Here is a 288358-nt window from a genome sequence, read left to right on the forward strand (position 1 = left end):
TTATTACCAAAATCATTAAACCATCATCAATTTCTTTCCAATATAGATTACTATTTGCCATAGATTTTTTATATCTAAGCTTTGTCAAATGCTTTTCCAACCTCGCATACTAGGTTCTAGGTGCTTGCTTCAAGCCATATAGTGCTTTCTTCAGTCTACATACTGCATCCTTCTCATTTGTCAAAGGAAAACCTTTAGGCTATTCAATGTATACCTCTTCTTCAAGTTCGCCATTCATAAATGTTGACTTGACATCCATTTAACATACTTTGAATTTCTTTTGCACTGCATAGGCTAAGAATAACCTTACTATTTCTATTCTAGCCACTAGAGCATAGGTCTCATCATAGTCTATTCTTTCTTGCTATGAGTAACCTTTACATACCAATCTTGCTTTATTTTTTACAACTTTTCCTTGCTCATTCATTTCATTCCTGAATACCCATTTAGCTCCTATTACATTCTTGTCTGCTAGTCTAGGGACCAATTCCCATGTCTCATTCTTTATTATCTGATCCAATTCCTCTTTCATAGCTTGTTTCCAATAATCATCTTTCCATGCTTCATCTACATTCTTAGGTTCAACTTGAGATATCAAACATAGTTTTTCATTGACTCTGCTTCTTTTCATCACACCTTTATCCTTGCTTTCGATCATCTACTTTGATGGGTGATTCTTTATCATATTCTTTCTCAAAGTAGGAGTTGCTACCTCAACTCTTAGCTCTACTAAAGGTTATGAGATGTGTTCTTGTCTTAATTGTCCTGCATTTTGCAAATCATTGTTAGTCTCAAGAAATACTTCATCATTCCTTGACTTAGTAACAACATCATCATCTGAATTGTAATCAACTATTCTTTCTTCTATCTTGAATTTCTCATAAATTCTCACATTGCACTTTCCATAATATTCTTTATTCTCAGATTATAACATCTATAAGCCTCTCTTTTCAATGAATAACCAAGAAACATACCTTCATCACTTCTAGCATCAAACTTACCAATATCATCATCTCTTTTGATATAACACTTACTACCAAAAATTTTGAAATACTTAACTGTAGGTAAGTGACCAAACCACAATTCATAAGGGGTCTTGTTTGTGTCTTTCCTAACTTGCACTCTGTTCATAGTGTAGATTGTTGTATTCATAGCTTCTCTCCAAAACATTTTAGATACATCATTCTCAGCTAACATAGCTCTTGCTACTTCTGTTACTGACCTATTCCTTCTCTCTGCAATGTCATTCTATTCAGGGGTTCTTGGAGCTGATAACTACCTTTTGATTCCATTTTCTTCACAAAACATGTTAAACTCATTTGAAGTAAATTCTCCTCCTCAATCTAATCTTAAGCATTTAATCTTCATACCAGATTCATTCTCAACTCTATTCTTGAATATCTTGAACTTATCAAATGCCTCACATTCTCTTTAAGAAATGCAACCCACATCATTCTAGAAAAGTCATTAAATAGAATCATAAAATACCTTTCACCATAATATCCTTTAGTCTTCATAGGACCGTTTAGATCTATGTGTACAATCTCCAATTTTGTTGTAGCAGTAAACTTATTGCAGGGAAAGAAGTTCTGTTATGCTTTGCGAACATAGACTCCTTGCAAATTGTGTTAGTAGGTTTAACAATCTTAGGCAAATCTCTAACTGCAAACATTCTACTAGTCTTCATAATACTATCAAAGTTTATATGACAAAATATCTTATGCCATAACCAACTGTCATCTACCTTTGCAACCAAACATGTCATTTCAGTAGGATTCAACTGAAATACATTACCTCTAGATCTGGTTCCTATTTCAATTACCTTTCCATCTTTGTCTTTGATCATGCATGTCTTATTTGTGAACTGCAACTGATAACCTTTGTCCACTAGTTGTCCAACACTCAAAAGATTGTGCTTCAAATCATCAACAAAATAAACATCCTCCGTTTTAGTTTTACTATCAAGAGTTATAGATCCAATACTTTTAACTTGGCATGCTACATTTTTTCCAACTTTGACAATGCCTCCATCCTAACTTTTGAAGTCAAAAAACTTGTTCATATCACCAGTCATATCATGTGAACAACCACTATCAATTATCCAATTAGATTTATTTTCAACTTGTGACACCAAAGCTACTTTCTCTAGAATTTCTTCTTTAATTGCCACAAATCCTATCTCATCATCACTAACACTTACTACTTGTTCATCAGAATCATTTTCTTCATTTGCATACAAATACCCTTTATCTCTTCTCGGTTTGTAATTTTCTTTATACTTCTTCTCTCTTTTAGGACACTCAGATGCATAATGACCATATTCATTACAAGTCCAACATTTAAAGATTTTATTACCATCTTTTTCTCTTCTTACTAGAAGGGCTACTCCTTCTTCAATATTTATATCCTCATCAGATCTGTTGCTACTAACAAAATCTCCTCTAGCACTTGTGCTCCTTGATAAACTAGGTCTAATGTTCAAGGCACTAAAAGTTGTTCCAATTTTTGTCAATTCTCCAGACTGCCTAAGCTCATTCTCAACTGCTTCAAATCTTCCAAGTAATGTCTCTTTTGTGAAATCTTTGGTACAAGATATTAACAACTATATCATTTGATCTGTTGACCTAAATGGTGGTGTTAAAGTCTTCAATATCTTCCATATAATCTCATCATCTTCTTTGCTTTCTCATTGAGATTTAATACCTACAATAATTTTTGATATTCTGCTTATACATGTTCTTACAAATTCATCTTCCATCATTTTAGCATCTTGAAATGAACAAATCCAACTTTGTAACCTCAACTTCTTAGAATGTGCATCACCTTGAAAACTATTTTCCAAAGCTTTCCTAATCAAATGTGAAGTAACAAGTGATGTTACCTAATTGTATTCAATTTTAGGAAGTGTAGTTAATAGTGCTTCTCTAGCTCTCATGTCATACATAAAAAGATCTCTTTCATCCTTGGTACAATTTTCCAAATCCTTTTTAGCAATGATTGTCTTCATTGATTTTGTCAAGATCCAATATCCTGGACCCATACACAACAGATGTGTCTTCATTTTTTCCTTCTAGCTCTTATAATTTATTCCATCGAACTTCGAACTATCTTTCCTAAACATGCTCACCATAGATCTCCCAAAGTTGTTGAACTTTTTCTTCAAGGACCTGATGCTCTAATACCAATTGTTAGAAACAATAGTCCACCAAGATAACTGAGAGAGGGGCAGGGGGGTGAATTATTTATCCAACAATTAAAACATATATCATCTTTACTTAAACATAACCATTCAACCAAAGTAAACAACAACCATAATAAGATGCACATAGACAATTACACTAAATATTTTAACTAGGGAAACCCTTGATCAAAGGGAAAACCCCAGTGGGAATGATGCTCACAAGATGATGCACTAATATAAATATTCCTTGGTAGAGGATGGACCCTATTAGGAGTCTATTACAATATTTAGTACAATGAGTCCCTATTAGGAGTTGTAGTATAATGCATGCAAGAAGAGCCCACTACCCAAACATGCAATTTCAACTACAAAAAGAGCTTATTGCTCAAACATACAATTTACTACTACATTCTCCTTTCCTTTGTTTTTTCAACTGAACCAATCATTGCCAGACCTTGTAGACCAGTTCATGAACCTTGGATCCAAATATCAAACCTTGGATCACTCAGCAAAACCTCGGCAATGAAGTTTCCTTCACTTTTGCACTGCTTTTCTCAACTTCGCATTCTGCTTTGCATTCGTACATCCATACATCTTCTGCACCGCTTTCACATATCATCTACATCTATATCATGATAAAGGAAAATGTCCTTCCTTTATACCGAGTCCATAAAACAATTCCCTGAGTCGGCTATTAGACCTTCTCAATTAATCATTATAGGACCACATTAAGAACACATTGCACTTAGTGATAACATTAATCCTCCATCTTGCAACTTGAATAAATTTTCGTACACACAATATCATGACAAGTGAGATTAACCACATTATTGTCAACATGTCTTCTACACATCAACCTTGATTCTCAGAATAACAATTTTTCTAAGAGATATAACAAGTTTACCAGAACAAGCCTCTGTAAATTCTATCTTAGAATAGACATCACAAAAACTTACATAACTTCTTCTAGACTTATCATTTCTTCATCCAAAAATTAGTTACATATATTAGATACTCAGGAAACTATCTCCCATAACTTCAAATAGTGTAAACACTCAACTAGTCATCTGTACCAACTTGATCTTTCCACTTTTCTTCTATCAAATACCACAAAAAAATGCTATGTTGACATCAATGACAAACACAATCATGAACGTAACATATCAGCATAATAACATCTCTACAATACTCCTCGAGAGGAATATCATCAGCATTCATGCTTGCAAAAATCTTCCAACACCATACACAAGAGCATACCTTCTATTAGAGTTTTAGACTCTACAATTTATTAGTATCTTCCTCCAATGGTAAATCCATTTTTGGTACCAACCCCCCACTCGAAGAGTGAATCACACAACATGCTCCTAAAGTACTATGGTGGCCTCTAAAGACACCATCAAAATTGAGTTTGAACCAACCCTATTTGACATACTACTACTATATATATTTGTGCTACTGCTACTAGTATTTGCCTCTTTCCCAATATAAGGAGGGATCTTTAAGCCAAACAAGTTCCTCTTGATTTTTGTTATGGTTAATCAATGTTGTATTAAGGAGAGGAGATGAAAATTCCTTATATAGATTTACAAAGATGCATGATGTTTCAAAAAGAAACAACCATGAACTAAAAACAAAAACAAAAACTACGTAGTAGACTAAAAACTAACTAAGATGGCCAGTACATAAATATTATAATATTCTAATACCCTCCCTTAATAGTTATCGTCTAACTATTATCTTTTGGTCACAAATTCTTCAAAATATTTTGCTGCTTCTAAGACCCTCTTTGTATCTGCAATATGTTAATTAACAAGAAGCAAAAAACCATCTAAAAAATAATAGAGAAAGATGCCCTATTTTTCAGAAAGCTTTGCAAAAAGAGAGAAGGGCCTCCTACTGACTTTGCTACTGAGATGAGTTTGCTACCAACCCTCCTAGAATCATCAAAACATTTGACTAGAAATCATTATAAAATAGCCAATGTAATGTTGGATAACATAGCTGCTCTTCCCTGAAGACACACAGAAACATTGAGAACAATTAACATGATTTTGAGGAAAATTTGACAAACCCTCCAAACTTTGCAGATGAGCATGATGCCCTCAAATGAACTACAAAAAAGCCACATATTTTTTAGGAGAGAAATCAGTAAAACCAGACATGATTTTTTGGGTGAAAAATTGATCAAAACTAGACAACAAAACTTGAGACATAAATCAGAGAATACAAAGCTTCATTTTTGAGGAAAAAATGATAAAACCCAACAAACAAATTCTAAGGAAAAAATTATAAACACAGTAGATAAGTTTTGAGGGGAAAATTACAAACCCACAAAGGAATCCAACTTTGTGAATTACAAAATCATATTTTTTTTGAGGGAAAAATTTATGAAAACCTATAAGAAATTTTTAAAAAGAAAAACTTAAGAAGCGAGTAGAATTTTTTAAGGGACAAAACTATGAAAACCTATCAATATTTTTTTAAGGGGAAAATTGTGAAAACCCATCAAAGAAAATTACATGTGGCAAAATATGATACTTTGCATGGTAAAATGACAAATGCAAGCAACATGCAAGCGTATGCAAGAACATGCTACTCAGATGCAACCTTTAAAAATCATATACTTTTGCCGAAAGCAAGAAACTTCACAATCAGAACCTTCAACCAAGCTTTGCTATTTTCAAAAAAAATCTTCGAAGACAAACCACAAATTTCATAAAATACCTCTAAAAAATTTTATTAAAAAAATCAAAAAATAAAGTTTTGAAAAAAATTCCAGAACAAAAGAGGCTCAAACTTTTTTTTTAAACATTTGCCAAATTTTATGAAATTTCATCGCCCCACTCTAATACCATGTTATGGTAAATTGATGTTGTTGTAGTTGTATCAAACAAAGGAGATGAAAACTCCTTATATAGATTTATAAAGACCATTTTTCTAAAAGAAATAATCAAGAACTAAAATTGAAAAGAGAAACTACTTAATAAACTAAAGACTAACTAAGATGACCATTAAAGAAATATAATAATATTATGATAATTTTATTTATCAAGACCTTCAATTCCACAATATTATAATGAACTCTATTGTTGACTATCTCCACAATTGCAACTTCAATCTTATTTATCAAGACTTTCAATTCCATTTCTTGTCTTGAAAGATCATGCAATCTATGTCCTTCTATATTTCCCGAATTGTTAAAGATGGAGATGAAATCTGAAGCACTCATACAAGATTGATTGATATAAACCAGATTGTTTATGATTGGGTACCCCACACAAGAATTCTTCCAAAATAGGCTCATTTGCCACCGGCAACATTCCATGAGATTTAATCTATGATTAAGTCTCTGCATTTAAGCATGGAGTTCCATATCCATGACTCTTTTGGGTAACTTGGGATTCTAATGCCTCTGAATGATTTGGATCATACAAATATTTGCTTTTAATGAGTCTAACCCATTTTCAAATGTGGCTCTTTGTGAAATTTCCAAAAAAGTTTCATTCCCAATGCTTTGTTTTGCCACAATTGATTTCTCAATACAACTTTACCAGTTTCTACAGGCGTATGTATCTTGTCTTTCGAAATAAGAATTGGTTTATCCTTTGTATCTGTCCCTTGCCAAAGGAATGATCTCATTTTTTTAAAATAGTAAGTCCCTACTGTTAGGGATATATGGGTGTTGCTAAAAGGGTTGCCTTAAGCATAGTGACACTAAATCCTTGTATGTTGTTAAAAAATGTTGAGATTTGTTTAGGCACATGCACATCACCCAAATTGTTGATGCAATTTCTGTGTTAATATCCTCAATCATATTGTTCTTGTGGTAATTGATTTGGTGATATCTTATGCCAAAGATTGTACAATCCTACATAATGCAATTCTATACCATCTTCGAATACTGTCTCCAATATGTGTCAATGAAGAAGAGAGGTGCTTGTGAACTAACAACATATGGGAACTTTAATTATTAATTTATTATATGTATAACTAGGTTGAGGCATCAATTTTCTATGTTCTAACATTTGCTTAGTTTCTTTTAGGAATAAAAGATCCACTAGGTTGAAGAATTTTGGTAATGTGAATGAACATTGTGTTCGGCATTCACATTGTCTTGTCATCTTTGTCAAGTACTAAAAAATGAGCTCATTGATAATACTAAATTGGAATTTCATGACTGGGTGTTTTTTTTTTCAAGTTTTCAGTTAATAATTTGTGTTTTTGTTTTCAAAATCTTCTTATACTTACTAGAGAGCTTTTGATATATTGTTGTACATTACACAAATATTATTACTCATTTCATTGACAATATTATATTGAGAAATGGTGAAAAGAAAGCTCGTTTCCCTATTTGAAAGAGGGGCTAAAATTTTCATCCAAGGGTTAGAAATCGTCGAGACAGAATGATTGCCATTAGAACAATCACAACCGTTCATTATAAATTGGCATATTCGCTTTCAATTTTTTTGCAAAAAGAGTTGTGTGCTTTTTCCTTTATGAAATTTACAAGACATACTATAAATAGTTTTGCTCCATTCATCACTTCCACCAACCGAGCATATCAAGGTAGCCATTAACAATGGGCAAAATTGGCGACAATTTCGTTCAATTTGTGATTTAATTTTTTTTTAATAATAAATTTGGTTTCATTAATTCTTTATTTACTAAATATTTTGTTGCAACTACATAAACCTCTAAAAATATTTTTCTCTCTTGTTATTATTAGTACTTGCTGATATGCTACTTCTATTGTGACATTTTTTGCATTTCATGCCTTAACTGCACAGTTAGATGCAAGTTTTTTAACTACATAATTTCTATTAAATATTTTTTGATGATTTGATTGGGTGAATCGTTTTGAGTCTTATATGCGCAAGATTAAAGTTAACTATTCTTATTTGTGAGTAAGTTAGTTTAAATGTTTATACTTTGAATATTCTATTTTTAAGAATTAATTTTTTTCATCAACTAAAATATTTTTAAAAATATTATCTATATTTATATTATATAATATTTAAAGAAACACTATTATATATTATTATTAAAATATTTTTATTTTCATATTATAATTTATTTATAATAGTATATATGATATATATGAATAGAATTTAACCATATAAGATTTGTGTTGATTAAAATATTTTATATACTATAATAAAATTATTATTTTAACATTAGATTTATAATAAAAACTATTAAAACTAAGCCAAGTACTAAGCGATTTTATGATACTTGTTTCTTTTCCATTTACATGAATTTGGGTTTGATAATAATTATAAAATTATAATTATCTATTGTGATTCCATTTGCTCTCATTCTCTTACTTGGCCAAATTAATGTTATGTGTTTAATGTCATGTCCATTTCTCACCATCAGTCTATTTGGTTGTAGGAATAAGAATATGAGAATAGGAATACGTATTCTAGAATTGTTATTCTAGAATAGAAAATAAGAACCCAAAAATTTATGATTTCTAAATTAAATAAAACTGGAATAGGAATGCATATTCCTATTCACAATTTTGATTGGTGCACCAAACAAAGGATTAATTTTTTTTAAGAATTTACATATTCCTATTCCACTCATATTCTTGCTGCTAACGATTAAGGAAGTATTTAATTTGTGAAATTGAAAATATTTAATTTCTTTATTAATTTTATTAATTAAAATTTTAAATATTAAATATTATTATAGTTTGTTATCATATTTTCAAATGCATAATACTAAATCAAACTTAAATTTACAATAAATATTATATTAGATTTACATTTAAAAAATAAAATATCATATGAAAAAACAAAGAATTTTTCGAAGATAAATATACATTTTATATAAAATAATTTAAATATGTGATAAAGGTAAATGAAATATTTTTTTATTATAATAAATAATTGATTTAATAATATTTTGATTTATTCGGATTTGAATGACATTATTTAATTAATTATAATTTTGAAAATAAATTTATTATTTTATTTTAAAATTTTAGTAGATTTATTATTTTATATACAATTAATATAAAAAATTATGATACAAATTACAATGTTATAAAAATAATATATAATTGATTTGAAAAATAGAAATAGTAAATTCAAAAATTACATATGAAAGTAAAAAATGTAATGATACAAATTAACTTTTAAAAAAAACAATAAGTCATAAAAAAATAAGTTTAAAATTTAATTGAAAACTAATTACTTATGTAATAAATAAATGTATTTAGCATATCCATTTTTATTATGATAAAAATATTTTCAAAAAAAAATTTATTATTTATATTTGAATATAATTGGCTCTCTTTAACTATATTTGTTTTTCTTTTAAAACATTATTTTTTCAAACAACTCCAATAACATATCTATATTTATTATAATAAAAGTATTTTTTTATGGAGGATTCAGACCTGCAAGGCAACCCAGCAAGGCACGAAACCTGTGAGCTACCAACCAGTGAAGGCCACCATATAGACATTTTAGGAACCCAATACAGGCCCACTCGTGCTTGAAATCTCTTTGGCTTAGAGCCAAGGACTGAGGGGCATCCAAATCATCAAAATCACCCAGGACACAATCCTGGCCTCATCCCTTATGATGTGAAGGACTCATCATGACTTGATCCTTGGTGGGCTCTTTGTGAGCCACTCAACTTCACCAGTAGACCAAGGGCCCATTGACAATAAAAGTATTTAATAAAAAATAATATAATTATTTATATTTAAATATATTGCAATCTCTTCGACTATATTTAGTTTTCCTTTTAAAACTTTATTTTTTCAAAGAGTTTCAATAGAATAATACATTGAAAATATATGAAGTTTCTAGGTCTAGTTTTTCCCAAGCTACATAATACATTGAAACTAAATTTCTAGCTTTAGAATTAGATACTTCCATTTTATTTTTAATTTCATAAATTTATTTTTACTAGCCACTTTTCATAAATAAGTTGTAAGTGCCTATTTAACAATTATATTTTGAGTGTTAATATTTTGCTTCAAAGGTAGTTATAATTTTTACAATTAAATTTATTAAAGAATCTAATTATATGGATACTTGATTTTATTATATGAATACTTGATTTTATAATACATTTAAACTTTAAAATGACAAATTTATTTTCAATTAATGTTATTGCTTACAATGTTGTGACATGTAAAGAGGAAAAAGAGAATAGAGAAAGAGAAGATAAACAATTAAGTATGAGGGTTGAGACCATGATTGTAATTAGGGTTATGGAGATAATTAATATTAGAGTTCGAATTTGTGTGTGTTTTGTATAAGGTTTGTTGGAAATCTGATTGAAAAGCTCATTGTTGAAGATCAAAGAGGGAGATTGTTGTTAAAAGAATATTTTCAATCATTGTTTTGTCATTGATGTCAAACCTACTATTTTGTAGGAATGACATTTGCTTATAAGATCCAAGTACTATCACTTAGTTGATTGATGAAGAGAATTTGATCAACAAGATGTAACAAGAGAACCTAAGGCAAAGGTTGAGTTATGATGTTGTAATGAAGTGCAAGGATCAGTTAAGACAATGGTTAAATGATGTATTGATGACATACTCAAGGATACAGAAGTTGATCGCACTTAGAAACATTGGAGGAAGAAGTTGTAACAAGGTAGAATGCAAAGCTTAAACTAAGATCATTAGTGGTTGTCGAGCAAGTTAGTTGAAGCCGGGCAAAATTCTCAGTAGAAGTCGAGTAACAAAAAATTCTAGTGTGTGCCGAGTGATCTTCAAGTGCCGAGTGAAGATTAGGTGCCAAACATTAGAGAATTTTTAGTTGGTGTTGAGTGATCTTCAAGTGCCAAGTATCAGGAAAAACACAGTTGATGCCAAGTAACACAGTATGTGTCGAGCATCAGTATTTCAATAGTGCCGAGTTGTTGCATTATTTCAAATGATGAAAATTTGCCAAATCTGAGCTGACATAGTGGTTACATTGAATTTTGTGAATGAGTTGGAAGATAAGGATGATGAGTTGGTGGCACAGAATCCTATTTAAACCATTTTTGAGCGAATTCTAAAGGATTATTCAAGAAGATTCTAGAGAAAACAAAATATGGGTTAGATGCAATGAATCCTACCTAATCCATATGAATTGAAGAATCAAGTAGGAAAAGCTACTCCAAGACTTCTATTTAAAAAGAAATAGACCAAGAAGCAAAGAGCTGTTAATACTGTTGTTGCTGAAGAGCCAAATCTGCAAAGTATTTTGAAGGGTGTTAAGGGGGAGACATCTAGGAGAAGGAAGAGCACAAAGGCTCGACTTCTACGAATGGTCATGTAGAGATGATTGCACTGGTACATTGAGCATCGAGACTCAAGGAGACTAAGCTTGAAAGGTGGACAAGATGTCAAGAGTTGCAAAGATTGAAGGCTAGGCAAGGGTATGAGCTGAGAAGTGATCTGAGATTTGCAAAATAAGTTGTATGTTGTAGTTAGATCAAGATTTTCTAATACTCTCTAGCAATTGTATTAGATACGAAAATTGTATAGACTTAGGTTGGTTTAATAGCCATTTCTAAATCTTTTAATAGGGCAGCATTCCAAGTGAATGTTCTAAAGTCCTCTAACCAGGCCCACTTCTAACAGGGTGGTTAAATCCTCTAACAAGATCACATTTAATAGTGTGTTGTAAGCCTTTAACATGGCAGGCCTTTTACAGGACATCACTTCAAAAGAGTGAGAATTGAGTAGCATGTTACTGGTGGTTTTTCTCAAATTGGGTTTCCATATAAATCACTGTGTTATGTGTTGATTTCTTATGTGTTAGACTTGCATGTTGATTTATAGTAGCTTGCTAATTATAAAAGTTAAAGCTTGGATGAATGAATGGTTGAATGGGCTTACTACACTTAGTGAAAAGTTTAAACAGGACATTTGGACCTTGAATAACTAATTCACCCTCCCCCCCTCCCCCCCTGCCCCTCTCAGTTATTCTAAAGAAATTCTAACAATTGGTATCAAAGCCATCTACTAATTTAGTTTCAAGGTACTAGAAGTAGGAAGATCAAGATGTCCAAGAGAGAAGTTCCCAAGCTCATCAAAGACAACTTTGCTGCATGGCAGAGTTTGATGAAATTGCACCTTGGATCAATAAGTGACTATGCACAAACCTCAATTGGAATAGAACATGTAAATCTAGCAGGACCTCTTACTATAGATGATTTGAACAAAAAGAAGAAGCATAATCAAACAATGTTGGAGATTGCCTTTGCACTTAACTATGCAGAATATGATGACATCAAAGACTGTGACACTGCATTCAAGATGTGGAAAACCTTATCAAAAATCTATGGAGGAGATCATAATGTCCAGAGAGCAAAGAGAGAAAGCCTAAGAGGAAAGTTTGATGACATGAAAATGGAAGAAGGTGAAAATGCTGCTCAATATGCTGCAAGAATGAAAGAAGTGCTAAGTGCAATAAGAAGTCTAGGTGGTCAATTGGAAGAAGAAACAATCATCAACAAATACTTAAGAACTCTACTCCCTATCTATGCTATTAGAGTTTCAGCCATCCAAGAGCTGAGGTGTGTACAAGGAAACACACTAACCTTTGAAGGAATAGTGGGAAGACTTACTGCATTTGAGCTATCCAATTTTGATAACTACAAACTTGAGAACCTTGAATTTGCTTTCAAGGCCAAGATGACAAAAAAAGACACTAAGGAGGACACAACAAGCAAAAAGAGAAGAAAAGAAAAATATGCATCCAGTGATAGCAGCACAAATGAGGAAGATGTGGAACAATTAGAAGCACTACTAGCTAGGAGATTCCATAAAGGCAAAGGTAAATTCAAACGTAAGCTCCCTATCATATGTTTCAATTGCAATGAAGTAGGTCATATAGCTATAAGATTTTCATAGAAGAAGAACTATAAAGAAGGAAACAAGTATAGGAACAAAAGAGAAGATGACAACAAGGATTACAAGGAGAAAGGCAAGAGATGCTACATTGTTGAAGAAGACTCTGATGAGAATGATGATGAAGTAGTCTATGTAGCTATGAAGGATGAATCAGATGAAAATGAAGCAACAACGTTGGTTACCTGTGTGAACAAAAATGACAAGTGGATCATAAATAGTGGATGCTCACATCACATGATAGGAGATAAAAGTAAGTTCATTACCTTTACTCAATATGATAAAAATAGTGTTAGATTTGGTAATGATGCTCTATGTCAAATCAAAGGAAAAGGCTCTATTAAACTCATAGAGAAAATTTTATGTGATAATGCATATTACGTTGAAGGATTGAACTACAACCTGTTGAGTGTATCACAGTTAGGCAATGTAGGTTGCAAAGTTGAATTTGGAAACAAAACTGCCAAGATCTATGACACTAATGGAAAACTGATAGGAAAAGGTGAACAAACTAGGAGTAATCTGTTTTATCTAGATATGGAAGATGCAACATGTATTGTTGTTAGATTTGATGATGTATGCTTGTGGAATAAAAGGCTGTGTCATGTTAATTTTGATAATCTGATTAGCATTAGCAAGAAAAAGAAGGTTAGAAGGTTGCCCAAGTTAAAGAAACCTGAAAATACAATGTGTAAACAATGTCAACTAGGGAAGATGACTAAGTCTAGTTTCAAAAGCAAAACATACACTTCCAAAGAGATACTAGAGTTAGTCCATACAGACTTATGTGGCCTAGTAGAAGTGCAAAGCTACCTAGGAGACAGATACATAATGCTATTTGTAGATGACTATTCTAGGATGATGACCGCTATGTTTTTAAAGCAAAATTATGATGCATTTCAAATGTTCAAGTGGTATTTGGATAGAGTTGAGAAGGAAATATGAAAGAACTTGAAATGCCTAAGGTCAGATAGAGGAGGTGAGTTCACATTAAGAGAGTTTGAAATATTCTGCAATGACAAAAGTATCAAAAGGCAAACATTAGCACCAAGAACTCCACCACAAAATGGTATTGCTAAAAGAGGGAATAGATCAATGATTGATTGTGCTAGAACCCTAATGATGGAGAAAAATGTTGCTCTAAAGTACTAGAGAGAAACCAAAAGTATTGCAGTCTATACACTGAATAGAGTTTAAGTTAAGAAAGGTACTAATGCAACACCTTTTGAATTGTGGTATGGTCACTCACCAAATGTTAAACATTTTAAAGTATTTGGTTGTAAATGCTATATTCTAAAGGATACTATAAATGGAAAGTTTGATGCTAAAAGTGATAAAGACATATTCCTTGGATACTCCACTAGAAGTAAGGCATATAAGTGTTTGAATACTAATACTAACAAGATTGTGGAGAGTGTAAATGTAAATTTTGATGAGCATGCATAAGTTTAGGTTGATAAGTCAAAGCAAATAGAGGATTATAGATCTTTTGTATACTTCTATGAAGGAATGACAGTTGAAGACAATGCTACAAATCAAGGTGGGAATCAACAACAAACTTCAATATCTGTTGAGTCTTAGCCTGTGAATGCTGAGCTAAATTCAGAAGCCAAACTGTAAAATGCAGAAAATGCACATTCTGATTTTGAAAATAGTACACATGAAAGGAATGATGAAGTGCCTGATGAAGAAGAATGAAATGACTCTGAAACTGAAGGATCAAACATGGAAAGAAGTGCTGAACCTAGATTAGCCAAGTATGCAAGAAGGCATCACCTTGTATATAAAATCATTGGTGACAAGGATGCTAGACCAATGACAAGGAATAGGCTTAGGAGTGAATCATGTCTGTTAAGCAAGGTTGAACCTAAAATAGTGAAAGATGCACTACAAAATGATGACTGGTATAAAGCCATGGAAGAAGAAATAGATCAAATTGAGAAGAACAAAATATGGTCTATAGTTCCTAGACCAGCTGATAAGAATGTGATTGGTACCAAATGGGTGTTTAGAAACAAACTTGATGAGAATGGTGAGATAACAAGAAACAAAGCCAGACTAGTTTGCAAAGGCTATGCACAAGAAGAAGGACTGGATTGTGGAGAGACATTTGCCCTTGTTGCAAGAATGGAAGGAGTAAGAACATTACTTGCATATGCTACATATAAAGGTTTCAAAGTGTACCAAATGGATGTGAAGTCTACTTTTCTGAATGGTATACTAGAAGAGGAAGTTTACATAGGACACCCAGAGGGATTTGTTAATGAGAAGAACAAGGACATGGTCTTCAAACTACACAAGGCACTTTATGGATCGAAGCAAGCACCTAGAGCATGGTATGAGAGGTTGCACAAATATCTTGTGAAGATAGAATTTGAGAGAACAGATGATAATAGTAACTTGTACATCAAAGTTGAAAAAGGTAAAGACATTTTGATATCAGAAATCTTTGTTGATGATATAATATTTGGAGGAAAAGGCGTTCTTTGCAAAGATTTTGTTGATCAAATGAAGCATGAATTTGAGATGTCAATATTTGGAGAAATCAAATTCTTTGTTAGATTACAAGTACATTAGTTGAAACATGGAATATTTGTGACCCAATCCAAATACATCAAGGATGTATTCAAAACATTTGGGTTAGAAGACTCAAAACCAGTTAACACACCAATGGTAATAGGCCATAAACTATCTAAGAATAATGAGTCTACTAAAGTAAATTAGACATTGTATAGGTCAATGATTGGAAAGCTGCAATATGTTGTACATAGTAGACCAGACATTGCATTAGCTGTTGGAATAGTAGCAAGATTTTTTGCAAATCTAAGAAAAAATCACTTAATGGTAGTAAAGAGAATATTGACATACCTGAAAGGAACTGATGACTTTGGTCTGTATTACAAAAGGAGTGAGAAGTTTGAACTGAGAGCCTACACTAATGTAGATTAGGGAGGTAACATTGATGATAGAAAAAACACCAATGGAGGAGCACTTTTCTTGTGAAAAAGGTTGATTACATGGACTAGCAAAAATTAAAGTTGTACCTCAGAGTCCACTGTTGAAGCTGAATATGTGGCAGCTGCTATAAATTGCACCAATATTATATGGATCAAACATTTGTTGTAAGGTATGAAGGAAGAAGTAACTGAGCCTGTGATACTCTATTGTGATAATACAAGTACTATCAATATATCAAAGAATCTAGTAATGCATGCTAAAACTAAGCATATTGCAATCAAGTATCACTATGTAAGAGAATTGGTGGAAGACAAACAAGTGAAGATGGAATATTTTAGCTCAAAAGAATAGATTGCCGACATTTTCACAAAAGCACTACTTAAATATGCTTTTGAGTATCTTAGAAGTAAGTTAGGGGTGATACCTCTAGCCAAGGCTACCTAAAACAAAAGCAAGAATGCCCTGCATCTAATGAGCTGAATGTAGAAGATTTTACACATTGATGTAAAGGATGTTTACTTTGGGATTCATGCCTAAAGTAGTTGATGTGTTGAAGTTCCAAATTAGTCACAAGGTGACAGAAGAAAAAATTGAATGAACCTATAAAAGCTACACTTGCATGCTAAGATGCTAATATGTCTTTGGCATTGTTGTTAAAGAGGGAGAAATAGCAGAAAATTGATCAACACCAAAAAGGATCAATAGGAGAAGTTGTGAGATATTGATCAAATGAAAATAGAGGGAGATGTTGATTAGAACATCAGAAGATGAGCAATACAGAGGGAGAAAGACAAAGAACAAAGAGGCAACATCAAAGAGGGAGAAGCAGAAATGAAGCAATCAGAATAGTAGAAGGAAATGTGAAGTTATAGTTTACTTTTTGACATTTAAATTATTGTTCTAACCTAGTAAGCTTGTGGTTGAATAGCTTAGTCTGATGGTTGATTAGTTTTGGTTTGCTATCAATGCCAAAGAGGGAGATTGTTGAAAATCTGATTGAAAAGCTCATTGTTGAAGATCAAAGAGGGAGATTGTTGCAAAAGAGGAAGATTGTTGTTAAAAGAATGTTTTCAATCATTGTTTTGTCATTGATGTCAAACCTGCTATTTGCAGGAATACATTTGCTTATAAGATCTAAGTACTATCACTTAGTTGATTGATGAAGATGATTTGATCAACAAGATGTAACAAGAGAACCTAAGGCAAAGGTTGAGTTATGATGTTGTAATGAAGTGCAAGGATTAGTTAAGACAATGGTTAAATGATGTATTGATGACACACTCAAGGATACAGAGGTTGGTCACACTTAGAAACATTGGAGGAAGAAGTTGTAACAAGGTAGAGTGCAAAGCTTAAACTAAGATCATTAGTGGGTGCCAAGCAAATTAGTTGAAGCCGAGCAAAATTCTCAGTAGAAGCCAAGTAACAGAAAATTCTAGTGTGTGCCAAGTGATCTTCAGGTGTCAAGTGAAGATCAGGTGCCAAGCATCAGAAAATTTTTAGTTGGTGCCAAGTGATCTTCAGGTACCGAGTATCAGGAAAAACACAATTGATGCTGAGTAACATAGTATGTGTCGAGCATCAGTATTTGAATAGTACCGAGTTGCTGCATTATTTCAAATGATGAAAATTCACCAAATTTGAGCCGACATATTGGTTACATTGAATTTTGTGAACAAGTTGGAAGATAAGGATGATGAGCTGGTGGCACAGAATCCTATGTAAACCATTTTTGAGCAAATTCTAAAAGATTATTCAAGAAGTTTCTAGTGGAAACAAAATATGGGTTAGATGCAATGAATCCTACCTAATCCATACGAATTGAAATTAAAGAATGGAAGAATCGAGCGAGAAAAGGTACTCCAAGACTTCTATTTAAGAAGTCATAGACCAAGAAGCAAAGAGCTGCTGATACTGTTGCTGCTGAGTAGTCAAATTTGCGAAGTAGTTTTTAGAGTGTCAAGGGGGAGACATGTGGGAGAAGAAAGAGCACAGAGGCTCTGCTTCTACAAGTGGTTATGTAGATATGATTGCACCGATACATTGAGCATGGAGACTCAAGGAGACTAAGCTTGAAAGGTGGACAAGTTGTCAAGAGTTGCAGAGATTGAAGGCCATGCAAGGGTATGAGCTAAGAAGTGATCTAAGATCTACAAAATAAGTTGTATTTTGTAGTTAGATCAAGATTTTCTAATATTCTCTAGCAATTGTATTAGATACGAAAATCCTATGGACTTAGGTTGGTTTAATAGCCATTTGTAAATCCTTTAACAGGGTGGCATTCCAAGTGAATGTTCTAAAGTCCTCTAACCAGGCCCACTTCTAATAGGGTGGTTAAATCCTCTAATAATGTCATATTTAACAATGTGTTGTAAGCCTTTAACAGGGTAGGCCTTTAACAGGGCATCACTTCAGAAGAGTGAGAATTGAGTAACATGTTACTGGTGGGTTTTTCCAAATTGGGTTTTCACGTAAATCATTGTGTTATGTGTTGATTTCTTATATGTTATGCTTGTATGTTGATTTACAGTAGCTTGCTGATTAGAAAAGTTAAAACTTAGATGAATGAATGGTTGAATGGGCTTACTACACTTAGTGAAAAGTTTGAATAAGACATTTGGACTTTGAATAACTGATTCACCCCCCCTCTCCTCTTAGTTATTCTAAAGCAATTCTAACAAAGGTTATGATTAGATTAAGGGTTACAAATGAAATTAGATATCAAAACACCCTAATCTTAATCATAAAATCAAAACCATAATCCTAAAAGAAGAACTCTATTCCTAACCCTAAATGCTAAACCATATTCCTTACACTAATCCTACATATTAACATTTAATACAAACTTATGAACCCTTAGTCCAAACTTTAAATCTTAATTCTAGTGATAAATATTAAATGCTAATTATTTGATCTTTTATATTGATGTATCTATTGCACACTAAAGTAAGATGGCTAATTTAATTAATGCCGATAGGCTTTTTACAATGACAGAATGAGATGGTGTGAACGTGTTAATGTTAACTTTTATTCTTATAGGTTAAATTTGACAACCATCTACATGTCAAAAGTTTAAATCTTATTATAAATAGAAAACACTTTTAATAAATATCACATAAAATATTTATTTAATTTATAATATTTGGAGATATAAATCATCCATTTTTAAAAAAATTAAAATTAAAAACTAAAATTAGTAAAAAAAAATCTATTGGCATTTCTTTATATAGATTTATTTAAGATATCTATACTAGTTCTTATTATTGTTTGACATGCTTATTGGGACAGAAAATTCTCAATATTTGTCATGTTTAAACATAGAACAAATTTCTTATTTTGAGTCAAACCCATTGATCAATGTTTCGTAAGTAGTGATTAAGATCTCTAGCTCTCACAGCTCCTGTCCATGTAAATGTTCATATCTAAGAACAATGGGGTTGTTTTTCTGTAAGCATTAATTGCAAAGAATAATTGTACTGTTTTCATATACAGATCCATTGCAAAGAATAATAGTGCTTTTTTCATGTAAACATCTACTGCAAAGTAGAAGAATGGCGTTCCGGGAAGCAGGTACTTCTATGCCGAGGTGGAGAATAGTTCACATTCCCGGGGAACTGCCAAATGCAGAGGAGAAGCAAGCAACAGGTGTTTATAAATTGCTTTAAAATTAAAAGAACATAAATAATAGTTTTTGAATGTTTATCCTGTATTGAGAATCAGTGTGTTTTTCAAAGATTCTGGAAACTACTCGGAAACTAAACCACGAGGAATTTCAGCTTTCGTATTAAATGGTTCATTTAAACTATCGCTTTTGAGATCAGGGCTTCAAGGCTTCACTTTATACTTAGTATTCTAATCGGGAGTTCAATTATATAACAGAGACTATAGGTTAGAATACCATGTTGTTTATTGTGTTAGAGCTTGTACAGTTTGTTCCTTAATTAGAACTTAGGATTGTGGGTCTGCAAGATCAACAAGATAGTGGAAAGATAATGCTATGCCTTTGGATTTATAAACGGCCATCGCCGAAATTGACTGGTATAGCAGTTTTCGGTTTTCTTTCTGTGTGGAAAAGGGCCTAACTTTAATGTGAAAAAAATCAAACGCAATAGATGCTACAGACTAGGTAATATTTGATGAGAGTTTTCAGCAGAGATTCTGATTGTCAGGAGGTTTGCAATCATAAGTTGTTCATGCCCTGTAGGCATGAAATTACAGGATGTGATTGATAAATCATCACATTTTTTGCAACAAATAAAACTGAAATTCATGAAATCATCATTTTTTTAATAAGTAAGAATGAAATTCATGATGATGACCTGGATGCAATCCCTGTCAAGAATGCTTCATATCCTAAATAGAAGGCAGCCACAATTATATTTGGACTGCATTGGTACAAATAAGTGGCCATTTTCAATGGGATGGATTTTTTTTCCCTTTGTTTTGCTAAAGGATGCTTGAGGCCAAAGTTTAGGCCCCGAGTCCTGGTTGAAGGAACTATCTTTACTTGAACAATTCATTGATATATCCCATTCAATATTTAGAAAGCTACCGAATTACCACACTTCCCTATTTTTTTTATCAGCATGAGAGTTACCAATTCATGACTGTCACTCATTGACAACTTTCTGAAACCGGTACTGAAAACTTCACTGTTAGCTCAAGTCCTCATTAAACACACCACTGGTTAAAACATGCTATTAGACTTTCAACCTATGTCACATCCTATCATGACAACAGGACGAGATTGTTCTAGGGATTGCACCTGCTGCCAATTGTATTTCTCTGGTCTAAAATTTCAAATTCTGGCAGGTATATGACATACTGGGGAAGCATATTGCTAATGCTTTGAGCCAGAGTAATATAAATACAATATATAGAAAACCAGGAACGCATATGAACAAATGACTTTTTCCTGTGAAAACCCTCCTATTTGAGGGGAAAATCCAGCCACACCCAAAGAAGGTTCTCTTATTGAGCTCTTAAAAAATACAATATTTTTCTCAGTTATGATTAAAACACTAACAGTCAATCATAAGTCCATCATAAAATGATCACTTCAGAATTACAATAAGTGTTTTGTCAACACTCTAATAGAGTCACATAGCACAAATATTAATCTTTTTCAGTTCAAAGAATACAAACAGAATATACCTCTGTATATATAGAGCACCCTGCTGTAGCTTAATCATGTCTTTAAGCTTCTGCTAACAAACACCATATGTCACAGTCTCATACTCAGGCAGTGCCAAATGATAACACCCAAGCAGCTCCTGATCACCCTTGATTTAATAGTATTATACCATCAGTCTCCTTCAAGAAACACGCACGGGTCTAACTCTGAGTATCAAATTGCAGACCATTGTAACTGAAGGAAACACCATGCGGTAAGCTGTAGATGACTCAATCAGAAGTGACAATACAAATTCTGTCTTTAGCCCAATGTAGCAGTAGTGATGGTCCAGTGAATAATGGTTACAAAGACGAGTCACCCAAAACCCAAACGATAAACATAAGGCACAAACATGCCACCGCATAAGGTAGACCAAGAGATATTGATGAAGCACGAAGAAGGATGGATGACAGTTACACAAAGTCGCTTCTGTTGACATTAGTGATGCAGATTGTGTTGTAGAGGTTTCATGATATAGCTTTGATGCTCAATTGATCAGTTATTGTGTTGTCATTGATGTCAATTTAAGTAATATTGATTGTATATTTACCAGGAGCATTGTTCTAGTATATGTAGACTGAATTTCAGTGTTGTGGTCGTGTTGCAACAAGAATCAGAGTGTGTGGTCAGGATGGGAGCCTCGAATATGTCTCTAGATGCAAATTTCTATGATTGCACAGGTTGGGAACATGTATAGAATGAGTTGTGATCGATTGAAGTGTGACAGGGCAATTGGGAAGAACAGTCAGTGATAGATGATGAATGACTTGATTGGTTTATCAAATCTGTTTGGTTTCAAGTGTTATGGTTCTAAATATATGATCTAGAGACAGTTGTGTGATTGGTGTTTTGATTGCACATTGTTTCGTTTACTGGAAGACATGGTTTGGATCAATTGAAGATCATTTTGTGGAAAGTTGAAAGGACATTTGGAACAATTTATGTTTGATCCTTAACCTGTGATGTTGTGGTCAACAATGGTGAATCTTTCACGATAAAAGGTGTTGTGATGATGTGGCAATGACCAGTAATGATTAATTGGTCTTGCATTGATCGTGGTGATCAAATTTATTGCTGTCATGTATGTTTGCTGGAAAAAGTGAAAAATTAGTTTTTTTCGGTCTGATCGAGATGTGCAATGGAAATTGGAAGTTGGCTAGAATTGGAAAATGATGGATTAGGGTTTGATAATATGATGTGGCTGGCTAGAGGTGAAATTCTAATGTAATGCATTTTGGTTAAGGTGGTGACTACCTTATCAAGTAGAAGTTGTATTTATATTTCAGTATGATGTATTTGTAAGTTTCTAGTTTGTGAATGTTGGTTGCAGTTGAGAAGATAGTAATCAAATAAATAATTACTAACTACATTACAATATACTCAAAAAATTTCATTGATAAATATACAAGAACATTATAATATATAATTATAACTAACCTAGATAATTGATTATCAATTCTCAAGTATAATGAAGATTTCTATTTAAACACATCAACAATACATATTCTATCTTAATATCTAAACAACAATTTACAAATAAATATTAAGTATTAATAAATTGCATATGTAAAACTACAAACAAAACTAAAAATAACTAATGATATAAGAAATAAATAATAAAATAACAATCAATTATTTTCCTAACGCTTGACCCATACCCCACATGTCATGTCCCTTGGCAAGTAGGAACATATATAACACATGGTTTGACATTAAATGGGAAGGTTGAATAAACCAAGGAGGATTTGGTAAAACAAAGAAGAAATAGGATACGAAAAGCATTCTTAAGAATGGAGGAAAATAAAGGAGATCATAAAGCAACAAATGAATAAAAATTAGAAAATGAACAAAGTAATTACTATATAATTCCATTGAAGGAGAAGTCAAAGATATTTGACAAAGTCAAAAATAATATTGAAAGCCTACGTTCATTAATAAATGGAAGTAAAAATGTTAAGTAATAAAGGCTAAGTTATAGGAAAAAAACCGATATTATAGCGGACAAGATTAGCAACATTTTGGGCTACAAAGTAATTTGCAAACGGTTTACAAATAAGAGGTATGGATCGGGATTAAGGTATGTTGCATTATTTTATATTTTTATAATAATTTCTTTTTATAGAATAAATATTATTTGTTAAGGAATTTTATAAAAGGAAATATATTTCAAAATCCACCAAATAATGATAAAAAATCTCAAATTATAGGGTTTGAATAGAGAGGTATGTGGTATTAAAATTTATATATTTTATTAATGAAGAAAATCTATTTTTCTTAGTCAAAGAACTTTATTTAACATCATGATACGATGCAAGTATAACTTGGTGGAGAGCATTCATTGTGAATGTCATGATACGATCCAACTGCACTTGGTGGAGGGCATTCTGTAGGAATGTCATAATATGATCCAAGTATTCTTGGTGGAGGGCATTTTGTGGGAATGTCATAATATGATATAAGTATTCTTGGTTGAGGGCATTCGGTAGGAATGTCACAATATGATCCAAGTATTCTTGGTGGAGGGCATTTTATATGACTGTTGTAATATGATCCGAGCCTTGCTTGGTGGAGAGCATAGATGGACTAGTGGCAGAGTACTCTCCGAGTTGCAAACACTGGCAAAGTTTTCTAGCTTGGCAAGTTTTTATGACTTTTACTGGTGCCAAAAACTTGCAGAATTTTTGGCAAGAGCTTGTTTAGTACTTGCTGAGATTTTGTTAAAAACTTTGTCATAGTTTTATAACAGTAGTTAAAGGGAAAAAAACAGCCTAAATCAATTTCACTTCTCATTTCTTCATTTGTATTTTTTTGAATGAAGAAAAGTCTTCCCAACACTTACAAAATGATTTCGATCGATTTGAAGCAGACTTGAGGCGAGTTTGAAGCACATTTGTAGCGTGTTTGGAGCAGAGTTTTTGCAGAGGATGACATCCATGATTTGAAGAGTCAGGCTATGGAGGAGGGGGTAGATTGGGTGTCACTTTGGATGACATTGAGTTGAATGAGTAGTTATTGCTAGTGCCAAGAGAAGATAGAGGTAGAGCCATATCTAGGATTGAGGACAAGCCAAACACTGAGTTAGACATACCAAGCAAGAAGACAATCATGGCCAGTGCAGACTTCTAAGGTTAGACCCTTTAGTACTACTTGTCCCTTAGTTTTTTTCAGAACCGTGAAGAGGAAGATGTAATTGGAATGATGTATGTAGTTTTAGTTTTACATAAATTATATACTATATTTCTTCCAGGCATGAATCTTCCTCAAGATAATGCAATTTTGTACCCGCTTTGTGTTTAAATATATCTAGACTAAACTTGTTTGTTTTGTGTTCTCATTTATTAACTAATTGGATGCATCTTCTCATTGAATTTACTAAAAAATACATTTCTAATTAAATTTAAACAATTTTTTAAGTTGTCGAGTTTTTGCTAAAAACTGGCCGAGTTTTCCCCCAATATATTTTCAAACCTTGGCGAGTTTTCCAACTATGGTGGAGAGCATTCATTATGAATGTTAATTATTTCAGACTCGGAAATTAGAGAAACATTTGATTAAGTCTATCATAGGCACATGTCCACATGTAATAAAGTGTAGAATGTATTATTTTTGTTACGATTCTATCTATTATTACTTGTTCCTATCTAACCCCAATAGTGGGGACACTACACCACACCTGTTTTTTTTGAAATATAGAATGCAATATTGACCAAAGTAGAATGACTACTGATTGTTAGCTTCTGATGCATGCAAATACGTAAGCTAACAAATGCAATGCTCACAATGGTAAACCATATAGAGTGGGAGCTTTGAAACCATCACTAGTTAGTCAGTACAAATCACATAATGAAGAAAGATTATTTGCTGGTAACAAATGAGGGGAGAATATGCCTTCACGGCTTTGTCAGTACAAAACATAAATTGCATCAATTGAATTAAGTGGGGTTCGACACCATTGCCACATATTCAGAAAACTATCATAAGATAAATTGAAATCCTTCAAATATAAACTGAAGTTAGAATTTCTGATTATTAAAATCAAATCATAAAGCATGCAGCAAACTCATGCTTACAAAGGGCACATGCTGTTGGATTTTTGAACCCAGAAATAAGATGAACAGCAATAAAGAAAAGAACTAAACCAGATACAAGAGATGCAAAAATTAACCTGGGAAAACCCTTCCAAAATTGAAGGGAAAAGCCTAGCTACACAACAAAATACCATTTTATTGATCATAGAATGTTCAAGTGTACAATGCATTTTGCTTGAAGCGATATAAATAACACATAATGAAACTCTTCTCATTGCAACCAAGGTCTCTTGAATTTCTTAAAATATGACTTTATATTTCCATGTGCATGCCTCAACACATGTCATAAGACACATGACTTTATATTTAATATTACCATTATTATCATAAATGTCCTTTATCAGCTGAAGGTGACCATATCGATAGTAACGTTCTGAGATAAAGATCTCTATTGCAGCTACAATCTCCAACACTCCCTCTTAGCGCAGGAGATATCTTTAACTAAACAATTGCACAAGGCTGCGACCTAAATGTCAATGATAAATTCCAATCATATAGATCCTCTAACATTCATGGAATCACTCAACAAGAAAACCTTGCAAGAAACACAACCAACTGTCATCACAGATTCTTTCAGTGTGATGTTGTCATGGAATCTCTCAACATGACACTAAGAGAACAATTTACTCATTGTTAATAATCATGGAATCACTCAACATGATAGACCTGTCACAATTACTCATAATCATGGAATCACTCAACTTGATACATGGAAATATTTATTCATAACTAATAATCATGGAATCACCCAACATGAAAAACTTGCAAAAACTACATTCAAGTTTTATCACAGACTCACTCAACGTGATATTGTCGTGGAATCTCTCAACCCAACAAATTTGCAAAAATCACAATCATTTTTCATCACAGACTCACTCAACGTGATGTTGTCATGGAATCTCTCAACAGGATAAGTTAGTAAGGATTACAACCAACATTTTTTCATGGATTATTTCAACGTCATACAATCATTGACTCTCTCTACATGGTGTTCACTATGAATCTCATAAGTGAAAGAGTTATCTGGTTGCCCTTACAACTTGTTATTAAATTCACATGAATAATAACTCATAAAACCATAGCTGAAACTCTTTTCGAACAAGAGTCTTAAAATCTACAATAGAAGGAAAACATAGCTAAAACTTGTTCCCAATAAGATTTTCACAATCTATAATACTGAACAATTAACAATATATATAAGAATGGCGGGGATTCCATAAGAACTCCCTCTTAGTCAAGAACTATTTGATTATCGCAATAAGATCATTGAAGTATACTCCCTCTGAAGCCAAACATCTCCCTCTGAATATGAAACATCAACACATGTTCACCATCTCATTATTTCCTGCAACCAAGAGAGATTATTAACTAAGTTACCAAATTCTCTCCAACAATTCTCAAATTCTGGTTCAATTCTATTCAAAGTCTGGTCCTTGTCAAATTCTCCCTAAATTCTCTTACAAAGACACAAATTTGCTGCAAGCTCTGTTAGAGGAACCTAGGCAGAACTTGGAGCAAATTTTCTGCCAAACAATCAAACCCAGGCCGAATTTGGTCTCAAAACATCTTTTAAAACTTTTTGAAGTATGTTTTTTTGGTCGAATTTGGTCAATTTGATCCTACCAACCCTAAAAGTGACCACTAAAAAGGCCAAAAAAGATGGTTTGAAGTATGTTTTTTTGGTCGAATTTGGTCAATTTGATCCTACCAACCCTAAAAGTGACCACTAAAAAGGCCAAAAAAGATGGTTTATATGTCATTATGCATTTGTGAATGAAAATGAAAACTCGCTTATAGAGGAAATCCAAATTGACAATTGGTGAAGTCCAAATTGAGGATTATTGAGGAATTTCTATAAAAAGCAATGGTATATTCTTTGCATCCAGGACTTAATATCTGAATCTCAACTTTTGATTTAGCTTGTTTTGAAATCCTCTAACAAAAAATTCATATAATTGTGCTTATCTTTCAATGATTCGTTTCATTCTCAAACTGTCCCTTGATATGGAAATATGTCCCAGGCATGTGACCGAGCAAGTGTGTAACAAATGAATTTTCTCAACAGAACTAATAACTGATTTCAAGTAGAAAAGAAATTAATTATTCAACTTACTTCCGAACATAAGATCCATTTCATGAGATATTAGCTGAAATAACGATTCACCGAAATAAGGATCTTCTAACATTCTTTGTAAGCAAGTAAGTACATTGCTACCACTTTGCTATGATGCAAGAGGAAAAACAAATTCATAGCAGGGACACAGAAAGAACATACTAAAAGTAATTGGTCAGTCTTCAACCGGTTGTGCATGCCTTGGCTTTTGGATAAGAGGAGAAGCATTGACTTAGGCTTAACCTCCGAACCGCGGACCATATTCATCCCCACACAATCTTTTGAAAAGAAAGGCCCTCCCTACCCTGGAGGTAGGCTTGGGGTACCACTAGTCCAGCCATCCAAGCAATACTGGTGTTTACAATGTCTGCACAGTTATGGACGAACATGTTTGAATAAATGGCACTACAGACATCTTGTGATCTTAAGAAGGCAAGCATGCCTTTAACGACCTTGGCCAAGGTTTTTGGATGGGTATAAATCCCTAATCACCACCGCTCCACTTGACAACAAGAAACAATATAAATGGACATGCATGAACTTTCATATGTTTCCTTTTTAAAAATTATATATATTTGTTATGTCACATTTGATTCTGCTTCATGTTATTGCAGATTTCTCTCTCACCTCTTCACCCGCTTCTTTGGCCATACAACCGGGTGAATCCCAGGTGTTAGAATAATCCAACTCTTCCTGCTGCTCCTCAGTTGGTGTAAGAATATTACATATTTCAATATGTCATATCACAGTTTCTATGACTTGAAAAATGATTTTAATGGCTTGCAAGGAAATATAATTTGATTTGGATATACTTTAGTAAAACAAAGATGGATGAACATGTCATGCACATTTGGTCTTGATTCAACATAGAGAGATTAGTCTAACCGAATATCCATCCGATTTGTAATTTAGAAGTAATGTACGAAATTTTCATGGACACATTTCTTTCTACTGTAAATTCAAAAACAGTTTAAAAACATATAGCAATCTAAAAATGGAAGGCTGACAACTTGGTCTGAAAAAGATGTGAGCCTTGGCTTGATTCTAAGTAGCTGGTTCCTTAGACGTGAGCAATCCAAATGCAAAACTTAGAGTAGATATGAATTATGACTGGTCTGAATCACTTGTAACAAAAGGGTAAAAGAAGGAAATAACGTAATAGAGCAGAGGTAAAATTGTGGGAAAAGAAAAATGTCTTTGGCCTCTCCCGACTTTCATAAATAAGGAGGCATTCAAAAATATCAAAGGCTTCTAAGAAGCTGCAACTCTTGAACGGTTAAAAGATTTGTCTTCTTGAATCACCAATATCATATGCCAAGTGTACATTTCGGCCTCTTGTAAGGAAATAAATAAATATGGAAAAGAACTTGAAGGTTATAAATCAAAAGGATAATTTCTAAGCATATTTATTTACTTGCATGTAAATATATTTTATCAAGATGACACCATATTAAATGTTTATCCAAGGTCATACCTTTTAAATATGTATATCTAAATACATGTTTCATTTGGAAGATTATTTTATCTTCTTGTACACACATTTAAATGTATATATTAAATAGATAAAATCTTGTATAAAAATCGTACTATGGTGTCACCTTTATTTTTATATCTATGTGCACGTAAATAAATATGTATTATAATGAAGTGATGGAAATGTCAACCATAATCCAATAAAGGTATGTACTTTAATTAAGTTAAGATCATTAATGTTTTTATTGTTTATCTAATAGCTCATGCGTGTCCAATGATTGTATCCTGCTATACAAGTCGCTAGGTTCTTACCAAGATAGTTAGAGGTCATACCTGTCGATCAGATAAATGAACCAAGGTATTACCCCATTCCGTAGATCCCGTTAAATAATACTTCTCCCCTTCGTTTGCTCCTACAATCACCCATGCAACAATTTTCCACAATATTTCTGAGTTCCATGATAAATCCATAATAACTTTTAACATTGATATTTAACAAGGAATCTAGTTAATAACCATAATTCCGAAATCAAGCAACTTCTAACTACTATCATCATCATATGACAAATAACAGATAATGACCATCATCATTAAAAGTTAAACAATTTTCAGGTTACAATGGTTATATTTAACTACCCTTTTCTCATGAATAAGAAAGAAAAACCCATTCAACTCAACGACTATAATAATTTAAATTAGGTCAAAATCTGGGATGTAGCAAAGTGTATCATGTTGTATGTATGGCTAAATGATACAGTTAGTATCCCATTGAAATGAAACATAGATATGGTGGTGTATTTTGCTATGTTGCTTTATTAAAAGCAGAGTAGTGTATGAACTTATTTATAGTTGCACACATACACATATTTAAAAAAAATAATATGTTTTTGTATAGACGAACCCAAAATGAATCCAAACCCAACCGAAAAAATATTAGGACGAATTTTGAACCCAAATCTCGAATCCGCATCCGTACCACAATCCGAACCAACAACTTAGATTATTAATAACTCATAAAGTTAAACACTCATCCCAAAATAAAATCAACAATTTTACTCAAAATACTTATTTGATGTAGAATAATCTCCTTAGTATGAATCAATAACCAATATTCATATACAAGAGTCTACGCAATAGAAGTAATTCATACAGCTGTAACACATAGGTTCTAGCCACATCAAGAAAGAAGTTGCACGATGTCAGGAGATAAAATGAAAACATGTTGTCAAAATATTTATTGTACCCGGTCACAAAGTTTATATGCAGCCAATAAGAAGACCAAGCAATCAAACAAACTAAAATATCAGAGCAGTAATAACAAAAAATTAGGGACAAATAAGACCAAGAAACTGCCATGAAATGAAGCTGGTGAACCTATCACTTCTCTCGTCTCCTTCCATGAACGACATGGAAGGAAACATCCAACAGTACACGACACTTCGTCCCTGTATACTTCACAAAAATGGAGAGACAGACATCTGCGCCTATATACTTTATGTGAAATTAGTTCACACTTTGCCTTTTAAATCATGCAATGCCTGCTTTGCCGGTATTCCGATCTCTCTCTCAAGAGCACACAACTGCATTAGCTCAACATTTCATTGTCGACAAAGTAGAGGAGAATAAGATAATTAGAAATCTAATGGAATGTATAGAATGAAGAATACTGTTCCAACTGATTGCAAAGATGTCCTTTTGGAATCCTATAATGCTGATGTCAAGCTAGCTTTGACACCATGTTGGATTTTCGAGCCTAGAAATAAGATGAACAACAATAAAGAAAAGAACTAAAACAAATACAAGAGACACAAAAATTACACTGGGAAAACCATTCCAAAATTGAAGAGAAAACCCCAACCACCCAAAATATATCATTTTATTGATCATAGAATGTTTAAGTGTACAATGCCTTTCGCTTGAAGCAATATAAATAACACATAAGGAGAGTCTTCGCATTACAACTGAAGGTTTCTTGAATTTCTCAAAATATGACACTTTACATTTCCACATGCATGCCTCAACGCACGTCAGAAGACACATGACTTTATATTAAATATTAGAATTATTATCATAAATATTATTTCTAGCTGAAGGTGACCATAACGACAATAACATCTAGAGATAAATATCTCTATTGCAGCTACAATCTCCAACACATGCAAGTGCCAGAACCTCAATAATCAATTTTTCAAACATAACCAGCGAAGACCTCACACAAAGTTGCCAAAATGAGCAAACTTTAGACCTCCGAAAGTCTGATTTTTAACTCATTCTGAAAGACTAGATAGGGCATGGCCTCCTTGAGAGGTGATTTGCCTTGGTAAAAATCAAATACGCCTTCAATATGAGCAAATTATGCATTCAGTCACATAGAGCCCACCCCCAGAAATCAGAAATATCAGGCCAGCAATTTGAAAACAATTAAAATGACTTCCAAAATCACGCCACATAACTGAAAACTACATTGTACACCAAATACTGGAAACTCAAATTTTAGAACGGCAAATACTTCATCACTTAATATCAAAATTGTTGTGAAAGCTTTAAAAACACTGGAAAACCTAGAACTATGAGAGTCAACCAGCTAGGGCGGGTCTTTCACAACTGAAACCAACAATTCGAATGAGTGGTATTCTCCTCTACCCAGGAAAACGTAGACTTTAGAATTACTTTGGCATCATAATGTTAGTTATCAACTTCAACATGCTAGACAAGAGTCCCAATCTCCCTTTTATAAATAATGAGAGCTATTTTACGGAAAATCGTGTTTTTCTTTTTGCCAGTTTTCCAAAAAGCAATCTTTGTGCTTTTTTTTTTGAAAATTACTTTTTTGTGTTTGGTTGCTTTTTAAAAAACAAAAAACAAAAAAAAAACTTTGCTTTTTGGAGAAACAATTTATTTTTGGCTTTTATTAAACTAGGTGCAAGAAGGGGACACCATAGTCTTCCCTCCCCAAGATTGCTTGTCCTCAAAAAATCGCAACTTTAGATGCTATAAATTTTTCTCATTCTCCAAGTAACATTCTTCAGTGGTAAGTTCTTCCACTTCACTTCTGTAAGGTACACTATTTGAAATCAATCATTGGCTTACGAATTAATATTAGCTTGGATGCCTTATCAAAAGGAGGAAATTGTGTAGGAGTTACTTTATGCGCAGATGCCATCTTAAGGCAAGATACATGCAAAACGTCATGCACCATGTTGCTCACACTCCTCAATCAGAGTTGTTCTATAGCCCCTACCCCTACCCCTAATATATAGAGGTAAAGGTCTACTCGCCAATAGTCTCTCCTACCCATCATGGCATAAAATTTTAGGGCAGCATGAGGGCCCCATGCAGCGTGGGTGGGTTCCATATTATTCTATTATTGGCTAAGTTGAACCAACAAGGCCCTATAATCACCAATAATAATAAGAGGCCTCTCTGTGCATGCACGTTGGGCCCTATTATTTATTGTTGGGTGGGAATGGTTGGAGAACCTTAGTCCCCCACTCCCCTTTGACCCCCTAGATTTCGCCTCCCTCAATTATGCATGCCCTACTATTTGCGAGTGGGTTATTCCCCAACCATTAGAATTGAAGGGGGCCCATCAACCATTCAGGATAGGGGACCGTCCCCTACTGCCATTATGGAAGTAGGGTGATAAACGCTTGTTGGTGCCATAAACCTTTAGCATAGGGTGTCAATTCGATTGTAGGGGGTGGGGGGTGAGGGGGTTGGGGTGTTGATAACTAATGCTAAGAATCAATTTTATTGTGCAATTCCTACCAAAAAAAGCTCATAAACTTCATGTCCTTCTCTTCAATAATGTTCTCAAGTGTCCCATGAAGTCCAAACACCTCTTTGAAGAACAAATCTGCCATCTAAACTGCTGTATACCCTGCTGAAATAGAAAACACATGAGAAAACTTAGTGTATCTATCCGGCACCGCAAAGATACAATCCTTCTATCCACTCCCACAAAGACACAATCCTTCCCTTCTACCATGGGAAGCATTGGATGAAGTCCATTGAAATACTTTTCCACTATTGAGTAGGAATCGATAGCAGCTACAGTAGCAAGCAGGGTGAATATGTTTATTTTTATTTTGTCAACACTGTTGGTACTCACAGACATACTTAAAGATGCCATCTTTCATACCTTTGATGAGAATCTCTGATGGATCTGCCTATGATGCTTGTAATAATTAGGATGACCAGCTATTGAATTGTCATGGAATGCTTTCTAAAATCTAATCATTAATCTTAGTTTTAGGTACTAACATAATTCTATCTGTCTAGAAAATGAGACCCTCCCTTACCTTGTACCTACTGTTATGTAATGTGCCCATCAAGAATGCTATTGGCAAGAGCATTCTTTGCATGCACAGCTTTTATTTGCATCTAATCTGCTGCTATCTCTGTAATTGAACACAAATGCCGGTCTTCTTGACAATGTATCAACCACTATGTTCCTCTTTCCTTTCACATAATCAATGTCAAAGTCACAGGTTTGATATTTGCTAACCCATTTTCACTCCCTGTCATTATGATCCTTCCAATTTAGGAAGTAGTTAAGGCTATTGCAATAAGTTTTAAGCAAGAAATCTTCCTTCAACTAAATATTGCCTGAACTTGGCCAATGCACAAGTTATGCTAACATCTCCTTGTTAGAGATTGAATAGCTCTTTTTGCCTCACCTTAATTTCCTACTTTCAAATGTAATAGGGTGCTTATTTTTCATTTGGACAACCCCAATACCTTCACTCAAAGCATCATAGTCAAGTTCAAAGGGCGTAGTAATGTCTAGAACTGCTAATACCAGTTCTTATCAATTGCTTGAAATGGTCAAAAACTTGTGGTAATTTTTTCACACCAAGCAAAGGCTCATTTTGTCAAATCTATGAGTGTGGCAGCCAACTAACAAAATCCTTTGACAAACCTCTTGTAGGAACCACATAAAAAAAAAAACCTTCCAATCGTGTAGTATTAGTGGGTGGATGCTAATCAAGAATGACTTTGATCTTCTCAGGATTGACAATAACTCCCATGGAATTGTTTATGTGTCCAAGACAACAATTTTTGTAAATGCTAAAGGATCTTTGATAGAGATGTGATTGATCTTTTACACAATTTTGTTATTTCAACTTAATTGAATAAGTTTGAATATGTTTTCAGAGTGAGTGTCGAATACAAATGACAGTATATTTTGTCTGAATATAATCTGACGATAGCAGATTTGAATAACAGTATAACACTGTTATTTTCTTTTAAGTTCAATACTGATCTGCTGATGAGAATGAGCACATTACCGTTTTTATTGATGAGCAATCTCACGGCAGAATCAGTACATATATGTGGAGAGGAGTACATGTATAAACAGCCCGAAACAGTATATGATATGCCAAACACATATAGTATAAGTATCAAGTGAGATTAGAACATTTTAATAAATATATGATTGATTTCCATAATATATAAATATTCATATATATATATATATATATATATATATATTTATTTACACACACACACACACGAAGAGAATCATATACAAAATACAGTATCAATAACACTTCTACTGAAGCTATATTTTAACAATTTTGTCATACCAAATTGCCTGAACTTAGCCAATGCACACATTATGCTAACATTTCCTTGTTATAGATTGAATAGCTCTTTTTGCGTCACCTTAACTTACTTCTTTTAAATGTAATAGGGTGTTTATTTTTCATTAGGATAGTCCCAAAACCTTCACCCGAAGCATCGTACTCATGTTCGATGGGCTTAGTAAAGTCCAGAATTGCTAATACTGGACATGTTCTCATCAATTGCTTGAAATGGTTAAAAACTAGGGTGCTTTTTTCAGACCAAGCAAATGCTCCTTTTGTCAAATCTATGAGTGGGGCAGCCAACTGAGAAAATCATGTGACAGATCTCTTGTAGAAACCACAATATAAAAAAATCTTTCAACTATGTAATATTAGTGGCTGGATGCTAATCAACAATGACTTTGATCTTCTCAGGATTGACAACAAGACATAACAATTTTGTCATACCAAATTTGTGAAGAGCACACAATTATACTGAGAGGTGGGAGGGGGTAAATCAGTATAATATTAACTTTTACAATTTTAAACTTTAATCCAAACAATTAACTTCAAATGCTGAAATGAACAATTATGCACGTGAACACAATGATACGAAGATTTTATGTGGAAACCCAATGCAGGAGAAAACCACGACAGATGATTGCTTTTATATAAACATATTCTTTTACAAAGATTTGTAGGCTCTGACCTACTAGAGGCTTCAACCCCTATGTTTACGAGCACCGTTTCACTGGAAACTCCAACTCCCACACTTCGCAGGCTTCAACCTACTGGAAGCACCATCCCGCTTCTGTCTTTATGAGCACCAACTTAATGCACAAAAACTCTTTCCACCTTGACATTGTTGCTCTACTTAGTTGATGATAGATATGTTTATTTCGGAAGTACTTTCCTCCAATCTGATATCTTTATCTGTTTTGAAACCAAATTCACATCTATAAAATATTCTCCTTTATATTCTTTTTGAGGGAGCAGCAATCTTTCCCATTTAAGTCTTTTTATTATATTAACTCAATACATATACTATATTGTTTACCAATCTTTTTTATCTACTCTGCTGACTTCCTTTCATCCTTAGTTCTGCTTCTTCACATACTTCTTATTATTTATTTAATCTCAATTACTCTTTTTCATACACCACTGCCTTCATCTCCTTCGCATGCCCTTCTTTTTAAAATAATGCACTCTTGATTTATATCTTTTTGTCTTAATTAAAAGACATGTCTCTTGAGACGTCTCATACCTTTTATTATAATTATAATTTTTAATAGCACCTTTAATATCTTTAGTTTATTGCCATTATGACTTGGTTAGTTGTAATTGACGTCATTCGTTTGTTCCTTACTAATCTCTGTTATAACACATTCTGGGCTTAATACATTTAACCTAGCTGTATTTTTTCTGCTGTAAATTTCCGCCAATATCATTTCTTGGTGTTCATCTAATAATTAATACTGCCCTCGTATCATGCTTTGCATGTCAATATTTACTTTGTTTGTATCAGGCATACTCATTCAAATGGCTGACTGGGAATTCACGATGAGTTTAAGACATGACTGTGTATGTTTCGCTGTGCCAATATTCATTTGTTGGAGACATAACACATATTGCCGCTGGACTTTAATATAACATGTATTTTAATTGTTCTGTCAAACATCCCCGCTGGATATCTTTTATCGGTCTCATTCTATAAATAAATATAATGGTAGCTGCCAATATAGAAAACTGATTCATTATAGTAACTCATGATGACTTTGGTGTTTAGACATGACGATTTTAGTGACTTACCTTGATCGTTTCTTGACTTAATCTGCAATAGTTTTTTTCAGCAAATCTGATATTTGATGCTTGCTAGTGGATGGATTTTATTCACACAATCCTCATGTAAGTTTTGATGCTAAATACATTCGAATGTATCACTTCCGTATTTTAGACTTTTGTTGCTGACCTGTGTTGTAAAGGCTTCGTGTTTTACAACAAACTGAAATAGATACCATGTATCACAGTATCGTCTCCCACAGCTATGCTCAGGCTATGTCCATCGTTACTGCTCAAGTATCACAAATTCCAACTTCATATCTTTATTGGATTTGACTCTAATGTTCAAACAATTTAAGAGGAGACCAATCATTTCTTTTATTATCGGCATCCATAGTTAAACTATCAGGCTTTAAACTCTGCATGTTGCTCTGTAGTTTATGAGGTCTGGAATGCTATTACTGAGACTTTATATCATGATTGCCAAATACATCTTCTCATTCTTGCAATATATGCTCTTCAATATATATGTTGTTTGTTAGTCTTATCATTATTGCTATCTTCCATGTAGACCACATTTCCTCAAATTCATTTTATATTTTTCTTCATTGTTCTTTCACACAATTTCCATTCCTCTTTTAAGACAACATTTTTTGAATTGTTTATATCTTTCCATCTATTTATCTTTGCTTTAATCATGGTCAACTCTTAATCAATGAAACTTGTGCCACCATTATGCTGCTCATTGTAATTCTTTCGTCGATCCAATACTTTATCGACAAATGACTCTTTTGAACATGGCTTTGGCTTTTCGTCCCTTTGACATTGATGATGATTATAGTTTTGTTCATGCTTACAAAATCCTTTGACATCAATGACAATACTTCCATCAATCTCCCTATTTGTCATTGATGGCAACATTATCTAATTTGGTTCTCCTCCTTTCTTTATCTCTTCCCTTTTGACATTGATGGCAAAGGTATATCCATCAGAACTAATTATCAAATGCCTCCCCTTTGAAAGTTCACTTGTACTCCTCATGAGAAGAATTCACCAACGATCCGACAAGTTTTTGTGTTGCCTTTAATACTTCTTCCCTTTGAAGGATCCTCATTCAAGCTTTGACATCAATGCAATCAACTTTGCATCTTCTATATATAATCTTCAAAGTATAAAGTATCTCTCTTTTCTCCAAGGTACTATCTCCCCCTGAACTCATGCTTGTGCTTCTCAAACTAGAAGATATACGAACTGCAAGTTGCACTTGCATTGGTTTCATCTTCTCCATTGGCTATCTTCTTTCTCCACAATTATCTAGTTCTCTTTTGACTATTTTGCCTCAAACTCCATAGAGATTCATTCTTCTTATTGTCTTTTCCAAGTTTCTTTCTCCTTACAAAGATAGGGCCTTTTTGTTCTTTTGTATAATTTTTCTTATATCCTTCATGTGATTTCAAGAATCCATATCCGCAGTGTGGTGTTATATGTCCATCATGATTTCTTATTCTCCATCCATGCAGGCTTTCATTTCGAGTTCTGTATTCTCTTGCTTTGTGACCAAAATAGTTGCATGAGTAACAATATCCAAAAAAGTCATGTTGAAGTTCGGATATATGCTGTTGAGGAGGAAAAGCTTTTCTAATTCTATCCTTCTCTTCTTTGGAAGTTGTGCTTTGTTTTTGTTAAACTTGATCCTTTTTTCTATCTTCATCTCTAGTAGGGTTTATCAAAACTTCAGCATATCTTTCAAGTTCTTCCACTTTATTAGATGAATCTGCAATATTATTTCCTTCTTTGATGAAGCCTTTGAATGCACAATCAAGATGCTTTGAACTTATTTCATATCCTACTCCTGTCTTGCTGGAAGATGGCCTTTAGCTGTCAATGATATTAGTTAGGATTTATGAACTCTTTCTGAACTTGAGACTGGTAGTCAACTTGGCTGTGGTTTTCTCTGAATCACATGTCAGCATGGTGACTTCTTTCTCTAATTTCGCATATCTGCTTCTTTTGCATTTAACTTCCCCATCATCTCATTCTGAACTTGTTTGACTTCTTCTAATTGTGCTTTCAAATTTTCAATTACTTTGCCTGATTTTTTTTGGGCTTAACATAACTCCTTGGATTTGTACTTTCAGTTTTGCATTCTTCTTCTTAAGCTTTCCATTTTCATTGTAAGCATAATGAAGTTCTTCCATGATATTAACATCCTCTTCCTCATTGTAGGCCTCTTCTTCATCTTCTATAGATGTAGTGGATCCTTTTATGAGTTTTCTATCATCCCAGACTTCTTTTGTATCTGATTCATTATCATTTTCATTTTCTTTAGCCATGTGTATTCCAAGTGCCATCTCATCACATATGTTAGCTTCAACATTCCCACATGTATTTGATTCTATAACATCAATACAATCATCATTGCATATATAGTTGATTTCTCTTTCAAGTATTTCAATATCAATTGATTCACCTCTAGTAGTTGGTGCATTGCTATTATTAATCTTCTTCGAATTTTCTGTTCTTTTATTTCCTTTCCTTTATCCCATTAGTGCTCACTAGATCTACCTTCATGTGGTTAGGCTTTATAGAAGAATCTGATTTTGATACCAATTGAAGAGCACACGATTATACTGAAGGGGAGGGGGGTGTGAATCAATATAATAACAATTTTTACAATTTATTACTTTAATTCAAACAGTTAACTTCAAATACTGAAATAAACAATTATGCACATGAAAACAATGACAAAAGATTTTGTGGAAACTTGATGCGGGAGAAAACCACGAAAAATAATTGCTTTGATATAAACTTATTCTTTTACAAAGATTTGTAGGCTCTGACCTACAAAGGCTTCAACCCCTATGTTTATGAGCACTGACTCACTGGAAGCTCCAACTCCCACACTTCGCAGGCTTCGACCTACCACCAACTCCCACTTCTATATTTGCAAGCACCAACCCACTGCACAAAAACTCCTTTTCCACCTTGACACTGTTGCTCTTCTCAACTGATGATGGACATGTTTATTTCAGAAATACTTTTTTCCAATCTGATATCTCTATCTGTTTTGAAACAAAACTCACATCTGTAAAATATTCTCCTTTATATTATTTTTGAGGGAGCAGCAATCTTTCCCATTTAATTCTTTTTATTATTTTAATACAATATATATATTATATTTTTCACCAATCTTTTTTCATCTACTCTGCTGACTTCCTTTCACCCTTAGTTTTGCTTCTTCAAATACAATAATTTATTTATTCTCAATTACTCTTTTTCATACACCACTGTCCTCAATCTCCTTCACTTGACCTGCTTTTAAAATAATGCATGTTGTTGGTAAAAACTATATTAGAGCCGACTGGATGAGTTAGTATCTGAAAGGTTGCGTGACGGTTGAGTCACCCCTTCGGGAAGTATACGTACATCGTTTGAATGGATTTATGGATCATTATTGTAATTGGAATTACATATCTGCTTATATGAATGAAGTATGGATTTATACCGTTTTGTCTTATTCAAAAGACACGTCTCTTGAGACGTCTCATACCTTTTGTTATAATTTTTAATAGCACCTTTATTATCTTTAGTTTATTGCCATTATGACTTGGTTAGTTGTAATCGACATCACTCCTCTGTTCCATACTAATCTATATTATAACACATTCTGGGCTTAATACATCTAATGTAACTGTATTTTTTCTGCTGTAAATTTCCATGAATATCATTTCTTGGTGCTCATTAATTAATTTAATACTGCCCTCGAATCATGCTTCGCATGTGTATATTTACTTTGTTCATATCAGGCATACTCATTTAAATGGCTGACTGGGAATCTACGATGAGTTTAAGACATGACTGTGTATGATTCACTGTGCCAATATCCGTTCATTGCAAACATAACACATATTGCTGCTGGACTTTAATATGATGTGTGTTTTAACTGTTCTGTCAAACAAACCCGCCGGATATATTTTATCGGGCTCATTCTATTAAATAATATAATTGTAGCTGCCATTATATAAAACTGATTCGTTTTAGTAACTCATGATGACTTTAGTGTTTAGACATGATGATTTTAGTGACTTATCTTGATTGTTTCTTGACTTAATCTACAATCGTTTCTTTCAGCAAATCTGATATTCGATGCTTGCTAGTGGATGAATTTTATTCACACAATCCTCATATAAGTTTTGATGCTAAATACATTCAAATGTATCATTTCCGTATTTTTGACTCTTGTTGCTGACATGTGTTGTAAAGGCTTCATGTTTGACAACAAACTGAAATAGATATCAAGTATCATGGTGTCCTCTCCCACAATTATGCTCAGGCTATGTCCATTGTGACTGCTCAAGTATCACAAATTCCAACTTCATATCTTTATTGGATTTGACTCTAATGTTCAAACTATTTAAGAGGTGACCAATCATTTATTTTATTATCGGCATCCATAGTTAAACTATCAGGCTTTAAACTCTGCATGATGCTCTGTATTTTATGAGGTCTGAAATGCTATTATTGAGACTTCAACTTTATATCATGATTGCCAAATACATCTTCTTGTTCTTGCACTGTTTGCTGCTCAATATATATGTTGTTTCTTTTTCATATTATAGATGCCTTCAAATATGTAAATTCTGGTGTACTTCAGCACTATAGAGTTAGTCTTATCATTATTGCTATCTTCCATGTAGATCACATTTCCTCAAATTCAATTTATATTTTTCTTCATTTATGGCTCCTGCGCGACTTCCTCTGTTGTGATCCTCTAGAGACGGCTTGTGTTGCAGTTTGTTTCCTGTGTGGCTTTGACTTTGCCGGTTTGCTCACGCCTTAGACGTTGCCATTGCTTCGTTGCTTGTTTTTGTTGTTGTCGTTTTTCCTTCTTGTTGCTGCTTCCTGCTTGCTTGCTTGCTTCCCGTCGCATTCGCTTGTTCATTTGCCCAGTTGTTCTTTCGTCTCTCGGGCTTTTGCTTCTGTTTTGGCTGCTCATGCATGTGTTTCCTTTTCCTTCCTTCCTTCCTTGCACGTGGGTTACTCTCCTTCCTCGTCATGAATGGTTAGCTTGTGCTTGTGGTTGTTGCTACCTTTCTTCTCTTGCCACTTCTTACTGCTCCCACGTTTCTTCTTTCTTCATCTCTCAGATTGTTCTTTGCTCTGTTGTCATTTTGTGGAGACATCCATCTGTTGTGGTACAGCGGTCTTTCATCTTCATAAGGCCTCTTCACAAGAGTCTCGTTGGTGTGCGGATACCTATGGTCATTCCACTTGCCTGTTGCTAAGAAGCAGCTGCGTGCATCACGTGAAACCTCCATCTTGCTTCCTGTTGTCTGCATTCTTTCTTTTTTCTCCCTAGTGCAGATACCGTGTGATTGGCAGTGCTCCTTGCTATGGGGACTTTCGAGCCTATTCCAGGCAGTGTCGTTGTGCTCTCGGCAGCCAATATTCCTACACCCTCAGTGATATATCAAAGACTGTGATAGGATGTTGAAGGTGGAAGCAAATAACCAAGTTTGAGGGAAACTGTTCTTGAACTCACTAATCCCATTGCGGCAATCAAATCATAGGTTGACTCCAACTCATCCACCCTCTTCTCTTTCTCTGTCACTCTCTTATGTGTAACAACTGACATCAAGAAACACTTTGATACGGTAATTGATTATTTAGGAGACCTTGACACCTTCAATAAACAACAATGTGATCTTGTGACCAAACACACTACTCTTCTATTGGAGACAGAGGAAAAGGCCAAATCTTGGGCCTATGTTTGCACTAATCCCATATCAGATCCCTTGGTGTGGAAAAGATCGTCTAGGGGTAGATTACCGAGGAATATTGGAAGCGGGCCCGAGAGCTTAACCTTAGAGTTTAGGGCCTCCCTACTATTAGTACAAATCCTATGACAACTAGACAGTCATTTCTTGTTGACCAACTCAACATCTTTGATATTTCTTTAGACAGGTGTTGGGTGGGATCGGATGGTACCCTCTTTTTGTGGTTCCTCTCACTTTCCAACAGATTATGGGTTCTTAGATCGAAGAGGAAGCTATTCCCTCTTCCTTTGAAGATCTTCTTGGATGAGACCTCACTAAAGCATAGGTTGCCAAGTTGTGGCATTTGAGGGAGTTGGTGATGGAGGCGAGACGTGCTGGTAAGTGGGCTGTGATTGGCAACTTAAGAGTTGTTATTTGTGACTTCGCTCTTATTGGTTGGGACTAGAGACCGGATCTTCTGGCCAAATGACGGTCTCACTAGCAGTCACATGGAGGAGTAACCTCTTTCGGCTCTCTACATTTTAGCTGTTGGAATGGTAATGACACTCTTTGGTCATTACTGAGCCTGTTTGTAGATGCGGTGGGTTTAGCAGATATTCTTGTTGTCACGAAGACTCGTTAGAGTCTAGTCCTCCCTCTCCCACGGTTTGATGGGTTTCAGTGGCTCTCTAATTGGAGGAAAGAGGTTCATGCATTTGGGGGTGTCTGTGGATTAGGTGTTGTAGCTTGCTTGATCAGAGATGACCTCTGCAGTGGCACTTCGGTGGTCCACTCTGACACCTCAGCTAGATTTATGTGGATCCGGATCCAGATCAACCACATTGAGCGTCTTGCCAGAGACATCTTCATTTTGGTGTGTTATTTCCCACCGGCCACCTCTCTGTATGCCATTCATAATCCTGTCAATGCAGATCCCTTCTTAGATTTACACAAGTGCATCTCGAAGCTTCCTAGCTTGGGTGACATCATCATCTTGGGAGACTTTAGTGCTCAGACCAGAGATCTTTAGACCCCTCAACATGACCCTATTTATGTTTCGATTTGTACTAGGGAGTCTGATCCAACCAATATGGGTTTCTAGCGCCACTCTTCGGACAACCTTGGGCCTCTTTCTTGTTACAGTCGTCATCTCCTCTAGTTATGTTTGTCTTCCGACTTGCTGATCCTGAAGAGATTCTCTTGCTTTCCGGGCTCAGAGTTCTTCACTTGCTGGCCTCATTGTGGTGGTGGGAGTGTGGTCCACTACATCCTTGCACCTGCTTCTATTATTCCCTCCTTTACTGGCTTTACCATCACCCACCCCCCCTTGGCCGATCACTCCATCCTTAGCCTTGTTATCTGCTTCACCCCCTCATCCCCACCCTAGTTCCACCCCCTGCCCTTATCCTCGAGGCCTCGTGCAACCTTCCGCTTCTCCGAGTGTGACGAATACCTCTTCACCCTCCACCTCAAACAACTGCTCCCCTCGACCGCTTTCGTGATTCCTCCCCAGGCCTCATCCTTATTTGATCTAGTTGTTGATGGTATCTGGGGGTCCGCCCTCTCCATCCACCACCGCACCTCTTCCCCCCTCGGCCATGCTAGTCATAAATCTTGTCCCATGAATCTTTGGTTTGATGCTGAGTGCAAGTCTTTCACCGCTCCTTGTGTGCATCCTTTGCTACCCGTTCCCCCTCAGACACTCAGTTGTGCTCCTTGTACCATTGCCTTCTTTGTCAAAAGAAGTGGTCGTTTGTGGTTTCACAGTGCAGATTACTCTGTAATACGCTCGCCTGTGACTCGAGATCCTTTTGGCGCACCTTGTTCCCCCACCATCCTCCCTTGCCTTCCACCCTTGATTGGCACTCTTTGGTTTCCCATGCCTCCACTCTCTATGATATCCTTGGCTAGCGACCCACCCATCTCACCTCCCCCACCCATTGCCATCTTTTCACTCCCTCCACAGTTTGTGAGGCCGTCAGACTCATAAGATATAGCAGAGTCGCCGACAGAGGATGGTTTTTAGGCAGAGAATTTTAAGCTTGGTATTCTGATTCTGTGCTCCTTCCTCCCGATGCTCTTTAGTAGAGTGGTGTGTACTCTTTTCCCTGCTTCTTGGTCGAGGCACGTGATTTACCCGATTCACAAGTTCAGGTTGACATCAAAGCCAGATAACTATAGGACCATCATGATCGGGCATACCTTTGCCAAGCTTTATGCCATAGTCCTAAACATCATTTTTACTAGACAACTTGATAGGAGATAATGTCGTGCTAGAGGACAGGCGGGATTCTTTGCAAATTATTAGACTATGGATCACATTTTGACCTTGCGAGCTATCATTGAGGCGGCTTGACACCATACTGTGAAAGTCTACTACTGTTTAGTAGATCTTTGCAGGGCCTTTGACTTAGTGCCTCGGGGGCTCTCTTTCAGAGACTCAGAGATATTGATACTTCAGATATTCTAGTGACATCGATTATGAGACTCTATGAGATAGTGGTTAGCAGATTTTGAACTTCGGAGGGTTTTCCAATCCGATTCAGAGCACCATCGGGGTGAAGTAGGGCTACCCATTATCCCCTACGTTATTTGGTATCTATATTCACGAGCTCAAGGCTTCCCTTCACGAAGCTTCGCTCCCCGTGGATGGTTTCTATTTGCACTAGGTTTTGATCTCCATTTTCCTGTTCGCAGATGATGTGGTCCTTTTGGCCTCATCTCAGGAGGAGCTCCAAAGGCTTATTGATGGGTTGGCTTCATTTTGTGACCAACATCAGTTGGTGGTGAACTCGAGCAAGACTCGGATCATGGTCATCAATTGTCTGAAGACTTCGCATCTTCACTTTAGCTTCCAGGGTCAGCAGATTGAGATTGTCTCCTCATACAATTATCTCGGGGTCAAGTTCTTTGGTCCCCGTTTTAGCATGAGACTGTCCCACCTTCCTAGAGTAGCCAAGGGAATGGGTTCCCTCACCCTTTTGGAGAGACAGTGCTTCCGGCACCACTTCTAGGATACTAAGTCCAATGTAGTGTCCCTATGAGATCTCATAAGATTTAGGATTCAATTCTTGAGATATTTATTTCTATGTAATGGATATTCGTATATTTATTTTCTTGAAACCGCTAAGTTTCAGTATAATTAGATATTTTTCTATAAATCCTTATTATTTTAATTATCGTACTCCATGTTCCTTCATATTTGAATACTTCCCTTACTACCCCATCACAAAATAATTCTTTTATATATATATATATATATATATATAGAGTGATCTTCATCTATTTGTAAATGAAAGAACCAATTCTAATTCAAAGGTTATCTCGAGTAGTGGTATTCATGAATACATGTTTGTTTGTCCCTAAAATGCATGACTCTTCATTCTATAGTTCTTGTGATGTCACTTTTATATAACAATTGTACATCTATGACTTAACAAGTATAACTCCATTAGAATGCTCAATGTTGATATTTTGATGACCAGTCCTGTTATCAATATTCCACATACAATATATATATATATATATATATATATATATATATAACATTATGATATCATTTCTTTTCTCAATTGGGTTAGAATGAAAATCATAATCGAAACTCAAGATCCATGTTTACTTTAAAGTTTCTAGGAAGATACTTGCATGGTAATACAAAAATTATCACGTACTCACCTGAGTTCTCTTTACCTTGTGATTTTCTTAACATCTTTTGAGTTGATTCTGTTTCATTTTCCTGTCATACTCATGCTGGCACTCACCATATCATCAGTTCAATTTCATTTTGATATCTTTATTTAAGAGAATTTTCAGAGTTCAATGACTGAAATTAGGATAAGCATTCAAAATTGAAATTCTTCAACCATTGAGTCTAGATCATAACTTGATCATAATTTAAATCACTCATACGTACCATCTGACACATGGTCCTTATTAATGGATAGATAATCCTTGCAGCTTACAGATTACCTGTAATAGGTTAATGAATCCATGTTTTTCCTTTGTAATCCTTGACCTTCAAGCCCAATATTTCATTAGAATAATCATTTCATGTTAGGATATCTCCAAAACAATATACAACAGCTCAATTAGTAAAGTCAACATCGCATGTGTATTATACATGTATAACAATGTGATCAAGGGTAAAAACATGATATACTATGCAAGATCATCAAGTCAAGATCATAAGCATCTGAAATAATTCTTAAAATTCTCATGAGTATTTTCATCATTCATCTGTAAATACTTGGAAATTCATCTATTCCATTTCTATGATTCAGGCTTCCATGCCCATTCCATCAAAAGTTTACATCTATAAAAAATCATTGATAGTTCCAACTCCTTACTGGAGCACATAATGATCTTGTCATTTAAACAACTTCAAAAAGAATCATGGTTCACAGTTTTGTTTCCATTCAGTTCAAGTTCAAATTGGTAACAATTTATTTCTTTCATTAATTTGGGTCGACAAACCCGCTTATGATGGATTTAGATAACATTTTATCAAGATTATAAACTGTGTTTGGATTGCGCAAGTCTAGGCATTGGGACCCTTTTTAAATCTTCTCATTCTCGACAAAGAATGGCCCTCCCACCAAGGATAAGGCATATATAACATTTTGGTCCTGCCATTGAGTAATCAGGTGGGTTGAAGTCCCAACAGTTATTCGACAAAATAACTGAAGCATCAGGACAATCAACAAGATCAATTGTTTTGGCAAATCTGCCTAATTCGACCCTGGCCAGGGATTTCAAAATTTGGGTCGTCAAACCCGATCTCCACCACTCAGCTTGCTAATCCTTTTTATCTTTTTAATTGTTTATACATTTGTTCGCTTTATATCATTTCAGCCTTTCTGGCTATTCTGAATGATTTTCCAATGTGTTTTTCCAGTTTTGTTTGCAATATCCGAAAATGCAAAAATAAATCTTTTTCAACATTTATGTTTTTAGTTTTCTCAAAAATAGTGTTGGACCCAAGGTTTCAGTGTTGAACCTAGCGCTTTGATACCATATGTAACAACTAGTTTTTCTGGGTCTAATTTAACATCTAACATAAGCATAGAATACAGTTTTAACTACGATTTCATAAGAAGGCAATTACATCATTCATATTCATGTGAAGAAGATTACCGTTAAAGTCAGTTAAACAAAATTTCTTAACTAGATACTTGAAATACCTTTTAATGAAATTACTTTAGAAAATTGAAATCACATACCTCAGAAAATTGAGACTGAAAATCATCTAAGTATGCTTCTACAGCCACTCGGGTTAGTCCACAAATACACTATAACAATTTCTCAAATCGACTACTATCTCAAAAATCATTTGATGATTACAACTATAATTTAAATTAGGGCATCACATATCATCTTACCAATTAGGGCATCAATTACCATCAGTTTATTTAGGGCTTCTGGTACCACTTTACCACTTGGGGCTTTCGCGACCACGAAATTCAATTAGGGCATCTGCGATGACGGATTCTATCTAGGGTTTCCGCAACGACGGACTCAATTTAGGGCTTCTGTGACCACGAATTCAACTAGGGCTTTCGATACCATAGATTTAGTTAGGGCTTCCAATACCACTGTATCAATTAAGGTTCCAACTGTCACACAATCAATTAGGGCTTCGGATTTCTTTTCCTTCGATTGCTTATCTGTGACAGTTTCTCAAGATTAGATAAATACTTATAGTCAATAGTCATTTATATGAAAGTAAAATAATGATAACAATGAAATACTTCAATTAAATCCTACCTTCTCATAAACAAAAATGATAATATTTGTTTCTGATAAACAATTGAATGCATGGCTTATCTCTCTCTGACGCATATCCGACATCTTGAGAGAGGTGAAACATTGTCAGGGGCTTAACCACCCAACCTCGGACCACAGTATATCCCCACACGATTTCTAACAAGAAAGACCCTCCCTACCCAGAATTGACAGGGAACATCATCTTACCATCCACTGGGCATCATGATATATAACATGCCATACGACTTGGCAGCAGGAGATCACCATGACAGGAATATGCATGAGCTATTAATTAATTCATATTAAACAAGAAATATTGAAATATCTTAACTGTTACTGGTTCATATGATTGACGTTCACCCATCTTTTCGACTACATAGCCAAGTGAATCCCAGTTATCCGGAATTCTCAGAGCAAATGGTTTAAACAATTATTCAAGAAGATTTCATACATCCATCATTTCACATTCTATGATAATATTCTTAAAAGATCACAAAATGTCAACATTCTTCATGCTTGAGCTAATGCATTATTTAATTGTCTTGTTATTATAACATTCTTGTTCATTGTAGATTCTCTGCACCTCTTCACCTATATTAGGTTGTCAAGCTAGTGATTCCCTGATGCTAACAAATTATATTCATTGTGATACTTCACACCTCTTCACCATACTCTGGCAATTCGCCTGGTGAATTCCTTGGTGTTCTCTTATTGAGATATTTATATATGCCGACCAGTCTATAAATGTTTAATACTGGATTGTTACTCATTTGTCTTGAATCTTTGAAGGAAATCAGAGATATTTAACTCTTTCCATATAAAGAAAACTACAGCAATCTTAAATCTGATTATGGGAAACAATTTAATATGATGGACGCGATCTATGGTTCCCGGATTCTAATACAGTTTTACATCCTCTAGATAACAAAGACATTCTCATGACTATTGGTAATATACAAGTAATATGATAACGAATTCCTGTAAGCTATGGCTAAGGATCTATATCTTATTACATTTCATCCAGAATTCTAATTCCATGACAGTATTAACTCTATTGTGGATAAATAAATAAAAATACAGAGCTCAGACCTAGTTTGACCTTCAGTATAAAAGACCAAAACAGCAAGTAATAGAAAGCATTTAATCAAGGTAAAAAGAGAGAGTTCCTATTCATATTTGAACAACAGAAAAAGCATAAGTATAAACTGGTGAAACCCAATCCAAACATCGTGAGACCAATTTGACAATGGCAAAGCCCCATTCCAAGCACTGTAAGATTTATGACTTCATTCAATCAAAGGAAACTCAAATAATGTCACAAACCACAGAGCATTTTGATCCAACTGCTAACTTAGTTTTAAACATTAATTCAATTTGTATATTAAATTTGATCATGAAAGAGAAAAGCCATCCCAGGACGAATTATTGCATATTTTGAAATATATGTAATGATACAGACTCATATTCAAATTCAATAAGGCAAACATATTGATCTTGCATGATTTAAATGTACTATGGCAGACGGTTTCCTTTATTACTTTTCTATAATATACAAGTCAGATGGAATACATAATTTCATATGCCTAGTTCTATTATGGAATCCATATGCACAGTTTAGGTTCTCATTACTAGGAATAAATTACATATGTATTTGTTGTTTCGGCTCCTACGCAGACTTAGCTTTCTTATTGGAAGAAAATAACATAATCAATCCTTATGTGACTCCTTGGGCAATGCACTCTGGAAAGCCAACACCTGAGAAAGTCCGCCTACTTGGCTCTGAGTCTTCATGCCTGAGATCTTTAATGTGTAGTTCTGGTTTTGGATTGTTCAGAGAGGAACTAATTTCTATCTTAAAAAGCTTCGGAATTCTGGAATAAGAAACCCGGCCAAAGATGTAAGGAGGTAGCCAAAGGCAGAGATGTTAAGAAAAGCCGTAGGAGAAAGAAAGGTTGCCAACAGCCAAATAAGGAAGCTAGTAAATTAAATAAGCTCGCCTCTACGTCTCCCTACAGTTACAAGATTCATTTCGAATTCCCCAAAACTCTAAATGAATTCAAAAACATAAATATTATTAAACATGCCAACAATAATCAGTTGGAAGCAAGAATAATAAAGAAGAAAATAGAATTAGAAAAATTAAAATTCGAAGATTATAATAATATAATTATTATAATCTGAACATTATTATAAAATATAACTTTTAAATTATTAAATGATAATGGTGCCAAATCATGGTTATATTTAAATGATCATTAAACAATTATTAGAAATACTACAACAAAAGATAATTTCAAAATTCTTTAAGATACGTTTTATAAATAATTTAATTATTTTAATTAAATTATTTATTAAATAACACAATAATTATAATTAAATTATTTCTTAATATAACTCATGCGATTCCACAGATGTATTCTGTTCCAAGTCTGCCTGCCCAGTGATGGTGATGCCCTGCCTAATTCTTTTCTGACAATGCTTCACTCCTTTGGCATGCTCCCTGCAAGAAATTTCTCTGTAATTAAATTATAAATTATATAATCATAAATAATCATAATAGTTAACCTTTTATCCTAATTCCATGAATTCGCAATTAACGATCAACTAACATGTCATCTGCACTTGAAATCATAATGACCAACTAACTTACCATTTCGCCAGATTATATCAAACTAAACTGCCAATTGACTTCATGTGAACCTAAACGTCTATAGTTCAAGCTAGATCAAAAATTGGGATGTAACACTTGGGGTCTTTTAAACTCAGATTCCATTGGCTTTGATGCCACATTGATCACTACCTAACTAGAGTAGAATGGGTGTGCCGCCTTTGCACCATATCTGAGACGAAGACTGAGACCCATTTTATCTTCAGGAGCCCTATCTACTATGAGATCAGGGATAGGTTCCACTGCCCATTTAGAGATTGCAGATCCCTCTCGGTCTTTTTTTAGTTACTCTAACCAGTGGTGTTTAGCTCTTTACCTTCGGGAGACCTCCCAGCTCAGAGACCACACTTTACAACTCTTGTTTCCTCAGAGCCAGACCTCAGATGAGCTCATCACTGGCTTCTTTTAACCCATGCCCACTTCCAGGGGCCTAAAACGACCACATATACCCATCTCTAGACACAACATATCGGTCAGACCTTGAGGCGGGCTCTTCAGACAACAACACCCTTTCCTTAGTACTACACAAACAGAGATGGAGCCAAGCCCTGACCCTTGCTCGTCTTGGGCCTTATCCCTCTGTGCGGGATTTCTTTGTACCGAGAAAGGATTGATTATCCTTCTCTTTCCCTCATCTTGTTGTTTCCCTTTTTCTTTCTTTCCTCTTTGGTGCTTTTTTCCCCATACGCCATTTGGTGCTCCTACTGGTTTATTCTTCTCTACACAATTGTATTTTTCAGTCCCTTAGACCCTTGTTGGTCTCTTGATGGACATTAATATCATTATCTTATCTTATCTTATCTATCTTATCATTGTTCATTCACACAATTTCCATTCCTCATAAGACAACACTTTTATAATTGTTTGTATCTTTCCGTCTATTTATCTTAATGCTTTAATCATGGTCAGCTCTTAATCAATGAAACTTGTGCCACCTTTATGCTGCTCATTGTAGTTCTTTTATTGATCCAATACTTGATTGACAAATGACTCTTCTAAACATGGCTTTGGCTTTTCGTCCCTTTGACATTGATGATGGTGTTAGTTTTTTTCATGCTTACAAAATCCTTTGACATCAATGACAATACTTCCATCAATTTGCACATGGACTCCTTGACAAACAAAGACTTGCTCTTAAGGATACCCAAAATTTTGTTCAAATTTCTCAAATACTTTTCCCAAGATCTACTAGAAATGAGAATGTCATCAAAGAAGATAAGAACCTACTTATGCAATTGCTTATTGAATATCTTATTCGTACATGATTGAAATGTAGTAAGAGCATTAGTCAAACCATAGGGTATAACAAGGAATTCAAGATGGCCAAAGTAACATTTGAAGGCAGTCTTATCTATGTCATTTGACACTCTGCAAATAGGTTTTGTTGGTTATGCTATGTACAGCTCCTACCAGAGTGGATGACCTAATAGTTTTCTGTGTGTTGGTTGTGGTAATTCTCAGATCCTTTGAGAGCTAACCTCTATATTTTTTGCCTTTTTTTGTTGATGCTTTTTATAAAGCTTTAAGGAAGTGAAGGAAAGGCCGATGATGTGTGCTAGTCCAATCCCATGGATGGTCATCATGCCATGTGAGGTGCTGGATCAAAGTCTTCCTTTGTTTTATCTTCTCCTTAATACTGAGATTTCTCTGTGTGCAAGAACGAATTTTCACTAAAAATAAGTCAGAAATTTTCAAGGCCATGGTTTACGTTGTTTATAAGCGGTTTTGTAGTTCTGTTGGAAAATATGTTATTATGAACCTTAATTAACAAAAAAACCATTAAAATTTATGCCTGCAAATATTGATTTACCCAAAATTTATGCTCTGCACAATTCACATCTATGAAATTTCTCAGAAGCTAAGCGCACACATATATTTATTTATTATTTATTGTTATTGTATTTTCCTAAGTATGTTCCTTTTATGGCAGTTGATGTTATCGCTTCAAAGTTTGAACCGAGACTTGGTAGCACACTTATCAGGTACTGAAATTTTGATATAATGTATGCTAACTTGCCAAAAATCTATTTGTATTTCCATGCTTCAACATTTGTCATTAATGGCATCAGTCAATTTTACAACTTTAAGTCAATTGTACACTTCCTCCACATTGCTGGAAAGCATGCTTCAAAAGATTATATGAGAAAGGGTTTCAACATTTATGACACACACTCATATAGACAAAAGCATGCCATAAGAGTTTTTTTTCACTCTTTTCTCTTGTTTGAAATTGGATATAAAAATTGTAGGCAGTTAAATATAATAGCACCATTGGAGAATCTTGGTCATGTGAAACGGGTTCGCAAGACTTTTGTTGAAGGTAAACTGTTTTTTCCTTCATTAAATTACCTTAATATTTGTATATTAGCTCATGAAGATCTACACTCTAAGTCATTGGGGATCTTATTTTATTATATCATTTTGTTTTTTGTTATTTTACTCTAATCCATTACATTCTCTCATGTCAAATACAAGTTTTGTATGGAGTAAGAGTACATAGATAAGTTATTGGAAAAGTTACTTCGAATTTTAACTGCAATAAGGCAGTGTAAAGTGAAAACCGTTAGACTTGAACTTAGGATCTCCCCCTTTGGAATATTTGTTCATTCCACCATTTAGCTACTTTTGGATGATTAGTTTAATTCTTCTTTGATTGTGGATTGTCTTGTAAGAGTAGACAAGCAAGTTATTTCAGAAGATATTTTAAATTTCTACTTAAATGAGGTAATATTAATTAAGTATACATTATTGAAAAGTACAAATTGGCTATAATTTGGACCTAGGACCTCCCATTGGCAATGTGGGCCACTCTATCATTGTATGTATCCAAAAATGTATGGGTCAACATTTTTTGGTGCGATGATGCATGTGTTGAAATGCCGTATGGCATCAATGCAGTTGTAAGATTTGGCTACGAAGATAGCCAACCAAGATCTGAAGGTCATATGGAAAGAACAACATACCTAGAAGATCAATTTGACAATAATAAACCACTTATCTATCAAAGAATGCAAATACAAAGTATGTACAATGTATGAGAGACCCTTTTGTTATTTAGGTAAGGCGAGACATCGGACAATAAAGGATCATGACAAGTGTCTTAATCTTATGCTACGAGATATAATATGATAAGTTTCTTATCTGTACCTTAATTATTGTTAATTAATAAGATGTGAAAGGGACCTAATAGTGGAACTTGTTAGGCAATATCCTTGTTTACACCAACCCCCAAAAGTGCAACTTAGAAAATATACAAACATGCAAAGATGAGTCATGACTACTAGGCCTGGTGAGGTACTCATGTGCAAAGAAATCTCTCACAAATGGCGGAAAGGAGAAAACCTACAGGGACTAAATTCCAACTCAGAAAGAGAAAAATAAACAAGAAAAATGCTCTCATAATTTATAAGGTAAGGGATGATCTCATATTTTCCAAAGAAAGATTGTTTCTTGTTCCTGAACCTGAGCTGAAAATGAAGGTTCTTAAAACTTTTCATGCCACTCCTATGGCTGGGCACCCTGGGATTCAGAAGACACACAAGCTGATCCATGAGAGACTCTCATGGAAGGGGTTGGAAGTTGACATTCTCAAATATGTTTGTAAGTGCCAAGTAAGCCAACAATACAAATATGAGCGCACTCACCTTGTCTATTGCATATTGTACCCATTCCCAATTAAAACTGGGAAAACATCTCCATGGATTTTATTGCAAGGCTTCCCAAGGTGCAAGAGAAATATTGTATTTATGTGGCATTTGACAATTTGATTAAATTTCCTCACTTCTATGCTATTTCAGTAGGATTTACAGCAGTGTAGGTGGCAGATTTGTTTTCAAGAGAGCTTTTTAGACTTTATGGGACAACAAAGAACATCATTAGTAACAATGGTATCAATTCTATGGGTTTGTTCTGGGTTATCTGGAACATAGTTGACTTTTAGGAGTAGCTAGCACCCTCGAACTTATGACCCTCAAACTTACGGACAAACTTAGATTGTCATCAAATGGGTGGAAGGATACCTGCGCAACCATCTATCAGGTAGCAGGAGATGTGAATTAAGTGGTATTGTCTACCATATGACTATTGGGATGTCTCCTTTCATGGCATTATATGGTTATGAACCTCCCAGCTTCATTGATTTACTTTTTGGATACTGTAGAGCATCTAGAGCCAAAGATCTGTCATAGGAGAGTCAAAATATCATGAGATATTTGAGAGTAGCATCGAACATTATCAAAATCAGAAGAGTATTGCACTGATCAACATCATATTGAGTGTGCATTTGAGGTAGGATGTAAGAACCCCTGCAGCTTATCCAATATTTTCTGTAAAATATTCAAGAAAGTCTTGGAATAATTATATCAAATAGTTGTCTTGTAAAGTCTGCTATGAATTTCTGAGATCTTTGTGATGCAAATTCAATACAAGTTACCAGTATTATGCATGGAATCTGTGGGGAACCAATAAACGAGAGGCCACCTATCCTAGACTACAGTGCTGGTTGCCAACTGTGAAGTTTCACCTTCTTCCAGAAAATTCAGGAAAAGATCAGATTGCTGCCAGCTGTGCAGTCTTATCTTGTGTAGGAAGAAAAGGATCAAAATTTGGCATTGTATCTTTTAGTAAAAACTACCGACTTCTCTAAGAAGCCCAATTTTGTCTTGTTGTGACAACTATCTCCTAGAAGGAAACTCTAGCACTGCCCACCATGTAATTTTGTCTTGTAAAAATCAGGTTTTGTTTTGTTTTATTTTGTACCGTCTTCTAGGTACAAATTGAATTGTCCAAGCAGGTACTTATAGATGACTCTTCCATGTTTTTTGATTATGCAGAATATTGGGTTTTTGCCTTTGTGCACGTTGTATCTTGGGATGAAACCCACAAGTGATCTGTTTAATCTGTAGGACTAAACTGTTTCTGTTAAAAGATTTTTGTCAGTTCTATATTTATTGATTAGTGATTTTGCAGCTGCTATATCAAACTTGGTTATTGATGCTCTAAATCTGTGTAGTATTATTAAATATCTAATGATCTAGAAGCAATTTGTTGATTCTTGCAGTGATTTTTTCTTCTCTAAATCTATATTGTACAATCAGTTTTTTGTTTTAATTTCTAGTTTATGAAAAGCAGTGTATATCATAAAGAACTTGAAGTCTTTACAGTGGTATCAGAGCCTCAAGCCTACCAACTGTGGGTTCATTTTTATGAGCGAGAGGGAGCAGCGGTACCATCAGAGAGAAAAAGAAGGGTTCCACCATGGGTGCTGGTAAAGGTCTTTAAATGTTCTGAAGCTCCACAATTTGGTTTGGCAAAGACATTGAAGGAAGTCGCCCAATTGTTGAGAAGGTTTGAGCAGAACCAAGATGGTGGAAACTCAGCCAATGGGGAGGGTGAAGGAAGTGCTGCTAATAGAGAGAATACTAATAACATTCGGGGTGAAGAATGTAGTTTTAGTTAAGCAAGATCTGTCCATGGGAGTGAGAAGATTTCAGCCAGAACGTTTAAGGCAATTTCTTTGACAAACGAAGAGGGCAGGACGGAACAATTAAACCAGATTGAGGAAATGGATCACCTCTTAACAGAAAATAATATGTTGTGTGAGGCAATTATCTCTTACCCTGAGTACTGTGGGTGAAATTAAAAGTGGACAAAGAAGGAAGGAGTATATTGAAAGAAAAGACATTCAACATTGCTTGGGCAAGCTTACTCTACATGCTTTTGATTGAACAAATAGAACCACTACAAGATCATGTTTACAGAATTTGGATACTTATTTCTCATTAAACCCAATGACAGAGGAAGAAGCCCTCAAGTTTGCTACCTTACATTTGGAAGGAGTAACTCATTAGTGGTGGCACCATGGACTTGTAACTCAAGGACATGACTCAATCTCCACCATATGTCAGAGGCTGGTTGAAAGATTCAACAAAACTGCCCCAAAGTTCATTTTCATAACTTAGCCCTATTAAAGCACGAAGGTAGAGTAGAAGATTATGTATCGGAATTTCAGAATTTTGCAGTAATGGTGCTTGATGTGCCAGAAAGGAGGCTGATAATACTCTTTGCAGAAGGATTAGCTGAGTCACTAAAAGGGCTAATAAAAGCCTCAAATCTGACAACATTTTGAGGCCATCAAAATAGCCTTCAACCTAGATGATTCAACAGTTATGCTTTCAGCAGCAAGAAAGCAGTCTCACCCATACAATTCAAGAAAACTTCTCAAAAAAATCCAATATCTCCTAGGATTTTGCTAACAAGGCCTAACCAAACAGAAATTACTAGAAATGAGCTGAGATGGAAGAAGCTATGTTTTACATGCAAAGAACCATGGCGATCAGGGCATCGATGCTTAGGTAAAGGGAAAATACATAATATTAAAGTAATCTCTAATGATAAAACAAAGTGTGAAGGGGCTGATGTCGAAGATGAAATAGACACGATTGAGGGGCTTAAAGGTGGTATGCTTGCAGCTCTTACTGGAAAACCATGTTATAATGTGTTTCGTTCAGATTAAGTCTCCTTACTACTTCCTTTTTGAAGGCTTTGAAGTAAAGGTAGCTAGTGGAACTATTCTTTCTTGTACTTAAAAGGTTCCCCAAATAGAGTTGTCTGTAGGGGATTATAAATTCAAGGGTGATTTTTTTCGTAATTGACATGGATATGGAAGTAGTTCTGGGCTGTCAATGGCTGCATACAATTGATAAATACAAGATTAGCCATCAAAAGTTGGAGATAACTTCCCCACATAATGAGAGAAAGATGGTCAAATTAGCCATCATTAGGATGGAGTGGGTGTTCCATAAGAAACAAATAGGCTGGGCAGCAGAATACCTTGTTATGAATGCAAAAGACACCAAAAAAGGAAGTGCTAACGATACACAGATTCAAATTATCTTGGATAAACATGATATAGTCTTTGTAATGTCCCAATTTTTAGTAGGTTCTTGTATTTGGTCAGGTTAGTTCACTATTGCGACCCTCGTGAGCTGACAGTAGGATTTTGAGGGTCTCACTTATGTGGTTATAGGCTTTCCAGCAGCCTATGGTGTGTTTTGGCTCCGTTTGATGTTGGTTCCGATAAGCTCAATTGAGTAAGAGGAGTTGGAGCATGCTCTCAATTTTTATTTCGGGCTTCCAATTTGGACTCCAAGAATCTTGGAGGGAGTGTCTATTTATAGTAAGTCACCCCGTCAGGTTCATTCATCGTCTTTCATCATCAAGATCACTTTGGTGTTGTCAGATTTTGATTCCGATGCTTCTTTAGTTGTTTTTGTAAGACGGGTGAATTATTATTATTATTATTTATCTAAATATGTTGAGGTTTTTATTTTTGTTGGTGTTGTTAGTTGGTCACCTCAGTATCATAGCTTGTTGGAACTGGGACAAAAAGTTTTAAATCATGGGAACAAGAAACAGTGGCCTTATGTGTTGGAATAAGTTATGGTGGAAAAGTTCATTTTCGGAGCCAAAATCAATTAATAAATTAGTTTATAATGGCATTTTATCATGTTTTAATGTTGTGTGTGGAAAGCTTCTTAAGTGAAGTTCATTTGGGAAACTTTGTGCCATTTGGAGGTTATAAATATGAGCCCATTTGATGAGTAAAGCATCTGATTGATTATTTTCTTTTGTTGCCTGCGAAGAGTTTCTGAGTCTGAAGTTTGTGCCCTTGCTGAAGTATAAGGGTTTGGGATCTAAAGCTGAAGTATTGTAGATTTAATTATGAGAATCCACAGATGAGGTATTGTGGACCTTTGAGTTTTATTATCATCTCCTCTTTCTGTATTAACTGTGGTTGAGGAGCATTTATATAATTGAATATTATATTTTCTTTGTTGCTGGACGAGGGTTTAGTTTGCAGATTGGAGTTTGGTAATTTTGGATATCCTAGTTTGTTTGATTTGCATCAGAATTAGCATGTTGGATTTACAGCTTGAATGCTAAGGGTTCATGTATTTGGTGTGATTTCTATATCAGTTTTGGGCAGCATTTGTAAGGGTACACTATGAACGCTAGATTAAAATTAGACCAGGCAGCTTTTAGTTTGAATTTGCAATTACATTCTATGGCAAAGACTAGGTTCTTAATTTTTAAAATTCAGTTTATATTACATAGTCTGGAAGTAAACAGACTGGCTTCGAATTCTAATTTATAGCAATCAGCCAACAACTAAACTCCCTTTATACTATATTGCTATATGGTTTGATGAATGAATTCAAAGGCTAGTGTGAATCATTTCAGAATTGTTTATTGGCATTTGGTATTTATTTATGCAAAACTTATAAGGCCAAAATTAAATAAATTTGTGATCAGTTTGTTGTACATCCTGATATTGGGTTTGAAGATTTAAGACATCATATATTCAGTGGTAATTGGGTTGCTTGCCAAGTGTTTGACAAAATGTCAACCATTGAAATGTGAAAGAAATTGATGCTTGATTTAGCTATAACTAGATAGGGTTATTACAGTCTTCAGAGGCATACCCCCTAGATTGTCACTTGGTAGTGGTTTCTAGTAAATCATTTGTAAATATCCCCTTCTAATGATACAATCTTATAGCTAATAATTGAATTAATACTATATATTTAAATACTAAATATTATACATTAGATTAAAGACATTGAATTAATACTATGTCAACCGTACGGTGGTATGGGCTGTGGAAGCCGTATGGTATAACTAGTACACACCAATAGCAAGCCGTACGGTGAGGATTGAGTGCCTACGGTGATTCTAGTTGCCGTACGGTGGTCACTTTAGCTGCTGTACAGGAGTCCAAATAAGTCATACGGTTAAGTGGGATGGCTGTACGGAATGCAATAGGATGATGGCCATACGGAATCATCCACACTATTCAGAGAGATGCAATGAAGCCATACGGTTTGTGTAAAGTGTTGAATATTGAACAACAATGCTTAGAAAATGTAGAGAAGAACATACAAAATCTTCAGATTCTCCAACCGGAACAATTATGCAATTAAGTCCTCCAGTTGCCAGATACAGATTAAGAACATGATCAGAATAGGGTGAGGGTTTAATCCCACCGAAACCGAGCAAGCCAAATAGGGAAGGTCTTCCACTTCCGAAATGGCGATCAATTGTTGAACTCTAACAGGAATCCACAGTACAGAGATATAATCCAAAAAGCATACCTATTGACTACTACGAGCCGTGCTTAAATACCCATCGGGAAAAACTTTTCGAGGGTGTACAGAGTTAGCCGACGGCGACACAAACTACTAAGACAAACAATAAATTTGGGTCCGAGTTAAATTAAACAATCGGCCCGTTACACAAAAATAATTAAATACATTTATTTCTGTTCGGGAACATTACAATAAACCACGTTTTCTGCTCTTTTTGCAGGCAACTAGTGATACTTCAGTGAGTCGATAAAGGAATATGTACTTAGATCTTATTCAACAAACGAAGAACTTGCAACTTGTGGGAAATAAAAAAATGCTAAATAAAATAAAGAATGTTAAGTACTAAATTCTACAATACAAACTGTAAAAAAAAAGAAGCAAAAAAGCTTGCTCGCGGTGGAATCTTGATTGTAAGAGCTTGGATGAACATAAAACCTTGACCATGGAGATACCACCATGTATGAGCATCCATTTTGTATTGGTCATTAAAAGCATAAGGAGCGTGGTTTCTTCTTGACATAAGATAAGATGAGATAAATTTATTAATGTCTAACAAGAGACCACAAAAGGGTCAAAGGGACTAAAAGCATACAACCAAGGATATTCTTCTTGAGAGGAATAAGCCAAAATTATCCCCCAACATTTTTCTCCACTTCCGGATTTGGGAAGAGTCTAGCAAATACATGCTTGTACCCATTAGCAATTTTAAAATCTATATATGGTGATGTTATCCTTAGCAATGAAAGCACTAAGGGGCTATAATACTTGGGAGATAGTGCATATGCAAGGAGGTGTAATTGTGTGGTCATGTTGTGCCAATAAAGAATGATTGATTCCACTCTTTTGAAAAAGGTTTCTTCTGGTTTAGTCTCTCATTCTTTGTTATTGTGACTTTTATTTTCTTTATCAACGTGTTGATGCCATCATACACTTTGTTGTCCTGCATTTTCTCACCACAAAATGTAGGTAACAGTACGAAACTTTTTCAAATTAGTTTCGCATTTCTCTGAGTTTATTTCATTATTTAATTGGTTAGTATTGATCAACCAATCGGTACCAATTGATACAATGAATCTTTTTATTGAAGGCTTTCGTCAAGTCTTTTTTGTTTTGCTTTTTGTCGAGCCTTTGCTTGATTTTTGAAGCCTTCACAGTCCGTTCTTTGCTTTTGAGTTTGTGTTTTCTTTGTTTTTGGTCTTTTGAATTTGCTCATGTCATGCCTTTCGTTTTTCCCTTCGATTCGGTCTAACCTAGAGGTCAATCGGAGTTGTCAGTCAAGAGATATGGTCATTTTAGTGCCTCAAAAGTGGACATTTTAGGTGCAACAGCACGAATTAAAAAAACGATGTTATATTTTCATTTTGACATTCACTTTTTCAAAAATATAACATTTTACTCACTTTTTGTTATGTTTTTAAGTTACTTTATCTTTTAATTATTAACTTAAAGTGACTATAGTTCACTTTATGTTATAATTTTAAGTTGAGTTATTTTTTAATTTTTCACTTAAAGTGACTATAGAACTATATAATTACTTTTTAAATTTTTGATTTTTAAATCAAATATTTATATAAATGTCACTTTAATATAATGTTTATGTATTATATTGATTAATATGATGCATAAATGTTATTTTTGATCCATATTGATGACATTTTTATAAAATAAGTGAAATGCATAACTTAAAAGCTTAAAAGTGGACATTTTATGTGCATATGCGTGTAAAAAACTATGAAAAGTGGAAACTTTTCATGCTAATGCATATAAAAACTCATTTTGAAGACTTTTTTCATGCCATTATATCAAATGCTTGTAAAAGTGGACCTTTTTGATGCAATGACATGAAAAGTTAAGTTTTTATGCTTGTGCGTAAAAAAGGTGAGATATGTTTATAAAATATGTAAGTGACTCCAAAAAGTGAGATTTTGGAGACTTGCACATTTTAAAATATGTAATGGGCTTCAAAAAGTGAGATTATGATCAAAGACATTTTTTAAAACATGCATTGGACTCAAAAAGGTCCGATTTTGTCTTATTGCATGTTTTGAAATATGTAATGAACATAAAAATGTCTTATTATGTGAAGAAAACATGTTCTTGCTCCAAAAACCTCCTATTTTGATCATAACTTTTAATTTTCTCCATGGATTTGGATGAAATCAGTTGCATTCAAAACGTTTTGGAGAGGTGATCATTTTGCCCCCTCATCAAAAATCAGTTTATTGCACCCAAAAATGTGTTCAAAACTGCCAAGTTAGGGCACAATTTTGCAAAAAACTCCATAAATCTTCAAATTTGGAACATGTTTTTGTTTGGAATCAAATCATTTTAACCTTATTTGCTGATTCCATTACATTGTGATCATTATTTTGGTGTTAAAACACCAAATCGTTTTTGCTTGGAGAAACACGTTTTTGCTTAGAATGCCGAGAAAATTGGGGTTTTAATCCACTTTTATGTGTTTTAAAGCAACTTTTTTGCATTTGGATCCATTTATATCCATTTGGGGAAGTCGTTTTTGCATTCACAAGTCAAAAATGACACAAAAACATGCAGTTTTTGGCCACGTTTTTGCAAAAACGGCCCAGATTTTTGAATAAAAAAGTCATGTTTTTGTTTAAAAAACTCAAAAAATTGCATTTTCAACCCATACATTTGATCAAAAGGGATTGTTTTTGAGTTTTAAATGCATGATATTGTTTTTGGAGACCATTTATTTGGCACTTTCATGTCAAATCTGACCATTGAATGTCTATTACATACAAGTGCGGAAAAAGTCAAAAGGTTGTTTGAAAATTCGGATTTAAGGGAGAATTGGTCTTAAGACTATAAAATTTGCTATTTTAGCTCTTTCTCCTTCATTTTTGGCACTTAATCTTCATGTAAGTGGACCTCTTCTTTCATGCATTTTAATTCATGCTTACCTTTGCTGATTTTATGCATGAAATCATTGAATGGATGCCATTTGTAAGAATCTTTGCCTTAGAATGTGCATTTTTCCTTTAAATATGAATTTCTCCTTCATTTTGATGTTTTTGGTTCTTCGCCAAGTTCCAAATTCGAATTTCATCTTTGGAGTGCATTGCATCTTGGCATGTTTTGAGTTGTTTTCAAAGGTATATTGTTTTTCTTTTGTTTTCAATGGTATGTTTTTTTTCCCAAAAACTTGTTTTTTCTTCATTACATGCGAAAGCGTTTTTTTCACATTCCATTTCCATGTCATTACATCTCACATCTCATCCGACAAATGTGATTACATGTTTTTCACTTCATTCGCCATTCACAAATGCATGTAATCCCATTTTCTACTTCCATTTTCATCCATCTCATTTTTCGCTTTCATTCGAACGACACAATTACACGAAATGTCTTACGTGTAATTGCATCTAAAAAGTCCAATTTTGACTAAAAATAACTTTTTGAAAAGTCAAAAAGATGTCATTTTCTCCCCTCCATATGCATTCACACCTCCATGAGCAAATACATGTTTCCGTATCTTTCCATGCTTTTCATCTTAGCTTTCATCCTCATATGCATGTAAAGCGTATCTTTCACTCACACTTGCATCTCATTTCACCCTCCACCTTCTGTTACATGTTGCATTTACATGTAATCCATTTTCCGTGCAGTGACATCTTGAAAGCCCAAGTCACTTTTTGAAAATTGACAATCTCCATTTACACGCATTCCCATGCGCCAAGCACTTTACTTTTAAAAAAGAAAGAAAGGGAGTTAAAGGTGCTGATGGAAAGTTGTTTCGAGTGTACATCTGAACATTGTAAAGAAGGTTTTCAAAGTGTCAAAGACTCCAGTTTGTGCTGATCTACAAAGGAGAATTCACGACAACTTGAGTGAGAAAAGATGAATCACATCAAGTTTCCACATGATAATGGACAATTCATCAAAGAAAGCTAGAGGTTATCAAAAGACGCAACACTATATTTATCAACGTGAATGCAGCAGTACAAGGTACAGGAACTCCCAATCCTGTTATCATCTGAGATTGCATCGTCAAGTACAAGGCCTTTCAGAATTGTTCTTTTCTCTTCCGTCTTCTTTCTTCTTCTTTCATGTTTGTAGTTGGAGAAGATGCATTACATGAAAAAGTGTAATTACATGTAATCCGAGTTACATGTGTATGTAAAAGATGTAATGCGAGTTGCATGTGCAGTTGCATGTAACCCTTTAGTTTCTGTAGTTAGACTTGGTCAAAGTTGGTTGAGTTGCTCCCACTTTTTCCTCCCCCTTTTTCTCAACTTCTTTGCCTATATAAAGGAGTGCCTCCCTCATTGTATCATCATCATTATCTTTATGCAAGAGAGCTCTGGAGAAATTGTGCCAATATAACTTTGTTTGTGTAGCACTATTTTGAGAGAAAGTGAATATAAAGGAGCATTTGAGACTTAACTTTGATCAAGTGAGATTGTTATTTGTGTGAATTATAAGCTTTGTCTATAATTCATTCAAGTTACTTTGATTTGTACTAACTTTTGTCATTGATATTGTATCTTGTGATTGATAGAAAAGAGTTAAGAAACAATTGAATCCCGAGCTTTGAGCAGGAACAATTGTGAAAATCCATAGCTAGAAGCTTTGTCTGTGGCTTGTATTTTCATCTTAATTCGCAAAATAGTTAGATTGTTCTTACTTTTAGGAGTCTTTGTGCCCTAATTGTAAAACTTTTACCACATAGAAGTACAACAGGACTTAGAGCCAAACTAGTACGTTTTGGCTAGCCTTTGAGTTAGTTAAAATTTATCGGTATCACTGTTTCTAACGTGTGATAGAAGTGTAATTAGAGATTCACCTTGCCCATTATTCGCCTTATGAATAAGTGGATCCTTTCTTGAAAGTTAAGAAGAAAGGATAATAGTAACACCCTCTTTATAAATCTCTCAATTTCTTGCTTACCTTGAGTTGATCCAAGGAACAGTGAGAAGGGGGAGCCTTCCCTTTAAGGTAGGAGAGACTCTATCTCACATGCTGTGGCTGGTCATCCTATTTTGTGATTGAATTTTTACCCAAAACTGTCGGTTGCAAAATATCCACCCAACACACTTTCCCCCAAACATGGTGCATTTGTATTAACATGCCTGAGTATACTCATCATAGGATCAGTGAAATTCAATACATATTCCACATAACCCCACCAATTGTCATCCAAGATCAATGACTTGATCTTCTGGGCCCCTTTGAATTTGATTGCTTTCAAACAACCCATTGGTTTTTGATATCGATTGCACCGAATGCTTCTTGCACCTTCAAAAGTTGGTCTAATCAGATCTCAACAACCTAGGATCATGCAAATAACACATTAAAAATATGTAAATAACACAACAAAAAATACTACATACATATTGAAGATGGCATGAATAAAATTAGAAAATAAAGTTTATCTTCAATAATTCTAACCTTGAGAAAAAGCTGAAAACGGCTTGTGAGATATGGTGGTTTGTCACAAACATCTGGATCTCTTCACTCTCTTAGTATATATCTTTCATCCACTCTATTCGAGTGCCATTTGCTTGTATCACCAAACTAAGGGACTATATGGTGCATCGTGTCCGAAAAATGTGCTCATATCTTTGCTCAATTTAAGTGCTTGCAACATTATATATTTTTGCATTGTCTATGATGACTTCAACCACATTCTCATGAGTCAACCATCTCTATGGATTCAATTGGGATTTTGGAGAGGAATTTCGCATCGTTGATTTGGCCCTCTCAAGCAACCGTTACAATGAACATTGTCCCTTTGTGGGACATTGCAATAGATGTTTTTTAATAGATGGTTTTGTAGTCTTTCCATCCATTAGAAAGAATAGGAGTCTTGATTCAGCTCAACAATCTGTAAGCTCTTCAATCCAAGAGCTTGGATGGGCAATTTTTATATAGTGGCATTGATGATAATGATATCACAGGCTTTGATGACCCTTATAGTATAAAGTGATCATGTTTCCTCCCCCAAGGTTACACAAATAAGCTGAATGAGATATTTTGTGAGATTTTGAAATCATTCATAAAAGAACTTTTATTCTATATAAAAAAATCTTGCTCAAAAATTATTTTGAGCACTTGTGTGCAGGCAATCCGATTTGAGTACAAAATCCTTTGGTTTCAAGGATCATTATGTTTATTCTCCACACACCTCTTGCTAAAAACATTTGAGCACTTGTTTGCAAGAAATTGAATACAAGGATGAAACCCATTTATTTTCAAGGATCAGAGGATGAAATTCCTTTGGTTCTATATGACAAGTTCACTTGGATTTTGTGAATGAGCTCTTGTGTTTCCATTAGTCAACTTTGTCAAGTTTGTTCGATTTGTAGTTTATTGTGGATTTTGGGAGTGTAGATTCAATGTTGTTTCTCCTATTATAGTTACACAATATTTTGGTGTTTTTTAGGGTACCTATTAAATAAGAAGTTCAAAAACCTATCTTTTGTTTATAGCATCAAATGTTAATCTAGGCTATCAATGTTATCATAGTAAGTAATGAAGAAATATGGGTTTCTACATGTTTTGATTAAAACAAGTAAATCTAAAATTTATATGCCAAAAAATCAAACTTCAGGTTACTACACAAGGTGCAAATTTCAGATACAAAATGACAAGAAGGCAAAAAACATGTGATTGCATGTAATGGAGATTGCTAATATTGAATCAAAATTAGAGTACGAGTCCGAGTCATTCCCACTATGAGGCTATTCCTATCAAATGCCTGTCAGGGCCCCAAAATTTGTTGATCTTGAAGTTGTACGGTACTATGCATGATGACCATTCTTTTAACTTGTTAAAAAGTGAGCCTTTTATTCTTTATAGAGTGGATAATGCTGTATATGGATCAATTTCTATTTGTTGTAGACGAACTAATGACTTCTAAAAGGTGACAAATAACAAGCATTCTTGCCTTTGGTGTATCCTTCCCATGCAATGTTCACCATCCAACAGAGTTGGCTTGAGCTAATTTAGCTTCTTCATTGCCTGTAATTTTTAAAATATTGGAATATGAAGATCAACGAAGGCAACCCAATAGGTTTAAAGCTATGTTACCCCAAGTTTCCGGAACGGGGGGACATGGGGACGAGGAAACGGGTTTCCGAGATGGATTTTTTTTCTCGAAGCAGGGGATGGCAGGGGACGGCAGTGGGAACAGCTATATAAAAAGTATGAAAAATTTAAAATATACAGTGAAATTTTAAATATTCATATAAAAACATGGATAACACATGCTTATATAAATTATAGAACCTTAACATATAATGTTTGTGTTAAATAATTTAACTTTAAAGTTCATGAGAGTGGAAATCAAACAAATTATCAAAACTGAAACATTAATTTTATGGGACAGCCAAGGGCAAGGTTTCTGGAAGTTTCTGAGTTTTCGGGATAGGGGGACGTGGGGACGGAGTCAATTGTTGCCGGAAATGCGTCCCTGGGTAATATAGGTTTAAAGTAAAGCTATCCATTTCTTGAATACATCTTTTTGAGGGCCTTTATTGATTGTTCTTTCACCTCTTCATCATGACAAGGAGGAAGCCTCCCAACCTTTGGTGCATGCTAGTTGAGTTGTAGAGAAAAGACTTCCATATGAACTAGTTTGTTTGTAGTGCTTTACTACAACATAATATGTAATGACCCTTGCCAATAGACCACTAACAACCACTAATATTGAACTGTGAAATTTCGTCAAACACTTGACATGCAAACTAAATATACTGCTGAAAGTGAAACACTGAATAAAGGAAATTGTTGTGCAACAAATCTACTCAAATAACTGATGTAAAATAGTACCAATATATTCATTCAATGATAACCAAATGCTTTCACATATGATATGCAATTTTCATCTCAAGGCATTACAACATAGCACATTACAAACAAACCCTTATTGGCTGAATACAACTGAGAATTTCTTGCAACTACAAACTGAAATGAAAGAACTTGGATTGAGCAAATGTTGGAGATTGAATGCTGAAGACAAAATGATGAAAATGCAACCCCAACCTGCCCTCCAACTTGCTGACCTTACGGCCTGTAGGTACAGCCGCACAGGTACGGACTGGTACAGCTCCTGGCAAAAATAAATGCTGGGCTGAAAGGTGCCAAAAATGATGAAAAAATAATCGCTAGGCTCCAAAGAAAATTCTCCCAGAAAATAAAAATCAAACTCCCAGCCAGCAATGAGATATGAGCAAAAATGTATGTCCAGGCTGAAAATCGAACCCTGCTGGAAATGTCCAAATAAGCCTAACTTGAAGCAGCTGAATACCACTTCCAAAGTGCAACCTTTCAAAGGATATTTCACCTCCTCAGTTATGCAAATCCTTAGGAGACTCCGTTCCTAATGATCAAATGACAATCTACGGACCAAGATGGCGCCAGAAATGCTCAAAGAGATAAGTAGTGTAAACTCAAGTCATAGGATGTCCAAATGAGAGGCCAAGCACTCTATTTATTCACTTTTCTAAGAAGCCTCTAAGAACTTCTAGAAGTACCCATAAAAATATTCTTATGAAATCTCTTTATAATGTACTTTTATATAAAAAGTAACTTTATAAAATAAAAAGTGCAACTCAACTCAAAATTATAATATTTTGGCCCCGCATAACACATAAAAATAAAAATATGATAAACCCCATCTCTCCAAGAGCAAAGAAGATCATCCAATCCTCAAATAATCATCAGAATGACTCTCTCACCAAAACTATCTGCCTACGAGAGTCCATGATAGGCAAATTCAAACAAAATAACATTTTACTAAAAAGGGGACATGACAGTCCGCCCCTCCTGAAATTGCTTGCCCTCAAGCAATCTCAAAGTTGGATGTTGCAAAATATCTTCTCCCTCCCATGTGGCATCCTCCTCGGGTAAATCTCTCCACTTCACCAAGTACTCTCTAATAGTCCTACAAAGCTATCTCTCTCTATTGTCAATGATGTACTTAGGAACAAGAACCAATTTCCCTTCATCATCCAATGGAGGAAGAATTGCTGAAGGCACAACATGTTGACCCGATGCCTTCATGAGTCGTGACACACAGAAAACATTGTGCACCCTGTTGTCTGTTGGAAGCTCAAGCTCATAAGCCATCTCACCAATCTGCCTGATAATCCTAAAGGGCCATAATATCTAGGCTTAAGCTTCTCTGACCCCCTCTTCCTTAGAGTAGACTGTTGGTAAGGCTGCAACATGAGGTAAACCATATCACCAACCCCAAAACTCCTCTCTGTCCTCTTCTAGTCTGCATACTACTTATGCTGATTCTGTGCTTTGGCAATATTATCTTTGAGAACGTCAACAATGTCCTTGCTTTCCTGAAGCAAATCCCCAGCACGAGGAACTCTAACATCACTCATAAGCAAATCAACAAAGCTCGGTGCATTATAGCCATATAGTACTCTGAAAGGAGTCATCTGAATAGACATGTGATAGGTAGTATTATAGCAATACTCACATGAATAAATCCATCTAACCCATGTTTTCTGCTGACCAACCACATAGTTCTTCAAATATCCCTCCACCCACTTATTCACTATCTTTGTCTGCCCATTAGTCTGCGGGTGGTAACTGGTGCTAGGTGTAAGCTTAGTGCCACATAAACGGAACACCTCCTGCCAAAAATGACTCAAGAACTTGCTGTCTTTGTCACTCACTATTCTCCGGGGTATCCCACGTAGTCTGAAAATCTCTCTGAAAAAGACTTCAGCCACCTGCACTGCCGTGTAAGTAGTAGTGATGGGAAAGAAGTGGGCATACTTCATCAACCTGTCTACCACCACATAGATGCAATCTCGCCCTTGAGCCTTAGACAAACCCGTAATAAAATCCATGGATATATACTCCCACTTCTTGTCAGGAATGGGAAGTGGTTGTAGGAGCCCTGCTGGAAAGGTGTGCTCTTGTTTGTTCTACTAGCAAACAGGGCACTCGCTAACATACTGCAACACATCTGATTGGAGTCCCTTCCATGTGAACCGCTTCTGTACCTGCCTGTACGTTTTGAAGTATCCAGGGTGTCCAGCTGTAGGTGAATCATGAAGTGCTCTCATAACAATATGTTTCACCTTCGATCCTAGGACTAAGAATATCCTATTGTTGTAGATAATCAAATCATCCACAAGTGTATACCTAGTATCGACAACTGTCCCATCAACAATCTCGGATGCCCATGAATCTCTAGCATACTCAGCAATGATCAAGTGCCTCTAATCCTTCGATATCTAAATCATAGCACTAAGATGTGGTCTACGTGACAATGCATCTGCTACCACATTCTGAGTCCCTTTCACATAGGAGATGTCAAAATCATAAGCCTGCAGTTTACTAACCCACTTTTGCTGCCTATCATTGAGATCTCTCTATCCAAGGAAATGTCTCAAACTATTGTGGTCAGTTTTAATGCAAAACTTACCACCCACCAAATACTGCCTGAATTTAGCCAATGTATGCATAATAACCAACATTTCCTTGTCATATATACTAAATGATCTCTCTGGACCACAAAGTTTCTTGTTCTCAAATGCAATGGGGTGCTTGTCCTGCATCAGAACAACACCAATACCCTCTCCAGATGCATCACACTGAAGCTCAAATGGCTTCGAGAAGTCAGGCAATGCTAACACAGGACATGTAGTCATGATCTCCTTGAATCTCTCAAAGCAAGCTTGTGCCTCAGGTGTCCAAACAAAGGCTCCCTTCTTCAGCAAATCTGTCATAGGAGTTGCATGACGTGAATACCCACTGACAAATCCGTGGTAGAAACCACACAACCCAAGAAACCCTCTCAACTGTGCCAAGTTCTCTGGAGTAGGCTGTTTACCGCATAGGGTAAGAAGTTCAACACATGTATAACACGATTTGATTCAGAATAGGTACTTTATTCATGTATGCACTTGCAGATTACAATCCGATTACAATGACTACAATGATCAATGATGATTCCAAAGTCCATCTCAAACGTGTAGATATACCTTTCCGAAGGGGTGACTCAAGCGTCACGCGCCCGTTCGGATACTATTCTACCCGTTAGCTACATTATACATTTTACCAACAACATAGGCCAATCCACAATAGCACAGATCTTATCAGGATCCATCCTTACTCCTTCTGCACTAATGATGTGACCCAAATACAATAGCTCTATCTTGCCCAAATCACATTCGGACTCCTTGGCATACAAGGACTCTGACTGCAGGATTCCCAAAATTGTCTCCAAGTGCTCCATGTGCTCCTGCCAAGACCGACTGTAAATTAGAATATCATCAAAGAAGACTAACACATACTTCTGTAACTGGTGACAGAAGACCCTGTTCATGGTGGACTGAAAAGTAGCCGGCGCATTGGTCAGTCCAAATGGCATGACCACAAATTCAAAGTGCCCACAATGACATCTAAAGCAGTCTTCTCAATATCCTGCTCTCTAACTCTGATATGATGGTAGTTGGATCTCAAATCAATCTTTGTGAAGTAACATGCACCGTGAAGCTCATCAATCAACTCATCAATCCGTGGAATGGGGTAGCTGTTCTTGATTGTCCTTTTGTTCAGCACCCTGTAATCAATGCACATCCTTAATGTACCATCTTTTTTCTTCACCAACACAACTGAAGAAGCAAAAGGAGACTTGCTAGGCCTGATGTGACCCATCGAAAGAAGCTCCTTGATGGTTTTCTCGATCTCATCCTGAAATCTCTTAGGATGCTTGTATGGTGTAATCATCACAAGTTTAGCATCCTCCTCCAACTCAATGATGTGCTCAATACCTCGGTCTAGTGGTCTGCCAGGTGGGATGTCACTAAAGACTCTGTCATACTTCACTCTCAACCTCTGTGTGTGTGGATGATAGTCGGTCTTATGCTGTCCCTCCTGTGTAGGTATGAGAGTACATAGGGCTGCCCACTCAATGTCATCATGTTTGGTTAACCTCTCCAGCCATCTGAAGGAAATAGTCCTGATGTCTCCATTCTTGATGGCTCTCAAAATGTGTTGCTTCCCATCCACTTCAAACTTAATCTCCATGTCCTTCAATCTGAAGGTGACCTCTTCCAATGAGCGCAACCACTCTATCCCAAGAACAATATCCAGATCACACATGTTGACAACATGGTAGTCCGCCTTGAACTCATAGTTGTTTAGGCGTAAGGGCAAATTTCTAACCATCTTGTTACACTTAAGAGTATAACCATTAGCAACCTGTACTCGTAGTCCCTCAAACTCCTCAGTCATAATACCATGACGTTCAACAAAATGTGCATCGATGAAATTGTGCGTAGTACAAGTATCAACCAAAGTAATAACTCTCTGCCCTGCTAGAACACCACGCAGTCTAAAAGATCCTTCTTGCTAAATGCTAGACAATCGTGCCTCTTGGAAATGCAACTCAGGCTCCTCCTTAGTCTTTGGAGCTTCTGTTTCTGCCTCGGGCTCTGCATCATTATGATCAACCTCATGTCTAGAACTATCAGAATCCGAATCCTCGTAGTAAGCCCACATAAACCTGTTGGCCTTCCCCTTAGGTCTCATAGGACAATCATGATCTCTGTTGTAGGGACCTTTGCAATAAAAACATAGCTTCTTCCTGTGAAAGTCATTTAGTGTCTCCATATCTAAAGGTGCAGTAGATTTACCCTTGGTGTCACCTTTTTTGCCCTTGTTTTTATCAAACTTCTTATTGTCCTTGAATGAAGAAATGCTCCTGAAGGTGAACTTACTGGAGGGTGCTGTGAGCTCCATGCTCCGTGCCTTCCTCATAGCCTCTTGCAATGAAGGGGGATCGAATGCATTGATCCACCCCTTTAGAGGTTCAGACAACCCCTCTGTGAATAGTATAACCAACCTCCTCTTGAACACATCCTGCACCATCACTGATAATCTCTGAAACTCATTGATGTAGACCTCCAAACTGTCTGTCTGTCTCAGCTGTGCAAGATCACGGAAGAAGACCTTTGGGTCTTTCTTATCAAAGTGCTCTGCCAATCTATCCACAAAATCCTGATAGGATCACCTGATTATGCTGCAATGTAACCATACCATGTGACCACCAGTCATGTACTGCGCCCTCTAAATGCAAAGTGGCATACTTGATAGCATCCGTCTTTGACATAGGCCTCAGTGCTAGGAATGCATCTAACTTATGGATCCAGGCTTGTGCTGTCATTTGTCCACTGCCGTCGAAAGATGGTAAGGTGAGCTTGCTAGTAGCTCGCTGCAACTCACTATCCTGACCTCCTCTAGGTCTCCAGTTCTGCCTGCAACTCCTCATGTGCTCTCTTCTCTAACTCAGGTAGCGATCAAAATTCAGCAACTCACGAACATGTGGAGGAAGTGCCTGCAATTTTGCATCTGTAGCTCGAAGATCATCCTGAAAGTCCTCTGGCATATAATTCTCTATTGCCTCCTGGGTCGCTTCTTTGAGGAATGTAGGATGTGTAGGCCTGTTTGCAGTCCATGACCTATGCCTAGGAGCACCCTGTGAACCTGCTACACTCCTGTTATCCTGCTCTGGTGTCCCCCTGTCCTGTTCTTGATTACGTCTATCCTGTGGGTTCATGCGCTCAACCATGGTGGTGAGTGCCTACAAAGCTTGAGCCATCCGCTTGTCCTGTAGCCATTGCTATGAAGAATTTCCTTGTTTCCTGATCCTCATTCCTATTGTCTCTTGGTGGGCTACGCTCTTGTTTGTCACCCATGGTGTCTGGCTGCCTCTCAAAATCTTGCTCCTTGTCAAACAAAGTTTGCCTGCCAGTGTAAAATCTGTGAGAGCCAACCCCAGTTGGCTGCATGTGATTGCTAAACCCTCAGGATGACAGGAACTAGGCTCTGATACCATTGTAATGACCCTTGCCAATAAACCACTAATAACCACTGATACTGAACTATGAAATTTCGTCAAACACTTGACATGCAAACTAAATATACTGCTGAAAGTAAAATGCTGAATAAAGGAAATTGTTGTGCAACAAATCTACTCAAATAACTGATGTAAAATAGTGCCAATATATTCATTCAATGATAACCAAATGCTTTTATATATGATATGCGATTTTCATCTCAAGGCATTACAACATGGCACATTACAAACAAACCTTTACTGGCTGAATACAACTGAGAATTTCTTGCAATTACAAATTGAAATGAAAGAACCTGGATTGAGCAAATGCTGGAGATTGAATGCTGAAGACGAAATGATGAAAATGCAACCCCAATCTGCCCTCCAACTTGCTGACTGAATGGCCTGTAGGTATAGCCACACATGTACAGACTAGTACAACCCTTGGCAAAAATAAATGCTGGGCTGAAAGCTGCCGAAAATGGTGAAGAAATAATCGCCGGGCTCCAAAGAAAATTCTCCCAGAAAATAAAAATCAAACTCCCAACCAACAATGAGATATGAGCAAAAATGTATGTCCAGGTTGAAAATCAAACCTTGTTGGAAATGTCCAAATAAGCCCAACTTGAAGTAGTTGAATACCACTTCCAAAGTGCAACCCTTCAAAGGATATTTCACCTCCTCAATTATGCAAATCTTTAGGAGATTCCGTTCTTAATGATCAAATGACAATCTGTAGACCAAGATGGCGCCACAAATACTCAAAGAGAAAAGTAGTGTAAACTCAAGTCATAGGATGTCCAAATGAGATGCCAAGCACTCTATTTATTCACTTTTCTAAGAAGCCTCTAAGAACTTCTAGAAGTATCCATAAAAATATTCTTATGAAATCCCTTTATAATGTACTTTTATGTAAAAAGTAACTTTATAAAATAAAAAGTGCAACTCAACTCAAAATTATAATATTTTGGCTCGGCATAACACATAAAAATAAAAATATGATAAACCCCATCTCTCCAAGAGCAAATAAGACCATCCAATCTCCAAATAATCATTAGAATGACTCTCTCACCAAAACCATCTGCCTACGAGAGTCCATGATAGGCAAATTCAAACAAAATAGCATGACACTAAAAAGGGCAGATGACATAATAGGCTTGATATGCTCCTCATATAGTCCCTGTTAGTATAGGATTGATTGTTGAGAGGCGGAGGAGTGAATCAGTATTACCAATACAAACTTTAACTATCACCCAATCAACTGATCAAACTATTAAGCACTTTTAGCCTCTTAGACTTCCAATCAGTACAATAGGTAAAGTATACTTTAAAGTAACATGCAACACATAAAAATCATGGACACAAGTATAACACCAAATATATCTCATGGAAACCCGATTTGGGTGAAAACTACTGTGTGAGAATGATGCTCACAAATTTTGTACTCTTCTAGAATACGCTTTGCTAGGAGCTTGCCCGATTATGGGTTACAACATCACTGTTAGGTGATACCCAATTAAGGGAATTTCCTTGAGACTTGTTAAAGTCTTTTCCCTGCTAGGAGTAATCTTGTTAGAGGATTTTAAACACTCGTTTGAGAATGCCACTTGGTTAGAGGATTTTACAATGGGACCTGTTAGGATACACTTGATTAAGGGATTTTTTTGCTATAATAGTTAGAGAGTAACAAATAATAAATGATCTGTGATTTGCACTACCTCTGCTAGATTAGATCCAATAAAGTTTTGTAACTCAACAACATACCATCCTCTTCGCTTTGGCTTGATCACACTTAATCCTATAGCTTCTTCTATGATCGCAATCTTCTCCAACTTTGCATTGCACATGTAACTAGCAATTAGGAACTAAGTTCCTTCTTTCTTTTTCCTTAAGTAGAATTTGTCTCAATCTTAAACCCTAAACCTAAATCCAAAAACCCAAATTGATTAAGATGAATCTAACCATCCATTCTTTCATTTCTCTTGATTGTGTTGGCTTTCATTTGATCTTCACCTTGGAAATTGTTCCAACTCCATAAGTCATTTTGACCATGTAGAAACTTCTTGAAGAATCTTCCTCAAATGTTTTACCTTAATCTCTGTGTCATCAATTCCTTTAATAAATCATTCATCAACCTTCCAACTGTCGAATCCAAAACATCAATACCAATAACAATTCAAATCTTACTATCTCGCCTCAAATCTTCTTACTATTCCTCGTTCAAGGATAAGCCTTCTTTGTTTACATCAATACCACTAACAATTGGAATCTTACGATCTCACTTCAAATCCTCTGATTGTGTATCATTCAATAATAAGCCTTCTCTATTTACCTGTTCACCTATTTTGTACCTATTCATCCAGTTCACCTGTTCAGTTTCTTGTTTTCCAATAAGCTAAGCTTTTTTAGTGATAGGACCTTGTTTATCTATTCAATTGTCTAGTTCACCTGTTTACCTTTTCTAGTCACCAATACTTCCAACTTGTTAAATCACCTTTACCTATAAACATTATATGGTGCTATCTTAACCTTATCTTGGCATCATTATGAATGATGTCCAATGATCATTTAAACTGATTTCCACATAGATCTGAAGAAATATTCAAATCATCTGGTCATCAATGACTTTCTTAACAGTTATCCAGTTTGATTCTTGTACTCATAACTTACTCAATTCTTCACATAAATGGGTTCTATTGTAAACTTGACATCATACATCACATGACTTTCTTGTACGATAGCAACACTAAATTCTCACTGCAACTCATTCTTTGTTCCAATGAATATGTGGTAACATGTTAATATACTTAGTCAAATAGTTGACATCAATGACAACAATATAACTGATTGTCCTGTCATCAAATCATGTTTTAGTCTTCATCAACTCTTCATCAACATTATCCTTATAAATTAAGTCTGCCAATCATCATCATTAATCAGTTATGCCAACAATATATCAGGTTCTCTATCCTAAACTCCTTGCTTCATCTATACAAGCATGTTATTAAATGTCTCATAAATCGCTATACTATGAGAGCCCATATCAGCATACCTTATGAAATCTTTAATAGGTGAGGTTAAGGAACAAACAAATCTAAAAACCAAAATCCAACAAAAGGGTAAGTCTCATATGACAGAGTAAATGTTAATACAAAAAATGTATTATATTATCAAGTTACATTAATTAAATATTAATAATATAATATAAAGAAACAAAAGCCTCTCATCTCGTACTGGACCACAAGTTGTAAGTGAGATTTTTTTTTAAACGCCTTTTCCTTCATTGGTATTTGCATCAAGCATATATCCCACTTCGGATTAACCGTGATCAATTGTAGAGCCTCCAACACCTCAAGTCTTCTTAAAAATAAATAAATGAAATAGTTGACATTTGTAGTCCCTACAAGTTAAGGAATGCCTTGCTGAGAAAAGTTCTAAAGAGAGCAAGGTGTGGTGGTCCCAAATGAACATCAAGAGATATCTAGGTTTTACCACACTTGCTTTGCCAAATCTATCTTCCCTATGTCTTTTAATATGTTGTTCAATGCATGGTCACAACATTGGTCTAAAAGGTGTATAAGCACCCTCAACCACTGTGCTTTAATTTGTCTACATGTGCCGAAGCAGTGATCTCTTGAACAATATTCAAGGACCCAACCTCCTCTATAGCTTCACTCAAAATTAGATACTAGAAATTCACATATATTCGTTTTTCTAAACAACCTTTAGTTCTAAGGATATAAGAGCTAGCCTCACATGTGACTAATGTTGATGGTTAGTGGATGTCCAACCTTAGTCAACCTATCCATGATAGTGGAGCAACCCATCTTAATCCATATTTGTCTTGTGTCCTCTCATCACCAAACTCACATTAGAATATTCTTTATAAAGGATCATAATGTTAGTTCAGTTTTCTAGGTGGGTAAACGAGGGGCCAACAAAAATTGCATCTTTGAACATTTGTTTGAAGGAGAATGTACCCCATGAAATGGGATGGCATGGGCATAGAAACATTTTGACAATGGATGACTTTGCTATATCTTATGCTTCCTTGTTGAACATATCCCAATTACTCTTGGCCTCTCAGCACCACAATTTTTATGTTTTCGCTTGTAGAAACATCAGCACTACTGCTAGCAACAATGGATGACATAGCTAATTGTGTATATTAGATTCGCATTAGCACACCCTTAGGTCTCGTCTTTGCCAAACCTTGACGATATGTACTGTAATGCCCACAAGATGACAATATACCTGAGTGTAGCTCCTAAAGTTTTTGTTGCAACTATGATATAATCACACTTACCTGAAATTGTATTTCTGCATTTGTCTAGTCCTTTTTCAAATTGAAGAAGAGATTTCAGTATTGTGGAAGCACACTCAAATGGCTTATGTGACTGCTCTCCTTCATCCACAACATGTTCCCTGATGAATCTCTAGTCAAGGCTAAAATCTAACCTTTGTTGTTGCCCATGTTGTATGCAATTAATCCATTTTTTTACTTTTAAACTTTCAAGAAATACATAAAGAGCAGGTAAGATGCACTTTCCTCTGTTAGTAGTTTTGTTATCTCACTTACTACTTGGCAGTGTGGCCTTAGTTTTGTTATCTCAAGCAGTACCAGGAAACTTTTCTTAAAATGCCTTTTTCCCCTTCAACTCCGCTGCAATTGTTTTTGGCATTTAAAGTGGCTTGGAATGGATGATGGAATCTGTTTTCAGTAGTTGAGGGCTGAGTATGGTGTCGGGACACACAGAAGAATCCAATAAAAATGATCTTTTTATTAGAGCTGGGCTTTATTTTAATTTTTTTGCCTTATCACACCTGTCCTTCTGTAGTGCCACTGCTTCTAGGGCATTCTTGTTGAAAAATTCTGTAAGATTCCGCCCCTTAATCTGATTGAAGAAATCAATTTCTGACTCTTGGAATTTTAACAAACAGTTGGTGTGCAAAACTCGATAATGAACATGCTTATACTATTGTTGTATTCATTCTATGTTTATTATCAACATTTTAGTAAATAACTATTCCACACATTAACTTACCGCCCCAAAGAACTTGCAATAGTGATGGCTTAAGAATGCTAATTAGTATTGAATATGCAGTCTCAGTTTAAATAATGATAGAATGCTTTTAATTCTGATATGCAGGAAGATTAATGGAATGAATGCCTACACACATAGGAAGCTACTGTGACACACTGCCAAATATGATTATAAAACTGGATAATTGTGTACACACCAGTTTTCACCAAAGGAGGTTACCGCATGCTGGAGTAGTATGTATTTACTGCTACCGTCTCACGTCCCTGTCAATGCTGTGAATTGGTATCAACCCTGGTTCTGGATGTTGCATCCACAGTATCACCCAAGCTTCGACCCGTACAGTCTTTACCCCCTGTATGGATGGCAATGTAACTTCACGGCATACTGGAACAGGATTCACGGAACTGTCACTGTTTACTACCCACGTCACTGTGACTGTCTTCCTCTTTACACATAACATTGCTGCCTAACCTGACCCTTTGTTACGCGGGTTTGTGAGTCGACTGTTGCCCCTACCTGCAGCCTTAACTCTATCCACTGTACTGGTACTGTATACCAAAATCTTAGGTCTGAGAACCTTCCTCTTGCTGACTGTACCCAATTGATTTGCTGTACACCTCAAATGGACTTCATACTGGTTCCCAGCTATTACACCGAAGTTATACACAAACCAAGCCAATCAAGTACTATGGAAATAATGCACCAATACTGTGAATCGGTTATTATCAAATGTAGAAACTGATGAATCACTATTATTCTGCACTTTCCATATCTGAACCTGATGTAATCTCACAAGGAATACTGGGACTACGTCCAACCTTTGAAACTTCTTAAGGGGTTTTGTCCTTAAGAGAGCAGAGTCACATTTAAGCAACCTGTTTGTATTTTATCAATATCATAAATCATCATGAAAATCCCAATGCAGATACTTGCTTTTATTACCTCGGTGTGAGGGGAGACACAAACAACTAGGCAATGTGGGATAAAGGCCTATTTTATCTTTTAGTCACTTAAGTCTTTTGTCATAAAGTGACCTTAAATGATAAAGTACTTTATACATCAACTTAATAAAATAAAGTGACTTAACCTTAGGAATTCCCACTTAAATATCTCCCCCAATGAAACCAAATAGACTCTTGCGACTGTTCGCATCTTCAAAATAACTACCGTTAGCCTATCCGGATGGAAAGATAGACCAACAAGGCGCGCTTAGGTCTAGTGCAGAGAAGGGGACATATAGTCCTTCCTTCTCGGGATTGCTTGCCCTCAAGCAATCTCAGTGTTGGATGCTGCAAGATTGATTCACCTTCCGAAATGGCATCTTCATATGACAAATTCTTCCAGCAAATTAGATACTCCCTGATGGACATGTTACACAACTTCCTTTCTCTGACCTTTGTCACCTCTGTTGGAACTAATACTAGCTTCCCTTCCACATCAAGTAGGGGCAATCCAATGGAGGGTAATACATGCTGACCTATCGCTTTCTTGAGGCAAGAAACGTGGAAAATGTTATGAATTCTACTGTCATCTAGCAAGTCCAGCTCATAAGCGACCTCCCCAACCCTCCGAGTAATGCGATAGGATCATAAAATTTAGGCTGAAATTTTTCAGACCCACTCTTCTTCAAGGAGCTCTATTTGTAAGGTTGGAGACGAAGATAAACCATGTCACCCAACTCAAAACCCCGCTTTGTCCGATGGCGATCAACATACATCTTCTGTTGATTTTGAGCTTGTAGAATGTTATCCCAAAGAGATCTGAGAATGTCCTGCTGATTTTTATCCAATTCCTAGCTAGTGGTGCCCTGTTGTCCTACAAAGCCAGATCTACGAACGACAGAGGCTCGCTGCCACAGAGAGCTTGAAATGGAGTCATCCGAATGGACGTGTGGTAGGAGTTTTAGCAATACTCCCCTAGATATAACCATTTAACCCAAGCTCTCTGCTACCTTGCTATATAGTTCTGGAGATAATCGTCCACCCATTTGTTCACTATCTCAATTTGCTCGTCTGTTTGGGGGTGGTAACTCATGCTTGGTGTTAACTCCGTACTTGCCAATTTGAATGGATCCTGCCAAAAGGTGCTGAGAAACGTGCTATCCCTATCGCTCACAATGGTTTGAGGAAGACCATGTAAACAAAAAAACTCTCGAAAAAACAACTCAACTACTTGAGAGGCCAACCAATATGCCACTATAGCAAAGAAGTGAGCAAACTTAGTCTGTCCACCACCACAAAAATGGAATCTCTACCCTGCACCCTCAACAACCTTGTAATAAAGTCCATGTAGATACTGCCCCATTTCTGCGCTAGAATAGGAAGAGGCTGTAATAATCTGGCTGGAACTCATGCTCTGACTTGTTCTTGCTAACAAGTCCGACATCCTTTGATATGCTGGAGGACATCGTCCTTGAGGCCCTTCCATGAAAACCTTTCCCTGACTTGTCTATAGGTTTTGAAGAAACTAGGGTGTCCGACTATTGGTGGACCACGAAGAGTTTCCATAATCTTTCCTTTGACTTTAGATTTTAGTACGAGTTAGACCTATCCTTATAAAAGCCACATCATCGATTACCTTGTACCTGCTACCTGAAGGTGTCCATCCATAATCTAACACGGTTGAGTATTCTTAGAATACTCAACCAACAACTGGGACTTCCAATTTGTCGATATCTCGGAAATGACACAACATTCTACTACTGAAGGTCTCGTGGAAAGCGCATCAACAACTACATTGTTCTCACCCTTGACATACTTGATGTCAAAATCATAGGCTTGAATCTTGCTGACCCACTTATGCTGTCTTTCATTTAGATCATTCTATTCTAAGAAGTAGGGCAAACTGTTGTGGTCTGTCTTTACTATGAATTTGCCACCCACCAAGTACTGTCTAAACTTGGCTTAAGCGTGCATAATGGCCAACATTTCCTTGTCATAGGTGGAGTACAGTCTCTCACCGTCCTTGAGCTTCTTGCTCTCATAAGTTATAAAATGCCTATCCTGCATCAGAATTGCGCCAATTCCACTCCCTAGCATCACACTCTAGTACAAAAGGGCGAGAGAAATCGGGCAGTGCCAAAATCGGGCATGTGCACATCATCTTCTTGAGCTTATCAAAGGTCACTTCTGTATCATCTGTCCACCTAAATGCCCCCTTCCGTGTGAGATTGGTGAGGGGAGCTACTGTCTGTGAAAAGCCTCTAGCGAACCTCTTGTAGTAAGAGCAAAGACCAAGGAAGCCCCTCAAATCTGATACGTTCCTCGGTGGTGGCCAATCTAGGACTGTCTAAATCTTTTCCTGGTGTACCTTCACCCCATTTGCACCAATTATGTGACCAAGGTAAAGAATCTTGGTCAATCCGAACTCAGACATTTACTTCTTCACAAACAACGAGTGCTTCTCCATAATACTAAGCACCTCATCTAGGTGCTGCAGGTGCTCCTCCCAAGTTCTGCTGAAAATCAGGATATCATAAAAAAATACTAACACGCTCTTTTGCAGATGTTTTCTAAAAATATGGTTCATACATGACTGGAATGTAGTCGGTGCATTAGTGAGTCCAAATGGCATAACCAAGAAATCGTAGTGTCTATAGTGACATCAGAAAGCAGTCTTATTCACATCCTCCTCGCGAATCTGTATTTGATGGTATCTAGATCTGAGGTCCATCTTTGAGAAATAAATTGCCCCATGTAGTTCATCCAATAACTCATCAATGCGAGGAATAGGGTACTTGTTCTTGATCGTCCTTTTGTTGAGAGCACAGTAATCAATACACATGCGAAGAGTGACATCCTTCTTCTTCGCCAATACGATTGAAGAAGCAAAGGGATTGGAGCTAGGTCTGACGTGTCCCATGTCTAAGAGTTCCTTAATTGTCCTTTCTATTTCCTCTTTATAGTGCTTGGGATGACGATAAGGTGTAGTGATGACGGGTTTGATGCCCTTGTCTAACTCAATGATACGCTCAAACCCTCTATTTGGGGGAACGCTCGAAGGTATGTCCTCAAAAACCGTCTTGTGCTTATCAAGCACCGGTTGAATGTCAATATGAATTAGTTGCCCTGAGTCTAAGGTAGCCTTAGAGGAAATGAAAGTGTGTTGCCCACTCCATGTCATCATGCCTCATAATAGCCTCCATCCTGTGGGCTGAAATCAACCTAGGTATACCTTCTGGCATAGCTTTGAGGATCACCTGTCGGCCATGCTGTAAGAATTCCACTTGCATCTTGTCAGGATCGACTGTGTACCTGCCAATAGTCTGCAACCATTGTTTTCCCAACATGGCATCTAATCCATCCTAATCAATCGCATAAAAATATGCCTCAAGAAGAAAGTCATCAAAGTGAATCGGAAGTCCTGACACTTTCCCTATGCACCTCAATCTCTCACCTCCTGCCGCTCTAACCTTGAACTCAAGTATATCATCAATGTGTAACTTTCTCTTTGTAACCTAGTGCGTGCTTTTGAAGTTATGCGATGCACCTGTATCTAAAAGACACACAATACGCTGTCCTCTAACTACTCCCTTGAAACGAAAGGGATGTCCTGTAGGATCGCTGGAAAGGGAAGCTATGATAGGAGATTGTCCTTGAGTGGATTCCTTCTTTCTCTCTCTAGGTGGCCATTCCTCACTTTCTTCCTCATCGTTGCCATCAACATTGCTGCCCTCCTGCTCCTCCGTCTTTAAGAGTACCTCGACATAATGTATTTCGCCTTTGCCAAGGCATCTATGGTCCGGTGTCCATGGCTCCCTGCGAGTGAAACCCCGCTTCTTCATTCTGAGTTCATTCCGTGTCTCAAAGTCCAACTTGGGAGGGGTAGCCTTGTCTTGGTTCTTATTCTTTTGAAACGAAGTAGACCCCTTATAAGGTTTCTTAGGAGGCTATAGTATCGAAGAAGGTGAGTCTAGATCGTGTGTGATCTTAATAGCATCATCTAAAGTGTTTGGTTTAAGGACCTTAACCAAACCTCTATATTTGTCCTGTAAACCCTTAGTAAAGAACATTACCTTACGCTGTTTTGACATATCCGGAATCATCACTGAAATCCTTTGAAACTCATCAATGAAGTCATCTAGAGATTCACCCTGTTGCAACTGCGCCAAATCCTTGTAATAGACCTCAATGTACTTCCTGTCAAAGTGGGTGATCAACTTAGAGCTAAAAGTCTCGTAAGATGTAATGAGACCATGACCCTGGGTGACCAACCCATGATGCCACCAATCATATGCTGCTCCTTCTAAATGCATTGTGGCAAATCTAATGGCTTCTGTATCTGACATGGGCTTAAATGTTAGGTAGGTGTCTAGCTTGGGAATCCAAGCTCTCGTGGATGTCTTACTGCTGCCATAAAAAATGGGGAGAGATAGTTTGTTCATGGTGTGTTTCAAGTCCCTGATCTGTGCTCTAGGTCTCTTGTCTTGCTGTGGTCTCTTTGTTGCCCTTTTTTTATTCATGTATTGAACAAAAGTCATATTCTGTTTAATCTGATCAGGAAACAAATCCCATTCATCGCACATAGCCATAATGTTATCTGACAATAAACTTGGTGCCACGGGTGGTGCTACCTCTTCCTCCACATTAAAGACGGGCATCAAAGACTTGTCAGTGTTTTGTGTGGAGGCCCTAGCAGCTCGGGGTGATCTTGCCACACTACCACCTCCATTGTGATGACTTGGTGCTATCCTGTGAAGCGGAGCTAACTGCTGCATAGCACCTATAAGCCATTGAACTGCAGTAGCAATATTATTTTGCCCATCTTTGATAGCCTGCAAGGTTTCCCTCACTTCCCGTTCTTGTTCATTCTCATTATGAGCCATTTGAGTGTCCTGTACCTGTTCACCTTGTTCAACTTGTTCACCTTGTTCAACCTATAAGTTTGTCCCAAATGTTAAGTCCTCATCAACTGAATAATTGTCCTCAATATCAATCTGATCTGAAGATCTTGCTTGTTCTGGACGGATGTGACTAAACTTGTATGGTTTCCTAGTCATGCCTGTCTGACATTATTCCTGTTAAATCCAACTTGCAACGTAATAATTTTTTCCACAAGTTGGCAGGTCTTATGGCTCTGATACTATTGTAAGATTTTGCCCCTTAATCTGATTGAAGAAATCAATTTCTGACTCTTGGAATTTTAACGAACAGTTGGTGTGCAAAACTGGATAACGAACATGCTGATACTACTGTTGTATTCATTCTAAGTTTATTATCAACATTTTAGTAAATAACTATTCCACACGTTAACTTACCGTCCCCAAAGAACTTGCAATAGTGATGGCTTAAGAATGCTAATTAGTATTGAATATGTAGTCCTAGTTTAAATAATGATAGAATGCTTTTAATTCTAATATGAAGGAAGATTAATGGAATGAATTCCTACACACATAGGAAGCTACCGTGACACACTAGGAAATATGATTATAAAATTGGATAATTGTGTACACACCCATTTTCACCAAAGGAGGTTAACACATGCTAGAGTAGTATGTATTTACTGCTACCATCTCACATCCCTCTCAATGTTGTGAACTGGTATCAGCCTTAGTTTCGAATGTTGCATCGACAGGATCACTTGAGCCACGACCTGTACAATCTTTACCCCATGTATGAATGACAATGTAACTTCACGGCATATCGGAACAGGAGTCACAGAACTGTGACTGTCTACTACCCATGTCATTGTGACTGTCTTCCTCTTTACACATACCAGTGTTGCCTAACTTGACCCTTTGTTACATGGGTTTGTAAGTTGACTGTTGCCCCTGCCTGCAACCTTAACTCTATTCACTGAACTGGTATCGTGTACCAAAAACTTAGGTTTGAGAACCTTCCTCTTGCTGATTGTACACTACCAATCTGCCATACACCTCAAAGGGAATTCATACTGCCTCCCAACTATTACATCAAAGTTATGCACAAACCAAGTGTTTACCGTACAGGGTAAATAGATACTTATTGCATGTAGTACAGTAAGATATAACACAGAGCAGATACTTTATTCATAAACACAACATGCACTCCAATGCTTACAATATGATTATGTTGATAATGATGATGATGTTCCAATAGTCCCTTCGGACGATGTACATATACTTTCCCAAAGGGGTGACTTAACCGTCACACGCCCTTTTGGATATAATTCTATCTGTTGGCTACAATATAGATTTTATTGATAATATCATCCCTCGAAAAAAGAAAAGTCACCTTTGGATGACAATTACAAAATTACCAAGACAGATTAACAAAATAGAATACATTAACTGTGACTAACTATAACAGGATAGATCTTTTTTCGTCACATCACATTCACATTCCTTCCGTGCCTGCACCAAACTGGTCTCCAAAAGCACGTTGCATCTGTAGCCTCTGCTAACACAATACTCTCCTTAGCCAATCTGACCTTGATAGCCACCAGTGTCACTTTCTCTGCTTCCAACTCCTGGGTACGCTGAGCCAAGTGTCGCTCTATTGCCTCCAACTGGATGGTCAGCTGCTCCCGAGCTCTCTATGCATCCACCAAGACAGCCTCACGTCCAACACCTATTCTAAGTGCCTCAAAGTGTAGCACCCCTCTCGAGAGGTTTGCTCCAGTGCTCACTCCACCTTTGGCAGATAGACACTCTATGCCTACAGCAGCTCCAACTCCAGGATAGAGGGTAGAATAGTAAAGTATTTTATTATTCTTTAAATTCTAACTTTGGTTTTGTAGGTATTAATGTCTTAGTGGGACATTACACTACATCAGGCACTTCTTGTCGAGCGTCCATATTTTTTATTATTTCGTTATTGCCCACTTCGTGGATTTTATATGGCCTGACCCACTTTATTTTAAATTTACCTGGTCCGATCTTGTTGCGCCCATTATACTTCAACACTAGTTAGCCTAGTTGAGGTCTGTTCAACTTCAAGTGCTTGTCATGCCATGCTTTATGCTTGGTTCTGTGTAACTTTTGTGGCCCATTGCGCCTGTAGTCACCACTCATCAAGTTTATTTAAATTATACAATCTTTTCTTTGGGCTTTCCATATCTACTGGCTTGTTTTCGATCGTGATTCTTAAACTTGGTACCATGAATTTCGTCGATTGCCACTCCTTGCTATCAATAACTGTATTCTTGATTTTAGAACCTTCACTTTTTACTGCTGAAGTTTTTATTAAGCCCTTCCTCTTTGTTACGATGTGTTTTCCTTGTTGCCGACACCTTTCTACTAAATCCGTGGTGCGGTGTAACCCTTTCTTTCCGCGCGGTTTGTTCACCGTGTATCGTACGGTGGAATCTTTCCCTTTGCTAGGTTCGTATGGTATGTTCTTTCTCTTGTACTGGCCATACGGTATGTTCTTTCCTTCAACTTCAGCCATAATCGCCTTTCCTTCTTTTGCTTCTCTGTATTTCTTCGGACATTCATTCTCCTCTCCTTTATTAGTTTCGTTAACCTCTAACATATTACAGCTTGAAAAGAGCTCATAGTCCTCCATTTGCCAATGGAGTAGGCCATTTACAGAGTCCAAGTCATCATCGTTAGTCCCTCCTTCCAGTCTCAATACTCCCTCTTCATCAAATTCCATTATCTTCTTCCCCTTGTTGTCCCCTCCACCTTCGCCTTCGGAATCCGACGGTGTTGCCTCCTCACCTATCATTTGTGTGTGTAAGTCAATTACAAATCCTTGGCCTCTGCATTCCATGGACAGGCTATTTCGTTTCCAATCATGTTTCACCTTTGCTTGTACCAGCCAACCTCGTCCAAGGATGGCGTCATACCCTTTTCTTTTTAATGGGATGACCACGAAATCCAATAAGAATTGTTGCATTCCGATGGTTATAGGCTATGCCATCAGGGTTCCTAAGGGCTTGATCCCGTATTGATCGGCAGTGAGTAGTTGAAATGTAGGTGGCCACAACATAGGTTGTCCCAACCTTTTCCATATATCCTCTGGTAGCACGTTTACTCCCAATCCTCTGTCTATGATTGTGTCTGTAAGTACAGTTCCTAGTTGAGTGCCGGTAGCATTGGGTTTACTGCAGTCGTTGCGTTGCCATCCTTTCCTGTTTCTTCCATTGCTTTTGAGAGTGGTGTCATGTTCAGTATCGCCGTTCACAACTGAGGCATTGTAAGAAGGTCATTTAATTTCATAGGAACTTCCATTTGCATTACCTGCCTTATAATATTTTGTTCTACTAGATTCCTCTTTGAGGTGCCAATGGTGTCTTTTGTTTTTGATTTTTCCGTTTCCATTTGTTTTTCTAACTCCATTCATGCTTGCTGTAACCTCATCTTTTCTCCCTCTACATTTGGATACATTGCCTTCTTTGCTTATTCGCGAGTAATGGCTAGTGTCTCCTCATCACATGTCTCGATGCTTAACAAGTTCACCCCTTGCTTTGGGCATTTCGAATCCTTGTGATCTCCTGGACCACACCATCTACACAACCGTGGTGTTTCCTTCGTGGTATAGTCTCTGGCGAAGTGCCCCAGAGGTTGCACGCACGACATTGTATTATTGGCCGTCCACTAAAGTCGTATTGTATCCGACTTTGGCCTCCATTGTTATTATTATTATTACCACCTTGTCCGCGCCAATTATTGTTTTGGTATCCTCCTGAGGTTGCATCATTGTTCGTTCATGCTCTTGTGGTGGATACTTTCTGTGCCAGTAACACTTGCTGGTGTCCCTTCATTGTCAAATTGAATGGGCATTCCTTTGTGGAATGTCTCGTAATCTGGCAAATATCGCAAAATTGTTTTTCGGGCAGGAGCCCTTCTTATAGTCTGTACACCACAATTGCCCTTTCACCAAGTCAGGATTCTTTTTCAAAATTTTAAACTCCATCATCCATAATATATCCTTCTGCAATGCTTGAACTTTCTTACTTGATTCTTCATTGTTGTTGCTACTTTCAGAAGATGAATAGTCTGAGTCCAACGATTTTTGCTTCTTGTATTTGCTCGTTTTCTACTCACTCTCCAGATCCATCGCTCGATTATATGCATTTATGTATGATGTTGGAGGTACAATTTTCATCTTTTTCTTTAGTGCTAGTCGTGGCCCTTCAACAAACCATCTTTTCTTTAATCCTTTCGCTGGTGGGCTCTCCATTTTCCCTACTAGCTCCTTCAACCTTCTTGTAGATACCCAAATTGTTTTGTTCTTCCCCTGTTTCGTACTGTATATTTTTGCTACTATTTCGTTGTCATCCCTTAGTTGTCAAAATTTTGCTATGAACTCTTTCTTCACGTTTGGCCATGTAGATAATTTCTGAGGATCAACGTCCGAAAACCAATCAATTGCTACACCCTGTAGGGTCACCAAAAACTGTCGGATCCAGTCATCTTGGTCCGTTATGCCATTCGCCATCCAGATTGTTTCACATGTTTTACAATGTTTGATTGGATAGGCCGTCCCATCACCATTGAACTTTGGCAATTTTTTCTTTGGTCTTGCCTTTGCTACTTTCTTTTGATTCTGTGTTACTTGCTGTGTACCCGTGCTATTTTGAGCACCCATGTTGTTTTGAGTACCTGCGTTGTTTTGAGCACTCATGTTTTGCACAACTGTGCTGCTTCGAACAACCGCCCGACTTTGGACAACCACATTACTCGGTGAGAACAGATCTTCCTCAAACAAAGTTCAATTCTTTGCCTATATCCATTCATCGGGTGTATTGGGAACAAAGAGTTCACTCCACGCTCGTGCTCCTTCGACACTTCGAGTTGTGCGAGTTACTTTCCTGCCATTTGGATTCTCTACCCTCGGCGTATACAAGTTAAGGAACTCCTCCCTTGTCTCTTCCACCAAATTCAATCGCTGTCAAGTTTCTTCAAGTGATTCCTCAGCACTCCTTGGTTTGCTAGGTGAATGCACTTCGTTCGTCTGTGCTCCTTCACCCCCTCGGTGTCTATCGGTAAGCTGCTGAAGCTTCTGTCTGCACTCCGCTTGTTGTGCTAAAATTAATACTTCCTACGTTGTGCGTATCTCATCCTTATCTTCTATCTTATTCCTATATTTATTAGCAGATTCAACATTAATCTTCGTAACACTTCCTTTGTTCTAAGTTCGACTGGCAACAACGCCAAATGTTTACCATACAGGGTAAACGGATATTTATTGCATGTAGTACAGTAAGATATAACATAGAGCAAATACTTTATTCACATATGTAATATGCACTCCAATGCTTACGATATGATTATGCTGATGATGATGATGATGTTCCAATAGTCCCTTCGGACGATGTACATATACTTTCCGGAAGGGGTGACTCAACCACCATGCGCCCTTTTGGATACAATTCTACTTGTCGGCTACAGTATAGATTTTACCGATAACACCAAGCCAATCGACAACTATGGAAATAATGCACCAATACTGTCAATCGATTATTATCAAATGTAGAAACTGATGGATCACTATTATTCTGCACTTTCCATACCTGAACCTAATGTAATCTCACAAGGAATATTGGGGCAACGTCCAACCTTCCAAACTTCTTAAGGGGTTTCGTCCTTAAGAGGGCACAGTCGCATTTAAGCAACCTGTTTGTATTTTATCAATATCATAAATCATCGTGCAAATCCCAATGCAGATACTTGCTTTTATAACCTCGATGCGAGGGGAGATGCAAACAACTAGGCATTGTGGGATAAAGGCCTATTTTGTCTTTTAGTCACTTAAGTAATTTTTGTCATATAGTGACTTTAAATGATAAAGTACTCTATAAATCAACTTAATAAAATAAAATGACTTAACCTTAGGAACTCCCACTTAAATATCTCCCCCAATGAAACCAAATAGACTCCTGTGACTGGCTAGCATCCTCAAAATAAATGTTGTTAGCCTATCCGGATGGAAAGATAGACCAACAAGGCGCCCTTAGGCCTAGTGCGGAGAAGGGGACATTACAAATTCTTGATAAGAGACAATGGGCGTGATGGTTTTGACATTTCCTCAAGTCCTTGGAACAACCTTGCTACTATGATGTATCTAGTGAGATTTTGTTTTGGTCTCTCATTTGGTTATGCCATTGTTGTACTTTGATCAATAACCATATTTGATTCTGACATGTAAAACTATTGGACTTTTTTAGGTAAATTCGAACTTTCCATTATTCTTTGTGTTGCTGGAGATCAGTTGGTTGAACTAGAAAAAGACCTACCTCAGAATGTAATTAAACTGATGAAGACATACCAGTTGGTACCATTTATGGCAAGAGTAAGCTTCATGTTATTCAATATTCTTTTCTATATTTGTATTTCACTTTGCATAACACTGAATTGGGTGAATTAAGATCTTTGTCTGTGGAAGCATCATTGTCAATGATAATATTTTATGTGGGGCAGTTGAGAACATTTTTCCTTCTGCAAAATTCAATTAATGGTCAATCATATCATCCTTATAGGTCGTATCCATCAAGTCTATATTTATATATTAACACTGACATGCCTCATCTCTGGCATCCATAAACATGCGAGTGGAGTTCGTATTTTATGTTTTATCTATTGCTTTATTTTATAAACAAGTTTAGTTATCCCTCATTTGATATCTTTAGTCAGCTCTGTTGGTATTTGATCTCTTATAATCTAGCTTTCCATGTACATTGCTGTTGTAGAACACAAGGAAAATAAATAATCATAGCTTATTTATATTGTGTACATGTATGTCTGATTTTCTGGAGTCTAAGATTCGTCAGTTTGCTGTTTTTGTCTCAGGAGGCTCAATCTTGATTTTCTTTTTCTTCGTTTCTTGAAATAACTTTAAATGGAACATGGTGCAGATTGTTTTCTGTTGTGCACTTCTGTATTTATGGAAAGCTTTCTCTGTCATTTTTATTGTCCCAGCTCTTAAGTGACTTTGCATACATGTTGCACTCTGACATACTGTCTTTTAAGATGATTGTATGCAAAAAGGAGTTAAATGTGCTGTAATCTTCTGTATTTAGTGAAAGCTTTCTTTCTCATACTTACATTTGAGCACACAATTCAAACCCTTCAATTCTTTTGAAAGAAGCTTAGTAAAATTCAAAGTATATAAGAAATCTAATCATCTAATCATACATAAAATAAAAGTTATTGAAGTCATACAAACAGAATAGTAGGAGACAAAGTCATCCACCTTGAATACCACAAGCAGAGCATACTTTTCTCATCCAAAAGCAAAAATAAAAACAATACATTAAAATAGTACAACCCCTTTGAAGAAGCTTTTTAAGATGCTGCTCCCTGAACTCCAACCTGCACCCAAGATGACACAAAGTATGTTGGGGCTGTTTGTTTTAGAGGCCTGTCAAACTCAGAACATGCACCCCACACCCTCCCCGCCCCCCCTCCAAGCCCTCCTTTTGGTGCTTGCAGCTCCATGGACAACAGAGATACAATATGTGATGAACAATAGAAAGATAATAATCAAGAACACCAATAGATATGCTTTATTCATGGAAACTCCCCTTTGAAGCCAAGAAGGAGCTTTGTGGATCGAAGGTGGGAATGAGCTTGTGCACAGACGAGATGGTGGAGCAACTGAGTGAGCTGATCGAGGAGCTGTAAATCACAAAGAAGCTGTGAAAACGATTCCAAATAACCTAGAGAATGTTCAAGTGATCAAGAAATTGTCATGATCTTAAAGGAAGCTTAAAACAATCCAGGAAGAATCTCTACATCGGTGGCTTGCTGCAGGAGGCCTTACACAACTATACATAGATGGTGTAATGCTCCAATGATCACAACAATCTTTTACGTTTTCAGCTTCAATCCCTTAAGCATATTAATTGCATAAAAATAACAGCATAAGGTGCAACAGTTACATAACACAAGTAGAACACATGATTTATGTGGAAAACCTTGCAAGATAATACCATGACACAATAATGCTTTTATAGTAACTCTTCTTACAACTTTGTAGATGCCAACCTATGGCAGATGCCAATCCCCTCAACAAAGATTTGTGGGAATCAACCTAGTAGAAGTACTAACATGTGTTAGAAAGTAGAGTCCAGTGATACGACTGGGAGGGGAATGAATCAGTTATGCACTTAAAACAACTTTCCGCCCAACTATGGATATCATTTGCAAATCTTAAATTTGTTATATGAGTAAACTGAAAAGTAAAACCATGCACAACATAAAGAAACTCATAACACCATATTTTGTTAACTAGGGAAAACCCTGGTGGGGATGGTAGCTACGAAATGATCCACTAATCAAAAGTACCTTGTGAAAGATATTTACCCTATTAGGAGTCTATTACATGCATAGACTGTAATCTGTCCTTGACTAGGCCTTGTTAGAAGCCTCAACGCCATTAAGAGTTTTAAGTACAAGACAAAATACAAATTGAGCCCACTGCCCAAACATGCATATACAACTTTACAAGTTATATAGATAGAAACAAAACCTTGACTGTGCTGATATCTTGAATATTTAATTAGTCCTTGTAGTCTCTTGCATACAAAACATACATACAATAGTCTGCTCTTCCCTGATCATCAACTTTGCATCTGTACAATACCATCTAAGGGCTTGCATAACAATTATATCACTGTAATACAATTGTTTATTTGGGTAACAAAAAGTTCTTCGTTTATAGCAAAAACTTTAGTCCGTTGGCCTGAACCTTCTTCACACGTTTTCAAAACTCAATATTATGTTCTGCCATGTAAGGGTTAACATCTCCCATACCTTGTCAAGATCTTGTTTTGACAAGTCAAAACAATTCCTTGACCAGAAAGTCAATACTTTGTCCGCTGCTCTGTTCTGGAATATTAAAGTCTCTGGAAATCTTAACCAAATCATATCCAAACCTTTAGCGGCCTTAGTAGTACCTTGTATGATGTCCATACTGCCTTCCCTTAAGGTTGCTAAACCATATCTATCTTCTGTGAAGCTCGCTGAACAAAATAAGCTGTCTGTACTCTATAATCCTGCCTTGACAATTTTCTAAGTAATCTTATACAAAACTTAACTCTCAACTTTGGCTTCTTAACTTTGGCAGCCGCAATACTGCATTATGTTGCCATTAATGACAACCCTTAACATACTACCTTAGCCAAATTGCCAGCAACACCCACAATTGGCCATCAACTAAGTGAGCGACACCAACCCCTTGATTTAAGTTTTGAGCATCCAACCCTTTGGAGGCACCTAGTAGAGAGAGTAATATCTCCTTTACAAAGCACCAACTTACAAAATAATGTTCCTTGTCGTAGATGTTAGTTCTATGATGGATGATAGACATTTCAATTTTCTTCATCTTATTCATTCCATGATTCCCTTCTGTAAATATACTTTGCGTCATTGCATATGCTTGCATATTGTCACATAATATCCTTATCTCTTCACCCGCACATGTTCATCATTAATTCTCTCCATGGAATTTATTCTTCATAATATCTACTTCATAAAAGATGTCTTCTTCAATGGATGATACAAAGGCAGCAATAGTATTTTAATTATTTAGTGTTATGCTTGGAGTTGGTAAATTACATACATGAAATAATAATAGAAATAGCAATGCATCCTGGATATAGGAATAAAATATATCTTTATTCGCCATGAACTCATTATGGACAAGAGGAGCATAAATGGTTGACCAAGGATTACAATTCATTTGACACTATAGTACGCACTTCCTTGGCGGTGCACAACATATTTAGAGGGCTTGATAGTTACCAAGAGAGAAACAATCGTCAACCAATGGATGTTTTCTACTCGAGAGTGACAATTAACAAACAATTAATAAATTGATGGATATCCAATATCATAGATGTAAAAATCGCCTGAGGAGATTAATCGCCTAGGCCTGAAAAAGTTTAATTGGGAAAAATCGGGAAAAAATCGGGAACTAAAAAACCACTAAATTTTAATAAAAAAATGCGATTTTTTTACAGAATTCAATGTTTTTTTGCATCTAATGACTTAATTACTAACAATACATAAGAAACAATCATGTTTAGATATATATCAATGCAAAAAGAGTTATTAATTGGTAAATTACTAACAAGTAAGTAGTGACAAGTTGTAAATTACTAACAACTAACAAGTTCACAACACATGAGAAGTATTCTCATAAATAAAGTGTCAAATGTAAAGAGTTCAAATAAGCACATCAACATGACTACAAATAAGTACAAATGTCAAATACAGGACTACATCTTCCTCTTCCCAGTCACTTTACTAGCGAGTGCGGGAGAGGGTAAAGCTCTAGAACTAGAACCCCGCAGGGTTTGTGCCCGTGTCTGTGTCTGTGCCAATGCAGGAGATGGTGTAGCTATAGAACTAGATGTCGGTATCTCCACATTCGCTGCGCGCAAGATGTCAAGGTCCTCTGCAGTAAGCTCAATGTCATCATCCTCATCATCGCGCTCCTCGATGTCATCCAAATCGATGTCATATCCAGTTCCACCCCCTTCCTCCTTCGCAGCCTCCTCCGCGGCCTCCCTCTCCAAATTGGAGATGTCCTCCTGTGTAAATAAGGGAGCCTGCTCTTGTGCCGTCCAATCATAATAAGGATCTATCTCATCCAAATCGATTGGCCCAGGCGGATCTTGTTGCGCCTTTTTCATGCGCAATTTAAGATTATATTGCACATAGACCATGTCATTCATCCTCTTTTGGGACAACCTGTTTCTCTTTTTTGTGTGGATGGCCTCAAACAAACTCCAGTTGCGCTCACAATGTGATGCGCTACAAGGCTGTGATAGGATTCTGAGAGCAAATTTTGCAAGATTTGGAGTGCTTGCACCCCAAGTGGTCCACCAAGCCACTGCATCACAAAAATTGTACAAGTTAGAAAATACTAATAGACAACAAAAAATGAAACATAAATATTAATTTAGCATTTGAGATTCAGAAGTTTGCAAATGTATTACCTGGGGTTTGTGTAAGCCTTGCTCTCTTGCAGAGAGAAGTGGAGAACACCTTGCCTCCTGCTGAAGTGAAGATCTCCTGCTCAGCGATGATTTTATCTCTTGTTTCCTCGCTGGTTACCATCTTTTCGACGCACTCACTTAGGCCTCTGATGACCTCTCCATCAGGATCTGCATATGTACCATCAGCCCTAAAACCAAAAACCAAAAACAAATAAGTCTTCCAATTTTAGTACACACCCAACACCCTACGAAAGCAAAATGAACTCAAGTCTTTGTTAACTTAAATTTGAGTAAGAATGAGCTTACAGTATACCTAAAACGTAGGTTGAGGAAATATCCTGCTGCATGAATGGGTTGGTGAAGCTGATTATTCCACCTTCTATCAATGATCTGCCAAATGGGTTCATATTTGATGCTTTCCCCCTTGTAGTAATTTTTGACAGATTCTTTGGCCTTGTCCATGGCCTCATATAGTTCACCCATTGGCGTTTGGTCTCCATCAACCAAACGCAAAACTCCGACTAAAGGCTCAGACACCTGCAATATAAATTTGAAATTAGTTGACAAGTTACAAAATTATTATTTACTTGAGTTACAAACTTAGTATGTTATAAAGTTGTAAAGTGCAAACTAAAACTTAAAGTTTTGTAGTTACCTTTACTATTTCATCAGCCTTATCTTCAAAATATTTATCAAACACAATCCGCACAACATTCTCTCCTTCACTCTTCTTTGAAAATGTGGAAGCAAGCCATTTTTTGGAAACAAACATTTGCTTCAAAGAAGCCAAATTATCGAGAATGCTTTGTAATGTCAAAAAAATCGTTGCAAACCTTGTGACGGCAGGCCTGACAATTTCTTTGCCATCAGTGTGCTCTCTCATCAGGCTAAGGACCCATGGGTGATTGTATATGTATTTTGTCACCCGCCTTGCACCCTCCACAATTGGAGTGACCCACTCAAGTTTGCCCATGTCCTCCAAAAGAAGGTCAAGGACATGTGCTGCACACGGGGTCCAAGAGAGAGTGGGGTGCCTCTGCTGTAGGAGTTTTCCTGCTAATTGTAAAAGCAAATACTAATTAGTTTCCAACTTTTCAAATATATCAAACTATTAAAAATTCTTGTTGTGAAATTCACAATGCACATGCAACATAAAATTACGGTTTACCTGCTGATACATATGCAGCAGCATTGTCTGTGATGATTTGCACCACATTTTCAATGCCAATCTCTAAGACCATATTCTCCAACATCAATGCTAATGTCTGAGCATTTTTTACCTTGTTGGAGGCATCGATTGATTTCAAGAACACCACATTATCATTACAGCAGGCCAAAAAATTAATTATGGTCCTGCTCTTCCCATCCGTCCACCCGTCAGAAAGAATGATGCAACCAAATTTTGTCCATTCTTGTTTCTGTTCCTCAACAAATGCTTTGGCCCTCTCAACAGCATTTCCAATAAGCCTACAAAAACAAAATTTAGTTATGTCTTAGATTCTTAGTAATTTAAAATTGATTTAGACTTTAGTAATCAACATTCTAATTTCTAGATAAATTAATTAAAATTTAGAACTAAGTAAAAAGTTAAAAATTAAAAGGAAATCGAGTGTAATAAAATTATTCGCTTACCTGCCACCCAACACAAAACGAGAAGGGGACTTGTACCCCTTTCTTGCAACTGTCAACCCTGTGGCCAAAGCCTCCCAATAGGGACTGTCAACAACACTAATAGGAAGGTTGTTGAAAACCCAGAAATCTGCTAGTGCATTGTCCAACTGGTCATGGACCTCCTTATTCCATCTAGTGGCCTCTAATGAAGGTTGTGCACCAGGTGTGTGCCTCGTCACAAAATAGCTCCCTATCCCAGAAGCACCTGCTGATCCTGATGGTGCGGAAGTGCTAGGAGGTGTAGGAGTGGGAGTGGGAGTGGAACTCGTGAAAGAAAAAACACCCTGTTTGCGGACACGCGGCCCACGATAAGAGCCAGCCATGCTCTCAATGGCTGCCTCCTCCTCCAGAACATCAACGAAACTGCCCTGGGTCTCTGCTATGGCTGCCCTGACATGCAATTTATTCCGCTCTCTTTGCAATTTTTTTTGCTCTCCAGCTGCGAGCAAGGCATTTGCAAACCTTTTTATTTCTTTTGTTGTATTCTCACAAGGATTTGTATCATGTTTTGAGATCCCTGCGATGTGATATTTGAACCGGTAAATGCCCCTGGATATTACTTTTTCACATCGAATGCAAATCACTTTGGTTGGTTCATCAGGTGCTTCATAGGCATATTTCCATGCTTGATCTCTCGCATTCTTTGGCCTGGTGCCAATGTAGCCTGAGGGGCATGGAGTCAATGGCCATTTGTCTGCCATTTAAAACTGCTGCGGGCTGCCTACACATACAAATTTTAAAAAAAAACTATAAATAAATTATAACAAGATCAAAATTAACAGTTAAACAAAGAATTCAAGCAACATTCCAATAACAGCACCAATAAATTGAAATCCAAATAACATTCAAACAAACTAGCTGCTAGGGTTTCAAATTTTTTTAGAAAGGGCAAATTTTTAGCATAAATTCGATCTAGAATGGAAAAAAATGCAAATGAATGCATTTAATCTTGCTTACATTCATCAAATGCATTCCTAACTAATTAGGAATGTATTTTTATCCATTTACATGCAAGAAAAAAAAATACAATCTCTTGCAAAAACAAAAAACAAAGATTCAAATCACTTACCTAGTAACGAAGAAATCGAATCAAAAGGCCTCCAAATGCACTTGATTCTGCCTATTTCTTGCCAAGAACTCCTTCTCTATCCTCTCCTCTCCAAAACACCCTAAGCAATGTAAAAACATAATGAAAAAAACGTGTTTTTTCGTCACTTTATGTGACTGCCGGGCGCGAGCGATTTTTTGCAAAAAAATCGCGATTTTTTAGGCGATTAATCTGCGATTTTTTGGAAAAAATCTGCAAAAAAAAATCGCGATTTTTGGGGCGACTAAATCGCCGGCCCCAAAAAATCGCGATTTTATCTCGTATCGCCGATTAATCGGCGATACTCACATCTATGTCCAATATTATCTAACATAACAATAGGCATTTTATTTTGACTACTTTATCCCCCCAAAAGAAAAAGTTGTCTTACTAAACAACAAATATTCATCAAGAACTCGTGCGACAAAAACTCAACGTTACAGTGTACTTCAAAATTAAAATTGGGGTTTGGGGGCGACGGTCTCAGTGGTGTCAAGGGGTAGTGTGCCCCGTGCACTCACTAACACGATGTAGGGTGGGCTCGAAATTAGCACCTTCAGAACCACACAAAACTCCATAGTGCACACCATTACCTTAATTTCTCAAGATGTTAGAAACGATGTCGATAAAGCCCAAAAATGCAGTTGCCAACCTTGCCAAATCTCCTGCTAAATTAAGTATTGAAACTTAAAGAATTGTTTTTGTATAGAAGGATGGTATTGAGGTGATTGTATGGTGTCTAGCATAGTGAATTATAATTTCTGTATGGAGGAGTGGTATTGAGGTGACTGTATGGTGTCCAACATAGTGAATTATAATTTATGTATGAAGGAGTGGTATTTAGGTGATCATATGGCATGTTGTCTATTATTTTCTAGTCACAAAACTAGGCAACCCTACACGATTTTCTTTTAGATTCATAGTTCAAACTCTCTAAGTTGTTTTCTGAACATGTGTTTTGAAAGCAATTTGTCATACCTTGAATAGGCCTAAGTTTCTTGTCCTATCATTTTGGTAGATATTCATCAAGTTTTTCTGTCTTTCTTGCAAAATTGGGTTTTTCTTTCCTCACTACAATTGTTTGATTTTTGGAAATCTCAAGTTTTTGTTTGATTTTTCATGTTGAAATTGTTTATGTTTGTTTTTGTTATCCTTTACACCTTAGGTCTCTTGCTTTTCGAATCTCAATCATTTTGAGCTATTGCAGGCTTAGATACATGCAAAATTTCAAGAGAAAATGAAGGTTGAAGGAACTTGTAATTGGGCTTTTAAACCCCAATTGTAAGTTATCTTTATAAATCTTGATTTTAAATACTTGCAATTAGGCTTTTAGAGTCTATTTACAATTTCTCCACTTGTCTTTTGAAATGCTTATAAGTTGCAAGATCATTTGGAAAGCCCAATTTAAAGGCATTAGTAAAAAGAGATGTTTATATAAGGCATTAAACTTTGTAGTCGGGTTTTAGAAGCTCAAATACATACCTTTTTAGTTCATTTTAAACTCAATGCTTGTAAAGGTGATCATGAAGCCCGACTTGGGCAAGTGAGTTTGTTTTTCAAAGAAGACTTAAAATGCCTAAACTATGTAGTTGGACTTTGAAAGCTTGATTATATATGTTGTGTGTTACATCCCAAATTTTGACCTTATTTAAATTTATTATAGCCATTGAATTGAATGGATTTTCTTTCATAATCATGTGACAAGGGTATTTACATATATCCGTTGTATTCATTATTGTTTAACTGTTTAATGATGATGGTCATTATCAATTATTTGTCATATGATAATAATAGTTAGTAGTTGCTTGGTTTTAGAATTATGGTTAATGAGTAAATTCCTTGCTTAAAACATTGTTATGGATTTATCATGGAATTTGTTATTATCATGGAAAATGTTGCATGGGTGATTGTAGGAGAAGATTGAAGGGGGAGAAGCTTAAACGGGATCAACGGGAATGGGGTACTATCTTAGTCCACTTATCTAGTCGACAGGTATGACCTCTAACTATCTTGGTGTGGACCTAGCGACTTGTATAGCAGGGTACAATCATTTGGACATGCATGCTATTAGATGAACATTAAAAACATTAATGATTTTAACTTAATTAAAATGCGTACCTTTATCAGATTATGGTTGACATTTCCATCATTTCATTGTAACACATATTTATGTACGTGCACATAGATATAGAAATAAAGGTGACACCATAATATCATTTTTATGCAAGATTCTTTCTAATACATACATTTAAATACATGTACAAGAAGATAAAATAATTTTCTAAATAAAAAATATGTATTTATATATACATAACATAAAATACGACCTTGGATAAAACATATAATATGATGCCATCTTATAAATACATCTATGTGCAAGTAGATAAATATATTACAAATTATCCCGTGATTTATAACCTTCAAAATTCTTTTCCTTATTTAGTCAATTCTTTATTAGAAACTGAATTGCACACTTGGCATATCATATTGGCCTCCAAGAAGGCAAGATATTCTTTAAGAGTTACAGCTTCTTGAAAGCTTGGAGATATCGAATGCCTCTTTATATTTAGGAGCTGTGAGAAACCGAGGATATGAATTCATTTTCTTCTCCCCATTCTATTTTCGACTTATCTCTATAATATTTGTCACGTCCTTACCTTCTCTTTCTACCTTTGCTGAAAGTCGTGATTATAAATCACTAGAGCCATGGGTTCGGAATTTCTCCAGTGGAAGCACTGGATTGTTAGCGCCCAGCCAAGGTTCTTCCTTCTTTCAACAACCAGGTTATGTTGTCAACCTTCCATAAATTGATTGATATGTTTATATGTTTTTGTAATGTCCCTTTTAGGACATTTACAGATCTTCTCCAATTTATATCCTTTCCATTATATTTTTCATTTGATTGCTTCTTTCTTCCTGTAGTTTTCATGATAATTCCTATCTGATAGCCTTTTGATTGTGTGATATTCAATATATATGTGTACTTTCAAAGGTTTGCCTCTTTTCATAATAATAGTTATAATTATATTATATATTAATAATATAGATTAATATTAATTATATATGATTATATATTAATATTATTTATATATAAGATTATGATAATATATGATTATATATGAATTTTAATTAAATATTATTTTAAACAAGGATATAATGTCATATACTATTGTTATTCAAATATATATGTATTAATTATTTATGACATATAAATATCTATATACAAATAATATTCATATATGTATATATGTATATATATATCTATGTATAATTAATATTTATATAACAATCTATATTTATATCTCAATATAGTAATATTTATATGAATTAGCAAATATTATACTCATATATAATACTTATTTATTAGATGCCAGAATGGGGACATCACAGTCCTCCCCTCTCGAATTTGCTTGTCCTCAAGCAAAATCATTCAACACAAGCTTTTCCACAGACACAAAACATATTTGCATTCAAAAGACGAGAAATTTATGAAATATACATGAAAACACAAAGCATACACGATGTAGACAGATGAAAACACAAAGTAGACACGATGTAGACAGATGAAGACACGGAGCAAACACGATGCAAACACATCATACATTATTTTTCACAAATGAAGTAGAGCAAAAAAAATATAAAATATACTTCCCTAGTATGCATTTTTTTTTATCATAGATCCTGCAACACAAACAATTATTAGCATGTACATGTATATAATAGCTTCAAAGAAAAGATTAGTCATGATGAATTATTTTTGAACCAATTCCCTACCAAGTCCAAGAGCAAAACTTTGGCCCTCTTGGCCTTGATGGCAGCCATTGACATCCATCAAGGTGGTCTACTTGGAAGATTCTCAACTGAATAGAGTTGACATGATGTCAAGTCTTAATCAATCTAAGCCCAGGAGCGGAACTTTGGTCCTCCTGGCCTTGATGGCAGCCATTGACATCCATCAAGGTGGTCTACTTAGATGGTAATCTTATTCTTCCTACCTAAGCCCAAGAGCGGAGCTTTGGCCCTCTTGGCCTTGATGGCAGCCAGTGACATCCATCAAGGTGGTCTACTTAGGAGGTAATCTTATTCTTCTTAAATATCCTACCTAAGCCCAAGAGCGAAACTTTGGCCCTCTTGGCCTTGATGGCAGCTTGTGACATCCATCAAGGTGGTCTACTTAGGAGGTAATTTGATTCACTAATTGTTGTAATAATTTTTTATTTTTTTTATTTTACAAAATGCATATATAAATTCATAAAAAGTTTACCTTTTTTGAAGTTTTATCCTTTTCTCATTGAATCACTACTAATTTTGTGGTTCATCTAGTTCTTGTTGGTCCTTTGCATCTTCATTACTCTCTTGGATGTGTTCAAGATTATGCTTAGACCTCTTGTTCTAGACTCATTTTAGTACTTTCCTCTTATTTTTCTCCATATTTCCCTTGACTTTATATGTCGATTTACACTCATCTTAATCACCTCCTCTTTGGTCGTTTGCTTACATCCTCATATTCGATTAAATAACATCTATTATATTAAAATATGATTTTATATCTACTTTTCCCATCCTTATGTTTTAATCTTTCTTTATTGACTTGTTTAATGGCTTATTTGATTTTCCCAGTGATGGTTCTAGACCCCACGTTGTACCCAATGGATGAAATGTATCTTGCCATGTGTATACTCATGATTTGATCCTTCTTCCTTCGTTGTTTATGATTTTCAACCTAGACTCTTCTCTTATTAATAATTTTATGCTCTTTTAAATCAATTTTACTATCCCCATCCTACCGATCATCTTGATGTACCAGCATAGACCCCGATGAAGATCCCTTCGTACATTGCAACACTGATCATTCGCTCCACATTCATTTTAGTGGTATTCAATAGTTGGTTTAAAACCGATGTTCCCTGTCAAAATTAATGTGAAACCTAGCGAAGATCTCCATATGACCTCCGGCGCTGACTCTCCTCATTCCATGCTTTTCAATTTATAAGATCTCCTTCTTAAATTTGTCTCAGCCTATTTATATTATCCACTTTCATCGAAAAACTTCCTATAAAGTTGACCCCCGTTAATTGCTTCCAAAATTGTTGACTTCCAAATTATATGTTTCGGTCTTTGTGAGTATGTTTTAATCTTTGCATTTGTATCGATTTCATTTTACAGAACCCGATAGATCCCTCTCCTTTCGACTCACATCCTTGAGACATTGTTTCTCGCAATAGATTCTTGCAAATTGAATGGACGAATTAGACAATGGTGTTGATATCCATTTGATGCATTCGTTCAGTTCTGGAAGGGAAAAACTAGGAATTTCATCTAAAACAGTGACCTTGAACTTGGCAGAAAAACACAGTTTTGTCAAGAAATCAGAGGGACAAATCAAGAGTTCCTTGAGGCCTCCCATTCGGCCTTCTAATCCAATAGCTCAGAAAATGGATTGAATCGGGCTTAGTGAAATTCTCCAAAACATCAACCCGCCTATGTTGGGGATAATCCTTGCATTATCCGTGTTCAGACGACTTCATCCATTCATTGCTAGGGTTAATATCAATTGATTTCATAATGTTTTTGGACAAAATTTGGTCACAAATGATGAGTCAATGCTTAAGATTTTGCTTGCGTCTTCTGTACACAAGATATGGCCGCGAGTAGTTGCTATCGCTCATTCCTCAATCTCTCGCCAGCATGTGTTGCACTCCATCGAAAGAAAGAGAGACTGAAAATAAAGAGCTTTACTGTGAATCACCTCTTCACATCAAAAACTTGAATTCCAGCTTAAATATGACAGAGTAAATTATAGTTCCCAATCCACATTTCAAAGAAATTTTCCTCCACTCTCTTGGAATCAGTTAGATGGTTTGGCTTGAAAAGATTTTCAATCGCAGTCCCTTCAGCTAGAACTTTGGCTTTGAAAGAATCTGTAAGTTTATTCCTAATTTATCTAAATCACTTCATTTTGTCACAAATTTTGTAGCCTTAATAACTATATCACAGGATGGCAGGATCTGTGCTCTAATACCACTTGTAATGTCCCCTTTAGGACATTTACAGATCTTCTCCAATTTATATCCTTTCCATTATATTTTTCATCTGATTGCTTCTTTCTTCCTGTAGTTTTCATGATAATTCCTATCTGATAGCCTTTTGATTGTGTGATATTCAATATATATGTGTATTTTCAAAGGTTTTCCTCTTTTCATAATAATAGTTATAATTATATTATATATTAATAATATAGATTAATATTAATTATATATGATTATATATTAATATTATTTATATATAAGATTATGATAATATATGATTATATATGAATTTTAATTAAATATTATTTTAAACAAGGATATAATGTCATATACTATTGTTATTCAAATATATATGTATTAATTATTTATGACATATAAATATCTATATACAAATAATATTCATATATGTATATATGTATATATATATCTATGTATAATTAATATTTATATAACAATCTATTGATATTTCAATATGGTAATATTTATATGAATTAGTGAATATTATACTCTTATATATAATACTTATTTATTAGATGCCAGAATGGGGACATCACAGTTTTCCTTATCAATTATTACTGCATTCATACTTTCAGCAATGAGGTATTTTTTCACGAAATACTAAACTTCATCTTATTTGGTGTCACTGAATAGTTTCTTAGTAAGTCAGTTATTCCCTTGCTAAGCCGAGATTATTTATTTATGACAAGTCTATACATCTTTTTACTACTGTATGACAAAATTGAATTGTAATGCTGCAAATCTTAAGATTATTTTCCTCAAGTTATAAAAGCTGATTATATACTGGAATATATAATTTCCATACACTAGCTGAGTATCAGCAGAATGAGTTGGTTTACTTTGAGATATAAACACCAAGGACTCACCCGGCTAGATGGCCAAGGAAGTGGTGAAGAGGTGATAAAGAAATCTGCAATAACATGGAAATAGAATTAGATACAACAATTATATATTATTTAAAAAAAAAGAAAATCGTTTAATAGCTCATGCATGTTTTTATTTATTGTTTCCTTGTTGTCAAGTCGAGCAGTGGTGATCAGGTAATTAAACCCAACCAAAAAGCCTTGGCCAAGGTCGTTAAAGGGTATGTTTGCCTTCATAAGATCACTTGATGTCGGTAGTGCTAGTTATTTAGACATGTCTGTCCATAATTGTACGACCATTCTAAACATCGGAAATGCTTAAGTGGTAGGAGTGGTACTATGCAAGCTCGATCCCAAGGTAGGGAGGGCCTTTCTTTCAAAATAGTGTGGGGATAGAGATGCTTCGAGGTTGGGAGGTTAAGCCTAATTCAATGCTTCTCCTCTTACCGAAAGCTAAGGCTTGCACAACTAGTTAAAGAACCGCCAATTACTTTCTGTATGTTTTCTTCTTTCCATTCCTGTTATGCATTTTTATTTCTCTTGTAACTGATCATGTATTTACTTTACTATATGCAAGGGAAGATAGGAAATCGTTATTTCAGTTACTTCAGTTACTTCGGTTAATCGTTATTTCGTTAACTTCATTTAATCATTATTCTAGTTGAATGGTTATCTCAGTTAATCATTAGTAGTTAATTCAGTTATTGTCTCATGAAAAGAATTTAAGAATGTTTTGTTTCGAAAGTTGGTTGAAGAAAACTCTCTCATTTCTATGTCAAACCAGATATTAGTTCTTTATTTTGTTACGAAAATCCATTTGTTACATTGTGCTTTATTTGAAAGCAAAAGGGTAATACCTTGCAATGTTTGTTGAAAAGTACGACCTTGTTTATCACCATTCTTGGTGTTTTTTGAAACATTTGACTTGCAATGGAGGTTGGAAATCTTGACATTTCCTTAATGCACATTGTTTGCAAGGATAACAAGAGTTTTTAAAGAATGTTTGGTATGTAGTTGGTTTTATAAAGCCCAACCACATATTACTGCATTCTAATAAAATAAAAAGCCTTGAAATATGACATCTAAAGCCCCGTGCTGCCCTTTAAGTTGACATTTTTAATAAAGAGTCATTTCCAATATGTATAAGTCATGGGTTTTAGGCATTGCTTTCATTTCAAACATATTCATTTGGATTTCTTGTTTGTAACACTACCTATAAACACGATGATGCGCATTTAGAGCAAGTAAAGATAAAAAATGACTTGCAACTAGACTTGAGAATCTAACTTCTTCCTAGTAAGTATTTTGCATTTGGGCTATCATTTGACTTGCAACATGATTTGTAAACCCTGGATCAAGACAATCCATGGTTCTACATGAAGGTTGTCATTTTTGAAAAAGAATGCAAGCATGCTTGCAAATGCAACTACGAACCCTGATTTGAAGGTGGAATTAGTCTTTCAGCTTTATGGTTTTTAGCGTTTTGGTTTACATTTTTTGCCATTTGTTAAAGAACTTTTCAAGGCTGAAGATGCATTGATTGATGAAGGGATTTGATCCAAATTTTGTTTTCCCTAGATGCCTATATAGCCAAGATTTGAAGATGTATTCTTAGATTTGAAGCAGAGATTTTGGGGATTTCTTTCGTTCTACCTCTAGGAGACACCAAGACCACATCTTGCAGCGGCTCCTTCGAAGACCCTAGTCCAACCAGCTTATCACCTCCTTCCCTGTGGTTTCTCCCACTCGGGGTACCAAGCATGAGATTGACCTCTAGCTTGTGCGTTAGAGAGTGGTGAGGTAGCGCAAAGCTTTCATTTAGAGGCGACTTTCCTTTGCTAGAGTCATCAGGAACATTCGGAGATTGGTTGGGATATCCTCCCTTGCGGCCCATTTTTTGATCCTCGACTTTTCTGTGGATCGGACCAACTAGTGGGTGGGGCTAACATGTTCGGCAACCCCCACTACCTTTGCTTGCTTTGTTTGTTGTGTGGTTCTTTTGGCTCTTTTCTTTTTTCGTATGTTTCTTCTAGACACCGTTTGGTGCCCTTGCTTTGTACTGGGTTGTTGCTTTTCTTTCGATAAACCCTTAGATCCTTGGTTTGTATGTTGTTGGACATTAATAAATTTATCATATCTTATCTATCAAGTTCAAGGCAACATTTCATTGCTTTTTTGGTTTTTAAAAAGAGGCATGTCTTTCTTTTGTTGCATTTTCTCTGCATTTTTGAAGAATGTTTAATGAGCTTTTCTCCTTTTCTTGAATATGCCTAGGGTTTTTGTATATATGTTTATTTCTTTTTTTTAATGTCTTTTTCAGATTTATAAAAGTTTTTGTCTTTGAAAGTTTGAGTTTATTGTTATTGTTCTCATAACAAGACGAGTACTTCCCAAAAATAATACAAAAAGATACAAGTTTTGCCCCCAAAGCAAGAGCTTCAAAAATGCATGCTCTTCTCTTTTGAAAATGATAGCATTGGTCAGATAATTATGGATCATAATTATCAATAGAATGATATAAATATATCCATGTATATATATCAATAAACATTGTGCATATCAATATATACATACATACATTCTTAAATGTTTAACTAATATCATTATATTGATTATTATGTGCACCAAATCCTCATCCATACATTGATTGAATGATCAATTATTTTGTTCCAAGTATAATCTGGATTTTCTATCTGCATTATGATCGATATTGATCAAATATTATCATTGCAAAAGTATCGATGCCCAATCAATAGAGATAGCATTGACTAAGAATCAAAAACGGATCTGATTAGCATTAATCATTGGGCACTGTTATCTGTTTTGAATTGGTGCTTACGTTGCCACCGATATTGAAAGATGATCATCATTAGTGGAGAGACACCGCTATCAGGTAAAGCATCTCTACAAACTTACGTAAATAACCCAATGCAGATCGAATGTGTAGATTTAACGAAATCCATTAGTGCAAACAAAGCATTCGATTCATATATATTCAGAGAGATAATCATTAATCTATCATAACTAAAATATTATCAGATCAAGCCTGTATTGTGAAAACATTGTTGCATTTCCATTCTGATTATAACCTGCATGAGAATATTAATCAGTAAACATATTATTCGAGAGATAAAGAAAGATTGAAAAATATTGTGACGTCCCTATTCTCCGTATTTGGAATAATAAATGATAATTAAATACTGAATAAGTTATTATGTGCTTTATTATTAAATTAATTATATTATTAATATAGTATATTAAAATGATATAATATAATATTATATATCAATGAATGAATATAACACTAATATAATATTTAGTATTATATAATTATATTTAAATGAATAAATAAATGGTAGAGTATAATCCATTATTCATATCATATGATAATACTTAGTAATATATTAATCTAATAATATAATATTAATGGACTATAATAATTAATAATAATAATTAGTATATTAACATAATAGTAATAATAGTAAACAATATAATATTAATTATATATAATAATATGTTTATTAATAAAAATGTTAAAATATTTAGGCAAAAGTGTGAGCCTCTTAATCACCTCACTTAATAATAATTTATAAGAGTTGTGTCTCTCCATATTCTCCAATATTATATATCGGTGTAGAAATGCTATTATCAAAGAAAACTATTAAGAAATAACAAATGATATTTTTAAAACATATATACTTCTTATATTATAGTTCTTACATATATACTTCTTATATTAAGTATATATACTTAATATATACTTCTTATATTAAGTATATATACTTAATATATACTTCTTATATTTTTATAACTATAATAGTGTTGGTAAACAGATTTGTCACAGAAGAATTTGCCCAATGGAGTGTATGTGGCAAATCGTTCACAACAGTTGGATAGGCCTTTGATATCCGGCCTTCCTCTGCGTTTGGAGGGGCAGCTCCCTCGTAAGATATAATTTTTAAAAGGTTTTTCAATTAAAGAATCTAAAAATTCAAAATTTAAGAGAAAGTTGTGGAAGGTGAATGCACCACACACCCTCACAGCCTTCGGAGATTAACAAGATCGATAACAGAGATACTCGAGAACTACGCTTGAAAACAACCAATGTTATTAAGCACATTCATTATCATCCGTAAACATTCGCATAGCACCATGAGAATGTCCACTACAATGTATAACAATTCGGATTTTAAAATAAGAGGCTCAAATTAGATCTTATTTCATTTCCTTGCACCAAGAAAAATGATAGAAATTTTTCAATTCAGAGATAAAAAGTGTACATACTTTCCAAAATTTATCCCTAGATCAAAATTTCAGCATAGTGTTCCCTTATTTTTTTTCAACCAAAAAGTCCTTTTACAAAGCCAAAAGGTGTCCTTATATAGACATAGAGGTTAACAACTACCTCTCTGAGGTTAATAACCACCTCCAAAATACGAAATTTTGGAAGGTTAATTAACCTTAGGAAAATTAACCTAGTATGACTTGAAACTTAGATTTTACATCTTTCTCAAGAGGAAGACTGCATAATAAATCCTTGCTGATCTCTTTTTGATATTTGAATGATTCATTCAAATTACATCACTTTATTCATGAACGCATATCCTCCTTCTCATGAAGAGATCAAGAACATGTGGCGTGTACGAGTGCGTTGAATACTAACTTTATGTTTATGATCTCTCCAATTGTGCTTATCTTCCATGATGACATCTATTGAAACGCTGGCCTTTGTATAGACACAAGCACCAAAATTCTCATCTGTCTTGCAATTATCACATATTGTGTGAGAGTATCTCATAGCATTCCATTGAAACAATTAGGTGCCTGGTCTATAATTTGATTCATGCCTCTACAGGTGTTTGATAAAAGTTGACAAACTTTATGATTCATGCAATTACTGCATCCCCAAGAGATGGCATTTATTGACTCATTCCAATGCATTGACTTCAGCTACCTGCGCATGTCAGAAATGTGCCCTTCCTCTATAGTTTTGATGTCATTATACAATGGTGAACAAATTCTCACAATCCATCATTATCCTTGACATATATGTATCCTCCTTGAGACATTATTTCAGATATATTAGATGCTTTGTCAATATGGAAGGAATGTTCAATTTGTGGAGTCTGAGATTACATCTCATCACATTATATCTTCTACTCAAACATTAACATCCATTTGGTACCTTCTCATATTTTTCATCATCCTTATGGAAGAGAACACTTCTTCCTTCGTGTAACCCATTCAAAAGCTGTAAATGAATATACCTTATGCTCTGCTCATCATATTCATTCCATATCTTGTAATGATTCCCAATATGTCTCTGCAGTCTGTTTCTTCCATTGATGTTGAGTGTTTCAAACATCCGCCACCCGCTCCAATTTCAACACTTTAATATGCCTCACATAATAGCGCCTTCTGTAACAATGCTATGCAAGCCGACTCAAGGGTGGCAAATGAGATTTAACTCACTAGAGAATTTGAATGCTCTGTTCCAAACCTCATACATTAACTGTATATTCATATCTGGTTTTTACATAAAATATTCTCATAAAGACCGTGTGGTTTATCTTGCATTCATGATTGAGCATTAAATCAAACAATTCCCGCTCATCCTCTTCAAATTTAACTTCTCGAACCTTTACCATACCTGTGACTATGCTTGCATCATACGGTGGAAAACGGGTATGAATGAAAATTAAGTAGTGTGGTCTCATGTATGTCCGAACTGAAGAAATTAAAAAGATATCTTGCTCGGACATCTCATGCCAATTCTTACTCATTCCACTCTGCTCGTGCACAAACCTTAGACCAAAGCTATCGAATGGTTAATCAATCATAGTGTCTACTCAAACAAAGTTCGTTGTGCTAGATGCCTCATCCCTTTTATATGCAAAGCTCGGTAATAAGCTCAGAAAAGGTTGGTGAATTACACTCTGACATAAAGCATTTTTATGTCTTTTTCAACGTTGCAATTGCCTCTGGAATATTTTCCACATGCATCTTAATTTGCATGATAAAAGGAGATTCTCACACGACTTGGTGCGTTCATCCTCCTTGATTCCCATGAAATAGTTCATAGGCTTTATATTTTCCAACTTCGAATGCTCCTATCCCATGCACAAATAGAAGGAAAATCCTGGCGGTGATCCTTAGATGTTATAGCAATGCTTTTAGAGCATTTAGTCAAACACTTATTGTGCTTTGATCCATGAAAATAATGGAGGGGTTTGCAACCAGTTCAACAGCTATGGTAAGCCTTTTGCGCTGCTCTATTGAGAGGCCATCTACTCCAGGGTGACTGACAAGAGCATGTCTTAGAGGTGACAGCTCAACAAGTTCCATTACTTCCTCTACAAACATATTCTGTGTTTGTGCATCGACTTCTTGATGCGGAGCATCATAATAAAAATAATAAAATAATGGTAATATGAAATTGGCTGTCCTTAACTTGGAACCTGAACCAAACTATTATAACATTCTTTCTATCAATGAATCAATGAACTGTAACTGTGTTGGTAAACAGATTTCCAAAATCCATCAGCGTGTTACTTTTCTTCTGTAACTTTCAATATGCCTTCTATCTGGGCACCCACGTTGAAGAGGTTAAGAAAAACGTGTTTTTGGACATTATCATTAACCTATTGGAGAGGTTAAGAAAAACGTATTTTTGGTGGTTAACATTAACCTTTTATTTGGAGGTTAAGAAAAACACGTTTTTGAAGGTTAACATTAACCTTTTAAGAAGTTAAAGGTTAAGAAATACGTGTTTTTGGCGGCAATCATTAACCTTTTATATCTGGAGGCTCAGAAGTTGGATTTTAAAAATTTCAAATGCTATGCGGAGCTGGGAACAAGCCGGAGACGTGGAGGCTTAAAGACTTACAAATTTCACAAATAGAATGATCCATTTAAAGCTTAAAACCAGGCAAGTTTTAAAAATTAACAACGGCTTATAAAATTGAAAGAATTTTATAACCGGGCAACAAATAGAAAAGCAAGGGTCAACTAAATGTTTTTTTTAAAAATTATAATACAATAGTTTCAAAATCATAACAGTTGAGCCTGTCAAGATTATAAATCATAGAATTACAGCTTTATTGAGTTTTGAAATTTTTTTTAGCCAATTTGTGAAGATATTCCATATTTACAAAAGTACAACCGGTGAATCTGGATTCAATGGAAAATTAATCCAAGAGGGAATTCCTTGCTGGAATAGGTAAATTCAATCTGAAGCCGATATGTCTGCGAAATATCACAGAATTTGAATTGACATCTTCCATGTGCTATCGCGGGATTAGGGATCTGTTTGGCCTCTGCATGAGCTTCAAGAATGAACTATGACTTTCAAACGTAAGAATCAGTATCCTTTGGGAAATATTTTCCAGAAACGGCGACGTTGGTGTGCTTGTGAAGTGATTTTTTTATATTGAATATCACAGTTGGAAGCAGAAAATTCATCAGAACAAATGTATGCTATCTTGTGTATTAAATGGAGCCTTGTTAAAGCCGAAACGGCATTCTGGAGATACCTGGGAATTACGGGACGAAATAGATGTGGTGAGACTTGAGGAGCTAACAGCGTTGATGCCACAGAGAAGTGGTCTTGAGACTTAGCGTATGGGTTGTGGTTTGGGCGCATGAACATGATATTGAATCAGGAATCGAGCATGAGAGGTTGAGATAGTGATGACATGCTTGGGCTCTTGTGGGTTTCCTTGACAGAAGGGAAGCCACGTTGTTAGTGGGTATTGAAGGGGAAGGCTTGCGAAGAGAATAGCATATAACATTTGGTGTTGCCTTTTACGAAAAAAAGACAATTGAATATGAGCATTTCCATATTGAGTAACAGGTATTTGTACTGCTGGAGTTGCCATCACGGGAAGGTCCGTAGGGGTCAAAAAGAAAAAGGAAACGCCTCACAGACTCTATTCATTGCAGAAACAAACTATTGCACCATTTACTGAACAAACAAACAAGCCTGCCATCACAAAGAAGAGATGAGAAAAGATATGAATCATCGCAAGTGCGTAGAGTAGGAAAAGGAGGTAGGAAGGAAAAAGGGTGAACTTACCAAACACATTACAGCCGTCAGAATATTTAAGTACTGACGTAGCCAGCAGAGAATAGGAAAAAACATATAATCCATTAACAGCTTCATTAGAAAAATTCACAGGGCAGTACCGAGTATTGCATCAAATTACATAAATAAGCGATAGAACTAATACCCAAAACTGGAGAAAGCATGAGTTAGCGTCTACTGCAGATAATACTCAGCAATCAAACATACAATGAATTTCAGTTTTTCTACACTAATGGGAAACCGATATTCACTTCGAGACACAAGCCTCCGTCTCTCACATACTATCAACTATGCCAGAGTCTCCATTTGGTAATCTGATACGACTGGTTGATTTGACTCTAATCATTGTCAGGTAGTCATTGGAGATACGTGGAGAAAAAACATATATCTGACAGGGAGGTTTCAGAACAAAGACATCATATATCATATATAAAGTGAACGAGCAGCAGAGATGGCATATCGCAGGTGGTGATTGATGAAGTATGGACAATAGAGCAGAGATCAATAATAATGGTGATCGTCAAACATCAATTCAGTCAACCTTCAACCTTCTAGCCCGTGGCTATACAGCCACGAAAATGCACTTCATTTACATTGCTTTTTCTAACTTTTTAAAAAATTGACCAAGTCCTCTCCTTCGTATGGAAGTGCATTTTCGTGGCTGTATAGAGGTTGCCATATTCCTTCCCGCTATAGCGTTATCGCCCAGCACATAATACCCACCATCGCTGAATATGCTCCAAGGAACCAAAATCAATGGGGAAGATAGAGAGTGATCCGAAAATAGAGATAGTCAATGTGGAATTTGATAGCCCAGTCAGCGATTAAGACAACAGACCATTCAAATGTGGATAGGGGTATCTTTGCACCATGTACCCAAGGCATATGAAGCATTGATATAATTTATTGGACTATAGTATCATCATATGAGACTGCCGACTGTGTAGAAGAGCATCAAAATTATGGGAGCAAACTCATAAAAGACAATATTTAAGGATTCTAGAGGCAAGGACTTGCATGTACGCAAAGATCTAGCCAGCAAACCACACGAGAATGATTGTTTCCAAGAGAGAAATTAGAATTGAACACCATACCGGTAAGAAGATCAAATAAGAGACTAGAATAAAAAGAGTAGCAGATCTGTGATTGGAAGAGAAGATAGACTAATATTAGTTAATTATTATAAATCGGAAAATCTCCAGAATTCATCAAATCAACAATACATGTCGATGACCTTTTCATAAATATAAAATCTATTACTATTGAAGGAGATCAGACATATATGAAAAAACAAGTTCTGTATACTATTTCTGAGTATCGCAAATGCGAAAAACATAGCATTGGAAAAGAGGATAAGGATGCTAAAAGTAGGATCATCAGTTAGGAAGAAATTCTTTTAAAATTAATTAAAGAAATTGGTCCCTGCAAAGGTTCGTAAGGAATATTAAAACATTATTGCTTTAGTCCCACTTATTGCTTCCAATGCATGCTCAGAAGTAAAGACAATGGGGATCTCAAACAACTACAAATAGGAGCCAGTATATGGAGAACAGAAGCTAGCATCTCCAAAAATATAAATACAGCTGCTATTTAAGACGAAGGATATTGCATGCAGGGGGGAACATTAAGAAAGGAATATCTCAAAATAACAATAAAAAGTTATCATTATTAAAACACCAGGAGGACCCTACAAAGCTGAATATGTATTGAGCTACAATTTCAGTACTTATGAATTATAGAGTCAAATCTATATGCATTGAGTATAATATAAATACAAGGACAACATATCGACGTAAAGGCGCTTAGGAAGAGATTTTGTTGCACATGACATCTACTATAGTAGGAGGACAGTGAGATTCACTGTAGTATAATTCCTTTGGGGGTTAAGGCAGAGATTCAAATATCTTTGAAGGGCTTCAATATAGGCATTTTGTAGAGAAAGCCAAATTGAAGCAAGGTAAGGATTAAAATACACAAAAATACCACTTTCATATGGATTGAGTCACCACTTTGCATCGTTGCCTTTGAAAATATTATATTATTCCCCAAACCGATCTCCCTTGGATTTCCTCAAATGAAATCTTCTCCCTTTTATATCCTTGAAAGTTGAATGTGAGGGACAGTCATGTTGAAGTTTTTGAACCAAACAAAGAGAAAATAATCATCAAACACAGAACACCAGAGATGCCCTGGGAAAATCCTCCTACTCCAGGGAAAAACCCAGTAGAACTAAAAGATGACCCTTTATTGAGCTCTCAAAATCAGTACAAAGATTTCTCGCTTACGATTGAAGGCATTAAAAACTTCCAATAAAAAAACCTTATTTATTTTATCCACAGATTGAACTTTTTACAGAATAAAGGCAAATGTTATGTCTATCCCAGTGTCTCATGGATACTCCTGATATTCAGAAGTTTTACAAAATATATATCAATCGATCATATTCGGATCAAACATTCTTAAGAAACAAAGAGCCCTGAACAAATACACAAAATTCTGTAAAGCAATCTTCATGCATATACTCAATATTACTGAAAATGTATATGCCAGACTATTTGGTTTCTCATACTCAACCATAATGACCACACAATAGCTGAAGAGGGTCACATGGAATGCCAAGCGATGACTGTTACAAGCATCGACCATCCTCCCATAGCATTTATGACAATAATCACGAACCATCTTTACTCAACACACAAAGAATTCTCATTGCCAAGTCATATCTATGGTGCCACGCCACCGTATTCCCAGCGGTTTAGAAGTGATGAATAATATAGAAGAGGCCCGAAGATAATAAATAGCCTGATCACGATAGAAAGTCCACAAAGGCTCATAGCTAAGCGGTGGTGGTTACAAAAGGAATACAATACGTTGACAGCAATAGCCAATACAACTTCCAAACATGTACATAGAGAATTAATATGATAACATCCATAGCCAAGACATAGTCTGCACTAATGATGATAACATGCTCCTGCACAGTAAGGAATATTATTACCTGCACCTACAAACAAAAGTCACATGTCTTCATAAAGGTCACATCCCTTCATCATTGCTGCCCCATTGAATAGGTTGTTTCCTTATCTGCTTCCAATTCCTTTTTTCTTATGCTTTCTTAATTCCTTTTCTTTCCCTTATTTCTTCCTTCCTCCATGGATCTTCTCCCAACTGAAATTCGCTTCTCTTCCTTTTATATCTCATGTTTGAGGGAGTAGCACTTTTCATTTCATGCCATTTTACCATTCATCAAACGTAACTAAATTTTAATTATATTAGCTTTTTTTTGTTCTTTATTACTTTTATTTACTATTATAATTTATTAATAAATCCTATTTCAATAAGGGAAGATATCATGCTGGTGCTTGTGCATTTGTGCATATGCATGATGTATATATTTATCTATTGGTGCACATGCATGTGCAAGTGTTGGTGTGAGGGTATGCACAGGTATGTGGGTGTTGGGGCGTGTATGGGTCCACATGTCCTTGCATCTAACATGTTTGGGTGTTTTGTGTGAGGAGGTTCATGTGCATGTGTTCTTTTGCACGTGCAGCATAAGTGTGATAGAGGTCTTTGTGCCATGTTTTTGTGGTCTATTTAAGAAAGGTCTCAAGATTTTGGTTTTAAGAGTGAGGATCAAATTAAAAAATTAAAGCAATTACCTCACTTTGTTAACTATATTTGTCTCTATTATTTTCAGGTTCCCAAGCATGCTGCATCATCAAGAGAAGAATGGGAAGCACAATGCCAACATTGGCCAACGGCATACCACCCAAACATATGGTATGTGGTTTTTTGTTGTGTGTATTACTTTGTTATAAGTTCTAACTTATTAAGGTATTCCTTTTTTTGCTTATATGATGCAAGGGACATAATTCTAAGTTCTCATTGAAGACAGTATTTATGATAAGTATTGCTTGTTTGAATGGTTAGTAGAGTACTCCAGCTGTGTGTTTATTATGATTTGCTAGTAAGCTTTTGGTAATAAGAAAATATTAATCGAGTAATGGAATATCTCTGAAGACATCATACATGAGCAGTATTTGGCTACACAATTGACCTTTAATGTATATCCAACATAATGGGCATGAAGCAAGAATAATCTGTTAAACTCATCTATCAATTTGGGCATGAAGCAAGAATCATCTGTTAATTGACCTTTCTCATGTATATCTAGCGATCTTTTTTAAACATTGTATTTTGATTAATTTTATTCTAGGTTCTTTATAATTTACTTTCTTTTACGTATTATTTTTTGTGTCATTTACTTGCCACATATCTATCTATTGAGCTGATGTTCTCATGTCCAGTGTCTTTTGGCTAAGATTGGGAAGTTGTTACTTGTGTGTGGTGTCAAAGCAGTGATAGCCAAGCCCTTGAGGAACTTACTGGAGAGGAGGTTAGCCTAGCATGCTTCTTTATGAAAGCTGCAATAGAAAATGCAAAGCTTGCACAGAAATGTGGCCAGGTACAATTGTCATGATTCTTGTTAGATAGTTGTTTTAAAACTGTTGGAATATCTGATCATATATAAAAGCATAATTTTCGTTTACACTTCTTAGGCATCATTGAGATTCAGTGTGCATTTGCATTATACATAGTCTGTTAACCTTTTTATGTTTTTCTCTGGGTGTATAATAAAAGCGTATTGTCATTGAACCATTACTGCTGTAGGCTGTAGCTTTCTTATGCGTACTTTTAACTGAGATAGCATATGGGTTGCTCTGGGCTCTATTACATGATGTATATGTCCATCTGATTAACAGATTTTATCTGCTTATAGACCTTATTATGTCTGCAATGATAATAGTGTAAAATTCGAGTAGATTGTGCTATTATGGTATCAATTTTTGTTGCCTTTCTGAAGATTTGATGATTACTATACAACCCTTTTTACTGCCCAAAAGAATAATACATATCCAAATGTGCACACAAAGCTATTCCATTTGAAGAAATCTCCTCAAGGCTTAAACTAATAAGATATCTGAAGCCATATTATACTGTTTTCATGTTTTTCTATTGTGCAGTTGGCCAATGGAGCAGTCATTGTTGATCCTTCACTTAGAGAGATAATTGCTTGTGGTCATGATCAAACTGGTTCTTGGCAGATTGCCCCTAACAAATGCCTCACTCAAGAATGTCATCCAAATATAAAAAACCAGCTTGAGGGGACTGTATCTCTACCTTGTCATAGTGTTGAGACTCAATCAGAACACGTGGGACTGAACAATGCAGAACATACAATAGATGAAAACATAAATTTGAAAGCATGTGATTCACTAAATGTGTTTGCAAAAGATGGCGAGTGGCATCCATTGAGACATGCGGTCCTTGTCGCTATTGAAATGGCAGCTAAGAGAGATAATCAATTATTTCCTGATGAAAGATTTTTGCCTGCTGAAGACAGCTCAAAATCTGACTTGCCACCTTTGGTGTCAGGGTTTAGTATAAAACGGCAAAAAATGACAATATGCAAGGTAATTTCTGAGAAAACATTTGATTATTTGATCATTGAATAATATTAGAGAGTTTAAACTTTAAATGTTAAATAGTCTATTCAAATGGTTCTTAAATTGCTCTGTTTAACCTGGTAGCTCATTTACTAAAGGCTAAAAGGTGACTAGCTCTTGCACCTATGTATCTTTCCTACTTATTCTAGATGTTTCTAGGCTTTACTGAAGGTACCCTGATTGAAGTTACTTTGATAGAGTTTAAAATCAACTATTCCATCATGTGTGGACTATTTTCTTATCAGAGCTAGGAAGACAAACTTGCTTAAGCTTTTTGTTTTCTGTAGCTATGATTTAAATTTCCTCTTCTTTGCGCATATGAACGCTGAAGATTTTATAAAAGTGGCACATATTACTGCTATGACTATACAAGCCTAGGCAACTGAATGCTACTCTTCAATGTAATCAACTTCCTAACGGGAAAGAAAATATGGGATCCACTTTACTGCATTCTTGGCCCCCAGTTGTCTCTGCTAGAATAGGAGAATTTATCGGCCTATCCCTACCAAGGAGTTCTCTGAAATGCATTGTCAGATATCTTTCTGGCGTTTTATTGTTTAACTGATGTTCTGACTTATAAGCTTTGATGTTACAGTCTCCTAGTATTTATGTAATCCTTTGTTTGAATATGGATACATGTTTTCTTTTGTAACCAAATTCCTTGTGGCAGGATTCCCTTTTTCCAGGCTGTCCTTGGGATACTGTACCACGATGCATCTAATATAATATTAAATTTAATTGTCTATTGACAAAACAATCACAGTAATCGTTTCAGCGATATGATGTCTCTTAATTACATCTTCTGGTATTAATGCAATGTGCAATCAATGTACCTGTTTGCTTGTCATGCTGCATTTCAGCTCTTATCTGCCTTTTTTGATCTGCATAGAACTATGTTACACTGAGTTTCCCACTGTCTTCCTGTCCCCGGTGCTGCCCCTATTTGTGGGATGCTGCTATTTAGGGTGGAAATGTGTCCCTGATTAAGCCTGGCATAGAATTGTGACTACTGAAGTATTCCATTCCTTTGGTAAAAAAAGAGATTAAAATGATTTCCAGCTAGCTTATTATAATCTTCTTATACAAATATATGTTAAGTCTACACATTCTTATAAACTTGTAAATAAGATGAGGTAAGCCTCTTCTGGAGACATGCAACGAGAATACGTCCAATTTTAGGGTTGGGAAATACACACTCAAAACGAATCACAATGATTACATGGGATTATAATAAGGGTTGTGTTGGGAGTGATGATGAGGCACCCCAAGTAGTCTGTACCTGAAGCCCAACAGCAGGAACTTATCCTTTGTTGCCTCATGTGATCCTTAACCATCATAATGAGGTGACGAATGTAGTGAGGAATTTACACTTCCCTCCATCATGTCAATCTTTCACATTGTATGATAAATTTACTACAATAATTCATCAATGTAGAGATATTAGGAGGGCTGCAATAGCAGGACCTTATCCTCCTTGGCCTCATGTGGTCCTTAATTGATGATCCTTAATCATCATCATGAGGTAGCCTCATGCTCCTTAACCATCTTTACGAGGCACCATATCTAGCGGGAAATCCAAGTATTCAGTCATTTTTTACAATCAGATATAAACATTATGTATTTGCATCTATATAGAGTTATAATTGCATATGTGAATTTATCCTTTTATACTGGAACAATTAGAGGTTATAGATAAATCCTTTGGTTGTATGCACTATTGTAAATTCTAAATAATTGATGTGTTTCTGCTGTCTTGATTGATGCTACTTGCTTAATATATATGTTTTCTCCTACTGATTATTGTTGTTAAATGGTTGATTGATTTAATGAGTTTGTAACATACAAATTTTCTAGACTGAAATTAAATACTATATTCTGAAAATAAAGCAGTTAGGAAATGTAATACACATAACCATATTACTGAAGTAAACATCTTAAATCCATTTCATGTGAAAATAACTGAAATACTGATCAACTAACTAACTGATTTCTATAATGATGCAAGAGAAACTAAATCATTTCCATTCATTCCATAATATATATACTAATTACAAGAAAGCAATTGCATGACAAAGATTGGAAAAGGAAACATACAAAAAATCTGGCTGAGATGTCTGATGATGTTGTGCAAGCCTTGGCTTTTTGGTAATAGGAGAAGCATTAGCTTAGGCTTAACCTCCCAACAACCGGCCCCATCAATCCCCACACAATCTTTAAACAAGAAAGACCCTCCCTACCCCGGGGTTAGGCTTGGGGCACTGTTAGTCCAGCCATCCAAGCATTACCGGTGTTTAGAATGTCCGCTCAATAATAGGCGGGCATGCTTGATTAATTGGCACCACCGACATCATGTGATCAATGGAAAACAAGCATGCTTTTAAACAACCTTGGCCAAGGATTTAGATGGGTTTATGATACCTGCTCACCACCGTTCGACTTGATAACAGGGCATATAAATTGGACAACATGAGCTAGCTTGGAAATCTGTAGTAATTAACTATAAAATTTATCATCTATGATAGTTCTAATTTTCTGTTCTTCCTTGCAGGGATTTCCTTTACCTCTTCACCCTCTTTCATTGGCCATTCCAGCCAGGGTGAGTCCTTGGTGTTTGTTCAACTTGTTAATCATGGAATTCTATCCATTAGCAAGTGCACTGCTGGCATACAACTGATGCAAGGATGAAATTTCAATTTGGTAACATGTCGTTCTTATGATTCAAAACCATACTTGTTTAAATCAAAAGACAATCACAAACGTTTTAGAAGGGAAGGCTTGTTCTTTGTGAGAGCCACTCATTTTATATATCGGTCCCAATCTGATATTGACAGTCTGCATTTGATCTTGAAAGAAATAAAAGAGAATTGGTAGAACATGAGCTGAGTGCATATAATTCAAATGTACAATTGATGCATACTTTAAAGAGGGATGAATGCATGATTTTGCTATCAAGGAAATACTTGCATCAATTTATAGCATGAAGAAAGAATGTAAATAACATCAACATAACCTGAAACGAATACTTGGTGAGATTCAGGAAGTCTTTGCCAAGCGGCTCAAACTGTCCTGACTGTGAAAGATACGGAGAAGCCCACAAATAAAAAAAATAGAGGTATGATGTTCGGTGTGATGGAGTCCAAAAATTTTGCAAATCAGGATCTCCATTTGTGCATCCTCTTTAGACTTTTTGCGATGCAGCTAAGGCTACATTTTATTTTTAGACCTTGCATATCCTAACATTTTTATTCTTAGGTCTTATTGGTTGTTCGTTTATGAATGTTTGTAGCTTATTTTGACTCGTTCTAGATTTTATCCAGTATTTCATATTCAACAATGTGCAAAAATGCAACAAAGGCCATATGAGAAGTATAATTTGTTTGCATAATCAAGAATGGGCGTGAATGGTACTGAGAAGGGTCCGAGTATGCCAGTACAAAAGACAGTCTGCGATGTGTAATGGACTACAGAAACTCAACAACACATACCAAGAAAGTTCTGAAGTGGCAAAATCTTTGCGTCGATAGGTGTATTATGTATACATATTAACATCATGTCATATTATGAGTAAGAAATTCATATGTGGCTTATCTTATATCATAATTGGATATGGAAACCATGATAAAGTATTCAAGATATGATTATATTTTAAGAATGAAGCCAACTTTGTATTTATATTTTCAAACTTTCAAGAGGTACAATTGCCCTTCATACAAACAGTACAAATGAGTATGTTGCAACATCAGTGAAGCATGATGATTCAGATTATGTATCAATTCCAAGGATGATGACTTCATTAATTGTTATAGCATCCTTATCAGTGTGGTAGAGCAAGCTATCACCAAACAGTTTGCTCTCTCATGTATTGAAGATGTTGCAGATAATGAATATGAGAAGATACAAAAGTTTGACAAAATTTACATACTGTCTCCATGGAAAGAATATTTTAAGAGACCTCCTCGTGTGGCAAGTAATTTGTAAGCCTCAAACATATATTCCTACATGCATTGAGGAGCGTTTTTCAAACAGGGAGCAAACATTAAGAGCTAGAAACGATATGTTCAATGAGTGAACAATAGAGAAAAATAAATATACAAGCTTCATGACCTGGAGGCTAATGAAGAAGCAAATTGAAATATTTACTAATCTTTAATGCAAACATAAATCTTAGCATATTTCAAAGAATGGTTTTGGTGTGAGTTATAGGGATTTCCAATGCCTTTTCTACGCTGTGGACAAGTAATAAGATCAAACAACATAATTGGTGTAGAAGATGTCTTTGAACTTCTCCTTGTCTGGATTTTGCATTTAAAAGTCTCTTGCATTTGCGGCTCTGTAATTGGAAGCATTAAAAACCACCATTGTATTTTAACAAACTAAGGAGACTCAATTGAATTCTTGAGAAAGGAAGTTGAAATCACATTGTTTAGTTTTTCATGAATGACAATGTTAGATTGGGTTCATTGAAAGACAATACTTGACATTCACGTATACAAGATTGCCTAAATCTGGGTGTATATTAAGACATTGCCAATGAATCACGTTACTCCCATGCCTTGGCAAATACTTACAAATTGAAAGTTGACGGGGAGAGTGATAATAATTGAATATTCATTTTTTAGACTGCAAAGCTGTATTTGCTGTGAAACATGCATAGGTGTTGTGAACCTGATTGTAGCAACATACCCAAAGACAACTAAATGATGCCAATCATTTGAACATGAGCAGAAGTAATAAGAGGGCCTTGACATAGAAGATCCCATGTCATAGTGATAGCCAAATGATGTGTAGATGAGTACAACTAATATGAAGGTACTCGATTGGCGATACTTCCATTTCATTGGATTTCCAGAGGTCGTAACGTCGAGGAAATAGAGAATCCAAGCATAGGCTTGAAACCAAAACAAAGATTCGTAAAGACTGACATAGAATTTTAGTCACAAAGGCACACACAGCCTCTTGGGTGATTGTTCGATGTGCAGAAGCACAAGATATGAAGCCTGTACCCCCATCTTCATTGACGCATAGAGTGCAAAAGATCTTCGGGCACCCACGGAAAGGGAAGATTTTTTAATCAAGCCAAAGAGTGGGGCCATGTAAAGGTTTGGAGTAAGAGGATGCATATGTTGAATAAGTTATTAAAAACAAATATGCCACTGCTTGGAAATAAAGTTCGCACAACTACGAAAGTGTTGGTCATATTAAGCCTAAAGTGTATTAAATTTTTTAGATTGGTGGTTATTTGTTAGCAAAGGGCATGATGGTTTGTCCATGCCTTTTCATATGTTATAAATAGGAGATAGAAAATCAATTGAAGGGATATACAATTCATATACAATTTCTAAATTTTTACATATCCAAGTTATATGCATTTGATATATTGTCTTCTTCTATTAGCGAAGGTTGAGTGATTGAACAATGCCCGTGGAATTGAATTATTCGGTGAATTTTGTGTAGACCGGTCATCTGTAAGGAGTGTGTTTATTGCGATTTTATTTCCGACATAATTATTTATTTTAAATTTCTGAGTTGAAATATTATGTTGTCCTTTATAAATATATATATTCTAATTTCTATAAATATTTTAATAGTCGGACAAGTGGATTGGATCATTAGTGCATTTTAAACTTGATAAATATAGATATTGTGAAATATTTAATTGTTTTTGTATTTATGTCTAATTTGTCTCCATATCATAGGAGTTAAAATGCATTCTAGGTTAGTTTTAAATTGCTTCCATATAATTGATTCATCGCGTTTGAATTGTTAAAATCGTTTATAGTTTAAGTACTTTGAACTTTATAAAGTTGTACCTTTCAACTTATAATATTGACTTTGTTTGCCCATTTAATTAAGCACTGGTCATTATATTACTCTTGATTCGCGATCCATACGCTGGCAATCATTTTCATATCTTTTCTTTGAAGAATTAATATATTCATTTGTTGCAATCATCCATATTTATTTAAAGCATTCTCCTATTTATATATCTATTTACTATTCTTAATTCATAGTTGTCAAATTTGAAGTTTTCTATAATTCTTGCCATTTGGGAAGCTTTCATTATATTTGCGTTCCAATCAATCTGCTATAAGTGTGTTGGACCTAAGTGTTTTGTTTAGGATCAGGTGCACCCGCCTTGGCCTTGCAGAGCCAAAAGCGCAAGGGATTTGGATCGCATCGATTGGTCCCGTCAAGTTGGCCATAACTAGTTGGATATCCTAGCATCGAGTTGGCAAGACTCGTAGGATTTCAATTTGCGGTTTTTGGAACCAATAGATTGGCGACTCTACTAGGGATCAGTTTAAAAATAAAACCCTAAGAGTTTCTGATTTTAGATTAGTAAGAGTTAAAGTTTTATTTGGTTTGTTACTCGTAATTTTGATATATTTGATATCTCAGTCAATGAGTTCTTTACATTTATTAAAGTACATTTGATATTCTTAAAGATTTTGATCTTTAACGATTCTTTGTTTCCTATTACTTTGTGAAGATTTGATCTTGTAGAAGCATTATATATCTTTTCTTCAAGTCTTTGCTACAGGTTTGACCTTCGATGAGGTGTACTATACTAGCAAGAAGAACTTAGATTCTTCTAGACAATTTATTCCCTCTATTTGGAGGTGGCGACTCTATTGTGTTTTGATTGGTACTTAAACAAAAGGAGTGCCTGGATCATTAGTGACTTTGTTGAGGGAAGTGACTAGGAGATCATAGAGATGTACGTTTCTTACTCTTGAAAGTGCGGACATTGTTATTGCAAATTGTTCCAACCAAAGAAAAGGAAACAATATCTTCCAAGTGAAGATAGACTATTGGACTTGGGAAGATTCAAATATGATCGTAATGGTGTATATTTAAGACCCTCACTTATTGCACCCAAGTTCTATGGAGATGGCAGTGAATATGCTCTCAATCATTTGAATGCTTTTTACGGATTCTTACATGCATACACAGTGGATTTGTAAAGTCAGGCAATGAGGATTTTTGTCAGAACCTTGAAGGATTTTGTGATGCAGGCATTTGATTTATTGCCAACACAAAGTATTTCATCATGGAGGGAGTTGAAGCAGTGGTTCCTTGCTATATTCCATGATTAAGAAGAAGAAAATATGTATGAAGATCAAAGTCACAACATGGAAGAGAATCCTGACGTGTCTCCACTTGATGCCCTTTTGAATTTGAAAAGAGTTGAAGGGAGTCTTCAACGCATTTGTTTCCGAGGATGACAAGCATTTATTGTGAAATATCACCAACCATCATGCCTCCACACAAGGAAATCATAAGAAAGTTATGTGAATTAGGAGTCTCACCAAATTACCCTGACTTGAAGTTTCTTTTTTCAGATAATGGAAGAAGGTGGTGACAATGAGGAAGAATGCACTGATGTAAGGCAAGAACATTATGATTTTTCAGATTCAAATGAAGAAGAAATCTTCCAATAGTCTAAGGAAGAATCCATTTGTAATAAGACTTGTGCGACAACAAATGACAGCAAATGCGAAACTGAAAAGGAAGTTTATGACCAGACAGAGAAAGGCCCTGAACTTGATGATATTCTCATTAAAATTAAAGAAAATCCAAGTTACTTATATCCTTTGGATGCATTTCTGAACTTAGAAAAACAAAGAGAAGTTGTAGATCATTTAAATGAAGAATACATTAATGATGAAATTGGCACGAAAGTCACTGATACCAATGATCATGGGGAAGATGATCTTCTTAGCGTAGAGGCGATCTCTAATTTGCTTGAAATGGAATATCACAAGTGTATTAAGACACATGCTCAATTTATTTTCATGTTTTATCAAAGTAAACAAACAAATGATTTAGTGCATGCACATCTAAGTTTTGATGAAGTCAATGATCGACCCCAGAAAGATGAAGTATTTGAAAAGGACTTTTGCAATCATGTCAATCAGTATCATGAAGAAATCTTCTTTGAATGTGAATCATGTCTTATAGATGAAATAGGGATGTACCCAAGGAAAGAAGCATCAAACCTTATGAATGATGAGCACACACATTATGAGAAAGATAACATCCTTAAGGATGATTTTGAAAATAATGGAAATCATAGCATATATGGAGAAATATATTCAAAGGAAGAGCCATTTTCCAATCCATTTTATGATCAATATTAGCATTAAAAATATAAGATGAGATGGAATCGGATGTACATAATGTTGGTAAACAGATTGTTCTTTCTGATTTAAACTCTTCAACGCCCTAATTTGTGAACATCTGATTACAACAGTTGGAAAGTCACTTCTGAAAGGACTTACTTTCCTTTGAATTATTAGGTATAGCTCCCTATTGCCAAATTTGCAATTAATTTTGTTTACTCCTAATCTAAATAGGGTATGTTCTTAACTAGAGAACAAGAGAGGTAAACCAAGTCAAACCTATACAGGATTTAACTCAGGCAAGAAATGATATTTTGAAGGTTAATTAAGTTTATGAACTCACACATCTTATAAACTCATGGTTAATATGTACTAAGGCTAACTGATCTATCTAGAAACTAAATTGCAGAGAGAGAGATTAAATTGAATGAAAACATCTAAAGGATCTCTTTTAAGCCTATAATGACAGTACTTATCATATTCAGCTTGTTGTTTCAAAACAAGGGAATGAAGCTTCGTTTGTTCCTCGTTTCAATCTAGAATAAAGAGAAAACAAGCAATTAACAATTAACCAAAATGAAATAGAAAATAATTGATACCAAAATACCATTCAATTGACTTTGCAACATCAAGTACTTTAACACCAAAAATTCGCACCTTTTATTAATCTTTCATTATCATACATATGGGATTCTGAGATGACTGTTACAATGGAAGTTCAATTGGTTCATCTCCTCAAAAATGACAAATGGCAAGGGGCCAAATTATTTATTACAATGATTACATAAAAAAAATGAAAGGGCAGAATATGAATCACTTCGCCTTCTTTCCTTTTTCTGCCTTTGCCGTTAGGCTTTGGCGGCAACAATGATCAGAATTAGCTCTTTGTGTTTATGGATGTGTACATTAGTGTATCTCAAGAGCCATTTAGAATGCTCTCAGGCCAGATCTTTAACGACGCCCAATTGATCTTGTAATTCTTCCATGGCCACATGCACGCATCCACCAAGCCTCTGAAGCTCGGAGATTCTGTCCTAGTGACTAGAAGTCATTCCTGTCAAATCATCTATGAAATTGGAGAAATTTGTCTGCATGACAATTACTCCAATGATTTCTTTCTCTTGCTGTATGCAAACCTCTTAGTAGTTCATAATCTCTATCTTGCTCCTTTACTTTGACTTCAGTTTCTTTAAGTCCCTCCTCTGCCACCATGATCATTTCGGACTTGAACTGCATGCTCTGAAACCACTCAACTAGGGGCTCATCTCCTTTAGGTAAAATCTTTGCTTCAACAACCTCTTTTACCTTCATGTGGATGATCATCTTCAACAAGGAAACACAATCATCGCTCTTGGCTTTCTCTGCAACCAAGGTGGCTCTATTTGATGATATGTTATCTTTCTCTATTTCCAATCGTAATATAGCATTACCAATCTACTCTATAATGGAGAGTCCTTCCGCCTTGATCTTCTTGCTCCACTCTCTATCGATTTGCCCAAAATGCTTATCTTCTTGCAGCTGGGAGATAAGTGCCTGAATGTTTGCAGCGGTGGCATCTCTAGTAATGGGCATCTCAGAGATGCTTGACAAAGGGGTGACTAATTGCTTTATGAAACCATTCAATTCTTGTATTTCCGCTTTCATTCGAACCTTTGACAACTTAAGGCTTTCCAACTGGCCTTCGATCACCTCATTTGTGGACTTCCACAAGCTAACTTTGGTATCGTGTCTGGCTTCCCCAAGATCCATCGAATGCATGGCGAAATCATCTGTAGTCATATCCTCAATCTTTCCTTCTTTAGTAGGTTTTGCTATTTCCATTGTCAAATGCCTTGTTTTAGGGTCTTGTCCAAGGATAGACAAGGTCTTTTGTTTCTCAACCTTAGTCAATGCAGATCTAGAGCGGACAACAAGGAATAAGGTATCCTTGTTGGGAGCACCTTCATCCTTCCTCTTTCTCTTCCTATCTAGAGTATCTTCCAACCATGAATCAATGCCTATTACCTTTGAAGCCGTCATAAGAATTCACATCATCAGGCAAATTTTCTACTCTTGGGAGACTTGGCCATAACTGTAGAGAAGCTAACATGTAAATTAGAAAGGAGGACATATAGAAGGTGTTGTAGAATTTCACAATGCAGAGAGCATTGGATATAATCTCGCTTACCTCGTGAGCCCAATCAATATATTGGGTGTCAGAGCAGATAACTTACACAAAAAAGAAATATTACTCAATGAAGTTTAAAGCTTCTACCTCACCTTTCAATCTGTGCAAGACAACTAGTATGTCAACAATCTCAGGCTTGAGATTAGTACCAAAAAGAGTCTTAGGAACCTTACTCTTGGCACTTCGTGGTTTTTGAAACCATGATTGCATGATTTCCTTTATCCAAATCATTTTCTTTGCGGAAAACTCAAAGATGGCTCTGCCAATTGTCAAATCTGAAAACTCCTCCCGCTCTAGAACTCGAAGGCAATCTAGCATAGTTTGGCTATCAATGGAGATCAATACTGTGTCATCTGGCAATACAATCTGTCTAGTGTCCGGGTTATAATGATTTATGCATTCATATATCTAAACTCTGGAGCTTGGACTGCAACTGGAAAATCCACTACTTCGACTAGCCCGCATCCTCAGAGCTTCTCAATAATGGGATGAATAGGCTCTGATCTCACTCTCTTCTGAAAATCTTGCATGTCATAGAAACAAAGAGAAGTATCCGCGAAATTCTGCAGTGAAGACTTGATTCCATTCAATCTGTTGAAACCTGCAAATCTAGTTGCCATTCTGTTTGAAACTGAATTTTGAATCCAGAAAATGAAAGGAATAGAAAATGTGCGTATGCTAGCTTTTTGAAAAAGTAATGCAATTTTAACATAATAATAGTTCAAGAAAGAGCAGTAGTTTTGTAACTATTCACGTTTCCACCTATATAGGGGCTTCAATTCACCCGTTGATCTTCAGAATTCACACCACATGAATGAATTGAAGGAGAGATCCATTGGAACAGCAATTGCATATTTTTAATGGGTATTTAGATGTCTTTTCACTATTCCGTTGGCCCAACGGTAACTTTCTATCTCTCATACTTACTTTCCTGTTTTCCATTAAGTTTTGGAAAGTTATGAATAGAGTACTTTGGAAGAAAATATCTGCTGAATTGAATCTACTTAATAGATCTTTCCCATAGTAGTTAGATTATTTCCATTATCATCTTGAGATGTTTTGCACATGAAATATGGGTTCAATCTGCTTAACAACTTGATTTTCTTTAAAATCTGGAAAATTGTCCTCATGGTTTGAAAACCCGCCAAGGAGAAGACAATTTCCACTTCTCCGCCTAGGCTTTGCTTTTAACTTTATCTTTTGATTACGTTTTCCCTTGAGTTCGGAAATGTAGAAAAGTAATAGGCAAAATCATTAGGGGCCCACCTTTTGTTTCTTTTCCCTCAGAATTACCTTTTGCGGGAAATAGACTTCATGGGCTGAAAACCTGCCAAGGAGAAGTTAGTCTCTAGTTACAATTCTAATGGCAGATATGTCTACAAAGATGGGCTTTGAGGAACCCTCAAGCTGCTCTTCATGTGAAAATGAATCTGAGATGGCTGAACATTTGTTGTTTTAGTGTCCCTTTCGTAAGAAGTGTTGGCAATGGTTATGCCAAAAACTTAACTGGTCAATTGCATTCTCAGATAATTTAAGAAATTTTCTAAATAGTTGGCCTAAATATGGATATTCCATGGTCTACAACAACTTATGGAAAATATCACCATTTATACTTTAATGGAAAATTTGGAAGTAAAGAAATAGAAGAATATTTATGAATTATTGTATGGATGTAACTTCATTTCTCAGTAAAGTAGAAGAAAGCATTATAGAAGTAGAAAATAATAACTTGAGAAATTCTAACAAAGAAGAATGCTTTTTTTTCCGAGCGGTGTGCAAAAGTACACCAAAATTGGTTTAAGCTCATTAACCCACCTATGACCTATTCAAAAGCTAATAAACAAGCCAGAGCTCTATGTAAATAGGAACCTTCCCCAAAAGGATGGGCTAAACTAAATTTTGATGGAGCTTCAAGAGGCAACCCAAGCCTTGTAGGACTAGGCTGTATTATCCACTTTGATGAAGGCTTGTGGATAATAAAACGATCCAAGCCTCTAGGCGTGCTATCAAATAATCTAGCAAAATTAGAGGCTTTGATCGAAGGATTAATCCTTAGAACTTGGAATTGGGTATAAGCAAGCTAGTTATTGAAGAAGATTCAAAAATCATTAAAAATGCTCTAAGCAAAAGAAGTACGCCAAATTGGTTATTGAATTCTAAATTTGAATATGCGTTAAAGATAGTTGACAAATTTGAAGGAACGAGCATCAAACAGATATATCGAGAAGGAAATGAGGAGGTAAATATGTTAGCAAACAATGGAGTAGATGGTGAAGATTCTCTAATAAAGAACAATCAAATCAGCCAATAATCCAATAATTGTAAAATCCCTTGGCAGAATAATATAAGATAAAAGCTTTAGGATCAGATATATTTCACATTTGGATTTGATAGTTGGGTGCGTTAATATTCAATTAGTTTACTTATCACTCTAGGATGAACAACCTTATCATAGGTTCTATGTGATAAGTAGGGTTTTTGACGTCTTGAGCTCTGGTGTCTTTTTTTGTTTTTCTTTTAGACCTCTTGAAATAGCCACTCGCTATTAAATTTGAATGTAATTCGTTTCTATATTATCATATTGCATTGATGTGTATTTCCTCTTCTAGATTTAGGTTGTGTAGGATTCTTAATGCCTCTTAGTGCGAGACATTACTAATAGCAACTTTCCTAATAATTCAATTTTTACTCTATCAGTCCCATAGACCTTTTGGTGGTCTTTGTTGGACATTAATATATTTATCTTATCTATCATAAAATAAATTGAAATGTCACAAAAGTGGTTGAAAAAAAGATACTCTCTATTTATTCAGAAAAAAGCTATTTATAGATTTTTTTTTTGATTCAATGTAATTTTTATGATTCACTACCACTAACAAGGATCTTAGCCAAAAGAAAGCATGCAAGAAAAAACATCTGGTAATTTGAATTTTGAACTTTGGAATTGTGAGGATGTAATAAAGTGGGAAATCTAAAAAGCAATTAAGCTTCAAAAAGAAGTTTAGTAATGAGAATGCAAGTCAAATTTAAGTAATGTAAAAAGATTGGAGGTTTTCTTGACTTCGTTCTTTCCTACTGGTGCCCATTTTGAATGGGAGAAAAATGTGCAAACTTATCTATAAGTGTAAATTAATAAAACTATTTGGCTTAGGCGTTTTACCAATAAAAAATAAAATAAAAATAATATTGTCCAAGTACATATATTACTCAACAACAAGAATAATGTTGTTAATCTCTAACCAAATGATCATAATACAAATGCTCACAATAGTTATAATTTTTAATGAATGGGGTGCCACCATTTGGGTCAGGGGTCCCGCATCGTAGGAAGGGACATCCGCCCATTGAGTAGATAGAAAAGTGGCAATATCGGGAGGTTTTTAAGGGGGATATAGCAACAGATAAAAGATAACTAAATGGGGGGTTTATTGAATGAGGAGGAAATTTGAATTTTTGCTAAAAAAATGCATTGCAAATGAAAGGGACTAAGACATAAGTGATAGGGGCATTAAGATTGCTGCTACTTTGTCCACATATTATTAGGAGATCCGGATAAAATGAAAATGAATTGCAAAAGTGATAATAAAAATGAACTAAAATAAGGAAAGCATGAAAGAGGGGATATTATGAAGTCGATAAAAGTATTAAGGGGAGTAAAGTACAAATTTTACTAAGTTGCCGATTTGGGTTTGGGGACGGATTCGGGTTCAGGGTTTGGGTTCTTGGGTTTGAGCAATTTTTTTTTTTTACCATTTGGGTTCATGGGTGGGTTTGTGAGTATATATGTATGCGAAAAAAGAAGAAGAGAAACTTGCATAGTTGTAAAACTAAATCATTTTATAGTATGAATATATCATTGCTACTTGATTATTTATCAATGCTAAATGTCAAAGATAAATATTAAATACTCACTCATTAATCTATGTTAATGTTGTAAATAAAATCATACATTGAATTGCTAAATTGCAAAATGAAATTTCAAAACATAGAGTAGTTCATCAGATTGATAGATATAAAGTTTGAAACATAGTGATAAATGAGTCAATGACAAATGTTTAATAGTTTATCAATGATCATAGACTCGTAGTATCAAAGATTCAAATGCCCTTCAAGGGTCAAATGGGTCATCAAAATATGAGGGATCAAATCGGTTCCACTAGCCTCAGATGTAGCCACATCCTTGTCCTCCTCCTCAACATCTAGCAAGGAAATTCTAGATATACATATCCAAGTCAGAACTCTCGAGTAATATATCCAACAACTTCTCTGGCCCCTTCTTATATCTTGGATCTTTGCGTGGCAGGAGGTCCTAGTTGTTGTGAATAAATACCATGGTCTTTGCTTTCTTCAAACCCAACCGGTTACACTTCACTAAGTGGATAAAGGAGTATGTACTCCAATTCCTCTTAGCAGCAGAATAGCTCGCAACCTAGAGAGATAATCAACACAATTTAAAAAATTAGAAATTGTAATTTACAATACAATAGGAATTTAGGAGTGCTAATTCTACAATCTAAGTGGTCATAAGAAAAGTAAAAATTAAATTTAAATACTTGTGACAAGATCTTAATGGCAAGAGGTTAGAGGTACATTTAACTTTGCTCATGTAAGTACCACCATCCAATGGCACCCATTCTACTTTGGTCATTGATTGCATCAGGGTTTGCATTTTTGTTTGAGACAAAATCTACAAACTCTCTCCTAACATTTGATGCCACATCAGGATCGCTAAAGAGCCTTCTTAATGCCCTCTTATACCCATTAGCAACCTCATCATCGTTGTATGGTGCCACTCTACCACGAATAGAAAGTATCTCACCTCTATAATACTTGGGAGAAAGTGCATATGCCAGGAGGTGTAAGGGTGTCATCATCTTGTTCCAGTGATATAGAACAGATTTCTTCACTTGATTGTACAAGGTTTCCTTAGGATCCTGCTCTCTCCTCTGAATGATTTGAGATGTCAAATGATGTACATGTAAGTTATCTTGATGCAGTGTTAATAACTTAATTAAAATAAAAAATCAAAATCTCTCAATAAACAAGGATAAAGTATTGTATAAAAATTTAAACTTATCGATTTCATTCTTTCTAGCATGGAGTACATGGCTTCATATATGTTCTCCAAACAAGGCTCATCAGTGTCGATAAAGTGAAGCATAGACATGATGGGCTCGGTGAGTTCTAATACATATTCCACCCTGCTCCAAAAATCATCACTCAAGATCATATCCTTTATAGTTTTAGCCCTTTCTGTATCCGCTTGCTTCCATCCACCCCATTAGTTGCTAATAACCATTTTGGACAATGCTTCTTTCACCATCACAAGTCGTCTAAGGACGATTGTGTGTGAAGCAAACCTTGTTTTAGCAACGTATTACCATGTTAATTCAAATTATAAGATAATACAATAACACATTTCAAATATCAAATATGTAAACAACACAAAAAAGTAAAAAGTAAAAAACATTTTATTCAATTATGTAAAATATGACACAAAATGATAAATGAAACTAAATAAAGTTTAAAATTTATCTTCAATAATTCCAAGCGGGAGAAAGTTCTGAAAATAGCTTGTGACATGGTTGTTTGTCACAAACATTTGGATCTCCTCACCCTCATATGCTTTTTTCACCTATTCAATTTGGGTGCCAATTGCTTTCATCACCAAGTTCATGGAGTGGATAGTGTATGGTGTTCGAAAGATATGACCATATCTTGCTTCTACCAAAGCACTTGCAGCCTTACAAACTTCAGCATTGTCCATTATTACTTGGACAACATTGTCAACTCCCACAGACTCTATGGATTCAATGAGAAGTTGGGCAATGAAATTTGCATCCTTTACTTGCCCTTCACAATCAACCGCCCTCAAAAACATTGCCCCCTTGGTGCAGACATCAATCACATATATTAATGGACGATTTTTGCAATCTTTCCATCCATAGACAATGCTCAACCCTATTTGGATCCAAGAATCTCTTATTGGTTTGAGGAGGTTTTCTACATTCTTTCTCTCATTATGCAATATGGTTCTTCTCAACTTTTCATATCCAGGGGCTCGGTAACCACGAGGTGCTTTATTTATTGCTTGCACCATCTCTCTCCAATAAGGTGATCTCACTAGATTGAATGGAACACCATTTGTAATGAGGCAACGCCCAACCTTTTATGTCACTAATTTCTCTCAATTCATTTTGAAATGCCATATCTAGTGGGCCTCTCTTGCGGGATGGGGGTGTTTCTATTTCATCTTCATCCGTAGATGGGGTAGGTAGGAAGTGATGTTGTCTAGTGGTTGTTTGAGAGGGTGAGGTTGGTGGTTTTTGCTTTGATCTATCTTTTTTCCCCTTTGACACTAACCTATCAGCCTCTTGTTGTTCTTTTAACATGCCTACTATTTGAGAAGCTGGCAACCCCTTTTTACCTCCATCTTGGGGCCCCTTAGACACGCTAATCCCTTGACCTGGTGGGTCTATGAAGCAATGTTTAACCCGGTAATATGAGCTTCTATATTGGGTTTGGCAAAAATTGTATTTCCATATTCCCCCCCCCCTCCAACACATTGCTCAATTCTTGTTGTATACTTCCACAAAAGAGAACTTTAATCAAATTTTAAATCATTGGGATCCCTCCCCACTTACTAAACAATGACTACTCATTCTATGATTCTTGCAATCTATAACAAAAATAAAATAAAAAATATTTCAAAACTTATAAAAACTTGATAAAAATTTAGAACAATAAAAAAGCTAAAAACAAACTATGAAAGAAGCAAAAGGATCAAATGCATACCTGGAACACTCAACATTGATTATTGGAAGGATTTGAGACTCCATAAACAATCTCTACAACTTTCTCTTCAAACTTACAAAATGGCCACACCAAAATGAGAGAGCAAAATGAGAAAGAAAATGAGAGAGCAAAATGAGAAAGAAAATGAGAGATTAGGTGAATGGAAAGTATCTTATTTGCCTTCCTTTAGGGTAAGAAACCAAAAAATTATTAAAAAACCCATATTTTATTGTTTTTTGGACCACTTAATGGCTCCACTTGCCGCGGGTCTGCCCAGATTCACCCGGGTTCGCGACGGGTCTAGGCAGGGTCCCTAATTGGGATTGTGGGTCAGCCCAGGTCCACGATGGGTCTAGGCAAGGTCCTTGATTGGAACTATGGGTCCGCCCGAGTCGTCGACCCAGGCGGACCCACAGTCCCAATCAGGGACCCTGCTTGGACCTATAGTGGACCTAGGCTCGAATCTAAACTTGAGCTCCAGGGTCTGAACTCGGTAATGTTGAAATTTCGTTTAAATTGACTTTGGCCAGTAAAAAGGCTGAAATTATAGGGGGCCCCCAAGAAAAGGTTTTTAAGGATATAAATCCTTAGTTTTGATAGGATAAAAATGAAAACATATATATATAGTTTAAATTATATCGATTATTTGTTCATATATATATATATATATATGATATATATGAACAAATTGTATATTGGGGTTATATTTTTGTATATAATTACATATGATCATGGCACTTTCCTAGTATGAAATATTACAAGTTGTCATCAATATATGGAATCCAAACTCTAACTAGAGTTTTTTGAGGAAAATAAACAAGACCCTAGAAAGGGTCATTGCACCTCCATATTTCCTTTTGAGGGAGTCAAGATATTTATTTGAAGTATCTTGGAATTATTTCATTTTATTTTATAATTTATTTATCTGTATATTTTAATCTCTAAGTTACTGTTGCTGCTTTTGATGTCGATGATGATGCTGATGTGGGTGTGGGATGTTGATGCTGATGCAAGTGCGGGGTATTGATGGGTGGATTTTTTTGGGAAAATTTTGGATGCGTTTGGGTGCATCCATACATATATATTAATGTATGTATGTATTTTATAATTTATGTATGCAAAGAAATGCAAGAAATATACAAAATGAAAAATAGACCATTCATAGCAATTAGCATATTCAAATCGAAATAACAATAATGTCTACTCTGTAAATTACCCAAGTTCAAGATTCCAATGCAATTCGAATTACAAAATTAAAACATAGTTCATGGTTCAATGTTGATCAATCAAGACTCAAGGCTCAAGATTCACAAATCAAATTCAATCAATCAAAATCATAAGGATTGTCAAAATAATCCACATTCTCATCATCTTCTTCTGCTGCAACATTTGCAAGTTCATTTGAACTAAACATGGTTCTAGTTGTGCTGGATGCACGTTCTATGATGTTATCAACATCATCATTTGTCATCATAGTAAGATCCTAAAGTGTTGCATCCAAGTTTGCACATTTAGGGGCTACATCCCAAAGCTTGGTTGACACTTGCTTGTATCCATCCTCCTTACGCGACAAAAGACTCAAGTTGGTATGTATATAAGCCAAGTCCTCAACTTTCTCTGGACCTAACCGATTGAGATTCACATTATGGATATATGAGTATGTACTTCGATTCTATTCAATAGCAGGAGAACTTGCAACCTGGATAGTGTTCATAAAATTAAACATACAAATGAAAAACAAATTAAGAATGTTAAACTTTAAATTGTAGAATACAATTGTTAAATAAAAAATAATTGAAAACTTACTTGTGAGAGGATCTTGATTGCAAGAGGTTGTAGATTCTTGAATGGTTTACCATACATGTACCACCATGTGATAGCTCCCATGTCATTTTGGTCCTTTTTAGCATATAGAGTAAGTTTTGATCTTGAAGAAATAAGCCAAACTCTAGCCTCACCATTAAGTTTTGATCTTGAAGAAGTAAGCCAAACTCTAGCCTCACCATTTTGTCATATCATTATTTGGGGAGAGTTTTGCAAATGCAGTGTAGCACCCAGTAGTAACTTCTTCATCTGCGTATCATGCAACTCTATTTGGCATAGCAAGTATTTCCTAGCTATAGTAGCTTCGAGATAAGGCATATGCAAAGAGGTGTAATGGGGTAGTCATCTTCTCCCAGCAATGATGAATGATTGCCTCCACCTATTTGCACAAGGCTTCACATTCTGTGGGGTTAGTCTCATGTGCTTGTATGGAAAGCTTTACCTTTTCTATCTTGGCGTCCATGCCATCGTACACATCCCCCAAGCAAGGTGCAGTTGTATCAGCAAAGTATAGCATAGTCATGATAGGCTTGGTGAAATCCAATTCAAATTCCACACGAGCCCACCACTGCTCATCCAAGACCATTCCGCTGACCTTCAAGGCTCTTTCTGAATTTGAAGGCCTTCTAGACACCCGATGGGTTCCAAATAACTATTTGGCTAAATGCTGTTCGCACCTTAAGGAGTCGTCTCATAACAACAATATGAGATGCAAATCTAGTTTCAGCAACCTAAGCAAGTTGACAATACGAGAACAAATATAAAGCAAAGTTATTCAACATGAAAATATTTGATAATTGAACATGAATATAAAACTTATTCAAAATAATTTAATAAATAAATAAATGAAACTAAGTAATTACAATTTTAAATTTACCTTCAACAACTCCAACTTGGAGAATGATTTGAATATGGATTGTGACATGTGGTGGTTTGTCACCAACATTTGTATCTCCTCTCTCTCTTGGTATATTTGCTTCACCCATTATGTTTGGGTGTCAATTTGTTGCATGACCAAGTTGAGAGAGTGTACAGTGCATGGTGTCCAAAAAATATGGTCGTACCGAGACTCAACCAAAACACATGCACCCCAACAATTCTTGGCATTATCTATGACCACCTGGACCACATTCTCACTACCTACCATCTCTATTGCTTCAATGAGAATTCTAGAAATGAATTGTGAATTCTTAACTTGTCCTTCACAATCAATTGCCCTCCAAAACATTGCCCCTTTGCGGGACATTGCAATCACACTGATCAATGGTCCATTTCTTGTGTCTTTCCACCCATTAGATGCAATAGTTATACTGAAAGTTTTCCAAGATGTCCTAATTGGTTAAAGAGCTTTCTCTTTAGAAACCTTTTCTTTTTGCAAAAGAGTAGTACACACCTTTTAAAACCCAAGATTAGTGTAATCAGCTGGTGCTTTAAGGATGGCTGCAACCATTTCCTTCCAATATGGCAATCTTACCGAATTGAAAGGAAGACCATTGGCATAAAGACAACGTGCAATTGCTTCATCAGCAAGCTCTCTTGCCTCCATTTTGAATGCTTGATCCAACATACCTCTTTTGCAGGTAATAACTTCTACTTCTTCATCTTCCTCTCCCACTTCCAAGAATGGATGTTTGGAGGATGCAACATAATCGGTGGGCACATTCACTTTTTTCTTTGTGGATGAAGGTTTATACAAACTTGTTTTTTGTTTGCTCACTAAACGATCAACAACTTCTTGCTCTTTTATAAATTTGGCTAACTGTGCATCACTCATCCTTTTTCCATCTTTGCTTCCCTTCTACAATGCTATTCCTTTACCAATAGGGCCCATAAAATGAGCTTTGACTCTAAGAATATGAGTTGTTGAATGGTTTACTATTATGAGATATATTGCATTTCCAAATGTATGATCCACCTTCTTAAACCTATGATAATCTTGTGGTGTGTCTTCATAATGGAGATGCTACATCAATATTGAAATTATCACTTCGTTGACCTTGCCTTGCAGTTGAACTTTGACTAACCAGTAGTGGCCATTCTTGCACAATACAAACTATGAATCTAATAAGAAAATAAATATATTAAATTAGAAATATTTAAATAGTTTATGAATGTGAAACATACAAGTGCAAATATATGATACAAAAATGCTAAAAATGGATAGCCAAATGAAATATCCCCAATAGATATTTATTTGTTTCTTTCTCAGAATAATATTCTGAATTCAAGCAAATGAAAATGCATTACAAACCAACAATATAAAACCAGTAAATTCTCATAAAATTCCCTAAGACATGTTATTGCATTATACAACAGCAATACAATAATTGACATCCAAAATCCAATCTTAAACACAATTTTACAGTCGGATTGGAACACTGAGAAAACAAATTGTAAGCACATGCGAGACACTTGATGTGACATTTCCACCGACAATGGGTATGTTCCATTGTCTATCGGCATGAGGGGCTACATCCTCACACTAGCATGAAAGTTGAAGCTTTCTGAACAACTCTCGCAAGAGAGGAACTGAAATCTAAATCATAAATCAAGCATACCCCGAATGAATGAGTTTCTCTCCTTTTAATCCACAAAGTTGTGACTCTTCAACTCTCTTCCTGTCTTTTCGTCTTATCTCTCATTGTCATTTTTAGCCCTCTTAATACTAAATTGACTATTTATAATTTTAATCCACACTCTCATAGTCAATTTTAATATCATACGAATATCCTTAAATTTTCTAATGTCCTAAAAGGGGACTTTACACTAAACTTTTTCCTTCATTTCTTAAAAAATAATGTGAAAAAAACTTGGAAAATTTCTTCTAAAACTTGAAAAATTCATGAACATCTTAAAAAAAATCAATAAAAATGCTCACAGAGTGGATCAAATGCTTACCTTAGATGCTTAGACGTCCTTTGTAGAACTAGAAGCTATTATACACCCTATGAATGATCCTCTTCAAGAATAATGACCTTGCTTTCAAAATGCCAAAATGGAGACCAAATGGGGAGAGAGCCCACGTGCAAACAAAAGGAGAGGAATGAGCAATGAATGGTCTATACTAGGGCTTTTTTAGGGTTTTGGGGCAAAACGGGGACAATGTATAATAAAAAAACAATTTTAACACATGTTTTATTGTCTCTTAAGTGACTAGGCACCTAAAAATTCCAGATGCTCCACGGATTTATCCCGAGGCTTGATGGATGCTTTCCCAAACATCTCGGAAGCACCCACAGGCAAAAACAATGCTTCCTGGCCACTCTGTGATGCTTCCACAAACATCCACTTACCCCCGTGCATCCACACCCGCATCTTGGGTAAACTGCCCTGCATCGCTAACTTAGTAAATTAATTTTATTTGCATTATTTATTATTAAATCTTATTTCAGAAGACATTACATACTTCCATGTCTCAAAAAGAGATATTCTCCTTTTCAGGCCTGTGAGATTATGATACTTTCCCATATCATTTAAAAGTTTTGTCCACCCTGCAAATTCTTGCCTTAGTTCATAATGGTTTTTGATAAATATTTTATCTACTCTATTGCCAAATATTATAGAAGTTGCACACCGTGCCAACTATAAAATGTTTCAATATTCTAAAATGAATATATCCTTTTTCTAAAGTGCCAAGAATATCATTAAGTTGCTTACTTTCCCAAATGTGATCTCAAAAATAACTAAACTTGCTTGCGTACTCTCAACCATTTGATATTATAAAAAATTTAAATTTGTGTGAAGCGCTACAGATTATTAATCAAGCTTATAATATAAATACCAATCTGCAAAAGGAATAGAACATAGGCCAATAATAATATTTTTAGCATTCAAATGCAAAACCTCTAAATGCTTTTAGATAGACAGATGATATCATTTGTCTCCTTGTTTCATGTAGTTCCTATTGTAAATCAATCAAGGAATCTGAATGATCCTTCGCCTAGGGCAGATCTCTCACTACCAAAAATGGCTTCTCCATGAAATCACCTTGAGAATACAAAATTTGAGAAACTCTCAAATTAATATGAAATAATTGACTTATCAAATGCTATTCTCATCAATCCCCAGAGGCACTTGAAATAACATTGAACACAGTTTGTATGATTATAATTATTAGTTAAGCGACTTTTTAATTTTCTAAAATCACTTAAATAATTATTTAATATTACCTTTAATATTTAATGATTAATTTAATTCCTCTATTTTGATTTATTTTAATTTTGAGGAATTAAATAATCTGATTGTCCAAATTGGGACATTGCAAGTCCAACCAAAATGTTTGCCCTCAGGCAATCTTTTCCCAGGGTTCCAATTCAATATTGGAGATGCCTGCCATTGCCATCCTTGTATCATTGGCAGCTAGTGGAATAATCATCTGAATCAGATGACCAAACTCACTGTTATCTATTCAATATCCATTGTGCTACTTTGATTCCCACATTTCCTCAATTCTTCACCAAACTTAGACAGTGTAAAAAGCTAGAAACCATCATGAAGGTACATTCTAGCAGCATGACATTACCTCAGGAATAATCTTTTCTCCATTGAGTGCCAATGTCATTTTTAGCTGGAAATATGATCATCTTCTTGGTCGCAATTTAGAAGTTGAAATATCCTCGCTACAATTGTTTTTATAATAACAGATATAAGAAAACAACCAAACCAAGAGATAATTGATTCCATGATTTTTTCACAAAATTACAGGCTGATCAGTGAGATATTTGTTAGCATACAACAAGGAGTCTTAATTCCAAGACTATCAGATAAAAATTTAACTGAAACCAACCTTAAACTTCAATGAATTGAATACAAGGCGCAACAACATTGCATTAGGCTCAAGTTACAACCTTTGATGAAAGATATTATGATCCAGATGTTGTACTATTTTTTATGGTTGTCTTTGATGGCAAATTGTTGATGTTGCTGCAGAGCTGTTGATGTCACCATGGTTGTCATTAATGGTGACATACTGCTTTGGTGTATGGTATTGTGATCAATATTTTTGTTGATAAGGTTTTGAGGTTCTGTTGGTCTAGAGGTCGGTGCTCTGGAAGGATGATGCTTCAGAAAATTTGTTTCCATGGTGTATAATGTAATGTTCGTATTTGGCAGTGGTCCGCAATTCTTTGTTGTTGCAGATATAGTTTGTGGTAGTATGGTTTCATTGTTTTTCTGTTTTGTGTTGTGTTGATGTGATCTGGAGGCATAATTGCTAATGTGTTATTTCGTCTTGGATTCTGGTTATTATGGCTTCTAGGTAATGTGTTGTTTGGTCAAGGCAGTGTACATGGTGTGGTCCACTTTTCCTTCCTACCACTAGAATGTTTAGTCTGGACCTATTTCAAAATTATTTTAGCTAACATGGTAATATCAGTTCAGTATAAGAGGTTATTTGTGATTGATCAATACACTAGAATGTTTAGTCTGGACCTATTCAAAATTAATTTAGCTAACATGGTAATATCAGTTCAGTATAAGAGGTTATTTGTGATTGATCAATAGTGAGGTTGATTCATGAGAAGATTCATCAGATATAGCACAGTGGTTTGATGGAAGTGTGAAGTGGGGTTGTGAGTAGAGCATGTATTGTTGCTGTTAGACATGGGAGGCAGTGAACTAAGGGTTTTCTTCTAAAATTGCATTACAGTGGTGGATTTCCTTTTTCTTTCCTCTTCTTTCTCAAGGCAGTGACCCCACCCACGGTGAGCATTTTCATTGTGAGCCACCCTTTGTAAAAATAACCTTAACCGGTGTTTTTATTCATGTCTTCTTTGTAGTTTTTCTATATTGGGTTTTCCACCAACAAATCTGGTGTTCATTGTATATGATTCATGTGTGTGCTCTTTCATATTTACATTTGATTTGATTAAGAGGACAAATTATTAATCTACTGATTCCAAACCTTAGAAAGCGATTAAAAAACTATTTGATGACTGATGCACTGCCCTCTCACTTGTCTGGGACATTCAACACGTTGTTGCAACAACTTAAAATTTTGTTTTTGCTTTCTGTCTTATGATTTTATCTAGTGAACTTATCAGCTCTCCTTTCAAATCCACCTTTCCTTTTCTTTTTACTAGTATATTTTCAAGGTCTTGATTTTCATCATGTACTTCTTCTATGGCATTGAACAATATTTTTTCACTTAAAGACTCTTCATCAGTAACAACAGATAAACTATTTTCTTCCTTTGAATATATACTCTTTTTGGACTTTTGAACTATTTCTCTTTTCCTTACACTTCTTGTTTGACTTATCTTTTGTTTCATAGTTGTCTTCACCTTTTGCATATGGACACTGAGCTGCAAAATGTCCTACCCTACCACATTTAGAGCACTTAAAAGGCAGTCTACCTTTATATTTAACTGTACCTTACTTCAACATCCTCATTTAGTGCCCCTCTTGAGAATCAGATTCTTCATCAGAACTTTCACTTGATACAAACTCCACTCCTTTTTTTTTTTTTTTAAAGCTTACAATGAGATGCACTTGTTTTCTTTTCTTTTTTGTCTTCATATATAAACAACTACATAACTATGGTTCTGCAATTCTGGTGAAAAAATTAGGATTGATTAATCTGTTCTGTAACTTGTAATAGCACTTGTGGATGTTTTATATATTTTCCAAGTTACTATACGAATGAATATATATGTGATCAAAGAGGCATGTCTCTTGAAGAGACGTGTCTTTTTAATATATTAACTTACATTAGTTATAACACAAGTAAAATATACCCTCAATATATTATAATAGTTATATATATACACACACACTCTCTTAACAAGTTAATTATTCCATATAAATATTTGTCACATATTATTTATATATCTCATACATAGACTATAATTTATCCGACATAATTATAACATTAATACTCCCTCTTAATGAAGGATAAAACACATAGATCTTACACCATAGGTAATATTTCAAGAATAATACATATAGGAAATCTTTGATCAAAAGATTTCCAGTATATGATATCATATAAGTATTGGTCTATTAGAATATCAAAACATGATATTCACCAATTACTATTTGAGATCATATTAGGTAAACACGAATAGTGGCCAATCAGAGCATCAATAAAATTATATTCACCAAGTACTCAGAGTAATGGCCTATCAGAATATGAACTAAATGATATTCACCAAGTACTCAATGTGTTAATGGCCTATCAGAATATCAAGACAAGATATTCACCAAATACCTAAAATATATCTATACAAACAACTTATAGATAGTCAAATTAATGACATGTAACACCTAGTTGTTGATTTCTAAGATAAAGCCTTTCATGATTTATTTCAACATTTACACAAAATGTATATCATGATTTAAGTCATTGTAAGATCACCACCTTCCAATAACTTCTGCAAAATACAAGTGATAATTATTTGGAAGTTGTCACTTTCTCATGATGTACACAGGGGTAGGCCCATACTCACATGACATCAAAAGTTCACATGAAGCCACCAAGGATACTGTCATGTGGTGTTGTCATGACATCCATCATGAAATGTATCAGAGAATAAGGCTTTCACCTCAAACTTATCTCTCATAGACAAGAATATATTACAAAAAATTACATTTGGGAATTCTTCTTCACGAAGAAACATTAAACTTCTAACCTCCTTGTCAAGGTTATTAATAGTGTCAAAACTCCCTCTGAGTCTAATATCATTTTTTAATTTTTTAATTTTTTATTTATTGGACCTCTTAGTACAAGTTTGTCTCTGATGAAGTGTTAGACTCCCTCTGAATCTATTATCATCCTTCTAGCCTCATGACAATAAGTCATTTCACGCTTCCCTAGTTCAATAGGTATCCTGATAGAATAAGGTCTTCTAGCCTATATACATGAAACTTTATCCCATGAATCATAGTCCCTTAACTGCTATAGTTTCTGATAACTGGAAAATCTGTCTTGAAATGGTCTACTCTCTCTGAATCAATTTACAACCGAGATCATCAAAAGTTGAGTGAGTCGTTACCTCTGTCTTCTCCCTCTCTTTCCAAGGTTACCTCTAACAAAATGTTGAACTCCCTCTTGTTGTAGAAGGATACTCACGATTCTGATTATAAAAGATAGCATGCTCCAATAGCCTCACTTTATCAAGCATGAACATTAAATGACTAGAGAATCATAGATCAAAACTTCTTTGGAGTTACTGTTATAAGATTAAGTCCTGCACAATATATGATGACATGCCTAATGTACCATTCTTCTTTTCCTGCAAGATTATCCTCAAAGACAGAGGAAAAGATCAAGGAAAATAACTCTTATAGTACGTATGGAAATAAAATTAGATAAATGTAATGATCAAAGATAATGAATACTTATCTAGCAAATACTCATCAACATCCTTCTAGATGTAATTTACTTCTTCGCTTCCAAATAAGGAGTTTAGGTCGATTTTCTTAGAGGGCTCCTTTTCAAGGTAGCATGATAAGAGCTTCCTTCAGTTCACAACTCTAGTATCATTCATCTTACTAGAAGGTGCAACTCTAGACATTATCCAACACCTCCTCACATTGCTGAATAAGTTAATTCTTTCCAAGAGAGATTGCTGTACTTCTGCTCGAGTTCTTTATCTCTCCTTATCAAGTCTTCAATCACTTTATGTTCTTGGAAAATTTAGTTCCTACATAGCATTTCCGCTAAGTACATGCTCCAATTATTATGTTCCAAGACACTTAACCATCTTCACGCATTTCATTAAAACACTCATTTAGCATTCTCCATTCTTATAGACTTACCATACATGTCTACCAATTTTCAACAAAGACATTTGTGTCCATCCCGGTTACTATAATATAACCATGAAGACTCCTGACTTTAAGATGTTTGAAAGGAGACTCAAAACTTCTTTACTATTTCCAAGATGACTCTACGTCCACCTAAATATTCAGTGATGCTCAAAATTGGATACCGGAAGAAGATTCCTCATATTATACTTCTCCCATTCGTATGGCTGTTAACTGAATATTTTAATGTATGCAATATTTAGTTTATTTGAATTCCTTATATGAACTACTCCAATGAAAGTCATGCCACTGTGGCAACTTAAGACCAATCTGAAGTCACTTTCATTTCATGTATCCCAAGATTGTAAGAGTTGCACTTGGCTTGGTGCTCTTGTCTTGTTACTGGGAATATTGACTAATAATCAACTACAACTAGGTGTTGGTGGATTAAACATTGGTAATCATATGATCTCCTCCAATCTGCATACATTCAATCTCCAACCCAAGCCAGTTGATCTTATGTAGAGGCAACAATTCTAGTATTTGAAGTGGTGGATGACTGCTGACCGAGAGGTACAACTTCATATCCCTCCTACAAGAAGTCTTTTACAACTCAACATTTCATTGTATTTTGCCTAAAACCTTTGTGCTTATATAGATATTGCTAATGTCTTTTTATTTTAGTCTCTCGTAAAAAGTTGTGAATCTTTGAGTATCGTGACAACCCAACAATATTAATGATATTCTCCCTTACAATACTTAGATATGCATTTGTGCCAAGGGGCCTCTTTAGCCTGTGAAGAAGTGTCTTAGTAAAGTATTACATCATTGACTGTATTATGTTACATTTAGTAAATATTTGTGTTTTACTTATCAACAATCCTTTCCTATTAGATGTTGCCTTGTCTCTAGCCAATGTTAACTCCTTCCATTGGTGATATCTTCTTTCTGAAATTATGGAGTACTTTCATGTTGGAGTTTAAGAATAAGTTATTCTAAATCCCAATTCTTGTTTTCTATGTTAACTCTTAGACTGTTCCAGATACCAAATCGATGCTCTTGGTCTTTCTTATTCGCAGCGTTTTCGAATATCCTTGTCTGGTGTTAATGATGTGAATTTACTTTCTCCATGTGATTCTCGAAATGAGAATATATCTCCTCAGAGTTATTTAAGTGCTGCTCCCTTACTGGTTCAAATGTCAAATATCTCTTTTATTTTTTTATTTTTGCGCCACTCATATATTATTATTTTCCACCATTTTTATTAGATGTCTCTGAAGATATTTCTCACTATGGAACTCAGACCGAGGTAAGAACATGCTTTGACCAATCACCTTTGCAATGATGTATATCATTCCTTCGTGTTTTCATAGTGAGAAAATTTCTTTGGTTATGTCAATTGCAACTTCCCTTTTTTACCATTGCAACTTTTCTCTTACCCATCTTATAAATTTTCTGTGTGGAGTCTACCAATTTGTATCAACGTGACGTTTTATTATTTGTCTTTGTTGTGGAGGATGGTAACAGTTGGTTTCTCATTGTAGCTTCATTACGAGTTAGAAATTGCTCACTATTCTTGTCCCAGCCAAACCAATTCTAGTTCTGGGGTCAACACTAGTTATCAAGACTTGTTTGTTTGTGCATAGCACTGACCAACTAATACTTCATTTAGCCCCATCGTTTTAAATTTCAAAAGCCATCTATTTAGTTTGACAAAATATATTTCTCAGAAACCTGATAACCTCTGTATATATGGTAACTTTGTATGTATTTTATCTATGTTTCTTGGGGACATGTACCTGGCCTAAAAATAGGAGTTTTAGACACAGGGACGTGCCAAGGACGAGGGGACGGGTATGGGATGTCTCCCTACCGTCCCTAATAAGGGAAAATTTGCAGAGGATGTCTATGAAACTTAGGGACTCCAGGGGACAAAAGGGGGACGGCCAGCCGTACCCGGTACGACGGTCCCCCGACCGTACCGGGTAAGGCTGACTGTCCCCCCTTTTTTGTATGCAAAATATAAAAAAAGTGAATATAAAAATACATTTTGAAGCCTCCACCTAGGTCGCCCAGGTGGGCCCCACCCCTCCAAATGCCCTAAAAGGTATAAACTCACCACATTTTAGTTGTTTTGTCATTTGTTTGGTTTTCATTTTGTGTTGCAGCTAACTGGAGTTTTCATTTTGCAAGAAGAGGAGGTGATATTTTTGCTTTCAAGAGCATGACCAAAGGTTCGATCTTCCATTTTGTACACCAAGAAAGTATGAAACTCTTTATGCTTCCATGTATCTTTTTTTAAATAGATTTGCAGCTTGCAAATTCTAATTTTTTAAATTTATTTTTCATTGTTTTAGCTCATATATCTATTGCATATTTAAACCTCAAAACAAAGCACAATGGGCAGTAGTGGGAGTACTAGTAGTGGTAGTGATGAAAAAAAAGTGGGACTAGGAAAAGAGCCAATCCTAAATCTGATTTGTTTAAATGCGCTGGCACCATTATGAAGGATTTTGCAAAGGGTCCTTTCAATAGGAAAAAAACCTCTTCTCCAATATGTCACACCTAGGGCAAAAGATAAAAAGAATTCAGGAGGAACTAGGGTGTGGGACTGTCATGTTTGCCTTGATGATTTTAAGGGCAGCTATACAAGGGTGAAGTCACACTTTTTAGGTCTTTCATGCCAAGGAGTCAAAGCTTGTCCTAGCTTGACTGATGAAAAAAAATTAGAATGTCAAAGATTGCACTTAGAGGCTGAAATGGAGGCGCACAATTTGACAGTGACATCACCATCGATTCCCTGACAATCATCTAGACATATGTCATCCACCATTGGTACTAGTGGCAGCCTTACTAAGTCTAGAGGGAAGAGAAAGATGAGTAGTGGCGAGAAGGGCTTGGTGGAAAGAATATTTAATGCATAGGCAAAAGAAAAGTGTGAGGCATCCATTGGTAGATTCTTTGTTGCTAATGGTATTCCATATCATGCAGCCCATTCCAATTATTATAAACAAATGGTGAAAGATATTTTGAGCATGAATTCCTCATATGTACCCCCTAGTGAGCATAAGCTATGAACCACCATTCTAGATGAAGATTACTCAAAGGTTGCTTTGTTATTTGAGGATATGAAACGCACTTGGGTTAGGACGGGCTGCTCTATTGTGATGGATGGGTGGACCGATGACCACTCATCAATTTCATTGTCACATCCCCTGCTAGCTCTTATTTTTTGAAAGCCATATAGATTGCTCAGGAAAGAAGAAGGATGTAGAATTTTAGTTCACCATTTTGAGAGATGCCATAGAGGAGATTGGGTCGTCTAGTGTTGTACAAGTTATCGCAGATTCTGCACTTGTGTACAAATCAGCTAGTATGATGATAGAGGGTGCTTATAGGCACATCTTTTGGACCCCTTGTGTTCATTCCTTGAACAATGCATTGAAGGACATAGGTAAGATTGAATGGGTGAAATAGGTGGTGCTAGAGGCTAGAGAAGTGCAAATGTTTATTTGCAACCACCACACTTCACTTGTTCTATTCAGGTCCTTCTCTAAAGAGTTCCTCAAACCAGCCAAGACAAGGTATGTCAATTTTAATTATAGTTTATTTTTGGTTTGTTTTAAGTTTAAGTTATTTAAAAAATATATTTATAAGTTTACTTACATGTGATGCTTTTAGTTTTAATCATTAATGTTTAAGTTTAACTTTATTAATAGTTTAATTTATAATTGTTGCTATAGGTATTGCACATATTTCATCTTGATGGAGAGGATGATTGAGGTGTATGAGGCCCTTCAATTGATGGTGGTGATGTAACATTCCGTTTTCCCGAGTTCTAATTAACATCTAACATACTCAAGAAATACAGTTATTACTTCATTTCATAGGAAGATAGTTATATCAATCATGTTCATGTGAAAGGGATTGACAGTTAAAAACAGTTAAACAAAATTTCTTAGCTAAGAACTTAAATCACCATCAAGGAATTTACTATAGAAATTAAAATCCACATACCATGGAATTTGAATTGATAAGTCATTGCAAGAATGCTTTTGCAATCACCCAAATTAGTCCACAAATACCACTAACATTATCATATAACGACTTCCATCCAATACTACTATATCAAAATCAGATGACAATTACTATTAAATACCACTATATAAAATTAGGGCATTACAAACCACTGTATCAATTAGGGCATCGATTACCATTGGATCATTTAGGGCTTTAGATACCATTGTATCACTTAGGGCTTCAATTACCACTAGATCATTTAAAGCATCAGATACCACTGTACCAATTAGGGCATCAATCACTATTGGATTATTTAGGACATCAGATACCATTGCATCAATTAGGGCTTCCAGATAACCTTTGTATCATTCATTTCCTTCCGATTATATCTCAAGATTAGAAGATATGCTCATATTCAATATTCATATAAATGAAAAACAATCCATAAATCTATCTCTCACATCTAGGTGTAAAATAACTGTAATGATGAAATAACTCAAATAATCTTACCTTCTTGCATATACATCATAAAAATGATATTACCTGTTTTCAACAAACAATTGAATGTATAACTTATCTTTGTCTATTGTATGTTCGTCAACTTTGGGAGAGGTGAAACATTGTCAGGGACTTAACCACCCAACCTTGGACCATAACTTATTCCCCACACAATTTCCAAGGAGAAAGGCCCTCCCTATCTAGAATTGGACTTTGAACATCTATTATCTACCGAGCATCTTGGTATCTACCACACCACTAGACTTGTTAGCAGGAATTACAATAACAGGATCATGCATGAGCTATTAATTATTCTTTATTCAAATCTGATTTTTTTGTTGATTCTTACAGTTTAATTCCACCTCTTCACCCTTTTGTGGCTTCTATGCTTAGGTGAATCCTAGATGTCTGAAAGATTATGAACACCTTGTTATTATATACACCTCTTCACCATCCCATGGCTTCTTTGCCGGTGAATTCCTCAGTGTTCGTAAGATTATGAGCATTCAGATATATTTTACACCTTTTCACCAATTCTATGGCATATTGCCGGTGAATTCCTCGGTGTTACAAGTACTCTGAATATGTTTGAAAAATTGTGATAACACATGCATTAATGTTGATTCATGCAATTCAATCAAGCTTTCTATCATTTGAATTCATAAATATTATAATCTCAAGGATACTCGATAAGGATCAGAAAGGGTCTCAATGTAATACAGGGAAAAACAATAGCAAGATACCAGATTGCATGTAAATCCAACTATGGGTAGAAAGATGGGAGTTATGCATCTTTAATACACTTTTAATCTCAGTCTATTGTTTATACTGTATGACAGCAACATTATATTCAATGGTAAAACAAACTAAGTATAGCATTGCTTCTTTGGTATTTCATTCAGCAAAAGGAAAATAGGGGAAGCCAACTATAATTGGGCTTATACTTAGCAGAGCAAGGAAGACACATGACCTGCGATTTGTATTTGGCTCTTCCACCTGTGGCTGGAACTCTTGTTCACCTGCTGTAAAATACTTTCCTCAAAATTCCTATCGCTGGTAGAGTTAAAGAAAAAATTGGAAAAATTGGAAGTAGGAAATATTGGATGGTTATTCTGCTGAAAGCGTCCCAACTCGGCTTGGTAAAATATGTAACAGATGGAAAAAGAGAGAAAGAAGAATGCAGAAAGGGTTGCCTCCCAAATCGATTCATGGCATTCTTTTAATGGTTGGCCGAGACTCCTTGGCTAGCATCAGTTATGAAGAAGACCATTCGAATACATCATAAATTCAAATTTAAAAAGGAGAGAAATAAAAAGAGAAAAGAAATAAGGAGTTGAAAAGTTTTAAACTTATTTTATTATTATAATATGGTCTTATATACGTTCACATAAGTATATTGATGCGGTGACATCATTAGATTATATTATTATAATTTATTGATGCCATTTCATTTTTATCTTTATGTGTTCGTATGTAAGTGTTTATTATAATGATAAGATAAAAATTAATAAACAATCTCTAAAGGTATGTATTATATTTTAACTCAATAATTTTATGTTTCTCAATTTATTTATTTAAATAGCTCATGTGGGTCCCACAAATGTATTTTGTTTCAAGTCACCAAGTCCTCAACCCATCTACCCAGTGATAGTGATGCTCCTTGCTTAATTCTTTTCTGACAATGCCTCCACCTCTTCGACATGTTTCCTGCAAGGAAATTCTCCGTAATTAAATTATATTATCATAATAAATTATTTATCATAAATAATCATAATGGTTATCCATTTTCTCAATTCTATGAACTCGTGATAAATGATCAACTAACTTCATTTGAAATAATAACGACTAACCATCTTACCATTTCGCAAGATTATAACAAATTAAACTGCCAATTGACTTCATGTGAACCTCAATGGCTATATTTTAAATTAGGTCAAAAATTGAGATGTAACAGGTGAATTCAAAGTGGGGATGATGGTCTAATTCTAAGTCCTTTGAAGGAAAAACAGTGAAGCAAAGGATCCTTGGTGAGAGTTGGCAGTCCACAATGAGATAAGTTGCTGATTTTTAAATTTAATGTTAGTCTTTTGCTTGTTGTTTTTCCTACTAGCACTCTTAAAATTCTTAAAATTCTAATTCTGATTTTAATTTTTGTTTGCATCTTCCAGATATATTTGCTCTGTCATAGTACCCATTGTAGAGGTCATTAGATAAGCTGATACTGACGCTCGTAGTTTGAGAGAGATCTATGAGACTATTGACAACATGTTGGGAAAGATGAAGAGAATTGTTGCAAAAAAAATCCTACATTGGGGTTTTATGAGGAGCATATTAGGCGTATTGTGACACGGAGGTGGAACATGATGAATACCTTGCTTCATGTGGCAGCCTTTGCTCTAAATCCCAAATGGTATGCACAGTTAGGTGGAAGGGGCCTCCCATGTGATGATCTTGAGGTATGGTATGGCTTCACAAGAGCAATTGATATGATGTATTCAGCTCAAGATGCCTCTACTCTTTGTGCACAGTTCCTTGCTTCACCAACCTTTGTGGCCCAAACTTGGGTAAGCCACAAGCAAGGTTGAATAGAGTTGTTTTGACACAGAGAGATCCTATTGGATGGTGGACCTGGCATGGGAGAGATACACATAGTGAAAGATACTTGCCAGTTGCCTCCTTACATAGGTTGCTAGTTCCTCAATTACAGAGAGGAATTGGTCCACATATTTATATATGCACTCTATCAAGAGGAACATACTTACCTCTAAAAGAGCGGAGAAGCTAGTGACAGTGCATCATGCTTTTCAACTTGCAGATTGTCAAACTCCAGAGTATAGGCAGACACCAATTTTGTGGTGGGTTGTTGAGCCTGAGGATGTGGCCTAGATAGATGAGGATGGCACAACACTAGGTTTGATTGTGGTTCCATTAGATGAGACTACGCTTCCTGTGGAGGATGATAGTGAGGACTTTGATTTTGATGCCATGGTGGTAGAGGCAGAAGAGGAGCAACAGTTTGCTTCATTTTTCTATGTTTTATTTTTTATGTTGAAGGTGAACATGATTATGATACATTGATACTTATTACTTTATGGCAGCCCTCTAGCCTTTGGGCCTATATGTAATAACCCCAACAGGTTATAACTCCCTCAAACACCAAAATTTTTTATACTTTAGTTGTTTGACATTTCGTCAAACACTTTGCAAGCAAGCTCTGATACCACTGTAATAACCTTCCTCAAATTTGCCCTCAAAAATGCTGATGAAAGCTCAAGGAATTTCATCAAACAATTCACATGCAAGGGACGTATGACTGATATAGTATTTCAGCTAGCTTCAAATGACCTTTTTACAATTTGCATCAATGAAAATCTTGTGCTAGAAGACTACAATGGACTACACAAATGACCTAACATGAGTGTGCTACTAATTTTGACAATATTCAGTGCATATATATGATCTAAGCATGAGAAATGAACACCTACAGCCAACTGGCGTTTTTACAAATAGTTGGTATGCAAACTAACTAGCTGATAAATAATGATATTAAATTGCTTAAATGACACCAGCAACTATTATCTTCTTAATTGCAATGAAAATTACAATGCTCATGAAATATGGCCAAGACTTTGCATTTACATGGATTACAAAATGATAATGCTGGTATAATGCACACTTACAGTTGAAAGCTTATAACACCCTAAAAACAATACTAACAAAAGAACCTGGTTGTAGATGGCTGAAATAATTTCCTTCTATGTTGCCCCTTCTGCTTTGCTTTTTTCAAACTGCTTTTTTGGCCTGCTTTTTCGTACCCGCTTTTTCAGTCTGCTTTTTGGGTTCCATTTTTTTCGGGCTGCTTTTTTGTATCTGCTTTTTTCAGATTGCTACCATGTTGAATCTCAAGACCATATCTTTCAATGGCGTCAAGATTTCCAGCTTGAAGGGATTTCGTCCTTCAAACTATTGAGATATAATCTCCAGAAAATTCTCCAATTTCTTTGATATTTCCAAGCCTGCTTAAAAGAAGCTCTTCCATTTCTTTTATAGTGTTCTCACAAAAGCTCCATCCTTCGTTTTCTCAATGTGGGATAAAACATAACTCCCTTTATGTAACTTATGTCTCCAATGTGTTATAAAATAAAGGGGACTCTTTTAATTTAAATATTTCCCACAAACTATAGTCTATGCATTAATAAAGTTAAATATTTAAATTTAACTTTATAAAATAGTTTTATCAATGCAAAACAAATCTTATCAATGATAAACAAGTCTTCTTGCCGATTCTAAACAATTACCATCGACATACCGCTGCCACTGGATGTCCACCCATGCCCATGATGACTTACTATAAATAGTAAGTATGTCGAAAGTTGCCTCAAAACCCCTCAGAAAGACTTGCAACTGAAACTATCTAGGCCAAATGGCCTCTAAGCCCCTTTAGTGTCCTGGTTAGCCTACGGGACCGTGGGGAAATAGGCTAACGACAACATCACGCTATGAATGCTAAAAAGGGGACATTACACTATAGCTTTGGGCATATTTAGATTTAGATTTTCAGATTTATCATGTTTATCATTATGACATTATGATATTGTTAATGTTCATTGTTCACTGATATTGATATGCATTTTGACAATTGGGTATTGAAATCAGATTTTATTTCCTAGATGGCATTCAAATGTTGTATGTTATGGTTCTATAATGTTTAAATGACATGCTTTGTGCTTAGTTTCATATGAATGACATGCATATTTGTAAATTTCAATGTATATTTTAAAATTTTCCTATATATACATAGTCGTTCCCTTTTGTTGTTCCCCCATCTCCAAAATCGCCAAAAAAAATTGCCGTCTCGGAAACCTGTCCTGTCGTCCTCGTACCAGAAACTTGGGGTAACATAGTATTTTATTATTTCACACTTTACCATATTGTCATTCCATTCAGATTTACATGATGTCATGGTAAAACATACTCATCAATTTTCATCATAATTGTCATTGTTCATTTTAACAAGTTCCAAAATTAAATATTTGATCTAGCATCTTGATTGTAACACTGCTTTGATACTATGTTGAAAAAAATAGGATCAATTAATTTGTTTTGTAACTTGTAATAGCACTTGTGGATATTTTATATGTTTTCCAAGTTACTATACAAATGAATATGTATGTGATCAAAGAGGCATGCCTCTTCAAGAGACATGCCTCTTTATTATATTAACTTACATTAGTTATAGTTATAACACAAGTAAAATATACCCTCAATATATATATATATATATATATATATATATATATATATATATATATCTGTGTGTGTATAAATATATATACACTCTTAACATAAGTTAATTATTCCATATATAATATTTGTCATATATTATTTATATATCTCATATATATGATATAATTTATCCGACAAAATTATAACATTAACAAATTCATTCCTCATGACAACAAATATTCACACTACACTAGGAATCTATATCCACCTCCAACACAGGATTAATACTTTTTTATCACACTACAAGCATCTAACTTCATAAACTAATCCTTCCAAACTCTCCCACCATTTTGGGTATAGCCTCAATTTATCATCATTTATGCCTCAGAAGCATCATGCCAAAGATCATTCAATGCTTCAGGTAATAATCTTTTTACTGTTAAGCCCAGGCTGCACAAACAAGGAAAAATCACCTAATAAGCCTATGCAAATAAATGTAAAGTTCCCTACTAGGCATTTGTCGATTCTCAATAATTAGCATACATTTTTTATGCATCTATATCAAACTGATTTAAGAAAAAACCATGAATAACTTATAATGCACTTAGATCGTTAATATGAATAAGCCAACCTTACTTCTCTCCTAAACTAAATCGTAAACCGTAAACCGTAAACGCAACCCTAAGGAGGATGGCAATTTACTTGTGTTATGGCGCTTGACACGAATCTACAAGTAGGCTCTGTCAGAGCTTCAGGACCCCATCTCTATCCCATCTTGGATTCACCTACTTTCTAAGGATTTATTCATCCTCTCTCAAACTAATACTAACCAATCCTCATTAAATGCTATAACAAGCGATTAAAGAATCGGCTATGTATATATTAATCTCTCTTGTATTACAAAAATATACATGTATACATATAAAATAGAACTATATATATATATATATATATATTATAATTCTGACTTCATTATTGTTAACAAATATATATACGTGTGCTATACATATTAGACCCCATATGAAATTCCTATATCGTCTAACAAAACTCAGATATAATATTGTATAAATCAGTACGTAACTCTTTGTTGCCAATAATATGAATGATTCCTTTTCTCTCTCCACTCTTCATTGAAGAGTATTGCATATATTTATAATCTTATATATCTATGTATATGCATTATTTCATTGCTTCATTGAATGTGTTTTATATTTATTTCTGATCCCCTTCCCCTCCCTGAATTATTTGGGGAATGTATATGTATATAAAGAGAGAGTGTTGTGGATTGATGAGACACCTGATGAACAAAATATTCCTGCCCTTTCATATCCATCATATCATTTCATTAGAAGTGTTCATGATTATCAGTAAATGTACCCACTCTTTATGTTTAGATTTGCATAGTATCATTCCATTATACTTTTTAGCTATGTTTGCCATGTATCCAATAATACGTAATATCTCTATCTTAATGACCTTGACTGGTCAATTTTCCCATCATATATCCATTGTAGCACATCATTGCCTTAGCAAGATTATTATTTGATTAGCCTGTTCACCTATGTAAATACAAACTTAATCTCTATGCTAAATGGTAGTGATTGGACGCTTCCGTAAGTCTCCAATCAATAATTGTTAGGACATGCCCATATTACTTCCAAATTCTTTCTAAGATAGGGAGATTGCTTATTTTTAGTTGTAGTTCATCGTATGAGCTATCTGTCCTTTATCATCATTACTTATATGACCTGCTAATTGTTCTCCATCAACTTGAGTTGACTATCTTGTAATTATTTTAAATCATACTTAATTATTTTATCTAATCTTTACTATTATTATTTACTATTAAATACTATTTCAAAAGGTATTTCACTAAAACTTATTTCTCCTCCTTCCTCCAAACCTTAGCAACTTTTATGCTTTATCCTCTTCTACTACCTTCTTGTGCTGCTTAGAGAAACCCGCCACACCAGTTTCACAAACTTTTGCTGTGTGACCAAAGTCATGAAATTAATAATATATATAACATTGAAGTTCTTTGGAGGAGCAAATGAAGTCCTACTGAAATTATTTCTTGCAAACATTCCACAATTTATTGCCTTGCAAGAGGTGTTGGGTGTTTATGTGAAGCCTTACAGACTTTGTTTGTATTCCTGTTTTTTATTATTGTTTCCGTCCAATTTTTTAATGTCTCTTCATTTCTTTTGAGATTCTATATATTACTATTGGAGATTTATTAGTCATTATTGTATTCGAAGAGCTAAAGCTATAGCTATGATGTAAAGACTAGACTTTAAAATTAATAAGAGATCTTCCTGTAGTATGGACGTAGCCACAATTTGTGGTGAACCACGATAAATTCGTGTGTTTGTGTTTTTCTTCTTTCTTGCTGTTCTACTCTTTCACTTCATACTTTCAGCGAACTTCACAATTGGTATTAGAGCTTGGCATAGTTGCTGGGATTGATTTCGGTGTTCGAAAATCCAGAGTCATGGAAGATTTGCGAGTGCAAAAATTCTCAAGACAGAATTTAAGTTTGTGGAAAGTTCTGATGCATTCGTTGCTAGTCAAGCAAGAATTGTCAGTTGCGATTGGGGGAAAAGCTAAGAAACCAGCTGCAATGAAGGATGAAGATTGGGAAAAGACTGATGAAAGGTGATGGCGACAATCTTTCTTTCATTACCTCAAAATGTTTTGTTCAATGTATCCAACAAAGCAACGACCAAGGAAGTTTGGGATAAACTTCAAAGTATTTATGAAATGACATCGGCTGCAAATAAAATATTCATTATGAAGGAGCTCTATAAGCTAAAAATGAAGGGATTGCAATGTCAAATCACATAAATGATTTGAACAATTTATTATGTCAAGCAACCTCGGTTGGCATGACTCAAGATGACGAATCTAAAGCTATTATCTTGTTGTGTTTCTTACCTGATAGCTGAGATCCTGTAGTTACAACAATTAGTACCTCAATCTCCTCAAAGAGAAAGCTGGTCTATGATGAAGTAGTGGCCACTCTACTTAGTGAGGATATGCCAAGAAGGAACAAGGAGTCCTGATCTTGTGATGCCTTGACGGTGGTCAGCATTGAAACTAGAGGAAGAAGCCACAATAGGGGGAGAAACAACCATCATAAAAGATCAAAATCAGCTAGGCGCTCGAAGTCAAAAGGAAAGGAAAGGAGGATAATGTTGGTTTTGTGGCAAAAATGGCCACGTGAAGAAAGATTGTAGAGGTTATAAAAGAGCACAAGAACGAGTGTGGGAAAGTGAAGCCAATATAGTCTATGACAAAGATGATGGTGTATTGATTTTATCTACAACCGAGACTACTTCAGCCTCATGGGTTTTGGATTCTGGTGCATCATTTCATGCCTCTCCATGTATGAAATACTTCTCGAATTATCAAGAAGGTAAGTTGGGTAAGGTATATTTAGGTGATAATAAGGCATGTGAAATAGTAGGCAAAGGAGATATATTATTATCTTTGAAAGGAGGTATTAAATGGCTATTAAAAGATGTGCGCCATGTTCCACAACTAAAGAGAAATTTAATTTCTGTAAGTTAGTTTTATACACAAGGATTTCTCACTTCTCTAATTGATTCATGGAAAGTCACAAAAAGATCCATGTTAGTTGCAAAAGGAGACAAGATTGAGAGTTTATATATTGTAGAAAATATCAGTGAAGTGTGGGCTGTCATGACAGTTGAATGTAGTAATTCAGAATTGTGGCATCAAAGGCTTGATCGCATGAGTAAAAAGGGCTTTGCTGTTATGCATAAAAGGGAGCAAATACTAGGGCTGAAATCAGTTGACTTACAATTTTGTCAACATTGTCCCTATGAAAAATAGAAGCAGGTCAGCTTCTTGAGGACCGGACATGAAAAGAAAGGCACTCCTTTGGCACTAGTCTATTCTGATGTGTTCGGACCCAAAGAGGAAAGCTCAATTCTGATGTTTTCAGCAAGTTTAAATTTTTTAAGGCTTTAGTTGAGAACTAGATTGGTCACAAAATAAAGTGCTTGCAAATGGATAATGGTGGAGAGTTTTTCTTATTGGAGTTTGATTCATTTTGTGTGGATAATGACATCCATAGAATCAAAGATTGTTCCATTCACCCCGTAAGAAAATGGAGCAGCGGAGAGGATGGATAGAACCATTCTTGAGAGAGCTCGCTGTATGCTCTCTAATGCTGGTTTGGGCAGAGTTTCGGGCAAAGGCTTGTAATACATCAGTTTACTTAATCAACTGAAGTCCCTCTTCTTGGTTGGATTTTGGCATACTTGAGGAAGAGTGATTGGGAAAGAGAATCTTATATTCTCAAATCTGAGTGTTTGGTTGTGAAGCTTATGTACGCATTCCAAAGGAGAAAAGAACTAAGCTTGATCCAAAATCAAAATGAGGAATCTTCGTGGGTTATGGAGAGGATCAATTCAAGTTTAGAATTTGGGATCCGATCGAAAAGAAGATAATACGGAGTAGAGATGTAGTCTTCAATGAAATAGTGTTTCCAATATTTCATGAGGAAGAAAAATCAGTATGCAAATGTGTTCGTTTCTCTATTTTTGACAATAATAACACTAATGCTGGTAGAAATCAGAATATTGTTTCTTCAAATATATTTTCTCCCACTTCAGTTTTAGCTCATGCCCCTCTATCCTCTTCTTCTACAAGTATGCGGAACCTCAATGATGAGTTTGGAAATCAGCATAATAGTTTTGTTCATCACAGTTATGATGATACAATTTCAGATTCAAATATAAATCAAAACAGAGATCCCAATACTTTGTTCAAATATGGAGATAAAGAATCTCATACTGAGCATAACCAGACAACACAAAATGATGGCATGGAAGTTGAAAGACCCTTCCATCTTGATAACTCTTCAAATCATACTCATCGTGGTCATAGATAGGCACCCATAGCTAGCTGCGGGCTTGGCCACACCACTTACAACCTTGAATTTTTGGAGTCTCACCCACGGGGTCCTCTATCTCCAATTCCTACGCACACTACTCATATACAAGGTTGACTCTCTCTAACTCACAACAACCACCATACTCGTCAAATAGGCAATGTAGTAGATGTTCAAAACGATGGCAGACGTGATCCCGAAATCCGACAACAACTCACCTATGGTCCACGCATCCTTGACATTGATCGATAGGATGCATCAACAAGAGACGAGGTCATCTAAAGGGAAGTTAATTCCCATGGTGTTAAAACTGGTGTACAACTACAGGTCTCTCCTCACACTCTTGAGACTGAGATTTCAAATATAATCTCACATCGGCAAAAACACCCTCCCTCTCAATTCCACGGGTCTTTGACCAACTTACAACAGAAGCATGGCACTACCCTTGAGATAGAGTTTTGTCACGGTGGTAAATATGGACATGCCCACACTGATAAAGAAGACAATTTGGAACCACAGGGTCAATTTGTCTCCCCTGTCTATGTCCGTACTCACAGAATTGGAATGACATTTGCACAAAGAAAAAATGATTTTATGGCATCAATTCAGCAATCTCCACTTGGGCAATATGATTCTCATTAGCATACTAGTGATTCTCATGTTTAGAAGAAGCATTATATTTCATCTAAAGGTAGTACTCTTGAATTACAACAAATTAATTCGCAAGCAAATACCAACAACGAAAATCTGGATATACAAAATGGGGAGAATGTGCAAGGATTGAGAAAATCCATCAGATAGAAGGCTTCCTAACCAATTCTTTGATTATGAACTCTTGTATTTTGAAGAACCAAAGCCAGAACTATTGCTTTTAGACCAAGTTGAACCAACAAGCTTTAAAGAAGCTTGCAAAGCATCAAAATTTCAAAAAAGGGAGGCAGTGATGCAAGAAGAGATGGATTTTCTATTGCAAAATAAAACTTGGGATTTGGTTCCTTTGCCACTAAATCAGAAAGCACTCAAAAATCAATGGATTTATCAATTGAAAGATGAAGGAAAAAGCCAGAAGCGTTACAAAGCTAGAGTGGTCGTTAATGGTTTCGATCAACAAAAGGGCATAGATTTCAATGAAATCTTCTCACCCGTGGTCAAGATGACTACAATCCGAGCTATTTGTGGTTTAGTTGTTGTTCCCAATCTTCAACTTGAACAACTGGATGTCAAAATGACATTCCTCCATGGTGACTTGAACGAAGAAATCTACATGGAAAGGAAAACGTATATTATAGATTGAGGAAGAGCTTGTATGGTCTCAAGCAAGCTTCGAGGTAGTGGTACCTCAAGTTCGATTGATTCATGATTGAAAATAACTTTATTTGCTGTAAATCTAATCCATGTGTCTACTATAAGAAGTTACTTGATGGTTCCTTTGTTCTTTTATTACTCTATGTTGATGACATGCTTGTTACTAGTTCATCTATGAAGCTGATTTTAGAATTGAAAGGAAAGTTGTCATAGAGGTTTGCTATGAAGGATTTAGGGGTAGCGAGACAGATACTTGGCATGAACATTATCTGTGATAGACACAAGAGGGAAATGAAGCTTTCTAAAGAACATTGTTCTCAAGGTATTAGAAAGATTTGGCATGGCAGATGCCAAACCAGTTAGCACCCGTCTTGTTGATCATTTTCGATTATCTTCAGCCACGTATCCCAAGACACAAGAAGAACAAAACTATATGAAGAACATCCCATATTCTTCAGTAGTGGGTAGTCTTATGTATGCGATGGTTTGTACTCGTCTGGATATCGCCCAAGCAGTGGAGGTTGTCAGCAGATTTATGAGCAATCCGGGTAAACAACATTGGGATGCATTTAAGTGGATCTTAAGATATCTTAAGGGCACTTCTGATTTTGTTTTGTGTTTTAAGTCGCATGGATACTTCACTAAGAGGTTATACTGATTGGGATATGGCTGGAAATTTAGATAATAGAAGATCTACTACTGGTTATGCTTTTACCCTACTGGAGCACCAAGTAGTTGGGCGTCGAAGTTGCAACAAGTGGTAGCACTTTCAATTACCGAGGCTGAATACATTGCTTTCACCGAAGGAGAAAAAGAGCTGATTTGGTTGCAATGTTTGTTTGGTGATTTTGGTTGTCCTCAACAAGGATCAGCCTTCTATTGTGATAGTAAAAGTGCCCTAGACTTAGCCGAAAATGCAGTGTTTCATAGCAAAACTAAGCATATTGAAGTTTGTTATCATTTTATTCGAAGTAAACTTGAGGAGAGAAAACTTCAAGTCATAAAGATTAACACCAAGGAGAATTCAGCTGATGCTCTTAAACTTCAAGTCATGAAGATTAACACCAAGGAGAATTTAGCTGATGCTCTTGCCGAGGTTGTTCCACGAGAGAAGTTTGAGTTTTGCCAAGCTTCTCTCTGCATTGTAAAGAAATAACAGTAGGTTGTTCAGGGGAGACTCATACATTACAGCAGTTGGGACTTCAAGTGGGGGTTTGTTGGGTGTATATGTGAAGCCCCACAGCCTTTGTTTTTATTCCTGTTTTTTATAATTGTTTCCCTCCAATTTGTTTATGTCTCTTCATTTCTTTCGATACTCTATATATTGCTATTGGAGGTTTATGATTCATTATTGTATTTGAAAAGCTGAAGCTACAGCTGTGATGTAAAGACCAGACTTTAACATTAATAAGAGATCTTCCCTGTAGTGTGGACATAGCCACATTTTGTGGTGAACCATGATAAATTCGTGTGTTTGTGTTTTTCTTCTCTCTCTCTCTCTGTTTTGTTCTTTCACTTTGCACTTTCAGTGAACTTCACAAGAGAAACAATAATTATGAAAGAAAGAATTGTTAAACCTGTACATACATGTTTGTCTTGAGAGAAGAAGTTTTTTGAAAGCATTATTTCTGATTTTTGTTGTTTAATCATTTGATCTATCAACGTTGGTCTTTTGTTCTTATTTTGTAGACATAGAAACTCCAAGTAAAAGTTGTGGTGGTGCAGGAAAACCTGGATGGAGCTCAAGATATTCCATCAGTAGAATATAAACTGCCTTTCGCAGCTGAAGATATTCCTCGGCCTTACCTTTGCACAGGGTTTGATGTTTATGTTACACGGGAGCCATGTGCTATGTATGTTATTTTGCCTGCCTTTTTAAATGGAATTGTAACTATTAGGATTGTTTTGGTTGCTTACGGGGAAAAAATGCTTGATTTTCTTTTGATATATGCATTTGTAATCGTGATATAGGTGTGCAATGGCTCTTGTTCATGAAAGAGTCCGTCGAGTATTCTATGCATTCTCAAACCAAAAAAATGGTGCATTAGGCAGTGCTTACAGATTGCACGGAATAAAAAGCCTTAACCATCACTATACTGTGTATCGAATAGAAGTCCCTGAACGCATTCTAGTGGAATGAATTTATCACAGTGAATATTCAGAGGTTTGTTTCCTACAAATTAATATATGCTTGCAACCCGTAAGCTGGTTTGAATAATCTGCTTTGCATCTTCTTGACTTTTCTTGGGAATGCTTGTTGTTATCATTTTCCTCTTTTATATCGAAACTGTTTTCCTGCACATATAGGACACAAATGAAATTTAATTCATAGGGAAATGCCTACACATGCTCAGCAAGTTTCAGGAAGAGAACTTGAGGACAGAAACATTGGTGGGTGGAAAAAGATTTTGACATTGGCCTTCAATACATCACATTTTGCTTTGGTCTCAACTGGGGGGTTTCAAATGTCCTGAAGACACGCTTTCTGTTTCTAGTACCCTAAAACTTGCTACTTTCATACTTTCAGCAACAATCCAGATAAACTTTGTGAAACTAAAGGAATTGATGTGAACAGGTCACTGTAATGACTGGAAGGACTGTCATGAAACTGTCCATCAGTATTTAGGCATATAATTTTAACTACTGCTGTGGATGCCAGCTTCCAGATCTTGTTCACAGGGAGGCTGATGATCAGGAAATTTAAAGCTTTCAAATTTCGATAGATAGATGTCCATTTAATAAATCTTGCATAATATTGATATGGTTGCCTGTGGAGTTAATTTTTCTGCAAGAGTCAGAAGGTGATGTTGACACAACTTATACAAGTTTTGTAGCATATGAAGCATTGAGGCAGTTTAGACGTGATTTTTGGAGTGGTAACAATTTTTACATGCAGGTAATTTCAAGGGTTCTTGGTTTATACTGCTTTTATACTTTATTTTGCATTTTCTTATTAATTTTACATCATTTAATCCAATCATCTCTTTGTAGAATTATAAAGAATGATACATGCAACTGTACTGCTTCAAACTGGTCTAATTTAAGCCATTATATCATACAATGTGGATTGACATAGCAGAGTGTGTATCACGTGTTATATGATTCATTCACTAATAAAGAGAAACAAAAGTAAGGAAGATCGAAAAAACATGTATTGGCAAGTATTATAGAAGTACGGTTGTGGAGGAATAGTATGGTTGTGGAGGAATTATTCAGTTGGACTACACAGAGCTCTTTCACCCTGAATCATAATTATAGAGGGATTTCAATATTTTGAACAAAGATGAAACTCAGATTAAATGACAATTGTTTTTTTAAAAGAAAAGAAAAAATGTGATTGAATTCTTCTAATATGAGTTTGTAATTTTAAAATTTTTAAACAGTTATTAAAAATAAAATAAAATAATGATAGAATTCTTGATTTTGTATATTGTGTTGTATTATATTTTGAGTTATATTATAATTCTAAGATAATAATATAATAGTATCATAAAACGATAATATTCTTATAACTATGATGTTTATTCTATGTTATCTTAAGTATTTGGGTGGTAGAGGTGGAGAGACACATCGAGTAACTTTTTTTGGAACCATTTTTGGGATAACAAACGTCATGGCTATATTAAAAAATAGGAATTTTTAAATATTTATCTGATAACATTGATAAAAGGGTTTACCTATGCATTATAGGACTTTAATATATTTTATTTTCCTGAAAACATGAAATATGAATTTAATCTAAGGATGTTTAATAGCTTCTTTTTGTAGGGAATTTTACTACTAGGTTTCAATTTTGAATGGGTATACCAGGGGAAAGCATGTAATACCCACATATCCTACTCTGTGTACTTGTATGTTGGATTTTCACAATTGTTTTTTTTGTCTTAATAGAGTTAATTGCTAAAAGCTAACGTTTCAACTTCTAGCTATTCACAAATATCTCTGTAGAGATAACCAAACATACGATGTACCCCTACTTTACCAATACCTGCCAATCGCATATTAAAAAAATACATTAATAACATGTTTTGTATGTGGTCTCGCTCACAATGTATACATTAGTGTTAGGAAGGGGCTTCAATATAATAATTTAACACCTTGTGTTAATCAAAGGACCATGTTTTGTTGTCCCATGAAGGACCTAATCAAATCAAATGAGAACCAAAACCTAAACAAACATTTTGGACACTGCTATTGTTACGTACTTATGTGACCAACTTGGGGACATTACCTACCCACTCTAGAGCCCTAAAAATAGACTTCTATCCTTAATGTTTTTGCATTATCAATTTTTATTCCTCCACTTTGTTTTTACAAACATTCCTCTCCTGATGTTTATCATTTTAATGTGTTTGTCACAATGGTTCTACTCATTTTCTTTTATGGTTTTTTGCTTGTGTCAATCATTTTTCTATATCAAATTGAGAGTTTGAGTTTATTTGTTTGATTTTTTAATCTTACTTTCAAATTATCACATGGAATGTTAAAAATAGGCCAAATTGCCAATAATATGATAAAAAATCTATTAGTTTAATAATGAAATGTTATTATATTAATTTGTTTTTACAATTTCTTGATTGTTTCAACCATTTCGCGACATTGAATAGAAGGTATGAGTTGGTCTTTTTTAATCATATTTCAAATGTTTACATGAAATGTCAAATAAATAGAGTTCACTGTTGATAATATGATTATATATTAGTTTAATCATGAAATGTTATTGTATTCATTTGGTTTTATAGTCTTTTGTTTGTTTCAACCATTTATTTGTATTGAATCGAGAGTTTGAGTTATATATGTTCATTTGGCATTCACATAACCATAGAATGTCATCAAAGTTCTTTTTGAGTTCGGTGGATGAAAAAAAACACTTATCCAGAAAATAAGTTATGATTAAATTGTAATTTTTAAGTCTATATTTCACTTGTGTGTAAATATATTTTATTTTATTTAAAAATTACCAAAACTTACAGAAATTTATAAATTAAAACACAGGTTATTGGGCTTAGACCTTACCACATGGATCTAAGTTTGGGTTTGTGCTTGAGTTTCCAATGGTACAGGCAAGTATTGAAATTCAGACTGTGGGTCTGCTTGGCTTCGTGCCACAATTTGAAATATAGACTCGACCTAGACTCACAACAAACTCAGCCGAACCCATGAGGGCCCATAGTAGTAGGGTCCAAAAAGTGAAATAAAACAACTTAAAAGAATGTTTTTTTAATATCTTTTTTATGTAACCCTAAAAGGAGGGTAACCTTAATATATTTTATTTTATTTAAACATTACCAAAACTTACAGAAATTTATAAATTAAAACATAGGTTATTGGGCTTAGACCTTACCACATGGATCTAAGTTTGGGTTTGTGCTTGAGTTTCCAATGGTATAGGCAAGTATTGAAATTCAGATTATGGGTCTTCTTGGGTTAGTGCCACAATTTGAAATATAGACTTGACCTAGACTCACAACAAACTCAGCTGAACCCAGGAGGCCCATAGTAGTACGGTCCAAAAAGTGAAATAAAAAAACTTAAAAGAATTTTTTTTTAATATCTTTTTTATGTAACCCTAAAAGGAGGGTAATAAAAAATGTTTCACTCATCTAATCTCTCTTTTGCTCTCTCATTTGGGTGTGCCCATTTTGCAAGTTTGAAGAGAGGTTGTTGAGATTGTTTGTGGAGTCTCAAATCCTTTTAATAATTAGTGTCGAGTGCTCTAAGTATGCATTTGATCCTTTTGCTTCTTTAAAAGTATGTTTTAGGTTTTTGTATTGTTCTAACTTTTAACAAGTGTTATATATATATATATATATATATATATATATATATATATATATATATATATATATATATATATATATATATATATATATATATATATATATATATATATAGAGTACTCAAAACTTAGTGGGTGGGGACGGATCTCAAAAATGGAAAATTAATAAAAGTCCTCCTTTGTGGAAGTATACAACAGGAATTGAACAGTGTGCTGGGGGGCATACATGGATGAACATGTGTGAGGCCTCAGAAAGAGATAAGAAGGGGTTGCAGGTTGCTCAAATAGAAACCATGTTAAAAGAACAACAATATGTCGATAGGTTAGTGTCGAGGGGGAAACAAGAAAAATCAAAGCACAAACTACCAACACAACCATCTCAAACCACTAAACATCATCCCTTCTTGCCTGTCCCTATGGGTGAAGATAAGATAATTTTATTAATATCCAACAAAGGGCCACAACATGGGTCTATGGGGCTGGAAGCTTACACCAAGAAGAAAGCAGACAAATAGAGCAAAAAAAACGAGTACAACAAAAGAAGAAGAAAGCAAGAGACCTCACAAAAAAGAATAGGTATTTGTCCTCATAGGGAAAAAGTCCAACAATGACTGATCTGTGCGGCTACCAGAGGCCTTGTTTTTCTACAGGGAAGAAGTAGAAACACCCCAAACCACCACCTGCAAGAGAGGCCCATTAGATAGGTCATTCCAAAATGAATTGAGGGAAATTGTGATGTAAAGGTTGTTAGAAATAGGGATTACTGAGAGGGGGGTGGGGGGTGAATTAGTAATCTGCAAACTTTAGTCATGAACTGGATGTTATTACTTACTTTAAACCATGCATAACAAAGCAATAAAGTAATGCTGAACAACAACAATAACAATGCACAAAGACAACTCATAACACCATAGTTTGTTAATTAGGGAAACCCTGGCCAAGGGAAAACCCCGGTGGGGATGATACCCACTAGATAATATACTAATATATAAGTTCTTTGTTAGAGGATGGACCATTTTAAGAGTCAATGAGAAAATTCAATATAAGCAGTCCCTATTAGAAGACTTTGAATTCCTATTAGGAGATTCTAACCTTGTTAGGAGTTGTGGTACTATAGATGCAAGATGAGCCCATTGCTCAAACATGCACTTCCAATCACAAGAAGAGCTCACTACTCAAAACAAGTAATCAGATTGGATATAAGTACTGTATCTTCTTCCTTAATTGATCTTTGATCTTCAACTCGATCTCATATCACCAAATATCTCACATAAACCTTCACATATATCACTTTCACAAAAAGTTTGCATATAATCACAATTACAAGATAATACTTGCAATTACAACTACATACTTTCACAACTTATCGCAAAATGTCCTTTGCACAAATACCATGCCTTTACACATATTGCTATTGGGTCGGCTAAGAGCACAATTCACTTTTCCAAATTAAAGTAAACATCTAGGATGTGGGCCTTAATTGGGCAAGTAATTGTTTTGTTGTTTTGTAAACAAAACAATTCATTCCTTCAATTCCATTGCCTTGTTTTGCTAAAACATGATTATCTCTGTTTGGTACAGTCTGTATAAACTTTTGAGGTTATACATGTCATCACCAACATGTATACTATCTCCATGCAACTTCGCTAGTCATAATATGATGTCAACAACAAGTTATAAATAAAACAATACATTGTTGTAAACCAAATTCTATACTTAGACAATTTTCTGATTACCAAACACTAAGTATCTTTATTTCTGAGGTTTTCAGTTAGCAAGTACATCATGTATTGCCATAAATGACAACAACTACATATCACTATTAGCCAATTGTCAACAATCTCCCCCTTTGGCATTGATGGCAACAAAATAGGGAAAATTGGCTAAGTGACAAAAACAAACAACATATAAACATTACATCTATTACAACTGGTTCAACTTTGCATATGCTCCCTTGTACAATATACTTTACAATACTATCTTCTCTACATTGTATCTCTCCCCTTTTGACATGTATACAATTTTGACATGTATCTCTCCCCCTTTGACATCAATGAAAAGGGTCAAAATGTCCAGATTCTATCCAAAAATGTTGTCCTTTCTTATGCTGAAATGATTTTCATACAATCATCAAAATTAGCCTTCAGACTATCCATACCTTTGGTTCATGTTTCCTTTGTAGACTTAGCTGATGTATGAATTGTACATAAAGCATATGATGCAATCTCAACTGCATTTAGATCAAAATACAAAAAGTTAGAATATGTGTCCTTTTCCTTGACACATCCCTCTAACTGCTTCTCAACAAAAGATACTTTTAGAGCAATGGATTCTCTGAAATTAGATGTCCTCTTCAAAATCTGTTCTTTCTGAAGTTCCAGTTTCTTGATGTCACTATGAATACTAGCAACTTGACTTTCAAAATCATCTACTTTGCTAGATGGATGCTGGATTTGGCTAGATAAAGCCTCTAAGTCACTCATCTTTAACTCTATCTATCCATCCATTTTCTTAGTTACCTTGTATGATAAGGTACACTTAACATACAAAGTTTTCCCATCCTGCTAGCATTTTCAAAGTTCTTTTATACATGTACCAAGATTAACTAAGTCATTCTTGATATTCTGACAGATGGTCCTTAACAAGTTAGCATCATGGGAAATCAATGCTTTGCCTCTACAACATTCAAAAAATTTGAAAACTCTTCATCAAATGATTTTAGCACTACTTGTGCTCTCTGTTTAGGATCTGACTCAGTATGCTGAACTACCAATGTACTGTGCAATCTGTCTGTCACTTCCATTAATGCTCTCTATAAACTCTTCACTTTCCTGTTCTTCTCAATCAACTTGGTTAGGGATGAGATCAAATCTATCTAATCATCATCATCAATAGATAAACTAGCAAGAGAGAGCGGAGTAGATGAACCTGATGGTTTAGTTTCATCCTCCCTCTGTTTCTTTGCTGCTTCTTTTGTTCTTCTCTCTTCCTCTTCTTTCTTTTCCTTTTACTCTCTCTCTCTCTCTCTCTCTCTCTCTCTCTCTCTCTCTCCTCTTCCAATCTTTTCTTTTCATCTTCCCTAGTTTTCTTTTTCTTCTCTTCTTCTGCAATTCTTCTCTTTTCTTCCTCTTCCTTTCTTTTCTTATCTTCTTCAAGCAATTGTTGCTTGGCTTCTTCTATTTTCTTCTTTTCTTCTTCTAGTAGCCCCTTCTCTTCCTCAATCTATCACAATTTATCCTCAATGTTAAGGGTAACTTTGGTTTGATCAATTTGCATAGTGTCACTAGTTACTGACACTTCTGAGGTTCTAGGAACTGGAGGAGATGTTGCCTATGACTCTAACATCATTTGGTTGATTGTTATTGTAGTCTCACTTCTTAACTTATCCTTTTCACCAACCATGAATAAAAATGGCCTCAATTTATTTCTCAAGTATGGAGCGAGGTTATTCAACAATCTTTTGATTTCATCTTCATCATCACTCTTGCAAATAGTTCTAAGCATAGACTTTTGAAGTTCAAGGTCTTCTTCTCTTGTAGGATCCTTCTTCTCAATGAGTCTCTCATAGACTTTTTGGTTAATAACGCTCTCAAGGTCCTTTAATTTTAGATTATTTGATTCAATATATCTCATAGTAGATATATCTATCTGATCTTTCTCAAAATTGTTGTACAAATCATAAAACTTGTTCATCTAAACAAAATTACCTTCATTGGAAATAGCTGTGTTGATCTTCTCAATCTTCTGCTTCCAGGGGTACCGAGCTTTGCCTTTTACTTGCTCAGGTGGAGTCACCTTTTCTGCTTGCTTAGTTTCTTGCTCCTCATCTTCTTCATCACTTGACTTAATTGTCAAGAATGTTTTTTGTCATTTTTCGAGTTTAGTGACCTGTTGTTTGACCCTCTTTGTCTTGGTAGACATTGCTTCCACCAATCTCTCCAATTTTCTTTTCTGTTCACTAGGTTGAACATCAGTCATTGCTGCATATGGAATGCTCTATTTCAAAGATGTCCTAGCAATTGATACTAACAAAGGTTGTATGTTTAGTATACCTTGCTTCATTGTCTGTCTTACAGCCTCAGATTCATTCTCTGTCATTTCGGCCTCTGATAGTGCCTTCTTTATTATAGATTCAACCTTCGTATGTGATGCCTTCTCCAAGGTTGCTTGATGAGTTTGCTGTGTGATCTCATCATATGTGCCAAGTCTATACTTTGCTTTATCTTTGTCTGAATTGAACAACAAATCAATATAACCAATTGCAACATCATCATTCAATTCATAGCTCAAGGGATCAAGAAATGTTTCTTGAGGTTCCACTGCTTGAATATATGTGTAATTTGTATCAACCAAAATACAAATATCTTCCTTGAATCTATCCACAATTGCAGGTACAATTCTAAATCTCTGTTTCATTTCATTATGAAATGTCCTTATTATCAGATTTCCACTATCCAATATCTTGTCTACAGGATGCCTTTTGCATACCTCTATAATCTTCACCATTGTGCATCTATCACTACTCATTATGTCTGTGACTGATAAGTGAGGAAATCTCTTTAGTGCATGAAAGAATATGTGATTAATTAATGATTGGAATCTAAACACACCATTCTTGGTTCTTTTAATTGTTTCCAAGTTTTCCAAGAGTTGCATTCTTAGTATTTCACTAAGATTCACTTGCTCTTTCTCTACACATATCTTATATGCTACATATATGAATCCTACTAAAAGTTCATCAATCTTAGAACTTGCACAAATAGAATAAGCAATAATTCTACTTAGAAATCTCACATCATCTTGCTTGATGGTGCTGATCACCATAGCCTTTCCATTGCATACTGCTTTAGTATAGCTTTCAATTTTTTTCTTTACCAATTTCTCACCTATAGGTATACTGCCTTGTTTACTCTGACTAGTTACCTCATGAATAAGGTCGACAAAAATGTCAACTACATTATCTTGCATCCATAACTTACCATCATGTATCTTGGTCAGTATAATTTGCGTCCATTCATCTATGTCTAACTCATGGTAGAAGTGATACTTAAACAAGTCTAATTCCCTTAGATGTTCAAATTTGGGCTTCACAATCATTTCCTGGTTAAAAACCAATTTCAAACTAGTTAAAAACCAATTTCATGTCTTTTTTCATGAATTCACTACCATTTGATTCAAACTTGCTATTCAAATAACTTCCTACATCTTCAAGATAAACTACGTTGGTTGAAGTGATAGACAATGTCGAGTTAGGGTTTCCTTCAGTAGGTTTTATGGAAACTATCTTAAACTTAGGTCTATCTTCGTCCTCAACACTATGTACTACTGACATATCCATGATTCTTATCAAACAATATCTTTTACTAAACAAATTTGTGAAGAAAACGATAAAATACCTCTTTTCCAAAATAGGGTTTGCTGTGAAATTTCCCTAACAAGTCACTTTTGAATGCTCTTCACTTCAAATGTGTTCGTAATGAAGTGAAAATCAATTTTGTACTCCATTTATCGCTTCAACTTAAACTTGCATTAATTGCGTACTTTACAAATATGAAAAAGCTATCAATTATGTTCTGTAATCAGATAACTACTGAAGATCATCCATCTGATCTTCAAATGTCACCCAAGGTTTATTATAGCCTCCTTCCATCATGACAAACATCCTCAAGACTTTGCATCACGAAATTCTATGCGAAAACATACTTTTCATCTCCTATTATAGAATTAGCTTTTTTTGTAATACCAATAACTTTGAATTCCTTCATAACTTGTTTAGATAAGCTCCAAATTACAAGTGAGCTTAGGTACCATCTAAACATAACTGGATACGCCTTTTCCCAACTTCTCTACCTCTTATTCGATCTCTGGATGAAGTTCTCTAATTCTGATGCTATGAACAAGCTTAATTCAACTTGATTGAATCAAACTCAACAATTGACTTCGATCTTCCTATCTCATCATCATCTAACTTTTCTTTTGAGATATCTACTCCTTTCACAAATGCTTCATTAATTTCTTCTCACAGTTCCTTGAACACATTTCTTTGTTCATCGTTGTCTTTGTTAGTTCTATAGTTCCTTTCATTGTTCCTTCTATCATTTTCAGAGTTTCTTCCAACATTCCTTCTGTTTTCAAAATTTCTTTCATTGTTCCTTCTATCTTCCGAGTTTTTGTCCATTTCGTAGTACTTCGTTGTGTGTCTAAAATTATTGCATAATTGACATTTAGGTGCTCTGCTTCTAGGATTCTATTGATCATTAAGTGTATGAAAATTCCTGGCAACGTGTCCTAAGTTGTTACACTTATAGCATAAGCGATCTTCTATCTTTATAAGATCTTTCTTCTCTCAATGTCCTTTCATTAGATCTTCTTCTATCTACAGGATAGTATTTCTAGACATTCTACTATTTTTTCTATCATTATTATACTTAGGTTTCCTACAATCAATTGTATTATGACCCATACGATGACAATTATGACAATAAAAGTCCTTAACATAATTAAATGACTTATCTGTACGATCTCTTTCCATATGACCTATTTCATTGTGTAAAAAGCACTTACCTCTAAATTCGTACCTAGTTGCCTTAGGAGTTTACACTTGCTTTGGTTCATCCAAGATTTCAACTTCATTGTTTTGCTCAACTTCTTTAGGCTTATCAGAACATTGAGTGGATTCAATCTTATCATCAGATTTGCCTTTTTCTTTTGGATTTGATTTAATCTCGGATTTCTTTGTAGACATGTTAATTAGATAACCAAGACTAGTCTTATCATAAGTAGGCCTTTGTATTGACATTGAATCATCAAGCTTTTCTCTGCTAAAATAAAGTTTCCTAAGCTATTGTTTGCACTATGTTAATTCACCTTTCACAATAGTATTGTACTTATGGAGTTCTTCATGGTCTTCTTTCAGTGTTTCAAACTTAGATGTTCTCTTTGCCAGACTTGCTCTCAGATCTGCATTTTTAGTCTTCAAATCAGATTCAACTTTGCTAGGATCATTTCTCAAAGTCAACTTCAGATTTGTAATTTTCAACTCATGCTTCAAGATCTTGTACTTTGTCTTCAACTTTGAATAATCATCATCACTAGTTCCAAATTCAGTAGATTCAGGCTTGGATTTGAGATGTTCAATCTTTTCCTTCAATTGACCAATGTATAATTTGGAGTCTTCATATCTGTCCTTCATCTTCTCTTTTTCTTCAGTAAGGAGATCAATTTGTTCAAGAGCCTCTTCAAGGTTCTTCATCAATAGTTCCATATCCATAGGGATCTTACTTAAGCTATTAAGCCTCTTCAAAGTAATTGTGCTTTGATACCAATTGTTAGAAATAAGGATTACTGAGAGGGGTGAGCGGGGTGTGAATCAATAATCTACAAACTTTATTCGCCAACTGGATATTATTACTTACTTTAAAGCATGCATAACAAAGCAATAAAGTAATGTTAAACAGTAACAATAACAATGCACAAAGATAACTCATAACACCATATTTTGTTAAGTAGGGAAACCCTTGCCAAGGGAAAACCTCAGTGGGGATGATACCTACTAGATAATATACTGATATATAAGTTTTTTGTTAGACGATAGACCCTGTTAGGAGTCAATGAGAAAATTTAGTATAAGCAGTCCTTATTACGAGACTTTGATTCCCTGTTAGGAGTTGTGGTACAATAGATGCAAGATGAACCCACTGCCCAAACATGCACTTACAATCGCAAGAAGAGCTCATTGTTCAAACAAGTAATCAGATTGGTATAAGTACTATATCTTCTTCCTCGACTGATCTCTAATCTTCAGCTCGATCTCGGATCACCAAATAGCTCACATAAAACTTCGCATATATCACTTTCACAAAAGTTTGCATATAATTACAATTACAAGATAGCATTTGCAATTACAACTACCCACTTTCACAACTTATCGCAAAATGTCTTTTGCATAATCACCATGGCTTTACACAAATTGTTGCTGGTTCGGCTAAGACCACAATTCACTTTTCCAAATTAAAGTAAACATCTAGGATGTTGGCCTTGATTGGACAAGTAATTGTTTTGTAAACAAAATAATTCTTTCCTTCAATTTCGTTGTCCTGTTTCGCTAAAACATGATTATCTCTGTTCTGTACAGTTTGTGCAGATTTCTGAGGTTATACACGTCATCACCAACATGTATACTATCTCCATGTAACTTTGCTAGTCATAATATGACGTCAACAAGAAGTTATAAACAAAACGATACACTGCTGTAAACCAAATTCTATACTTAGACAATTTTCTGATTACCAAACACTAAGTATCTTTATTTATGAGGTTTCCTATCAGCATGTACATCATGTGTTGCCATAAATAACAACAATTACATATCACTATTAGTCAATTGTCAACAAAGGTTGGATGTTGCCTCTTTATGAATGATCTTCCATTCAATCTAGATTCTAGTGAGATCACCTTATTGAAGATGGATGGTGAAAGTAATAAATGAAGCACCTCGTGAGTACTGAGGCCTTGGATATGAAAAGGGGAGAACTACCTTGTCACATAGAGAGAAGTAATGTAGACATCATTTGCAAACCAATGAGAGATTATTGGGTCCAAATAAGGGTGAATATTGTCTCTAGTGGATGGAAAGGTTGTAAAAACCGTCAATGTTTTTGAAGGTGGTTGGTTGTGAAGAGCATGTAAAGGATGCAAATCTTATTGCCCAGATTCTCACTGAATTCATAAAGTTCATGGGATTTAACAATGTTGCCCAAGTAATAATGGATAATGCTAAAGTTTGTAGGGATGTGGGTGCTTTGGTAGAAGCATGATATGATCATATCTTTTGGACACCATGCACCATCTACTCCTTGAACTTGGTGATGAAAGAAAGTGACACCGAGTGAAAAAATTGTGTGAGGGTGATGATATCCAAATGTTTGTGACAAACCACCATATGTGATGCAGGAGAATCTTGGGTGTAAGAGCAATCTTGCATCACCCAAAAATATTTCCTTTTTGTTTCTTAAATGAAGGCGTTCTTAATGTAGAGTTGTTGTTTCTGGAGGCTTTCTAATTAGTAAGCCAGTCATACAAGCTTAGGATGTCCTAATTTTAGAGGTGAATGTTCATCTTGGATATATTAGCCTGTCAGTTGAGGCTCAATGCCATATCATGAGAATTCATAAAGTTATTGTAGTCTTGGAGTGCAATTTTGGTATAAAGACTTTTGGCTTAGTTTTAAAGATCTTAGAGGTCCTAGATGGGGTCCAAAATAGGGCCAACTAGAGCTTGCACAAGTAGGGCCCTATAGATCACAAGCTGAGGATTCTAGTAAGGGTTTATAATAGCAAATTGGAGCAATAGTTTGGAAGTTATGGCCTTTCGAAGTTGGGCTATCCAAATTTTCCAAAGTAAGTGTCAAAGGTGCATCATGCCAACTCTATATGTAATCTTAGAGTTAGTCAGTTTTAAGGGTTAGGGTTTGATGTCTAGAAACTTCTCAAGTGATGTAAAAATGCTTATATAAGGAATGCACATACATTGTCTAGGAAAACTTTGGGTGATAGTTCCTAGCTCTGTGTTGCAATTTATTGTAAGGAAGACAAATGTGGCTTTGCATATTGTATTTCAAAATTCTATAATTTTGCATTTGCAGTGATAATAAGAAGTCCATATTTTATTATTTTAAATTGTTATGTTTTCTATGTTCCTATTATGTGTTTGTGGTATTAAGGGGAGCATCCTTCATCAACTAGTATCAAAGTGGGAGTTCATGAGTGTGCAAATTGATCGTCGAGATTGAGGTAGTTGCATTAGGACCATGGCTTGCATTGAGCATGTAGACAAATCATCAGTTGTGAGGTAGTTTGCACTTGGGTTTCAACATAAGTGTGAAAATGTATCGGCAAAGAGAGTGCAGTGGAAGATTCATAGGTGTTGCACCTAAGGATTTTAGAGCCCTCTAGAGACAGATACAAGCATTGGAGGAACACATGTGTAGAGGAATAGATGTTGCTATAAGAGATGAAATCGAGGATGGAGGTGAAGAAGTAAATTTTGAAGAAGAGGCAGTTTTGAAGCTTGAAGAAGGAAATTTTTTTAAGGCCATCTCCCAGAGTAGAAAAAGACCTAAGTTTTAGGTTCCCACATTTTCGAGAAACCTTAACCTAGAGGAATTGATCGATTAGATCAATGAATTAGAAGAATATTTTGAGTATGAAGATATTGAGGATCTTGATAGAGTCAAATTTGCAAAGGTGAAACTAAAGGGACATGTAATGATCTGGTGGCAGGAGGTTTAGTTGGAGTGAAATAGAAGGGGAAAAGACAAAATCACTAGAAGGGGAAAATCAAATGATAGCTAGATTGAAGCGATGATTCATTCCTGTGGACTATGAGCTTGATTTGCTAAAGAAAATGAAAGAATTGAAGAAAGTGAGAAGATTTGTTTAGGAGTATACCAAGGTGTTCTATAATGCTCTCATTAGAACTGGCTATGCAGAATATGATAAAGAGAAAGTTGCCCATTATCTTAATGCATTGAGGCCAACCATTCAAGAGGAACCGAGTCAAGTCCAAATGAACAATATTGAAGATGCATACTGATTTATCCTAAGAGTTGAGGAAAAAATGAACAAGAAGTTTGATAAAAAGAATAATTGAAGAGATCATGGTGGAAGATTTGGCAGACGATCTTATCAAGGCTGAAATGATGATCAAAAGAACAAGGATGAGGTAAGCAGTAGCAATCAGAAGTACAGGGGAAACAATTCTAGTCATTTCCATGATCAGAACAATAGAAATCAAAGATGAATATGAATAGGACAAGGATTTGGAAGAGGAGGTTTTTGTGGAATTTTTTTTCACTATGGAGAAGAATAACATAAAGTATTTGAATGTTCCCAATGTTAAGGAAGGACAAATTAGAGAACATAAAGCTAGGATAGAGTTGTACATGTTGATGAAGATGCTAAATCATCCCATTCTCAAGATGTTAAAAGTGGAGAAGTCCTAATTAATAAAAGTATTTGGTTGAGTGGTGAGAATGAACCTGATCAAATGAGGAGTTTGTTTTGCACAAGTTGCAAATGTGAGGATAAGTGTTGTCATGTGGTCATTGATGGAGGGAGCACTGAGATTGTAGTGTAAAAAAAAAAGGTCAGAAAGTTGAATCTCAAGAGGCAATAACACCTATGTCAATATCATATTGCTTGGGTGCAAGATGACCACAAGTTCATGGTTAATGAGAAATGGAAAGTGAAGTTCAAGATTGGAAGATACTAGGATGAGGTTTTTTGTCATAACATACCTATGGACATATGTCCTATGTTGTTGGGTAGGCCGTGGTAGTTTGAAAAGCATGTTGTCGGTGATGGGCAAGCAAATACCTACTTTCAAACAAATGATGGAGTGAAACATAAGTTGAAGCTATTGAAGGAGAAAGAAGAAAAAGTATGTAGTGCTGATAGAATATGTTTTGTTAATGGAAATGAGTTTCCCAAAGGTATGAAGCATGAACATTTGTGTTTTGTTGTAATCCCAAAATATGGTAAAGAAGAAGTAGAGGAGGTACCTGCAAAAGTTGTAGATTTGTTGGGAGAGTTTCCTGATATTGTATCAGATAATGTACTTGATGGATTACCCCTAGTGAGGAAGATCAGTCACCGGATGGACTTGATTCTAGGACTTAGTTTGCCAAACAAGGAAATGCACAAAATGACACCAGTAGAAAGTGAAGAGTTGAACAAACAAGTGCATGAGCTATTGCACAAGGGGTTGATTCGAGAGAGTTTGAGTTTATGTATTGTACTAACAATATTGGTACCAAAGAATAATGGAGAATGGAGGATGTGTACATATTCTTGGGCTATCAATAAGATCACAATCAAGTACAATTTTCTATTGTCGTAGATGGATGCTATTATGTATTATTTGAATGGAGCTTTGTTTTTAACAAAGATAGATTTGAAGAGTGGGTACCATTAGATTTGCATCAGAGAAGTAGATGACTAGAAGACTGTCTTCCAAATATGGAAGCATTGTATGAGTGGTTAGTCATGCCTTTTGGGTTAATCAATGCACCAAGAACTTTCATGAGGCTCATGAAAGAGGTACACAAAAGGTTTCTAGGTAAGTTTGTCATTGTTTACCTAGATGATATATTGATCTTTAATAAGACATTTGAGGAGCATTTGATGTACATTTGTAAGGTGTAGAAAGGAAAAATTGCAGATAAATTTGAGGAAGTGCAATTTTTTGAAGAAATAGTTAGTGTATTTGGGATTTGTAGCATCAATAAAAAGTCTGAAAATGGAACCTAAGAAAGTGAATGTAATGTCCCCACTCCTTGAGACAATTTTACCTATAGAAATCATTAGCCACACAGACTATTAAGTCCAATTCTAGCAATTAGTATATCATAATTCCAACTAGGAAATGTCACTATTTGTACACATCCTTAAGGATTCCTTTAATCAAGCTTCCTAACCCTTTGGGAGAATCCTTTGTGTCCCAAGGAACGATCCTCAATTAGTTAGTCTTCCTCCTTGAAACTACCTTTCAAGTCAAACTTCATAATCCTTTGTGAGGACCCTCTGTGTTTCATAGGATGACCCTAGGTTAGTTAGCCATCTTCTTAAAGGGTTATCTATAGGGTCTACGAGAGTTGTCTACCCAATCTTCTACATTTAATCTTATCGTAACCAACCATTATTTCTTATAATTCTCAATCTCAATAGTCTAATTATATTTATTTATCTGATCTACTTTCTTGCTATAATATAACAATTACTAAACATTTGTTAATGATCTTAAGAATCTTCACATTTTAAATTATATGAAATAGATTAATAATAATTATTACATTATACTAGTACTATTATAAAATTACTAAAGACAACTCACATAACTAATAAATATTACTACCTAAACTAAATATTCCTTACATAAATAATAAATAACTAAATATGCCTACACTCCCATTATACATACTTACCTTATCTTTAGATGATGTGGGCGTCCTCGAATTCTCTATCTTTGATATTGGTTTGTGACTCCAGTGGCATGTATGTGGGAATTACTCTCCAAGCCTATACACTCTCAAACTCCTATCGATTTATTGGCTCAGAATTATCATTGATTGGTGGCGAATGGGCCCGACTCTGATTTGTTGCATCTTCCTTGGGTTTGAGTCCTTTCAAGCATGTCTTCTCCTTAATTGCGTGTGTTAACCTTGATGTCCTTCACTATGGTGATGTGGAATACCTATTTGTGATTGTCAATTCACTTTTCCTATGGTTCCTTGTACTTCTCCTTCCTCCTTCCATTAACACATATCACGTCGAGTGGCTCATGCCCCTTTGACTTATTTTTAACTTATGGTGTAGGGGTCCCATGCTTAACTATTTATTTTCTACACTTCAATATATTAATATTCAATATTAATTGAGATAATATATGCATTTCTTAAAATAATCTATTTGTGAATTGATAATATTTATACTACTAATGTTAACATTACTATTTAGTATTAATGTTGTTATTATTTCATATTAACCATAAGTAAGATTACATTATTTTATGGTGTATTTATCATCAGATAAATAATCTATACAATATCCATGTTTTGATTACAATTGATTTGGACTCATGATAGTGAAGACTATCCTCGAATAGCCTAACAAAAGTGCAAGGAATGAGCGGGAAATAGAGATTCAATATGGATCGTAGATCCACACCTAACCCTTAGTCTTCGAATGTCTTTATAAGGAAGACGAAATCTCATTGTGTTATGGATGGATGAAGGAGTGTATGGGGAAACTATAGTGGAGTTCAGAGTGAAGAGTAAAAAGACTTAGAGGAAGAGAGTAGCAGTTAGACATTCAGTTGATCAGAACAAAGCAAGGGATACGAACAAATATCAGATCTCAGAAGGATCAAGATCAGAGAAAGTAGATCAAGTGCCTGTATTCAGCAATCAAGGATTGTAAGCTATCAGGTTTATTATACCTAATAATCTTTAGCCATTGTATTAGAAATGAAATCCTATGTTGATAGGTTAGCTTAACAGCTATTTTGTAGATCTTTTGAAAAGGTGATTAAATCCTTTAACAGGGTAACACTTCATGTAAAGTGTTTGTAAATCCTTTAACTAGGTCACTATTGACACAATGTAAAGCCTTTAATAGGACAGACCATCATAAGTGGTCAAACATTATTGCTGCAGTGATTTTGTGGGTATCATCCCCATCCCAGTTTTACCTTCTTATTCCTGGAGGGTTTCTGGGTTACCAAAATCTCAAGTGTTATGTGGTGATGCATGTTTTTTTCTCATGATTGTTTAATGGTTATATGCATGCATGTTAATTTTAGTTATATGTTATTAAGGATTTAAAATAGGCTAAAGGCTAGTACTTCTGATTCATCCCCCCCTTTCAGAAGCATTCTTCCCATTTGAATATTCCAACATATTATGCTAGTATAGTCCAACTCATTCAAGTACTCATTGAATATCTTACTTATCAATTCCTTCATCATCATACCTTCTTCAAATCCTCTTTATGAATCAAATCCTCTTCATCAATCAAATGATCTTGTACTCTATTGAACTAGCATAAAGTTTAACCAACTAAGGCTTGACATCAATGCTAAGATAACAATTGGTATGACTCTTTTACATAAAATAACAAAATTATTAGTTGGGGCTAACAAGTATTCTAAACCATATTATATTTAATATTATAATTGCTTAATTTAAACAAGTCACATATCTAATGATTGTAGGAAACCTAGATTTTGTAATAATATGTATGAAAGGACTAACCCTATGGCTAGTAAACCTTTGGAAGTTAAAAATATAAAAAAAAAGGACTTATGTGTTACAATTGAAATGACTTTGGGCATATTACTAGAGATTGTAGATTATAGACTAATCAGCTTGGACCTAGATATGGAGATAGAGTTATGGTATGTCAAATTTGTAATTAATTAGGAAATACAACATATTTTGAAGATTGAAAAATTACAACAATATAAGAACACCTAACATGATATCACAGAACATTAGAAAACCTCCAAATACTAAAGTATGGATTGAAACAGAAAAGGACCTTGTTAGATAATTGAGAGGGAGGTAAATTAGTTATGTCCTAATATCCTATATGCCTTTCAAACACTTTAGTACCAATTCAAACTTCACAAACTCCAATAACAATAACTCTTTGATCTCGTTCAACTTCACAATTCATATGTATAACCAATTTACTTCAAACTATTATTTCACTATTTATAGGTTTACTGAATATCTGGAATTTAACTTAGCTTTTACCTAGCTTTTACTAAGTTATAGTATTAAGAAACTAGCATGAAAATAAACTCTCAACACAAAATCAATCACACTTTTGACACCACAGTCTAACCTACAAACCCTATAAAGGGAAAATCTAGCTGGGACCAAAAACCCAAATAATTTAATTCTTCTGAAGTGAGATCTACTAGGAGCCAAACTTGTTAATGGTTACATGGAAATTTTTACTATAACTTAGTTAGTGTTAGATAACTAAGAGAAGGGAGGTGGGGGGTGTGAATCGGTTATGTCCAGTTATCATGCTGTCCCTTCAAATAATTTTAGTGCCAATAAAACTTCATCTTTAACAAAAATCACTTGGTGAAATCTTTCAAGTTATCATCTAACTCTTTCAATCACTTTATTCCAAACTATTAACTTACTATTCTTTGCATTATTGAGTGTCAGTAAAATAACTTAGTTATTACCATAGTTGTTACCTAGTTGGAGTAAACTATAAAAGCATGTAAAACATCTTGCAACAAAAATAACATTCACACATTTGACACAATGATTTTAATGTGGACACCCTATGAACAAAGAAAGCCCTAGGATCGGGGACCCAAAAATATTCACTCTTTTGAAGTGAGCTCTTCTAGGATCCAACCTTTTTAAAGGTAACATAAGCATTGTTAATGTCACCTTGTTAGAGGATTTCACCAAAAGATTATCTAGACCTTATCATTGATTGATCTTGTCTAAAGGGTGGTCTACTCTAAAGGACACAAAAATACCACTAATCGATATTACCATTTAGGATTTCATAGGATATTTAGGTCCACTTAGTTTTTTTATATTTTATGTTCCAATGGTTAGAAAGTAATAGTAGAAATGACCTATTATGAATAGCAACTATCTTTTCTTGTTTAGATCTTTGTTTTCTTCTTGTCTTTATCTAATCTCTTAATTTTTTCTCCTTTCACTCTATATTTTTGAATGGTTGATTTACACCTCTTTCTCCTTCCTCTATTTGGTTCACCTAGCTCAATATTCTTATCTCAACTTCTTCAATAGTTCTCAGTTTCATCTCCTCTCTTGCATTCAATCATCTTAAATAAACTAGTAACCAAATCAACTTCCTAAAACTATCTTGATCTACTTCTTAAATAGTCATCTTCAGGCTTCTTGATTCTTTGATCTATTTCCTCTTAATCACAATCATCAATCTTAGGTTCATTACAAATTTCCAAATTCAAAACTCCATACAATGAATCTAGACACTAAAAAAATATAACTTTTATAAAATGTGTCCTCATCTTTATCCTTCTCTAATCTCCATCATCAGATCCTTATTGATTTTTCTTAGCCAATAATCTTATAAAAAACATTGACTCATGCCTTAGACCATCTCAAACTTTCCAAATTTCCATTAAAATTTGGCCTTAGATTCCAATTCTCTAAACTAGTTCATATAGTTGTTACTTGATAAAAATAACATTTACTCAGGTAATATAGAACTCTATTATTACTAGACTCATTCGGGCAATACTATTAGCATGAATCCTAATGATTAATACACTAGTGGAGTATCCTAAGCATTGGATAGTATTGACATGTTTCATTCATGACTATGTTTCTATTTGATGTTAATGTAGCAGAATTTTGTGAAGACTGAAAAACTAGCAGACAAAGATCTTAGTTTTGAGAGCCTCATTATGCGTGTTCATGGAAATGTTTAGTATAGTGTTTTCATGATGAGATTTATTGCGTAACACATAAGTCAAAGGTACTATTTTGAAACACTTGATGAATCTATCAGGTTATCACTGTCAAATTCTCCATGGAAACACCCTTAATTGTCCAACATTAACTCTAAGAGAAAAAATCAAAGAAAATGAGAAAACTTTGAATGGAACTAGGATGAGCTATTTTAATGCAGATGATTTGACTATTCTACTATGATACTATGATAAGTACTTTATTTCATATCGATGCACAAGCCTTGGATGATGTCTACCATAATGTAAAAATGAATGAATATTTTTCTTTCAATGCAAAAACTGTTGTCACAAAAGTTTGCACCCATGTCCAAAGTTTTTACCTAAGGACAACCTTGTGAAACATGGAAACAACCTCCAAGCTGTGGGACTTGAACTGTGAGGTTGAGTCTCTGGAGAAGGCCAACTTTTTTTACTATCAGGGTGCACCTAACTACTCTTGGAGAGGAAAAGGGAGAAGGAATGCATAGAAAAAAAATTACCTATTCTAATCTAAGGGGGTGATGCACTAAAATAGAGTGTTCAAACCAATGTCTGCCCATACATGCACTATTAAACCATCATGACACCAAAAGATATACACATCCAGACTTTCTTTAATCTAACAATCACAAGCAAATCAGGAAATCCAAATGAATGACACAAGGAAAGAGAGGATTCACTTATATACCATTCATAGGCCAAAAGAGATACAGTCATGCAAGATTGCAGATATCTACAATACACCAATGAGAGGTAAATAGTTCTTGCACTTCACATCAATGGCTGAAAGAGATAAGGCAGAATGTCATACAGTTTAGAGGCAAAGGAAATTTACACTGAAGTTGCAAAGCAATATTAGAGAAAATAGAGAAGAGTCGACCTTAACAAAAGCTACAAAAATTGCCTTTATAGCTCAGGCATAACTGAGATATTTTATGATTGAAGTTACTCCACAACCACTGCCATTAAGTCTTACAGAGAATAATCATGCAGATCTAGGGAAAATCTAACCTTGGCACAGACTTAGATACCATAAAATTTGATCTCTTGTTGAAACAGGGCCCCAAGAAGACAACAAACAACACCATTAAATCATTCTGACCAAGTAGATGGGTAGGATCAGAGGTGGTGGAGTGCAACATTCACTCAGGAGTGGTTGGAATTGATCACGAGGATCAAATCGTGCAACAAAACTCAATTTCCTTTTTTTCTAGCTCGTGAATTAGCAAGATCAAACAGTCAACCGAACTTTGCCACTAGGATGAGCCACGTGGGCCAATAGTCTTTCAATTTTTTTCCACCCACAAAGTCTCCATGCGGTTGACCATGTCTAACTGACTAACTGCGCCATCTTTCAACTTAACCGCGATGTTAATAACCGTCAGCCTTTCTATTGATACCTTAGCCATAATGTATCTCCTGGAGCTCGCAAGGACATGTGTCCTTCAGGCGCTTCCTCGCATTTTTTAATTACCTTGCACCTCCAAAATGCGAGAAAGTGCCAATCATTGATCTTTGAAAGATCAACGACTGTGAAGATTCTCATTACACTATGCCTATCCCACTAAAATTTTTGGTTCCACGAACACCTCAATTGCCACCTCAGCAACTTGGCCCCATTTGGCATCACCCTACGACATATGGAACAAATCTGACCCCACAAAGACATGCGGCAGCAAGGCGCTTGCTTGCATTGTTTAATTACCTTGCACCTTCAGAATGCGAGCATGCACCAGCCCTCGATCTTGGGAGATCTGACTGTGTACATAACATGTGCCCTCTGAATCTATGTGAATATCCACTGTGATGTCATATGGACATGTGTCACTAGGGCGTTTGCCCATATTGTTAAAAAGTCTGACAAAAGACGAAATGCAGGAAAGCGGGTGCCAATCAAAATGCCAGTTAGACTAACCTTCCTACTTTTTGCAGCCCACACAAAATGAAAGGACCCATCGATCCACTTGTCGCGACAGTGCTTTCCCACATTGTTAGAATGTCTGACAAAACTAGAATGCGGGAAAGCGGGCGCCAATCAAATTGCCAACTCACCATGTAGCTTCCCAACTTGTCACCCACAAGAAGAACACAGAACCACTGCCATGCATCATAAAGGGGCTTCTCTGCATTATGTAAAGGTCATTTGTTTTGAAAATGCGAGGAAGTGCCCATCGTAGATTGCCAAAGATCTAACGGCATGAAAAATTGTGTCAAAGCAGAAAGTTTAATCATTTTATTTTTTTTGTATTTCTAGGGCACTAAAATAATATTAAAGATGGAAGGTGACCATTGGGTGGGTTTTCCTTTGAATTCAAATTCTTGGTAGGGGGCAAAAATAGGCAACATTTCTGGTGACTTAGAGGTGAGTTAGATTTTCCCTAGATCTGCATGATTATTCTCTGTAAGACTTAATGACAGTGGTTGTGGAGTAACTTCAATCATAAAATATCTCAGTTATGCCTGAGCTATAAAGGCAATTTTTGTAGCTTTTGTTAAGGTCGACTCTTCTCTATTTTCTCTAATATTACTCTGCAACTTCAGTGTAAATTTCCTTTGTCATACAGTTTAGAGGCAAAGGAAATTTACACTGAAGTTGCAGAGCAATATCAGAGAAAATAGAGAAGAGTCGACCTTAACAAAAGCTACAAAAATTGCCTTTATAGCTCAGGCATAACTGAAATATTTTATGATTGAAGTTACTCCACAACCACTGCCATTAAGTCTTACAGAGAATAATCATGCAGATCTAGGGAAAATCTAACCTTGGCACAGACTTAGATACCATAAAATTTGATCTCTTGTTGAAACAGGGCCCCAAGAAGACAACAAACAACACCATTAAATCATTCTGACCAAGTAGATGGGTAGGATCAGAGGTGGCGGAGTGCAACATTCACTCAGGAGTGGTTGGAATTGATCACGAGGATCAAATCGTGCAACAAAACTCAATTTCCTTTGTTTCTAGCTCGTGAATTAGCAAGATCAAACAGTCAACCGAACTTTGCCACTAGGATGAGCCACGTGGGCCAATAGTCTTTCAATTTTTTTCCACCCACAAAGTCTCCATGCGGTTGACCATGTCTAACTAACTAACTGCGCCATCTTTCAACTTAACCGCGATGTTAATAACCGTCAACCTTTCTATTAATACCTTAGCCATAATGTATCTCCCAAAGCCCGCAAGGACATGTGTCCTTCAGGTGCTTCCCCGCATTGTTTAATTACCTTGCACCTTCAAAATGCGAGAAAGTGCCAATCATTGATCTTTGACAGATCAACGACTGTGAAGATTCTCATTACACTATGCCTATCCCACTAAAATTTTTGGGCCCACGAACACCTCAATAGACGCCTCAGCAACTTGGCCCCATTTGGCATCACCCCACGACATATGGAACAAATCTGACCCCACAAAGACATGCGGCAACAAGGCGCTTGCTTGCATTGTTTAATTACCTTGCACCTTCAGAATGCGAGCATGCACCAGCCCTCGATCTTGGGAGATCTGACTGTGTACATAACATGTGCCCTCTGAATCTATGTGAATATCCACCGTGATGTCATATGGACATGTGTCGCTAGGGCATTTGCCCATATTGTTAGAAAGTCTGACAAAAGACGAAATGCAGGAAAGCGGGTGCCAATCAAAATGCCAGCTAGACTAACCTTCCTCCTTTTTGCAGCCCACACAAAATGAAAGGACCCATCGATCCACTTGTTGCGACAGTGCTTTCCCACATTGTTAGAATGTCTGACAAAACTAGAATGCGGGAAAGCGGGCGCCAATCAAATTGCCAACTCACCATGTAGCTTCCCGACTTGTCACCCACAAGAAGAACACAGAACCACTGCCATGCATCATAAAGGGGCTTCTCCGCATTATGTAAAGGTCATTTGTTTTGAAAATGCGAGGAAGTGCCCATCGTAGATTGCCAAAGATCTGACGGCGTGAAAAATTGTGTCAAAGCAGAAAGTTTAATAATTTTATTTTTTTTGTATTTCTAGGGCACTAAAATAATATTAAAGATGGAAGGTGACCATTGGGTGGGTTTTCCTTTGAATTCAAATTCTTGGTAGGGGGCAAAAGTAGGCAACATTTCTGGTGACTTAGAGGGGACGCAATCCAGCTATGCATATGACCAGTGGCCTTATGCATCCATTGGGCTATAGAGTAAAAAAAAATGTGGATTAGTGTATTGCAAAACCCTAACCCTACCTCTGTGAGAATGAAACCCCAAAAACTCTATATCTGCAACTCTGCAACCTCATCAAAACACATATGCTCATGTACTTCTTGGAAAGTTGGAAAACAACAAGTAGAAAAGTAATCTACCTATGTACATGAAACCTCAACCCCTATCAGAAACATGGCTTGAGATAGATCCCATTGACTAGGATAGGCAAATTTCACCACTAGGGCCTCTTAATTGAAAAGCATTAGCCTACTTGCAACTGACAATCACATAGGGACCACTCCATAATGCATCAAATTTTGAGTGCCTCCCTGGCTTTGCTTTGTCTGTATCCCATTTTAAAACCAAATCACCCTCTCTGAAGATTTTGACCCTAGCCTTCTTGTCAAAGCTCCCTTTCACCTGTTGCTGATGTGTTTCTAGTATTTGCATGGCCTGACCTCTTTTCTCTTCCAGCTCCATCAGCTCTGCCATTCTTACTATCATAGCATAATCTTCAATTAGCTCCAGCTGATGAGCTAGTTCTAGGGATGGGAATTCTAATGAATTTGAAAGCCTTGCTTCTATGCCATATACCAACATAAATGATGAATTTTCTATTGACCTCTTAGGTGTTATTTTGTTAGCCCATAGTACAGTCCTCAACTTTTGATGCCAACACCTCTGATTATCCTCTATAGTTCTTTTCATAATCCTAATTAGATTTTTGTTGGACGACTCAGCCAAACCACTTCCTTGAGGATAGTAGTTTGAGGATGTGCTCAAGTAGATGTTATGGTCAACTGCCCATGCACAAATTTGAGCTCCTACAAAAGATTTTGTATTATCTGAAGTGATGGTTGAAGGTACACCAAACTTGGTCACAATTCAGTCAAGGAACTCAACAACTGAAGATTTTGTGGCGTCCTTCAATGCAACTACCTCTGTCCATCTATTGAAGTAATCTGTAGCAACTAAAATCCATTTGTGACTTGAACTAGAGGGAGGATTGACAGGGCCTATGAAATCCAATCCTCATTGAGCAAAAGGCTGGTCCACCTGAATGGGATGAAGAGGAAGAGTTGCAAGCTTTTGCTTACCAGAAAAGAAGGCACATTTTTCACACTTCCTCACGTACCTATGACAATCATAGAATAGGGATGGCCAGTAGTAACTAGCCCTCATGATCTTCATTGCAGTTGTCCTTGCTGAGAAGTGACCACCATCAGGACCATCATGAAGCTCTTTGATCATTCTTTTAGCTTGGTCTATGTCAATGCATCTTAATAGGGCTCCATTAAAACCTTTCCTAAAATGAAAACTATCAACTATGGCATAAGGAATTGACTATAATCTATACTATCTCCTTTTAGTTCTATCTAATCCTTGAGGACATCCATTGCCTAATAAGAAATTCCTCATATCATCCATCCAATTCCTTGGGTCATCATTTCTTTTCTTTTGTTGTTCTGTTAGTATCATAGTGACTTCATCATCCGATTCTTGATATGATATCATCTGTTTACACAACCCTTTACCTCTTACCAGCTTGGTGATCTGGATGTCAACATCATATTCCATTACTTTAGTAATCCAACCAACTCTCTTCTCACTAATATCTTTTCTCAAAAGGAAATCCTTCACACTCGCATGGGGTGCTAACAAATGAATTTTATTATGAGATAGGAGGTGTTTAAATTTCTTTAAAGCTCTGATGACTGCAAGGGCTTGCTTCTCTACATAGTTTTATTTTTCTTCATACTCTTTAAGCCCTTCACTAAAGAAGGTGATGGGCTACTCTTCGTCTTTATCATTTGCTTGAGTCAAGATAGTGGAAATTCTTGACTCATCACCTAGGGTATAAAGGATGAAATCTTTTTCAAAATTTGGATTAATGAGAGTAGGGGCTGAGGCTATGGCTACCTTAATCTCTTCAAAACTTTCCTTCCTTTCCTTGGTCCATGCAAAGACCATACTTTTCTTGAGCATAGCTGTAAGGGGTTTTACTATGGTAGCAAGATTAGGGATAAATCTTCTCACAAAATTTATCTTGCCAAGGAAACTTTGCAACCCTTTCCTATGTTTAGGAAGAGGGAGAGCAAGTATTTCTTTCATTCTTTCTAGATCAATGGTTAAACCATCCTTATATACGGTGTGTCCTAATAATTTTCCTTGATTGGTAGCAAAGACACACTTACTTGGGTTAAGGGATATCCCAAACTCTCTACACCTTGAGAACACCTGTCTCAAATGATCAAAATGATCTTCCACATTCTTTGAATACACTATGATATCATCAAGGTAAGCTAATACAAACTTTTCAATCACATTTTTGAAGGCCATCTCCATTGCCTTCTTAAATGTAGCACCTGCATTGGTTAGCCCAAATGGCATCTTACAATAAGCATAGGTACCCGATTTGGTGGTAAATGCAATCTTGTATCTATCAAACTCTTTGACCAGCACTTGATTGTAGCAAAAAAATCCATCAAGATCTTTAAGGGAGAGGATGGTGATCTTTAAGGGAAGCTTGGTTAAGGTCCCTAAAGTCCACACACAATCTAATTTCTCCATTCTTCTTCCTAACAGGGACAAGGTTTTCTACCCATGACAAGTGCTTGATGGGGAAAATTATATTGGCCTCAATCAGTTTGGATAGCTCTTTCCTCATTAAGGGTTCAATTTGTGGATTCACTAGCCTCTGTTTTTGTCTTACTGGTTTGACATTATCAATTAAATCTATGGTATGCTGAAACAACCTTGGGTCAAAACCCTTTAAATCATCGTATGTCTAGGAAAATACATCATTAAATTCTTGACATAGATGAATAAAAATTTCTTGCTCAATCTCAAAACATACCTTCACCATGTTTAAGGATTTTCCATTAGCAACCATGACTAAGATGTGATCGTCTTCGTCAGTAGCTAGGTTCATGGCTCTGCCTCTTGCTTGGTCATCAGGATTGAAAACACTTTCTAAAGTAATGAGACCCCTAGGCAATTTGTTGGAACTAAGATTGATGATTTGATCACCATACTGATCTTGCAGTCTCGATTGGTTTCTATCTGAAAATTCTACTTCATTTTGCAAGAAGCTTACAATTTGTTCATCAGATTCAAACACTTGCCAATGTATGTTGCTGTCAAGGATGGCAGGCCTTACTACCATTTTGATTTGTTGCTTCCTCTTCTCCTCAAGATTCCTTGGCACATCATGAGATGCATATATTGTTGCAAGTCTATCAGCATGTCTATTTTCCTTTCTAGGGATGCTTTGAATATTAAATGCATCGAAACCCTCAAGCAAATTCCATACCCTATGCTTATAAGACTTGAGCAAACTGTTCTTGGTGATATTCTAATTTTTCACTTGATTAACCACCAACTCACTATCTCCATATACACTTAAGGCTTGAATTCCTCTTTTTTGAGCAAGTAGGAGACCCTAAATCAAGGATTCATACTCGGCCACATTATTAGTGCAACTGAACTGGAGCCTAAAGGAGAAGTAGTACCTTACTTGTGTAGGAGAAATCAACATCACACTAGCCCCTGATGCATTCTTATTCCTTGATCCATCAAAGTACATACTCCATATCCCACTCACATTTTCTTTAGTCTCCATAAGATTGGGAACTAGAGCATCCTTCTCTAATATACAATATGTACTAAGGCTTGTCTCAAGGGTTTTTGACATAGGATCAAATTGATATGCATTAGCCCATTCATCTAAGAAAAAATCAGGTATCTCTGCTAGGGAAGTGGTGGGCTCATTCATTATGTCATTCTCATCCATTTCTAGGATAGTGCAATTCATGTTGATGAGATTAGGGGTGTAGGATTTAGTATGATGGAGGGCTTGAGGATCTACTCTGATTGAAGCTTTGGTCCCATACCTTTTCCTAAAAGACATATATGGCCAATCAGAAGATATGTAACCACCTATTTGGGTAGTGAAGTCTCTTAATAGAATGATGGCAAAATGTGGCTTGACTTCAGCAATGGATATATCTTGAGTTATAGTGAAACTAGGGCATGCATGTAGGGCCATTTCCACATTCTTAAGGATCCCTATAGTCTTGGCAGTACTACCATCCAACTATAATACATCTTTAACAATGGGCTCATATTTCATTTCCAAAGCATCAACAACACACCTAGGCACCACTGAACTACTAGCCCCTGAATCAATCATGCAATTGTGGACTAGTTTATCCCCTATAATTAGAGAAACATAAAATGGAGGGGGTCTAACATTTCTACTTGTTTCTTCCTCCCTTGATGGTTGTACTAGGCTTGTGGCACTTTCCATGCTGGGTGACTGATCCTTTGGTTCAATACTTTCCAATTCTCGCTACAACAACCTCTTTTGCATGGGTATAGTAGCAACAACATCGCACATGGAAATATTCACTATTTTCTTCTTCATTTGTTCTACCACACTGAATTACATAGTAGGTGCTTTGGTAGAAGCCTTGAGAACTGCATTTGTAGGAGGTTGAGATGGAATAACCTGAGCATCACTTACATCCTTTCTGCTATTATTTTGCCTTTGCTGCTGAAAGGTATTCGATTGATCATTTACTACTTGTTCATGAGGTATTGCATTTAAAGTTGAAGCATTATTGGGAGGAGGAGAGGTAGCATCTTCAATAGCTCTTCTTTTGCTCCTAGTGTTGTGAGCAATAGAATCTTTGTTTACATTATAATGTTCCTCCACCTGATGATTTATAAAGGAGCAATCACCTTATCCTTGCATATACGAGGCATCTTTAAATTGGTCCTCCTTGTATGATTGTCCTGCTACAGGCTCTTGGATGGTCAAGGCCAAAAAATATTCAGCCTTTTGACACATGTAATGAGCATAGGAGTAGTTACAAGAGGGACACAAATCCTGATCTTGGGCCATGTTGTTTTGAGGGACTATCGCCCTGCTTTGGTTTACATTTGAGGTTGAAGCATGGCTATTTTGCCTATTTTGATGAAAAGAATTGTTCCCGTAATTATGATTTGGAGGCCTACCACTATATAGAGCTTGATATTGCAATTGATGAGCCTTACTACCTTGAGCTTGATGTCTTTCTAAAGTCACCACCTTGTTGCTCACCTTCTGCATCACAAAGAAGTTATCCTCTAGCTCCTTCTCCTGGCCTTGCAGTCTTTTATCTATGTTTAGCATCATAGATTGCATCATCTCCTTGATTTCATCTAATCTATTTGAAGATGTGGAAGCTTGAGGGACTAGAGCAAGGGGTTGTGATGTGGAAGTTGTGGGAAGAGCCATTGCTAGTTGGTGATTTGGAACATCAGGAAAGAAAGGCATAGGAGGCCTTGGAGCTAGCTTGCCTCCTTGTATTAGGATGTTTTCTGACTTTATTACTATGTCATAAGCATCAAGCAAGGTATCTCCTCCCATATTTTGGATTGTGGTTGCAATGTCACTGTTAAGAGCTTTGAGGTAATGCAAGAAGGCATTACTAGGGGTAGGCTTTACTGAAGTAGGTATTCTATCCCATGTCTTTTGAAATCTATAATTGAAATTAGTCATACATTCACGGGGGGCTCTTTTTATAGTAGTCAACTATTCTAAAAGTGACAAATGGTCACTTTTGTCCTCAAAGTGTTTGCATAGTCCTACTCCTAATCCATCCCAATCTGTTATAGAACCATGAGCCAAACCTATATACCATTGTAGTGCTTTTCCTTTCAAGGATGAGGCTAGAATCCTAACTACAACATCATCGTCTATAATACCATGGATATTACAGACATTTGCAACTTCTTGAATGTGTTTTGAGGGAGAGATAGAAGTTTCACCAGTAAATTTTGGTATACTTTTGAGCACAACTATTGGTATGTCATGTCTTTGGGCCAATAAAAGAGGACTTCCACCATTAAAGGTGGAAAAAGCGTGAGCCCTAGGCTGTGCCATATAGACAAGTGATCTATTGATATGTGCTGATGGCAATTTAGGCTGAGATCTAACAGCAGGAGGAGTAGAGATGGATCTTGCAAGTGTATTTGTTACTATTGCACTCCTAATTGGTGATAAAGATACTCTAGCCTTTCTTCTTCTAGGATTTGAAAATGAAAGCTCTTGGTACTGAAATTTACCTCTAGAAGATGCCCTTGTTTTATCTTTGGGCATGAATTACTACAACTTTGGTTTGGAACTAGATGTATTTGAAGCTTAGAGTCACCAAGTACTTGAAGAATGAGCCTCTTGAAGGCTTGAACACCGAAGCTAATACTATCTCCTCTGTATTAATCTTGAAATCTTCTTTTTGACACTAGTAGACTTGAAATTTTTTGAATAATGTCCCATTAGGCGTGCCAGAAAATGTTGTCACAAAAGTTTGCACCCATGTCCAAAGTTTTTACCTAAGGACAACTTTGTGAAACATGGAAACAACCTCCAAGCTGTGGGACTTGAAATATGAGGTTGATTCTCCAGAGAAGGCCGGCTTCCTTTACTATTAGGGTGCACCTAACTACTCTTGGAGAGGAAAAGGGAGAAGGAATGCATAGAAGCAAATCTACCTATTCTAACCTCAGGGGGTGATGCACCAAAATAGAGTGTTCAAACCAATCTCTACCCATACATGCACTATTAAACCATCATGACACCAAAAGATATAAACATCTAGACTTTCTTTAATCTAACAATCACATGTAGATCATGAAACCCAAATGAATGACACAAGAAAAAAGAGGATTCACTTATATACCATTCATAGGCCTAAAGAGATACAGTCATGCAAGATTGCAGATATCTACAATACACCAATGAGAGGAAAATAGTTCTTGCACTTCACATTAATGGCTAAAGCAGATAAGGCAAAATGTCATACAGTTCAGAGGCAAAGGGAATTTACACTAAAGTTGCAGAGCAATATTAGAGAAAATAGATAAGAGTCGACCTTAACAAAAGCTACAAAAATTGCCTTTATAGCTCAAGTATAACTGAGATATTTTATGATTGAAGTTACTCCACAACCACTGCCATTAAGTCTTACAGAGAATAATCATGTAGATCTAGGGAAAATCTAACCTTGGCACAGACTCAGATACCATGAAATCTGATCTCTTGTTGAAACAAGGCCCCGAGAAGATAGCAAATAGCACCATTAAACCATTCTGACCAAGTAGATGGGTAGGATCAGAGGTGGTGGAGTGCAACATTCACTCAGGAGTGGTTGGAATTGATCATGAGGATCAAATCGTGCAACAAAACTCGATTTCCTTCATTTCTAGCTCGTGAATTAGCAAGGTCAAACAGTCAACCAAACTCTGCCACTAGGATGAGCCGTGTGGGCCAATAGTCTTTCAATTTTCTACCACCCTGCAAAGTTTCCACGTGGTTAACCATGTCTAATTGACTAACCGTGCCATCTTTCAATTTAACTGCGATATTAATAACCGTCAGCCTTTTTGTGAATACTTTAGCCATAACATATCTCCCCAAGCCCGCAAGGACACGTGTCCTTCAGGCACTTCCCCACATTGTTTAATTACCTTGCATTTTCAAAATGTGGGAAAGCACCAATCGTTGATCTCTAAAAGATCAACGACTATGAAGATCCTCATTACACTGCACTTGTCCCACTAAAATTTTTGGGCCCACGAACACCTCAGCAACCACCTCAGTGACCTAGCCCCATTTGGCATCACCCCGCAGCATATGGAACAAACCTGACCCCAAAAAGACATGCAACAACGAGGCACTTGTCCCTATTGTTTAATTACCTTGCACCTTCAGAATGTGGGCATGCACCAACCCTTGATCTTGGGAGATCTGATAGTGTACATAACATATGCCCTCTGAATCTATGTGAATATCCACCATGATGTCATATGGACATGTGTCACCAGGGAACTTGCTTGCATTGTTAGAAAGTCTGACAAAAGAAAAAATGCGGGAAAGTGAGTGCCAATCAAAATGCCAACTGGACTAACCCTCCTCCTTTCTGCGGCCCACACAAAATGAAAGGACCCATCAATCCATGTGTTGTGATGGTTCTTTCCTGCATTGTTAGAAAGTCTAACAAAACCAGAATGCAGGAAAGAGGGCACCAATCAAATCGCCAACTCACCATGTAGCTTCCCAACTTGTAGCCCACAAGAAGATCATGGACCCACTGCCACACATCGTAAAGGGGCTTTCCTGCATTATGTAAAGGTCATTTATTTTGAAAATGTGAGGAAGCGCCCACCGTAGATCATCAAAGATCTGATGGCGCGAAAAGTTGCAAGAAAGCAAAAAATTTATTCATTTTATTTTTTCTGTATTTCCAGGGCACTAAAATAATATTAAATATGGAAGGTGACCATTGGGTGGGTTTTCCTTTGAATTTAAATTCTTGGCGGGGGGCAAAAATAGGCAACAAAAACCAAAAAGATAAATCACTATAAATCTACACAATATCACTTCATATTAACTAGTATGAGAGCCTCAATGAGATGAGTTTAAAATGAATTTTTAAAAGTTTAGATTTCATGTCTACATTTGACATTCCAAGGCCATATTGGGTAAAGTTTTTGAAGTAGATACCAACTATATGATTATGGTTGAAGTGGGATTTTCAAAAATTTTTATTTATCAAATAAGAAAGGAGAGGGACTTGATCTCTTACATGTTAAAGAATTGTTAAAGTGTTTTCTTATTAATTAAATCATATTGATTTAATTATTATGTCACTTATTATCTCTATCTTAGTTAAGCTAAACTTTGGGCATATAATAATTATTAATTATTATCAATATCGAGGTTATCATATGAGTTTATGTGACATTACTGTCTGGCCTTAGTGGCTCTGTGTGTCGTTGTTTGGCTTTGTCCTTTTCTTTTATTCATTTTCTATCATTGTGACTTTTATTGGGTGTGTTTAAAGTTTGTTTCTTGTTTATTTTTCCTTCTCCAAAAAAATTCTTTTGTGCCAGTTTGGTTAGGTTTGTTTGACCCCTTCATTGGCTCACACATATGAGCCTGAGTTGATGGACAATATGAATAATGTTTTAAGTGATCAACTGGGTGAGGATGCAATGCATTTCAATGATGAGATGCCATTTGATGCAAACATTTTGGTTAAGAATAAACCAAAGGGTTCAAACAATGATGGCAAGAAAATCCTTGATGATGGTATCATTTTTAATTCAGGCCCTGATAAGAAGAATGAAAAGACTTCTTATAAAGCAGTTATTGCTGATGATTCAGTTCTAGGTTGTCCCAGTTCTACTCGTTTTGAGGGAAAATTTGAAAGAAAAGTGGTCTTAGAGTGTTCTAATGGAGTGGGAAGATCCCCAACTTATGGAGATAGACAAGATTTTGGAGATGGAGGGGGAGCCACATCTGGAGAAAGAGATGGTAGGAATCCTCTAAAATTTTGAAAACCCTAACCTTGTCTCCCAATGAAGATATGGTTAAAGCAATTAGAGAAAAGCACAAGGACAAAAAACTAGTTTACATGTTAGCAGAATGTTACAAAAAGGGCTTAAAAAAAAAAAAGTCACAATATGCAAAAAAGAATCCTTAAAAAAGGGTTTTAGAATGTTGGTCATTCCTTATTTAGAGCATATTCTTGGTCACCAAATGGAAATTTCTAAATTTATAGAAAGATCCACACCAAATTCGGTGGAGATTAAGGATCTTCAAGCTGAGTTTTGGCCCTTTATTTCTCATATTTTGAGTCCTCTAGGATCTATTTTACAAATTGAAGAATCTAGGGTTACTCTACTCCATTTGAATGCAAATATTCTTGTTTTAGTTGCTCCTTATATTTTTTTTACAAATATTATCTCTCTTGACATAGAAGGTGAAAACTTGTCATGGGAAGTCTCTTTGTTAGGAAACCTCCATGCATGTTTTCATTATAAGCTTAATGGTCATATCAAGAAGCATTGTCCAACTCTTAAAGTGCATTTTGATAAGACTAAAGTTAATATTAATGGTGATAAAGAGTCAGTTCTAGAAATGGTTAACAAAGAGGAGGTCATGGCCAAGGAGGGGCTATAACTTACCAAAAATGATAGTCTTGGTAGTTGTAACCCTAACCATTCTCTACCCTCAAATATTTCCTCTAAGGTTGAATTGGCTGATAGTGATGGGTTTATTTCTTTGGATAACTGTCTCTATGATAGAGATTTTGAGGTTATCCTAAATAATCAAACTGATCATATTTCTTGTAAGCATCATCCCATGTCCCTTGCTATGGTAACATCAGTAGATCCTAAAGAGACTCACCTTGGTGAGATCACTATTTGATTGAATTCTTAGCAACTTGCCATTAGGTCCATTGATGAGAAGGCCCATTCTCTTATAAGTGCTATTTTCAATCCACCATTGTTGTTAGAAAAGAGAGGAAGACTTATGAGAAGAGGTATGTTTCTGTTAGTGTTAGAAAATGGTATAATAAGATTCAAGACAAAGACATAAAATGACTTCAAGAAATTAAAGTAATTTATTTTCAAGCATATTGTATGATCAAATTTCTCTAGGAAAAAGCCCTAGGATTTCACTCTGAGCATGATAAAGGAAAAGAGGGTACTAGCATTTTGGTAGGCCCCAAGTGGGCTTACTCCATTTTTCAGCATGGTTGTTCACCATGTCAGAGAGCACTTTGGGTGACCGTCAAAGATGATAGAGAACTAATTGGGATATGTAACATTTATGCCCCAAATGACTATAGAGAAAGAGCTAAGTTATGGGAATGGTGTTTTTAAGAGTCTCCCAAAGAATATTGGATTTTTTAAGGGGACTTTAACATGGTGTAATATAGTTGTGACAAACAAGGTAGATTGAAACACTCATGGAAAGGTAATGAACAATATTTTTGGTTAAAATTCAAAACATGTTTTAACTTGATGGATCATCTTGAAAATAAAAGGGATAACTTCAAAGATATTTGTTTCACATGGTGTAACAATCAATGAGGGCACAATAGAGTTTTCTATAGACTAGAAAAGGTCTATATTGAGTCTTCCTTTTTATCCTTTCATGCTAAGGAGGGTCACTTTCCAATATTTATTTCAATTGCTTCTATATTAGATCACTCTCCTATCTATGAGAGGATGCCCATTAATCAGGATGGGAATGAAAGTAGTGCTAGCCTTAGCAACAAAGTATTCAAGTTGAATACTTGTTTTCTTAAGGACTCTAACAATAAGGAGGCCATTAGAATGGTGACAATATTGTCAAAAATGTGTAATCAGTCTCAAAGGCCGGTCAAACAATAGAATTAGCTAGTGGAGGCTTGGAGGAAAATGTACCAAATTCTTGGAAAAAAAATTTATAGTGATAGAAACAGGGAGGAGAATAATTTGAAAATTAAACTAAATGAGGTATAATATGCACTTTAGAATAAATAGGGTGACCCCATGCTTTTACATGAATTGGTCTCTACTAAACACTAATTGGGATATCTACAAAGATATAACATTTAAGGGTAGAGGATTAGGACCAAAATGAATTGGTTAAGAGAGGGGGATATAGAGTCTAGATATTGTCTTAACATCATTAGGGAAAAGGAAAAGGAAGAAATGAGAGAGGATATCCAAGTGGAGGGAGGAAGAATGAATGACCCCAATGTAATTAGGGATTCTTTTTTCAATTTTTACTCTAAATTATTTACAACAGAATATAATCAGAATTCTTTGTTTAGTTTTTACTTTAAATGATAGAGGATTAGGGACCACGTTCTCTTTTTGTAGAGCCAAGGTGTTAAATAATGTATTCCCCTCCTTTTGATACTTCACTAATTGCAAGTTTCTACCCCTACATTTTTATCATAGGTGCCCCTTAATTAGGTGTCCCTTGGGCCACACAAGCTTTTGGTAGATATGCAAGAATACCGCTATAGACTTTTCATTAGTTTGAGGTTCCTTTTTATTATTAAGATTAAGAAATTAATGAAAATATGTCTAGAGATCTCGGTTGATTAAATAAGTTCATTGAAAGAGTTAGGAATTGGATATAGATTTTCATAAATTTTATGTAATGTAGTATTGATTTGAAGTCAAATGAGAGGAAATGATATAATACATTTTAGAAGTTTATTTTTAATAAAAAGTTAGAAGTTTGAATTATATTAATATAGAGATAAATATTGGTTATAATTTAAAAATATTTGTTATTGAAAATGATTAAATATTTGTTAGAAATGTACATTAATGTGTGAGAGAACTAAAAATTGTTATTAGCAAAAATATATAATAACAAGACTCTTAAACAACGAGTGGCCCAAATTGCTTCAAATGCAGCACTACACTTATGTTTGAAAGGGAGATAAGGTTTATGAAGAGACATTATAGTGTGGGTCAATAAACTATAACTACTTTGGTATATAGTGGAATACCAAGCTTTAAACTTGAGATTTAAGAATTTATGATTTATATATATTAATATTTCAAATAATATCAACTTGTTGTCTTTTATTGGATTGTCTAGATGAATGAAGAATCAATGTTCATGGGTGAAGATTCAAACTTGTTTATAGACTTCTTGATTTGAAACTCACTCACTCACATACACACACATACATGCACATGTATATATATATATATATATATATATATATATATATATATATATAGATATATATATACATACATACATACATACATACATATACTATATATGTATATGTATGTGTGTGTGTGTGTGTGTGTGTGTGTGTGTGTGTGTGTACCTATTGTAATAAATCGCCTACATTCACATCCAACTAATTGACTAATTATGTGGTTCCAACTGATTGATTACATGATTCCAAGTAATTGATCATGTGATCAACCATTTTAAAGACATACCTTTGATTCCAGTCATGAGCTAATACACACTAGTCGCCAACTATGACAGTGATGTGATGAGCTATAGTAGTGGTGTGACTTGAAATCATCATTCCTTGGTTTAGGCTAACTAAATGTGCCTAATCACTCAAAGACCTGTGCACACGTGCGCGCGCGCGCGCTCACACACACACACACACACACACACACACACACACATGCACACACACACACACACAAAATAAAATAAAAATCACACACACGCATGTGCGCATGAACATCCACCTATCCAACCAATTGTTATGAATCTCCTACATTCATATCCAACTAATTGATTAATTATGTGGTTCCAACTTATTGAATGATCATGTAATCAATCATATTAAAGACATACCTTTGATTCTAGTCATGAGCTAATGCATACTAGTCACCAACCATGATAGTGGTGTGATGAGCTACAAAGGTGTTGTGACTTGAAGTTGATCTTCCTTGGTTTAGGCTAACTAGATGTGCCTTATGAAAAGTAGTGTTTTGAAACACTTAAGGAATCTATCAGATTATGATTGTCAAATTCTCCATGGAAATACCCCTAATTGTCCAACATTAACTCTAAGAGAAAAAATCAAAGAAAATAAAAAAAAACTTTGAATGGAACTAGGATGAGGTATTTTAATTTAAATGATTTGATTATTCTACTATGGTATTCTAATAAGTATTTTATTTCATATCAATGCACAAGCCTTAGATGACCACTACATAATGTAAAAATTAATGAATATTTTTCTTTCAATGCAAAAACCAAAAATGTAAAACCCCATAGATCGACACAATATCAATTCATATTGACTAGTATGAGAGCCTCAATGAGATGAGTTTAAAATGAATTATTAAAAGTTTAAATCTCATGTCTACATGTCACTTTCCAAGGCCGTATTGAGTAAAGTTGTTGAAGTAGATACTGAGTATATGATTATGGTTGAAGTGGGATTTGTAAAAATGTTTATTTATCAAATAAGAAAGGAGAGGGACCTAATCCCTTACATGTTAAAGAACCATTAGAGTAATACAAAATTTCTTATTAATTTAATTATAATGTCACTTATTATCTCTAGCTTATTTAAGCTAAACTTTGGGCATATACTAATTAATTATTTTATTAATTATTATCAATATTGAGGTTTCAAGTGATTGAGGGAAGTCTACAACTCCATAAGGTTGCATCTCATATGAGTTCATGTGACATTGTTGACTGGCCTCGGTGGCTTTGCGTGTCATTATTTGGCTTTGTCCTTTTCTTTGATGCATTTTATGTCATTGTGACCTTTATTGAGTTTGTTTAAAGTTTGTTTCTTGTTTACTTTGCCTTCTCCAAAAAAAATTATTTTATGTCAGTTTGGTTAGGTTTTTTCAACCCCTTCATTGGCTCGTGCATGTGAGCCTAAGTTGATGGATGATACGAATAATCTTGTAAGTGATCAGCTGGGTGAGGATGCAATGCATTTCAATGATGAGATGTAGTTTGACACAAACATTTTGGGTAATGATAAACCAGAGGGTTCAAACAATGTTGGAAATAAAAGCCTTGATGATGGTATCATTTGTAATTTAGGCCTTGATAAGAAGAATGAAAAGCCTTCTTATAAAGCAGTTCTTGCCGATGATTCAATTCTAGTTTGTCCTGGTTCTACTCATTTTGAGGGAAATTTTGGAAGGAAAGTGGTCTTAGAGTGTTATAATAGAGTGGTAAAATCCCCAGCCTATGGAGATAGACAAGATTCTGGAGATGGTGGGGGAGCTGCACCTAGAGAAAGAGATGGTAGGAATCCTTGTGATAGTTTGAAAACACTAACCTTGTCTCCTAAGAAGATATGGTTAAAGCAATTAGAGCAGAGCATAATCGATTAAAAAATATTATTACATTTTTTATTTTCTTAGATATTAAGGCTTTACCATCTCATAAATTTCTTGATGAATGGTTGAATGTAGTCTTGGGAAAGAAATTTGATTTACATGTTAGTTTCTGCAGAATGCTACAACAAGGGCTTTTTGTTATTTTTTAAAAATGTCACAATATGCAAGAAAGAAGCCTAGAAAAAGGGTTTTAGAATGTTGATCATTCCTTATTTAGAGCATATGCTTGGTCACCAAATGGAAATTTTGAAAAATTTATAAAAAGATCCACACCAAATTGGGTGGAGATTAAGAATCTTCGAGCTAAGCTTTGGCCTTTATTTCTCATGTTTTGAGTCCTCTAGGATCTATTTTATAGATTGAAGAATCTAGGGTTACTTTGACCCATTTTAATACTCATATTCTTGTTTCTCTTGCTCCTTATATATTTTTTATAGATATTATCTCTCTTGACTTAGAAGGTGGAAAATTCTCATGGGAAGTCTCTATGTTAGGAAACCTCCATGCATGTTTTCATTATAAACCAAATGGTCATATCAAGAAGCATTCTCTAGATCTTAAAGCACATTTTGATAAGGCTAAAGTTAACATTAATTGTGCTAAAGAGTTAGTTCTAGAGATGGTTAGCAAAGAGAAGGTCAGGGTCAAGGAGGGGCTATCACTTACCAAAAATGATAGTCTTGGTAGTTGTATCCCTAACCATTCTATGCCCTCAAAGATTTCCTCTAAGGTTGAATCAGCTAGTAGTAGTGGAATTATTTCTTTGGATAATCCTCTCCATGATAGAGATTTTGAGGTGATCCCAACTAATCAAACTAATCATATTTCTTGTGAGCATCATCCCATGTCCCTTGTTGTGGTAACACCAGTAGATCCTAAAGAGACTAGCCTTGGTGATATCCCTATTCAATTGAATGCTTAGAAACTTGTCATTAGGTCCATTAATGAGAAGGCCCATGCTCTTAGAAGTGCTATTTTCAATCCACTGTTTTTGTTAGAAAAGATAGGAAGACTTATGAGAAGAATTATGTTTATGTTAGTGTTAGAAAATGGTGTAATAAGATTTAAGACAAAGACATGATGTCTTCAAGAAATTAAGGTAATTTATTTTCGAGCATGTTGTATGATCAAATTTCTCTGGGACAAAGCCCTAGGATTTCACTCTGAGCATGATAAAGGAAAAGAGGGTACTACAATTTTGGTAAGCCACAAGTGGGCTTACTCCATTTTTCAACATGGTTGCTCACCATGTTAGAGAGAACTCTAGGTGACCCTCAAACATGATAGAGAACTAATTGGGATATGCAATATTTATGCCCCAAATGACTACAAGGAATGATCTAAATTATGGGAATGATGTTCTTTAGAGTTTCCTAAAGAATATTGGATTTTTACAAGGGACTTTAAAATGGTGGAATATAGTTGTGACAAACAAGGTGGATTGAAACACTCATGGAAAGGTAATGAACAATATTTTTGGTTAAAATTCAAAACATGTTTTAACTTGATGGATCCTCTTGAAAATAAAAGGGATAACTTCAAAGATATTTAGTTTCACATGGTGTAACAATCAAGGAGGGCACAATAGAGTTTTTTGTAGACTAGACAGGGTCTATATTGAGTCTTCTTTTTTCTCCTTTCAAGCTAAGGAGGGTCACTCTCTAATAGTTATTTCACTTGCTTCTAAATTAGATCACCCTCATATATATAAGAGGATCCTCATTAATTAGGATGGGAATGAAAGTAATGCTAGCCATAGGAACAAAGTATTCAAATTGAATACTTCTTTCCTGAAGGACTCTGACAATAAGGAGGCTATTAGAATGGTGACAATATTGTCAAAAATTTGTAATCAGTCTCAAAGACCAGTTAAACAATGGAATTAGCTACTGGAGACTTGGAGGAAAATGTATCAAATTCATGGAAAAAGGATTGCTAGGGGTATAAACAAGGAGGAGAACAATTTGAAAATTAAACTAAATGGAGTAGAATATGCACTTTAGAATAAACAGGGTGACCCCATGCTTTTACATGAATTGGTATCTATTAAACACCAATTGAGATATCTACAAAGATATAACATTCAAGGGTAGAGGATTAGGACCAAAATGAATTGGTTAAGAGAGGGGAATATAGGGTCTAGATTTTTTTTAAACATCATTAGGGTGTGTGAAAAGGAAGAAATGATAGAGGATATCCAAGTGGCGAGAGGAAGAATGAATGACCCTAATGTAATTAGGGTTTCTTTTTTCAATTTTTACTATAAATTATTTACATCAAAATTTGGTCAAAATCAAAAAAAGGATTTAAAGGAATGCTTAAAGATGATTCCTAAAAATATTTCATAATTGGAAAGTGAAAAACTTAGTAGGAACATCTCTCTAGAGGAGATTCAAGAAGCCATCAAGGCTATGGCTAATGATAAGTCCCTAGGACTTGATGAGCTCGCAGTTGAATTTTATAACTTTCAAAATGCATGATAGTGAAGATCAAATTCAATATGATGATGAAAACAACAACTTTCAAACACTTTGTTTGACCTCACGAAGTATGGCTTCAATCTTTCAAACAATGTTTACACAATTTTTATATTAGGATGTTCACTACAAAATGACACATATAACTTATGTTGTGTTGTGTCCAACCAATATTTTGTATGATGTTCATATTGACCAGATGCAATCCTATGTCTTATAACATCTCTACTATTTGATGAAGGACAAGTGTTATCAATCCAAAATGATATGGCTAGATTTTTTAATCCCTCATCAATCCTATCAGAACCTGGTGCTCTACACATGATTGCCTAATTTCCTTCCATAGTACTATTACCCAAAATTAATCTTTGCTTAACATATTCTCTTATTATTTTCCTATTACAACCCATTTAAGATGAAATTGAAGATATTTGTCTATTTTGGGTCATATTCCTATTTACAATAGACATCAACATCACTTTCCTTGTCATGGACCTATCTTTAGTTCAAGACCCCTCTCTTATATTTCTCAAACCTTGTTTAACATTTTCAATCACATCAGTTTGCATGTTAGAATTTTTTCTCTTCTTTGATGTTGTGTCTACACCTAACAATTTCAATGCCTCTTGCAACTTCTTTTGTGTAAGAAAAAGTGAAAGCAACTGAGTTTTTTTAAGTATTTCAATGTTATCAAATTTAGTCATTATTACTCTTATCATCTTATTCATTGACCTTTTCTTAAGCAGACTTAAAGGCTAAACAATAGTTGTAAATGCTCTCAATTTATCCACATCCAATTTAAGTAAATGATCTATTTTTTAATGAGAAATTTCATTCTTTACAGTTTGAGAAATATTTTTGAGTTTGTCCATACTAGTAGGAGCACTTAATCCTGACCCTTCTTTGACTTCTATTACTTGAATTTCTATAGGAAGCAATCTTGAGCCTTATCCAACATTCATTGTTTCAGATTCTACAGGAAAATATTCTAAACCTTTTTTGACTTCTATTACTTGAACTTCTATAGTGAGTGATCTTGAACCTTCTTCAACATTCATTATTTGAGATTCCATAGGGAGCGATCTTAACCCTTCTCCCATATGTACTTCTTATACTTGTGTTGAGCCTCCTTCAACATTCTCTTCACCTTCACTTTGTTGATTATCTGTAACACATTTATAAATGAATAAAATTAGAAAAAAAATAAGATTGATACATAATTAAATTCAAGACTATGAAAATAAATAAATTATACACACACACACACACACACACATATACATACATTATTTATTTCTATGATAATGTGCCAAAGTTTTGTGAAGATTTCTTTATTTTTCTTGATGAGATCTCTTCCTTGCATGTTTGTTTTGTCTTTCTTTCTTGTTTCCCATCAAAAAATTAAAAAATTGTTTTTCCCTTCAAAAATTCTCATTTACTTTATAAAATTCTCCTTCACTTTCAAACATTTGTCCTAATTGCGAAATTGACTTAATTGTGTTCGAGCGAACACAAACTTTTTCTACATGTTCAGTGGAACACACAAAAATAAAATTTTGGTCATTGGATTATTTTGGTAGATATGTTCATGAGAACATATGTTTATGTGAACATATAAAATATGTTCGTGTGAAAATTTATAATATGTTCACACGAATTGTTATTGGTATAAGATTATTTTGAATTGAAGAACGTGTAATGGAATAATCATTATTTTGTCAATGACGTCAAACCTACTACTTGCTGGTGAGACAATTACTTTTTAGTCTAAAAGCTATCATTTAATTGATTGATGAAGAGGATTTGAAAAGAGGAGATAACAATAACACCTAAAGGAAAGTTGAGTTATTTAGTAATAAAAAGAAGCACTAAGACTAAATAAAACATTCATACTATAGTGTATTGTTTAGCTACTTAAAGTCTGAAATGAAATATTACTCAAGTTAAGACTGGAAGGAGATCAAGCATGAAAAGTCTTTGTCAAGCCTTGTCTAGTAGTCTATGCAAGCTAAATAGAAATTAGTGGAAGCCGAGTGAAAAATAAGAGGTGTCAAGCAAAGATGAAAAACACTGCAAGCTGAATGATTGCTAGTATATGCCGAATAAAGTCTAGTTGGTGTCAAGCATCGGTAAACTTTAGTGTTTCCTGAGCAAACTAGTGTTAGTCAAGTGATATAATAGTATAGTTGTTGAGTGAAATAAATAGTGCTAAATCAAAGATTTAACTAATATGAACTAACTATTTTGTATTCTTGAATTGTGTGAAGCATGTGAAAGACAACTACAATGAGATAGTGGCACAAAATTCAAGGTAAACCATTTTGAGGCAAATTCAAGAAAGATTTTAGAAGAAGTTTCTAGAGGAATCAAATGAAAAAGTGGGTAGATTTATTATATCCTACCTAATCCTACCTAACCCTAAAATGGATAATTGAGGTTAAGCATAAAAATATCTAAATTCCCTATTTATAGATATGGTTAGAAGTAAAGTTTGTCATTTGTAAGAACCTAAGGAAGACAAGGAGTCTAGGGCATTTCTTCATTCAATAGCCAAATAGAAGTGACTGCAGTTAGCATACAAAGAAAGAAAGCTTAAGAGTATGAATGCTTGAATTGTGACCAAGTTATCAAAGGTAAAGTGTGTGAATGCCAAGAAGAATGGAGGACTAAAATAGAGATTTATAATCTGCACGTGAGATGTAATTTGTTATCAGATCAAACCTTACTATTACTTTCTAATCATTGCATTAGTTTAAGGTAAATCCTTTGGATTAAGGTTGACCTAATAGTCATTTGTAAATACTTTAACTAAGTGACATGTTGGAATTCTTTAGAATAACTAAGAGGTGAGATAAATTAGTTATCCAAGGCCTAGATGTACAATTAAAACTTTTCATAGCTTAGAAAACCCATATCCATAAAACATTTTCATCATGCATGCATCCATTAGATTATGCAATCACTTAAACTAGTAGGTTACTATCAAATCAACTTTGCAAAAATGTAAATATTAAACATAATAGACTCAATAACACATTTGACACAATGATTTAATGTGGAAACCCAATTTGAAAAAAACCACTAGTAACATGCTACCAATTCTCACTCTTCTGAAGTGATGCCTTGTAAAAGGCCAACCCTATTTAAGGTTATAATGCACACTATTAAATGTGATCCGATTAAAGGATTTCAATCACCTTGTTAGGAGTAACCTTTGTTAGAGGACTTTAGTTCATTCACTTGGAATGTCACCCAGTTAAAGGATTTACAAATAACTATTAGGTCAAACTTAATCTAAAGGATTTACCCTAGACTGGTACAATGGTTAGGAAGTAACAGTAAGGTTTGATCCGATAACAACTTACAACACACTTGCAGATTATAGATCTCTATTTTAGTCCTCCATTTTACTTGGCTTTCACACATTTCAACTCTAACAGCTTGTTCACCCTTCAAAAATCCATACCTTTAAGGCTTCTTTCTTTGATTGCCAATGCAGACACTTTTCTTAAGTCACTAAATGAAACAATACCCTAGACTCCTTGTCTTCCTTAGGTTCTCACACTTGACAACCTTTTCTTCTGACCTGACATCTCTATAAATAGAGAATTAAGATCTTTTGTCATTCATCCTCCATCATCCATTTTAGGGTTAGGTTGGATTAGGCAGGATTCAATGAATCTACCCTTCTTTTCATTTCATCCCCCTCTTGAAATTTCTCCTTCAATCCTCTTTGAATTCTCTTTAAAATGGTTTATCTTGAATTCTGTGCCACCAACTCATCAAATTTTTCTTCCACACGATTCACATAATCCAAGAAATTAGACTTGTTAGCTCACATTCATCAAATTCTCAATTTTTCTCATAATGCTAACACTTGGCATTAACTAGTTTCTGATGCTTGGCACATACTACGTTGCTCAACATCCACTAACAAAATACTCAACACAAACTAAAGTTTATTGGCGCTTGGTATCAACTAAACATTACTCGACTTACACTAAAATTGACTTTGCTTGGCTCTAACTGATTTTCTGCTCAGCTTACACTAACTTTGGTTGGCACCTACTATGCAGATTGTTAAGCTTGGCAGAAAAACTTTGTTTAACTTATTTTTCTAAGCTTAATCAGTCTAAGCACCCTTTGCAACCTCAAGTAGATTATTAATGCACTATAATATCACTATCTTTATTGATCCTTGTACTCATTTTCCATATCATAACTCAACCTTTCATCTAGGTGCTATTGTTGCCTCATTTGATGAAATCCTCTTAATCAATCAAAAAAATGATAGTACTCAAATCATATAAGCAATTGTCTTACCAGCAAGTAGCAGGTTTTACATCAATGACAAAATAATGATTGAAACATATATTCATACTTGTATCAATTTGTTTTCAATTTTCTCTCTCTTTGGCATTGATGGAAAACCGAACTTACCAAACTTAATCAATTCAACCAACAAAATACCAAAAATAATATAATTCTTTGTATTAAAATCTCTCCCTCTTACTAGGTCAATGTAATCAGTAGGTATACTTTTCTCCCTCTAAGTAGATATTCCATGCGTCTTATATCTATATCTTCTACCTAAATTTATGTCTTTCTTTCTAGATTTCAATAGTCAGGAGGATCAAGATTTCTCCCTCATCTCCCTCAGCAATATCTTCCTTTGGTAAACTATATCCCTCTTTGAGAACAATGCCAAATAATTGTCATCTTTAATATGCAAATACGAACATTCTTAGTTTCTCCCTTAGTCACCTAGCTTGTGAATGATTTGTAGTTCCAGATCTTTAATTACTTTAGGCAACTCCTAATGTAAGATCCACTGCATCAATGTGTAACATATGTCAATCAACTTTTTTTGATGCAGGGTACTCCTCATGCTTCTTAGATAGCCTTCAATAGGGGTATCACCCCTAGTTTACCTCTTAGATACTCATGAGCATCCTTAGGTAATTTTTTTGTGAAGATATCAGCTATTTTCTCTTTTGTGTTAACATATTCCATCTTCACCTCTTTATTTTGAACTAACTCTCTCAAGTAATGATACTTGATTGGAATGTGCTTAGTATTTGTATGCATCACAAGATTCTTTGATATATTTATAGCACTTGTATTATCACAATGAAGTATCAAAAGTTTAGTGATTTCCTCTTTCTTACCTTTAAGTAATTGTTTGATCCATACAATATTTGTACAATTTACTATAGTAGTAACATATTTAGCTTCAGCAGTAGATTGGGAAATGCATTTTTGTTTCTTGCTAGTCCATGTAACTAGCCCTTTGCCTAAGAAAAATGCTCCTCCACTAGTGCTCTTTCTATCATCAATATTTCTAGCCCAATAAGTATTAGTGTAGGCTCTTAATTCAAATGTTTCATTTTTCTTATAGTATAGACCATAATCTTCCATTGGTTTCAAATATCTCATTATTCTCTTAACTATCATCAAATGATTCTCCCTAGGATTAGCAGATAATCTTGCAACTATCCCAATAGATAATAAAATATCAAGTATGATGTGTACTACATATTGTAATTTCTCAATCATAGACCTGTATAATGTTTGATTCATCTCAACTAAATCATCATTCTTTGGAAATTTATGTCCTATTACCATAGGCATGATTATTGGCTTGGAATGCTCCAATTCAAAAAATTTTAATATCTCCTTAACATACTTTGACTGAGTGATGTATATACCATATTTCATTTGATGTCCTTGCAAACCCGCAAAGAACTTGATCTCTCCAAACATAGACATTTCAAGTTCTTTCTTCAATTCATTTGCAAAAGCCTTACATAAAGTATCTTGACCTCCAAATATGATATCATCAACAAAAATTTTAGATAGTAAAATACCTTTTCTTTTCTTGAACTTGAAGTATAGATTATTGTTATCATTAGTCCTCTCACATCCAATCTTCACAAGATAATTATGAAGCCTTTCATACCATGCTTTTGGTGCTTACTTCAAGCCATATAAAGATTTGTGTAATCTATATACCATGTTCTTATGTAGACTTAATATCCATTTGATACACTTTGAAACTTTTGTATGCAAAATAAGCAAGCAGAGTTCTTGCTCCTACCAGCCTTGTAATAGGGGCAAATATTTCTCCATAGTCAATCCCTTTTTCTTGTGCACATCCTTTACAAACTAATCTTGCCTTTCTCCTTGTGATTTCACCATTTTCATCTAACTTTTTTCTATATACCCACTTGGTACCAATCACATTTTTATCTTCTAGTCTAGGAACTAGACTCCATGTTTTGTTTTTCTCAATTTATTCAATCTCTTCTTCCATAACTCTACTTCAATCCACATCCTCTAAGGCATATTTCATATTTTTAGGCTCTTGCATGCTTAGAAAACATGTATCATTTCTCAACTTGTTCCGTGTTATTGGTCTATCATCTTTATCTCCAATGATTTGTGCAGTAGGGTGATGTCTCCTAACATACTTAGAGAGTCTCAGTTCTATTCTGGTTTCTTCTATTGGTCTCTCAACTTCTGAATCACTATGTACATCTATGTTAGGTAATTCAACATCTCTATCATGTACACTAATCTTAGAATTAGAATATGCCTGAACTTTATTCTGTAACTTGGCACCTAAATGTAACTCAACATTCATAGTATGTGACTCGTCAGTCATTGAAACTTGCTATTAGTTTGCAACTTGATTTGCAACATCTTCATTAGTAGGCATACCTTCATAAAATTATACAAATGATTTGTATTCTTCTAGTTCCTTCATAGGTTTAGCCTCATTTACTTCTATATATTCATCAAATTTCACATTTGGACTTTTCACAAATTTGTTAGTTTTAGTATTTAAAAACTTATAAGCTTTACTTCTTGTGGACTAACCAAGGAATACACCTTTTTCACTTTTTGCATCTACTTTACAATTCTTGAAATTTTTCAAAATATAACACTTGCTTCCAAATACCTTAAAATATTTCACAATGGGTGAGTAATCATACCATAGTTCAAAAGGTGTTGAATGAGCACCTTTCTTAACTTGCACATAATTCAAGGTATAGATAGTTGTACTTACAACTTCTCTTTAGTATTTCAAAACAACATTTTTTTCCATCATGAGTGTCTTAGCACAGTCTATTATAGACCTATTCCTCCTTTCAACAATTCCATTTGTGGAGGAGTCCTAAGAGTAGATGTTTGTGTTTTGATTCCTCTATCATTAAAAACCATCTCAAACTCATTTGATGTAAATTCTCCTCCATCGTTAGATCTCAAAAATTTCAGACTTTTACTTGTTCCCTTCTCAACTCTTACTACATACCACTTAATTTTTTTGAAAGCATTAGATTTCTATTTTAGAAACATAACTATCATTATTATAGAATAATCATCAACAAGTAGCATAATGTACTTATCTCCTTTTGTAGCTTTGCACTTCAATTAGTTCACACAAATTAATATGAACAATCTCTAGTATTCCATTAGAGGTATGAGTTTTACTCTTAAAATTTGACTTTGTCATTTTGCCTAACTGACATTGTTTGCAAATTATATTGTCATGCTTCTTCAACTTAGGCAAACCTTTGACTCTTCTGATGTTATGATCCTAACCAAGTTATCAAAATTAATATGACATAACCTTTTGTGCCATAGCCATACATCCTCAAATTCTACAATTAAACAACTAGCATCCTCTATATGAAGGTAGAATAGATTACCTCTATTTTTATCACCTTTTTTCAAATAGTTTTCCATCAGTATCATATATCTTAGCAATTTCGTTTTCAAATTCAACCTTACAACCTAAATTGTTCACTTGTGACACATTCAACAAATTATAGTTTAGTCCTTCAATATGATAAGCATTGTCACATAAAACATTTTATGTGAGTTTGATAAAACCTTTTCTTTTATAAGACATGGTGTATTATTACCAAACTTTAAACTATTTCTATCATAATAATTCAAGGTAATGAACTTACTTTTATCTCTAGTTATGTGATGTGAACACCCACTGTTAATGATCCATTTGTCATTATTGTTCATAGAAGACACTAGTGCAGTTGCCTCGTCCTCATCAGATTCATCCTTCATTGCAATATACACCACTTCATCATCATGATTGTCAAATCCATCTTTTTTTTCCTCTTTAGCAATTTAGCAAGACTTCTTTCCTTTTTCTTTGTAATCTTTGTTGTCTTCATCTCTTATACTTTTGTACTTGTCTCCACCTTTGTAATTATTCTTCTTTGGACATCTAGAAGCAATATGACCAACTTCATTGCAATTGAGACATGTGATAGGTAACTTACCTTTGAACTTTCCTTTTCCTCTATGAAATATCTTTGCTAGTAGTGCTTCAAGTTGATCTATGATGCAGGAGCATCCAAAGGTATAAGGGCAATCTTGTGTCACCCAAAAAAATGTACTTAGATTTAGTTTTTGTTTCATGTGTTTTTATTTCTAGATACCCATTTGGGTCAATTAAAGGTTCCAACTCTCATAGTTTCACTATTATTGTTCTGGGTTAGAGTTTTTAATCACCTTGGGATACGTGTAAATGCAAGAAAAATAGGAGTATGTAATTGAGCCATCATTTTGGTGAACTAGAAGGTGTAAATTGGTTGGATGATTGTAATTGTAATTTAGAGCATTCCAAAAAAAGAATCAGGTCAAAAGGCCCCACGGTTTGAAAGTTATAGCAATTTTTTGGTTTTTGGAGACCTCCTAAGAATGCTTCAAAGTCAGGTTAAGGGCATTAAATGACCTTGAATAAGACCAAAAAATGGAGGATGAGCAAAGCTGGTCCATAGGGCTATAGAGCGCTTCGAGAGCTTTCCAAAAATGTAAACGGTTCGTCAATCAAAGCTATGGTTCAAAAGTTATTCCTCCCAAAAGTTCGGTTACTATTTATGGATTCTTCTAATTTTGTGCCGACTTCTAATGCAACTTCTAGAGCCTTCTATTTGGTCAGTGGATGCCTACTAGCACTTTCTAGAATGTATTCCTAATCCTTAACCCTCCGGGGTCTATTTAAGAACATTTCTGGCATTGTAAAAGGCAGTTCAGAGTGCAGTTTGAGAGGAGGTACTAAAAGGAGAAATTATATCTAGACTTATACTATTGTAAGACCTTAGGGCATGTTTTGAAGTCTATTTTCTCTGTACTAAATGTAATAGCATATGTACACATTTAATACAATTTTCCCTTTCCTGTTGTGTCCATTCTATGCTTGGGTCGTGTCCCCATCAAGTGGTATCAGAGCATACCTTTGTTAGTGGTAGCAGAGCATACCTCCATCAATCTACATCTTCATCATCTATATCACTAAAATTGGACACATATTTTAACTTGTTCTTCTTCTTCTCTTTAGGTTGCTTTAATGACAACTTCTCTTTCTAAGCAGATTCAATATTTTCAAATTTGTAATTATCAAAATTAGATAGCTCAAAAGTAGTGAGCCTACCTATTAGACCTTCAAGAGTTAGATTATTCCCTAGCATACATCTTAGTTCTTGTATTGCAAAAACTCTAATAGCATAGATGGGAAACAATGTTCTCAAAATTTTGTTGAGTATAGTATTGTCATCTATTTTATTAGTAGCTCCTCTTATTGTATTAACAACATCTTTTATCCTAGAGCAATATTGAGGGATATTCTCACCTTCTTGCATTCTCATATCATTAAATTTACCCCTAAGACTTTCAACTTTGGCTCTTAGAACATTTTTTGTCACCTTCATAGATAGTGTGTAGATCATCCCACATTTTCTTTTCACTGTCACAACCTTTGATATCACCAAACTCGGCATAACTTAGGGCATAGGCAATCTCCAACATTGTTTGGTTATTTTCTTTGTTCTTTAGTAGTTAGGACTCTAACAGGATCAACATGCTCAACAATAATGGTAGATTGTGCATGATCTCCAAGACCTCCTAGGTGTAGCTTCATCAGACTTTTCCATGTAGGAAAGTTATCTCTATTAAGCTTGTGTAGCTCTCATTTTGACATCTTAATCACTTTGCTTCTAGTACCTTCAAACTAGTCATCTTAAGCAGATGACTCTGATACCAATTGTTGAAATTCTTTAGAATAACTGAGAGGGGGGTGAATTAGTTATCCAAAGTCCAAATGTACAATAAATTTTTTTCACATCTTAGTGAACCCATATCCATAAAACATTTTCATCATACATGCATCTATTAGATTATGCAATCACTTAAACTTGTAGGTTACTATCAAATCAACTTTGCAGAAATGTAAATATGAAACATAACAGATTCAATAACACATTTGACACAATGATTTAATGTGGAAATCCAATTTACGAAAAACCATCAGTAAAATGCTATCCATTCTCACTCTTTTGAAGTGATGCCCTGTGAAAGGCCAACCTTGTTAAGGGTTACAATGCACACTATAAAATGTGACCCAGTTAAAGGATTCAATCACCTTGTTAGGAGTGAGCCTTGTTAGAGGACTTTAGCTCATTCACTTTGATTGTCACCCAATTAAATGATTTAAAAATGACTGTTAGGTCAACCTTAATCTAAAGGATTTACCCTAGACTGGTACAATGATTAGAAAGTAATAGTAAGGCTTCATCTGATAACAACTTACAATACACTTGCAAATTACATATCTCTATTTTAGTCCTCCATTCTGCTTCTCTTTCACAAACTTTAGCTCTAACAACTTGTTCACCCTTCAAGCATCCATACTCTTAAGCCTTCTTGCTTTGGTTGCCAATACAGACACTTCTCTTAGGTCATTGAATGAAGCAATATGCTAGACTCCTTGTCTTCTTTAGGTTCTCACACTTGATAGCCTTTGCTTCTGACCAAACATCTCTATTAATAGAGAATTAAGACCTTTTTCCATTCATCCTCCATCACCTATTTTAGGGTTAGGTTGGATTAGGTAGGATTCAATAAATCTACTCTTCTTTTCATTTCATCCCCTTCTAGAAACTTCTCCTTCAATCCTCTTTGAATGCCTCAAAATGATTTATCTTGAATTCTGTGCCACTAGCTCATCAAAATTATCTTGCACACGGTTCACATAATCCAAGAAATCAAACTTGTTAGCTCAAATTCATTGAATTCTTGATCTTTCTCATAATGTTGACACTTGGCATTAATTGGCTTCTAATGCTTGGCACATACTGTGTTTCTCGACATCCACTAACAAAACACTTGGCATGAACTAAATTTTACTGGTGCTCGGCATCAACTAAACTTTACTCGGTTTAAACTGTATCACTCGGCTTAAACTGAATCTGACTTTACTCAGCTCCAAGTAATTTTCTACTCAGCTTACGCTAACTTTGATTGGCACCTACTATGCAAATTGTTAAGCTTGACAGACAAACTTTACTTAACTTGTTATTTTGAACTTAATCAATGTCATCATCCTTTGCAACCTCAAGTAGATTATCAATGCACTATAATATCATTGTCTTAACTAATCCTTGTACTCCTTTTCCATATCATAACCTGACCTTTCCTCTAGGTGCTATTGTTACCTCATTTGATCAAATCCTCTTCATCAATCAAAGTTGTTTTAACTTAGGAAATTAAACTACAAAGTTTAAGAATTGTATGATCTAGTGGATGCATGCATGATAAGGTTTTATGGATATGGGTCTACTAAGCATTGAAAAGTTTTATTTATAATTCTAAACCTTGGATAACTGATTCACCCCCCCAGCCCCCACCCCCTTATTTATTCTGAAGAATTTCAACATTTTCCATGTGAAAGCATGTTTTTAAAAAAACTTTGCTATTCTTTAGAGAAAAGAAAAAAGAATAGTGTTTTGACCCTTAAAAATGGGATCAAATGATCTCTTACTATAAATCAAAAAATGTCAAATTGTGCTTCTCAAAGAAAGCTTTCCAACAACTATAATTTTAATACATATTATATTCATTAAGACATTCAAATATAAGTTTAACTCATTATAGGTTGATTAACAATTAAACATCAATTGACTTCCACACTTCAGAAAAAATTATAAATTAGGTCAAAAAAATTATGAACAATCTCTAGGAAATAGGTTACTGAGTTAGCTTTCTATTGAAAAAAGAAAATTTGATATATGGTATATAGAGTTCAAGTTATCCTTGTCAAAATGAACATATGCTTGAATTACAATTAGTGTCACTTGAAAACTTCATGAACTATACAATATTCAACCAAATTGAATCAAACCAAATGGATGCTCTAGATATTTATGTCACAAATCCAACATCAAAGAAATCACCTCATTATCTTTTGTAGAAAAAAATTATGGTTGTCAAGCAAACTGTCACTCTTTAAAAAAAATTGTTTTTTCATATGTACCACTTTTTGTGGGAGAAGAAAAAATTGACTTAAATTTTAAAAAATTAATTTAAAAAATGGTTACAAAGTAGGAACAAAGTATTAAAAATGACCAGTTTACTTCATCTTCAAATTATTCATAGTTTTAGAGATATAGTCACTTGAATGTGTGTTTTGTTTCAAAAATATTGATTTCAATGTCAGAATTGGTCAAAAAGTGGCACCCAATATTGTGGGAGCACCCGAATGCTTCTCGAGATAAACTATTTCTAATACTCGACATTCATTGTTCTTGCTTTAGTAGATCAGTCTCAAATGTACTAGGTACCTTCTGTGTAACTTGGCATTAATATACTCAATCTACTCATTAATCACTAGGCTTAGCTTATACTAAAAATACTCAATGACCAAAGACTTTCTTAACTCCTATAGAGGTCGGCATATATATGTTTATTTACAAGTCTTCGTATGACTCAACCTCTATAGAGTAGTGGTACAAGACTACCTAGGGATTTTCTAGGTAATCTAATGTTTCATGCTTTTATTGTGTAGGTGTGAGTCTTAGGCCATTTTTGATGTGATTTTTATAAGGTCATATTGACCATGGTAGTAGTACAATAGATATTTTGTTCATAAGCTCTCAAAACATTTTGCTAGGTGCAATCAGGGGTTAGCAAGTTGTAAAGCCCTCTGAATGGACCAAAGCATGTTGGTGACATCATTATGAGGTTAGTAGGTTCTAGGATGGGTGAGAAGGATGTTTTTACTTTAGTTCAAGTTTTTGATTAAGTTTGGTAAGCATTGGAGGTCATTTGACTAAGTTGGAGAAAAGTTGCTAAAATGATGTAAAAGTTGCATTGTGCAACTTTGAAAAGTTGCTTGACCAACATTATCAAGAAAGTAGAAACTCAATGGAGAAGAGACCTAAGGGGGAAATAATGACCCTATATAAAGCATTCCAAGACCTATGAACAAGGTTGGATGCCCATTGTACGGATTGAATTTTTTTGGCAATCAACATTTTTGAAGTAATTTCTATGCAATTTCTTTGTTATTGATGATAGTAAGTAGCTAGAAGTTCAAGATTCGTACTGCAATATGTGTATCCTTTGAATTACATTCTTTCTTGATTCAATGTGTTGGTAGAGAGATATTTTTCTCATTTTTCTTTCTTTTTGTTAAATTGTTTTGGTTTTACACTATCGCTAGTTTTGTCTAGGTTGTTGTTGAAGATGAAGCTCTAACTCACTTTCCCACCATCCATTCTACACAACCTCTTGGGAATAGTGAGTAGACTCCATGCATTAATGTGGATAAAATCAAGGGCCATCACATGTAGACCAATCATTTTAAAAGTCTTTCCCTAGGTGAGCCTGTAATGAGTCCGACTAGGAAAGACCATAAAGTGATCAACATTACTTGTAGAGGAGCAAAGCTAGAGTCCAAATTCCTTTTGGACATGGAAGAAGGAAGTATTGTTAGAAATAGAGAATGCTGAGAGGGGGGGTGAATCAGTATTTTACAAAATTTTGTTATCAATTGGATATTATTTATTACTTTGAACCATGCATAAGAAAGTAAACAAGTAATGCTGAACAATAAGATTAACCATGCACAAATAGGACTCATAACGCCATATTTTGTTTACTAGAAAAACCCTAGACAAGGAAAAACCTCAGTGGGAATGATGCCCACAAAAATATACTAATATATATGTTCCTTGTTAGAGGATGGACCCTGTTAGGAGTCTATAAACACATTTAGTACATAAGAGTCATTGTTAGGAGACTTTAAATCCCTATTAGGAGATTTCAACCCTGTTAAGAGTTGTGGTACAATGGATGCAAGAAGAGCTCACTGCCCAAACATGCACTTTCAATTACAAGAAGAGTTCACTACAAAAACAACTAATTTATCCTCTAAGTTCCAAGAATATAGAAGTATAGATGTTGTACCTTCTTTTAGCTGATCACTGACTTCAGCTTGATCTTGGATCACAAAATCAAATTATCAAAAATTTGCTTCTACATATGATACAAAACTTTGCATTCACAACTTTCACATGTATCTTCACAAATTGCTTCATAATTCACTTGCACATAATTTCACAATATTTCTTTGCATAAATACCATGCCTTTTCACAAATTTCTGATAGGTCAGCTAAGACCAAAATAAACTTTCCAAATTAGAGTAAACATCTAGGATGTTGTCCCTAATTGGTCAAGTAATTATTTTGTAAACAAAATAATTCCTTTACCTTTCATTATGATGTTCTATAAATCTTAAATATCTCTTTCTTGTACTATTTATACTAATGTTTAAGGTTATACACATCATCATCAATATGTATACAGTTTCCATATATCTTTTCTCTCAAGAATAAAATCATATAAACAAGTTATACTTCAATTGTTGTTCTTTGTTTTTTCCTAATAAACATATAACTGTATTCACTAGAACATGAATAACAATTGTCAGAGGTAGGATTCTTACAAGAAATGTTAACCACATGTTCAACTCACTTTATTCTATCTCCATGTAACCTTGCTAATTGGTCAAGTAATTATTTTGTAAACAAAATAATTCTTTTACCTTTCATTATGATGTTTTGTAAATCTTAAATATCTCTTTCCTGTATTGTTTATACTAATGTTCGAGGTTATACACATCATCATCAACATGTATACAGTTTCCATATATCTTCTCTCTCAAGAATAACATCATATAAACAAGTTATACTTCAATTTTTGTTCTCTATTTCTACCTAATAAACATATAACTATATTCACTAGAACATGAATAACAACTGTTAGAGTTAGGATTCTTAAAAGAAATGTTAACCACATGTTCAACTCACTTTATTCTACCTCCATGTAACCTTGCTAGTCATAATATGACATCAACAATAATTTACATACAAAACAATACACTATTGTAAACCATTTTCATACTTAGACAATTTTCTAAGTACCAAAAAGCTAAGTATCTTTATTTCCAAGGTTATCTACAAGCATGCACATCATGTGTTGTCATTAATGACAACATTTACATATCTACATATAGCCAATTTTCAACAATCTCCCCCTTTGGCATTGATGGCAACAAAGTAGGAAAATTGGCCAAGTATCAAATTTTTTTCCAAAACTTACAACATACTATACTTCCCATCTATTACAAATACTCCCCCCTTTGACATGACTACAAAATGCATAACTTACCATTTTCTCATACAAGTTCTCCCCCTTTGACATCAATGACAAAGGTCAGAATGTCAAAAAATTGTCATAAAGTTCTTTCTAACTGGTATCAAAAACTTGTGTCTTATTGTCTCAAGCTGATATCATCTTCATACAATCATCAAAATTATTAGAAATAGGGAATACTAAGAGGTGGGGTGAATCAATATTCTACAAATTTTTTTTACCAATTGGATATTATTTATTACTTTGAACCATACATAAGAAAGTAAAAAAGTAATGTTGAACAGTAAGAGTAACCATGCACAAATAGAACTCATAATGCCATATTTTGTTAACTAGGGAAACCCTGGCCAAGGGAAAGCCTTGGTGAGAATGATGCCCACAAAGATATGCAAATATATATGTATTCCTTGTTAGAGGGTGGACCCTGTTAGGAGTCTGTAAACACATTTAGTACATAAGAGTCCCTATTAGGAGGCTTTGAATCCCTATTAGGAGATTCTAACCCTATTAGGAGTTGTGTTACAATAAATGCAAGAAGAGTTCACTGCCCAAACATGCATTTTCAATTACAAGAAGAGATCACTACCGAAAGAAGTAATTTATCTTCTAAGTTTCTCAAATATAGAAGTATAGATGGTGTACCTTCTTTTAGTTGATCATTGACCTTAGCTCAATCTTGGATCAAAAAATTAAGTCATTAGAGATTTTCTTCTACATATGATACAACACTTTGCATTCACAAGTTTCACATATATCTTCACAAATTGCTTCACAATTCACTTGCACATAATTTCACAAGATGTATTTGCATAGACACCATGCCTTTTCAAAAATTGTTGCTAGGTTGGCTAAGACCAAAATAAACTTTTCAAATTAGAGTAAACATCTAGGATCTCATCACTAATTGGTCAAGCAATTATTTTGTAAACACAATAATTCCTTTACCTTTCATTCTGATGTTCTGTAAATCTTAAATATCTCTTTTTCGTACCATCTCTACTGATGTTTGAGGTTATACACATCATCATCAACATGTATATAGTTTCTATATATCTTCTCTCTCAAGAATAACATCGTATAAACAAGTTATACTTCAATTGTTGTTATTTTTTCTTGTTTGATAAACATATAACTGTATTCACTAGAACATGAATAACAACTGTCAAAGTTAGTATTCCTGCAAGAAATGTTAACCACATGTTCAACCCACTTCATTCTACCTCCATGTAAGTGTGCTAGTCATAATATGATGTTGGCAATAAGTTGCATACAAAACAATACTCTATTGTAAACCATTTTCATACTTAGACAATTTTTTGAGTACCAAAAAGCTAAGTATCTTTATTTTTGAGGTTATCTACAAGCATGTACATCATGTAAATTAATGAAAACATTTACATATCTACCTATAACCAATTTTCAATAGTATTTCCAACATTCCATGAAGTGTAGAGGAGCATACCAATCTTGGAACAAGCCTAAAACAATCTTGATTGTTAAGGTGGCCTATGAAGCCTAAAAATCCTAATTTTCACCTACTTTGGGATAGGGAAATGGATGGAAGGATATGACCTCAAAACCCCAAAAATATTTAAGGGGATGACTAATGAATCAAGAAACATAGAAAATATTGTAGGGTTCTTTTGGAAGGCATATGATAAAAAACCCTATAATCTAAAAGTATGAGACCTAATAGTGCTAATAGACCTAATAGGGGAATTTGGTGAGATTAGATAAGAAACTAGAATAGGAAGGATATACAATAGCCCTAGTGGATTTCATTGAATTCCCTTAGGACACCTCCACCCCTCTGCAAGGTTGGCTAAAGCATACATAAGAGTTAGGCCTTGGAGAATGGTTAAAGGGCTATGGAAAATGAGAAAGAATGTAGTAAGAAGTTGAATGAACATACAAAAATTATTGGTAGGTAGGTTGGATAAAGGAGACTAGGAGATCCAAGTGAAAAAAGGGTCCTATAGGTACTAGGGTAGAAGATAAAGACAACCTAAAAATCTTCAAGAAGACCAAGAGCATAAGCCAGTGATTAGTTCATCTAATCTCCCTATCAAGTAGTTTGGTCACATTGATGATTGACTAGTTGTGCCTTATATATGACTAAGTGTTTGACACTAATAGACAACAATGGTTAGAGATACCAACAATCTCTCCCTTTGACATTAGTGGAAAAACCACTTTGTCATGATTACATCATTACAATAAAAGAATAAGAGTACTCTCCCTAAGCCTATGAATTAGTTCTCATACAACTTAAAAATATTTTCCAATTGACCTACCAATGAATAAGATATATAATATGTATAGTACATGAATCTAAATAGTCTGATTGTGTTTGTGTCATACCCTATCTATCTTCTAAACTCTAAATTCTGACTTCTTGTGTCATCCCCGATCTCATCATTATCCCATTCAATATGTAATCATCATATTATATTCCCCCTTTTTTTCATCACTTACATCTATTGTTGAGGTTGAGTGCTCTTCCACCTCAACCTTGCCATGCCCTCTTCTCTCTCAAACAAGTCTCTTAACTGTCCAGACCACTCTCTTCTAGATCGGCAGATTCCAACTCCGTAAACATATATGGAATGCCTTCCTCATCCCATCCTTAACTCGATCAGCCAAGCTAGCTTCAAACCAAGAAGAAATCTTAGAAAACCTCCTCTCCACCACATGACAAAGATTCACAATCATCCCAAGGTCCAATCCTCTTGGAGCCATCTCCCAAGATCTTTGCAAACCCTCTGCAAAAAATCCTTCCCACACTCCTTGTGATAAATCTGAATTGGTTGTAATTTAGATCACAACCTGCCACCTTGTACGAATAATTAGGAACAAATCGCAAGTCCAATAACACAAATCTGCAATACAAAAGCTCTCTACAATCATGCCTCAACAAGATCAACTTTCCATCTTTACATCCATTCATCCATTTACAAGTCCTCTACAATTGCAAGTTAGAACCATGATCTTTCACCTCACAACCAAGAGACCTAGGACTCTAGAAAGAAAAATTTTCCACTAGATCAAGATCTTCTCATATCAACTTCTCTCAACCCAAGTCTTGGTGCATACTGCCTCATCTTCAGTGATCTATCTACACACTTAGGAACACCTTCACTCTGATACCACCTGATGTCATGCAAAGAAAGAGAATCCCCAAAGAAGATGTCCTAGCCTCTAGAAAGTAATGACATAGTGGAAACACAATAAAAATGCAAAAAAAATGCAAGATCTAATACCAAGTCACAATACTTTATTCATAGATATAATTGTTTATTTTCAATATGCCTAGTTGTAAGGCCTTCTAAGTTAGGGATAAATACAATAGAAATTAAAATAAAAATTCTACAAGACCCCCCAAGATCCAATTCCACACACCAATTCCATCTAGTCCAGATCCACAACTAGATAAGAACACCAAGGGGAATCTACAATTGTATCCTCAGGTCCACCAAGCTATTATCTAGTTCTCAAGCCGTAGCTACTAGCTCTTCAAAGTTTGCATCCTCTTCTCCAAGATGAATGATCCTTCCTCAAGACTCCACAAGGCCCTCTACTTATACCCAACCAAGCCACAAGTTGGCCTAGTTCATCACAAATTAAAATTAAATACCTTACATTAAATATATGTTGAGCCACAATTTGGCTACAACAAAAATTAAATACCAAAAGTCAACTCAGAGACAACTCAACACCTATAGAAACTAAGACCAGATTGAGCGTTAGAGAGACCAAGATGAACATCAACAAACTCCCAAGCACTATTGAGGTCTCATTGCATGCCAAGCTCCTAGTGCATGCTGAGCAACCCATACAAGATGAGGAAAAAAGTTGAGCTCCCAGTGCATGTCGAGCACCCAATGCATGCCAAGGGTTGTTGTCACAAATGTTTTTTCCCTTGCCTAAAGTTTTTACCTAAAGGAAACCTTGTGAAACATGGAAACAATCTCCAAGCTGTGGGACTTAAAAAACAAGATTGAGTCTCTGGAGAAGGTCAGTTTCCTTACTATCAGGGTGCACCTAACTACTTCTTAAGAGGAAAAGGGAGAATAAAATGCATGAAAATCAAACTACCTAATCTAATCTAAAGGGGGTGCTATGCCAAAATAGTATGTTCAGCCTTATCTCTTCCTAACAATGCACTATTCACCAATATAATCTTAAAATACATTGATTCAACAATCACATGCAGATCAAGAACCAAATGAGATGTTATAAGGAAGGAACTTCACCCTATATCATTCACAAGAAAATAGATACAATCATGTAGATTGAAGAATGGAGGCAATGCACTAAAGAGGCAAGAAGGTTTTACACTTATATCAGTGGGAGAATGAGGTACAACAAATACATATTTTCATTCATAGGAATTTTTTTTTACAATAATAGAGCATATGATACAACTATTATAGAACCAAAGAAAAGACTGACCCTTGAAAGGGTTGCAAAACTTGCTTTTATAGTTCAAGCATAAATGATAAAGTTTCTACACCAAGCCAAAACCCAACTACTACCATAAATCTCGTAGAGAACAATCACTACAAATCAAAGGAAGATCCAATTAGGGTACACATCCAAATGCAATAAATCTGATCCTAAGCACAAATTTAAGCCCTGAGAATATAGAAATGACCGTCATAACCAATTAGAATGGGTAGATGGATAACCAAAGTGACAGAAGAAAGGAGCTGCATTGAATAAGCATGGAGAACACTAAAGGTAGTTGTAGTCGATCTAAAAAATAAATTTTCCATTAACAAGTTGCTTCTCTTTGTTCTCAACACACCAAGTCAGATATATCATCAAGTCAACTGGAGTCAATCCTCATACCTTGCCATGTGGACCAATGTCCCTGAAATATTTTCTTGCTGATCACTACCATGCATTTGCAGCTTCGCAACCTAAATTTATCTTTAACTATTTGGCCTTACAAAACCATGATTGCCCTTAATTTTGTACCTAATTGTTGCATAATAGCTTGGCTTCACTTTATTCTTTTAATTGATGCAACCCTGTGAACAATGAGAACTAGCCTTTCACACAGTCACCACCCTAACCTCAAGTTACCCCTAACTCCTAGCAAAATTGAACCAATCACCCTTTTGTTGTTGATCGCTCAATCACAACTGCTAGATAATTCTCTCCATTAATTGCTACCAATGATAAAAAACTATCAGATTAACTGCCATTGCACCATCACAGCTTAAATTCTTAACCTTACTATTAACTCTACAATGACATCCTCCATATGTATCATTTCTTTGCAGACTTAACCATGATTATACCTTGAATCCATGTGATAGTACAGACAAAGGGGATCGCCACTTCATAGCTCTAACCTAGGGCTAAACTTAAACTTTTATGGTGATGCATTGAATTGAGTTTGACTATGGCCTGTTGACTTTTGCAACATCACAACTTAAAACTTTGAAGCTTTTTGATGGAATGTATTGATTGAGATGAGAAAGCTTCATTTGATCAAGTATTCATTATCTTGTGATGATGCAAACAAGAGGCATATGCAAGGGCCCACTAAGACAAGTGTCAACTCATCGCATGCTCGCAACTCAAACCTTGAGTTTAACATCTAACCCTACAACCATGTGCATAAGAGAAATTTGTGACCTCACAACCTAAAATCTAGTCATTCCTTAACCTCCTCTGACTGTGCAAAAAAGGGAAGATTGCAACATTGCCACTTAAATTGTTAATCTAGATGTTAACCTACAAACATGCGAGTATAGGCTTTCGCATCCTCGCAACCACAACCAGGAATTAACCTTAACTCCTTGTGATCTTGAAAAAAAATGACCCTAAACTATTGTGGTTTAATTGCAACCTCACAACCATTATATCCTTAAGCCTTTAGCCACCTACAAATTTGTGCTAACTATGGAGATAATTTTTTTGTGTAATCACAATCATCCTGACAATTAAGTAAATGGCTATGACCAAGCGATGAAAAGCAGTTGCAAGGTTGCAACTTGAAATATTCATAAGGAATATAGCATGCAAATATGAAAGGATTCAAGACTTTGGAATAAAAGATAAAATTCAAGGATTTTTGTTGCATTCTTATTAGGCTTGCATGGCAATAAATGAGTTGTCAAAAGGATGTGGCCAAGGCTACCACCCTGGTTTTCATGAGATTGGGAATATTTGGAAAACAAGGAGGGGAAAAAATGGAGAACAAAACCCATACAAGCCAAGAAACCAACACCGGTCGAGCATAACAGGTGTCAAGAAACTAACGAAAATCGAGTACCTCGACCACAACACAGCTAGTAGTGACTGAGCACCACTCCTATAAAAATGCTTGAACCTTTAGGAACCTTAGATGCCCCTACATCAACATTCGCCAATACATTATATATGTTTTTCCAATAGATGGGAAAAAATTCCTAATCAAATAAATATTTTTTCCAATAAACAAGAAAAATTGCCTAATCAAATATATATTTTTTCCAAAAAATGGGAAAGATCGCCTAATATAATATAAATGTTTTCCAATAAATGGAAACAATTACCATATACAATATATTTTTTTTGTATCAAAAGGGACAAAATCACCTTGATTTTATGAAATTTTGTTATGGTTAGAGAAAAATCACATCTAAGATTAAACTTTTACTAACATCAAATTTTTTTTTCCAACAGAAGTTAAATCCCCCCCCTGAAAGTAATGTTGTATTCACCATGAATTTATATATTTTTCAAGGAGGGGGTTTCTTGAAGTTAACCCTATTACACACTAATTTATATAATATTATATATGAATTTAGTTAGGTATAACAATTTCATATAGGATCTAATGTGTATAGTGCACGCACGCACACACACACACATTAATAATAACAAAGTCAAAACTATATTTATATATAGTTATATTTTATATGTACACATGTATATTTTTTTTATACAAGAGATTAATATATGCATCCAAGATGGGATAGAGATGAAGTCCTAAAGCCTTGAGGGAACCTACTTGTAGATTAGTGTCAAGCATTCCACAACAATAAAATCCCCATCCTCCTTAGAAATTGGTTTAGGGTTTATAGTTTAGTTTAGGAGAGAAGTAAAATAGGACTATTTACTAAGTTGTCGATTCAGGTTTGGGAACAAAGTTGGGTTCAAGTTTGGATCCGTATTGGGAAAAAACAAAATCCATTCGGTTCGTGGGCAGGTTAGTATGTGTGTGTGTGTGTGTGTAAATATAGACACACATATGTATATATATGTAAATATATACACATATATGTTTATATGTGTGTGTGTGTGTGTGTGTGTGTGTGTGTGTGTGTGTGTGTGTGTGTGTGTGTAGGTGTATATATACACATATATGTATATATTTACATATATATATATATATACACACATATATGTATACATAGATATGTATATATATGTGTGTGTGTGTGTATGTATATGTATATGTATGTATGTATGGATGTATGTATAAAATGAATATATATATATTTATATGTGTATATAAATACATATACATGTATATATATACATACATACATATATATACATATTTAATATACACATACATACATATATGTGCATATATGCAAAACCAAGTCATTTTGTAGTATGGATATGTGTTGCTTCATCATTGATCAATACCAAATGTCAAAGATAAACATTGAATACTTTCTCATCAAACTATGCTTGTGATTGAAAAGAAAAGCATACATTGAATTACTAAATTCCAAAACATAGACTAATTAATCAAATAATAAAGTTTGAAACATAATGATAAATTACAAGGGTTTACTAGTTTATCAATAATCATAGTATTAAATGCCCTTCAAGGGTTAAATAGGTCATAAAAAATGAGGGATCAATGGCTTCATCCCCAACTACATCTATATATACATCCTCATCTTTAGAACCCAAACCATTTTCATTAGCCCCATATGCTACTATATCCTACTCCTTAATATCTAGCATGGTAATTTCTAGCTAGATCATGGACGATTATATCCAAGTCATCAGACTCGAGTAATACATCCCAAATTTTGTAGCCCCTTCTTGTATTTTGGATCCTTGTGTGACATGAGGCACTAGTTGTTGCAAATATATACTAAGTCATTTTCTTTCTTGGAACCCAATCGATTATGCTTTATTGAGTGGATAAAAGAGTATGTACTCCAATTCTTCTTAGCAATAGAAGAGCTCACAACCTATAGTGACAACCAAAAAATTTATTAAAATTTATAAATTGTAATACAATAGGAATTTAAGATTGTTAATTCTACAAGCTAAGTGGCCATAAGAAAAGGGAAAAAAAAAAAAAAAACTTGTGATAGGATCTCAATGTCAAGAGACTGGATGTACAATAATCTTGTCTATGTTATTACCACCATCCAATGGAATCCATTCTACTTTGGTGATTGATTGCATCAGGTCTATATTTTTTCTTAAGACAAAGTAACCAAAATCTCTCCTAACATTTGATGTCACTTTAGGGTCAGTAGAGAGTCTTCTCAATGCCTTCTTATACCCACTAGCAACCTTAGGATCTCTATATGGTAGCATTATACAAGTAATAGAAAGTATTTGACCGCTATAATACCTTAGAGAAAGTGCATACTCAAGACATGTAAAGGTGTAGTCATCTTGTTTTAATGATGTAGAACAATTAACTTCACCTTTTTCTAGGAGTTGTCCTTGGGATCTCACTCTCTCCTATGAATGCCCTAGGTTGTCAAATGATGTTCATGTAAGTTATCTTAATGTAGTGTTAATCAAAATTAAATATCAAAATCTCTCAATAAACAAGGATAAAGTATTGTATAAAAATTTAAACTTGTCGTTTTCACTCTCTCTAGCATAGATTCTATGGCATCATAGATGTCCCCCAAGAAAATTGAAGCATAGAAATGATGGGCTTGGTGAACTCTAATACATAATATATCTAAATTTACCAATCATCATCCAAGATCATTGCCTTTACCTTTTGAGTCCTTGTTGTATTCAATTGCTTCCGTACACTCCATTGGTTGCTAATAACCATCTAGGATAATATATCTCTCACCCTCACAAGTCATCTAAGGATGAATGTGTGTGAAGAAAAATAGGTTTTAGAAACCTATTATCATGTTGATTGTAAGTTAATAACACATTTTAAATATACAAACAACACAAAACACATTTCATTCAATTATGTAGAGTATAACACAAAATGATAAGATAAAACTAAAAAAAGTTTAAAATTTACCTTCAATCATTTCAAGCTGGAGAGAGTTTAAAAGTTGTTTGTGACATATTGATGAATTTTTCTCCAATTAATACCACAAACACATTATAGAAACAAAGAAATAACAACAATTTGTGAGAACAAAGTGTGGGATTTTTATTAGCTCCACAAATGCAAAATCACAGAATTTTAAAACACAATATACAAACCCACATGGGTGCCTTCCTTACAATAATTTGCAACATAGAGTTGAGAACTATCACCAAAAGCTATCATATATATTGCACATGCATTCCTTATATAGGGCTTTTTACACTGTGCGAGTTCCTAAACATCAAACCTTAACCCTTGAGACCAACTCTAAAATGACATATAGAGTCATTTCAATAAACTTTTGACACTTATTTTGAAAATTTTGGTCATCCCAACTTCATAAGGCTATAAATTTTGAACCATTTCTTTAATTGGCTATTATAACTCTTTTAAGAATCCTCAACTTTTGATCTACATATCTTGACTGACACAAACTTTAGTCAATTTTAGAGCACATCTAGGGCCTCTAAGGTCTTTGAAACTAAGGTTGAATTTTTAATACAAAAATTGCACACTAAAACTCCACAGTACCTTCATGAATACTCATGGTACTAGCCTCAACAATTAGGCTGATTATCCAAGATGAACATCCACCTATGAAATTAGGACATTCTGAGCTCGCATGATTGACTTACTAAGTAGCAAGCCTCCAAAAATAACAACTCTACATTTAAAAAATCCCTATTTAAGAAACAAAAGGAAATATTTTTGGGTGATGTGAGATTGCTCTTACACCTAGGATGCTCTTGCATCACACCTAGGCTAATTTGAGAAGTGACCCTATCACGTCTTGGATGTTCAGAGGAAAACCAAGACAATCAACCTCCCTCCTTGCTAGCCATGATGAATCTTCTATGAACCTCCCTTTCTATTTGAAAGTGTTCTTCATAAATTATGTTTCATATATTCAATTCAATAGGAAACTCTCCTTTATTGGCATTTCTAGAATCATGCATTTTCACTATCTTGCACGGTCCAAACTTCTTCATTTTTAACTTATTATATGTACCCATTTCAAAATGCTTCTTTCTCAAATAAACCATGAATTCATCTCTAATCTAAGATACCTTATACCTCCTTTTTATGGTTTCCTTAGCCTTGTACTACATATTCATCATTGTAATGTGCTTCTTCACCTCATGAATGTTCTTCAAATGTTCAGCAAAATCTTTTCTTTTAGCACTACTTATTTCTCCTTTATCCAACTATCTCAATTTAGAAGCATTTTAGGGACTACTCTCATATAAAAACTAGAATGGTGATTTACAAGTACTCCAATTGATAGAATTATTGTAAGAAAAGTCTGCATGTGGTAAAATAATATCCCAACCCCTTGGTTTATCTCCAACTAACCATCTCAACAAATTCCCCAAACTTTGGTTCACAACTTTGGTTTGTCCATCACTCTCTGGATGATGTGATGAACTAAACTTCAAATCTATTTTCAATTTCTTCCACAAAGTATGGAAAAAATATCCAACAAACTTGGTATCTCGATCATAAACTATACTCTTTGGTAGACCATTTAGTCTCAACACTTCTCTAAAAAATAACTATATCATAGAAACATCATTTTTGACACAAAAGATTTGTACCCTAGCTTAAGGGAATACTTCTTAGACAACCTTGTGTAACATGGAAACAACCTCCAAGCTGTGGGACTTGAACTATGAGGTTGAGTCTTTGAGGAATGCCAGCTTCCTTTACTATCAGAGTGCAACTAACTACACTTGGAGAGGAAAAGGGAGAAGGAATGCATGGAATTTTTTTTACCTATTCTAACCTAAGGGCTGATGCACCAAAATAGAGTGTTCAATCCTAACTCTGCCCATATATGTATAGTTAACTATCATGACATCAAAATATACATATTCAGACTTGTTTAACCTATCAATCACACACAGATTAGAAAACAAGACAAATAACACAAGGAAGAAGAGTTTCACCATATATCATTCATAGACCAAAAGAGATACAATCATGCAAAATGAAAGATAACAAAAAAATATTGAAGAGAGGAAAATTCATCTTGCATAGTACATCAATGGCTGAAATAGATAAGGCATAAAGTCATGAATAGTTCGGAAGCAAAGATATTTACAATGTGCATACCGAAGTAATGTCAAAGAAACAAAGAAGAATTGACCCTAACAAAGATTACAAAATCTGCTTTTACAGTTCAAGCATAACTCTAATGACTTCTACCCTAAGGCAAAGCACAATCACCACCATTAAGATTGTAGAGAGAAATCATATAGATCAAGAAAATCATATCTTTGGTATACATCCAGATGTAATGAAATCCAATATTTTGCCCAAAAGAACTCCTTGAGAAGACAGGAACAAAGGCCATTAACATTTGACTGGGTAGATGGATAACTAGGTGATGAAAGTGTGTTCCTTACATCTTTTAGCATGGCATTCATTCGGGAGTTGTTGGGATCAATAGAGAAGATCAGATCATATAGGAAAACCATCTTCTTCCCATTCCTAGCTTGACAAATCAGTAGAAGTCAGCAATCAAATGGGTCAACCACCCAGAAAGAGCCACACCGACCAATGGTTTTATTTCCTTTTGCCATCTTGCAAGGTCTTCATGAGTTTGACCACCTTGTTGGCTTATTAACCACATGCCTCTTAAACTTAATCACAACTACTCTATGAAATTGCAAGCTCAACCACAATTTCTTACCTCCAAACTGGGCCTGCTAGGACACATGTCCTCACATCACTTCTCCACATTGTCTAAAATCCTCACGGCTTCAAAATGTGAGCAAGAAATGATTTTTGATCACCAAATGGTTGACAATCATGAAAGACTTTAATAATTGTGGCACTTACCTTAAATATTTTTAGGCCCGCAAAACACTCAACATCCAGCACGACACTCACTAAACACATAAACCCTCGATGAATCAACATGAAGCAATCAACATGACATCCACCTTGCATCATGTCTGACATTCCTTTTCAAACCTAGTAGCCCACACAAAAGAATGGACCCATGAGTACACATGACACGATGTAACTTTCCTACATTGTCTAATGTTTGAGCATCTTTATAAAGCAATGAAGCGATAAACATCAATCTCCACAAGATTAACAATTCCACAAGATCTACATATGACCTAGCCCAATCATCAACCTTGTCCAATAAAACAACAATAAATTTCAACTATGTTTTGACAACTACCCGGTTGTTCTAACAAGCTTCCTTTTGTGGATTTGATAGGAATGGGTCCACCAACTCCACGTGGCAACCTCTTGCTTCCCCATAATCTCTAAAGACCTTGAATCTTCAAAAAGTGAAAAAGTGATGATCGTGGATCATGCAAGATCAGAGGGCCAAGGAATATGTGATCACCTTGTTACCTATGTCAATACTTCGGCCAATGATGGATTTGTTGTATGCCAACTTGACCTGACAACTTTCCTACTTGCGGCCCACAATGAAAATAGGTTGAGAAAGGACCCATCTAGCCACGTGTCAAAACTTTTCTTCCTTGCATTGTATAAAGACCTTGGACCTCCAAAATGTGGGAATGCAACAATTATAGATCCATCAAGATCTAACGGCGGAGAAAGTTGTGGGGCCATGAAACAAACTTAGAAATATAAGGAAATACATTAAGGTTTTATTTCATTTATTTTGTATTTAAATATTTGAAAGTGACCTTTGGGTGGGCTTAGGCATTTGAATTCAATTTTTTGGCATGAAGGCAATTTTGGCCAACAATCATCACTAGCCTTCTTATAGGGAATAAAATGTGTCATTTTTGAAAATCTCTTTCAACCACCACAAATATTGAACCATGTGAAATCACCCAAAAATGGTGTAGTAAATTATAAGACCCCTTTTGATTTTTTAAAATTATTCTAATGCTAGACCATAAATCATTTATCTTGATCAAGTCTATTTATTCAATTTTAACCTATGCTTTGACCACTTTATCCTAAGTCTCTTATTTAATTAAAAGAAATTGGTCCTTTTTAATTAAATCAAAAGCCCCACTTCCCACTTATCCTAAGTGTACACACATGAAGAATTATTCATATTTTTAAAATAAAAGAAAAGGCATTTTTGTCTACACATTAATGCACAACTTTCTATGTGAGAGGAATCTTTTATTATTTTTAAAATAACTATAATTCTCCTCCACACATTTTAAACCCTCTCAAAAGTTAACTATTGATTATGATTGGTGGAAATGCTTGTCCACGTGGATCACTCAATATGCATTCTCCTTCCTTGATTATTCTTTTTTTGCCTCTTAATCTCAACCATCCATTTTTCTTTAAAAAAGATGGTCTCTCCCCATTCTTGAATAACAATAATATGGGTGGAGTTAAAGTTATCGTCACACTATCATTTTTGAAGTCTTGGTACCTTCAAGTCTTATTGCATTCTTGGAGTACTTGTAGGTTGCCCTCATCTTGCATCTTGGCCCTTGTTCATCATGGCCAGGTTAGTATCTATCCATCTTGCATTTCAATTCCTAGATTAGCTTGTTGTCTTCATTACATTGCATTACACATTTTACTTTCACCATAGTTAGGTCGTGCACCTCATTTATCTTAGATCTTGCATTTCATTTGAATATTGTTCTATGGTGCACCTCACAAGGGTTTCGTAATTAAGTTCATTTGAGAGTCATTATCATATTGTTATTTTCTTGCTTTAGACTTGTAGATCATAGACATGAAGCTATAAACTGCCTCTTGAGATGCTCTTCATCGTGGGTATTCTCAAGTATAATGGTTTATAAAAGTATGTCCACATATTTCACACACAACATCCTCCCACAGCTTCTCTAGTAGAGGAAATGGATGATACAACCTAGTGTTGTTCTTCACTCCTTTTTCCATCTAACATACTCTACAACTCTAGAAAAACTTCTTCACATCTTGCTACAACCATCACAAGTAATAATTCTCAACAACCAAATCAATGGTTTTGTTTCTACCAAAATGTCCAACCAACCCTCAACTATGCTTCTCATTGATGAGTTTCTCTCTCAAAAAAATTCTAAGAATGGATAAATATTTACTTCTTTTGAACAACATACCATCTTGGATTATAAAATCCAACCACTTTGTCTTGTCAAGTATAACAGGTTATGTACAAAATTTTTAATCTTCCTTAGAATCAAGATCCTCTGGATACAAATTCATGAGTTCCTTGAACCCAACCACCTCAATATGCATCTTTGTTAGAAAAATTAGTCTCCTACTAAGAGCATATGCAACTTTGTTAGAATTCTCAATCCTATGTTTCAAAAAAAAACTCTGGATGAAGAAGATAGTGTCTCAACTTCTTCAATGCCTAAACTATAGCATAAGATTTTTAATCATAAACATAATATTCAATTTTGGCATCATTCAAATTCTCATTGAAATAAGAAACACTTCTACCTTCTTGGCTCGAAAAAACTCCTATTACAGTACCAATAGCATCACATTCTACTCAAAACATCTTATTAAAATCTGAAAGTGCTAAAATAGGTTTCTCTATAACTTTATATTTCAATAGATTAAAACTCTTATCTACTCTTATAGTCCACTAAAATTCTTTCATATCCCCTCTCATTATTTTGGTTTAGGGTCTATAAATACTATTAAAACCTCTTATAAATTGTATATAAAAACTAGACAGACTGTGAAAAGATCTTACCTTTGTTGCACTCCTTGCAGTATTGGTTGCATGCCTTTTTTAAAAAAAAATTGGCTGCATGTAGTTTGCATAGGAAAAATAAAAGATTCGATCTTATCTGTTTGATCCTTCTAGATCCTTCAATGTCACCCATAAAAATGGTTTACATCTGAATCACTGAAGTTACAAACTCATATGTGCATTTTGTGTTACTCGACACTTACTAATTTTTGATGCTCGGCACATGTAACAAAACTATCTCACTTGGCTCCTATTGCATTTCTATTCTTCTTAGCATCGTCTATGATTTGGTACATAAATATCACTCGACTCCTGTATCATGCTCGGCACCTAAAGTCACTTGGCACTTGATCTTCACTCGATACCTGAAGGCTTCTCAGCACCTGATTATTACTCGACACTTGATGGATTTTTTGGCTCAACACACATTGTGGCTCGACATGCATAGTGTTCTTGGCTTCAATGTAGAAAGTCGTTAAGTGTGTTGGCACTCAAATGTCAAAACCATTCTGAGACTAGCAATCTCCCCCTTTGACATGAGTGACAAAAAAACTTAACTAAGCATTATTTATTTGACCTTATGAGTACATTCACTAATCTACTTAGTGTATATATAGAAGTTTAAAAAAAAAAACTTGATCAAAATTTTGTAAGAAACAATATATATAGCAAAATTATTGTAACTCCTCCTAAGTTGATTGTGCCATTATCTGTTCTGTCTTGCTGAATATGTCTCATGCTGAATGCTGATATAACATTATATCTCCCCCTTTATCTCATCTCCCCCATTCTCTTTATCTCCCCCTTTTTGACAATTATGTCAAAGGGTTCTAAGGGTTAAGACCATATTTCGCCAAAAATGTGCTATTTACCTCCATAATCATCTTGAGAGAAGCATCCCAATTACTCAAAGCAATTTCAAGCGATTTGTGCTAGATGACAGTCTTTGCAGCAAGATGAACAAGACCATCTAAAGTAGAAAAATTAGGGTCTTCCTTTAGAACATTTTCTGCATAGGCTTGTTCCTTATGGAGGATTTCCAAGTGTGGGGTGATGGAAGATTGAAGTTGTAGCAATTTGGCTTTGATGGTGCTCTCTTCTGTTGTCAATTTAGCCAATTCCTTCTAAGTACAAAGCGTTTGAGAAAAATGCTTATCACTTTGAGCTGGATCCTTAGGTAGCTGCATGCCTAAAATATTCAGATTCCTCTCCAAGCTCATTATCCTCTGGCTGGTCTCTTGTGTGAAATATGAGAAGTCACACAACTTTTTGTACAATGAGAATATATTCTCAAGTACCTGTTTGACCTTTTCAATTTTCTTGGCTAGTTCAACTTGTGATAGTGCTATTTCATTTGCAATTTTCTTCTTTACTTTCCCTTGAAATTTCTTTTTAGACCATTCCATTAGTTTTACATTGGTCTCTTGGTCTTCACTTTGTACCTGGTCCACTATATTGGCTAGTTGCTCCATTATGGGCTTTGTTTCATTAGGTACCTGTAAATTGAAAACATATAGAAATATATCCTTAATTTCTACTAATGCTTGCCTCTGTTTGTACTCATACCTAAGTACCTCTTGCTTCTTCTTCCTTTCAAGTGCCTCTTACACTTCTGTCATTTGGGCAATGGTCATGGTGTCAAAGTTATACCTAGGAATGACTATCTCTTCACCAAGAGTAGGGTCTCCATAGTGAAGTACCCTTGCAACCTAAATAGAACTCGAGCCAGGTATAGATATCTGTAATGGTACTGCAAAGCTTGGCTGCTATGAAGTTTCACTGGGAGTCCCTGTTCTAGGAAAATTGGCCAATGTTTGAATTGCCTGTTGCTCCTTCTCCTTAGGGCTCTCCCCTTCCTTGTCTTATTCTTTTCTACCTTTCTCAATGATAGTTATCTTAGGCAATGCACCTTGTGTTTGTGCTATAGATACAAAGGTATCTCTCTATCTAGTTTTCTCTTTTTCTATCACCCTTGTAGTTGTACTTATTGAAGTGTCAACCTTAGTAGTTGTATCTTTGACTTCATGCTCTTTAGGTTGAGTACTAGTAGCTGTAGGAAGTTGTGAAGGTGGTTCTTGTGGATTCACCTTTTCCTTGGTAATTTTAGCTACTGTCTTCTACAATTCATCTACACTCACCAAAATAGGGCTACTGCACAACTGTGATTGCAATGTTGTTTGGTGAAGAATCTTCTTGAGATCCTCTGCAGTGAGTCGATTGATGTTCTGACAAGAGGTGTCAGGAACATCCTTTATTGTTATAGATTCTGTAGGTGTAGTTGCAATATGTGGAGGACTAGGTGGTGGCAATTGGGTGTCTTGGACACTCGGTTCTTGTTGCAGCTCCTCAGCTGTTGCCTGTTCACCTTCTTGGGCATCTTTCTCCACATCTTCCTATTTTTCACTTTCATCAATATCTTCTTCTTCATTTCTTCCTTCAAAAGGGTCCTCTTCTCCCTCGTTTCTTATAGTCAATCCATAGATTACCTTCTATATTTGTGTTGACTTATTGACAACATTTTCAATTTGATTCTTCAAGATATTGAAGGCTCGATATTTAGGTACAAATTTGCTTGCATATTTCTTGCTTGCCTTACTGATTTGACCTTTTGTAAGGTTTGGCATTACACAAGCCAAAGTTGACTCTCTTATTTCCTTTTCCACTTTGAGGCAGTAACGCCATTTATTCTCAATTAATGTGCTTAGCTCCTTGGGTATTGAGTCATCAAGTTCAAGTGGAGTAGTCTTGAACTTTGCCATCATAGTGTAGATGGACTCCTCAATTGTGTTTTTTTGTTCTATAGACAACTTATTGAACTTTATGGTCTTAAGACTAGACAAATCTGCATTATCTCTAATATCATTACAAATGCTTTCTAATCTGGATGAAGTGGAGCATCTTACCATTCTAAATTGTTCTTCATTCGATTCTGGTTCTTCTTCCTCTAACTCCTATGGTGCAATAGACTTTCTTTTCTTCTACTTTGCAGGCCCACCTTGCTCTATTGCCTTCTTCTTTTCTTGTTCCTTTTCTACTTTGGCTATTCCCCTTGTATCTGCCCTTGTAGTTGGCTTTACTGGGCTAGATTTTGTCATAGTTTTCTGTGCCTTAGACTATGCAACTGGTTGCTTCTTTTCTTTCCTTTTCTTGGGCTCAGCATTGGGTGCATCCTTCTCTAAACTTTCCTCTTCTTCAACATCTTTACCCATTCCTTGGGTTAATGCAGGTGGTCCTTGCTCTTGCTCTTCTTCATCTTCTTCATCCCCTTCTGTTGTGCCTTCACCAAGTTTTGCCTTTAGCTTTTTAACCAATTTATCCTTTATCTTGAGTGTGGAGGCAGTCTTTAACTCCATATTCACCTTTGACCTTACCACATCATAAGTGCCAAAGTGTGGGGCACTCTTGTCTATCTCTTCTACCAATAATGCAGTTATTGCTGTAGATGCTTCATCTATGTTGATCTCATAGCCAAGAGGCCTTAACCATATTACTCTTGGTATGATGACTTGTACATAGGTATAGTCAATATCTACAAGAAAACAAACATCATTTACATGTTTCTCCACTAAAGAAATTGGAATCCTGAGTCTTTGCTTCATTGATTTCTTAAAATCTTCAAAATAACTTGTCATCAATGTGTCAAAATTGTCTCCCATTTGTTCTATATATTCATTAATTTGGGCTATGATAGTTCTATCATTTCTCTATGCAACTTTTCCAAAAGAAGGAAATTCATTCTGAACATAGAAGAATATACAAACAAAAATTGCACCAAATTTGCATTGGGCACCCTTTGTCCTTCTTATAGCTGCGAAGTTTTCATTAATCTGTTGTAGTTACAATTCTGCAAGATCATAAGTATGATCCTTTTTCACCAATTTGTAGCCTACATCTACTACAATACAAGGTGCACTGTTGAGTCTACTGGATTGATAGAATTTATGGGCAATAACTCTAACAACAAATTCAATGAGAGGATCTTGAATGGTGTCAATTGTCATTCCTCTTTTATTCCACTCGGCACCTATGTTTTTCTCAATAGCCTCCTTGGATTCACTTCTCAAGGTCTTGTATCGATCTAGGGTAGGATATCTAGTTACCCTATGAATGAATCTTTTTGTGATCTTTATGGGAACATCTTCTAACCACATACTGCCATCATGGATTCTGCTTAACACAAGTCTAATCCATTCTATCTTAAATACAGTGGAAAAACCTAAAGCTCATGTTAAACCCTTCCTCTCAGCAATTTTATATTCATCCTTCAAAACTCCATCAACAAAAAACTTCTCATAGGCTTCCCTTATTTCCATATCTCCTATGGCTCCTATCTTACAGTTATAGCATCTCCTTACGTCTTGAACCATTACAACTTTCGGGGGTATGCGGGAAAGAGCTCTGGCGGGATCATTCTTATATGCAACTTCAGGGATGGGACAAAAATTAGGCTACTTAACCTCATTAGATACTAGTTGTACCTCAAATGACTCTTTGTCATGGGTTTTCTTACAACATGAAGCTATTTGTGAAAACCAAGGTTTTCTTTACAAAGAAATATGAAATTGAATAGCTCGACACAAATGAAAATACCTCAAGATTGATGAAAATGCATTGTAAGAGGTTGGAATCTACTTGGAACATTGGATTCTCTGTTATGAAGTCGCTCTGCTCTCTTTGTCTTCTTTGCTTCTCGTTCATGATAAAGAAAAATGGTTAAAATCACAATAATATACCCTATTTCCATCGCAATAAATCCTCAACTGCCCACTTGGCTTCTGAAGGATTTTTATCATGACTTGGCTTGCACTACATTTTTTCTTCACTCGGCTTCCATTGGAGTTACTCGACTCGACATTAGTCATCAACTCAGTTGCTGTTAGGAACTCGACACCCACTAGAGTTTTACTCGGCCTCTGAGGACAATTCGACAGTTTTGTAAGTATCTTTATATTATGACTTGGCATCTTTGCTTATGCTAATTTCTTCTTTTCAGTACTTCTTTGTCTTGGGATTGGTGTCTGATATGACTTTGTATATCAGTCCCATGCATCTATTCATGTTTAGTTTGATGAAGTGTGATGACTTGACCCATTAGGTGAAGTGATCCCTTCACTTGATGTGTTACACTCATCTTTCTTCTTCCAAGTCTTAGTCATTTGTCCTCTTATTTTTTTGACATCAATCTTTTCTTTTCCTTTGTTGGCTTCAATTTTTGGTGCATTAGACCTTGTAGGAAAGTTTTTGCTAATATGACCAGTTTTCAAGTAGCTAAAACAAGTAGTTTGACTTAGCCACCTCCTATAATTCCCTCTGAAGTGTGTCCTTATACAATTTTCAAGGATATTTCCATATTTTTGACAATAATGATAGCTATACCTTGTGTTGTAATCCCAATAGTAGTGATTTTCATTTCCTTTTGTTTTTGCTAGTTGATTTGATGTCCACATAGACTTTGATGTGCATTCAAAGGCTCTATATCCATACTTCTTGCAGTTGTTGCAGTGACCTTCAAATCTTGGTGTCTTGATAGTCTTAGTTTTGCATTCATGTGCTTGATTTCCTTGCTTCTTGCACTTATGACAATAGCTTGCACTCTTAGGCTTATCATGCTGATGGGCATTCTTGCTTCTACATACATTAGAGGTATGTCCTTTCTTACCACATAAATGATAGGTAGGTTTGGTGTTATTACCTTTGTTGCTTCTTTCTTCTGTAGTCTTGGATGACTCTCCTTCTTTAGTGCTGGTATATCCTAATCCTTGAGTGTCATGGTTGGACCTTGGGGATTTCAGTAACTACTCAAAATACTTGATAGCTTCATTGGGTTTGTTGAAGCTCTTTGAAATTTCCTTTTCTCTTTTCAAGTCATTCTACAATTGCTCATTTTGCATTTTCAGTGTAGAGATCTCAATGTCCTTCATATTCAACTCATGATGAAGGTTCATCATTTGGGCAAGTGTATCCATCTACATGTTTGAGATCCTTGCTAATTTAGTACATTTTTCTTCAAGTCTTTTTGCAAGATTCCTTTTGTCATCTTCCATCATGACTCTATCCTCAATCGCTCTTTTCTTTTGTTTAGTGATTTCACATAACATTATGGCCTATGATTCATGTTCCATCTTGAGAGATCTTATCTCTTCTACTTGAACTCTATTTTTCTCCATCAGTTCTGCTATTGCTGCATCAAACTCTTTAGTGTCTCCATTGGCAAACACTTGTGTGGTATCAATCTCCCTATAGTTTATATCATTTTCAGCTATGGCTATCTCCTTTCTTCTTTTCAAGGATTTCCTTAATTCCTCTCTAGCTTCCTCTACTTTGAGTAGAGCCAATTTCACATCAATCACCTGATTCTCAATGATTTTTCTAAGTTTGAAAACTTCCATCTTTAGATCTTTTCCTCCAAGTTGTTAGGCTTCTTCTTGAGAGAACTGTGCTCTGATACCAATTGTTGGAATATTCAAATGGGAAGAATGGTTCAGAGAGGGGGGGGGGGGGGGAATCAAAAGTACTAGCCTTTAGGCTATTTTAAATCCTTAATAACATATAACTAAAATTAACATGCATGCATATAAACATTTAAAAATCATGAGAAACAAACATGCATCACCACATAACACTTGAGATTTTGGTAACTTAGAAACCCTCCAGGAATAAGAAGGTAAAACTGGGGTGGGTATGATACCCACAAAATCACTGCAACAATAATGTTTGACCACTTCTGATGGTCTACCTTGTTAAAGGATTTACACTATGTCAATAGTGACTTGGTTCAAGGATTTACAAACACTTTACATGAAGTGTTACCCTGTTAAAGGATTTAATCACCTTTTCAAAGGATCTACAAAATAGCTATTAAGCTAACCTATCAACATAGGATTTCATTTCTAATACAATGGCTAAAGAGTATTAGGTATAATAAATCTAATAGCTTACAATCCTTGATTGCTGAATATAGGCACTTGATCTATTTTTTCTAATCTTGATCCTTTTGAGATCTAATATTTGTTCGTATCCCTTGCTTTATTCTGATCAACTAAATGTCCAACTGCTGCTCTCTTCCTCTAAGTCTTTTTACTCTTCACTCTGAACTCCACTATAGTTTCCCAATACACTCCTTCATCCATCCATAATACAATGAGATTTCGTCTTCCTTATAAAGACATTCGAAGACTTAGGGTTAGGTGTGGATCTTTGATCCATATTGAATCTTTGTTTCCCGCTCATTCCTTGCACTTTTGTTATTGGTTGCATGCCTTTTTTTTTTTTTTTTTTTTAATTGGCTGCATGTAGTTTGCATAGGAAAAATAAAAGATTTGATCTTATCTATTTGATCCTTCTAGATCCTTCAATGTCAACCATAAAAATGGTTTACATATGAATTAGTGAAGTTACAAACTCATATGTGCATTCTATGTTACTTGACACTTACTAATTTCTGATGCTCAGCACATGTAACAAAACTATCTCACTCGGCTCCTATTGCATTTTTGTTTTCTTTGGCATCGTCTGTGACTTGGTACATAAATATCACTCGGCTCCTATATCATGCTCAACACCTTAAGTCACTCGAAACTTGATCTTCACTCGACACCTCAAGGCTTCTCAACACCTGAAGATCACTCGACACTTGATGGATTTTCTAACTCAGCACATGTTGTGGCTCGACATGTATAGTGTGCTCGGCTTCGATGTAGAAAGTGGTTAAGTGTGTTGGCACTCAAATGTCAAAACCACTTTGAGACTAACATAATATTGGTTTGATTATTTTAGAATCATGTAATGATGTGATTAAGTGGTGAAGATCATGTATATGCAAGACAAGTTTCATCGACCAAACTATAAGGTGAAAGAAGGAATACAATATTAACCAAGCTATTACAATTGTCATTGAGCACCTAGAAAAGAAGAGTTAAAGTTTAGTCTTAACCAAGTAATTTCAGTGTTAACTAAGTGATGTATTGACTAGGTACAGTTTTAGTGTTTACCAAGCATGGATATGAAGAAAATGTTAAGGAAAGATTACTCTGAGGCCAAATTTTGATGAAAATTAAGAGTATTTAAGAAGTTCAAAGGATAAAGTCAAAGTTATTTATGAGATATATGGCTGTAAAATGTAATGAAGATCTGATGAAGGAGATTTAAAAGAATGGATATGAGCATAAAGTTCAGGGTGTAACTATTTTTCAAGCGAATAAATTCATTGTATCTTAGAATTATGATCGTGATTAAGTGAAAATATATGGAAGAATCTAGAATGAAAAAGTTATCTATTTAAGGAGATGAACAAGACTATTTTTAGTTTCTAATTATTCTCTGATCAGTTGATAATATTTTTTTATTATGAAAAGTGAAGAAGAAAGAAGATGATAGAAGGTGAACTGAGAAAAAAAGAAGTGCAAAGTTGAGGCAAGAGGAAGTGATGACTGATAGTGTGAGTGTGTGAATCAGCATGTAAGAGATTAGAAGGAAGAGACAAAGTGAAGTAGAGATATAAATAAGAAAGGTAGTTCTAAACCTAGAGTATTACTTGACTATTACTTTCTTACCTCTGTAGTAGATAAAATATCTTAACTAAATGTACTTAACATGTCTTTGAAATCCTTTATGGTAGAATCAATTAGTGATGTTTGTAAGTACTTTAGAGAAGATAGCTCTTAAGAAATCTCAAGGAGTGATAAGGTATAAATGATCTTTGGTTAAAATCCTCTAACTAAGTCACAAAAAAAATGTGCATGTAACCTTTAACAAGGTTGGATCCTAGAAGAGCTCACTTAAGAAGAGTGAAATTTATGGGTTGTCTGTTCTTAAGTGATTTTCTCATTTACAAGGTTTCATTGTTAAATATATGTTTAACATTTGTGAATGCTCATGTGTTTCAAAGTTTAGTTTCATGTTATTTGTTTGATGCTACAACTAGGTATAAGATAAATGATTACTTTGATACTCAGTATAAGTAAGAACAATGAGATAACAATTTGAAGAAAAATTGTTATAAGTTTTATTGTAGAAGTTAAATGTGGTTATTGATTTATTGATATGAAATTTTATGAATTTTTAATTGGTACAAAAGTGTTTAAAAGGCCTATAGGATAACTTGATATAGTTTATCCCCCCACCCACTCTATCTTAAATATCTAACAATTGGTATCAGAGAAAAGTACTTGAAGGAGTAATTTTGAAGAGACTTGAGCTAAAGATCAAAAAAATGTATGAGAGAGAGGTACCAAAGTTGAACAAGTAGAACTTATACTCATGAAAAAATATGATGAGGCTACATTTATCTAGATTCGGAGATAGTGCTACACACTTGCTAGACAATGCATATGTTGCTCCTACCCCTCCTATGACTATGAAAGAGATGGTATAGAAGAAAGAGCATAATAGTTTTATTATTGAGATTTCCTTGAATGATGTCAAGTTTGATGATATTAATAACTACATTAATGCTAACAAAATGTGGGACAAGTTGGAACTTATACATGGTAGAGATGTGAATGTACTAAGAGCAAGAGTAGAAAATCTAAGAGTTAAATGCAATGGCTTGAGAATGAAAGAAGGTGAAAATTTTGTGCATTCTGTGAACCATATCAAGGAATTTGTGAGTGCAATTAAATTTGCAAGAGAATTCATTGGTGATACTAAAGCTGCAAGTAAAATTCTTTGAACTCTCTTACTGATCTATTCTATTAAAGTATTTGCAATTTAGGAAGTTGGTGCTATGTCTAGTAATGCTCTTACACTTGATGATTTGGTTTATCATTTGACTACATTTGAATTAGGTAATCTTGATAATAGTGTGCCTACACTTAGGAATGCTTTCAATACTTCACTAACCACTAGTAGTTCAAAGAAAGAAAAGAGAAATATAGATGAAAATGAGTCAAGATCAAAAGTTGATATGAATGACATTAAAGAATTTCTTTTGAGGATATCAACAAGAGGTAAAGGTAAATTATCTCTGATATATATGAAATGTAATGAAGTAGGTCATATTGCTGCAAGATGTCCTAAAAAAAGAATGAGTGACATAAATTATGATAAGAAGGATGATAAATACAAAAAGAACAAACACTATAATGACAAAGATAATAAATCATGCTATATCATTGAGGAAAAGCACACTAAATCAGACATTGAAGATGAGGAACAAGAAGAAGAAGTGTACGTTTCTATTAAAGAATGACCTAATGAGGAAAGGTATGAGGATGTTAAAGCTCTTATTTCACATGTTAGTAAGAATGCTACATGGATCATTGATAATGGATGCTCACATCACATGACTGGAGATATAATTAGGGAATGATGTTCCATGTCTAGTGAAAGGTAGAGGTTCATTGATGTTAAATGACAAAATTAGATGTGATGATCCATATTAGGTGCAAGGAATAAAATAAAATCTTTTGAGTTTTTCTTAGTTAAATAATATAGGTCACATGATGCAATTTTAGAATAAGAAAGTAAAGATCTATGATGATGATGGAAATTTGATTGGTACTAATAGAAAAACAAAAGGTAATATATTTTATCTTCATCATACAGTTGATACATGTCTATTTTCAAAAGTTGAAGATGTTTGGTTGTTGCATAATAGGTTGTATCATGTCAATTTTGAGAATATGATTAAGATCAGTAGAAAAACAAGAGTCAAAGGCTTATCAAATTTGCATAAACCTAAGAATTTTATGTGCAAAAAATGTCAACTCTGTAAGATGAATGAGTAAAGATTTTCAAGTGAGACACATACTTCTAATGACATTATAAAATTAGTGCATACTAATTCATATGGAGAAATGAGAGTGGAAAGTTATAATAGTGATAAATATTTCATATTGTTTGTTGATGATTACTTTAGCATGATGATTGTGATATTTGCAAAGTTAAAGTTACATGATTTTGATAAGTTCAAAAGGTATGAAGATAGAGTTGAAAAAGGAAGTGGTAAACAATTGAAAATTTTGAGATCTGATAGAGGTTGTGATTTTATGTCTGTTTAATAAACCAAACCACAATATAATGGGATTGTTGAACAAAAGAATTGGTCAATTGTGGATTGTGTAAGAACACTGCTAATTGAAAAGAAAGTTGCTCAATTATTTTGGTTTGAAGTCATTAGCACTGTAGTTTACACTCTCAATCAAGTTTAATTTAAGAAGGGAACAAACAAACCACTTTATGAGATCTAGAATGGTTATACACCTAATGTGAGTTACTTCAAGAATTTTGGAAGCAGATATTATATTCATAAAGATGCAAGGAATGGGAAATTTGATTCTACGGGTGCTGGAAGTGTTTTCCTTAGTTATTCTTCTAAGAGAAAAGCCTATGAAATTTTGAACAAGGCTACTAACACATTGATTGAAAGTGAAAATGTAAGAATTAATAAGTTTACAGAAAAGAACGTTGAGGAAAGCAAAAAGAAACTTGATGATTGCAATTTTTTTTTCTACGTATGTGAAGATGCTTCTAGTGTAATGCTCGAGAAACAATTGAGATCCATTAAGCATCAACCTATAGTACCCTAGTCATAGAGAGAACCCAAGAAGGATGTTGAGCCCTAGTTGAGTGAAGATGATGCTAGAAATCAAAGAATTGAACTTATGCTAGAAAAATATGTGAGAAAGATCCATTCATCTAAACAAATCATTAGAGATAAAAGTGTTGGAATCATGACAAGAAATAAGTTGAAGAACATTAAATGTTTGATTCCTAAGTTTGAACCAAGAACTGTGAAAGATGCACTTGAAAATGAAGACTAAGTTAATCATATGAATGAAGAGATTGATCAAATTGAGAAGAAAAAACATATGAACATAGGTACTAATACTAGATGATAAGAATATTATTGGGATAAAGTGGATTTTCATAAACAAACTGAATGAGAATGGTGAAGTTGTGAGGAAAAAGGGCATATTAGTTTGCAATGGTTATGCCCAAGAAGAAGAAATTGACTATGGTGAGAATTTTTCCTCAGTTGCTAGATGGGAAGGAGTCATAAATCTATTGGCATATACTACTTACAAGCAAATATAGGTATATCAAATGAATGTTAAGTTGGTATTTTTGAATGGAGTAGTTGAAGAGGGAGTGTACATAGAACAACCTAAAGGATTTGTAGAACCATATTAAAGGTACCTAGCTTGCAAATTGAAAAAAAACTTTTAATAGACTAAAGAAAGCACCAAGAGCATGGTATGAAAGGTTTCATTCATAGTTGATTAAGATTGGATTTGTGACAACAATTGAAAATAATAATCTATATTTGTAGAGTGGAGTTGAAAAGATGGTATTGACTGTCAAAATATTAGTGGATGATATCATATTTGGTAGCAATTACTTGTTTTACAATTAATTTGCTAATCAATGAACAAGGAATTTGAAATGTCTATTTTTGGTGAGATCAATTTTTTTATTGGATTCTACATATTCATCAAACACAAGATGATATATATGTGACTTAAGTGGATTTTAAAATATTTGGGATGGATGAGTCAAGGCCAGTTGGTACACCTATGCTGACTAGATGTGAATTATCTTAAGAGGATACTAATGTTGAGGTAAATAAGGCACAATATCGGTCAATGATTAGAAAGTTACATTATGTTATGTATAGTAGACATGATATTGTTGACATATCAGTCAAGTTTGTTATTAGTGACACACACTTATTTAAATTGTATATAGCTACCAAGCTCATTGTATAGTTCATAGTGTTTGCCATGTATTTTAGTTGTCACCAAGTTCTATAGTTGCTACTGAGTCCTTTGGACAAATCTCAGTTGTTACCAAGTAGTCACAGTTATAGTGAAGATCAGCAGTGCAAACCATGCATCTTAGTGTATGCCGAGTTTACCAGTGCAAGTCGAGCCATGCAATGTTCACCATGTTCACAGTGTATGTGATGTGAGTCCAGTGTTAACTGAGCTTCCTAGTGTTAATCAAGTGACTCAATTTATACCGAGCTCAATGTGATAGTGTTTAACGAGTCATACAATGTAAATCAAGAGACTCAGTTTATATGATGAGTTTCATAGTATCTACTGAGTCACCAGTGCAAACCGAGTTCAAGATTACTTGGATGTGATTAGTATGCACCGAGCTTATACATCTACCAAGTGCATGACGATGTTGAGCATTTACAGTGGATGTAGAGTATCAGAACCTCAACGAGTCAGTCTTTAGAACTCGAATGTCTTTATGTGGACCAACTTTATAATATTTGTGGTAACTTGTATTGTGTCTAACTTTGTAATATGTATAATTGGATTTGTGACAACAATTGAAAATAGTAATATGTATTTGTAGAGTGAAGTTGAAAACATGGTATTGATTGTCAAAATGTTAGTGGATGATATCATATTTGGTAGTAATTATTTGTTTTGCAATTAATTTGATGATCAAATGAACAAAGAATTTGAAATGTCTATTTTTTGTGAGATCAATTTTTAATTGGATTCTACATAGTCATCAAACACAAGATGTTATATATGTGACTTAAGTGGATTTAAAAAATATTTGGGATGGATGAGTCAAGGCCAGTTGGTACACCTATGGTGACTAAATGTGAATTATCTTAGGAGGATACTAATGTTGAGGTAAATGAGGCACAAGTTGGGTCAATGATTAGAAAGTTACACTATGTTATGTATAGTAGACATGATATTGTTGACATATCAATCAAGTTTGTTATTAGTGACACACACTTATTTAGATTGTATATAGCTACCGAGCTCATTGTAAAGTTCACAGTGTTTTCCATGTATTTTAGTTGTCATCAAGTTCTATAGTTGCTACTGAGTCCTCTGGAAAAATGTTAGTGGTTACCAAGCAGTCATAGTTATAGTGAAGATCAACAGTGTAAACCGTGCATCTTAGTGTATGCTAAGTTTACCAGTGCCAGCCAAGCCATGTAGTGTTCACTGAGTTCATAGTGTATGTGATGTGAGTCTAGTGTTAACTGAGCTTCCCAGTTCTAACCAAGTGACTCAGTTTATACCGAGATTGATGTGATAGTGTTTACCAAGTCATACAGTGTAAATCAAGAGACTTAGTTTATATGATGAGTTTTACAGTATCTATCAAGTCCCTAGTGCAAACCAAGTTCAAGACTACTTGGAAGTGATTAGTATGGATTGAGCTTCTATGTATGCCAAGTGCATGACTATGTTGAGCATTGATAGTGGATGTCAAGTATCAGAATCTCATCAAGTTAGTCTTCAGAACCCAAATGTCTTCATGTGGGCTGACTTTGTAATATTTGTGGTAACTTGTATTGTGGTCAACTTTGTAATTTTTATAATTGGATTGATATATATGTAATGAATTGTATCATATCCAAAGAAAGTATGTGTATGCATATGAGAATGTGAAGATGTGAATGCAAACTAAATTAGAGAAAAGTAGAAGGTCTGAATTACAAAGGCTACAATAGTATAAGGAGCAACAAAGTCATATCTATCAGAATAAGGTGATTATTACTTAAAGGAATCTCATTTAGCAAACCAGGTTATAGATCAAAGATCATCTACTATTTCATTCTAATAGGTGGATCACTCAAATCCTTTCACAAGGTAGACCTAACAGTCTTTTGTAAATCTCTTTACCGGGTGCATACTTAATTGTATGTCTGTAAATCCTTTCACAAGGTGGACCTAGCAGTCCTTATTGCTCCTAACAGGGTAGATCATTAAAACTAATCAATATAAACTTTAACAGGCTAACTTTATACTACAGTACTAAATTTTTGGGTATCATCCCCACCCCAATTTCACTTTCTATTTGGAAGGTTTCTAGGTCACCAAATCTTTGTGTCACAGTGTTATGGATGCTTTCATATTTTCAATTTCTTATGCATGCAATTAGATCAGAGTTTATATGATGGATTAAGTGCTAATTGGATTAAGAGTTCAAATTTTTGAAGTTTTAGAAGTTACTGATTCACCCCTCCCCTCTCAGTGACTTAGCTTAGTTTGAAATATTTCCAACAATTGGTATAAGAGCATTATGGTTCTCAAGAGAAAGCTTAACATCTTGAGCAAAGATCAAGGCTATAGAGATATGAAGACTTGACAAAGCCATTGATAATGAAAACCTAGATTTAGAAATGGTCATTTCCCAACTCACGAAAGCAAAGGAGTAACTCTCTCAATCCTTGAATAGAAGAAAAGAACTTTCAATCCAAATGAATGATCATCTCTACATTGAAGAAAGAATTGAAGACCTTCATTCAAGCAATTTAGATGAAGCCAATGAAGTAATCGAAGAACTCTTACAAAAGAATGGTTCCCTACAAGAAGAAGTAAGAAAACTAAGAAGATGAAAATAAATTCAATCAATAAGGGTATGTGAAGTCATGGAATAAAGAAACAAGATAAAATAAGAGATAGATGGAAGGAACAATGAAATGCAAAACCAATCCCTTCAGTAACTAGATCTTATTAATTAGCTCTCCAATGTAAATGAGGAAATCATAAGCATAAGTTTTGAAAATGAAAGAATGAGGAATGATTGAAACCCTGAAAAGAAAATCAATGAAAGAATGAGAAATGATTTGAAATCTAAATGAAAAATCAATGAAAGATTAAGGAATTATCTAAACTCTGAGAATCAAATCAATGAAAGAATAATGAAATCTCAAGCAGACATGAATCAATGGAATGAGAAAAACCTTTATAGGAAAAAAGGAAAATTAAGAATTGGATATAAAGAAGAAGGAGAATCATCCAAGCAAGGAGCTCAAAAGAACCAAATACCTATTGGCAATCACTATGGTAAGATAGGTCATACATCAAAAAAATACTAGAGTAATGAAAAAGCAAAATTCAATGAAAAATGCTATAATTGCAATCATCATGGTCATAAGGCTAATGAATGCAAAGAGAAACCAAGATTTGAAGGCAAACGTCACAAATGCAAGAAACATGGACACGAGTCATCAGAATGCAAACCAAGGTATTGAATCTAGTAGAAAAAATTGTGAAAGCAATATTTGGATGGGACTATAACACCTGGTGCAGATGTCATTACTATGGAGAATTTGGACACATTGGAATAAACTGTGTAAAGCATAATTTGAGGAAAAGAGACACTACCAAAAGATGTTTCATTTGTACAAAACTTGTTCATCTTTCCAAGAGCTGCATGAATATGGGTAGAATTGAAGATGAGAAAAAGGAAAAAGATGATAAAATTTTGAAAACATATGAGACAATAATGGGTTCCTAAGTCTACCAGGGATACAAGTCCAAGTGATGATCAAGTCACTCAAGAATTGGGTGACCCTATCATTTCTTCTTAAGTTCTCATAGGAGAAACTGGAACTATGCTATCAAGGAAGACATCTAAAATAGTTCTAGATTGAAGGAGCAAAATGATTCTAATCAGTATTGAGATATAAATAGATCACCGAGTACAAGTATCTACCGAGTGAGGTTGGGTCACTGACTTTACCAAGCTAGGTCAAGAGTGATAAAGATGCATATGGTTACCGAGTCACAAAGACTTCAATGATTGTTCAATGCAAGCATAGTGGATGATAGTCTATCAATGTGATGTCGGTTGATCTATTTTTGTACTAAGCATTTATGGTGAAAATTTTGACAAAAAGCATAAAATCAAAGTCATTTCCTACTATGAAATTATAAATGCTATTGCAAAGGTGCAATCTTCAGAGCTTCTAAGAGATTTGAGAAAATTTCTAGTGAAAGTTTTCAAATTCCTTGAAACCCTATTGAGTGAAGATGAAATCTAGCAATAGCAAGGTTAAGTAAGGATCTGAAATGTTGGTTCATGGAGTGGAGTGGAAAGCACTTGATTTCAAGCTCACTCTTGCAATTGTCGAAACCCTAGATCTGAGTAGAGCTCAATCTCAAATTCCTCCAAAGGTACTTCTGATTAACGATATTCACACCCATTTCAAGTGTGTTATTCAAGAAATTAGTAAATTGGAAATGGATGAAGCCCTAGGTCAACTATCTGTTAATGGAATTTTGAAACTTCAGCAACAACATCTGGAAACCAAAGGGTTAACTCATATCCCTCACATGCCCCATGAATTTCAAGTTAAATGGATTAGGTTTATCCTAAGCTAGGTGCGTAATGACCAATTGCAGTTGGAGCAACCAATGCTAATCACAAAGAAGATGATTCATCAAATCATTAGCCTCCTAATGCTATCTAAGGCAAAAATGACAAAAACCCTAGGTCAGGTAGAGTTGGAAAAGAAAACCATAGTAGAATGGGACAACAGAGGAATAAAAATCAGCAATATTTCTAATATTGAACCAAAGTTTGGTATCCATGTCATTACACATAAGATTTATAGCTCTAGCAAGTTAAATAGTGTGCCATGCGAAGCTGTAGACTTGGCATACAAGGTGGTAAAGAACAATCTATCATTTGACCTTACCAAGCTATTGCTAAGACAATTCAACAAAAATATGAAAAGCATAAAAACTTCAAAGAATAACCCATGTAAATTCAATTCCTTGGTGACTTGTCTATTCTTTTATGTTTAGAAATTCTTTCCTTCTAAAGGCACTGTAGTATGGAGAAAAGATGTGCCTATGCTTTATCAGATGAATGAGTATATTGCAGAGATGGGTGAAAATTATAATAGTATCATGAACAATTATTTTGATGTATTCAAAGAGAAAATTAACAATAGGTTCTGAATCCCCAAGAAACTAGTTGAGGATTATAAGGATGATGCATGTTTTATGGTGGATTGTGACAAAGTCTACATTCAGGCAGTTAAGCCTAGAATTTTATGGGTAAAACCTCTTGATTATGAGGCCAATATTTATGAAACCAAAGATATTAGTAAAGCCCTCATCAATGAGCTAGTTGATCTTAAGGTGCATATTTTGGAACATATGATGAAGCAAAAGCTAGGATTGAACTTGAGATAAAACTTCCTCATGTAGTAAACAAAGGAAAGAAAAGAATTGCAAAACTAAATTCAGTTCAACCCTTTTGTTAATTGAGGGTAAAGGAAAAGATGAGGAAGCAGAGGATGTAGAAGTAGAGGAGGTAGAATCTAAAGAAGAAGAGCCATTAAAGAAGAAAGACAAGGTAATTATTACCAAGGCAACCAAGCCATCCACTACAGTTTTCACAAGGAAATCTTCAAGGAAGAAGTCTAACAAGTAAAGAGGAGACATTGTATTTAGAAAACCTCCACCCACCTTCCAAGATAGACTAAAACATCTAGAAGTAGGAGTAGGCATACATTTTTTTAAATCATTAAAATATGAGATTAGGATAGCAAAGGAGCAGATGCAGATTGAAGATTTGGTAATGGATAAAATGGGTAAATGGAAATACTCACCAAACTCTTGATTCTCAAATTCCAAATGAGTTATTGGAAAAGATAAAGCCAAGATGGGATTTTGCAATGCAAACTATCAAAGACATATATGGGAAAACCTTGAGGCATCTATAATTGAGCATATCAGATGTTGAGGTAAAAGAGTCATTGAAGAAAAATGAAGAAAAAATGATTCTAAAGTTTAATACTTGTCTAGTTTTGATCAAGGACTTTGAGCATGTTGTTAGCAATGCAATAAATACTTGGAAGAATATTTATCTATTTCATAAACCAAGTGATTTTCCAGTCAATGTTAAAGATGATGATGATGATGAATATAAGGAGAAAGATGAAGAAGAAAATGTTGAAGAAGTAACTCACTTTGGTAATGAAGAAGATGAAGAGGATCAAGGACAAGAGGCTATCGAGGAAGCAAAGCCAGATGATGAGGAGACTGATCTAGTTTTAAAGATAGTTGTAGTAGTCATTGCCTCACTTCCTCACTCTCCAAGAAAAATAGTAACCACATGAAGTGTGGAGACAACCCCAACAAGTTTGATTGTGACCACTAGTGCCAATCAAATCATCCAATCACTCTTTGCTCCTACTCAGCTCAGCACATCACTGACATAAGTGACTTCCACTTCATCTATTGGGCTATAGATTCCTCCTTCATCTACTGAGTTGGGTACTTTAGTTTTGAGCACACCAATTTTGGACTCTTCAAGTATTTCTGTAAATATTCCTTCAGTAACTACAGTATCAATTTTCACAGCTAGTCCTAGCATATTTACAATTGTTTCTATTTTGAGTACAAAAGAAATAAGTATAAGGACAGTTGAGCCCAAGGTTCAACCGAGCACACAATTTTTGATGAAAGGAAAAGAGCTAGAGGAAGATATTGATTTAGATGAAGAAATTGTTACCCCAAATTGGGACATTTCCAAGCTTACCTCAGACCAAATGTAGTTATTTGGTGAACTCCTCTAGAAAAAGGCTAAAGAACAAAAACAAAGAGAGGAGAGAGATAAGGAATTACAAAAAATTGAAGATGCAAAGAATATATTGGTAGAGGCCATAGATATTGAGGTTGACTCTTCTCAGCCAATTTTGTATCAGTTAGCAAAGGCAGTAAAAAAATTCAATGTAAGACACCAAGGGACAAGAAAGTTAGTACAAAAAGTAGAGAATAAATTTGATAATAAAGTGTTGGAGCACTTTTCTCAGTAGATAGCCATTCATCAAGTAAAACTTTTTACAATTTTGGGTAGTTTAGAAGCATCTTGTACAAATGTATCATCACTTTTTGGAAAGCTTTGTGACGTTTCTAGATTCACAAAAGAAATAAAGGAAAAATTGTCCAAAATAGAAGAAGATTTGAAAGCTAGTGCTCAACAACTAAAACTTGACCCTAGTTCAAGGTCTGCACATTTTCAAAGAATAATATTTTTGTCAAATGTGCAAGCAAAACTACTTAGAGAAGAAGCAAGAATAATATCCACATTGATTGATATTCAAAATATGATTCTTCCCATCATGGATGTATTGCAAAAACATATTGTACATTCAAAAGCTCTCATCTATGACAATAATTTCTCCATTGCAGATCATATGATAGAACTATTAGTAGAAGTTAAAATTGCACTTCACACATGCAAGATTTTGCAAGACAATTGGGATAACACCTGGAAATTATTCTCAAGGTATATTTAGATTTTCTATCTCATTTTGGTGTTACAATGTAAATAATAAGAATAAGCCTTTGGCATTAATGACAAAAAGGGGGAGAAAAGATACATTGGAGAAAGCCATATGTTATGGGGGAGATTATGTAATAAGTTGAGAAATCAATAAGGGAGCGAGATATGTACATAGATATATTGTATATAGCAAGAAGATGTATAGTATACTGTATGAAGGAGCCTTACCATGTATAGATATATCCCTTACAAAATCAATTTTGAAAAATCTCAAAAATAGTATACTCTACCAAGTTAATATTACAAGGTGATGGATAAAAGGTATTTAGGAAACCTTTTGAATTTAGTTTTGGTTGATAAGTATTTTTGTCACTAATGCTAAAGAGGGAGATTGTTGACATATTAGTCAAGTTTTTTATTAGTGACACACACTTATTCAGATTGTATATAGCTACCAAGCTCATTGTATAGTTCACAGTGTTTGTCATCTATTTTAGTTGTCACCAAGTTCTATAGTTGCTACCAAGTCCTTTGGAAAAATCTTAGTAGTTATCGAGAAGCCATAGTTATAGTAAAGATTAGTAGTTTAAATTGAGCATCTCAGTGTATGCCGAGTTTACTAGTGCAAGCTAAGCCATGTAGTGTTCACCAATTTTGTAGTGCATGTGATGTGATTATAGTGTTAATACAACTTCCTACTATTAACCAAGTGACTTAATTTATACCGAGCTCGATGCGATAGTGTTTACTGAGTCATACAATGTAAATCAAGAGACTCAGTTTATATGATGAGTTTCACAGTATCTACTAAGTCACTAGTGTAGACCGAGTTCAAGACTACTTGGAAGTGATCAGTATAGATCAAGTTTCTACATCTACCAAGTGCATGACGATGTTGAGCATTGACAATGGATGCCAAGTATTAGAACCTCACCAAGTTAGTCTTCAAAACCCAAATGTCTTCATGTGGGCCAACTTTGTAATATTTGTGGTAACTTGTATTATGGTCAACTTTGTAATTTGTATAATTGGATTCATATATATGTAATGCATTATATCATATCCAAAGCAAGTATGTGTATGCATATGAGAATGTGAAGATGTGAATGCAAACTAAATCAAAGAAAAGAAGAAGGTGTGAATTACAAAGGCTAAAATAGTATAAGGAGCGGCAAAGTCATATCTATCATAGCAAGGTAATTAGTACTTAAAGGAATCTCATTTAGCAAACCAAGCTATAGATTAGAGATCATCTACTATTTCATCCTAACAGGTGGATTAGTCAAATCCTTTAACAATGTAGACCTAATAGTCTTTTGTAAATCTCTTTACCGAGTGCATACTTAATTGTATGTTTGTAAATCCTTTTACAAGGTGGACCTAGCAGTCCTTATTGTTGCTAATAGGGCATATCATCAGAACTGATCAATGTAAGCTTTAATAGGCTAACTATATACTGCAATACTAAAGTTGTGGGTATCATCCTCACCCTAGTTTTTCTTTCTATTTGGAAAGTTTTTGGGTCACCAAATCTTTGTGTCACAATGTTATGGATGCTTTCATATTTTTAGTTTCTTATGCATGCAATTAGATCATAGTTTATATGATGGATTAAGTGATAATTGGATTAAGAGTTGAAATTGTTGAAGTTTTAGAAGTTACCGATTCACTCCTTCCCTCTCAATAACTTAGCTTAGTCTTAAATATTTCCAATAGATATTGCACATGCACTTAGAATTATTGCAAGGTTTTCTTCTAATCCTAAGGAAATACACATGACTTCTATTGAAAGGATATCTAGATATCTAAAAGGAACTAAAGAATTTAGATTATGGTACAAACAAGATGGTGGCTTTGAACTCAAAGTCTACACTAATGTTGATTGGGCTAGAAATGTTGATGAAATAAAAAATACAAGTGGTGGATCTTTCTTCTTAAGATAAATACTCATTACATTTTTTGCATATCACAATCTACTGTTGAAGCTAAGTATGGTTCTAGTACAATTTAGTGTTCAAATATTGTTTGGATTAAGCAGCTATTGAAAGGAACACAAGAGAAGTTACTGAACATATAATTATCTATTGTGATAACACTAGTGAAATAAACATATCCAAGAGTTTGGTGATGCATGTAAAAACCAAGCACGTGCACACACACACACAGAGTATCACTACTTGAGACAACAAGTACAAGAGAAGCAAGTGAAACTTGAATATGTGAAATGATTTTGAATATATAAGAGGTAATTTAAGGTTCATTCCCCTATCCAAGATTAACTAAGAAAAAATTCATGTTGCATCAATTCATGCATGATCAGATATATCTTTATGGAGTTGATGCAAGAGTTCACTCTTTAGGAACTATTTCTTGAAGATGTGTAAGTGATTGTAATGAAACTAATGTAAATAGTAAATGCAAGGTACAAGGTATTACTACAAGGCTTAATCAAATTTAGATTGGAACTTATATTTACCTTTGTCATTATTGTCAAAGGGGGGGAGAACTAATAAAGAGAGAACCTAGGGAGACTGGGAGACAATGACTAAAATATGAGATAAGTAATAAGTGAGTGAAGTGACTGAAAAGTGAAGTATACCTAAAGGGTGAGAATTTGTGAATATGAAGCTACTAAACACACAAACCGAGTGAACCTGATGCTGATATCTGTTGTAGAGAGCCTAAATGAAGTGAACAAGTTAAGAAGTTTTATTGTTGTTAATGCATATACATTTGATTATCATATTTGTAATGTTTTTTAATTTAAAATCTTATCTTTATGTGTTTCCATCAATGCCAAAGATGGATATTGTTAGCCCCAAATAATAATGTTATTATTTTATGTAAAAGAGTTAGATCAATTTTTATGGTGTCATTGATGTCAAGCCTTAATTGGTTAGCCATTATACTAATTTAGTAGAGTACTAGATCATTTTATTGATGAAGAGTACTTGATTGGTGAAGATGATTTTAAGAAAGTTTGATGATGAAAGAATTGATAAGTGTGGCATTCAAATGGGTACTTGAATGAGTTGGACTATGATAGTACAATGTTAGTTTGATTGTTTTACAATCATGCAATGATGTGATTAATTGGTCAAATTACAAAGTGAAAGAAGGAATACAATATTAACTAACCAAACTACAAAGTGAAAGAAGGAATACAATATTAACTGATCTATTATAGTTGTCATTGAGCACCTACAAAGAAGAGTTTAAGTATAATGTTAACCAAGTGATGTATTTCTTGAGTAAAGTTGTAGTGTCACCAAGACTAAACATGAAGACCAAGTTAAGGAAAGATTATTTTGGGGACAATTTTTGATTACAATTAAGAATGGTCAAGAGGTCCAAAGGATAACATCTTTCACCTTTTAACTTGGAGATAATGTAACATCTTTCACTCTTAACTTATCATACTATGGGTTACTTTATCTTTGGTATCCTTGCAACCTTCTTTTAATCACTTTTCTCTCATGTGCCTCTCTTCTCATATATAAAGATGAACCTTCCTAATTGGAAGATAATTGAAAAATTGGCATGTAACAAATTGATCTATTTTTTTATAATTACAAAAGTTATTACTTATTTTGATATTCCTCTCCATACCTCAATTATTATTCTTTTTTGCTCTTTAATTAATTTTCATTGGTGCTCACTATGAAACATGACTAATCATCGTGGTCTTTCATATATTGCATCCTTTAATTAATGAAGGTTTATAATTGTTTTGTGTTCACTTTGATAAGTAACAGTATAGATCAGATTTCCTTGTAATGCAATCTATCTCCTATTTATAATGGTTCAAAATTGTCAATTATGAATGTCGTATTACCTTTAACAATTTTTAAATATATCCTTATCCACTTGTTATTGGTAGGCTCCAACCTATTACTAGTCTTTTATAGTTAGTATTATCTTTAGACCTAGTAATATTTTATTTAGTTAGTGTGATTAAAAAATGATTTTACTCTTTATTAGCATTCCTCTTCTAAGATAGGTCATTATTTATTTCAAATTATAATTAATTAGTTGCATCTATATATTATTATGTTTGTTTTACTCTTTTATTTGGTAGATGAAGAGAAAACTCATTTACTTATATCTCTATTTTAGGAATATAGCGCTTAAAGGGTTACATGATTTATGATTTTGATAATGATGATATTCTCACAATGATCATTACTATAATTTAATTGGATGGGGGTTAAGTATTGAATATGCTCAATTATATGTCACTTTCATGTACACTTGGTATTCCTTATTAAAATTCACCAACTTATATGATAACTTGTTTGATATGTATCTTCCTTCCATGTCATCATGAATAATTGGATGTGTCTAGATATTTTCTTTCATAAATGACTTGAGAGACATATATGTTTATTGATGAATCTGAATCATTTTATGGCCTATTAAATATGGTTTCTACTTATCTCATATACTAATTGTAATATTTCTTATTGTATATTTAGATAAAGGATTTAATACATATATTCATAATTGGACAATATTTATTTTGAATATATATTATATTAATCATATGTTAATATAGGGTTATAAAAATACTCACCTGGGCTCTCTTCTTAGCCTAATAGGACTCCCCTTTGTCACCTTAACCTCAAGAGGATATCTATTCTATCCTCCACACTTCACTATCTAGTTACACTAAGGTTTTCACAACTTGCTTCCTTTCTTGGGACACCTTTCTTTGTCGTTCAAACTCATCATGTCACAAACTTGGTTATTCTACCTTCAGCATGGAATGAGGGATGCAACTTGATGGTTTTTAGTCTACCCTAACCATTTGGACTCCATCTCCATAGGTCTCCTTATCAATTTCCTCAAACTTGACAAAATTGTCCTAAATTGTCCTAATAGAATTTAAAGGCCTCCAAATTTGGTTTTTGGGCTATAATTCCAACTTTTCCTTAACAAGGTGGTAAACCAATCTTAGATATGGATACCCTTTTGGCAATACTATAAGATTTTGTGAGTTTCAAGTCTCCAAGTTGTCTATACACCCCCTTTCTAAATTTATGCCTAAAAATAAGGGTTTCTAACATTTCCAAACAATATTCATTAGGGTTTAGTAAAATGTATGGAAAACCTAGTCTTGGGACCTTCTCCTTTGGCACATGGATTCCTAGTGCATCCCTTATCCTTCTACAACTCTCAGATTGAAGTATCTAACACATTCAATCTACCAAATCTCAATTGCTAGCACTGTGATCACCTAGCCATGCACCATAGGCTCATCTAGGGCATCACTTTATTTCCAAGCTTTTCCAAACTTCTCCTTGTTTCTGTAAACTATAAAAGGCCTCTAATTCCATTTCCCCAAAAATCATGATGATTCCATGGTGAGGATTCATGTGGGAGCCATTTTTTCAAAAACTATCAAAGCAAAAACAACAAATAGTTTATATACAAATGATTTCCTAACTATGAATAGGTGGACTCTAATCAATTTTAACTCTAAGACAAAAAGTACTACAATAATATGAACAACAAGTATCAAACACAAAAATGCTCCTTTCAATCCATTGATCTATACATGTAATCAAGAAATCCAAAAATTGTCAACTTCTAAACTATATTTTGTGGTTCCACTTATAAAAATTCTCTTATTACCACTTCCAACCCCTGGAATGGGTTTAGTTCATGGTTTTATAGGTTCCTTATGAGGTTTTAGATAGTTCGAGTAATTATCAACCTTATATTTATGACATGTCTAATTCTTGCTAAAAAGTTGTCATGCAACTTTTCAAAGTAGCTAACAACTTTTGCATTTTTGCAATTTCTGGACATTATCACTTGGAACTTTTCAAGTAGGTCCAACATGGTCCATTCTTGATGTCTAGGCATGTTTTAGACTTTAGAGCATTAATTTGCATGTTTTTGACCATTTTGACCTATTTTACAACTTTGGCAACAATTGACATCTTTCTCAACATTTTGCCCAAATGATAATATAGGACCTCCACCCTATGCAAAAGGATATTTAAAAATCAAAGAGGACAAGATAGGTTCAAAAGAATACCTCCTCATATGTTTAGGGTATAGGATTCATAAACCCTAACAACCTAAACACAAGCAACATAAACCAAGTAAAAATCAAACCACCTAGAGTGAATTGAACCTAGTCCACTCTATCTTATAGGAATAAACAAACACGACTTTCTAAGGTTCAAACACAACCAATTGACTTGGCTAAGGTTAATATAGGCCAAAACCCAAAAAAATAAAATTTGTACTAGGAGTTAGCTTAGGTGCTCCCGGACCACAAGATTGGCTCCTAGAAGAGCTCACTTAAGAGAGTGAAATATTTAGGTTCTCCATTCTTAGGTGATTTTATCATTTACAAGGTTTCCATGTTAAATATAAATGTGAAATTTGTGAGTGCCTATGTGTTGCAAAGTTTATTTTTATGTTATTTTTTTGATGCTACAACTAGGTATAAGCTAAGTGATTACTCTAATACTCGGTATAAGTAAGAAAAATGAGATAAAAATTTGAAGCAAAGTTGTTATGAGTTTAATTTGAGAAGTTAAATGTGGTTACAAAGTTATTGATATGAAATATTATGAAGTTTGAATTGGTACAAAAGTGTTTGAAAGTCCTATAGGATAACTGGATATGGGTAAGTGCACAAAGTTGTGGTGCCAAAAGTGGGGTATAAGTGGACACCTTTTTCTTGAAATCTACAAATTTTGAACTTCAACAAGAATTTGAAGATAGTTACACTCAAAATTTTAAGATATGAAAAAAAAAAAAGTTGTAGTCCTTTAAATCTAGTTTCTAAACTACTAATTTTTTTTCAAAATGGTTTAGTTTTAGGTCCTCAAAAAAGGGGGCCACAAAAAGTGGTACTGTTTATTCCAAAAAAACATAACACAGTACAAAGTGTGCCCCCCCTAAAATTTTAACTTTTTTTTTGAAATTCTTTAATCACTCTGGTCAAAAGTTACTTAACACTATGTAGTTTATCCCAAAATTTTTGGGTAATTTTATAATGTGTATTTTTTTTAAATAAATTTTTTAACTAGACACATCCCAAAAATGTGAAATATCTGTGTGCTCCCCCTAGAAATAATTGAAAACTAATCTAAAATCAAAACTTTTTTTTTCAAAGTGTGTAGAATGGAGTCTAGTTTCTAAAAAACTAAGTTGTTGCAAAATTCGATGAACGAGCTAAAATCTATAGCCCAATTAGTACATGGTGGTTTTTGACAAAAAATGAACATACATTCAAAATAAATTATAGATGAAAGGTTTGAAATAGTTCAAATTAAAAATAAATTATATGGTTAGATAGCTAATACAGAGACCTATAATGCTATGTAACCTAATCTTATCGATACCCAACCACGAGGAATCTTGAAGGGGAGCACACAAGAAAAACCAATCATTTTTGGTATGTTTTCTGGAAAACATGTCTCAAACCTATTCATAAACTCCAAACCTTTATGTTGGATCGCCAAGGAAAAACCAAGCCTTAGGCTTGGGTTTAAATAAGCTTTAAATAGCACGTGAACCCTATAGTGTGTACACGCTATAGTGCGCATGCACTATCTAAAACATAATTTCTCAGTAGCATGTGAGTGCTATAGTGCGCACACACTATTAAGACCTAAATTGCATAAGAGAACTAGGTGGGGGGGGGGGGGGATAAGGGAATGGCCATGTGTGTGTGAGAGAGAGAGATAGAGAGAAAGTAGGGGATGTGAGAGGGGAGAGAGAAAGTGAGAAAGAGTAGGGGTGGCAAAGAGAGTATAGGATGGGAGAGAGAGTAGGGGTGGAAAAGAGAGAGTGCAGGATGGGGGAAAGAGATTGAAAGTAGGGGATGGGAGAGAGAGGAAGTGTGAGAGAGAGTATAGGTTGGGAGAGAGTGATTAAGAGTAGGGGATGGGGCAGAGAGAGAGTAGGCGATGGGAGATGGAGTGGGAGAGGAAGAGTGAGAGAGAGGAGGATGGGAGTGCATGTGTGTGAAAGAGAGAGAGTATGGAATGGGAGAGGGGGAAGACAAAGTAGCTCGAGAGAGAGAGTAGGGGATGGAAGAGAGAGTAGGCGATGGGAGAGGGAGTGGGAGAGGGAGAGAAAGGGGGGATAGAAATGTGTGTAAGAGAGAAAAAGAGAGAGAGTAGGGGATAGGAGAGAGAGTGAAAATGTAAGAGAGAGTAGAGAGGGGGGGGAGAGAGAGAGAGAGAGAGTAGGTAGTGGGAGAGGGAGTGGGAGAGGGAGAGCGAGTGAGAGAAAAAGTAGGGGATGGAAGAGGAGAGAGGGGGAATGGGTGTGTGTGTTTGTGAAAGAGAGAGAGAGAGAGAGTAGAGAATGAGAGAAGGGAGAGAGAGATAGAGAGAGTAGGCAATGGCAGAGGGATGGGAGAGGGAGGGAGAGAGTGAGAGAGAGAGAGATAGTAGGCGGTGGGAGAGGGAGTGGGAGGGAGAGAGAGATGGAATGGAAGTGTGTAAGAGAGATAGAGTAGGGGACGGGAGAGAGAGAGAGGGGGGGAATGGAAATGTGTACTTATTTATAAGAGAGATAGAGTAAGGGATGGGAGAGAGTGTGAGAGTTTGAGAGAAAGTAGGAGGTGGAAGAGAGAGAGAGAGAGAGAGAGAGAGAGAGAGAGAGAGAGTAGGGGATGGGAGAGAGTGTGAGAGAAAGTAGGGGATGGAAGAGAGAGAGTGAGAGTAGGGGATTGGAGAGATAAAGTAGAGAGGGAGAGAGTACTTGAGAGAGAGAGAGACAAAGATAGTAGGTGGTGCAAGAGGGAGTGGGAGAGGGAGAGAGAGGGGGGATGGGAGTGTGTGATAAATCTAGAGAGTAGGGAATGTGAGAGGAGAGAGGGAGGGAGGATGAGAGTGTGCATGTAAGAGAGACAGAGTAGGGGATGGGAGAGAGTGTGAGAGTGTGAGAGAGAGTAGTTGGTAGCAAAGAGAGCTTGTATAGGATGGGAGAGCATGAGAGAGAGTAGGGGATGGGAGAGAGAGAGAGAGAGTGATAGTAAGGGATGGGAGGGAGGGAGAGAGAGAGAGAGAGAGAGAGAGAGAGAGAGAGAGAGAGTAGAGAGGAAGAAAGAGAACTTGAGAGAGAGATAGTAGGTGGTAGGAGAGGGAGTGGGAGAGGGAGAGGGAGAGAGATAGGGGGATGGGAGTATGTGTGACAAATGTAGAGAGTAGGGGATGGGAGAGAAGAAGAGTGGGGGGATAAGAGTGTATCTCTAAAAGAGAGAGAGTAGGGGATGGGAGAGAGTGTGAGAGTAGGGGGTGGCAGAGAGAGAGTACGATGATGGGGGAGAGAAAGTAGGTGGTGGGAGAGGGAAAGAGAGAAGGAGGATGGGAGTGTGTGTGTGAGAGAGAGAGATAGAGTAGGGGATGGGAGAGAGTTTGAGTGTGAGAGAGTAGGGGATGGGAGAGGAGAGAGAGAGTAGGGGATGGGGGAGAGAAAGTAGATAGTGGGAGAGGGAGAGAGAGAGGGGGGATGGGAGTGTGTGTGTGAGAGAGACAGAGTAGGGGATGGAAGAGAGTGTGAGTGTGAGAGAGTAGGGGATGGGAGAGCAGAGAGAGAGTAGGGGATGGGGGAGAGAAAGTAGGTGGTGGGAGAGGGAGAGAGAGAGGGGAGGAATGGGAGTGTGTGTGTAAGAGAGAAAGAGTAAGGAATGGGAGAGAGTGTGAGAGTGAGTAGGTGGTGGTAGAGAGAGCTCATACAAGATGGGAGAGAGAGAGTAGAGAGGGAGAGAGAGAGATAGTAGGTAGTAGGAGAGGGAGAGGGAGAGGGAGAGAGATAAGGGGAATGAGAATGTGTGTAAGAGAGACAAACTAGGGGATGGGAGAGGAGAGAGAGAGTAGGCGGTAGGAGAGGGAGAGGGAGAGAGATAAGGGGGATAAGAGTGTGTGTGAGAGATCTAAAGAGTTGGTGATGGGAGAGGAGAGGGGGTGAATGAGTAGGTGGTGGGAGAGGGAGAGTGAGAGAGAGAGTAGGGAGGATGGGGAGTGATGTGATTTCACATAGTGTGTACACGCTATAGTGTGTACGCACTATCTCAAATCACCTAAAAATGGTAAAAAACCAACCTTGGGGCCCATTTCATCCATTTCTTGATTTTGGTGTGTTATGCACTCTATTATTCCAACATAAATCACGGGTTTCAACATAGCAAACACCATTTCAACACTTTTGGAAGTTAGCAAACACCAAATTCAATCATTGGATACATGATTTGAAGACTTTTTGAATATTCCTTGCATAGAAAAGGTTAGTGCAATCCATTTTAAATATTGTTTGTCAATATATAGATACAAATTCGATTATAATTTGACATGTTATTTAATATATAATGAATTCATTAAAAATTGTATGTTTGAATCAAATGTTATTTTGAAATGGTTAGAAATTTGACAATTCGTTTGATATATATTGTGTATTCATTCAAATAATTATAATTTTTATATGTAATTGAATAATTTGTAATTTACACATTTTAATTAATTCAGATATTTGAATAATTTGACATGTAGAAATCATCATCATGCCAAGGAGAAAACCGAAGATTAAAACAAATGAAGATAGGGAGAGAGATTTGGCAATTAAAAGAGATAAAATGAAATTACTACGTGAACAAAGAAAATTACAAAGCAATAATAAAGAATTGACTTTCGAAGAGGATCAAGAACCACTAGTACAAAGAAACAAAGAGGAAGAATTAGAAAGACAAAGAGAACGAATGAGATTGTTACGCTCAAGAAGACAATTGAATTGTGAAGCTACACCATCCTCCAATGTTGGAGTCATATCATCCGCTACACCATCTTCTAATGTTGAAGGCATATCATCCTCTCATGTAGAAGAGACACTAATTTGTAGATCCAACTATATACACACTCTATCATGCCATGTTGAAAGCACAACATCAACACATCAAGTAGGTGATATTCCATCTTTTACATCTTATTGCCAAGGCACATCATCTTCGGTTCAAAGTACGCAATACACTCAACCTTATATTGATATTCAAAATGTTGAGAGAATTGAAGAGATTATAACACCTTCTAGAATTCATTTTAGAAGACCAAAATATTTGATTGATATTGATACTAACATTTTGAAATCAATGCCTAACAAGATTAGTAAGCGTACTTGTCAAAAAAAAGTTAATAGTATGTGGAGATTATTTTTTGAAGAATTAAATATGACAGGTCAATGCCAATTATTTGTTGAAATGATGAGAAATTTTAAATTTAGGCCTGTCATGAAGATTCTTCGGCTAAGAATGATGGACGATTCAAATGAAAGAAATATTGTAAAGAATTTAATGAGTGCTTATGACAAAGTGGGTTCTAAATCATGCACCAAAGATAGTAATATCACAAGATGAGTACTCACATTGACAATAGTAAGTAGCCAAATGAAGAAAGCTCAACTCATGAGAAAGACAAGAAAAAAGTTAAAAATTGGTAGAGGTACCCTAAGGAGAGCCATGCTAAGGCGTGAGAGATTAGAAGATCCAACAAAAAATGAGTTATGGACATTTAGAGGTAGACTACCGTGAAAGGATAAAGAAATTAGTGAAGCCTTGAAATCATTGATCGAAGATTTTTGGAAAAATAATACACGTATTTCTCCTAATCAAAGAGATGTTGTAAGAAGGAGGATTGGTAGCTGAAATTGCGAGCCACATGCGAAACATTTTTTGGACTCAACTCAGACACAATTTTTTGCAAAATTTATTGGTATGTATCCTCAAATTCAAATAAGTCAAAGATTTTTTGAGATGGGTAAACCTTTTTATGTGAAGATAAATCACACACGCACAACTTCTTGTTGTAGGATACATATTGAATTTTCTAACCATTTTGATGTTTTTAGGCATATATGCGTAGTTTTGCATTCTCAGTTTGTTTTGCAGGATTGTGACATAAAAGAGCCACCAAGATCTTCAAGGGAATTCATATCCAACATTTTATGTGAAATAGGGGACAACCAACAATTTTACAAGACATCATTTTTGGATGGTATGTGCTTATTTTGTGGTTCTTTGCAACTTTTATCAACTTGTCAACATATGGATAGTACACATGCAATTGAAAATGAAATAGTAGATTACAAAAAATTCAAGACAGTGACATATGCTCTAAAAGATGGGAAACATGGTAAAAGATGTGATCTAGTCATTGAAAAGATTCCAGTGTATGAGTTCATGAAGATTTTTTGTGAAAAAATTATTTATGAGTATGCAAGGCATACCCATAGAGCTCGATGGTTGGATTTGCAATTCAAGTTGTGCAAGGATACGTTTCCATTGGATACCATTGTTTCAGTTGTAGATTTTGTAGAGAACTACACACTACAACCACAAAATGAGGTGCAAGAAAAGCATTATACATCTCAACAAGTTTCCATATTTGTTTACATAACATTTATGCATTCACCTACAAGTACAGAGGATGATAGGAAGATTTTGAGGGAGTATCATTTTTACATCAGCGATGATTGATCACATTCTATGGAGTTCGTATATGGTTTTTTTAACTATTTTATGGAGATTTGGGTAATAGGGGCATATCATATCGTTAACACATTATTTGGTTAGACAATTGTGCATCTCAATTCAAGAATGAACGATTTTTCTATTGGTTGAGCAAGATGCATAGGTTGTGTAGAATTCAATATATGTGGAATTTTATAGAGGCTGGTCATGGTAAGGGAGAGCATGATGGTGCAGGCGCATGCATTAAAATAGCCTTGGCTTGTGAAGAACTAAAGTACAAAGATGGAGAAAAATTGATAGATGCAAAATCCATCATCCAATGGTGTAATGCTACAATGGGTCCAGGTAAGGAAGGTGAGTCTATAGTTTGTAGATTTTTTTGGTTGATAGATAAAACTAACATTGCACTATATCAGGATTGTTGCACACTAACAGGATCTAGTGAGTTACACTCTTTTAGAAGCTCTGATGCAGGTTCATGGAGTATCCACACACGAAAAATGGCATGCTATTGTCCATCATGTGTAGAGGAAAATTGGGATGACTGTGAGTCAACTGAATGGGTGGACAAATGGGATATATGGGTGTTGGATCCAATTGACACCTATCATCCCCCACAAGCACTAGAAATGGTAGAGATGGATTCGTCTATTGACTTTGACCACTTTTTAGATCTAGCGCAACCTGGTAATATATATATATATATATATATATATATATATATATATATATATATATATATATATATATATATATATATATATATATATATATATATATATATATATATATATATATATATATATTTATATATCTTTGTAATTTCAATATGTAACTTTATAACTTTTACCCAAGTATTTTCTGAATTAATGACCGCATTTTGTACATTTGTCACTACAGGCCATGTTTTTGCTATTATTGCACCTAAAGACAATGAAGAAGGGACAAATTATTATTTGTGTTGTTCTGTTGAAGCTAAAAAAAAATTGGATCACTCGTTTATAGATGGTGAAGGTTTAGAGTACCATGTCGGTGCGGTGGTTGTAATAGGCACATGGCTTAGATGATATCCTATGAAGAATCCTAACTTGTGGTTATTCAAGGATTGGCAAACAGAGAGGAAGATTCTTCATTATTCAAACCTTGTTGTCGCATCAAATGTCCACTTGATAAAATATGGTGGAAAATCACATAATAAGATTCTTTGGAAAGTTTGCAAGTCAGACCATGAGGCAATACTTGAGATATTAAAATTTCGAGTAGATCCAGTTGGCTCATTAGATTGAATAGGGAGAGAGGGAGAGAGATAAAAAGTGATCAATTGGATCCAAATACAATGTTACAACCTCTTCCCCAAGACTATCATATGACTAAGGTGGACCGTATTGTTATGATGTGTAAGTGATGAGATATAGTTTTTATTTGTTTAGAATCTAGATACATTATTTGAATTTATATTAGATTCTTTAATAGGACCCATTTTTTTAATCTTATCTTAGATTTTTTACTATGCTAATTCTTCATTTGTAGGTCACCAAAGAAGAGGGCTAATAAAGTTGATGCACAAGTGATAAAGGGTGAGATGCCAAAATCATCTGCAAAATGGTATTATCAATTCACATCCTCAATATTTATTAGTGTGCTTTGTTCAAGTACCATTGTATGCTAATCATCTTATGCCTGGAATTGTAGAGGATCACGATCATCAAAAAGTAAGAAGGAAAATAGTTTGTTCAAGTGACATATTCAATGAGGTTGTTTGTACAATGTAATGATTGAGTTGAAGTGATTTATGAAGTAATGGTTGTTTGTACACTATAGTTTTTAGCATAGACTTCCTAGAATAAATTTTTTACTATGCTTTGAATGACAAATAGAAATTTCAATCTGCATATAATATGATCCTCTAGTTTTTTTATAGCATGTGCATACATTATCCCTCAATATCAAACATGGAAGGCTATTATCTACTATATTTAGAATTGCTCTAGAAATTCATACACATGTTAATAATAACTTATTTCCAAACCCAATTTAATTCAACCCGCAATATGGTTAAATTATGTCAATACTAAGGTTTGTAGCATTAATTGCTCACATTCCTAATATTGACACACAACTGAATTGGGACCAACAATTCCTCACAGGTTTACACCAGAAAACATATTTTAACGGAGATTTATATAAGAAGATTCAACAAAATGGTGATGCATTTGGGTCATAGCTTTCATGAAAAGTTTGATATAGTTTAAAATAATTATAAGTACATACTTTTGGGAAGTCACATTCTAATGACTTGAAATAGATTTACAATGCTTAGAACTTCCATTTGTTTAAAGTAGAGCACAATCATATAGAACTGGATTCCAATCAATTCCTACAGATGTCATTCAATTTAGGATAGTCACCTCATAGTCATCTATCTTTTAAGAAAATCATCACTACTTACATGTGATGCTCTATACAGCCTATTGTGTGGTGACCATTCCAAATATAAATTGTTCACCATTTCATATGAAACTAAACTATCATTGGAACCTAGATGAATTTTTGTCATTCACAACTTATCTTGACTCTTATATTGTGCTCTAAAAATTAATAGCTTTGGTTTCACTTTTTTTGTTTTCCCCTTATAAAAATCAACATTTATCCTTTAGTCTCTAAAATTAGTTAAACATAAGGATCTGAACCGAGCTATGTGCTCTAACTTCTTGACCCTCTTCTTAATCTTTCTTTCACCTTGATCATTTAATTGACACTTAATTGATGTTTTCCCTACCCTTCCTTTAAACATCCATGTTCCTCTACCTAAACAAAATCTTCCTCCAACTCTATAGCCTCCTCTTTGATAAGAAAAAAAGGTTCATTACCCTTGTCATTTCTTCCTTGTCCTATTCCTATATTATTGGTTTTTCTTCCCCTTCCTCTGTTTGCATTTCCTCTACCACCTTCTTGTCTCTCTTTCTTCCTATTGACCATATCTTATGTACTTATAGCCAATTGGAAAATATCTCTAAGCATCTTAGGAAAAATCAAGGTAATCCCATTTTGCAAGTTTTATATGAGCCCATTAATATATACCTTGAAACATTTTCATCTTTATGGTCTAATCCACCTCTTATGCTCAACTTGTGAAAGTCCTCTATGTAGGTCATCAAACCCATCTCCTTTTCTTTCAAGTTATTCCTTATCCTCTATTTTTGGATTGTATTATTTGATGGAAGAGGCACATCCTTCACCATTTTCTCATGTTTGTTCCACCCTTACAAAATCTCTTTTCCATTACACTACTCCACCATGTCAATGTTGTCCCTCTTAGCTATGTTTTGTATATCTTTACCTTATTTTACTTCATCTCCATAATTATAATAGTTCTCTTGGGAATCTATCAACCCCAAAACCTCTTCACTATCTATCTTGCCATGATAGATATGGAAATCAATTATTGTCTTTCTTCTACCACATTGAAATATCTTCAACAACCTTATCATCCATATTTCTTTGAGATCTAAGTCCCCTCCATCCTCTCCATGAGGATTCTCAAGTGCTTAAGCATCACTTTCTTGTTCTTCATGCACATCCCTCGTAGGAATCCTTTCCAAAGCTTCCAAGATTTCCAAGACGGTTGCATTTTACTTGCTTACTTGTCTCAGTCCTCTTTACCTTATTGCATCTTAGTCTCTTTTTTTCCTCAACTCTCTATCCATTATTTTAGTAGCTTATATCAGCTCTTGTATCTCCTTCTATATTTTTTTTTTGGAGGCATCTTCTCAATATAACAATCTACAATGCAAGTAACTAATTTTGCACCCCTCAATAGATATACTAGATTTGATACCAATGATTTGAGGAGTCAAACTAGATCCCCAAGAAGTAATAAACATTCAGCAAATGACTTGTTTCAAGAATATATTCAAACCATTAAACTAAATACCTACCCTTCTCCACAAGGGTCCCTCCAAATGTTCAAATTGGGTTACCAAATTTATTGGCTTGTCCCAAGTCTTTCTAAGGTCTTCAAATATCTCAATTAGGTTGTTCCAATAGTCTAAATGCATATCTTTAATAGGTTTATTCAAAACCCCTTACTTGGACATTATCTAGGCTTGATCTTAGTATTGCTATGAATCAGGGAATTCCTTATTTTCACCAATTTCTCCCAAACCCCATACAAGTAAATTATAGTTACAAATACTAATATTGGAGTATGACAACATATAGCAATCTCATTTGTAGTTCCTTTGGACCAACTATTTGATCCAACACTATGGATTCAACAAAATAGGCCTAATTACCCTTCACTTACAAAGAAAATCTCAATATTTCTAACCCAAGGCCCTATATGGGCTATGGTAATATTCTATCATGATCTAAAACAACATATTTTCACACCCATATACCTAGCCATGGGCATTCGATACGCTAACTACCAAACCCTCAGTCTTATGCCCTCAAAACTAGGGCTTTCTCAAAGTGCCTTCTCCAACCACTTCCAAATTCAAAAAAAGATTACTTCACCTTACATGACATATTATAAAGGAAAATATCACCTACAAACCAAAAATTTCCATTTTGAAGAAAGAAAGCATTTCCCCTTTATCTCTAGTCATCTTAGCTTCTTGCACCAAAATCACATCCTATTTATGCTACCAAACCAAATTCCGCAAAATATCCTTATTATGAGGAGCATTCAATCCTCTAATATTCTATGATATGATATTCCTTTATAACTTTTGTTACAACCCTCCTAGATGGTGAATTGTCTCCTATTTACTATATCAACTTTACTTGCCAATTCTCTTATTTCTTTATTATTCTTCCTACCCAAACAATAATTCTTACCTTCCACATTAGGTTTTTACTTTCTCTTAGTAACCATGTTAAAAATGGGCTAGTAGTCAAGAACTTCTTCTTCCTACTATTGACTTCTACCCATTGGCTTTAAGCTTTGTTGGTGCAGGAGCACCTAGGAAATATGCCAAGTTTCCTACATCATTTTTGTCTTGTAGTGGTCTTGGTCAAACCACATGAATAAGGGCTATGTGATAAATCCCCAAGTGTGTGAGTTGTGTTTGTAAATAGGTTCTTTTTTTGTTTGAGTTCCCAAGTTGCTTCTATGTTGGCAAAATTGCTTAAATTTCTTGTTAGAGCCTAGAATGGTCAAACATTGACCAAGACCCCAGGAGGATGGGAAGGATGAAAAAATTGTTAAAAGTTTTAATTACATGGAAATAGGTTCATTTAACCATGTTTGAGGTCATGGAGCCGTTAAATGCACAATAGTGCAAAAGTTGCACTTGGCAACTTTGCAAGTTTGCAAAGTTGCTTGACAACATTAATAAAAAGTGCTAAATCTTTATAAGGGCTTCAAGAATCAGTTGGAAACCTATGAGATCTATTGATTCACATGGGTAAGAGGTATTCAAGACCAATCCAAGTCAGTTTGAGGGTTGGAACATGCTTTTTTATGAATTTTGGCATTGGAATGAAGAGCAAACTAAGCATTTTGATGGCAGTTTTCTGATTTCACCCTTCATCCACACCTTTAATGGATTGATAGGGTTGTTTTTTTCATGTGGTTTGATAGTGTATGGAATGTAGATGCTTTGGTAAATATTAGGAGTTTTTTTGGTCATTTTCTTTACTAGTTTGAAAAATCTTTTTAAAGTTGCCAATTCGCTGGTCTGTACAAAGCAATCAGCAAAGAAACCTGTATAGCTTGAATTCCAATGGTGGAACCATGATGGCCTTTTGGAATCAAGTAATAGACTATATAAAAAATGTAAATATGTATTTTGGTCTTGTTTTGCAAAGGTTTGTTTTTTTTTTTCCAAGAGGCCCTAGGCGAGTTTGCATACCCGGCTAGGTAATGAAATCAACAAATAAGTGTTTGAAAGGAGCATAGAATATAGCCAAGAATGCACTCTTGGAATCCAGTTGTAAAGAATAGTCCAATGAGAGCACTAGGGAGACCCCATGGTGAAATAGAGTTTTGAGTTGATTGGTGAGGATTAGTGTAATAAGGGAATAGAAAGAAGATTCCCTTGGAATAGGGTATAGCAGAAATACCCTAAGAGGCTAGGAGAAAGCCTGGAGTGAGTTCTAGTAGTTGAGGCTAGAACCTTGTTCAAGATCATTTGTCCTCCAACTCCAAACTATTTCCACTACCAAACTGAAACTAATTTTCTAGAACAATCAAAACTGACAACACTAGAAGGCTAGATTACCATGCACCATGCACCTAGTACATACCAACTATTATAAAGACTCAAAATTGGCTATTTCAGTCTGCCAACTAGGCGTAGTTTAAGGCCATTTACAAAGCAACTCACACTCCCTTGACTTTTGGAACTCCGATGACCCAAAACAGTCTTAAGAGATGACTCAAATGCAAGGATTCTTTTTTTTTTTTGGTCTCATGATCAACTTTACAATGGTTTTTACAAAACCCTCCTTTCTAGCCCCTTTACCCAAGGGCTTTCTAGAAATCTTACTTTGCAATGTCTCTAGAATCCCAAAATGGTTCAAACACCTTCACTTTGGTTATATTAGATGACTTCCAATGTAAAATGAAACTCTTGTTTAGAGAAAACACTAAATCCACCTTTGGAGCAATCAATTTTGACTACCCAAACTTGTCTCCCACACATGGGAATGAGGTTTTAAACTCATTTAGACTCTCAAAACCAAATGAAACCTCCCTTTGGACCCTTTACATGACTTGATTAAGCACATTTTGGCTTATATTGCTAATGTTGGCAATTTTGCAAAATATTGCACTTTTAGTGCCTTTTACATCTTTTAGAGGCTTCGATAGCCTTATTACATTATTTAATAACTTTATAGGTCTTTTCTATCCACCCCTAACCTAGGATCAATTTTGATGCAGAGGATAGGGTGATGGACCCAAGTAACAACCCAAAATGAGCAAATTTCTAACAATGTGCCAAGTGACCCTTGTAGGTCTTGATGGGAAAATCCTACAAATAGTCAACTCTAACATGTTTTTAGGCTTTAATAGGTTTTTCCTACCCTATCTAGCATGTTCCCATCAACACCTTTCAGTTTTCATACCCTCCAAGCCAAAATGCATAATTCACCCAAATGTTGTCAATGCAAAAATTGCAAAGTTGCATTAGGAACTTTTGCAACAATTTAGCAACTTTTAGGAAATAACCATAAAACTATCTATATTCCCATATTACTTTGAGGTTTTACTATTTTCAAACCTTTTCTAAGTCATAGAATTGGAATCAAGTGAAAAATGTAAAAATTGCACTTTTTGTGCAAAGTTGCATTGTTGAAAGTTGTAAAAGTTGCTCAAATTTACAACTTAGTGGAAAAAAGGTCGTGGGATCGAACTGTCTACTCCGTTAGCTCCGGGTGGCTGGGTAAACCCTATCCTCAACCTTGTCATCTCCCCTTCAGTGCTTGAACATTCTCGAGCACGTCAAACCGAAATGTCCCCAAGGGTCACTAAATCCCACAGGGCTACAATTTTTGATGGGGCATATCTCGGAGCTCGTATGAGGTGTGGATGCGATTCTAGTTCCTACAAGACTGTGTTATAGAGACCTACAATAATTGCTCTCACTTTTTGGAGATCACATTCTATTTTCATTTTACAACGCCATCTCGGGTGATACTGGAACTTGCAGCGTTGGCTAGTACAAAGTTGCCAACTGCCAAATCTCTCTCACCTTTCATCGTGGGATCGAACTGTCTACTCCATTAGCTCTAGGTGGCTGGGTAAACCCTATACTCAACCTTGTTATGTCCCCTTCAGTGCTTGAACATTCTCGGTCACGCCAAACCGAAATGTCCCCAAGGGTCACTAAATCCCACAGGGCTGCGATCTTTGATAGGACATATCTTAGAGCTCGTGTGAGGTATGGATGCAATTCTAGTTCCTACAGGACCATGTTGCAGAGACCTACAATAAATTCTCTCACTTTTTGGAGATCACATTCCATTTTCATTTTACAATGCCATCTCGGGTGATGCTGAAACTTGCAATGTTGGCTAGTACAAAGTTGCCAACTGCCAAATCTCTCTCACCTTTCTTCGTGAGATTAAACTATCTACTCTGTTAGCTCTGGGTGGCTGAGTAAAACCTATCCTCAACCTCATCATGTCCCCTTCAGCACTCAAACATTCTCGAGCACGCCGAACCAGAATGTCCCCAAGGGTCACTAAATCCTACAGGGCTATGATCTTTGACGGGGCATATCTCAGAGCTCGTGTGAGGTATGGATGTGATTCCAATTCCTACAGGACCGTGTTTTAGACACCTATAATAACCTCTCTCAATTTTTAGAGATCACATTCCATTTTCATTTTACAATGCCATCTCGGGTGATGCTGACACTTGCAGTGTTGGCTAGTACAAAGTTGCCAACTGCCAAATCTCTCTCACCTTTTGTCGTGGGATCAAACTGTCTGATCTGTTAGCTCTAGGTGGCTAGATAAACCCTATCCTCAACCTCATCATGTCCCCTTTAGCACTCAAACATTCTTGGGCATGCTGAATCGGAATGTCCCCAAGGGTCACTAAATCCCACAGGGCTGTGATCTTTGACGAGGCATATTTCGGAGCTCGTGTGAGGTATGGATCAGGACTATGTTGAAGAGACCTACAATAACCTCTCTCTCTTTTTGGAGTTCACATTCCATTTTCATTTTACAACGCCATCTCGGGTGATGCTGAAACTTGCAGTGTTGGCTAGTACAAAGTTGCCAACTGCCAAATCTCTCTCACCTTTCATCATGGGATTGAACTGTTTGCTTCGTTGGCTTTGGGTGGCCAGGTAAACCCTATCCTCAATCTATTAAAAAAATATTTGTAGACCACTATTAAGTATATCTCTCTAATGACTTGTCGAATGTCTTTTGTTGCATGAAAATGATCACCAATTGAACCATTGATAATTACAAAAAATCTTGCACCCTCTAAAAAAGACATATTCCATTTACATCATTTCTTAACAAAACCAAATGTTATCATAACTTTGTGCAAGAAATCCCTTTGAAGCCTATCATAAGCTTTCATCATAGTCAGGTTAATGACACATGAGGGAAGGGATTTTTTTTTAATGGAATGCAATCCTTCATGAAAAACTAATGCACCATCCATAGTTTCTCTTCCAAAAATAAACCCCCTTTTATTTAGAAACAATCAAAGGGGGAATATACCTTCAATTTTCTCATCCCGAGATAGAATGCCATTGAAATCCCCAGGCATAATAAATTTATCATCTTCAATGCTGGAAATAGCCTAAGAATAGGAATCCAAAAGTTTTGTCTTATCATCACATGTAGAAGTAGGGCCATATATATTGAGCACTGTGAATGACATACCAAAATTAGTAACAACTACTTGCCACTAGTTAGGAAAAGACTGAATATATAGCAGTGCAAGATTTATGGTTCCAAAGAATACATGAACCACCCAAAGCATGTGCACCATGAACATGAAATGATTTCCACTTAGTCAACTTTGCAATAATAAAAGAATATGATTATTGAGACAATTTTGTTTTTTGAAGAAAAATTACATCAGCACCACCCGCATCAAGTTAGATTAGAGAGCAAATATTTTGTTTGACATTTCATGAAAGGTCCCTTATTCTTCTAAGGAGTGCCTTTTGCACTCCTTTTCCTTTTGCTATCTATCAAATTTTTATCCAGAGTAGATTGAATACCAAATTCAATTTTCTCCTTAATCTTTTAAGCATTAGGTTTGCTTTGTTGTCTCTTACAAGTAGACACTTGAATTGAATTAGGCATGGGAGTTTGATGTGGAGAATAGCTTTGCAAAGGATCAAAATTCTTCTTAGAGTCCTTATTTGCAAAATATGACTTACTAATAGGCACCTTATGCACAACCAAGTCAGAATTAGTTAAATCCTTATAGAAATTATCAACTATTATAGGACTATAAAGAATAAAAGGAAACATTATTGGGGTTACATGGATTAGTAACTATCACCATTCCCTTAAATAATAATGAACACTGTTGTATACGCATAGCCAAAACTAAACAAAATTGTTGTTTCAAATGTTGTTATAGGGACACTAGCTAAATAGCCTAATATTTGCACAACAAAAAGTGGATAAAGTAAGACAAACCTTTAATTGATGAGAAAAATAAGAAATCTAAGGAGGAGATGGCTTTAGTGCAACCAATTATATCTCTCCAAGTACAAGATCAATCACATTACAAGACAAGAAAAAGATGAAAAAGAGTAGAAGAGATTAGGTAATATTAGATGAAGCTATCATACTTTCAATCTATGATCATACAAAATTGAATTCTGATGCTATGATAAATTATGGAGAATTGTGAAGGGGAAATATGCAAAAGAGAAAGATAGGAAGTGAAGTACAAACAAGTATTATAAGATGTAAAGGACATCTTATTACAAATTGTTCTAGATGCACTCGCCAATGACAAACCTCCAATGATTGATCAATTAAGTTTACTTGTAAAATAGGTAAATGCACCTGATGTTGATGTTAATGAAAATTTTATACAATTAGAAGAGAAAATAATAGAGAAGAAGATTATGGAGAAACTAAATGAGTCCATTACTGCTCAACAAGTTGAACTTGGTGGTATTACAACCGAGCTAGAAAATATTCTTAAGGAGATAATCCACCTACTCCAATAGTTATGTGATGTACTACATTTGACACAATATATTTTAAAGAAATTTGAAAAATATTGATGAGGATTTAAAGAATAGTGTTTCTAAGTTAACTGAGGTACCTTAGTTAATCCAGGTTGATCTAAGTAAAGACATGGACAAGATGAGAAGACAAAATCTTGAATTTCAAGCACTCTTGATACCTTACTTGGAAATCATACAAAAGAATGTTAATAAGGTTAGATAACTTATTCTTACTCCTAAAATGTCTATTATTTAACATGTGATTGAACTTTGAATGGAGATACATCCACAACACTTGGCATTGGATGGCCACTTGGTAAATATTAAGTCTATCTCTCTAATATTTGTAGACCACTATTTTTTTGGATAGAGTAATTTCAAACTATTTATTTCTTTAATGGAGTTCCTAATAAATCTCAAGGTTCTCATTTAGGTGACCAATTGCTAGGAGGTCCTTGAATATTGCTTGATAAAGTCTATTGCCAATCAATATTGTATCAAAAATTCAAACTAATTAGGTATTGAATTAAACTTGATAAACAAATGATAGAGAAGGAGAACTTTAAACATGAACAAGATCATAAATCATATGACAATGACATATTGCAAATGATTAACTTATGCTTAAACAATGATAAAGTTTATTGTTAATCAATATTCTATCAAAGTTTTTAATAGATTAGGTATTGAATTTAATTTCATACATGCACATATCTAATTTAATGTCATACACGAACACATCTAATTTAATGTCATACATGAACAAACATGAACAAAAATATCATATCATATGTCGTATATGAACAAACATATCATATATTAACCAATAAGGTCATAAGTCGAATAATGTCATACAACAAATATAGAATGTCATATACATCAAATGTGTATTGAATATGTCCACTGATGCCTATATATATACATGTCTAGATAACTACATCTTTTCCTTCCCACGAGGGGAAGGAAACAAGTCTCTCGACATCCTTTGCTATCGTGTGGAGGGAGACGATGGAGATGATGGGCCCCTCCTAACATGCTCACTCGACCTCTTGTTGAGGCTCTTCTCTAGCTCCAACTGATACAAACAAAGTAGATATGAATCAATATTTATTATACATTGAAATCAAATATATGTACACACAAAATAAATCATTTTCTTACTGCTAACAAATAGTCACTCTGTAAGTTCACCTCAAATGCTCATGGACGATCAAGCGTGACGAGACCCTACAACAATTCAATAAATATAATCACTTATAAATACACATATCACCAACAAAAATATTGTACCCAAGTATATATCACCAAAGTCATCTTATACCCACCAATTCCAACCCAAGTTTTGATTGTGGGTCCAATATATTTAGAGTGTGTGAAATTTGATTTTACAACTTATTTTTGGGTTTAGAGAGAAAATACATGTCATAAATGGTAAGATAAGGTCCAATAAATGAAAGGAATTATTTGATTGAAGTTGAAATAGAGAAGCACACTTATAGATAAGGGTAACCTTGAGTTTTTAAAGAAAATGAATCAATATAGGACTTAAATAATAATTTGAAGGTCCAATGAGTGTTAGGAGAGTGTGAAATCAATGTAGGAACCCATAATGTATATTAAAATGGGGCTAAAATTAATACCAAATAAGTGTTCTTACTTTTTCAAATGATACATGTAGTCCCCACTTTATTGGAAGCATGTGTCCACCTCATGCACACAATAAAGTAGAAGAAAAAAAGAGAAAGACGTAAAGATTTTGGGAAAACTACAAGGAGATTAAATACCACCAAGCTGAAGGACAAAAGCTCCCAAACCAAGAATATTAACTATTACATTCATTTGCAAGGATACATAAAAGAACAACAAAATCCTAAAGCTTACTAAGATTCCAAGTCAACTAGTTGAAGAGACCTCGCTCAAGAAAATGTCTCAATCTCAAGCATCGTGTTGAAAAAGCTATAGCAAAAGCTCAAGTGGTCACTTGAGAAAAGAAAGAGCAAAAATAAAAGATAAGAAAATACTCAATGATTTATCCCACTAGCATAGCTATAAGAGTATGAAAAGAAGAGAGAAGGGCCATGAATCCAAAAGTCTAGTAAGTTATCTTATCCAAGTTTATTTTGTATGAGAGGAGGAGGAGGATGAGAATGAAAGAATGTAGAATTTTGTTATGCTAGTTCCATTCATCCCAAAGAAATAGTGAAGGAGAGTTTATGGTGTTGATTCAAAAAACTATAGTTTCTTTGAATCCTAAGGATATGCCTAGTTCTATTATCAAGTTCAACATTTGACTTTGGCCTATGAATAATATTAGTTTAAAACACAAATTCTCCTGCACTTATGACTCTACTAGACCAAGGTGAGTATATCTAATCACCAATTATAACTTTAAACTTGACTATTATTTATAGAAAACATATAACTTCCATCTTGTAGGTCCTACTCCTAGTTGCAATCAACTTGGAATACAACTAATCTTCTATTCCTATCTTTAATTTTAATTTTATTATCTCCTACTCTTAGTCCTCATACCTTTATTTGATTTTCCTACTTCTTCTCTACTTCTAACTTCAATATGTGCTCCGACATCATGAGCTGCATGTCATACAATACACGTTACATCTAACATGAAACATAAAATAAATATAATCAAATGAATTAAATTAACATGAAACAACTGTACCTGTGTGAAGCTCGTATGATGTCTATGCTCCAAGTCTGTGGTAAAGGTTGAGGGTCCTATGGAGAACTGATGCACATGCATAATTTTTTTTGTCAATCCTTAATATGGTTACATAATAAATATATGTATTAATTAAAATGATTAGATTGATACATACCTCAGGGCCTAGAGGATCGCTGCTAGGCCCAACAACACTCTGACCTTGAGTTTTGAACAATGTAAATAGATGTTAATTAATTAATCATTCACTATACATATGAAATGTGATCAAAATAGTAAATTATAATTGTAATTTACTTGTGTGTCAATGCCAAATGTGTCGTTCAGGAACTGATTGATGACAAGCCCATCATCTACACCATCTCCAGCATGAGTGCCAAATGTGCATAGGGATCCGCATGAAGTGCACATGTGACCATGATGCACAGAAGGCTCCCCCTCAACTAATGGGATCGTGGAATGGATGAGGGTCTGCGTCAAAGCATTAATGGTCCTTAGAGTGCTGGCCTCTACATTTTCCTTCAAAACTAAAGGAATAGTCACATGCTCGCATTGTGGCTTGACCACAGGTGCCCTAACTGGCCTCTCAAATGATGACCCCCCACCTCTACCCTGGGAGTCTAATATATCAAAATAATTGGGGATCTCCCCAAGGAAAAACTCACAATATAATTTCTTCAAAAAATACATGGGGACCTCATGATTTTTGCAAGGAGAGGCATCAAAAACCATCCACCATCTATCCCAAAAATTATTTCTAATAGCATCGTGTATGCACCAATGGATGGGGAATCGTTTAGTACCCTCTCTAACCGTATTTTGCTCATCGGGTTTTCTAAATAATGCACATATACTACCTTTTGGTATTTCTTTTTTTTTAACGTCTTCATATGACAATTTATTTGCATAAAATCTTTTTTGTTCATCCCTCTTAACTCGCCAAATATCTAACTGACCACTAACTGAGGCTATCTGGGTGTTAATGGATTTGAGGGATGATGCCAATTGAGCCCTCATTGGATTGGTTTGTCCAGATTCTTTTAACCGAGCAATGAGTCTTTCTAATTCAATTTTGCCTCTCACTATTTCATTTATTATATTTTATTGTGTGCCTGGTGGAGGTCTTGCAATTGGTTCGGGTTGTGGAATTTGTTCTTCTTCTTGAGGAGGGTTTTGGTTTTGAGGTTCTTGAGGGTTTTGACGTTCTTGTGGATTTTTCGGTTGATTATGGACATTTCCTAATAAAAAATCAATTGAAATCCAAATAAATAAACAAATATAAATGAAATTTGTAAAAACCCTACAAAATAATATAAAAAACCTATAAAACAATATGAAAAACATATCAAATAATGCAAAGTTAGGTTTGTATCACTTACAACATCATTGTGGATGTGCTTGTGGTCTTGGATTTCGACAACAAGGAGGCATTTTGACAAATGGTGGTGAAAATGCTATGTTTCCAACTCTCGTACCCACTGCTCACTATAGGAGTAGAAGAAAATACTAATAAAAATGATGGGCTGCAGGTCTGCAGCCCATCATATACACTTTTTTGTTTTGGTAATAGCACGTACTTGCTATAGCACGTACATGCTATAGCACGCACACACTATTTAAAATAGGAAAAAAAAAATTACTTGTCACCTTTTTGGCACCACAAGTCGGTGCATTAACCCATATAGTTTATCCCCTTACCCGACCCCCTCTCAGTTATTGATAAATTGGTATTAGAGAAAAGTACTCAAAGGAATAATTTTGAAGGGGGTTGAGCGAAAGGTCAAAAAATGTATGAGAGAGGGCTACCAAAGTTGAATAAGGAGAACTCCTCATGAAAATATATGATGAGGCTACATTTATCTAGAGTTGGAGACAATGCTACACATTGGCTAGACAATTCATATATTACTCCTACCCCTCCTATGACTATGTAAAAGATGACACATAAGAAAAAGCATAATAGTTTGATGATATTAAGAACTATACTATCTGTAATGAAATATCGGACAAGTTGGAACTTATATATGGTGGAGATGTGAATGTACTAAGAGAAAGAGAAGAAAGTTTGAGAGGCAAATATGATGACTTGAGAATGAAAGAAGGTGAAAATGTTGTGCATTATGTGAACCAGATCAAGGAAGTTGTGAGTGAAATCAAATTTGTAGGAGGATAAATTGGTGATACTAAAGTTGTAAGTAAAATTCTCTTAACTCTCTTACCTATCTATTCTATAAAAGTATTTTCAATTTAGGAAGTCAGAGCTATACCTGGTAAAGCTCTTACAATTGATGGTTAGGTTGGTCATTTGACTACATTTGAATTAAATAACCTTGTTAATAATGTGCCTACACCTCAGAATTGTTGAAATTCTTTTAGAATAATTGAGAGGGGGGTGAATCAATTATTTAAGGTCCTGATGTATAAACTAAAATTTTTCTTACAATTTAGTGAACCCACAAAACATTCATACCGATGCATGCATTCATTTTGTATTTACTAAAACTTATATGTTACTATCAAATCAAATTGCAGAAATATAAAGCATGAAACACAACACATTCATCAACACATTTGACACAATGATGTAACGTCGAAACTCAGTTTGAGAAAAACTACCAGTAACATGCTACTCCTTTTGCACTCTCCTGAAGTGATGCCCTGTGAAAGGCCAACCACTATTGAAGGTTACAATACACACTATTAAATGTGACCTTGTTAAGGGATTTTAATCACCCTGTTAAAAGTGAGCCTTGTTAGAGGACTTTAGGCCATTCACTTGGAATGCCACCCTATTAAAGGATTTTCCAATGATTTTTAAGTCAACCTTAATCCAAAGGATTTACCCTAGATAGATACAATTTTTAAAGAGTAATAGTAGAGCTTTCATCTGATACAACTTACAACTTCACTCATAGATTATAGATCTTTGTTTAGTCCTCAATTTTTCTTGGCTTTCATTCTTTGCAGCTCTCACAACTTGCTCACCCTTCAAGCATTCATCTCCTTAAGCCTTCTTGCTTAGTCTTTCATTGCAAACACTTCTCTTGGCTCACTTGATTAAGCAAAACCCTTAATTCCTTCTCCTCCTTAGGTTCTCACATATGACACAAAAAACTCTCCAATTGTTTTGCATCATAACTAGACATTCCTATATAAAGGAAATTAGAATATTTTTCCACTCATTATCCATCATCTAAATTAGGGTTTTGGATGGATTAGGTAGGATATAATGTATCTACCACATATCTTGTCTTCTCTAGAAACTTCTCTTAGAATCCATTTGAATTTACCTCCAAAATGGTTTACACAAAATTTTGTACTACCAGATCATCAATCTTATCTTCCTCCTAGTTCACAAGTTTCAAGAAAATAAACTTGTCGACTTTTATTTGGTAAATCTTTGATCTTTGTCATAATGTAAGAACTCAACATTATCAATCTTCTGATGCTCAACACATACTACATCACTTGGCATCAACTGTAAAATAACTTGGCATCAACTAGATTTTGTTAGTGCTTAGCATTAATTGAAATTCATTCAACATCTACTGTCTTGCTCGGCATCTACTAGAATTTTCATTCACTCGGCTCCAACTGACTTTTTTCTCGGCTTGCACTAACTTTACTTGGCACCTACTATCCACACGGTCAAGCTTGACATATAAACTTTGTTTAAATTATTCTTCTAAACTTTTTAAGTGTAGCCAACCATTTTGTAACCTTAAGTATATCATCAATACATCATGTCATCATTGTCTTAACTGATCCTTGTACTTCATTACATAATCGTAACTCAACCTTTCCTCTAGGTACTTTGTTACATCTTCTTGATCAAATCCTCCTCATTAATCAACTAAGTGATAGTACTTGAAACGTATAAGCAATTATCTTAGTAGAAAATAGCAAGTTTGACATTAATGGCAAAAAATTGATTGAAAACATAACAATCTCGCTTATAACAGTCTTTCTAATCAATGATCTTTCCAATTAGATTTCAAGAATCTCCCTCTTTGGCATTGATGGAAAACCAAACTAATCAACTAAGTCAATGAAATGATAAACATCTTGTTCAACCAAACTAACTAGGTTAAAACAGTAAGACAATACCAAAAAAAAATTTCTATTGAAATTTCTCCCTCTATCAGCAACTTCCAACTTCTGATTAGGTTATAAAATATAACTCCCTCTGATTTCCTTCTTATGCCTTTCTTTCATACTAACTTGATTAGTAGAATATCTCCATCTAATAATGATCCTTCTAACTCTTTGATCAATGTCTCCCTCTTTGTTCTAATCCTTTCTTTGATTTCTTTCTCCCTCTTTGATCTTTTGATCAATTTAATGTACTTTCTCCCTCTTTGACAACAATGCCAAAGACATATAACAAACACTTGGCATCTTTAATATATGCAGATATAGGCTTTTGTAGGTTCTTCAATTTCTTCCTTTGTCACCTTGCTTGTGATTGATTTGAAGTTTTAGCTTTGTGATTACTTTAGGCAATTCCTAAAGTAAGATCCACTACATCAATTTGTATTATATGAACATCATCTTGTTTGATGCAGGGCACCCTCCATCTTTTATATGGCCTTTGATAGGGGTATCACCCCTAGTTTACCTCTTAGATACTCATAAGCATCATTAGGTAATGTGTTTGTGAAGATATCAACAATTTGCTCCTTTTTGTTTACATATTCCATCTTCACCTCTTTACTTGAACCAACTCTCTTACATAATGATATTTGATTGCAATGTGCTTTGGCTTTGTATGCACTATTTGATTCTTTGATATATTTTGATTGAGTGATATATATACCATACTTCATCTTGTATACTTGTAATCCCATAAAGAATTTGATCTCTCCAAAAATAGACATTTCAAATTCTTGCTTCATCTGATTTGCAAAGTCCTTACATAAAACATCTTGTCCTCCAAATATGATATCATCAACAAATATTTTAGATAACAAAATACCTTTTCCTTCTTCTATCTTCATGTACGGATTGTTGTTATCATCAATCCTTTCAAATCAAATCTTCACAAGATAAGTATGAAGTCTCTCATACCAAGCTCTTGGTGCTTACTTCAATCCATATAGAGCTTTGTGTAGTCTACATACCATGTTTTTATTATTTTCATCAACAAATCCTTCTGGCTATTCTATGTAGACTTTCTCTTCCAGTATGTCATTCACAAATGCAAATTTAACATCCATCTAATAAACTTTGAAACCTTTTTATGCAACATAAGCAAGTAGAATTCTCACTCCTTCCATTCTTACAATAGGGGCAAATGTCTCACCATATTCAATTCCTTCTTCTTGTGCATATCCTTTGCAAACTAATCTTGCTTTGTTTCTTGTCACTTCACCATTCTCATCTTGCCTATTTCTGAATACCCATTTGGTGCTAATCACATTCCTATCTTCTAGTCTAGGAACTAGAGTCCATGTTTTGTTCTTCTCTATCTATTGAATTTCTTCTTCCATAGCCTTGTACCAATCATCATCTTCTAATACATCTTTTACTGTTTTAGTTCCTTCATGCTTAACAAACATGATTCACTTCTCAATCTATTTCTTGTCATTGGCATTGCATCTTTTATTCCAATGATTTGATCTATAGGATGATGTCTTTTGACATATTTAGACAATCTTGGCTCAGTTCTTGTAACTTCAATTTGTC

The 288358-nt window shown here is 35.1% G+C and overlaps 2 protein-coding genes across 13 annotated transcripts; one reads left to right on the forward strand and one right to left on the reverse strand.

The window, feature by feature from the left end:
• The first annotated feature begins 19279 nt into the window (after positions 1–19279).
• EMB2820 (Cytidine/deoxycytidylate deaminase family protein) lies at positions 19280–165588 on the forward strand. 12 transcript variants are annotated; one of them, XR_016365079.1, is made up of 11 exons: positions 19340–19652; positions 52321–52372; positions 52640–52710; positions 90503–90627; positions 116730–116812; positions 117389–117497; positions 118057–118506; positions 163886–164013; positions 164132–164324; positions 164468–165056; positions 165152–165588. XR_016365079.1 is itself a non-coding variant. In XM_089832884.1 (9 exons), the coding sequence occupies exons 1-9, from the start codon at positions 19559–19561 to the stop codon at positions 164298–164300; spliced, it is 1281 nt and encodes a 426-aa protein (XP_089689010.1). In that variant the 5' UTR covers positions 19340–19558; the 3' UTR covers positions 164301–164378. The 12 variants fall into 12 exon arrangements, 3 of the variants coding, with proteins under 3 accessions (XP_089689013.1, XP_089689010.1, XP_089689011.1); XR_016365080.1 differs by having other exon boundaries at positions 164519–165056; XR_016365081.1 differs by having other exon boundaries at positions 164736–165056.
• Positions 94449–96906, reverse strand: LOC149558870 (uncharacterized). The gene is made up of 5 exons (XM_089832883.1): positions 96447–96906; positions 95934–96331; positions 95592–95815; positions 95279–95466; positions 94449–95172 (listed from the first exon to the last, which is right to left on the reverse strand). The coding sequence occupies exons 1-5, from the start codon at positions 96529–96531 to the stop codon at positions 94556–94558; spliced, it is 1512 nt and encodes a 503-aa protein (XP_089689009.1). The 5' UTR covers positions 96532–96906; the 3' UTR covers positions 94449–94555.
• Positions 165589–288358: the final 122770 nt, after the last annotated feature.

This window comes from Cupressus sempervirens, chromosome 5 (assembly GCF_028749045.1).
Source record: "Cupressus sempervirens isolate cs-2001-9-10 chromosome 5, ASM2874904v1, whole genome shotgun sequence".
NCBI lineage: Eukaryota > Viridiplantae > Streptophyta > Pinopsida > Cupressales > Cupressaceae > Cupressus > Cupressus sempervirens.

Bases quoted from the DNA above. Each gene is read 5' to 3' on its own strand.
- EMB2820 (XM_089832884.1), top strand. From the start codon at position 19,559: ATGGCGTTCCGGGAAGCAGGTACTTCTATGCCGAGGTGGAGAATAGTT. The intron at 117,498-118,056 runs GTACAATTGTCA...TCTATTGTGCAG, and splicing joins TTGCACAGAAATGTGGCCAG to TTGGCCAATGGAGCAGTCAT. The intron at 118,507-163,885 runs GTAATTTCTGAG...GTGGTGGTGCAG, and splicing joins AAAAAATGACAATATGCAAG to GAAAACCTGGATGGAGCTCA.
- LOC149558870 (XM_089832883.1), bottom strand. From the start codon at position 96,531: ATGTTGGAGAATATGGTCTTAGAGATTGGCATTGAAAATGTGGTGCAA. The intron at 95,816-95,933 runs GTAACTACAAAA...TTTATATTGCAG, and splicing joins AGGCTGATGAAATAGTAAAG to GTGTCTGAGCCTTTAGTCGG. The intron at 95,173-95,278 runs GTAATACATTTG...TTTGTGATGCAG, and splicing joins AAGGCTTACACAAACCCCAG to TGGCTTGGTGGACCACTTGG.